General features: G+C 46.0%; 6 protein-coding genes across 13 annotated transcripts; all 6 read left to right on the top strand.

Moving 5' to 3' along the window:
* The first annotated feature begins 10,623 nt into the window (after positions 1 to 10,623).
* IFT27 (intraflagellar transport 27) lies at positions 10,624 to 24,321 on the top strand. 3 transcript variants are annotated; one of them, XR_008464451.1, is made up of 8 exons: positions 10,624 to 10,742; positions 14,022 to 14,101; positions 15,159 to 15,218; positions 15,893 to 15,952; positions 16,911 to 17,028; positions 17,343 to 17,452; positions 17,666 to 17,885; positions 24,113 to 24,321. XR_008464451.1 is itself a non-coding variant. In XM_054188305.1 (7 exons), exons 1-7 carry the CDS (start codon positions 10,709 to 10,711, stop codon positions 17,762 to 17,764), a joined length of 561 nt encoding a protein of 186 aa, XP_054044280.1. In that variant the 5' UTR covers positions 10,624 to 10,708; the 3' UTR covers positions 17,765 to 23,301. The 3 variants fall into 3 exon arrangements, 1 of the variants encoding a protein (XP_054044280.1); XR_008464452.1 differs by lacking the exon at positions 24,113 to 24,321 and adding an exon at positions 18,452 to 23,301; XM_054188305.1 differs by lacking the exon at positions 24,113 to 24,321 and having other exon boundaries at positions 17,666 to 23,301.
* Positions 24,322 to 36,356: 12,035 nt separating this feature from the next.
* Positions 36,357 to 88,110, top strand: CACNG2 (calcium voltage-gated channel auxiliary subunit gamma 2). The gene is made up of 4 exons (XM_054222621.1): positions 36,357 to 36,567; positions 83,136 to 83,219; positions 86,967 to 87,107; positions 87,575 to 88,110. The coding sequence occupies exons 1-4, from the start codon at positions 36,357 to 36,359 to the stop codon at positions 88,108 to 88,110; spliced, it is 972 nt and encodes a 323-aa protein (XP_054078596.1).
* A 15,312-nt stretch (positions 88,111 to 103,422) lies between these two features.
* On the top strand, positions 103,423 to 111,221 carry EIF3D (eukaryotic translation initiation factor 3 subunit D). 2 transcript variants are annotated; one of them, XM_054184020.1, is made up of 15 exons: positions 103,423 to 103,572; positions 103,924 to 104,057; positions 104,375 to 104,420; positions 104,822 to 104,958; positions 105,069 to 105,154; positions 105,652 to 105,724; positions 105,864 to 105,976; positions 106,196 to 106,328; positions 106,941 to 107,088; positions 107,332 to 107,462; positions 107,917 to 108,002; positions 108,229 to 108,358; positions 108,845 to 108,987; positions 109,788 to 110,068; positions 111,073 to 111,221. In XM_054184020.1, the coding sequence occupies exons 2-15, from the start codon at positions 103,935 to 103,937 to the stop codon at positions 111,084 to 111,086; spliced, it is 1,644 nt and encodes a 547-aa protein (XP_054039995.1). In that variant the 5' UTR covers positions 103,423 to 103,572; positions 103,924 to 103,934; the 3' UTR covers positions 111,087 to 111,221. The 2 variants fall into 2 exon arrangements, with proteins under 2 accessions (XP_054039995.1, XP_054039994.1); XM_054184019.1 differs by having other exon boundaries at positions 105,861 to 105,976.
* Positions 111,222 to 111,392: 171 nt separating this feature from the next.
* Positions 111,393 to 120,958, top strand: FOXRED2 (FAD dependent oxidoreductase domain containing 2). 3 transcript variants are annotated; one of them, XM_054188003.1, is made up of 9 exons: positions 111,393 to 111,411; positions 112,088 to 112,631; positions 114,253 to 114,504; positions 115,040 to 115,309; positions 116,015 to 116,181; positions 116,839 to 117,004; positions 117,512 to 117,753; positions 118,605 to 118,775; positions 119,522 to 120,958. In XM_054188003.1, exons 2-9 carry the CDS (start codon positions 112,108 to 112,110, stop codon positions 119,785 to 119,787), a joined length of 2,058 nt encoding a protein of 685 aa, XP_054043978.1. In that variant the 5' UTR covers positions 111,393 to 111,411; positions 112,088 to 112,107; the 3' UTR covers positions 119,788 to 120,958. The 3 variants fall into 3 exon arrangements, with proteins under 3 accessions (XP_054043978.1, XP_054043979.1, XP_054043980.1); XM_054188004.1 differs by lacking the exon at positions 111,393 to 111,411 and adding an exon at positions 111,475 to 111,524; XM_054188005.1 differs by lacking the exon at positions 111,393 to 111,411 and adding an exon at positions 111,483 to 111,578.
* A 1,199-nt stretch (positions 120,959 to 122,157) lies between these two features.
* TXN2 (thioredoxin 2) lies at positions 122,158 to 130,779 on the top strand. 3 transcript variants are annotated; one of them, XM_054222899.1, is made up of 4 exons: positions 122,158 to 122,231; positions 122,969 to 123,204; positions 124,825 to 124,948; positions 130,053 to 130,779. In XM_054222899.1, exons 2-4 carry the CDS (start codon positions 122,969 to 122,971, stop codon positions 130,167 to 130,169), a joined length of 477 nt encoding a protein of 158 aa, XP_054078874.1. In that variant the 5' UTR covers positions 122,158 to 122,231; the 3' UTR covers positions 130,170 to 130,779. The 3 variants fall into 3 exon arrangements, with proteins under 3 accessions (XP_054078874.1, XP_054078888.1, XP_054078879.1); XM_054222913.1 differs by having other exon boundaries at positions 122,165 to 122,202; XM_054222904.1 differs by having other exon boundaries at positions 122,181 to 122,256.
* A 22,999-nt stretch (positions 130,780 to 153,778) lies between these two features.
* Positions 153,779 to 226,400, top strand: MYH9 (myosin heavy chain 9). Its single transcript, XM_054196044.1, has 41 exons — positions 153,779 to 153,937; positions 169,686 to 170,038; positions 175,679 to 175,835; positions 185,968 to 185,995; positions 186,789 to 186,882; positions 191,996 to 192,088; positions 192,783 to 192,846; positions 193,397 to 193,495; positions 194,398 to 194,541; positions 196,812 to 196,907; positions 197,976 to 198,094; positions 199,186 to 199,338; positions 201,175 to 201,348; positions 202,125 to 202,298; positions 202,851 to 202,965; positions 205,365 to 205,558; positions 205,884 to 206,005; positions 206,368 to 206,437; positions 207,385 to 207,545; positions 209,068 to 209,176; positions 210,147 to 210,278; positions 210,927 to 211,133; positions 211,633 to 211,770; positions 212,274 to 212,397; positions 213,197 to 213,368; positions 213,950 to 214,162; positions 214,575 to 214,719; positions 215,242 to 215,448; positions 216,420 to 216,524; positions 217,756 to 217,908; positions 218,269 to 218,517; positions 218,999 to 219,211; positions 219,921 to 220,133; positions 220,495 to 220,656; positions 221,346 to 221,474; positions 221,819 to 221,907; positions 222,109 to 222,232; positions 223,283 to 223,491; positions 223,931 to 224,039; positions 224,384 to 224,556; positions 224,862 to 226,400. The coding sequence occupies exons 2-41, from the start codon at positions 169,706 to 169,708 to the stop codon at positions 224,977 to 224,979; spliced, it is 5,883 nt and encodes a 1,960-aa protein (XP_054052019.1). The 5' UTR covers positions 153,779 to 153,937; positions 169,686 to 169,705; the 3' UTR covers positions 224,980 to 226,400.
* Positions 226,401 to 226,609: the final 209 nt, after the last annotated feature.

Below are 226,609 nucleotides of genomic sequence, written 5' to 3'. Positions count from 1 at the left end.
CTCATGGATAACAGGAAAAGAAATACCCTTTAACAGTCAAACTGAAAAAAGTTACAATATGGATGTCACTCATAACGGGTAGAGAGACCTTCAAAGTACCATCTTTACTTTTCATGGTGACAGTACCTGATATTCAGTTTATTCAAATATGCAACTGGTATACTCAGAACCTATGTAATCAGAATTCTCATAAAATCTGTTTCAAACCACTTTTTTTTCCAACTGTATTTTAAATTCAAAGTTCAAATTTCAATATTTAAAGAAAAATAAAATTCAAACACGTGTAATAAAAATAAATCTCTGCACAAACCTAAAATTACTGTTGTATCAATCACCACCAAACTATTACTTTTTTCACTGCTGGCTCTTCAATGTTTATCTTACAGTCTTACTTTTCCCACCCAAATTCCTTCCAAACCTTCCCCAAATCTTGAATTGCTCCATTTCCAATTAACCAAAATTCTTAGAATCTTCTTGTTAGATGAAAGTTGTCTAGTAGTGGCTCAAAATGCAGCAAACAAATGCAAAATTTTAAGTTACAATAAAACATAAAATAAAACATTATACATGCAATATATTTTTTTTTTCATTTTCATATCACTCTCATTTTTTAAGACTGTCACAGAAACTACTGTAAAGACTGAAGGAACCAGAATTTACTACAAAATTTAACCAGGATTCCAGCAGAGTGTGGACTATAGTACGCTTGATAAATACAAAAAATCCACATAACCCTGCAATGGACTATTTAATAAAGAAAGATGTTTTAATTTTCACACGCATAAGCAAAGGAGCAAAATTAAGTTTCTCCACGAAACATTTACCTTAAATTTATTAATTGGCATCTTACTACTACTTCTTTGTCCTGGACAGTAAGTGTTCCATAATTTTCTCCCCTGTTGTAATACAGTAGAAGTTATGAAAAAAACCTGCAACTCCAGCCACCATGTTGAAAACAAAATTTTAAATAATCAGTACACATCCTTTCCTTGGATTCACAGCCAATGGTTTGTAACGAGACAGAACTGGGTGATTTAAGATATGTAAATTATGTTTACACATACAAAAAAAGACACAACTTGTTCACATTGGTATTATATATTGGTAGGAAAGAAATACAGCTCACTCTCAGCTACAATTCAAAAGGAAGAAGAGCCAAATCCTCAAGTCATAGACAAAGCATAATTTCCTAACAAATGACATTAGCATTTAACAAAAAGGGTTTAAACCCCTAACCAACAAATTCATAATTGTTTATGCTTTAAGGGTCCTGCCAAGCTCTTAATGGAGTTTCATGGATCAGCAATTTTCCACGTCTTATTTTGGGAATCAATGGACTGGAGGCCATAACACCTGTTCACTTTGCAGAAGCTGAGCTAGGATTTATATTTACAGCCTATCCACCGACCCTGAGCTCATCACTGCCTAATGTCCTATGATTGCTTCCACTCTTTGTTCACTTCATCAAAGCAAACCTTGCTTGTTTGCTTCTTTCGCCTTTTCTGATTTTGCATCTTTTGGGGGCAAGTAAGGACACTTTTCCCTAGTTTCTGAATACTTCCAAAGATTGGAAATGCAGTTAATGTTCTCCTTTCCAGCAACACACACATAGTTTTATCAAAGCCTCTGTGCTACAATATTTAAACACTAACAATATTCTGTCCGAAACAGAGTTGATATTGTTGTGGAATTAAAAACTGTGGCGTTGCACAATATTTGCAGCCAAGTTCTGCCTCAACAAAATATCATCAAATATTATGAACTTATACAAGGTTAATTGAAGACACAAATCAGCCCACAAAATTTTTATTAATAAGCATAAAACACAAAAGAACTTCATTTGACTCTAAAATCTCAGATGGAGATTTAAGTAGTCAACAGATACAGAACACATTTTTTTATTTATAAATCAATTGCAAATGAAAAAGAAATTATATGGCATGCATTAACACACCAGAATTCAGCTGTGGCTAAAGCATGTGCTGATATTCTTGTTCTAACACCATGCAGGAGCTGTAGGTAACACAAATACAAGAGCACAGGCTTTAGCACATCCCAGTGATTAAAATATATTCTCTAGGTCCTGATCTCTCTCATGACTAATGCAGTTGAACCTGAGCTGCTGCACCTTCATTCTGAGCGAGTATTTTGGCATTTCTCTTTTCCAAAGAGACAAACTCTCTAGAAATCCCAACATTCTCTAGAGCTCCAACATTTAAAACAACTTTTCTCCTAAGCAAGAGAGATGAAAGCCAAATGTGTCTGAAGGGGGTTAGCTGTGTGCATGAGAGATCAATCGTCAAAACCTTCCCAGATGGTAGGATCCCCTAATGTGGGATAATTACTTCACAAGGAAGGAATTACATTTCTGGTTAGTGCTCTCCTGGTTAATAAAGTAACAAAGCTTAAGAAAGGTTGATACAGCTTTAAAGACAGAAGTTAATGTAAGTACAAATATTAGAGACCCTTCTGCAGCCACCAGAAAAATAGAAGGGACTGCATGAGCTACAACAGTAAATGGATCAGAAGATCCAAATAAAAATACTGGAAGGCACTTCATAAGCTTATGGAACATACAGCTAGATAAGACGTTTTTTTCATAAACTCATTTGGTCTTCCACTTAGGAAAATCTAAGTGAAAGGATCTTGTCAGTGCCTGAATCAGTATGTCAAAATCTTATTGCAACAACAGTTTTTAATTCTAGGAGTTGCTCATCTGAGCAATTAATGGTTTATGTACAAAAATACAGTTGGTTTCACTGGTGTTACAGTGGTACAACACTGGTATTAACAAAGGGGATACTTAGGCCCTCAGGGGGTAAGAACACGGTAACTCTCTGTTAATTCCCACTTTGCCACTAGAGCTTCTAGACAGGTCAGAAGAGGCACAGGACAAGAGGTCAAATGTTTAACTGCTGATTACTGGAGGGAAGGTCCATGCATTGCTGAAAAGCCAAATGGTTCAGAGACATCTTCAGGTTTTGAAAACGTTGCCTGGAAGGATTTTTTTAATACTAATATTTTAATTGTTAACAAACTCCACTTCCTGTATTTTCACAATGCAATGCAGTTTAAAAAAATGTACCATTAGAAAGATACTAAAATGTATAGGTAATAGCAAATTATCAAGCGCTTACTACTGCTTTAATATAAAGAGGAATAAGAATTATGTGGCTGTGCTAATTTTATGCTTCCTTCTGCAGATGAATGAAGATTTTCTGTCTGAAAACATTTGCATTCCCCTTCCCCCTTAAAGTAATTTCCAATTTTGCTGGATACAGCACAATTGCATCTACTCTTTCAGCTGCAATGGGTTGTTGAAATTGAGCTATTGCCCAGCACCTGCTCTTAGTCAGACAGCTGAAATCAGAGGTTAGGGGAAAAAATAAAGATTTTATGTCATTGTAATGCAAGTCTCCTTCTAGCTTTGCTGCAGTCAGTGTTCAATTATGTTCTGTAACAATCTCCATTACTAGAGCCAGTGTTTTTCTGTTCCTCTCCGCATGTATTAACTTTCTTGTTCACACATGATAGCCTTCTTAGCAAAGCAGAGGAGTCTTAAGAGACAGTTGCCCATAGATTTAATGAGTCTACGTCTTTTTTTGGCCTGTTGAGGATCCTAGTGTTCAAATGTATCTTCATTTTGAATGCTCCAAAGGAAGATAACTGATACAAAAGAACTTAAATTATTTCTCACTGAAGCCCTGATAGGTCAAAATTAACCTGAAATTTCATCTAGTCTATTGAATATAAATCACGGAACACATAACAATGAAGGGCTCCCATGTAATTTTTTTCCTGTGTGTATTCCACTTTTACAAGCTCAGGATTCTTCTCATTCAGAATTTTTATAAGTTCACTGCGTAGCCCAGATGTTTAAGACTTCATCAGAAGCAGGAACCAAGGCCCTACATCTGTAGGAAGAAAGCCACAAAGATTTCGACCAGCAAGGCTCAGCAGCAAACGGGAAGGAAGTATCTGGTATAAACAGCTACTGAGAATGCAGGAGGGGGAGCCTTGCTTTTGAAGGAGAGAGCAGCAATACATGGACAGAGAGCTCCGAGACAGGGGCCAGAGGGTGAACAACACAGAAATTCAGGGTCTGGGACTTGGGGAAAAGGAAATCCAGAGCAGGAAGGATTGGAGATGATTAGAGGGGGGATTTGAAAAGCTTAGAGCAGAAAAGGTTTTATTATAATATAAATACATTATAATAAATTGACCTTGAAAAGAAAGGACATAGATAAAGTGGAAAAGTTTGTGCCTAAAAATTAACCAGTTAGAAAAGTGGAGATGATAGAAAACAGAGTATTGTAAACTCTTGAAAATTTAATTAGGAGTCTCAAATATTTCTCTTCTCTTTCCTCCATTAAAGCTCCAGGTCCTTGAGTCACATGGCTGACTGTTGGTTTTCAGCAAGGGGAAAAAAAAATCTAGCTGTCATGCCTGTAGAGAAAACCTTGAACATTCAAACCCTAAAAACACAAACAGAATATAACCTTTTATTTTTTAATAAATCTCATTAATTCAATGTAATCTATCTTACAGTTTTTAACTTAAGATATGGCATTAGTGTAAACGTAGCAGCTGCTTTCTAAGCAGACAGCAGCTAGAGATCCAAAAAAAGATTCCCAGCTGATATCATAATCATCATCACCATATAATGACTGGCATGCTGGAATTATGGGTAGCTCATTTAAAGATGTCATATATTCTGTATTCAACAGATTAACCCCTTCCCCAGGACGCAGAAGCATTCTTAACGCTCACTTACCAGCATCCAAACACCCTATACACAACTCTGTGCAAAAGAGCATGACAGTGATTTCTCCAACAATAGCATACTCACAGCTGAGAGAGGTTCAGGGCACACACAAGGCTACAGCAAGTCCTCAGTCTGTCACAGACACTCCCCCAAGCAGAGATCTACACAGCTTTAAGACTTTCTGCATGAAGTTCCAGAGCCGTGGTCAACTATTCACGTCTAATGCTTTGGAATATATTGTTAAAAACTACATAAAGATTTAGGCTTTCTTTGTAGCCCTTCTAGCTTTCTCTTTTTTATAGTGCAACCTGACACTGAATTGTGACTTTGATTTTTCTAGCTTCCATGTGCAAGAACAAATAAAGATTCAAGCTGGAAGTTTTCCAGACATATACAAAATTCTAGGAGAGCCTCGTCTGAGCAATTAATGGTTTATGTACAAAAATACAGTTGGTTTCACTGGTGTTACAGTGGTACAACACTGGTATTAACAAAGGGGATACTTAGGCCCTCAGGGGGTAAGAACACGGTAACTCTCTGTTAATTCCCACTTTGCCACTAGAGCTTCTAGACAGGTCAGAAGAGGCACAGGACAAGAGGTCAAATGTTTAACTGCTGATTACTGGAGGGAAGGTCCATGCGTTGCTGAAAAGCCAAATGGTTCAGAGACATCTTCAGGTTTTGGAAATGTTGCCTGGAAGGATTTTTTTAATACTAATATTTTAATTGTTAACAAACTCCACTTCCTGTATTTTCACAATGCAATGCAGTTTAAAAAAATGTATCATTAGAAAGATACCAAAATGTACAGGTAATAGCAAATTATTAAGTGCTTACTACTGCTTTAATACAAAGAGGAATAAGAATTATGTGGTTGTGCTCATTTTATTCCCCCAAAATTCTCCTTATATTTATTCTTGTGGATTTGAATGCATCCTTGAGAAATCTGTCCCTCATTCCATATTCATCAGAAGAGAGGACATAAGTTACAATTAACATACTCGAATCAAGTTTACAGCCTTGTAGGTACCTACCTTACATCTAACAATTTACCACTTTTCATTGATGCCACAACCACCATTCATTTCTAACTGCCACTTTCCCAACATAGTAGGTCAGAAAATAAACGACAGATACACCACATCAGTCAGAAGTGCTGTTGTAACTGCCAACAAATCCTTTGGCTGATTCAACCATTTCATAATCATCTTACATTTCAGTGCACCGAGTCTCAGCCAAAAAGCCTTCATATCCATGTCTCAGTCCTTACCACAAAAGAGCAAAATCTGAAGACCTGGAACTATAATGCCATTATCAACAGTGATAGAGAAAGCATCCAAATTCATACTTCTGTGCTAATAGCCCCACTCTGAAGAGAAACAAAATGCAATTTTGGGGGATGCCAAATGAAATAGCCCTCAAAATAGATGAAGTTTCTATTTATTCTACTACTTGGGGAAAGTGTAAAGAACGGAAATCTACAAGAAAATTTACACATCCGTTCTTGCAGTTTTCAAAGCTCTCCAGACATATCAATAAACACTCATAGTTGATTCTGTAAGACTTTATACAGATTTTAAAAGCTGCATGAACTCTGAATATTCACCCGTTTGCAAGATATTTTTGATTTTGTTTTGTCACACTGTTTTCTTTTAGTAACCTAAGATTTAAAAAAGAACTGCTGAAACGGTTTAAGAGATTTCTTACAGAAAGATCTACTAATTCCTTTCCTCAACATTAATGCCCTCCTGAGAAGCATTCCTTACTCCAAGGAAAGATACATTACTTCCTTGGTAGTTTTTATTAGGCAGCACATTCAAGTTACAGGTTGTAACCTGCTCAACTCAGAACATATCCAGAATGTTTGCATCTATACTTGAATAACTACAAAAACAAGTGCTAGGAACATTTGTGAATTCTGCTTCACAAAAATCACTTTTTAGCAGGTACATGTTGTGAAGGAGACAATAAAGCAACCTGCGCAGTGCCCGACAGAATCTGAAACACAAGCCATGCATCAATCTAAAAGACTGAATGCCCCTGGTTTGATCCTCATTGTAAAGCCTTACCTTGCTTATGAAATTCCTTGCTGCTCCTACTGGAGCTGCAGTTCCACCATTGCTGGCTTCTGTAGCCCGACGAAATGTGAGCCGCACATAGACACGTGCAATTTCTCTGCTGTTTTGTGACCATTGCCTAAAGGAATGTGACTTCAAATTTCAGGGTCCTGTGGCCATCAGGTCAATTTATCCTGCTCACATTAGAGAAGGGGCACTTCCCACACATAGGACTCTTGCTTTATTTGAGGAAGAAATTAAATGTGTGAAGAAAAAGAGTGGTCTATTTCTCTTTAGCTGGTAAATACAGGATTTAACCTAATAAACACTTCTCTAGGGTAAGAACATCATCCTCTGTTGGTTTTGAGTTGGTTTTTTTTTTAAATCCACAGGGTTTCTCTTCCCTTCTCTTTCTCACGTATTCAAGATGAGAGAAGCTTCAGTGAGCACAGCTACCAGTACTCCAATTTATGCAGCAGCAACCCCTGTGGACTGCTAACAGCAGACTGCGATTCTGCCTGGATTACAAGGTGTAGATAAGTAATTCCATCCTTAATCTATCACTGTTAATGCCAGTAAGGAAACAACTTTTACCTGTGAGAAGTCAGGCAGAGGAAAAGACTGAGACTGTGGGGAAAAAAAAGCGCGGGGTACAAGGACAGGAGAAATAGAGAGGACACAAGTCCATTAAGAGCTCTGTGTGCAAGTGCATGCGGAGTTAAGTAGGAAATGAGGGAATGGGACTGAGGACCATGGTGCTAATAGGAAAGCAGCAAACTGAAAGGAGACAGACAGATTCCACGCAGAATTTTTCAATAGCAATGAATATCTCACTTCCAACATAATCTATGCCTTCTATTACACTGATCCCAGTGTAAAATGGTAGAGATATTTGAGGCCTCGGTAAATGCTGATGGATACCACTACATTACAGCCACGATCAATAAATCTCAAGTACACCATAATGGAGCCTCAAAGCCTTCGCATACAGACCTATCAGTAAACTAGGACAATATTACAAATAGGCAACAAAGGATAATGCAAAGATTGCAAAATGGAACAACACAGAGACAAGTGAATTTCCTGGAGGATGGAGCAGCAGGCAGAAAAGATGAAAAAGGAGGTAAGCCATTTAGACATAAGTGATGGAGAACATCAATAACTGCACACCTGTTTTATGTGATGGAGGATTCAGGAATGGAAGAGAAAACAGTGAAAGCGATAATGAGACCTGGGATTAATTTTTCTTTTCCATTTTAAAGGAACCCCTAGTAGTGACTCCATCACTATACTTTGCTACAGTCATCATCTACAATTAAAGTCACTGCCCACTCAGGCTAAAGAAGTCTCTTTCATATTTTTATCACAGAAATAATAATTTTTATGCGCTCCTTTGGTTTTGTTATAGGTACTTATTATTTTTATGTTATTTGCTCGTCTGGCTAGATGTCTGGCAAATATGTCACAGAGTCCCAGATATGTAAAATGGGTCACTCATACCAGAAAAGACCAAAAAAGCTGCTTTCTAAGCATGTATTACCCCGAGGTTAAAATAAAACTTGGAAAAATTTATTCTCAACCAACTCTACTCTTGGAATGTCCAATCTTATAACCTGAATACTGATGCATTATTGATTATTCTCTTCTTCCCAAGCTTACTTACTGCTTTTCATAGTAAGCAGATTCTGCACTCCACAGTAAAGCACCTAAAGCGTAGACAAGCAAAGTTTATACCCTGAAAAACTATTGTTTCTTATTAATGACATGCTTTCTAACAGCGTAAGGGCTTTCAAAGAGATTGGAAGGAGGGGAAAATCCAGGAAGCTTCACGGTCATCTTTTTCAGCTCTAACCCAAGACCACTGTTGACTTGGACTGCTTAAGATTAGTTTAAAGATTAAGAATAGGGCATAGAAAGAGCTTAAAAGTCATCAGGGGAGATCTTAGTAAAAAATATTTGAAAAAGAAAAAAACCAAATAATTAAAGGAATCAACCTACTGCAGTGTGAAAGACTACAAAATTAACAAAGAAAAAGGAAAAAAAAAAGGAACAAGACTCTGAAATACTAAGAAGAAAGCAACTAAGAAATTGGTGAGCAAGAAGAGAGCTCTGTCCAGGAGAACAGTAACAGTCAAAAGAAAGAAAAATTGAGCAAGATTCTATGATTCTAAAAAGTATGAACTGGAGGAAATGATAACAGATCAGATGTTGGCCGAAGTTGAGATGAAACGTTGCTCAACTTCCACACTGGACACACAGGCCTCATAAACTGACCATTTGAAACATGCTGACCCAACCGGCACTGTGAAATTTAGCAGATCTGTGGCCGAATTATAAGCAGCTGCAGCAAAGACCAAAGCAGGGTTCAGTTCCAACTCCCACTCCCATTTGACTCACCACCATTGTGTGGCCAGCAGGACTAGGGAAGGGATCGTCCCCCTGTACTTAGCACTGGTGAGGCCCGACTTCGAGTACTGTGTTCAGTTTTGGGCCCCTCACTACAAGAAAGACCTTGAGGTGCTAGAGCGTGTCCAGAGAAGGGCAATGAAGCTGGTGAGGGCTCTGGAGACCAAGTGTTATGAGGAGCAGCTGAGGGAACTGGGGTGGTTCAGCCTGGAGAAAAGGAGGCTGAGGGGAGACCTTATCATTCTCTACAACTATCTGAAAGGAGGCTGTAGCGAGGTGGGGGTTGGTCACTTCTCCCAAGTGACAAGCGACAGGACAAGAGGAAACAGCCTCAAGTTGTGCCAGGGGAGGTTTAGATTGGATATTAGCAAAAATTTCTTCACGGAAAGGGTTACCAAGCATTGGAAGAGGCTGCCCAGGGAAGTGGTGGAATCCCCATCCCTGAAGGTATTTAAAGGACGGGTAGACGTGGTGCTGAGGGACATGGTTTAGTGGTGGTTTTGGCAGTGTGAGGTTGATGGTTGGCCTCCATGATCTTAAGGGTCCCTTCCAACCTAGATGATTCCGTGACTCTGTGATTCTATGACTCCAGTTCTGAGCCCTGCGGGAAAAGTGACCCAAATCACGGGACTCCCCGCACCCTCTCCTCGGACGGGCCCCACACCTCCCACCCCACGGCCGCCGCCGCCGCTGCTCCTCCGCCCGCACAACGGACACCCCGCCCACCGTTAACGGCCAAGGGCTCGCGCCGGCCTTCCCCACCGTTAACCGTCTGCGCGTGCGCAGCGCGGGGCGGGGAAAAGCCCGTCCCCGCTCCCCAGGGCACGCGAGCAGACCGCGCGCATGCGCAGAAAGCCCTCAGCCAGGCGTAGGGGTGAGGGCGCTTCCGCACGGAAGATCCCATTCGGTCGGATCGTAGGAAGGACGTGGAGGGTTCTCTCCCTCCACCCTTTCCTCGTCCTTCTCTCCCTCCCTCTCACTTGTCTTTTCCCTCCTTGGTGCTGCTGCGCACCCTCTGCATAGCTCGTAGCCAGTAACTCTATTAGTTTCTGCCCTGTCCCCCGTGGGTTAATTTCGGCTCTGTGGTACGGTCCCCTACTTTCTACCCAATAATAAACCGGCTCCCGATAACGTACTTAGTTGCTGGGCAGAAACTACACCCTCGTCCGCCGTAACACCACGGCGCCACCCGCTGAGCGCTCTGCCCCGCCTTAGCGCCCAGAAGGGGCGGGGGAGGTCGGGTTTGACTGACAGGACGTTTGGTGGGCGGGAAAAGACAAGAGAACCAATAAGAATTCCGCGTTGGCATTGATGAGCAGAGCTCACAGCCAACCGAGCTGGGAGGGCGGTCGTTCGCACCCCGAAGTAGGCGGGGCGTTCGGTTGCTAGGGCCGCGCTGTTGCTAGGGCCGCGGCAGAGCGCCGTGGCGGCGGCGGGCCAGGAGGGCAGCGGCTGTCGCCGCCTTCCCCGGGCCGGGGCGATGGTGAAGCTCGCTGCCAAGTGCCTCCTGGCAGGTGAGTCCGGCCCGTCCGGTCCCATCCGCCCCGCTGGTGGTAGGGGCCTAGAGCGGGCTTCGTGGGGTGGGGCGAGGCCGGCAGTGGGGCGGCGCTGGGACGCCTGGGCCCCCTCAGTGAGGGGGAGGCCCGGGCGGGTGGTGGCGGTGGGCCGCGCTGGGAGACGGCCTGGCTTCTCTCAGCCTCTCGTCGAGGGGTTGCCCCGATGGAGAAGAGGTGGGGAAGGCAGTGACAGGAGAGAGGTGGGGACCTCGGGTCCCTCGGGACGGGAACGGTGAGGAAAAAAGAAAGAAAGGAAGAAGAAAAAAGAGTATTTCTACAGTGTGGAAAGGTGGGGTGAAGGTGGGGAAGGTCTGAAAGGAGCAGGGTAGGCAGTTGAATCCTGCCTCATACTCACTTTGTGCTGGAGGAAAAAATCATGGCAGAAATTGGGATGATTCTGAGAGTGTGATGGAAAAGTAGAGCCTCAGCAAAGAGTTGAAAGACGAAGCACGTGCACTTCACAGAAGCATCTTTTTCCCTAAGGAAACTGGAGGTTAACCTGAAAAAAAAGTGAGGTGAAGACACTGGTTTATTTAGTCAGGATGGATTATGGAGGTGTTGAAAGTAAGTGCATCTGACTGTTAACACTGTGGGAAGAAAACTTTTTTTCCCTCCTTCTGCATTGAAGCTCTGTGCATCCTCAGCCTGAAGCACAAATCCATAAAACCTTTGCATGCAGACAACGCCCCAGTTTAACTCTTTGCTCCAAACCTGTTTTCTTTCATCCGGAATAAAATTTTTGCTTTTTTTGAACCTCAGAAGCAGCTAACCATCAACTTGCGCAAAGCTAGGTCTGATCTTTGGTAAATGCAAAAGAATTAATCTCCCTCATGCCTCTGTTGATAGTTACTGTGAACAGCATGTGTATCTTGCCTGTCTTCTAGATTTGAAACTTACACATCATTTCCAATTTGGCAGTTTCCAGGTCCCAATATGTAGGCTTTGCTTATGTCTTCCAAGTTTTGTTTAGTGTTACCAAAGGCCAATTCCATGACCGTTTTAAATTCACATAGGTTTTCTTTGGATGACCCAGTTATGTGTTTAATTCTAATTGGGTCTGGAGCTGCCTTTTCAATTCTGTTCACAACACAAACAACAGGAAGGACTTGTCCCATATGTAGTGCTCCTAAGTACTACAATAATATCCATATATTATTAAAAATAATAAATTGATGAAGTAGACCAGGCAAAATAAATTCTCTCCTGCAGAAGATACCAATATAGTGAAAGAGACATAAGAGATGAGTAACCACAACAACCTAAAGGGAACAAGAAAAAGCAATTACATAGGCAGGAGCAAAAACATCAGAAATGGAACAGGGAACTCTTGTGTATCTAAGGAAATGGTTATGAAGAATAGAGTGGCTCCCAGCATTGGGAGCTGCACCAAGGTCAAAGAGAACAACAGGGGAAAAGGCCTTTTATTAGCCAAAGAGAGACTATTAACTTGACAATAGAAAGCGATTCCTGTATTATCTCAAGGGCAATTTACAGACACACAGTAAAAGATATTGTTGTTTGAGCTTACTATAGAGGCATTATGAAAAGGTTTTCATTGTAGAAAGGCAGTTGGCAGTATCAGGCATTTTAGAGACAAACTACAGATTCTGGCAGAATAACAGAAATATGGATGGAATAAATACTGTGGGATGCAGTACTGGCAGATGAGACCAAACTAAATGAAAAGGGCAAGGAAACTTATTTTGAGACAGTGTAGTGATGTAATGGGCTAAGAGGATGGCAAAGAATAAGAAGAGGGAAAGAACAACTGGGGCTGTCAAATTGAAGAAAGGCAACACATTAGTTAAGAATTTGCAGTGGATGATGCCTGCGCAATTTGGAGCAATGTATGCATCTCTATCTCATTTTACAAAGACGGATCTAATTGTCTATTGAAATACAGAATAGCTTCCACTCGGAACAGAGTGTTGTCTTCCACACAAGCTTGAACTGATCAGGGAACAAACAAGCTGACTTACCAGATTTTCCTGTCTAAATATTATGAGCCCAACTCAGCTCAAAGTAAGCAAGCATGCTGAAAATGTTTAAACAAGGACTACTTTTGGTTAATGCGTCTAGGAGCAGTTGTCACTATCCAAAACACCCTTTCTCCTCTATAATGTTATGTTAGCAGATCACTTTACCAATTTCCTTTAAAACACCATCTAGGAAGCTGTAATAGGATAAAAATATACCCCTTTCAGGGTTTATTTATTAATAACATAACATAAAAGACTTGCATTCCAGGCCTGGCTGTCATGAGTTTTCCTCAAAGGGTAAAGCTAGACCCACTGAGGTATTTAATTCCCGGTTCCTGTCCTTTGAACTATCCAGGCTAGTGACACAGTATGTGAAGAGAGGATAAGCCCTTTGGGAACATTAAGTCTTTGTTTTGCAAGGATTATGATATTTTTCATGGAGTGATATGGGCATATGTGAATTCTGCAGTTCTCTGCCATTGCTTTGGATCTTACGGAATTTTGTAACAGCAGGCCAAAGCAGGCAGCTGCCAGGTTTTCCCAGTGTTGTGCAAGCCATTCCAGAAAACCTTGGCTCTAGAAGAGCAAAAACTAAAGCCCCTTGGTTTTCCTTCCTTGTAGGGATGAATCAGCAGGTCCTTTCTCTCCAGTCAAGTGACATTTACTTCCGTTATGCCCAGGATGCAACTAATGAGCCACCAGCAGCACTGAGTCAGCAAGAGTTGCTCTCTTAGCAGGGTCAGCAAGAAGAGTTCATCAAAGAATGTTACCAGCTTAAGCAGATTTGTAGTGTATAAGTGACCTGTCTCTTCCCTAAACTCACTATATAACAAGGATTTGAATCTGAGGAAATGGGTAATCTAAGGAGAGGAAATAGCCGCCTATGCAGCCCAGTCTCCCTTATCACATTGTGTTTTTCTCTACATGATAACGTATCTAGGAAATTTTAATTCTTAGGTAAAGGCTATAGGGTAGACATGAATTTTAGGACAAAGAGCAGTTCCATCCTGATCTGGGGGACCTTTACTGTCATTCATAGAGCAGAAATCTGATGTCAGCACCAGTATGCATAATGGCAATATTAATTTCCTCATGTGGGTATTACCTTTTAGATTGTTTTGTGCTTCTTATGACAGTTATCTTTCCTGTATTCAGAGTTATAGCATCCAAGCTCTTATGGCATGTGATAGTAACAGAACTGAGGGAAAATAAGATTCTCTAAATGAAACAAAAATCTTTTGTGTTTTCGGTTTTGCAGGAGATCCAGCTGTGGGGAAGAGTGCTTTAGCCCAGATGTTCCGCAATGATGGGGCTCATTTTCAGAAGAACTACACGCTGGTAAGCATACAACAGGCCCAAGCTGCTACCCAACATTTTTCTGAGTTGCATGAGAAAACTAAGAAAGTCTAGAATAATAAATAACAGGATTTTAAGTTGAGGCAATCAAGGTGGGGTCTTACAGGGTTTTCTTTCTCTTATACCCTATATTCTGAAGAGAAACCATTTGCTATTCTTTAAGACTTTACATTATGTGGGTGCTGGTTTTGAAACTTAATGCAGAGTAATTTAGTTAATTTTATAATTTTCCTGCTGAACCAATGTTTTTACAAGCTTTTGTGGTGTTAGAGAGCTTCCCCCTTTAGGGAGTGCTCTATGAAAAAACATTGCTGAAGGAGAAAGCTTTTAATTCCAACTATTAAATGTGCGTGTGGACAGTGTGCTTATCGCTATGCAAACATGAAGATGTGCTGCATAGCCCCAAGATAATTATAATCTACAGAAACTGTTCCCAGATGAAGAGGATACAGTTTGCAGTCTTTCAGTGTGAGAATCAATGATGATGACTAATCAGAAGCAGGATAAAAGTAAAAGTAAATATAAGTAAAGTAAGAAAAGGAAAATATGAGTGTGTAGAAAAAAACCCTTAAAATATGTTTATTCATTGAAATAAAGATGGAAACCAGAAGTTAAGGATAGAAATAGAACAAACAAACAAGCTACAAAGCAGAATGAGATAAAAGGTGGAAGAGGCACAAATAACCTCAGTCCCATATGTTAGCTGATTACACGGTTGGTGCAAAACGTTCTAAGGCGTGCTTTAGAGCAGCGATGTGATAGTGAGCATAGCCCTGCAGATTTCAGCTAATACTCTTAGCTGTGTATAAGCAGGTCGCTGGATGTTATTCTCCATTTTTTCCCCCATCGGAGCAAATCTATGTGGCTTTGACATGTAGGTGGGAGTACGTTACCAGAGCTGAGGAGTTCCCAGCAGTCTGTGTTTGATGGGATTATAATGATTCACAAGAATTGCCTCAATCCAATGCATAGTTGGTATGCAGTTGGACAGGCTCGTAAAAACTCGTCTGATTCTTGTTTTCCTGATTCTTCTTGACAGACAACGGGCATAGAACTGTTGGTGAAGGCTGTATCGGTTCCAGAGACAAGTGATAGTGTGGTGAGTTTTTCTGTGACATAAATTGGGTCAGAAAGAGACATCCAGAGCTCAAGCCTCCCTTCAGTCTCATTTCGGTGGAAGGTAGCTCTGCATGTTCATAAGACCATTAAGTTGCATTAAGGAAATGAGGCTGATCATGTACAATTGCTGATACTCTAGGGTTAGTTTAATCTTAAAAATGTAAGTTTTACATAGTTGTATCCAACGTGACATCTGAAACCAAAGCTGTTGCCAGCTTTGTTAGAATTCTGTTCCGTCCTTTAGGGCACACAGTTTTGGTTCATGTTTCATAGAACTATGGAAGCTGGAACTTATCTGTTATTTTTCCTTAATGCCCTATACTCCCACTAGTGGAATGTGGACCACATGTATAATTTTTTATAAATAGTGCAGGCTACTGTCCCACTCCACATATTCTGTTTCCGGTAGGGATGGAAACTAGACTTGGGGCCTTGGAGATAACCCTTTTATTGGTTGTACATGAAAAATAGCTGTTTCTTTTCTCATACTATCTGAACTGGAGTATTCTCAGTGCAGGGAATTTGTCCCATAGGAACGTGACACTGCCGTACTGAACAAAATGCAAGAGTTACAAGTTCCAGTATTTACTTTGAAAAACTTACCCTACACTGCATTTTTCCTGGCAAGAGCCTTCTTTCTGCTTCCGCTTTCAGGAATTCTTCATTTTTGACTCTGCAGGAAAAGATCTATTTTCTGAAATGCTGGAGAAACTGGTAAGTCTTATGTAACTGTCCTCTTCTTCCAAAGAAGTGCTTTTGCTTTGAAGATCTGAACTCCCCAGTCTGGCAGATGTAGCAAACTTTGTCTTTAGTGTAAATGGGAGCAATTGCCTCAGTTGCCAATGCATCCTGTTCTACCTCTCTGAAACTTGTAGAAGTACTAGAAGAAATACTTTCCAGAGGAAAGAAGGCAGATAGATAGTCATTCAGTTTTCTTACAAAAGAAATAGGGATATTTCACCAAGAATTGCTGAGTGCCATTGGTTAAAGTTATTTTTATTTCTTAGAAAAACATCTATTTTGCTGCTGCTTCAACAGTGGGGTTTTTTTGTTATAGTGACGTATTTGATCCAACAAGACTTATTCTTGTCCTTGAGCATAATACTGCCCTTGGGTTTTTTTCCTTCATGCATTTGTGTCCTTACCTGTACAGTTCTTTGTTGTGTTATGTCATTTTGAGAAGTAGAATCAATTAATTGATGTGAGGTTTCATAAGATGGCTGAGACAACCTAATGGGTCATTGCTCTACAAGAGGCGATTCCACTTTTGCCCTTGCACTAGATCTGGTTTGCGAGGGACCCCTCTAGAAGCTGGCTCAGCTTCTCAAATTGGAAGAAAACCTTTCTACATTTTTCTCTAGGATTAATTTTGCGCTGATTCAGTATGAAGAATCAGCTTCCCCAGGGATAAGATGAGTGCCAGAGCCAATACTAGTAAAGGAGCAGGACCGTGGAGACAGAAATGGGGAAAGAGAGCAAGACCACCTCTCCCAGTGCCAGCTACCCATTTAGTCAGCTCAAGTGCAATGTGAAACCTCAGCCAGGGCATAGGATTCCTGTATGTTAGGCTTTTTATTTTTGTCTTAGCATCTGTGTTTGCCGTGTTTTTCAGGCTGGCCATTGACCACATCAGTTTCATTAGAGCTGACAATGTTCCTTTCTTGCTGTGCAGTGGGAGCAACCCAACGTACTGTGCCTTGTGTATGATGTCACTAATGAGCAGTCTTTCAACAACTGTGCCAAGTGGTTGGAGAAGCTGAGGGCTCAAGCAGTTGGAGTGCACATCCCAGGTAAGAAATGGGTGAGATTCATGTAATCTGCTGCCCTCTTGTATGATAGCAGTTGTTCCCATTGAGATGTGGCATACAGCATTTATTTTAAGCCAGGGGCAGGCATGGCTTCCTCCAACTCGTTTGCTTTTTATCACAAAGCGGATAAAGCACAAATATGTTTCCTTTGTGGAATCTTTTCTAGGTAGTTGTAGACTGTTCTCCACGCCTCCAACTTTTTCAGCTACTTCCACAAATGTTCCAGCATTTATTGCTAAAAAGTCAGCATTTCTGGGTTGTTGTTTTTTTCTTTGTTTCATGTTTTTTTTCTGTAGGTGTCTTAGTGGGGAATAAAACAGACCTTGTTGGTCGTCGAGTTGTGAAGCAGAAACAAGCACAGGAGTGGGCTGAGAAACATGGCCTGGAATACTGCGAGATGTCAGTGGTGAGTATCTGCTCCTTTTACCGTCTGTGGAAGTGGCTGTTTGTAAAGTTGTCTTCTCTTTCAGGTAAAGAAAGATAAATGCAGGGGGACTCTTCCACTTGTTTGTCATCTAACTCACCCTCAGTTTTAATCTGTCTTTTGTGAAGCAGTTAGAGCAGATATAGTCAAATGCTTATTCCATCTGTCGTTCACAACTTTCTTATTTCTTTACAGAAAGAGATGAAAAATTTTGAGGCTCCTTTTCACATCCTGGCAAAGTCATTCCACCAACTGTACAAAGAGAAAGTGGAAACTTTTCACTCACTAGCTTGAGGGCCGTGACTGGAATGACTTATTTATCCTCTAAGCTTCTCCAAGTGTCCAGAATCCTGCAGGACAGAATACAGAGAGAAGAAAAAAGATGAGCTATTTGCTTCTTCATGGTCATCTTCTGGTAATTCAAAATAAACTAGAAATAAGCAAGTGGAAAGACACTCTTACGAAGCTGCTACCTCAGCATTCCTTTCATGTCCTCTGCCTTGGTTCTCTGCTCACTGAAAGTCTGCTAGGTTGGAGGAGGCGGGGAGTAAAAGGGGAGGTCAGAATGGAAATTGCCAGCTCTCTGCTTTGATATTGTCTTGTCTCTTGTTTGAACAGACTTCCTGCTGCTACAAGCAAGGATTTAGAGGTTTGGGGAAGGAGAGAGGAAGCTGACAGGATTTGTTTTAATTTAAGCAACCCATCCTTGATACATATGTTGCAGGGCAGGACCGATTTGGCCCTGCTGCTAGAAATGCATTTTCAGTACAAGGCCTATGCCCTAAAATCAACACATGGAGACTGAGATGTGTGGGGACTGAGCTGGATTTAGGTGTGTTTCTAGGAGTGCCCAAGAGATTGAGCATTGTTTGAGCACTGATTGAGGCCTGTTTTAGCAGTATTACTCTTATCAGTTGTAGGACTGATATGCTGGTGTCCAGTATGTGTTTCTGACTTCTAGAATCTGTTTTTTTTCTTCAGCGTGGCTCACTTTCACTGCCTGGTAGGAACTGTCTTGCACCTGTACCGCTGTCACTTGGTAATGCAGTGCCCTCTGCTGGTCCCAGGTCACAAGATTTCTCAAGAAGCTACCTCTCTTGAAGCAAGCAGGACTTCCTATGGGCACATCTAAATTGCCTTATCGGCAAAATGGGGTCAGATAGCAAGAATACGTCTTATTCTAAAGATGAGTCCAAAATTTAAAACAAATTATCCTTTCTTCTTTATGTCTTTGTCATCTTAAGTGTTTTTGTGTCATTTTTCTTTTTGTCAGCTGAATTTGGCAATACCGTGTTCTCATTAGGTTCAGTTCTCAATCCCTTACTAGAATCAGAGTCGTCTTTGTTGTTGAACTGTCCCTGCTTGTCCTTGAGTTTCAGATTAAAAACCACAATTCTGATGTCACTAGTGGAAATAGGACCAAGGAAATGAAAGACAGTCTGTCTAAGTTACTCTGACTCAGCCCTGCCTGCTTAGAAGTTTCGTATCAGAAAGGGTAAAAGCCTGGAGAGAACTGCTCTTTTATGTGGAGTACTGATGTTGTGGGCATGAGAGTCTATTTGCTAATGTAGTATATGAAAGCATCCGTGGTAAGGTAGTGCCTTGTCACTGACCCTAACACCAAGGAGTTCAAAACCATAACCTTTCTCTTCTCCCAGATTATGTTAGCCTTTCTTGGGCAAGGGGAGATGAATTTTGTAGAGAGTGAGCGCTGAATGATTTTACAAGCAGGCTTTTCAGGAATCTGTCTTTCAAGACTTTTACATGTGCATTTTATAACCATTTTTATGCCCAATGCTAAGACAAGTATATTGGATTAAACGTAAGAAATATGGCTGCAGATGTTGTAGCAGAGTTTATGAAGCACTTCAAGAATCTGGAGAAGCATCTGGGCTCATTTCACCAGCAACAGTTTGTTGAGGCTGGGAATTAGCTAGGGAGCATGAATACCAGGTAAAGAGGTTAAGTAAAGTAGGAGCTCAGCCCGTAAGAAAAGAAAATGAATAGATTCTTTTGCTAGAAGCCACCTCAAAAAAATGACAGAACCAGCTGGGAGAGCTCTTGGTTCCTCCAAAGAAGGAAGGACTCCTCCATGGGCTTAGGGTAACCAGAAGACTCACTCTTTTTTTAATTGGATTAGCGTTACTGGCATTTGTATCTTACATGGGTGGTCTTGTTAATCCTGGGGAGTGTCTGTTGATTTACATGGGCTGAGTAGAGTCTTGCCTGCAGGTGCTAGTACCTCTGACTATTAAGAATAAAAGTTATTTTGGATGCTGTGCTGATCTCGTTAAAGAATTGAAGAAGGTTTGTTTTGATTTAGTAACTCATTTCCGCCTGGTTCTATTGATGATGCAATTACAACACAAGACAGATACTTTTTCATATTGAAAACAGCATGCCAGGTGTGTATGCCACCTGTGACGTGGTATATAGGGGGGACGAATGCCTTTGGAATGAGTGATAAAATGAATCCTATGCAATGTCTAACCAGGGAGTTCAATCTCCCTGCACCAGAAGGACCTCCCATAACTTCAAATAAACAGCCTAAAAGCACCAGTCAGATGAAGATTGGTGAACGCTGTTTTATTAAATGAATGCAAAAGCTGGAGGATCTCATTAAGGGAATGCTGGCAGTGGTGATTTGTGATTTATAGGGAAGCTGCTTTTGAGAGGTTAGTGAAGAAAAATGCATCCCATGCAGGGAAAGATATATTGCCTGAGAGAGGAAATGTATGATCTAATTAGCTAGCAGTAGGGAATCACCCACTGCCCGTTTCCATCTTTCCACAGGCCATGACTAGAATTAGAAAAGAGGTTGTGTCTAAAGCATGTTGTCCAACTTGCTTTTTACAGGACTATCTCAACCACTAATGTAGACACAATTTCATGTCCTTCAAAATGGTGTGTTTGACAATAACCATCTCAGTCATTCCAAATGCATTTTAAAAGCATAATATGTTGTCCTTCCTGGCTAATGTACTATATAGTACCAGCATGATGCAAGTGATGCTTGTTGCTATTTTCCTAGCTTATTTGTGACCTTGTTGTAGAGGCTAGTAGTGAAGAGTGGATAGAGAACATGTGAGCCAGATACAGGAAAGCGGTGGAAAATAGTTTTGTGTCTGTGTGATGGAGTTTAGGGTAGTGAGAAGGTGAGCTGCACAAGCAGGATGAGTAAGAATCTGAAACCATTATTAAGTTTCTCTTACTGCGTTCAGTAACCGTTGCAGTCATGTCTGTAGGGTGAGGTTGCATGTTTGCTGCTTAGAGCCTTAGCATCACTCTGGATTACAAACACGGTGGAGAACAGTGGGAGGAAGACAGAAAGCCTGTCTGCTGACCAGGAAGCTTGTTGTCTTCTTACAGCTCCCCTACTTTGTCCAGCTGTGCGGTGCTGCAGGTGCTCAGCAGGGGTGTTTACAACGCACAAGAGACCCAGCTCAACCAGAACTGAAATTTCAAAAGAAGGGGGAGGAAACAAACAGGCCTTTAACCATGCTTAAGAGATACATACTCCTTCTTTTTCCTGCTTGCTTGTTTGATCAGACAAAACCATTCTTCCCTCCTTGGAGTCCCTCCTTACTTTTCGTTTGGTCCTCATGGTTCTGCTGCATAGAATCCCTGTTATACTTGTGCCCTGCTTTACTTAGCTTGATACATCACCAGCTGATTTTTTTTTTTTATCCTTCTAATTTCTGCATTATCTATTCCCAAGGCTGCAAGACATTTCTTCTTAGAGAGATTAATAGACGAAAGAAAACAAAAGTGGAATTTTTAGTCAAATTGTCTTGGAAGAAAGAACCTTAAGAAGCTGACTGACATTCTGAAATTTTACTGGGAGTTCATTTGTGTACAGTCGTCATATTAAAGATGCTTTAATGGTTTTGTTTTGTCTTGCCAGACATATTCTACTGTGGAGTGAAATGCAGGATGTAAAATTCCAGAAAGATCAGGTTTTATTGTGGGAGTTAATAGGAGTTTCAAAGCTGATCATACTGTGATAAGATCTGTTCAGTCTTAACAATGGAGTGGTCACTGCTGTTCATAATAAAGCATTAAATATACTGAAATGGGCCTGTCAGAACAGTTTTTTTTCTAGAGACTTGTTCATTTTAGAGACTTAAAACTTAAGAAAGGACATCTTTCAGAAAGCTGATCTGATAAATGACACCATTTGGACCAGGGTTATTTCTGATATAACTACAGTGACTTAAAGGGCTGGATTTAGTCTTTTATGCCAATTGGACTCCCCTGGGTAAGCTTCATTTCTTTACCCGCTATACATCTTGGACCGATCTGACCTGATAGCAAAAGACACATGATGTTGTTGAAAATGAAATACTGCCTTGGGGCAGAAGGATAAACTGTGTGGCCTCCTGAGGTCCTCCCAGCAATACTTTCTATAATTCTATTAGATTAAGTGGGGAAAGAAGTAGCGTGGAAAGCACAAAACAGGCTAAGTCATAAACTAGCAATTAAACTGGGAGCTGGGCTGGGCTACAGCAGAAAACGTACAATCTATCCCAATTAAGGGCTGTATCTCAAGAGAAACCAGGAGCCTGACGCAGGTGCTGACAGCAGGGAAAACACTGCATTTCTGTTCTGTAGGCAGCAACTGCTTTCTACTGGTGCACAGATCCATGGGGGTCCATATCTCGCTCAAGACTATGCTCAGCTTTTAATAATTACTCTATCTATGATGTTCAGGTGGCAACGGCTTGCAGTTGTTGTCTCATCTGCTCGTATAAAGCCATCAGTGTGACGGCAGATTATCTGCTGGAGCAGGAAGACATTCTATTCTTGACACCATTCATGATGGGACCTCTCTCCCCCCATGCATTCTCAGTCCTTCTTTTCCTTCTCATATCCACTTTTGATGTAGAATATCCACCTCTGCTTGTTCTTAGCAAGTAATTTTTCCATCTTGCAGATGGAACTCCATGGAAGCTGGGGTTAAGGGACTTCTAGGACCTTCTGCAGCAGAGGTGGAGTCTGAGCAGAAGCTCTTCAAGGGCCACGTTGGCCCCCACAATGTCTCTTAGCCTAAGGGCGCATCATCTCTCTTCTTCTCACATCCTATTTCCTCCTGCTGTCATCTTGCCTGGAGAACAATGTCTTCTGTGCTAGTTGCCCTTGGCTCTGTTGACCTGGAACAACAATGCTTGGGGGAGGGAGAAAGAAGAGCGCTACTCAATCTCTGGTCTTTTCAGGCCTCTTTAGGTGCTGCGACTCCCTGTTGAAGTCATCCGAGAGATAGGGATGTTGCTCAGTCTAGAGTGTAATTTCCTGGCAGGAGACCCCCAGCTGAGTCCTGACAGCCTCCTCTTGGCTCTTCAGATCTTGCTGCAGCGTAACTTTTGCAAACACTGGCTGTTCTCATTCTGACTTGGAGTTTTGTTGGTTGGTTCGTTTGGTTTTTGTTTTTTTTCACTCCTTGGGGGTCTTTCTCTCATTCTTCTGTCACAGCTTCACATATTTCCTCCCCTAGAGCTGTTTGTCAAGAGAAGCCTGGAATTGCTCTCTTTCCTGGTCTCTGAGATCAAATCCAAATCTGGCAATGTTTAAAAGGGAAATGTGACAGACCCTACATGTCAAGCCAGGGTCAGGGATGGGGTCAGTTTGATGAGTTTCCCTCCAGCCAGATATGCATCAATTGGAGAAATGTGGAGCCTGTAATCTTCCTGCAGAAGTACTGGAAAAATACACAATATGAGGGCTTCAAGTTTGGAACTGTAAGCAGAAAGGTATAAAGGCAGAAATGACTAGCTGCTGTGTCCCAAACGGGGGAAATGCAGGAGCAGCAGGAGAACAGGAATGTGTAGGAAAGAGTGGGGTCTATATCCCTTCATGAAGAGCCCAAAGGGTTTGCTGAGGCAGGGTGGGAGTTAGGGGTGGGAAGACCTAAGGCTTTTCCTGGCTTGTAGAATGATGTATGGAAATGAAGTGGGAGGAAAAGTAATTTTTGCAAGAGCTATTGAGGGAAAATGAGGATACAGGGTAGAGCTGGATGACACTGCAGGTGGGAGGGCAGGTGGTAAGATTAAATAAATCTGAAGAGAGATTTTCAGGGCCAAGATCAGTTTGGAGAATTCAGAGCCATGGTGAGGAAGGTCAATGGTAGCCATCAGTTTAGGTTCAGGATGTAGAGCCGGCATTAGTACAAGGCAAGTCTGCTTGACAGGGTTGATGCTGGGATTTGATAGCGAGAATCCAGAAAGGTAAGTCAAGGAGTAGTGTGGGGAGATAAGAACAGCAAGCTGTCATTCTGTGAGGAGCAGTGGCTGGAAACAGCATATCCAGGTGAGACCAGAAAAAATAGAGTAGGTAAACTAAGGACACTCTTGGACTATCAAGGTGGAAGAGCGTGAAGAGGTATTGGAAATTCAGATTGTGTACAGTTCTTCTGGGGGGATTTTTGAGTGGAGGGAAGTAGACACAATTGTTAACCACACAACTTTGTGTCATTTAAAACACAAATTAGTTCCGGTGCCATCTCTGTTTTCTTTTGCCAGAAAGTGGGGTGATCTATTTGCTTATTTTTTTTTATTTTTTTGGGTGGCAGGGGGAGGGACACGACAACGCACAAACTTGTGCCTAATTGTGCTGCAGCATCCTGAATACTTATGTTCATCCATTCAGGGAATGGAAAGAGAACCTGCACCTCACCTGACCAAGCAGAAGTGCCCACTACAACTCGAGCATTGACATCTCCGAACAAAAACTTCACAATCAGTTCATACAGCAGAAGGTCTCCCCAGACTATCAATATTTTACCTCAAAAAATAGCAAAATGCAATGTGTGTGAGGTCAATGTAAAACAGAGAGAAATCACTCAGTTCATGAATAAAATTACCTACAATAAAAAATATCTTCAGCTCTGCATGGGAGGAATCTCTTTTCTGCAGTGGTTTCCCTTCGCTGCTTTTGCTAATATATTCTGATTGCCATGAAGCGTCACTTTCTCTTAGTCTAACAGTTGTGCGTGGCCGTTGTGTGTTATTTCTAGGACTTTGGTTTTGTGATGTTGGGTGGCTTCAGTTTGGGGACTGTGAAACTGGAAGTTTTGGAATTCAGGTTGCAGTTGAAGCATCAGGCATAAAACCAGCTCATAAGGACAGCAGAACAGAGTATCTAGAAGGACATTTTACAAGGTTAAGATAATGCTTTTCAGTGCTATTGTCAGCAGAGAGAGACCAGGCTGCAATGAATGTGAAAACGTTAGTTGGGAAAGGAATGCTGGTGGGTTTGGAAATGGGTAACAAGTGTGGGATTCTTGTAACTGAGGTAAACACAGGGGAAATGACGCTGCAAGACTCTGCATGCAGATGTCTGGGGAGGTAGTGGAGCAGATGAGGAGGAGTGGAGCATTCTTGGGCAACGTCATGGAACTGAGTAAGGGCAGGACGACAGTTCTGGTATGGGCAAAAGCAGAACAATGCAGACTGTCCTCTAGTTTCTGCACCTATTGAGACCTGGGGATATTTCCCTTAAGCGGACTACGTCATTGCTCTTGATGGCCCTCCCAGCTAAGGCTGCCAGTCAGGTGGCTTTCCCTCTCTTCACCAAGACAGAAGTGATCACTGCATGCCATCTCAGTCCACAGCCATTTTGATATCTGACTCCTCTACACTGTCCATGCCTCTTGCCTTTTTCCTCCTGTCTCTGCACGTGGAGGTCTTGTAACTATACATCCCCACAATTCCACTACAGCTCCCATGCTAGCAGCCCTCCCCATTACCTTAAGACTGCTTAGATCCGTCCCCCGCCATGTACTTTTCTTTCTGGGGTTATAAGCTGCTGTCAGAAAAAAAAAAAAAAAAAGCAACACTGGTCTTTCTATCCACTACCACCCTCTTCTACCCCTCTCCTCTCCATCTGGTACTAGGGTAGAGCTTGTGCCTTGTTCAGCTGGCCAGTTCTGGCACGAAACTGGACTGGTATAGGAGCGGGAGAGCTGTGCCCATGTTGGATGTGTGTCTCTGCGCGGGTGAGGGGCATCCGAGGCAGGCACCCTTTCCTCCTTTTATCAGACTGCGCTCATTTATTATACCATCTGTTTTCCCAGTGCTGGAGATGATGCTGGGGATATGTGACTTGGGGCACTCAGGCAGAAACTGGCCTGCACAAGGCCGGCCATGTGTTTGCCTCCTAGCAATGCAGCGGTCAGCAGCAAATTCTTTGCTGCCGCCTCCTCTCAGTATGGGAGAGAGCAAGCGTGGGCCTGGGTGTGTAGGAGACACAAAGAGATGAAATGTGTGAAGCAGCGGGGGAAGAAGGGGTGAGAGAGAGAGAGAGAGACGGGCCGGGGTACATGTGTATCAGCTGGAGAGAACTGTGGGAAGGAGGGACAGATGGGCAGAGTCAGGAAGAAGGAGAGAGGAATGGATTGTAGAGAGGGAAGGACAGAAGAACTGGGGCAGGGGGAGGCAAAGAAATGGACTGGCTGGGGGACAGCAAGAGAAAGGCTGCGAAGGAAGGAAAGACAGGCAGATTTGGCAGGTGTGTGGCGTGGAGATAGATGGATTGTCTGTGGGAGAGATGTGTGTCAGCCAGGTACTACAGTTATAGGTAAGTGGATAACTACAGAGATGGAGATAAGGGGGAAGCGGGGGGAGGGGGTGTTTATATGGGCCTGTGTAAGGGGGAACTGAATGCATGACAGAGAGGAAGAAGAGCCATAAGGAAAGAGGAGAGAGAGAAAGCAGAGGAGCAAAAGAGCAAGGCTAGAGAGGAACCGTGGAGAGGGCAGGAGAAGGCAAGGCAGCCCTTGGAGTGCGATCAAGAACTGGGATCAGGCAGGGGGAGGAAGGGGATTCGTATGAGCAGGAGGGAGACTAGCAGCACTCATGTCTTTGAGGATGAGGTTTTCTTACTGGGACCTGAGAGAGGGTGCAGGGCAGAGATCAGAGCACAACTACCCAGTACTAACCAGCAGCATTTTTACGTGTGCAGGGCTCTCTGCCAGTGCACACAGAGACCCAGTGGACCGGGCAGTGTAAATGCCACTGTGCTAGTCCAGGCTCTTTCCTGCCTGCTGAACTGGGATGCGTACCTGAGCATTTCCAACCTGTGGACTGCCTGTTTCCAGTGTACCTACTTGGCTACTAGGAGCTGTTTAAGATGGCAGCTCAGGCATTTATTTATCCTTTTCTTCCACCTCCTCTTGCCCTTTTCCTCACAGTGTACTCTTAATGGAAAAGGAGACGTGAAAAAGCAGTGCCCAAATTCACGGGCACCTTCTTAATTCTTCTGCCTTGTGTCACAGACAGCACCTTGCTTTGCTGCCTGACTTGACCTCCCCTCCTTCCCCTTGACCATTTCTTTTCTCTTCTGTTCTTTCCTCTGCCCTTTTTCTTCTCCTTCTTTCTCTCTTCCTTCAACTTTCTATAATTCTAAATTTTTACTCTTCCCGGTAACTCCATCCCCCTTTCTCTATTGTGTTCTAGACTCCTAGTTTACATGCCTTCCCTTGTTGCTGCAGTTTATTCCTTCCGGTTGCCCTGTTTCTTTTCTTCTGCTGCTTTTTATCTCTCCCTGATTCCTCTGTCTCCTTCTGCCTGTGCCTGTCTGCCTGCTTGCTCTCACTCACTGTCTGTCTCTCTTGAACTGGGTTGTGAATTCTGTTGGCATCAGAGCGGGACAAACTGTAAAACTGAGGTTCCCGGAGGGCCAGGTTGTGATCATTTTATTTTTACAATGTCCTTGGATGTGTAAAGGTGTTTGTTTGAGGGGGAGGAGCAGTGCAAGTGCTCCATGTGGGAGAAGAGAGAGGAGCGCAGGCCAGAACGAATGAAGCTTATAACTAATATAGGTCAGTTGCAGAGAAGCGTCCCAATGGTCTGAGAAATAGAGAAGTGCTTTGTCGCTTCAGACTGGCTACTGGAAAGATGGCAACTGAATAGTTTTATCCAACAGAATCAAGCAACCTGGAAAAGTGTCCTGTTAAAGAATGCAGTAGTGGTGAGCGTGGGAGGAGGACTAGCTCTGCATAGGGGACTGCTCATCTCCCAGCCACCCCCTTAACCCAGGGAATAACCAGCCTGAGATTCCCTTTTCCTGCTCTGAGCTGTCTCCTGTGCATGTTCCTGTGTCCCTGATATGGAGAGGGGAGCACGGCTGAGATAAACTTCCCTGTGCCCCCCGCCAGACCTGCTCACTGCGTCAAAGCGGACAACAACAGAGCAAACAAACCACAGAAGCACAAGGGAGAACTGTACCCCTACACCCTTGGCAGATGGGCTGGAGTGTTTGGCAAGTCTCTGCTGGGGTTGGCGCTGCCAAGGAGACCCCCATAACCAGCAGAGAGGCATCATCAAGGTCCTGAGCTTGATCTGGTGGAGCTGCATGAGCCAAGTGCACTGCTGGGAGTTGCTTTGCTCTGCAGTAGACTCCTCGCGTCTCATGATTTGCCACCGTATGAGTAAACTCTGCTTTCAGACTGTTCCCAGGAATTTTACAAGTGGTCAGTAGCTGCAGTGAGTGACTGAATGTGGCAAATCCTGATGTGCCTGGCATTTGGACTTGGGACTTCTGATTTCATTTACATTAAGAATTTTGTTGTTATACAAGGTCAAAGTTAATCTGCTAAAATGACATTAAGACATCAAAACAGACATCCACATTTTCAGAGGTATTTGGAGCCTCTACATCTCTGCAAAATCAATGTGAGATGCTGACTGCTCAGCACAACTGAAAATCAGGACAGTTCTTCGATGTCTAAACATGGAGTTAGAAGCCTAAAAAGACGTATGTGTTTTCCTTTCTTTTTAAAATAGGTCTCTATTCCCAGGGCAGAGAATATCACCTCTACAATTTCTATCCATGGCATACTATTCTGTGCATCATCATAATGCTCCAGTCTAGCATCTGACTGGCTTGATCTGATGTGTTTAACCTACTTCCTCTATAGGAATTCACATTGGGGATCCTAAACCATTACAGTGGTAATGTAAAACCAAATCCTAGGAATTCAGATAACAGCTCCTCTGGACACAATACACCAGCTGGCTTTCTCTAAAACCAGGTCCGAAGTACATGTACATCTCATGGGATGTCTCCCCGACTATGTCAGACTACAGAAAAAAAAACCTCTTGAATTAAAATCGGTAGCCTGTTACTGACATCAGTGGGACCTGGTGATTTTGAATTTCCTAAGATTGCCCGCTCACTGAACTCCTGAATAGGTGTTGTGATATGTGCTTCTCTTGATCTGTCCCTCTGAAAAGTCAGAGGGACTGAATAACCTATCCCAGAGACTAACAGTTTCTCTTGTTTTCCTAGGATGCTCCTTCAAGAGTCTCTTTTAACCCTGATTTATTACTGAGCATCAGAGAAATCAAAACTTCAATATTCCTCCCCTGATACCCTAAACTATCTGACAGAAGAAGAGCTAGGGATGTCCTAAAGAAGATCAAAGTGTGTATAGCTGGCTTGCAGAGGGGTTATCTGCCTCAGTACCACCAGACCTAGGAGAGCAAGTCTGCCCCGTACAGGAAGCCCCAGTGATACCTCTGCATCTGCTGAAGACCAGATGGCAAAAGCTCATGTTTGGGCTGGATTGTGTCTTTAAATGATGATTCTGAATAGATGAGGTTGCACAAAATCATCTTCTCTGTCCCCATCTGTGCCCTTTACACTGGAAGAAAGCCTGGTATCACGGAATATCGATCAGTGTCAACATGAACCATCCTTACTGTAGGCCTTACCTTTCCCTCAGCATTTATCATTGTGCTGATGCTTCCACAAAGATTCTGAAAACCTTCAGTTCAGAAAAAAACAAGGCCTCTCTCTTTCTTGCCTTATTCTGTGCAATTCTCTGATTACTGCTATGTTTACATGAAAACAGGCTTTTTTCTTCTTAAAGAACCAAACCACAGCCAATGCACATTTCCTCACAGGATTTTCATAAACCTGTTTGTCAAAAAAGATAACTTTTTTAATTTGTGGATTCTGAAGTTGACCAGGAGAGACCATCCATTCCATAAGAGGCAGATCAGGAACAAGAGTCTATTCTAATTATAGTCAGTGGATGGACGGACAAAGGCTTTATTGGGAGCAAGACAGTCATTTGTGCCCTTATTTCATGCACAATGGGCAGTGAGACCTTTTGCTTCTCTGATCCCTTTTGGAGACCCTTTCCTTGTGCCTTGGCCTTAGAGCAGATTCTGATTATAAAACCGGTGCCATAACCTTTTCACTAACTTTTTGTTTCCTGGAATATGCTCCCAGGGTTGGGTGTATTGTGGATGTCGGTGGGAACTATCTGTGCCTGGTTTTGGGTATGAGTGGGAAGAAAAAAGAGGATTTCCATGAAGGATCTGGGGATACAGCAAAGGAGAAGGAATGGCTGTATGCTTGTGAATAAGTGGGTCTCAAATTGGATTTCTATGCTCTATGGTTTATGCAGGTGCAGAGGCATCTACTTATTTATATACAAAACGGTCCATCATAAAGGTAGCCTAGGATTATAGATCGAGTGTAGAAAAATATGTGCTCTGGAGTGGAAAAGTATGAGGGACAGCATCTGAGTGGGGGTTAGTGTCTTTAGTTTAACATAGTTATGCAAATACACGGGGATGGACATACTTGTGGGAGGGGGAACATTCTCACAACTTATTTTCTCTGCCAGTCTTCTTCAGTAAGTTTGTATGTATATGTATACATAATTGTCACTGAGGATACTTTACCAAATACTGGAATTCCAGCTAGAGTGACTTGTTAGCAGCCTGCCCTCTGTTAGAGCTAATGGGTTGCAGGCATTGATTATTTTTTTTTCGATTCCTATTGATTAGGAGGCTGCTGTACATACAAACCTCAGCACAGCATGCAAAGAGAAAGGGAGACAAAACAGTTCTCATCCCAGCAATTCATCATGGTGGTAAATTCATCCTGGGAATCCCAGTCTTCTCCCACTATCTCTTTCAAGTAAAAAAGGAAGCCTTTCCCTTTTTGAAGAAATCAAGCCACGGGGATCTTGAGGTGACATTTTTGTTTTTCCAGCCATCTTCAAGTAGCAAACATTTCAAAGTTTACCATTCAATGGAAGAAAATGTTGCATGAGAAAAAGGAGTCTTGCATGGAGCGCAGGAGTTCTAGCTTCAAGACACAATCTGGAACAGGTATCTTGGGTATCCATCAGTACCTAACTCATTTATAATAGCACGCAGGTCCCACTAAAATCAGTGCAAATACTTCCACTTTGGTGGGCTTACAATTATCTTCTGAATTTTTCAGTGCCTCTGCGCTTCTGCAAACTAATGAACACGTTACTTTAATAGTGTTATGAGGCTAAGTGAATTGTTTGCGCAACATTTAGCTTGGAAGAAGATATAGGTCAGAAACTGAGGGAGTTATGTATTGCAACCTTATAATCTCATACTTGGTCCCTGCCAGAGTTCCACTCCTGTCTAACACAGGAATTTTTTTATGCACTCTCAGGGCAGCACTAGCACCACTTTTGCATGGAAACCTACTCATTTTAATTGTTAGACCTCTGTGCCCTGTATCTCCCTTCTCCTTTCTTCCCTTCTGGTCACCGTGTTCCGCTGGAGATTACTCTCCTATATATTTGATGTTTAAACTGTCTTTTACGTTAATCCTCAAGTTATATGAACCTGAAGATAAGAAAAGAGGACCACTGAAGATTTCTCCATCTGTATTTATCTCCCTATCTCTATCTCATCTCCATCTCCATCGCTGTCTCTATCTCTATCCCTATCTCCCTATCTCTATCTATAACATCTCCACCTCTGATTCTCTGGCAAAACCACAAATCTTCTTGCCTTAGTTTGCTAGTTAAATTGGTCTAACAAAACCACCAGCATGCAGATATGGTGTGAATAATGTTTCTTAAGTGCTTTGGGACCCTCAGCTTTGGATGCTAGAGATGACTACTCTGATCACCCCCTCTGCTTGTCTAAGCATACAGATATGTGACTTTTTTCAACTTTCTCCAGTGAAAACTCTTAAATTTTAGCATCTTTTTTGGCATCATATCTCACTGCTGTCTTCTCTGCCCATTGGCTTCCAGTTCTATAATCATCACCCTAACCCCAATTTATTTTTCCTAACATCTCCTCTGCTGGTGCATCTGTCTATTAACACCTCTGCTCTGCATCAACAGCTGCATCAACTCCATCTATTTTACATCTCATTACAGCCACTCCTTCTGAGCTGGCCTCCCCAGGATGAAGATTCCTAGATACCAGTTTTCATATGCTATTGCTGTCTGATTTTCTCCTATGTACCGAAAAACTCCACTGCAGCACTCAATCCACAAACACTCTGTTCAGTTCCATTACCATCCTATGGAGTTGCTTCCGACTTCATGCCCTTCATCTCCCTTCCTGCATCTTTCTTGTGCCCCTTTTTTTCCTACAGCACTGCCCCTTCTCTCCACAAATAGCAGCACTCTTAGTTTGCCATTGGAAGCAGACTTCCTGCAGCTCCCTGTCTCATCAGCTTCTCATTTCAAGTAATTTAAAATGTAATTTAAAATCTCTCTATTTCCTCCAGACTATTAATTTCTCTCTCCTTACTCTTCTATAGATGTCATTCTGTGTTGCGCTATTCAGTAAGATGCGACTGTTGTAAGAATCTGCCACAGTGTTTTTATTCTGTATTCTTGTTTTGTATTATCATTTTTAATGATTCTTTGTAGGAAAGATGAAATCTCAGCACAGCATCTAGCCACAGCACAAGCAGTCACACAGGACATCCTGGCATTTGCATTGCCTTTGTTCCATTCTTCTCCTGTGGCATTTAGAACTGTAGAGGGATTATTGTGAATGGTCTAAGAGTATATAAGTAGGGTAACAGGAAGAGAATTATTTCTGGAAATTGGGAAGTGTGAGGCAGGAAGCCGTGTTTAGTCTTGATCTTGAGATGTGCTGAGCCCTCATAGGTCTCACTCCTCTTAGCCAGAGATTAAAGAACTCATCACCCTGCAAACTTGGCCTTCTTACACTAGCAATTTCTTTGGGGACAATGTGCCCCTCTCCTGTTGCTGTAGTCACTTGAAAACAAACTTGCCAAAGCTGTAGAAATATCTAATAAAGGCAATAGTTCTGGATTGGTTTGAGGGTCTATGTTTTGACCCAGCTGCTGCGTCATCCTCTGCATCTGACTGGATTCATTAAATGTAAAGATATGTAATCTGGCACTTCAGCAATATTGTTCTTGTTATAGATGAAATCTGTAATTTCTCCCAGTGTTAGGGTCCCCTGCAAGCCCAAATCCACAACCTCTACAGTGACTGCTTCTCACTCTACTAATCTTGCTAAACTCGGGTAGCAACAGAGCAAGCTCCTCAGCAGAGACAACCTCTGTCTGTACAGCCCACCATACCCTGACCCAAAGCAGCACTACCATTTGTAACAGTAACATAAACATTTAACCGTGTGGGCTACACAGGTGAGCCCTAAGTGAAAAAACACAGCATGACCCCTTCTCTCCCTCTCCTCTTTGAACGATCCTGGTGTGTAAGGCTGAGTGAGCTTTCAGAGTGTCTAAGCCCTTTTTGCTTCCACTCACTCCAGCCAGGTTGCTCGTTTGGCATTACTAGAAGAGTGCTGCTGCACTTTTTTTGAGAGTACAGAGTAACGGAGGAACCTGGCTTCTTTGGAGCTATGAGCTACACAGTTTTCCAGAACGGCTTTCCCATCCATACATGTGATGCTGGTGCCTGATGGATTTGAGTGCCAGAATAGCCTCCCTCTTCAAGACCCCTTCCTTCTTTCAGTGGAAATGTCTCAGAAGGAGAGGACAGGTCCTAGGGTGATCTTCTCTGCTTCCCCAGCCAAGAGCCTCACAGAGTCTCGTCCTCAACACAGGCCATCCCTGTAGAACCATAATCTCCCAACAGCTTAGGGGTGTTCTGTACATCTCTCTGCCTCTCAAATTCCTTTGAACCCAGGACAACGGTTTAGAGACCCTGTCCACAGCTACCATCCTCCACACTCTTGCAGCAGGCTGTACTTAGACTGATAAAGCTGCACTGGGGCCACCTACCCCCTTGCCCATCCTCAGCTGTTTGGCAGTTCCCTCTGCATAGAAAGAGACCCCCAGCTCCTGTGGCAGATGGCAAGGCCAGGGTTCCCCCAGGTAAGGTTAGGGACTGTGTGTTTTTCCCCACAAAATGTGTCAGTGGTCTCAACCTGCTCTGTCTCCTACCACCCCTTGCTCCCTCCATCCCTTCTCCTGCCTCTCCCAGGGCCTTTCCTGCCTGCTGATGGTGATCTGCATATGGCTGATGCCAGACACCACGAGTTCTTGCTGCTAAACACTTCTACCTTGGTCTCAGCTGTGAGGGCAGCTCAGTCTGTGCCCTCCAAATTGAGGAAATGATCAGTGGTCTGTAGGGCAGCCAATGGCCCCCCAGCTGCTTGCTATAGAGCCCTTCATGTCCAACAGTCCTGGAGCAGATTGTCCTGAAAGGGCAGCCCTGGTCTGCACCCAGAGAGGGAGAAGGGAGCAGAGATAAATGGAATTATGAAATTGCAATGTGGCTGAAGCACTCCAACTGGTTCAACTTCCCAACACCCCCTTCCCTCAGCCCTGCTCCCCCGCACAGAACAGCAGTGAACCTAAAGCAGCTCTTCTGGTCTCTTTTTCACTGAACAATGAGTCCGATCAGAGAGAAACAAAATCGGTAGCATCGAGAATTAGATTATTTCTTTTCTTTATGATTGTTGCATTAATGAGCAGCTACATGTATAGAACCAGGAGGTGACTAATGTAATTAACCTGGTGTAATGATACTGCTGAGGAAGAGAGAGAGGATTATGACATACTTAGATGTCAGTATTGCACTATTTTGTATATGTTCCTGGTACTATTGGGATGTGTCTGACAGAGGAAAATTAAGTAGTGATAGATTTCAGCCTGAATCCATTCAGCTCATGCATCTTTCTGTGTAAAAGGAGGATGTGAAAGGTGGATTGCTTTCCGGGGGTTGGGGGAGGGAAAGCATTCAGTTTTGGTGCATTCCTTCCTTAACAAAATAATAGTAATAATAATAAATTGTCCTTTCTCATGAAGAATCTTCCCAAAATGTCTGCTTCTTGGAGCAGGCATTGGGATTTCACAGAAAGCTATAAAGACAAAGTCAGAACGCAGGGATTCACACAACACTGGTCAGGGGGAGACAGAGGGACGGAAAACGAGCAACACCAAAACATATGCAACTTGCAGTGAACCTGAGAAGAGTGAAGAGCAAGCACTTAAAAATCATAACAGCAGCAATAATAACAGTAATAAATGCTTATTTTTAAATAACCCTTCCACGCTACGTTTCACCCATCTCCTGGGGAGAGAAACGGCTGACCACCGAAGTTTTGTGCGGGTCTGACTGGGGTTTGCGGGGTTGCACTCGAAGCTCTGCGCGCGTACGGCAGGGGATGTGGATGGGGGAGCTGGGGAGAGGGGAGAAAAAGCAGAAAGAGAGAAAGAGGGAGAGAACCCCAGCTACGCCTTCCTCTGTGCCTCCGGGGCGGGGGGTGGGGGGGAGGCGACCCTTTTCCCGAGGCTGTCAGCGGCGGGCTAGGCGCGGGGGGAGGGTGGGGGGGGAAGGGAGAGGGGGGGAAGGCTGCCCCCCTTCTGCCCCTCCCTGCCTGCCTGCCTGCCTGCCCGCGCAGAGCGGAGGAGGGCGGCTGCCGCCCGCGGATGCTGGGGCGCGGGCGGCGCGGGCAGGGCGGGCGGCGCGGGCAGGGGACCTGTCCTTCAGCACGGCGGGCCGCCGAGCGCTCCTCCCGCACCGCCGCCGCCGGCCGGGGAGCTGTCCTTCAGCACCAGCGGCCGCCGCCGCCCCGGGAACTGTCCTTCAGCACCAGCGGCCCGGCAGCGCTCCTCCCGCACCACCGCTACCGCTGCTCCGGGAGCTGTCCTTCAGCACCGCCGGCCGCCGCCGCCGCCGCCGCGGGGGAGCCGTCCAGCACCGCCGCCGCCGCCGCCTTGATGCAGTAGCGGGGCCCGGGAGCCGCCGGGGGCCGCCGCGGGGCAGGGGGTGCCGCAGCCCGGCTCCGCTCCGCGCCCCCCGCCCGGGAGGGGCGCCGCGACTGTCCCCCCTCCTCCTCTTCCTTCTCCCTCCCCTCCTTCCCCCCCCTCTCCGGGAGCCCCCCTCTCTCCTCGCCCACCTCCGCCGGGAGCGGGCGCCGCGGCTGTGCGGAAAAGCCATGGGAGGCAAGACCTCGGCACCTGTTCAGCTGAAATCAAGGGCTTACAGTATACTGGGCACTCTGGCTTGGTGGTAGGAGCGAGCGAAAGGAAGGAGAAGCAAGGAAGAAAAAGTGAGAGAGGATTGGAGCGACTGCCGCTGCCGGGAAAAAAAAAAATAAAAACACAAGGAAGATAACTGGAAGGAAAAGGATTTTCATGGCGCAGGCTGCAGAGCTAAGCAAGAAGACTGAAGGTTGCATCTCTGCTCTTACAGTCTCTAACTGTCTAGGTCCAGATAATGAGAGATTGTGTTGAGGATGCTGCTGCTGCTCCCCTGTTCACTGTGGAAGCCATCTCCAAATTAGCCATTACATATGGAAACTGGAGACCAGAATTTTAGAAAAAGGGATTAAGGCGTCTCGTTTTGGGGGGGGTTCTCTCTTTATTTGTTTGGTTTTTCTTGGTTCTTTTCTCTCTTTTTTTTTTCTTTTTCCTTTTTCCTTTTTTTATATTTCGACCAGAACGTTTCCGATTTAAAAGGCAAGCCTCTTCCCGTGTGGTCTTTCTAATTTACACTCTTTTCCGTGGGCTTTCTTACCTCCCTTTTTTGATATCTATCTCTCTATATATACCTATTATATTATTAGTCGGAATTATTATTCTTTTATTTTATTAAACACACACACCCCAAGAATCAGAAGGCGGTTGGGTATTTGTATAATGAAGAATTATGGGGCTCTTTGACAGAGGTGTTCAGATGCTTTTAACCACCGTTGGTGCTTTCGCTGCCTTCAGCCTGATGACCATAGCTGTGGGGACCGACTACTGGCTTTACTCCAGAGGGGTTTGCAAGACTAAAACTGTCAGTGAGAACGAAACCAGCAAAAAGAACGAGGAAGTCATGACCCATTCTGGATTATGGAGAACCTGCTGCCTGGAAGGTATTTGGTTCTGGATCTCCACATACTCCCCCTTTCCTCTCCCACCACCCCGTATTTCTCTCCCCCTCCAAATAAATCCCTCCACATTCCACCATTTTCTCACTTCATTCCTTTCACCACAGACCGAGAGTGGTGGGCTCGGTTACTCAGGGCACAGAGGCAAGAAGACAGGCAAAACATTCTCTGCTCCATTCCCTTCTCCCTTCCTCTTTCCCCCTCTCTCCTCCCACCCCTTCCTCAAAAATTCACTTCCCTCCTCCAACTGGAATAATGTGTGTGTTACAAAAACACTGAGAGATGCTTGCAAAAAGCAACTCTGCGGTCTGTCTGTCTTCAGCTTGTTTGGGTTGCCTGGGAAAGCAATGCCAAAATGCTGTATTATTGCTGTGCTCCGGCTGTAACCACAGAGTGAAATAATTGCTCTCTTTGCAAATGGCTTATTTACAAAGACAAGACTGGCAGTGAGGGGCAATGTGGGGAGTGGGTGACTGCAAAGCACTTCAGACGCAATTATTAGTTCACTTGAGGAGGGAAAAAGAGAGAAAGGGAAGCAACCCTGTTATGTCCAAAATGCCTGGTACAGTGAATCTAACAATACAAGTCATCTCGAGCAGAGTTCAGAGCATTTCGTAATGTCTGTAAGCAACCACATCTCACTGGGCTGCGTTCAGAGGGGTTTAGTTGGCGGCTGATTGGTTTGGTTGGGGCTGAGATTTTTCCCACGTTTGCTTGTTGTTGGGGGGTGGGTTTTTGTTTGGGGCCCTTTTTTTTCTTTTTTTTCTTTTTTTTTTTTAAGGTTTATGGTAAAGGCTAAAAATAAACAGGTCTCTGAATGGAAAAATCAGCCTAAGTCTGATGTGGTGAAACTGAAGAGCAACTCAGTGACATGTCTGATGGCAGAAGAGACACCGCCGCAGCCAACTTCTGGAATCAGATGTTCCTAAGGGAGGGGGAAAGAAAAGAGGGGCCAGTGATTCGCTTTTAAATATGTGTTGCTCAGTACTGCTATTGGTGTACGTGTGGGCTGGGGAGGTGGTCTTCAGCCTGTGCTGGAGGGATAGGGGCAACCGATGTAAATGCGTGGTTTATGTTACACACGTAGCGAGAAGGAGAGAGAGCGAGCACAAGAGCGCACATTACAACCCATTGTAAAAGCCCTGTTTATGAATCAGCCACCAGCTGGAGGGTGGGCTGCCAGGGGTTTATGGACATCCAGGGATAATGTCGGTGTCTGTCGGTGTCCACCAGAGCTGGGTGTGCCTGGAGCTCGCCGATGGGAGAGAGCGGGGAGTGGGTGCCGCAGAACTGATTTTCTAAGCCCAGCACTGGGAGATGGAAGGCAGGGGGGAGGGGGGAATAAACTATGCATGTCCTGATGTCTCTCACCAAAGCAAGCTAAAGCTGCTGTTTGGAAATGGTTGTGTCCGGGAAGAAGCGCGAATTTCCCCCCCATTCTTGGTGCAAACGGTTGAGTGATGGCTGGACATGTTTTGAATAGCTAAGTGACTTCATTGAGCGATGGTCTATTTGACGCATACTGCATTTAGTGCCCTTTGTCAACCCAAACTGCTGCCTTTTAACATATCCTGCAGAGGAGCTCTATGCTGAATACTATATGCTGTCTCCACGCCAGAAAATCAATAGCAGTAAATTAATGGGGGATGTTTTAAACACACTCACTCACACACACACACATTTCCTCCATATAGATAAATATATAGAGGTATATATTAATAAAAAATGAAAAGCCTTTCACAAAGCTATTCATTACAACTGGGGAAGGAGACATCTCCTTAATTAAAAATTAATGAGAGAGAGAAGGGAAAAAAAAAAACAAAAGGAAACCCAAATGCAAAGCCATGCGGGTAAGGGAGGCTGCAGGGAAGAACTCCCTTCCTGAGACATGTCCCCAAGCTGGAGGGCGGAGGGAGGCTGGGGTGGAGACAGGAGGTATGAGGACCCCGGCCAGGAGAGGCAGTGAATTCAGATCATGTCTATCTGCCCACAGAGCCATACCCAGAGGAACGTGGTCCGAGGGGGAGGAGGAAGGGGCGGGTGAGGTTTGTCAGATCGGAGGAGCTCGGGGCTCCTTCTCTTTTACGTCTGACAGGACCCCACAGGCACTGTGGAGAAGTGGCTCGCATGGCCAAAGAAAGTGCCAGGATGCTTCCAATTAAAAGGTCAGAAGTGCCCCCAGCCCCCTCAAGTGCTGCCCTCCCAGTCCCCCTGCCCTGCCTGTTGATGCTCTCCAGTGGGCTCAAAATGCAGCCCTGCATGAAGGGTGCGAAATGCAGCCTGAGCGCAAGCTGCCTGGCGCTGGCAGGGTGCTCTCACTCGCCCCAGCCATGTGAGGGTTGGGCTGGCCCATTCCCCCAGCCCCTGGACACCAGGCAGAAGTGGTGAGAGGGATAGGAGGGTGCAATGCACCACACAGGAGCTGAGCCCAGGTCTGAGTCCCTAGCCTGAGGGCACAGGTTGCACCAGAATTTGAATAAAGACTCCATAGCAAGAGCATCTCAGCAGGAGGCAAAACCAGCCCTACAGCCACATGCTGAGCAGGGCCTGGGCATGGGTTTGTCTCATGGGATGGCACGGCACAGGTCTGGCACCACCACTGCCGGGATGCCTCCACTTGGCTTCCTGCAACCCCACAGCCTGCATGGGTTGGTGGCTGGCATTCTCTTGCTCCCGGGACAGCACAGACAAATATCCACACCAGCCCCTGGACAGCAGGCCTCTTACTGTCACCTCTGATCACCTTTCAGGGGGCTATCATCTTTCTCAGCAGAAGGAATCAGAAAAGTGTCCCTGGTTGACTTACTCTCCCTGCTGAAAGCTGCCTGCTGGTGAGCGGGAGGGAGAAGTGCGCAGCAAAGATTCCTTTCCCTCATGATGCAGAGGGTGGTCTGATTTGTGGAGGGAAGGGCTTGGTCCCAAGAGGCTGTAAAAAGGGCAAAACCCTTGGACTCTGCTCAGACCCTGCCCATGGTGTGGCAAAGGCACCTGACAAAAGGTGTGGGACAGATGCTTCTACTGCCTGGGGTGCACATCAGGGCAGGTCTATAGGGTGAGGGGAGGTAACGAAGAGGAGGGCAGGAGGCTTTGTAACAAGAAAATGATCAAAAGAGCCCAAACTGCTTCCTGCTACCTGCTAGGTAGGAAGCCTCTGATGAGCTTGCCTTCATTTCTGAGGATGTGGGGGAAAGCTGGCATTAGTCAACACTGTAGGCTGTCAGAGATGGTGGACTCTTCATGTTCAAAATATTGTACTAAATTGTCTTTTCTTTTCTTAGCCAAGATATCCAGTAGCAAAAATGGACATGGGGACTCAGTCTCGGGCTGTATACACATATATGCTACAGTCAGAATTGCAAGTTCCTTTTGGGTTCCCCTCTCTTCAGTCATTCTGTTTCCCACAGTGGACTTTCAGCCAGCATTTTCAGATCTTTGTATTGCTCCAAAGAGGAGTGTCATTTGGCATGTTCCTCTTCTGTTGGGATTTCCTTCCCCCTTTCTTGTGTCCTACAGTGAGCCCCTGTTCCATGGTGGGACTAAAGCAGAAAGGCAGTGTCGGTTCACATTACTGTAGATCACACCTCTAAATTTTTTCCTAATCTTCCTTGAGATAATTCTTTCTCAGACTTTGGGGTTGCCCAAATGTGCCTCCAGGCCACTCAAAAATCTTTGCCCTTCGAGAAAAATGGCCTTTCTCTGCCCTTTAACTGTGTAGGCACAACACACACGTACACCAAGAAATTGAGATCTGCAAGCTCATGTCACACATGGATACTGCACCTCTTACAACTTCGAAATGGCTGCGGATCTTCCAGCCTAATTCCTTCTTGGCAGAGAATGTTTTAAAACCACTTTTTATTATGAGTGATGCCTTGTCTAATTCTTTCATTAGCTCCTGTAGATCTCCTACAGGATCTCAAAAAGTGAATGACGATGCCTTATCAGGGTCTTAGGAAGCAAGCAAATGAAATGTATTTTGTATCTGTAGGTTATTGGTTTTGTCATGTTGTCATTATTATTAGGAAAGGGATAGGTCTGGGAGGCTTTTATACCGAGAAGGAGGGAGAGAGGAGTCCAGGGCAGGCAGGCATGAGTGATGCGCATGGGGTTAGACATCCCTGTAGATCTGACTGGTGTGAAGGCAAGTAATTGAATGGATGTTGGTGCAGAAAATAATTCCTGCCTAGAGACCCTTCCCAAGGAAAATTAATGAGCTGATCTGTTCCCTTTCCAGCTTGTTATATCTGAACAGCGCATGAGAGTTAAGTGCAGTTTCAGTGTTTGCAAAAATGAAGAGCTGACAGCAAAGTGAGGCAGGGCACAGGCAGTGGACAAGCTTCTGCCAGACAATTCTGGCACTGCGTCGCTTCCTCGCTCTGCCTTCTCCCACTGCTGTTTGCTCCTGGGCCACTTCTTTCCTTTGACGCGCATCTTATGAGTTGTTTTTCCCTTATCTTCCCTCTCACCTTTCCCGCTTTCCTTTCTTTTACCCTTCGTTTCTGTCAGCGTTCCTAGTTTTTGCGCTGCGGAATTGCCTGACGTCCTACTTCCAAGGATCCACAAATCTACTGGGGTCCTTTCCCCTGACTCTTGCTGTTCTGATCCAGGAGCTTTTCTGAACACGCAGTGAAAATAGTGGTAGGTTAAGTCGGGGTCTCCATGTCTTCGCAGTTCAGGACCAGAAGCAGCCTAGCACAGCCCTGAGATGCAGCAGGAGGCAATGGCCTGGCACATAGCTGATCGCTGCTGGCATTGCATCTGCCAGAGAGAAGGAGGATGCAGAGCTGGACAGGCCTTGGATGAAGAGGAAGACAAAGGATTTTAAAAAGTGGGGTGGCAGATGGTGAGGGACAATTACTCGTCATGCCAGACTTGGATGGGTTTGGTTCTCCTCTCAGCTTCAATTCACACCTGACTGTAAGTTACCGAGAAGGTAGGGATTTGAGGGGCTGAGACTTGCAAGCTCAATTCCTTCATAAGGTTTGACAAGGAAATGCTGTTACTCATCAGAGAGTTGCTAGAACCGACTTTTAAATTGCTTTTAAATTATGAATCTTCCTACTGACAGAGAAAGAGGAATGGGTTAATATTGTCCTGAAATGCACCAGAAATTGCCTTGCTGAAGAGAGTGAGAGCGAAATGCGGTGGGAGGGACATGGAGATGCAGTGTGGCAGCAGTAATGTATAAAGAAATTACACAGAGATAGAACAAATGTCTCTTTGCCAGGGAGACCAGGAGCTATTCCTATGCAATGTTTCCCTTTTAACCCATCCCTTTCCCCATGCAGCCCTCTAAACCCCCGTCTCACTTCGCTGTGGTTTGGTACGATCTAAGCAAGAGTTTTGGGGGAGGAGGACAGCTGAGGTTTGACAGCAGAAGCTCCATATTTATTTAATTTAAAAGCAGTAGCGAGGAGGTTGCCGGGGGGAGCAGGGAACATTTCAGGCTCTCAGATGGCTCTGCCCCCTGCCCCTGTTTTAAGAGCAGATTCCCAATCAAGCATACCCAGTTTATCCCAGGGGGAGCCCTCGCTGCTCCATTCTGCGCTGCTTCTCCCTTCCATATTGCACTCGTTGTCAGGGGGTGTGCTGCTGCCTTTCACGGGCAAGAAACCTTCCCCCTTGCAGGGGACTCTGGGGGAGGGAAGGGGGCTGCTGCCAGGGGAATGGGTTAGCAGTGGGGCTCTCGCTCCGTCTCCTCCCCTCGCAGTCCCCATCCCAGGGCGACAGCTACCCGGCAGGCGAAACACAGAGCACAGAACAGGTCAGGCATACGCAGAGCGTATTGTAAATACAATACACCTAAAAGTTATTTTTTCCCTTGCCTGTATGACCCCAGCTTTTTCCTCGCCCTCCATCTTTGACTCATTCTATCCATCTCCATTTTAATTTGTTCTCGTTTCCCTCCCCTGTTTCTCTTCTTTATTTTTCTCTTTCATCTTCATGTGTCTTCTGTGCTTTCTCTTAAAAGCAGCTTTTCCTTCATTATTTCTCCCTGTTTCTCTCCAAGTTCTCTGAGGCCCATCCCCCTTGCTCTTTCCTCTGTTATATTATCTTGTTCTTGCTCTCCTCTGTGCCCTTTGCTCCTGCCATCTCATCTCTCTGTCCTCTTTCCTCTTCTCTCTGCCATCATTTCCCCCTGGCTTTCTCCCATCTCACACATCAGCATTCTCCCAAGCTGAAGGACCCCATCCTTTTGGAGCTGTGCTGCCTTTACGCTCTAAAGCAACTCTTTTCCAACCCTTCTTCAGCTTTCCCCTTTCTCCTTTCTCTGGCCAGTGTCCCCCCTCCTTGAAGCAGTGTATGACACCAGTTGCAGTCACTGTCTTCTTTTGCCCCCAGGGCAGCTGAGCTACCACTGAGGGGGGTGAGACTCAAGCCCCTCCTTCTGGTCCCCTCATTGCTCGTTGCCTGTGGTCAAGCCAACATCCCTTCACTTTGCTGCCTCCAGCCTCTCGTGGCCGGAGGGCTCACTGGCAGCTCAGCTGATGAGCTGGCTCATCTGCATGCAGCCAGCAACTGGGCTGGAAGGAGCTCACGGCAGCCCTAAATACCCTCCCTGGCAACCCTCAGACATGGATCAGGCCAGGATCCAAATGGAAAATAAGGGTCTCTGTAGCCATAACCCTGGGGCAGTTGTTGTGCACTACAGTGAAGGATCTCTGGTTGTCAGGAAGAAGTGTCTCAGCAAGCAGTCGTCCTTTTCAAGCTGTTTACAGGGGGATGATTTTCTCTGTGATTCTCAGGAACGACAAAGGGGGTGAGGTGAATGGGGCTGGGGTCTCCAAGCCCAGTGGATCTCGATGATCTGCTGAATGAACCTGAGTGAGTCAGGTCAGAGGGTACTGCTGGGTGGTGGGAAAAGGGGGATTGCATACCGTGCAGGGCTCTACATGAACTACAACAGCTCACTGGATGCCAGAAACAGGGATACTGCTGTCAGTGGCCCAGTGCGGCCCATGGCTGTAGACAGAAAACCCACCACCAGCAAGTCCCCAGGCATCAGGAGTAGAGCAGGGGGGCTAGCAGAGAGTACAGGAGCAAGGGCCATCCAAGGCAGAGGGTTGCGAAGTCAGAAGAGGGTTATTAAAAAGGGGACAGGGACAAGGAGGAGTAGGAAAGACCGTGTGTACGAAGGCAGCCTGCAAGGCTAGACGTGTTTGCTTGGAAAAGGAGGTGAATGAGAGGGAAAGTGATTGGATTGTATTGAATAATGAATGGGCTAGAGAAGATGGATCAGTAGCTCTTGATTTCCCCATTTTGTAACACACAGACAAGAGGACCTGACGTGAGTCACCGGAGACCCAGTTAAAGCTTTCTCATTTGATGCGTATCAGGGCTGTGGAGCTCATTGCCACCCGAGCTCCCGTGGCCAAGATTTTAACCACATTTAGCAAGCAAGTGGCCGTTTACGACAGAGTTCACAAAAATTAAGCGTCCTTCTAATGGATGTGAACAGCATTTTGGGTGTTTCGTAATTCAGCAATTAAGCCAGTCGCCATAAAAACTAGGATAACATTTCACAAGGGCAGTCTATCCCCTATCTGACTACCATGTGCTTCTTGCCTCTTCCCTGAAACATTTGTCACGGATTAAACAGAGCTCAGATTTACTTAGTCTGGCATTTCTTTTGTTTCTAGATGCTATGCTATGCAGTGGCAATATAAGATGCAAACTAGGCCTGCGTCTCTGCTGGTGTCAATGACTGCCCTAATTTGACAAATTAACAGCGAGTTTAGGTATTTCTATCATATTTTTCTAGGAAGGATCTGGGATAGAGAGCAATTAAGAGCATATGGAATTAAGTGGAGTCCTTTTTCTTCACACCCCAGGGTATAAAGCAAGTATTTAGCAATGAAGGTGCTATATATGTGCGAAGAATTATTATTGTTGAAGTCCCTGCTTCCCAGAAAGCAATAGGCTTTGGGTCTCTTTGATGCTATCATGACTAAATTAGAAACGAGGTTGTCTCTTTTCTCTTGTATCTGTGGAAATGATTACCGAACTGGCATCCGATGACGTACAATACAGTAGTGTTTCTATGCACAAGAGATGAAGGCCCAATTCTCCCCTCGTTTGCACTGATGCAACCTCACTGACTCGGACAGAGCCACGCTGCTTACCCTCCCCGTGTAGGCAAGGGGAGGATGAGGCTGAGGAAGGGCTGTGCATGATTTAAACAGCCATGCCCCCAAGGTCACTGCGTGTCCCCGCTTTGCCAGTGCTATACCCGGCAAACCAGGGGCTAAATTCACTTCCAGTGTGAGTGGGTGCAACAGCCACAAGGATAATGACATTCTGTGCTTATTTTTGCCAGCTGTTCACCCAGTCCAGCAGTTCCTTTTTTTAACTGTTTCCATTTTCATTGTCTTTCACCCTCATTAGAAAAATTCAACCTGGCTGCCCTCCCTGTGGGGTAAAAATCCTCTTACGGACTCCTCACCTTGGATCGGTGAGCGTGTAAAATACCAGAGGTGACCATGAACCCCCTGGCATTCACCTCGCTCTCTTTCTTCTTTCTGCATTTCTGTCTTTCATTGAATCCCTTTTATTTACCGACAGCCTTCTGTCTCCCAGCCCCATTTATCCTTTTTGTGTTACAGAAAAGCTCTCCCATAAAATTCCCAACTACACAATCAGAGTTTTCATAACAAGCCCTGCAGGATAGGTGAAATCCACTTGTGTTTCTGTGGCACAGGCTGCTGAAGTTTTTATACTATCTTCCTATCAAATCTGTAACTCCCCAGAGAAGCATATGGACTTTATCCTGCACCTCCTATTCCCCCAGAGCATATACTCCTACCTGCTAGCTGTGAAAAACAGAAAATGAGGATGGTATACAAAAACTTGAGAATGCAATGCCGTCCTATCCATGGGTAGAAATTCCTCTGATGTGTGTTTTTGCTAGAAGCAAACAACTATAAATTTCTGATTTAGCTTGTTTTATAAAGTATACATTCTGTCAAATAAAGAATAACACTATCCACCTCCGTCCCCTGGATTTTCTATCCCTTTCTGATTTTTCTCTTCCTATTTCTCAGTTTTCATTCTCCTCCTGAACATGATTTTTTTTTAGTGTCTGTTTTATTTTTCTCCTCCCACTGCTTCATAACTACATTTCATTCTTAAATTTTCTATCGCTCAGAAAACTCTCTTCAGGTCTTGTTTATACCACCAGTGTAGCTGCAGAGCGATGGATCACGCTTGAACACAGAACATTTCCCAGGTTTATGGTCGTGTTCATTCAGTATCATAGAGCACTGTCAATCAATCCACTCTTGATCAAACCCTATTTGCTGCCTCCTGCAACCTTAGTCTGACCTGTCCAGGAAATTTCTGAGAACCTGTTCCTGGAGCTTTATTTCCTCCTGAAGATTTTCCCTAATACTTTTCTTTCTTAGTTTCAATTTTTTTCATTCTTGGTTTTAATTTTTCGTCGTTGTCTTCATCAGTCCCCTTCAGAATTCACTGTTTCTTCTTTTCTTCCCTTTTTCTCCACATTAGCTCTCATGTCTGTCATTTTCTCCCCCAGCCCTCACTCCTACGGACCTTTTTTCTCTTCCCTTTACATTTCTAGTCCATAGTTCTCCTCGGTAGGAACTATTCCTCTTAATCCCATCCCATTCAACCTCTATGGAGAGGTAGTGGAAAAAGATTGAGAACATACTGTGTTTGTGTGTGTGTGTGCACACGTGCACATGTGCATCTCCTTTCAGATACGGTTGGTATGAAAGCTTGGTGGTTGAGATGAAGTGGCCTGCCTCTGACTTTTGCCTTTCAGACAGCCATGAGGAGTCATTTCCAAATGCAGATGCCCCCCAGAATTGCCTTCAGAGTACAGGGTCTCAAGGGATCAATCATCAAGAATTTCTGCTGCTTCCTTTTAGATTCAAGCATTGCCCTTTTACTTAGGCTGAGGGTCACGGGTTTTTGAAGGGCAGTGGCAGAATCATGAAAGAAGACATTTTTCTCTTGCTCATTTTTGAGTGAGAGAGTGAATGAACTGTGAGAAATATTTTTCTGTATATAGCTAGAGCCGTCTCAAAGAAATGGCAGAGGAAACAGATGGCAGAAGCCCTTTATAGGCAGCTGCTGTTGTCTCTTAAGGTGTCACCATCACAAGAAAAGTGGCTGTAATTGGGGAGCTTCAAGATCAGTAGCGCCTGAAAGGACTCGAGCAGAAAAGAATGTCATCCTGCTTGAAGGCGAGGGGGAGACAGAAATCAAATATTCAGAGACTAAGAAACAGTGCTTGAGAGGTGAAATAAAGTACAGGGACAAGGTTGAAGCAACTATGAAGTTTTACTGAATGACATGACCACAGGATGAATGGTTTCCCTGCTTTTGGGAGTTCATACTTGGCCACAGGCAATGGGAACATTGTAGGCAGGGTAAAGAGCTGGTTTAGAGTATTCTGGAGACAGCAAGAGGGGCTGGTGTCCAGAGGAAACAACCAAGTGAAAGACAGAGATCCCCAACGCACTGTGGAAATGCAGCTGAGGGAGAGGAAAAGTCCAGGAACAGAGATCTCCAGGCTCCTCTCTCCTCCAACTTGCTTCAGAGCACTCCTGCAGTGTATGCCTTTGGGATAGGGATTGCTACAGTTTGGTGTAGAAGCCTGTGTCCCAGATATTCCCCAAATAACTTGCCTGCCTAGAGCTCTATCATCTCAGTGTATGCAGCAAAAAGAGAAATTGTAAGTTGACCTGTAAAACAAGAGAAGTGGAGACGTGTAGCTGCTCCCTCAAGAAATAACCAGGTCTACATTCAGTCATATCTTTCAGGCTGGGAGGTATTGCACAATGGGCTGGGCCCCTAAGTCTTCCAGTCATGGAGTTATTTAAATCTCTTCTGCTCCCCTTGTGTCTCCAAAAGTAGGAGCCATGTATTCCTTTCAAGGAAGAAAAAAGTCACAGAAAAGTTCAATAGGATGTTTGGGGGGAAACCAGGGAGGATGACAGGATCTATCATGTTGTGCAAGGGTTTGGGGTAACAGAGCAGCTGTGAACAAGCTTGGTGTTGGAGATTAATTGGAGCTGAACATTGCACGGTGTCCTCTAGCTGAGGCACCTCCATTGCAACTGTACTCAACAGTCTCGAAGGAAACAACTGCCAAGAGCAGAGCAGTGCAGCTGTTTTGCTCCTGGGAAAGGGAGCAACAGGGAAACTAATATGTCTACCCTGCCGAGTGAACTGCAATGCAAACAGCAGCAGAGCACACAGGAAAAGCATGGGAAAGACAATTTTCCAAAATTTCAGGTGACCACCTAATCATTGCGCCAGTCTTGCCCAGTCATCGCTCCACTCTTCCCCACTTCAGTAATCACTTTGTCAGCGTGTTCGCAGGAAAGTATAACTCAGAAAGGCCAAAAACGGCTTTCCAGGAATTAATTCCAGGGGCTGTCTAAGATCATAGGAGAAAGGTGTTTTTCAGTGTGCTGCATCATTACAGCTTGGCCCACATTTACAGGAACAGTGAGGGGGAAAGCATTCAGAGAAATGCAAGACTGCGAGAAACACTGTGAGGATGTAAAGACACCAGGGCCAGGGAGGATTTATATTCTTCTGCAGAAACTGAAGGGATGTTTTTTTTTCTGGGAGTAGATTGACTCAACTCTGGAGGAAAGCATCTCTGCATGCTAGAAACGGTTGGGGCTGGAAGGGTCTGTGGCAGCTGGAAAGCACAGCTGGCCAGTAGGAAACACTAGGAAAGAAGGGACCCAGGACTTGGCCACAGCATGGCATGGGGAGGTGGTAATAGGAATGCAGCGTGAGTGCTGGAAGGAGATAACTGAGAAATACGGAAAGGAAGGGTGAGTCAGGAGAAACCCTGGGACTCAGAAGTAGGAGAGAATTGAATTGCTGTGAGAAGCAGGAATATCAGCAGGAGCTGATGGATGGAGACAGACCTCCTCATCCATCTTCTCTGCCCTGTGGAATGGGGCAGATTTTCTCCTGCCTGATGGCAGCTACTGCCACCCCTAAAGGCCTTTTCTTCCTCTCCCCCTGCCACAGCCCATGGGAGAAAGAAGGGTTTAGACACACATAGACAGGGCAGGATCAATCACACCAACCAACCAAACACGGACCTGCAGCAATTTGGAAAGTGTAACCAGTGGTCGCGGCTACATGTAAAAAGTCTAACAAAGGAAAGCTGGGGAGATGAAGAATCAAAGGAGCTGGAGGATAAAATTTTTTGTCCCAACTTGCTGATGTCAAGGAATTTATTTATGTAAGCAATTTAAGGCAGACATGGCCACACAGAGGCTCTCTGCTGGTCTCACAGGTGTAAGCACATGAATTTGTCCTTCTTCTGTAGGCCTGGGGTGCAGTTTTCATGGCAGAGAACCCATGGTTTGGCCAGATTACCTTTGGTAAAGCAGAGGAACCAAAACTTAATGTTCCTCTCTGGCTACTGCTCTTCAGCAGAGGGTTTCTGAGTATTTCACATTTTATTGCCACTGTGCCATTGCAGCTGCACCAAAATACTTCACGTAGGGTGGAAAGACCTTTATGCTAGACACTGTACATACACAAAAGCAGTCGTCCCTACATCAAAGAAGTGACAATCTAAGATGACAAATGACATATGAAAGGCAGCAAAGCAGAAGACAGCAAACGTGTAGAACTAGTTTCTGCATTGTTGCTTTTGACATCAGTAAGAGGGTATTACACCTAGAACTGACTTCATCTCCTTCTCCAGGCAGAGCAGAATGCAGAAGAAGGCATGTCTGTCCAGAGCCAGGCAGTGCCAGAAGGAGATACCCACATAACTCTAAGCAAGCTACCTTAGGTATTTCAAGCCCTAATGGCTACTCAAGCATGGTGCTCTGCACAGGCAAATTAGCAGTGTGTCTGAGAGCTGTCAGGATGCAGCGCTTGCTCAGGTGCGCAGCTTCCAAGACCCGTGCAAGGTCACATTCCATTGTGCCATGGAGACTTATAGTAAGAGCCTTTGTCAGCTCTCAATCCAAATCTAATTCCCGTATCCCCATACAGGCATGCCTACATGGTTGGAGGAGGGGTTTCCCCAAACTTGGTAACCACAGGCAGTCTGAAATGAATGAATGATCACATCTCATTCTGTTCCTATGGGAGGGGTACTGTATTAATTGGGGTTCTGAGAGGGAGGTTGGTCCCAGACATGTCTCCAAGTGCTTGAGAAATATGGAGCCAGAAGATGCCATCACGGCTGGATTTCTCCTTTGCAGTTTTAGCAGGCAGGGCTGAAGGACACAGAGACTAATCTCCATGTGACCTGCAGATCCTGTCCTTTCACATGAGGGCTGAAGCTTGCTGAAGAGGCAACGCTGGAATGCTTTTGCCCATGTGGTATCTGCCCCGGGGATACACGGCCACTTCCGTCTCTAGGGTTGTCGCTTACCAGTGAAAATTCATTGGATTCATGACAAAACTGCAGGATTTACCAGTAAAGAAATAGTTTGTTCTGAAAATAAATAAAATCTGATCTGGAGGTGGTAATTTACTCAGACACCCAAGAGATCACTTATTTTGAGTATCTTGTTTAATTCTCACTGAGACTGCTAGTTTTCTGTCATTCTTGATCTTAGTTTTCTTGGAAAAAGGTGTAATATGTTACATGGCTTCTTCTCTACAATAAAAACAAAGGAAAGGACTCAAGGAGAGGAAAGTTCCATGGCCATCACTTCACTGAGCTGCACCACAGCAAGGACAGAGGTTGAACCCACATCCAGACAAATTCTTAAGACCTATATGAAGCCCCGCTCTTCTTTGGGATCCATATGAAGAATTAGATCCCTGCAACAGATACACAAGCAGTAGCTTTTCCCAAATAATGAACTAATCAGAAATACTAAAAATAGGCTGCATTGGAACATCAGTTCAGCCATTTGGAATGTAGAGCAAATGGCACTGAATGTGCTTAATGAAGTGAAAGAGCTTTGTTTTTCATCACTGAGCTATTGATAAATTGTTGATAGGTGATCAAATGTGGACTTTGCTTTCAAATGTTGTGACTTTATGAGCCTGCCAAGACCCTCTTGAGCCACCCTTGTTACTTTCACTCTAATGTAGTAGGACTTCCTGCCCTTTTCAGGACCTAAAATAAGAATAACTGTAATGTCATCTTTTTTTTAATTTTTTTTCTGGGTAAAAAACATTTAGCCTCTAGGCCAGTGATCAATTTTCAAGAATAAATGTTCATAGTTGTACAAAATCAGACCTTGGGAACTGGGTCGGATATATGAGAGAAGATGACAAGATGGGAGGCAGAGCAGTTCACATTTCTACACGTTGTTATGAGAATAACACCAGGGCATTAGATTAGGAGGATGGTGAAAGTGAATGAGGGAGAATCTGGTTTTTATTTATACAGCAGCAAAATCAGTGGAGAATCGGGGTGCACCCTACAGCTGAGATTTAATTTTCATGCCGGGAAGGAAGTGACCTGGGACCTCATGGATGTTAGACCAAGGGACATGCAAAGGGAGTAAGGGAAACTGAGGCTCTAATAGGAAAAAGTAAGTCTATTATGAGGGTTGAGACAATACTATGGAACCAGTTTAGTTCATGACAGGCCCTATTGGCTGTCCTTCATATGTGGACTAGATCTTCCAGAGTGTCTGGATTATACTCTGTCCAGAATGACAGAGGAGGAGAAAAGAGTATTAAGCTACCATCACATTCACATGTCCCTGAACTTATGTTATCCAGGATTACCCCTACATACAGAATGTCTTCAGATGGAATTTAAGTAAAATTCTTTGCTGTTTTGTGCTATTAAATGGAGTAAAACAACTGGAATGAATGTGAGGACTGAGGCCTATATCTATTCTCTGTCTGACATATGCTAATTCTTTTGTGCTCTTAGTGGAGTTTGCCATGCACCTTGAAGCTATCTTTACTTTTCCTTCCAGTGGAGAAGAACCACAGTATCTTTCTCTTGGTCTGCAGGAAATCTCAAACCATATTTGAGAAATAGTACACACACTTGACAACAATCTTTTAACACTGATTTGCTTAGTACACACAGTTCTTAACAGTTCTACGTTAATGTTATTGGGTGGGGGACATCATCCAACTTGTGCTAAGCCACTATAGTAATTAATTAGCTAACTGAACATTTGTATTCTGATTATAAACTCACAAATTATTCAACTCTATCCTATTGGGAACCAGGTTTTCCTTTTAGCCTCAACTGCAAACTAGCTGTCCATCGGTTACGATGTGCTCATACCTTAGGGTGATGAGAGCAGCAGAAAAGCCTAAATGGGTTGCTACAAAGTGCTACAAGTAAAATAGAGATGTATTTCATTAGCGTTGGGAGGATTGGCTGCTCTTTAATTGGATGAATCACCCAATGGGTGTGTTCCCGAAGCCAATCAGAGCGTGCCAGTTCAGTAGAGCCACAGTGAGCAACGCTGTGCTGCGTCATTCGGCATTCTCCGGTGAGTGATTAAATCCATGTCATTTGTAATAAATCAAAAGTTGTCACAGGGTCAATCTTGTGGGTCATGCTAGGCTATTGTGGTGATTTTGCACTGGTTATATCAGGTACTGCTGTGTCATACAGGTTTTTGCTGGGTCACGGGGTCATGCTGGTTTCCTCAGATACCATCTCTTGAACTCACCAGGAGCCCTGCTGGAGTACCTCAGGGGAATGATGAGAAGGGTTTGCTGCGTAGCCTTCTAGTGCATCTGGTTATGGCCTCTTCTCATGGCTGAAGTACCTCTTCCCTGGAAAATGTGCATTTGTCTCGTTTATTAGTTTAAACAGACACTGTCACTTTTGTGATTCGTTGCCTCCGAAACAACACCTGCGCCAGGCCCAAAACAGTGACTTCTTTTTTTCAGAACAGAAAACATCATGCTATTTCGGTTAATTATGTTGCTGCATGACTCCATGGAGTCAGAAAGAGATCCTGCCCTCTGCTAACATTGCTGCACATGGCTGGTTTAAGTTCCCTGTCACAGGGAAATGCTCACATAGCCAAGAAATGCATAAACCTCCCCTCAATTAGGGGGTGTGGACAAAAGACGAATAGTACAAGTAACAAGACATCATGTTCCAGGAGTCTGCTGCTTTAGTGGTACCTTGTTTTGAGTTATGATTTGGTCAGGTATATGTTAGTACAGCCCTGAGGTGACTCTAACTTGCATCAGAGACTAAGCCAATCTCTTCTGGTCTGATGGTCAGAAAAATACAAACGCAGCACAAAGCCGCCTTGAAACCCCACACCATCCATCCTGTTTCAGATACCACTGAGAAACCTGGAAATCCACAGCTTCCCTGCAGAATCACTTTGAATGGCAAGAGTTTAAAATGCTGACATTTCTATGCATAGAAAGACTTTTCTGGGATTTTTTAGAGATCATTACGGCCTCCTGTGAGGTCTGTGTGGATAGTTGAGTAGTAACTGATGCTTGCTTTCACAGAAAAGGAACAGGAGAATAGTCTCAATAGCATTTTTAAACCTCTCAAAATAAATTTATTTTCCATGACACACATGGCAGCTCCAGAATAGAGAGTGGCAGATTGTGGTATGAAAGTTTTACTGGTACCAATCAGGATGACGTTCCCAACCCACTAGTGCCATCGCTGGTCGGGTAAACAAAGACTAACAGATGATTTACCGAAGGAAACGTCCCATTTCTCGTCAGGAAAAACAGTTCTGCTGGTGAGGTTTCAACTTGTGCTTTCTATGCATGCCATTGCTGTCCTCTGCTCACAGCAACAGAATTCATTCTGCTAATGCATGGTTTTTCACTCCTTGATGCATTTCGTCACCCAGTGTCCCTGGAGCACAAGAAAATGCTCCCATGCCCGTTCTATATGTGGAAAATTTCGGACACAGGAAGGTTAAGGGTTTAGCCAAGTATACACAAAGACTGCAGCAGAGCTGAACTCACTTTTCGCCAAGTCTTAAGCCTGTATCCAGATCACTCCACCATCCTTCCAGAGTGCTGTTTACCTGGCCCCACTGCCTATCACCTCACAGAAGGGTATTGCCTGTTTTCCATGTGTGAAGTGCATAGATGATCTCTAAAGCACCACAGAAATATCATGGATTGCAATCAGTAACGTATTAGAGACGATTCAAGCTCTACAGTACTTCTTGCAAGCTCCCAGACCCTTTGAACATAGGAGGTCTCTGCAGGAGCCCCATCAGATCTTGCTGGTCTTCTATTGGAGTCAGCGAGCGAGCCAGGAAAAAAGTTATTCCCACTGCAATTGAAATCAAACTCATATTTTCCTCAGCAGAGCTATTTTAAGTCATTCATTATTATCTTTTTTCTCTCCAAAGCAAAGCCCGTTTGATACTCAGAGGTTGTTAGAACCAAAGGGGAAAGAGAGAACACTGGGGTATTGTTCTTGCTGCAATTGCAGACTTACTTGGTACCTAAAAAAGATTTTATTAAAAAACAAACCAACCCTACAATGCTTTGAGTGAGAAGAAGAAAACAGCAAAGGAAAAAAGAAAAAGAATATCCAAATATCCGTGCTGTTGAAGTCTTGGGCAGTGCCAGGGAAGTAAGGCCTGAAGTTGACATATTGGGTCAAATCCATAGCCACTACAAGTGAGCATGAACCACTGACTCTTATGTTCAGTGATGATGTGTATGAGGCTAAGATGCAGATTATCTCATTTAACCTGTGTGATGTAAGAAGGATCCAATACTGAGTTCCAGTGTACATCTGCGACAGATGGTGTTTAATATCAGCAACAGTCACTGTGGGTATGCCTTTCCACGTCTCGCTGGATTCCAGCTTTCTCCTCAGGCTTTACATGTCACTTGTAACTCACCTGGAGACATTTTTCAGGTGTGTTTTTCTATGGCAAAAGCAAGACATGGAAATGCATCCACATTAACTTGCTACCGCAGCACAGCCTTATGTGTGCTACATGGTGCAGGCAAAGACAGTTTGGCACTTCATGTTGCTTGCTTTCTTCCACACACCAGCAAAAGGAATCATCTCACCGTCGTCCATTCATTCCTTTCTCCACCTGCTTGTCTGCATTTTTTTTCTTTCTCATTCATGTTCAGCAGGTGCCTTCAATTCCCATACACGTTCCCAGATCTTTTCCAATGTCAGCTGTGGACCTAAAAAGGGTTTTTCTGAATTTGATTGATCAGGTTGTCACAAAGCTGGCTGGTAGCCATTTGTTGGACACTCATCAGATTGCGGCAGCAGAATCCAGCTGCTGAGTTTCCAACGTGCTTTTAGCCTCTGGAGCGTAAAGAGAGACAAAAGCACTACACCTGACTGGGCATCTCCAGGGATGTTTGAGGGGCACAGAGCCTCTATCGACCATCCCTTCCTGAGAGCTTGACCTCCTACTGCAGTTGCCTCTCCCTGCAGGCTTGCACAACTTCCCCAGGTAGCTTAAGTACAGCCTTTCACAGAATCTTATCATGAGGCATGAGTCTTCTGGCTTACGCTTTAATTCATCAGGCACTGCTAGATGTAACACATGTGTGATAAAGATGAACTTTGCACATAATGGCTGAGCCCAGCATCTCTCAGAAAATACAGATCATGACAAAACAACAAACACAATGTCCCCACCCACTGCTCCTTCTCCCTTTGACTCAGTGGGGGTTCTCCTGCCTTTGGACTGCCAGCTCATAATTTGTATTTTCTGAACATTTGCTAAATTAGGCTTTTTTCTCACAAAAACCATTCACTCCCCTCTCTGCCATCCATTCTCTCCTGTCTCTTGATGAAGTCTCCTGTTTTGTTCCTCGCCCAGTATTTCTTTAATCCTTTGCATCCTTACCTGGCTTTGTTCAGCTTTTTGTGCTGTGCAGAGGGCCCAGCAATCCCACCACCCCTGTGTCCAGTCTCAGTCATCACCCACCGGGGTTCAAGGACCAACTACTGTCAATGATGTATGCAAGGCGCTTCTGCCTAATGGTGAGCAGGCGTCCACACTGAAGCCACACACATAGTTACAGCAATGTAATAACACCATGACATCGAGGGGAGTGCACAACTCATGCAGAGGTCCCATATCAACGTGAGGCTCAGGACCAGCTGCTCAAGAGCTGGCACTTGGGGAAAAGGCATTTAAACCTAGTGCTATTCTAGTAGCATTGCAGGCTCAATAAGTACAATGACTTTGAAAGGGATAGAGGTATTTATCTCAACAAGTGATGGGGGCCTTCAGTTTCTCATCTGGCAAGCGTTCAGAGCTGTTGGTTCTGGAGGACACCTGCCCACCTGGATCTTCTCCACCCATTCAAGTTCCCTGCGCAGGAGCTCCGAGCAAAAAGACAAGACCAGGACAGAGGTTATCTTCTAGCTGTTACATGAGCCAGGGATGCAGTGCACAGCATAACCTGCGTATTTTTATAAAGGGAAATAGGTGGAAGCATCATGTTATCTGTGGCTGCAGCTCAGCAGATGCTCCATTTGCACACTACGATTTATGAGCCGTGCTGCAGTATGATTTAGAGGGTAGAGGACAGAGTGCTTTGGTTTCATCAGGGACATGGAGGTAAGGGAAGACTTCCCATGAACAGGCTGTGAATACAGCTGAGGGTATGAGACAGAATCTTCCTACGCTGACATGACCACACACAGACCAATGCACAGATCACCCTTGGAGTAAGGATGACTCGATGGGCTTTTATTATAAATGATCCTTGGCTAACAACATAGATAAAGTAATTTATGGCTCTTCCTGCATTTCTGAATAATCTTTAGTAGGTTGAATTGTCCATAAATCTGTTGCTGTTCTTTGGATACAGGTGTGAATCCAAGGACTCTCTGACTCTTAAAATGATGAAGTTTGGCAAGCAGAAATCACTTTTTAAATCAAGGATTCACTCTTCTCTCGTTTAAACACTGCAGGAAGTGGTGACACACTTACAGGAAGTAAGGTCTGATTCTGATAAACTGGGCTGAAATAACTTGCCATTTTCAGAGCGGGAAGAAACACATGGCAATTATAATGCAAGAAGCTTTATGAGGATGTAACTGTTTAAAAGCTGATTAGGAAAAAGAGGGACTTGGCATTCAGTCTGGAAGGGTAGTAGAGGGAAGGATGGCTGCATGGCAGGACTCCTGTTGGTGTATGAATGTCTGCGCCATGGTGGCATTGTTATCCCCTTCTTGTCCTGACAATATACAGTCAATGGCACTTCAGGAGGTGGGTGGGGGACAGCTGGTTAATGAGGAACAGATGGACATCATCGGACATGCACTATACCTGCTCTTTCCTTCTCTGCTCCCTCCCTTGCTCTCTGATTTCTCTATTCTCCCCTGCAGCCAGCTGAGCTCTTCCTTCTCCTTCCTTTTAAATGGGAGGGAATGTTTGTGCGCTCCCAAGAAAGAGCAATGAATGGTTCTGGTCAGAGCCTGGTGCAATAGCAGCAAATGTAGTTAGGAAATGTCTCAGCTGTAGCATGTGCCTTTCTGTGGGATCCCTACCTGCTGTGCTGGTCCCCACTTACCGTGTCCCCTTCCCACTCCAGTTCCTGGACCCATCATGACAGTGGGCAACAGAGGCCACTTTCTTATGTGCCATTTCTTTTCTATGTCCTGTTTAATGATTTGAGAAGTACTTTTCTGAATCCTGTTCTTTGGGACTTGGCAGTTTATCCCACTCTGAAAAAGTATTTGTTTATCCATCCTGGTCCTCCTCTCTTTAGCTCATGGGGGTAATTTTTAGAAGAGGTGCAGTGATTAGAGCTGGCAACCTGAATTTCTCTTCCATCCTTTTGGTTCCCCCACAGCACGTAGGTAAGATTTGTGTCTGCGCTGGTGTGTTCCCATCCAGTTAATGGGTGCCAGTAAAGCAGGTTTGTTGGTCTCCCATAAAAAGCTGAAAAGCTGAATACAAACCAGATCCTGAGAGAAATACAAATTCCCAAAGGTTTGAGCATCTCACAGCTCAGAGGAGACAGCACAGCATTCCTAGATGTGCTTCTACAAAGGAAATCTGTCTAAATCCCTGTGTTCCAACCAACGCTGACAAAATAGCAAAATAATTCCTATCAAGTTCCAATTGGCTTTCATTAATACTGGTGGCTTTCATTGAGATTTTCTCCCTGAGAGATATGACAGAAAAGTCAGTCCCTAAACCCCTTCTCACTCCTTCTGATGACAATTTTACTACACTACAGTTATGCCTGCTCACAGTTACAGAGTTGAACTGATCCCTCAGTTTAAGTTACATGATGTGTTTATGTAACATCAGGACAGGGTTTTCCACCTTCCACCTTCCTCTAACTCACCAAGTATTTTAGTGTGGGTGAGCAAAGTCCCCTGAATCAGTCCCTTTCAAGGACAGCAAGCAGAGGTATAGTCAGCAGTTCAGCCTTGCCACCTTCTTCTGTCTCTCTGTTCTGAGAGCGGTTACAGTGTCCAAAAATGGGATTAATTTTCTGTGTAGCTCCGGTTTGGGTAAAAGACCTCTGTGTCCCTTCTATGGTTTCTATCCCAGAAGCCTTTGAGACACATATACATTTCATATATAGGGCACAAACATAGCATGAATGAGGAAGGAGAACTTCAAAGGAGGATGTTTTAGGTTGGGTGAGGTGGAAACCAAATTAATTCACTTGAGTTGATCATTTCAATGAGGAAAATGGACTGAGTCCCCACGGTATTCTCACCATAGCACACAAATGCTGAGTTAGCATCAAGCTCCTCTGCCAGGATCTTGACTTTATGGGCAACTCGGAAGTATTATTCAATATACATCCCAGCCAAAGCATCATGACTATATCTGATTGTCCTTGGCTTTCCTTCCAAAATCTTTTTCATACTCCCTCTCTTTCTGCCTTTTCCCAAATGAGCCCTCACTCCTCTCTGCTATTCATGGGGAGTTAACAAGCAGATTTTAACACAGTGAGTTAGCAATACCTCAGCAGTCTTACAGAGTCCAACAGCTACTGGCAGGGTGGGGCAACAAAAGGAAAAGCCTGGTCATCCCTCTCCTTTTGCCATTCATCAGAAGCTGAAGCATGCCATCTTAGCTTTATTCTGTATGACCCCCCCAGGACTCTGTTCCAGCCTGGGACATTTCCTTTATTCCAGCAGAAGGGTGAAGGTCCTGACCCCGGCCAGAATAACCTCTGAAGTCCGGAGTCTTTGTACTACTCCTCTCCCACAAGCTATTGAGCATGGCAACACAGTCTGGAACTGGTGTGTGCTTCACTGACTTTGCAGGGAGACCCCAGTCTAAGGATCCCATCCAGAAGTCCTCGGGGAGAGAACGCGCCCAGCCATCCCTGGCAGCTCATCTCCAGGCTCCACCATGCACATACAAACAAGTCTGTCAGGCCATTCAGTGCTACCACTTTCCATCTGCTTGGATGCCTGTACTCTTCTTGTTTCATCTTAGATTCTTTCCTCAGATCTCTCCTTGGACACATTTCACAGGGACAATTCTTTATCAAGCCCTTTGTCTCCGTAAAAGAAGTGTCTGCTCAAGGTCACTGATCATTCAGTCCTCCTGATGCAATGGAGTTGGGGTGGTCCGGAAGTTTCTTACCAGCATAACCTCTCTGCTTGACAGCCCCATTCCCTTCAACCCCAGGGTGCAAGTCTTGGCAATAACGCCATCTTCAGTGTTCCACCTCTAAATAGCCTTCCATCTGCTGAAGAGTGAAAATCGGTGTCGGTGCACCTGAACCTGTTCCCTTGCAGGGAGATTTTCTGTGCACTGCCCCAGATTTGTCAAGTCCATTATGAAGAATCCTGTTGTGCAGAACTTGAATTCAAGACTTGCTGCTTTGTAAGATAAATGCAGGTTGAAAGCGTGCAGCTGCATTCCTAGAGAAAAGGGCTACAATTCCTCAGAGACCCTCGAAGGTCCAAGGTAACTGCAGTCATGACCTCATTGCCCTCACCAGTCTCGTCAGTGCAGTAATGGAATGAACTTGTACAAGCCCCAGTGGAGAAGGGACAAAACTAATAATCACGATCCTCTTTTCTACGGCAAGTGCATGCCCAGAAATGACCTGGCGTGCCTCTGGGGAAACCTTATCCTTGTGCCCAGGGCTGGGGAAGGAAGGAAATGGGGTTTACTGGTGGTTTTAAGAGTCAGGGTATTTTTGATTCTTGCTGCTATTTCTTGTGACTGACTTTTTACTTTCCACCAGAATGCAGCAACATCCGGTGAAGTGCATTGCTTTTTGGCTCTTGAGATTGCTTCATCAGGATTTCAAGATTCCAATTTTCCTGCTCTGCGCACATCATTTCTCAAATGTGGTGGGAACCCTGGTCAGCCCAAGCCAAATAAAACACCCCTGGCCTAAGTCAGAGTTCAGTTTCAGTCCTTTTTCTCTGATTCAGTTTCATTGGTAAGTTGGAAATAATAATGCATCATAAATCTTAGATGAAGTCTGGGTTTCCATCCCAAAATGTCCTCAGAGGCTTAGCAGTTATGAAGAACATCGTGACCAGCCAATGGGGTGGATCTGCTGGAGCACTCACCCTTTTCCTATGTCTAGACCAACATGGAAGTTTCTTTTACTTTAATATATGATTCACTGACAGAAGCCTGTCAATATGTTGCCAGTCTGGGAAAGTCTGTTTTTCTCTATACGGGTTTTTCAATCCAATTCCTTTCCTCCTTTGAAGTTCTAGTTATAACACAAGTTTCTTCAGCTGGATCCTCTGGTAGGATGAAATTTTACAGTTGCTCCGTAGGTATTTACACTCCGGTCATTATCACGCTGTGTATGTATTTTAGCACTGGCTTGCCAGGCTTTGCAATGACATAGCACTGACTTTCACCTCCAGTTGTGCTTGTTTATATACACCCTCCAATCACAGGGCAGGGGGTGTTGGGAAAGGAAAGGTAGGTCAGGCAGTTGCGTTAGTTAAGTCTGAATCATAGGATAACTGAAGTATTCAGGTGGGAAGGGATCTCACAAAGTCTCTAGTCCAAGCTACTGGCTCGAAGCAGGATCAGCTGTGAGGCCAGGCTGGTTTGCTCAAGGCTTTATCCAGCCAGGGCCAGGTTTGATATCATATCCCAGCAGAACTTCAAATGAGAGTGGTATATCATTGAAGAACAGCCTTGCCCAAACTTCCAGAGGCATACGGCTATTTAAAAATTAATACTTTGGTCTTAGTGGTTCGTATATCACACCTATGAAATTTATTCCAGCTCCCCAGTCTAGCAGTCCTTGGTAGGTACTGATCAAGAACTGAGAATAGCCCATCTTGTATCTCAAATCAATAGAAGCTGTAAGCCCTGCTTGGGCTATATACTGCTAAGAAAAACAAAGGAAGCACTTTGTATGACTTTTCCTCAGTGGCGCACACAAGTAGAGAGAAAGCAGTGCTTCATCTACCTTATCGTGGTAACTAGAGAGTAGCCAGAGAGTAAAAGATGTAGGAAAATGTGATCTGCAGTATCAAGCTCCTTGGGAGCTCACTGTGTGCACATTGGAGGCACATTGGACCCACGGGAACGTCTCTGATGTCTCTCTGCACCAGTAGGTGAAATCTCACGCACCCTATTTCTAGTCCCTGCAGTCAGATGCACATGGGGCTCCCCTCTGCCCTGGGGGTGAGTGGACTCCTCTTTGTGAGCCACCTCTTATGGGCTTCTGCACATGCAACAGGAACTTACGCCTTTCTGTTGGCAAAGGGTGATGTTGGAGGAATCACCATATCATAACCCATCCTGCCCATTCTCAGAGTCCTGGGAAAAGGGGCAGGTGTATGAACCCGGTGAAGTTGTCTCTGGTCAGAATGGATGCTACTGGATTTGAATTCCCGCAGTGAGGTATAACACCCTGTCAGGAGGGACAAGGAGAAAAATATCTCTCTGAAATCCAACTTTTTGGTCTCCTTATTCAGGAAATTGTACAACAGCTCAGGGAGTATACTACTCTCATCATGCAGTGCAAAGTGGACAGGAAAGTTTTAACAGCAACATCAGCCAATTTATCTGTTTCAGATGAAAACTACTTTCTTTTTTTTTCCCCTAAATGTGACAAAGGATCATAGTCCCCATGTGCTGAGGATCTACTTCTGCAGGTCTCAGAGATGTAAAACTGTGTCAGCCAGGGCTGCTCAATAGTTCAATGGTCTATTGGACAAACGAGAGGCTGAGAAACACAGTAAAAGGCAATCTGAGACCACGTGAACGTCTGTCAGCCAGTGCCACTGTTCTGGAAAACCCTGGGTTGTAATTAGTAAGTATTTCATAAAGCAGTATCTCCTACTGCGATATGTTAGATAAACACACAAAAAAGGCTTTAGGCTCTCCTACTGTGATACGTGTTAGACAAACACATAAAAAAGGCTTTAGGCTGGCCCACTGGATCTAGTCCAGTCAGGGCAGTCAAACCTGCAGCCAGAGGAGCTTCCCAAACTCCAGGCTCCGGAGAGAGGCTGCACCTCTGGGTGGTACTGCACGCTGACGCTCTGGAGACACCAGCCGTAGGGCTGCAAACAGCTTTGCACCGACCCATGGCAACAGCTTGGGCCTCTTGTATGGTCAGAAGCTTCCCCCTTTGCCGCAGCAGTGGCTGCACTGCTCTCGGGCATCTTCTCTTTATTGTCACCTCCAGCATTTCCTTGCACTCATGCGTGTTGGTTACTGTTAATCCCGCTTTTCCTGGAGCTGACTGCCCAGGCCAGCTAGGAAATGGGGCTGTGTTAGAGAGAGATACTGTACTCCAAACCTAATGCTGCGCAGCCAGAGGAACCCAGTCAAATTACTTCGCAAATGGCCCCAAATTTGCTCACTCATATTCACTGGTACGCCCCATGGCACAGAGTGTCACTGTGCTACATATGGTAGATGAGCACTTGGTGCTTTGTTGGTTTTGAAATGTGTGTCATTCTCAGGGCTGCTTGTCGGTTTTATAGCCGGCCTATAATCTATATGTTAGGAATGTAATGGTGTACAGTAACATGATTGACCCAGGGCTAGATGCGGTGACACTGTCATCTCTGTCACCTCTCTTTTAAACAGTTCATCAGATGTTTGCAATATAAGTCTCCGATACTAACTTTATTTACCCACAGCCATTACTTTGCAGTGCAACCATTTCACTGCACACAACATCTGGGATTTAATTTCAGGACTTCTCCACTCAGGACCAAAAGCCCTTTCATCCAGCGAGCTACATGAGCAGTTTCATTGGCTCGGATGGAGAATTATAACTAATAAAAATGCCAGCAAATCTTATACATGTGGCTGCATTCACAGCTTGAGCTGAGTGAAGTGGAGGCAACGCGGGCTGCCGTAATGTGTCATTTTCTCTGTCCTGCCAGCACATAACTCACACAACTTAAACTGCCTTCGCTACCGGTGGACTCCCCCGCACTTGTCCCTTGCTGCCCAATAAGCAGGATAGTGATGTGGTGCTCCTAATAGCACCTGTAATTCTACCCCGTACTACAATAGTAGCGTTCCTGGAGCAGCCCAGAAAAGAAACATATCTGGACAGACCAGTAATTGAGAAGGCTGATATATTTCCACCAGGAGAAGGTAGCAATTCATACCCTCTACCTATCATTATCCTTAAGTATTGATTCTCCAGTCACATTTTCTTTGTTAAATGGCTTATTTCATCAAGGAGGCATTCTGTGGCCGCAGTCAAACCAGGACTGAGCGTATTCGTGCATTTGCTGTGAAAAGAGTAGGTGGCCTGAAATTTAGACTAACCTCTAAGACTACCCTTTTAATGAAAACTCAGCATGCTACGTCTCCCACTGTTGGTTAACTCTCACCATTTGAAGGGACAGGTTACGCTTTGATGGGCCTGTTTTCAGGATGTTGTATCTTACTTTGCAAAAATTATGTGGTGGTTATCAGATGGGCAAGGAGATAGGTTTTAGTAAATATCACATAAAATATTTGTGTGTGATCATTCAGTTTACTTTAAACAAATTTGCTTCAATTGTGTTCCCACTCCATTTGTCTGCCTTCTGTGACTGTTCCAGCAACATATTTACTGGCACAGATTTTACTCAAACAGCAACATTTAAGTGAACATGTTTGGAAAAAGCAAATGTTAAATCTATAACCAAAAGTATTCACTCTGATGAGACACTACTATTAATGAGTTAAAGCCACTACCAAATTGTTACTGGAAACTTTTATCTGAGGGAAACTTAAAATTTATATATAATGACAGGAGCTGCAAAAGTATCTGGGTTTTTTTATATGTTCTTCCTTTTGCGGGGCCAACAGAAACTAAAACATTTTCCAGTTCCAGTTGATGGCATAGAATAAAAGTCATTTAGTATATGTCTCCAGACAGAAAAGAACTGAATTTCACATCTCATATACTTAAAGCAATGCTGGCAGAAACAGATTAGTAAACAAATCAGAGGTTGAATTGCCCTTATGTTGTCAAAAGATGTCAATCAACAAACAAAATAAGGGAAATTATTGTTTTCCTCCAAGAACTATTTGAAAACAGATGGGAGTGAGGGTTAACAGTTTTGTGGGAGTGGATATCTCCCAGGCTCTTCAAAAGAGAGGAGGGCTTTCTGATGATCATGCACGGAATTGTACTTTTACATTGCTTTTCAATCCCATCTTCTGTAACGTTTGTACTGTGTGCTAGAGGAATGCCGGCTGGCTTGGGTTCACAGTGGAAAAATACAAGACTAAAGTTTTAAAAAACAATTGAAAACAAATCTGAGATCAATTGAAATCAAGATAGAGGGGAAAGAAAGTGAGACTCCAAAAAGCAGAGAGACGGAAACATTAGTCCAGGCCAAGGAAGCGGTATTGGAAAAAGATATGTGAACAGCTGGAGCTGTGGGACACTGAGGGAGCCAGCGCTAGCAGGGAAATGTGAGTAATGGTACAGACCGGAGCAAATCAGCTTCGAAAATAAAGGAGAGGAATTTGAAAAATTGCCTTGAAACAAATGGGAAACCAAGAGTCTGAGATGAAAAGACAAAGATGTAATGCCAGTTGTGTTTAATTGTACACCCAAATTTGGAAAAGCCCTGAGTAAGAACATTTCAAAGGTCAGACCATGTTGCAGACATTATGACAGGTAGATCTGCTGTTGTGACATACCTAGGTAGAGAAGATGAGTTAAAAATTCACAAAAATGTCCAGGTTCTGCCTAACATATGCAGAACGAGTTTCAAAGAGGAACAGGAAAGAAATATGGAATAGTTGAAATATTTTACTTTAAGAGGAACTGTTCTACCTGTGAAGGAGTTAACTGAGAAAAGCTGATACAAATCCAGAAGCTTTCTTAGGCAAGAGCGGCTGCAGGTAAGCAGGGAATAGCCGGTGCAGTTATAACAGATATGCGTATCTGAGTACCATTGATATTAAAGTGGCTGGTAGAGCTCACAGGAATTTTTTACTGAAACACTTTTTTTGTCTGTGAATGTCAGTTTGTTGAAGCTGACGCTCTGCAGGAACATACTTTCTAGTCTCAGCAGAAAAGGTTGCTTAGATGTGAGATGGGATCACTAGTCAGAAGGAGAGAGAGAGAAGAGGCAATCAGAAGAGCCAAATAATTAACTCATCTAGAATACAGGAAATCCAGGCTGAAGTCTTTGCTAGGTGAGAAGAATAATTTTGAACCAGTTTCCATCCTTTCAATATTAAGCCCAGCTGCCAGACCACTAGTTCTTCTAGGGCAGGTTTATTTTCTCCCTTCCTCACAAGAAAAAAACAAGTAAGGAGGTACGGATATGTCACAGTACGCACTGAAGATTTATTCTGAAACTTCTAAAATACCCTGGTGCTTTGCACCAACACACCTCTCCACCACTTAAGGCAGAAAGAAGACCCTGAAGCAGCAGTATCCTCATGAATGGAGGTCTCTGGCTCTGATGCCAGAAGTAACTGAGCTCTGTGTGGTCTTGATCAGATGGTATACAACTACATTTTCATAGGTACTCATTTCTCAGTGCCTCATCTGAGATATTTTGCACCTACTGTTCTATTCTATATTGTTCAAAGGTGCTGAAGACCTACTGCTCCCTTTCAAGTCCTACGGCAAAGCAATTAGGTTAAGTTATTTCAGACTGGGTTCCCAGAAATGAAGATGCATAAAATGAATGAACACATGAAAATATTGGCCCTAATATCTCTGTGACTCAGCTTTTCCATCCCTACAATGGAGAAAACGATGCTTACCGATTTTGCAAAGCGCTGTGAGCACTACAGATGAAAAGCAGTGTGAATGTTAAGTATGATTATAATTTTTATTAGAAAAAGATTTAAAGGCTCATTTATCCCCGGAGAAGGGATCCCAGCACAGAAGAGGCATCCCTGTCCGAAGAACTGCTTGAAAGTTGAGCAGTTGCTAAGAAACCTTCATCGCAATGAATACCCCGAGACGGATGGAGTAGGCAACCATTTCACAAGGCTGTCACGAGGTAAAAAAGAGATGGGACCAGGCGTCATTAGCAGAAAGGAGATCATTAGATTTCTGCACTACGGTCTGCATGAACCTACAATGAAAATGGACGAGGACAGTCATGTAGGAGAGATAAGAGGGAGTGACTCTCGTAAGCGCTCTATGAAGAATAAGGAGGCTCTGGGTGCTTGTTAAATGGAACGACGGTGTCGATGGAGGAGCCTGAGGACACAGCAGATAATGGCTTATTTTCAAAGAGCTGAGCAGAGTACCAGAAGCTAAGGAATTACTGGAAACTGTAGTAAAGTAAAAAGTTGGAGTGCAGAGATAGGCCTAAATGATGAGAGGTACCAGGGTCAAGAGAAGTAGTTGTTTTCTTGAGCGACTGAATTATGTCAGATGTTTCCAGGGCTGCAAAGAGAGTAGGAGGAGAGGCATGAGAAAGGCTCAGGAAAGGGGGGTGTTAAGTCTAAGTGAGATAAATCAGGGCAATCTGTGATTGAAAGATGAAAAAAGTATATTGTACTTGTCTGGAAAAGGGCTAAGAGGTGAGAACAACATGGGTGTGCTGGGAAGAATACCAGTGTCAGAGAAACAGGGAGGAAGGGCTAATAGCAGCTTGAGAAACAAAGAAGGAATACGAACAGGACTATCCGTAATAAACTGCCCTAAGTCTCCTGCTGGGTATGGAGCAGGGATTTATACTGTTGTTTCTGAAAGTATAACTCAAATGATTGAAAATCAGAGACTAGACAAAATATCCTGAAGAAGATCTTGAAGTGGTGGGTTTTGTTTGGTTTTGGCTTTGGGTTTTAATGCAGACGGGAATGGAGATTAACACAACGCTGCAGGTATTGCCATAACGGACTGAGAGAGGAAAGGCGGGAGCCAGTCAAACTGTAGATGAGCACTAAAAAGCATGTGGGGAGAATGCTTGAAGGGAATCAAAGGTTTAGTGTAACCCTGAGAGGAAGAGACAGCAGGGATTGGTGCAAATTAAGTAAGGCAGCACTGGGTAGGGAGGGAAAAGTCGGGCTCATTAGGACAGAGTCCCAGAGATCAGGAAGCTGAAGGTGAGAAACTGTGTGACAATAGTTGGAAAGAAGGAGAAGAAAGAGGAAGGGGGAGCATGAAGAAAGAGTCACCACAGTTGGAATAATATAGCAAAGACTGTAACAAGTCTGAAAGATCATGGAAGGTAAGAAAATAGAAGAGATTTACATGCAGAAAATGGCTTCAGGAGTGAAAAGATAGATGAGCTGTTTAAAAAAAAAAAAAAAAAAAAGACATAGGATCTACTCAGAGTTTCAGAGATGGGAGATGGGGCTTCTCCTGGGAGAAAGTTTCTTGCTCGTGCTGGCAGTTCTGTCCTGCAGGAACTACCTTTGGTAAGACATGATCTAGGGAAGCCGCAATAAACAACAGAGACAGCAGTATTGATCTCCTTGGGAACCTGCAGAGTGCGGGCAATGCTCTACTGCTGGGATTATCCCCTTGGCCGCCTTCTGGGGAGGTCCTGAGGTTGGAGGCAATCCCACTCTGTAGAAATTCTCTGCGCCTCACAACCTGTTGGCTGGGATGGGACATCCTCATCCCCTTGGTGTCATGTTGTTCTGCTGCTGTGATGGCACCCATCCCACTGCTCATAGACAGCCCTTTCCCTGTGACTGCCTCCCCTTGCAAATTAACACTCCTGATGTGTGGCTGATTGATTAGACAAAAGCAATATAGAGACAACGCTTTACCAAGCTATTTAGACCAGATCACGAAAGCACAAACCCACTCAATTCTCAGAGCCGGAGAGGCCCAGCAGGACTACAGGGGAGGCTTAATACTCACACTAAAACACCCAGCGTGCAGCAGCTACATTATCTTTTCCTTACCTGCTGTTCCACTTGTGTCACTCTCTCTTCTCGAATCCCCGTGCCGACTTTCAGTCTCCTTCTACATCAAAGTTCAGCTCCTCATTTCATCTTCAAGGCCTCACGTGGCTCTTTCGGAGCTTGCTCCCTCCTTCCTCTCCCAGCCTACTCGGTCCTCACTCGGCACGTCTCCCCCTCCCCGGACCCCCTCCGTCTCCCTCCAACAGTGACTCTGCTCCTTCTCTCCTGCTCCCCTGCTTTCACCGCACAACCTTATTCACCTCCCCCATGACCGCCCTCAGGACTCATTTACTGCAGCTAGTCTCCCTGCGTTAATGACTTCCACTTCTCATACGCCCTTGGCAAGCTTTGTCCCTTCTAGACTATTAACTTTGTTTACTATATTACATCTTTCGAATGAGGAATGATTCAGAGATACCCGGCCAAAGCCAGGAGCAAACAAGATATGAACATGCCATAGCTCAGCTTGTGACCTTTCTCAGGCGCTTCCTTCCCTCATTCCAGCCTGCACATCTCAGACCTAATCTTGTCCCCACTGTTTTCCCTCTGACCTCACCAGAAGCAGGATCCAGGCCTCACAGCTGCTGCCTAACAGCCACCAAGAGCCTCTTCTGAGGAGCTCAGAATCCTCACTTGCTAGTGTCCCAAAGGCCGGGGTCCTTGTCCTGTGAAGTCCTGGGGACAAGATTCTGCCTTTTTGCCTGCCAGTAAAACGCCGTGTACACATGATGGCATGTGGAAATACATAATAACGCTTAACGCTACAAGCAGACAGCATTAGCAGGGAAAGGATTTCCCCTCCCACTCACCCTTTGTCTATCTGTTTCTTTCCCGTTGTCAAAATTTAGCATCCTCCACTGAGACACTCAGTTTTGCTCTGATGCTTGGAAGGCATCCAGTCCCAGCTCGCTCGCTTTCCCTGCCAGTCTCCACAGGTATTCTGTACACAGGGCTTCCAGCTAGTCAAGAAATGCTTTCTCTTCTCCCCCCCACCGGAGAATCTCCAAGTACCGGGGTTGTTACAGGATCCCAGTGGTTAGGCAAAGTCATTCATTCTTGCTCTGATGAATTAACCGCCTCTACTCCGCAGCACACTGTGAAGTGCACTACAGGAAAAGAGGAGCCCTTCAGTAGGAGTGGAGGGCAGCCCTGAAGAGGCATTTGCACAATGCATTTGTTGTGTCAGGTCACAGAGGAAGAGAGAAGAAAACCCGCACGTTTTTAGTTCTGTCTTGGCCAAAACTCATTTTGGTGTTCACTAAAAGTGGCTCCAGGAGAGACAGTTTGAGCCAGAGAGTAATGCATAGACTGAATTTTATGCTTGAGGTTGACATGACTCTAACGTTGGCTTGGCAAAACCAAGGGCACAGCCTTCCAAGGCTGTGCTGATCAAGAGGACCAAGAGGACAAGGTCTTGGTGCACAACATATCTCAGAGGTCAGTTTTGAAGAAACGGACTGATAGACTGAGATGTGGCAACAGTAGGTAGAGTTAAGTGGACAAGAGGTCCCCAAGGAACAGCTGGCCAGCTGTACCTTCAGCAGCCACAGCTGTCCCAGCAGGAGTCAAAGAGAAGCTACAAACCTGCAAACCTGCAAAGAGAAGCCAAGTAAGGTACATGGTAGCTGACATGAAGCCAGGTAGATGCAGAGACCAGGCTGGAAAAAGATGGAGAACTATTTTCCTGTCTCGCAAAACTTTGACATTGTAAAACTTCCTGATCTACACGGGGGTGGGACAAAGATGGTTTTTAAAGGCTTTCTTTTAGACCAGACCCATGAGTTAGGTGCACTGAAATTGTCAGTAAACCAATAGTTCAGGTATTCACCTTATTCACCTGGGACTTGGGTGATTAGGTCAAAATCTCTGTATCCCTCTGAGAAGGTTTCATTGAAAAACCCTAACCAACTTCAAGAGAGAAAGACTTTCGGCAGTGGTTGTAGCATGGGCAAAAAAAGGGATTTTCTCATGGAGGGACAAACACACAGTCAGACAGAAATGCTGCTGTTCTTTGATCCTGGCACATTTCCTGACTGGCAACGCCACTTTGAAGGTAAGATAATGAGTTTAAGACCTAAGGTGCAGCACAATGTTTGTTGTTGCTCATCAGACTGCTATAGCAGTAAATTGGAAACTGAGGAAGGGCCTGGAATTTCAGACCAGTGATTCCAGTGGAGAATTTGTAATTTTTTCCAAGGAAAAGCGTACAAATCTGGAAGGAGTTTGGGTTTTGGCAGTCTTTAGGAGACAAGTTCTTGTTGTACTGACTTTAAAGCAGTGAAGTTTCAGTTCTGAGACCTACGTTACCCCACGTGTGGGGTAGGTGGGGAGGTAGAGTTTGGTGTAAGAAGCTCTGATGGGCATGTCTCCAGATAATACAATCCTGGCCACAGAAGGTGGCTTGCTACCTGGCTTGGACATGATTCAAAACCCTGAAACGGCCTTTCAGGTTTCTAACTGAGTGTAACTGGACCAGATCACATTAGAAATAATATTCCCTAGTCTAGTATTGTGAGTAAATTTTATCCCATTATGAATAGCCTCCTCCCCAGGACGCAAGAGTAATGTTATGTGTAGAGTAGCTGAAAACGCTTCAGAGATTAGCCCTAGCACATAGCTCACACCTACAGACTCTTCTGTGATGAATTAGCGTGCTCAATGGATGAAAAAATATTGGTGCAGCAGCTCGGCTTGCAGTCAAGCTTCAAAGGGGTTATTATGACTGAGCAGCAGTACCTGCTCCCCCGTATGCCTTCTCTGGCTGTGCCACAGGTAGTTTCGCACTCCTCCTTCGCAGTTTCCCCCCCTTCATCCTCCCCTTTCCAAATCATCCTTCCCTTGCCGACCTCCGCTCACCTTTCTCGTAGGCGTCGCCCCTAAATCTAGCACACTTTTCCCCTCCACGCTTTTCTTTCTGAAAGCCAGCATAAACTAACAGGTTACACACGCACGCCCAACCGTAAATGTCTCGCGATCCTGGGCTGCTATAAACCTCCCTCTTCCAAACACCCTGCTGGCACTGTTTGCTTGTTAAATAAGCCCAGTGCTGTGCTTAACTCTAACTTTTGTTGTAAGCGCTTCAGGAGAGGGCCAAGTCACTTTGTTTCCTTGTAAATCACTGGGGTACCTGCAACCCAGAGGAAATAACAATAATAAAATTATTAATGTTCTAATAGCAGCCTCTAAAAGCTAACACCGCTCGCAAAGCTTGGCATTTGGTTTCTGCTCAGCTGCATAAAAAGGGACCTAAAATCAAATCTGTGCAATATCTACTTTAACACCCAATGTTTGATGTGGATTATGAGTAAAGCAGCAAGTTGGAACAGCAGCAGCTCGTCTGGAGACATTGAGAGCCGCAGCATAGCTGTGCTAACGCAATTTGATCAGATTCACACAGGCCAGCTACCCTGTTCGGCCCTGTGGGATATACACGGTGTTTACCAACACTTTCTGAACTCCAGCAACTCAAGTCAAAACTAAGCATGATGTTTGTTTCGTGTGTACCAAAGCAAACTCTGTGTCCCGGCTCTTTTAGCACAGAAGGCACTGCTTTCCTACAGCTTTCACAGAGCACTCTGGTTGTTCCTCTCGATATTTGCCCTGCCAGCAATTGCACCAAAATAATCCCAGGGAAGTAAGAGCTTAAAATTGCTTGGGACCCATACACACAACCCACGTAACTCTTCGTCTCCTGAATCCCAGCATAGCTGGGAAATGCAAGAAACAACATTCAGCCACCTTTGGATTCAGTGTTCAGGCTGATTGGGAAGGGGTTGGAATGGATGCTGTCCCCACCCTGGGGACATTGCCAAGGCGGGGAGCTCCCCTTTCTTGGGTAGCTGGAGACACCAGCGGCTTCCTCCCCAGCTGTCTGTAAGAAGGGCTTGCTGTACGTCAGGCCAGCCCTCCACTCTCCCTGCCCCGCCTTCCCTCCGGTTTCTTATTCTTTACTGCTTTAGGAGCATTTGGGAGGCTTTGGATCATTTTGTGAGTGAGGTCCAGGCCAGGAGTGGATTTACCAGGGGTGTGCATCCTAAAGTGGTTCAGCACACCCATGTTCCCCTCATCCCAGGGTGCTCCCCAGGGCACAGCGCTGGGCAGCCCTGGCCCGGCTCCGGAGCTGCTCTGGGTTGGGCTTCTCCCAAAACACCACAGGGCAAGATGTAGCGATTGCTAGAGGAAACTGCAAAATTCAAAAGTCCTGGCCTCTTCCTCTGGGGGGTTTCATTTTCTGATCGCAGGTGGTACATTTCAGGGCACAAAGGGCACAGGGCAGAAAAGCTCCGCGAGTGCACGGCCCTGCGCCTCGCAGCTCAACCCGAAGCGCTGCAGTCAGCAGGGCTTTCTGCCAAGGAAACCCTGCGCCCAGTTCCCTCCCGGCCATCTCTGGTGGGCTGCCTGAAGGGACGGCAAAAATCCCAGTGCACTTTCTGAACGGAGTGAGGGATAACGAATATTCCCTGCCTGGGTAAAGCCGCCTCCGCTCTCCGAGGGCAAGCGTGTGCGAGCTCAGTGAGCGCGTAATGGCTGCCATGCTCGTCTGCGGAGCCACCGCGCTGGGGGATCTTTCTCAGTGTTGCATGAAGGGCTTTGGGTTCCCTGGGGTATAAAAAGTGCTAGAGAAAACCCAGACCTTCCCTTGTTCTATTTCCTCAACTAAAATAAACTTCACACTCATCTGCTGGACTGGAATAGACAAAACAGGTTGTGCGTCCCCAGTGGAGCCGCTCACTCCAACTCAGGCGACCACAACCAGACCCCCAATTCTCACCCAGAGATCATTAAAGAAAACAGCCGGTGCCTACCTGCCCAGTCCTTTTCCCAAGGGCAGGGAGCGCAGGGAGATGAAAGGCCCTGAGGACCACCAGGGCAGGGCTGCAGTTTTCCCGTGGGAAGCAAGCTGAGGAATTCCCACGCCCTGCTATTCCCCAAAATTTCTACTGCTGGCTGTCAATTACATTGCAGATTTGAAAATTCCTACTGCAGGCTGACGATGTTGTGTGGGAGAACACAGGAGACTTGCTGAGACTGCCAAATCACCAAACACGTGTGATGGGGGGGGTCTCCCTTCCTCCATGTGTCTGAGCCTTGGAGGGGAAGGGGGAGGAGAGCTTAAACGGTGCAGAAGAGGGAGGATGGATTGAAAGCTGCCTCTGTCATTGACTTGCTCCATTCTTTGGATTATTTCCCTGGGGTTCTTGGGTATATTTATTATTAATAACTAATAATAATTTTTATATAGTGCTTTGCATCCTGAAGGACCCTAAAGCACAGCACATACTTCATAAGCTAATTACCAGCTGCAAGCCTAATTCCTCTCTTGGTTGTGACCATATCTGCAGAAGGAGCAGCTCAGAGTCACACTAGATTCACACCAGTTTAACTGAGGACAGCGTCCCCCTGTAGATCCAGCTGGATATGTCAGAGACATGCAGTGTGGAGTTGGAGATGAAAGATTTGAATTGCCTTTTCACCTCCTTTGTTATTTAAAAATGACTAAGGAAATTGCATTCAAAAACCTTTGTGAATACAGCATTACAATTGCAAGATTCAAGATTTGGAGTTTGATCATAGAATCATAGAATCATAGAATCATAGAATAGTTTGGGTTGGAAGGGACCTTTAAAGGTCATCTAGTCCAACCGCCCCTGCAATAAGCAGGGACATCTTCAACTAGATCAGGCTGCTCAGAGCCCCAACCAACCTGGCCTTGAATGTCTCCGGGGATGGGGCTTCTATCACCGCTTTGGGCAACCTATTCCAGTGTTTCACCACCCTTATAAAGAATTTCCTCCTTATATCTAGTCTGAATCTACTATCTTTTAGTTTAAAACCATTACTCCCTGTCCTATTGCAACTGACCCTGCTAAAAAGTTTGTCCCCATCTTTCCTGTAGGCCCTCCTTAAGTACTGAAAGGCCGCAATAAGGTCTCCCCGGAGCCTTCTCTTCTCCGGCCTGAACAACCCCAATTCTCTCAGCCTGTCCTCACAGGAGAGGTTCTCCAGCCCACTAATCATTTCTGTGGCCCTCCTCTGGACCCACTCCAACAGCTCCATGTCTTTCCTGTCCTGAGGGCTCCAGAGCTGGATACAGTACTGCAGGTGGAGCCAAGACCAAGTCCCTGCTGGGGTAGGGGCTCAGCCCGCATCTGAACCAAGGCACTGTACAGCTCATGTCTGTGCAAGCCACTTTCCATGGTGTAAGGGGGAGCTGGTTTTCCCTCTTTTCTTGCCTCATAAATCCTTGCCTGTGCATGGTAACTTCCAATTACCCCTAGAGTTATAGTCTCACCACTGACCCAAAACATGACCCACTGTACGAGGTGAGCCTGGCTCTGTACTGTGATGCGCACTCACAGATCAGCAACACGGTTACATCTGAGGAGAAAAATGCAACCCCATAGGATGAGCTGAATTATACATTTTCTGGCCAACGGTTTTCCTCTGCATACTTCTGGGGAGAGACTAACCCGCCTGAGCTCTGGGTCTTTGAGTTTAAGTTTGAGATGGTTCAGTCCTTATGTCCTCATCCAGCTCGGATGTTGTTTACGTGCTCTGATTTCTGAGAGTTTGATGTTGTAACCCTGTATGCAAAACCTGTCCTAGTTACAATATTGTTGCCGTGATAGGGGGAGGGGAAAAAAAAAAAAAAAAAAAAAGAGAAGCAACAGCTTTTAAATACTCCCTTCAGCCCATCCACCCCTTTCCCTCCAAGCTTACATTAGTATCTCCCTTCCTCTGACATCTGGATGTGCAGCCGTGGATTGGGATTGCCTGTGGTAACTCTGGAGCACCTCCTCTCCTCCCACACCTTATGCACATCATTTCTCTCTCACTGCAGATAATTGCATCACCCTTCCTGTCACTCGGCTCACAGTTGTAGTGTCACATTTGACTCGTTACACACACACACAAATGTTCTTGCTACAAATTGCCAGATTTTTATTTATTTTTTTTTAAATCCTGTGTAATATCTTGATTTCTCTCTCTCACCCTTTCTGTTTTGCTTGGACTTCTCTCCATGTCCTGATCAACTTCTGCCTTCACTTTTCCATCCTCCACCCCTGCAGCTCCAGCACTTAAGTTGTGCTCCTGGAGTTTAAAACCCGACATCATGCTACAACATCTGAGCACAACTATTTACAAACCCTTTTCTCAATTCTTTTTCTGGTTCCCAGTTCATTTGAAGACCAGTTCTGCCTCTTCTTGCAAGGCAAAGGCAATAGCTTTTACCGACTCAGCTGAAATACCTTGAAAACTCTGCAACAGGGCTCGTACGTCAGAAAGTTCATATGTTTTTCCTACCTAAAGTGGCACTAGTCCCACTAACAATTGTAGAATAGTTTCTAACCTCTCTGCTGAGGTATCAGAGATATTTCCAATGCTTTACGTAGTCACTGAATCACGCAGGAAAATATCAGTTAGAAAACCAAAATTATTTTATTATTTCATATATATGAAATCATAACATGCATTTGTTAGATATGTATACATAAGACTATTTTTAATTTCAGAATGCCAGTACAGCAGAGAAATGCGAGAAATACAACATTAGGAGGAGCAAAATTATCCACAGCTTTAGATGATTTAGATGAGCCTAATACATTTTTGTGTTTAGCATTATTTTCAGAAGAAATTCAGCTCAGGTTTGATTCTGGCAAAGTCTAGAAAATAGAGGCAATTGTTTACTGGGGGAGATGTTTGTACTGGATGTACGCAAAAAGGATTTTTTGAATGATTTTTATTATTGCTGCGTCGAGGTTTTTCATTTGTAACTTGGACAGATGTCTAGCAGTCCCTGAAAACCAGCCACCCGCAATGTTTCAGCTTGTAAAGCTCAAACGTGCTGGATTTGTGTTTGCACCAAATCGCGTGCAAAAGCCTTTGCCCACATTTCCCAGCCAATCTCGCTCTCTGCCTGTGACAAAGCATGGGAAATTTCAAGCCACAGTGAGGATATTTTTGAAAGTTACAACCCTGTAAAAAGAGGGTGTTTATAAATGGAAATAGTCATATAATCTTAATAATAGGTTTTGCTACCACTGCATCTCCACCCACGTAGAAGGCACAGCTAGAGCCAGTGCTGAGGCAGAGTCTATCGGCTACTTAGCAGCCCGCAGCGGTGCGAGGGAGCCGGCTGGGAAGGCAAGGAGGCTGCCGCCTCCGAGGGAAAACGCAAAGCGATCCAAGGCTGAGAGCAGGCGCAGGGTCCGGCTGCGAGTGATGCAACGCGATGCCCGTTCGCCGCAGCTGCAGCGCCAGGCAGGCGGAGCGCTGCAGGGGGACCATGCGGGTAACGCCGGGACGTGATGGGGAATCTTCTGCGCTCTCACACTGCCCAGGCTCTACCCGGGGGGGAAACCCAAGCCGCCTCCAGCGGCACACGTGGTTGTCTTCTCCTGTCATTAGCCCCCTCTCCTTCGCTGGGTGACTGTCAGGGAGGGCTGCAGAGGGCAAGCGAGGAGTAAGAGCTGAAAAAGGCAGGACAGGAGCCTGGTATTGGCTTGGATGGGACTTCTCTCCCCTGTCCTTTGTGGCTATTCACTCTACCTCTCTCCTTCCACCTCGTCATCTCCTCCTCCGTGCTACCCCATAGTGGCTTCTCCCCCTTTTTTCTCCCTTGCCCATCTATGTCTGCATTTCTTTTTCTATTTATTAACTATCTCCTGACTAAACTGATCTCCCCGGAACTGGTATTATCAGGCCATTTTACTGCCGTAACTTTGGTCATTGCCAATGAGCTGTGATATACCCCTTCCTTCATGCTCATCAGGGCAGCAATGGTCTGTAAGGCAGTGTTTGTACCATTTTTACTGCAGTAAATTCCCTTTATCATCTGATCCATGGCAACAGCTGCAATAAACGTGATTATTAATAATAAGATGAGGAGAGCTGGTATAATGGTTCTACCTTGTAGGCAGGGGGGATATTCTTTGATAACTATAAGATCAATTTCTATTTTGCATCAGTTCTTTTACAGGCTTCTTCACCACGATATCTGAATGATTTCCAGTGGCACATTAAGTGACGGGGCTTGTTATCAGTCACATGTGGTTTGTTCTTTTATCCTCTCCCCAGGGAGAGAATTATGTATGCGACATACTGGTTATGTTGCTAGGGTTTTGTTTGGTTTTTTTTTAACATATGCACTGCTGCACGTTTGTGTGGGAGATGACCACATCAAAGCAGGTGCATTGCATTTGGACAGGAAGGTGGAGAGATTTACGGTAGTCCTTTTTTTCCTGTGGGATCTCTACAGTTATCCCCAACTCATTCCCACAGACCCCATTTGCTGCCCCACTAAGCTTCGTCTTGTAGTGGAAAGTTCCTCTGTCCCTAAGGAGGGCTGTGGACTCTTTGGTCTTAAAATGACCCGACTGAATCAAAAGGTATTGCCACTAGCACAGCATCCCCCGCCTCTGTGCAGGGTCAGAGCTGCTGGAGCACCACCTTCTCAAGACCCAAAATGACCACCCCTTGTGGCACCGTGGCTACATTTGCTGGTATAACCCTACAGCCTGTAACCAAGGCATTTAAAAGCGTACCAAGGCACGTGAAACGATGGCCTAATTTTTGTAAGGTGCTATCTATGGAGAGATTCCCCAAGAGGGATCATGAGCACTTTTGAAACACCAGCCTTTCTTTTGGGCACGTCAGCACAGGTGGGTAAAAGCAGATGCCCATGAGCACTGCCTGTGCTCTGTGCCACTGTGCTCTTCATCAGCTCCAAATCCCCCAAAACGACGAGTGCTCTCGAGTGCTTCATTCTTGGAAGGGTGGAGAGCAATGGAAATGCCTTCTAAGGGCTTTTCCTGTGCTTCCCTTGGTGCTTCATCAAACCTCTCTCCTTTCTCTTGAAGTCATGTCAGGTTGGGCATTAACAACTCAGTGTCGCTAGTGTCATTTTTTGACAGGGACGGCAGACCTCCTCTCCTGGTTTGGAAGCCTTTTGCCAATATGTGTGAGAAAGACACGCCAGCAGTTTGCCAGGTAGCTGTGGAATTTGTCTTCCCAGCCCAGAGGCTGGCTCTAAGCCCCATTTCGCCACCTGCTACCAAACGACTCATAAACAGGGTCCTGAAGCAGAAAGAAATGTTTGTGTTTGTGTCTGACTACCCACCCTTCATGTGCCGTTTCTCGCATTTCTTTCATGGGTAGACAGCAGATATTAGTTTAATCTGCAACAAAAATTACTTCTAAGGCAGGAATCACATGTGTGAATTTGGGAGAGCTTTCGTGTGTGCGCAGCCTTCGCCTTCATCTGGGAGAAGATCACAGCAAAGATGAGCACGTCGTGTTTGAACTGGAAGGTGGGGAGAATTATCATCTGGCCCAAATGATCCAGTGTCTGATCACTTTCATATTTTTAGTATAAATACCCTCAGGATATCTCCCTGAGGCAGGGAAATACCATTATTCCAACTTTGAGTGAAAGAAGAGGGGGAGTTAAAGTGACTTGCCTAAAATGTTACAGGGAGCATGTGGCAGAAAGAGGTATTGAATCCTTGGCCAACACCAAGCCATCTTTCCGAGCTTTTAGAAACAACAGCTATATCCAGCCCCCTTTATTTATTTCTCTAGAAGCCATCATGCCAAAACTTCTACTAAATTAGAGAGTGAGACTGAAGGAAAGCTTTCAGTGGATTGCTTTTTTCCATAAATGGCAATATCACAAATCATTCTGGGAAAACAGGTCTTTCTGTTCTCGTCCCTCTTTGTCTGCTTCTCTCCTTTTGGACGTCTTTTCCTCTGCCTCTGGCTCCCGGTTTTCAGATGTACAGTCCTGACCATTTAAAAGTGTTCCTACCCCGCAGGAAGGGAGTAGCTTTTCATTCTTTGGAACTTACTATTTTGCGATGGATTGCACTCTGCAGGCAAGCGAGACTTCTGAAAGAGACAGGGCTGCACAAAGCGACACAAAAATAAATCGTATCACCAACAATACCGAGCCAGGTTCTCATCGGGGGTAACTCGGTCTGACTCTCGCTGCAGCAGAGCTGACGGCTGCCAGCTGTCCTGGATAGACAGCATGTACCCAAATGATGACCTGACCGCAGTGGAGGAGGTCTCTCCGAGGGCTGAACGCGCAGTTAAGATTGATTTTTATGCATTTTAGACATTCAGTCCCTCTTGGCAGTACGGCAGGTTGTCTCTGCTCTTAATGCCCCAGCTGGGCAACTTCTGTCCCAGTGCAGGCACTGGGGGAAGTGCGCTTTGCACCAGTCCTAGCTCCTCCAGACTGCGTTTTCCAAAGCTTGGGCAGGCAACAAGCAAACGGTGGGGATCTCCTCTAAGGACTCCTGGTGACACCCAGGGGTCTGGGGGCTGCTCTGTGGTTTTCCACAGAGCTGGGCATCCCCAGCCTTTTCTTCTGGAGACAAGTCAAAGCTCCTCCCCGCCTCCTTTGCAGGCTGCACATCCCAAAGCAGGCTGCTCCAAGGATGCCCACACAGATACCAGGGAGGGGGAGGTGGCTGCGATGAATGAGAGAGACTGAGAAACAGGAGGAAGATCTGGTGGGCGAGCAGGAGAAATAGGATGAGGGGAGAGCCCAAACTGCGCTGGGAGAGCTGCAGGGAGGAGGTGGAAGCGCGTGGCTCAAAGTTTCTCAGAGAGGCGTGCGGGAGAAGCCAGAGAGCTTAACACCTGCCTGTTTCAGGGTTCGCAGCACGAAATCGCTCAAGTCGGGAAGAATGGGAAGGGCAAAGGGACACAAGTACAGAGGAGGCATTGCTCTTACTCCCTTGAGGGGCTCTCAGAGCCCTGCACACCCTCACAAATAATGATTTGCTCTTGCTTAGGCATTCAGGACTATTAACTATAGGGTGGCACATGGCTCTTCCCTCCCCAGCTCCGCAAGCCACACGTGCAGTAGGGGCCAAGGCTGTTGTGTCAGACCTCGGTGTGGCAGCTGAGCTGTTCCATCCCCCTCCCCGTCCATGTCCGCGGCCCTGCCACACCAGCGCAGACGCCAGGGCAGGAGGCTGCTGCACCATCTCAGCAGGCTACAGATGTCCGCCAGAGAATTGCCGAGTGACCTCGGTGCAAGAGGCGATGTTGGAGCCTGGCCGGCACTGAGCGGATGGCTGAACCGCCACCATCCGCCGCTCACCTACACCCTTGCACTCACAGAGCTGCCGGCGGCGGCAGCGCACCCACACTGTGGCCTCTTTAACACCTCCCCGCATGGCACGAGGCAGAGGAGTGCCGTTGCCCCCTTTTTGCAGGGTGTGACCCTGAGGCAGGGAGAAGAAGTGGTCTTGACATCACGCCTGTGGCAGAGCAAAAACCGAATCTTGCTCTCTCCTGTTCCCAGTTAGCGCATTAATGACCTAAATTCCACATCCTTTCCCCATCCATCACCCAGAGGAGCTAGGAGGCATTGGAGGAGAGGGTGTGGTAGCACAGGCGAACAGTCGGCATCCAGAGCCACGGCGCTCTGTGCTGAGGACAGACAAAGCAGGGGCTGAAGAGGGACTAATGCTGCCCACCCTGCCCTGACGAAGCCCAGCAGGGTTGAGCCAGGGAGAGGGACCAGCTGCAGTGAAAGGCAGCTCCTCAATGCCACAGCGTTTTAAACGAGCCAAGGTTGGACACCCCGATGGCCAAGCACCCTGCTGAGCCACATCAGCAAGGCCTTTCGGACACTCAGCACCAGGAGCAGATTTTCGAAGACCCTGCATGTCCCCCCCATCCTGCCTAAGCGGCTGAACCTCTAACTAGCTGTCCCACACAAGTCCATGTAAAAGACACCCTGCAGAAGATGCAGCATCTTTCACAGGCAGTTTGATTCTTCGCATAGGAATTATTCAAGCTCAAATACAGCAAGAAACGGAGCAGGGGAGAGAGAGAGAAGAGAGGAAGCAGAGAAAGGATGGCACAGAGCGAGAGGGTTTTCAGATGCAGTTCCTCTGCCCTCCCTGGCTGATTCCAACTGGGGGGCTCTGGCTGTGTGCCGGGAGCCTTTCCGGGGAGATGCACACAGGCTCCACCTGCCCCTGCAGCGTGAACAGGCAGAAGGCACTCAACATTCAGGATCTGCTGGGTGAGGAGCCGAAATCTGAGGCTGGAGACTTCCCCAGTGCCTCTGAGAGCAGCAGTGTTCACATGCACTGTACAACAGTGGCCGCAGCCAAAGCACCAGGGTGATGAACTGCTCATCTGTCGCGGGCAGATGGCCCCAGGCAGCCAGGGGCAAGCATGGGAAAGGGCCCCCTTTACGCTGTATCTGCCTTCCTCACAGGTATTTAAGCGGGCAAGTAGCAGGGTGGGAGTGTGGCAAGGGAATTTGCTTGGCTATGAAGCTTTCCTTCCAGAAGCGCCATGGCTGAGAAGCAGACACTTCTTGAACGAGGTAACTGGATTGGGGATGGATAATTAATAACCTTTCATAACCCGCCGTTTCAATGTGGGAATAACACTTCAGAGATACATGGAGAGGCTTTGTTCCTACTTTCTTCTCCTATTACTTACCTCTTACATGCAGACACACTCCTCTCTGCTGTCTCTAGCCTCTTCACGGAAGCTCTTTGAACTAGTAGTTAAAGGCAACAGGTACCTCAGGAGCATCAGACGCAAGCTGACTGGATGCAGAAGGAGCTGAGCTTCATGGTTGACCTAGAGGAACCCAGCTACCTGCTTTCTTCAGCTATTTGCTCAGCACTGCCTCCCAAAGCATCCCAAACCTTGCTCCAGGGAGGCTTGGCCTCAAGAAGAAATTCAGGGGGAATCCTTTGAGCTTGGTCCTTCTTCCAGCTATTCCCAAATACCTGAAAGATTATTGGAATTCATCTGGAATAAACCTTACGAGACGTGACTCAGTGACCTGACATGGTCCGTGCAGGTCTCAGCCTGGGTAGGGTTGGCCTGGAAGACCTCTGGGTTCCTCACAAGCAACCCTTCCCAGGCAACAACCACAAGTCTGGTGGCTTCATTGTTCCCTTGTCCTGCACACTCAGTTGGTCCAGAGGCTGGGCTTGGGACCAGGGTGGCAGGAGGCTTTCCCACGTTGCCACAGCATTTGTCACTCTCTAGACTCAGGCTCCAAACTCTTCCGCTGAGGGATCAATCAGCCTGAGCCACTTTGGTGGCTGACGTCTGGTGAGGGGGCCCATGGGATCGCCATGCTTATCCATGTACCTCATGTGGACACTGCATTCCTCCTTTCTGGACAGAGTATGTCCACCAGTTCTGTGTTAATGGCCAGACAATGCAAGAGTCCAGGGGGAAATGTAATGGAAGGTGGGAGAAAAAGTTTAGGGGAACCCCAGGAGGTATAATGAAATTGCCTGACATACGGTCACCTCTGTAGAAGCACAAAAACCTGATACTTTGAGATACTAGTGAACCAGTGGTCATGGTGATGACGTGCTTCTCTGGAGTGGTATTCCTGATTTCAAGAGGAGAGAGACATGAATGATGAAAATAAGAGCCCGGTAGACATCCCAGATGACAAAAGTCTGGGAAGATGTCATTGGCCTCCTGCTGGGATGGCTTTGCTGATTGTGGAGTGTGTGAAAAAGGCTGTCCCAGCACTAGCAGAAGGCCCTGAACATAAACAAGCCTGACAAAGCTGAGGGTGACCAGCTTCCCTCACTTATGATGGAAGATTGTACTCCCCCAGTGCAAAGGGCGTTTTCCTGCTGAGCTGCATACACACACTTGCACCAAGCTTCCTGTAGCCTTAGTCTATGAGAGGACACAAGAGGAGGCCTGATAAAGGTATGCAAAACCAAGCAGTCATATGGAAAAAGTAGATAAAGAGCTTTTGTTCTTCTCTTACCGCACCATAACAACGGGATATATCCTGCTCATGAAATGAACAGGCAGCAAATTCACAGCTGAGAGAGACAAACGCTTTTCCACCCAAACCTGATCACCCCGCCGCACACAGCACTGCTGGGATCCACCAGGGCCACACCAGGGTGAAGCACAAACACCCACAGTTACTCCAGTCAATGCTGAGGGAAGGGACCCTGACACTCGGGCTTCTCAGCGTGACTCAGTCTCTGTCTCCGCTTCCCATCCCACCTCCCTCAGAGGTGGGCAGTGCTCTCCTGTCCCTCTGCGGCAGGAGTCATACCTGCCAGCCCAAGCCTCTGGTGCTCTCCCCTGTAGAACAAGGAGTGCTGGGCTAGGTGGGCGTCAGGCTGGATCCAGAAGGCAAATCCCAGGTTCCTGGGCAAATAAGAGGGGGATACATGTGCAAGTGTGCGAGGAGAGTACCTCGGCATTTAATGGGCATCCATACCGCAGTGGGCGTGCTGCCTGGGAGGAAGGCAGGGTGGGCACAAAGGGCTACGCAAAGGGCAGCTGTTCCTGCGAGGCAGGTTTTGGTGTTCTCATTTGTTCTTTTTTTCTCTTGTTCCCTAGGGAATTTTAAAGGTCTGTGTAAGCAAATCGATCACTTCCCTGAGGATGCAGATTATGAAGCCGATACAGCAGAATATTTCCTCCGTAAGTCTGCAGGCTCTTCTCCTTGCAATGGCTTGTAGGTGTCAGCGTCGGGTGCCTTTTGCTTTCTGAAGGTAGGGTGGTGGAGATGCTGGGACCTGTGAGGCTCAGTGGGCCAGAGGAAGTGATCCCAGAGCTACACCACCCCCCAAAACCAGCTCCACTCTCACCTCCCTGGGGCCCTGCCCATGAGACGGTGCAAGTTTTGAACTCATAGTAACAACCAGTGGCATTTTTTATTAAGAGCAATTAATTACACTATAAATCTAGAGTCTTGATTCAAATCCATTGAAGAGCTGCTGAGTGGGCGTAAGGTCAAGACTGGGCTAGCTGGGGCCACGTGAGTGTGTGCAAGTGTGTGTGTCCCCTCCTAAAGTACAGGAAGTTTTTATTTCCTTACCTGATACTCCAGTTGCATCAGATTTAAGAAATTAGCCAGATTGTGTCCGAGGAGTACCTATTTCTATCTTCACCTTTCCCCAAACACCACTTGCCTACAGAGGCTGCAGATCTGATCTTTGCCGGTTTTAGGGATTTTAGTGATGGGAAGGGGAAGTAGGAATAAGGACAGTCAGAGTCCTTCGAAGGAAAGACCTGGTGCTCACCCAGAGCCTCTAGGAGAGGTGCTGTACCCCAGGCACACAGTGTCTCCATAAGGAAACCTAACCTGGGCTCCGAGTCCGGCCTGGGAGGTGCTGGTGAAGCTCGTGCAGCTTTGTGCATGGGGACAGGGAAGGCAGCCGGGCCAGCAGGGCAGATCCACATCATCCCTCCCTGATGACAAGTCAGCATTTCCACCTGCCCCAGAAACAGGAGCTTGCTCTTCCTTTAGCACAGCTGAACAGGGATCACTCCTCCTCTTAGGTGCCCACCTTGCTATCCTGCCCTCCCTCCACAAGCCCAATGCCTTTTGACATCACGAGAAGAGATCTTCTCCCTTCAGAAATCTGAGATAAGAGCTTTTGACCTCCCAAGGTTAAGCATCAGAGTTTCTCCAAAGGCCGGGAGTCTTTCAGAATAGCTCCTTGTCATCCGGGCGTGCTCCAAGCCAGATGTGGAGACCCAGCCCTGCGGCAGGGATGAGAGAGATAATTTAGGCTCTGTGAGGCTCATTTGTATGTGAAAAGAGGCGGATTTTATGCCGCTTCCTGTTGGTTTCTCAAACAATTCTTCATCCACTGTAAATTGTAAATAACCCAGGGAGACTGCTTCTTTCAGATGCTTTTCTGCAGCATCGGTCTCTTAATTGCTGCGTGGCCCCTGAACGGCAGAGCTGAAGAGTGGGTTTTGATCCGGTTTGGCACAGTGGCTGCCTCTGAGGGCAAACCGGCTTTTGCAGTTGTTTGGGAGCGAGGAAGCTGCTTGCAGCATGAGCTACACTTCAGAAAGAAGAGTTGCGGGAAGGTGGGGAACATCTCAAGGAGGATGGGTCTGTTCCCTCAGAGGGAAACAAGATCTGAAGACAAAAATTGGCCCAACATCAGGACCTGGGGGTGTCCCAGGTGTAAAGCCCTTTTTTAAGAAAGAACCAGGTTCAAAGAGGGATTTGACAAGTCAATAAAGGACTACTTGTGTCACTCCTGAGGGAAGTGGGATTTCTGCTGGCTTAGACCTGACTGGAGAGGGACCCCACTGAACAGCTTCTTCCCAGGGCTTCTGCCAAACCAGAGTCCCTGGGCACTCTGCATGGGCAATGCCTGGCGGTACTGGCAAGAACAGCTAGGAAGTTGTTTATTGGTGTCAGGCTGGGCAATTCCCTCATTCAGGGGACCAGGATGATTGGGGGACAGTGTCCACAGCCTGGCTAAAGGGCTTAGACTTTATTTCTGCCAGCCACCCACACAAGGTATCTTAGGCTTTTTGAAATCAAACGCCTGTTGTCAGAGAGGAAGCAGAAGCATCCCTGCGTTTCTTTGCTAGAAGACACTCAAGATTGAGAGTAGGCAGATGATATGAGGGAACATCGGAACACCATCATGAGTCTCCTCCTCTTTAGACCAAAGGCTCTGGACTCAGGAAGACTGGATGAGATTCTGCCCCTCTCTTGCTGGCACGGTTCTCCTGAGGGGCAGAAAGCAGGGGCCGAACGAGGCTGCTGTCCTCCCCCATCACATAACGTCCACAGCTCCCCAGGTCAGCCAGCAACTTTGTCTTCTCCCAACAGACGTGAATTTCAGAATTAAGACCCAAATAAAACTGATGTGGTCAGGGCCAGGCTGTGGAACTGACCGAGCATCCCTCTAGAAACCAGCGGATGTCTGCTTGATGTTTGCTTACTGCCATTTAAGCTTCACATTGTCAAATCCCGCCTTGCTTTCCAGAAGCTATTAAGATGGTTATTATCACTATCCTGTTCCCTGAAACACAGCCAGGCAGAACTGGAAAGCAAGCAGGAGAGGTTTCTCCCTGCCTTTTGAATTCCCTATGCCCGGGCTGTGGGCTAGGGCCCCCCTCGAAGAGCCGACTGCTTGTGCCTGGTAGGATCCTGATGCCAACAGGGTCTTTGAAGCAGGAAGGACTTTTTCCTTCCTTTCCAGTCCTTCCTGCCCGCTTAGGAAAAAGTCCTGCACTTGCTTCAGTAGGGTTCATTCTTGCAGGCAAGGAGGGATTAACTTTCACCCCCTGCTTCCAGATCTTTGCTCCACAAGCAGAATTGCACCAGCCCATCTGATACCTTTCTTTACCAAGCAAGGCTTCATTTCACAGTTTAACAGCTTATTTTCTCTTGGGAAGGGAGGGGGGAAGGCCTTCCTAGTTAAAAAACATGAATATTAGCAACACAAACTCAGGCAGACTGTTGGTACCCACTGAACGGCCCACGAGCAGCGTGAGTGTGCATGAACGCGTGCGCAGCTGTGCGTACACACAGCCCTGGCCTTTCGCTGCGTGAACATGAGAGAGTCCCCCCCAGAAGCTTTGGGGTATGTTTTGCATGTGCGTATGAGCATATACGTGCATCTATGCCATTGCCCTCTGCTGGCTGAGCTCTTCCCGTATCGATCGATGGAGAGCGTGCGTGTGTGGGAGCTGGCACATCCGAACCCATCACTGCCCTCTGGAAGGAGCCCAGTCGTTTAATCACTAGGATAAGCCCCGTGTTTCGGCGCACAGGGATGGGGCTTTCACTTCTCAGTCCTCACTGCAGCCGCAGAGCAGCGCACGGCACCAAGAGGTCCTTCCCAGCCCTTTAAAAAAAAAAAAAAAAAAAATCTCTCCTTGAGATGCTCGTGCCCTTTCGGGAGGATTCGAGATTGAGCAGCTCTGTGGGAAGCATTTGGGTTGCTGCTCTTTGAAGAGTGGGCTCGAGCAGCAGCGCCCCGCAGGAGGAGAAGTCAGATGGTGCCGGGGCTCCCCCTCCAGCCCATAGTCCCCCCAAAAGTGGAGGAAAAGAGAGCATGATGGGGGATAGGCAGCACGGGCAAGATGCCATCTCAGTCCCCTCCATCTCCCCACGCTAGGCCACTGGCTTCACAGCAAGCCGGGGCACGGGAGAGCTACTTCGGACCTCTCTCTTTTTCTGACACACTTTGTTTCTCTCTCCCTCCCTCCCTCCGTCCCCCGACGCCTTTGTCCCTCCTTGAATTACTCCCTCCCCGACATGTTGCCCTCTGTCTCTCCCCTTTGCCCCCACCTACAAAATGTGCTTGTGTCCCCCCTGCCCCCCTCGCCCCGGCGCCGTTTCCGTGCCCTGTTTTCCTCTCTCTCACACCTGTGCTGTTCTTTCTGCCCCTCTCCCTCTCTCCTCCGCAGGGGCTGTTAGAGCCTCTAGTATCTTCCCGATCCTGAGTGTGATTCTGCTTTTCATGGGTGGACTCTGCATTGCAGCCAGCGAGTTCTACAAAACCCGACACAACATCATCCTTAGTGCCGGCATCTTCTTCGTGTCCGCAGGTAAAGGGATGCACAGGACCTGACGCCCTAGAGATGGGCTCCGGGGGGTGGGGGGGCTGCCCAGCCAGGGCATCCTGCAGAGCAGGAGTGCATGTGTTTCCCAGCCCTGACGAGACTTATTCGGGGTGAAAGCAGCCTCCCAAAGATGCCTCTCCGCCCTGCCGGCTTGCCTGGCAGAGGCAGGCAGCAGCGCCCTGCAGGCAGGGGCTTTCCTGCTGCTTGGGAGCTGCTGGAGGGAGAGGGTTTCCCATCCAGCATCTCTCAGGCACCAGCCCGGACTGCAGTCCAGGGATGCAGCAGGCACACAAGGAGGGTCTTGCCTGAGTTTCCCAAGGAAAGCTGCCCACCAGGAGGGGATGGGTGGCTGGGAGCCCTCCTGGGAGCTCAACCCCACGGCCCCCATCACCACCATGTGTGACACTCCTGATGCCTGTCTCCCTCTCTCTCCCCCGCTGGCCGGCTGTCAGGTCTGAGTAATATAATTGGCATCATCGTATACATATCAGCCAACGCTGGAGACCCCTCCAAGAGTGACTCCAAGAAGAACAGCTACTCCTACGGCTGGTCCTTCTACTTTGGGGCCCTGTCCTTCATTATAGCCGAGATGGTGGGAGTGCTGGCCGTCCACATGTTCATAGACCGGCACAAACAGCTGCGCGCCAACGCTCGTGCCACGGACTACCTCCAGTCCTCCGCCATCACCCGCATCCCCAGCTACCGGTACCGCTATCAGAGACGCAGCCGCTCCAGCTCCCGCTCCACCGAGCCTTCACACTCCAGGGATGCCTCTCCCGTCGGGATCAAAGGGTTCAACACCCTCCCATCAACAGAGATCTCGATGTACACCCTGACCAGGGACCCGCTGAAGGCAACCACCACCCCCACCGCCACCTACAACTCCGACAGGGATAACAGTTTCCTCCAGGTTCACAACTGTATCCAGAAAGAGAACAAGGACTCTATCCACACCAACACAGCCAACCGCCGGACCACCCCGGTATGAAGCCGTCGCCAGGAGCTGAAAATGGGGCAGGAGTGGGCAGGAGGAGACAGGGTGGGCTGCGGGGTGGGAAGGGTGGAAGGAGGCAGGGGGCGGCAAGGCGGGTGGGAAGGAGGAGGTGGACGCGCCCCTTTTGGGGGGGTGGGGACCTTCCCAACGCAAAAAAAAAAAAAAAAAAGAAAAAAAATCCACAAAAAACAACAAAAGCAAACAAAAAAAAAAAAACAAGAAAAAAACCAACCAACGAACAAGCAGTTAAGCAGACAAACAAGCGAGCGAACAAAAAAAAAACAAACAATCAAATGCAAAGGAAACGCGAGGAAAGAGACAACAGTGAAAAAAATTATTTAAAAAAAAAGAAAAAGAAAAAAGGAAAAAAAAGAAAAACTTTAAAACTGAGAGAAAGAGATTTAAAAATAGAAATAAATTTAAAAGAAAATGCATGATTTCCCATGTACCATTATTTTAACATTTAATAAAAACAGACTTAAAAAAAAAATAAAAGGGAACCAAGAAATAACAAATGACAATAAATCAAGTGGGAGGAGGAGGAGGAGGAGGCAGCTCTTTGGATTTTGGGGGGGTTTATTCTTTAATTTTACGGTTTGTTTCCCACTTACCTTTAACTCAGCTCGGGCTCCTCAGGGGACAGGGAATGGGGGTTCGGCCGGCAGTGACTTCAGTGTCCTTGGGCTGGTTATGGAGGCTCCCGGGGTGCTGGGGTCGACCGTAACCCGCTCCGTTCCCCCAGGATCTGTGGGGATCTGCTCCATTCCCCTGGGATGTGTGGGTATCCACTCCATTTCCCCAGGGTCCGTGGGGATCCGCCGCGGGTCCATAGGCGTTAAGAGTGACTCCTGTCCCTGGGGAGCCGACGCAGTCGCCCCTCCGCAGTGTCCCCAGGGGGGGGTCCCTGCTTCCCCAGCCCTGGGGACCCTGGGGTTAACGGTGACAGTGCAAAAAGCAAACAGACACAGTAAATAAAGACACACACACAAAGACAAAAAAAAAAGGACAAAAAAAGGTTTCTTAACAAAAAAAAAAGTGGCAATTTTTTTAATAAAACAACAGCTATAAATAAATGTAAATATAATAAGTGGATTTACTTGCAAGAAAAAAAACGGATAGTATTTTTTTTCTTTTCATTTTTGTTTTCTCCAGCTTTAAACTGTGAAAAAAAAAAAAAAACGAAAGAGGAAAAAAGGCAGAGCGGGGAGTGGGGTGGGAGGCACAGGCAGAAGGCGGGGGGCTGCTGGGGGGGGGGCACCGGGGCTCCCATCCCTCCAGGACGCTGCCGCTGTGGTGCGGAGCGGGGGGATGACACGGGAGGCCAAAGCGAAGGGCAACGTGCCGATGGCGGGGCCGGCACCGGCGCAGACGCGTGTCCCTGCTCCCACACGCGTGCCCAGGCAGGTGCCCGCTCTCCTGTGAATGCTCCGGAGGCTCCCGCCGCATGGACCCCAAATCTGCCCAGACCCCCAACCCCCCCACCACCCCTCAGGTCCTTCCAGTGGGGCTGCAGCCACGTTGGGGGATGGCGAGGCCCAGCCAGCCCGCCCTGACCCAAAGCTGGCTGCCAGCTACTTGGCCTTGACACATGTGTCCCCCTCCCGGCCCCCACCCCAGGGAGTCCCCCACTCCGGGCCTGAGCCCCCCCCCCGAGTCCCGGTGGCCATGAGAAGGCAGAGGTGTGAAGCCTCCAGGCGTCTCCACGTCTGCTGGGTTTCGTCCTCGTCCCCACCTCACTGTGGGGGTCACATGCACAGTGGCAATGCCCCCCCTCGCCATCCCGCCCCGGGACCCCCAGCCTGACTGCAGCCCCCTCCCTCCCCTCCCTCCCTGCCGTGCCGGGGGGGAACAGGGCACTGGGGGTGCCAGGAACCACTTTTCATCCAGCTCCTCCCAAAATGGGGGGATACAGGCAGGAGGGGAGGCAGCGGCAGGGGACCATGGGGGCCTCTGTGACACCCGCTGAGCCACCGGCCAGCCTGGGGCAAGGACAGGTCTCCTTTTTGGGTCTGTTCCCTGAAAGCGACAGGGCCCAGGCAGGCAGGAGGCTGAGGGTACGCCGGATGGGGCCGCCGAGCCCTTCGGCAGCTCAGACCCACTTTCCGACTTTTCTTCCCGTCCCCGTTCCTGCTGCTCCAGTTTTAGGAGCCGTGCAGTCCCCCTGCTTTGGGTCCCAGCGGGATTTCTGCTTAAAAGCAGCCTGATCCTCCCTGCACCCCCTCCCTCGCTGCTTTAACCCCCCACTCCCCGCTCCAGGGCAGGGCAGGGGGGGCAGCAATGGAAGGGGGTCACCCCCAAAAACAGCATCACAGGGCAAGAGGAGGATGCCAGCGGCTCGGCTGGGTATCCAGACCCCCCCCGCCACCACCGCTGAAATCCCCTCTTGCCACCCCCATCCCTTGAAAACAGATTCACAGGTAACACCCCCCACTCCCCTGCGATGCCCCCCCCAAGAAATAAGTTAAAGCCGTTTTGCCGGACCCCAGCACAGGGGGATGGTGGCCTTGGGGGTTTCCATCCCCATCTGCCCTCGTCTGCCCAATGCTGCACAGAGCCAGGAGCATTCACAGGGCTGAGCGAGCCCCCGGGGCCGGCAGGAGGGGGAGAAGGTGGGAGCGCGCCTGGAGAACATGTGTGGAAGGTGGGGGGGGCTGGCGAGGGGAGGGGGGGCTTTTTTTTTTCCCGAGGGTGTTGCTCATGTCCAGCTCAAACCAGTACAAGAAACCAACCTCCATTTTCTTTATTTCGTGGGTTTTTTTCAGACTGTTAAAAAGAAAAAAAATTTTAAAAAGAGAAAATGACAAAAAAAAAAAAATCCTGGTACATGAAATAAAGATTTTTTTTTTTATATATAACTTGGTCCTCGTTTATGTGGATTTCCTGGGGGGGGATTTATTGTCCTGCTGTGCCAGAGCAGTACCTGGAAACCCAGCAAAAGAGTCAACTATTGCAGACAGTTTTGTCCTCTTTGGTGATTCAGCGGACGGTCTCGCTTCAACTGCTCTTCTCAAGCCGGTCTTCAAGACACAAGGAGGAAGGACGAGGCAAGAGGAGAGGGCTTTGCCACACAACTCTTTTTGAAGTAAGTGCAGGTAAACTCAAGTCACGCACATGGGCTTTCCCTGCTGCCCTCCAAAACATCTGCTCCAGCCCCCATACAGCCCCCAGTGTTGCCCCTCCTGTCCCGTTCCTCCCAGGGTGGTGTTACCACGAGGGACGATGCCTCAGCCCCCACCCGAAGACAGCGGCTCTTGTGGTGGCAAGCCAAGAACCACTGGCGAGCTCAGAATTTGCACAGGCTTGAGGGCTCAAAAAAGGACAGAGAAAAGAAAGTGGGCCTAACGTTGTTTTGGGGTTTTGTTCATCCACTCGTCGGAACGTGGGGGTTACTTACAGCTGGAGCTGCAGACCCAGAAACAGGTGAGGTTGCAGCAGGGCAGCGACGTGAGATCTCCTCAGAGGGGACCGGGATCCTGGCATGTCCCCTCACCTCCCACCCCACCATTGGCAGCAGAGGTGCCACCAACACACCAAGATCCCCTCACCTTCCACTGGGGTCCCACTTGCCATGGGACCCTCCATGGCTTTCTGGAGTGGACCCGGAACACCACCAGACCCCATCACCACCAGTTTGGGGAGGTGACAAGCAAGACCAGCCACTTGAGTGACAAAGCCCCTCCAAAGTGTGGGCAGGGTCTGCCCCATGGTGGGTGAGTGAGACCATGAGTTGAATGAGCAGGTGGGACCAGGGGGTTTAATTCAGCGGCAGCAGGGGGGCAGTGGGGTGAAGGCACACCTGGCTCCAGGTGTCCCCGCAGACACTGATGGTGGCAGACACCGATGGTGGCAGACACCGATGTGTGCAATCACAGCACCGCAGTCTCCCCCACCGCCTGATGCACCTTGCACAGGTTGATACCAGTGCTCAGCATCTGGATCCCCTGGCTGGCACCTGTGTGTCCCCACTTGGCCCTCCCCACATCCCACCCTCCTCCAGCTCACCCCTCTCCTTTGGGTCCCCAGTAGCACCTTGCACCCACCCTGCGCCTCCCCAGGGTGCCTGTCAGCACGCACATTTCATGGGCCAGCCAGCAGGACACTTCACCACTGAGGTAATTGGGGGCACCTGGCGCCCCATTTCTGCCGCTCCTCCTCTGGGGACCCTTCCCAGGAGCAGCCTCGCCGAGAAGGAGGGCGCGAGGAGGGGAGAGGAAGCAAAGCGGGCCAGGAACTGGCTCTGGGGGACGCCAGGGAGCTCCCAGCCCCACCATGCGCAGGTCTAGGACGCAGACGCCTCCCCGCCCTGTCTAAATCACAGACCCAAAACCTTCTCACCCCCTCACATCCCCTTGCCTGGCTCTGAAGTCACCACCAGTGATGGATGCCCCACCCAGGCATGGGTGGGATGAGCTGGAGAAACCCCCCAGCGTCTTCTCCATCCTCCCTGTGATTTTTCCAGCCCCATCCTGATGCAGAGCTGGGTGCAAGAGGGGGCTCCCTCGTCATCCCCCCTATGCCGGTGGGGCACTGGGGAGATGCGGCTCCACTTCCCATGCAACGCCCTGCCTGGAGCGGAGGGGGTGCGTGGCTCAGCCCCTCCATATGACTCCACAAGGTGCTCCTTCCTCACAGGGTGCTGATGATCTTACTTTTTCCTCTCTGCTTCTCCCCTCCTCCGTCTGGCTTTTACAGGATGGAGCCATGCAGGGGGAAAGACAGGGAAACAGCACCAGCCTGAAATTAGGCATGGGGAATGCTGCTCAGATGGCGCCAGCCTCCATGTCATAATAATTAATACTAATACTCAGCACTTATACAGCACTTTCCATGTTCAAAGCATTTTACAAACGTTAACTAATTAATCTGTCATATTAAGTGATGTCTGAAAGCAAAGGGCTTGTGCATGAGTTGGAGCCCTCATTCCCCCCCTCTCTCAGGGCACATTAACGCTTGGGTGGGTGCGAGACCCTAAAATGTTACGCTGTGCCCCTCCTGGGTCCCAGTGCTCCCCACAGCACTTGCTTGCCTCTCCCAGCGCTGGCTGCATGCTCCAGCAGGCCGTGGGTATACCAAGGGTGAGCAGGGCACCAGGGTCTTCTCCTCCACAGTACTGAGCCACTGAGGTCCTGTGGATGCCAGAGACTCATGACTGAGAGGTCAGTGAAAATATTTGGGTTGGAAAAGTCCCCCTGCCCCAGTCCCAAGCCCCAGCAGTGGGGGAGGAGAGCCAGCAGGCCCTTTGCAGCACGGCAGGAGCGAAGATGCAGCAGGCGAAGCCTGGTCTGATGCTTTCAGCCAGATCGCTATTGCGCCCTAGCCCCAGGACCTCTCCTGGGGTCAATGGCCATTCCCTGCATTCAGGTGGCAGAGGAAAGCTGAGCCTGGCCCTGCATGGCATTGATTTCTGACAGCCCCCCCTCCAAATCTGAGGACACACTCTCAGATGCTGGCCGGGGATGGGTGGAAGGCAGGCAGGGCATCTGCCAGGGAGAGTGCTGCCCCACTCAGATGGAACAATCCCCCAGGATGGCTCTGGCAAAGGATCCCAGCTCAAGAGGGCATGCTCAATGGAGGCTGGCGCTGGCAGCGGTGCCAGGTCTTCCCTCACTGTGGAGGCAGCATGGCTGAAGAGGGGGCACCCTTTGGGAAACAGTACAGGGTGAGAAAGCGCTTCCTGCTGAGTAATGCCCGGCTCCTGCCGCTGGTGGGTCTGCCGTTAACATGTCCTCACCAATCCCCTGCTGCCTCTCTCATATGGACCACAGCCAGGGCTGGCTGGGTTTTGCTTCTGTGGGAGATGCTCTGAGAGCTCCTCATGTGGGGAAACCCAGATACTTGGCTATTAAATTAACGCCGGGCATTTCACAGAATCATTGAAATGGTTTAAACACCGAGGAGTGGTAATTAGTAATAGTGGTTTGGTGAGGGAGGAAATTAAGGCCCAGGTATGGAGCCCAGTACTTTTCTCTGCAGATAATTTTTAGTGCCAAATGACTACAGAGAGAGGCCAAGCATCAGACTGTCTTTCTTGCCTGTGAGGACTGACAGGCGGGATGAAGACAGCCACTTATCTCACCTTTCAAAAGCCAAGCACCAAGGCCAAGGATGGAGAGAGGCTGGGGAAGGAGAGCCGATGGAGAAAGGGCATCTGTGAGGAAGAACAGTCAACCTAACGAAAGCTTCTAGGTAAGCAAGGCAGGCCAGCAGAATGTCCTGGAGGTCTGTCTGAGGGCAGTGGTGGCTCCAGATGACTCGGCATTCCCTTCCCGTGTGCCTTCCAGCTGCAGGGGACTTCTCCCTTCCTCTCCCCAGGCCCTTTTGGACAATCCCTGGAGAGACAGAAAGGAGAGGCAACAATTTTGGTAGGGATGGGAGGCAGAGGGAGGGTAAATTTTAAGAGTAGCCAAGGACCTTAAACCAAGGACCATTAAGGGCATATGAATTAAATGCCACCAGCTTGAGTTTTTCTTTCAAGAGCAGAGAACAACTCGTTCCTCTCGCTAAGCTGAGGCAGGCAGCTCGACCCCACGAGGGCTGCTGTTCAGTGTGCTGCTCCTCACCCAGGTGGGGCATTTACGAGAAGTCCTAACGAGACTGAGCACACCCACACCACATTTTGCTGGCTCCGCAGAGCTCAAGAGCAGCTGTGCAGCCAAAATGCCCCATGGAGAGGAGAAACTCCCCTCCAGCCCAGGAGAGAGGACAGGGACCTATCCCCGGGACATGGGACAGGTCCTAAACCAGACCTTTTTCTAGGCATCTGTGCCCACAAGAGTAGGGGCAAACATCTGTGATGTCCCAGTGTCCATGATGGATACTCCATCCTAAAGCCATCAACCACCAGATGGTAGAGGGGTGCTGAGGACCTGCCAGGCATGGAGCTGCAGTGAGGACCCTGCCAGAGAAGCCAGGACCCCTTTGGGCCATGATGCTTCCCACGGGTGCAGCAGCAGAGGCAGGAGACCAGCCTCACCCAGCCCTCATCTTCCCAGGCTGCAAATCCCAGCTTTGACCTGGCTCCGGCAGAGCCAAGGCAGACGTGAACCGTTCTGTCAGAGCGTTGTCATTTGTGCCAGTTTTACACCACGGAGAGGAGTAACGTGTGAATGACGCCAAACCCTGCTGGCCTCATTTCGCTTGCCCTTTATTGAAACCTCCTGGCCTTGCACCCTGGGCACGGAGCAACAAGGGTGCAACTGCTTGTGTGTGCAACCAGGGCTTGGACAAGGTGTCCTCCGCAGTGGTCAGCCCTTGACATTGCGGAAAGTCCGCAGCGAAGGAGCCGGCTGGCCTGGCAATGGCAGCTTCAGCAAAGGGGTCAAGATATACGGGTATGGGCTGAGTCCCAAAAACAGATCTGCAAGGACAAAGCGCTGGGCTTGGGAAAAGGTTTTCTCTGCTGCTGCTCCTCCTGCTGCTCCTGATGCCCTTGGGGATGGAGAAAACAAGGGACTTTACTCTCTAGGGACCTGTCAATCAGAATCTGCCACCACCGTTTAATTTGCTGAATTTATGCCTGCCAGGAGCGCCGGCCTGGCTGCCCGTTCCTGAGCAGGCAGTGCCATCCCGTGGGATGAGCTGGGCACAGCAGCCGAGTCTCACAGCCGCACCGTGCGGAAGCCAGAGCAGCCGCACAGCTCCCGCAGGAGACGCAGCCGTGGGACCCTCACCTAGTGTCCCACTGGTGCACAGGGGTGGCCAGGGACCACCTCCAGTCTGCCAGACTACTCAATACCTGCTTCTTCTTGTCCCCCCTCTCCTTCCAGTTGGGGACACGACGACGTAACTCACCTGGACATGGGGCTTCGGCTTTCTCCCACTGGGGACAGGCTCCAGCCAGCCCAGGGGCATGATTTTAGGAGAGGAGGGCAAACACAAAGCTCTTACCCTCAGCTTGGTGTGGCCGTGAGGTTCGAGGCAGCATGTCCCAGCAAGAAGCTGGCCACCAGCAACCCTCCCCACCTCTTGTCCCTTAAATTTTGCAGCTCCTCTGGTCTCCAGCTGGTGCCAGGCCAGGGATCATCCAGGAGTGTTTAGGAGGGGAAATATTTCATGCGTGCAGAGAAAGGAGCAATCCTACGGAGCAATTCCCAGGTCAGGGAGCCCCACGGCTGCCCCACATCTCCTCCTGCCCCTGCTGCTCCCCCCTGAGTAAGTGGCGTTGCTCATGGGCCCTTTTGGATAATGAGCAGCACAGGGAGGGTCCCTTCCCAGCCCCAGCCTCTTCCCAGCCCCTCCTGCAGAGGCCACAGCAAAGCCCAGCCCTGACCTTGGGAATCAGCTGCGACCTTGGGAAGTGCCTCATCCAGAGGGACAGGCTGCGAACAGGGAAAAGGAGAGAAAGAAAGACCTTGGCCTGCTGCAGTGGGAGCTTTCTGGAGCAAGGCTGAGAGTGCGCATCCTTCCTGGCTGCCTCGGGGTGCCTGACGCCCGATGGGGGACATACGCAGCACAGCTTTGCCAGAAGGGACAAAAGCGCCCGGCTGACTCCTCCAAAGACAGAAGAGAGCAGATGGCGCTGAAATCTGCTCAAGAGGAGAGAAAGGAATAGCCCCGAGGCTCCGCACTCCCTGTACCCCAAGAGGCACATTTGTCCCCATCCAAGCGTGTCGGCCAACCCCGTCTCTGACTTACTGAGGGGCAGGGAAGGGAATGGCAACTGTGGGCACACTGAGCTGCTGTGTGTCCCTTGCCCCTGCTCTCTTTTGCGGGGACTTTCCTGAGAGCCCCTGGGAAGGGAACAGCATGTTATGCATAGGTAGCATCTGCATTCAACTCCTTACTGCCTTGGTAACTAGGTCTTGTGCGACTAGGGTTCGACTCTGTTTCCTAGCAGAAATCACTTGAGCTCTCTTTCTGCCTCCTGATGTCCTGCTTAGACCTCTTTGCCTGGCTGGCATAAGCAGTAACTTTCCAGAGGACGGACCAGCCAGGCAGGAACATTTGCAAGAGCGTGGTTAGCCCCAGAAGATTCTGATTTTTCACGGAGGTTACTGTAACACTGCTGATTTCGAAGGAAGTAGCTGTGGGAGCTTCTGTGCTGGACAAGGACCCTTGTAAAAAAGCCCACGTTACCTTCAGCTCTGCTCACACACACCAGGATCCTTTTCAGGCCAGCGCTGAATATAACTTGGGCTCTAGAGGGCACAGAGCAAGGCTGCCACAGCTGAAAGGCAAACTGCTAACTCAGTGGCGAGAAGGCATGGTGTGTCCCACACCCTACGTCACCCAGGGCCCCATCCTTTTCTCCGCCATTGGTCTGGCTGGGTCCGCGCAGTGTTTCCCAGATGCAGCAGCCATGACCTGCGTCTGCTTCTGCTGGCACAGTCCCCCATCACCATGATATCTTGTATCTAAAACACATTTCTCCTCCAGTGAGGCAGTGATGCAGTCCCTCCCTGCATGTCACGGAGGTGCCAAGCTCCCCACTGGGAAGGCTTACTGGGGTGGCCTGGAGGAGAGACGCAGAGCGGGGATTTGCAGCTCAGCCTGTGGACTCCCAGGCTCATACCCCAGCCACTGCACCAGCATTCTTCTCCTTCTGCAGGCTCAGAGCCAGCAGGGACGCTGCCGGCGCCAGCTGCTCTAATTGAGCTTCGTAGAATAAACTTGTGGAATTAGCCTGTTGGCTGCTGGGACAAAATCCAGCGCTGAGTGCAGATCAAAGGAGGCAATCTTGCTGACATTTTGCAGGGAGACAGCCGGACCCAGGCTCCTTCTACAGCTCTGGAAAGGACAGTGTTCAGCAGCCGAGGACAAGGACAGAGCATGATACACGCTGCCTCTTCGATGATACCTGTGGTCCAGGCCCTGATGGTCAAAGCTGCAGAAGCCTCGGGAGAGATCTGACACTGGTGATAAAAACAGTCAAAGCCAGCCAAGGGACAGCACAAATTCAGAGAGTGACAGTTTTTGCATGCATCATAACTTTGTGGCTTTTCCTGGTAGCATAGAAGGAGCAAACAACGCAAGGCCAGGCTTTGAGCCCAGCCTACAGAAGCAACATGATTTAAGAAGGGGAAGCCTGCCCTTGCCAGGTTTCTGTCTGTCCTTGAGGGTGAGATGGTCCGGCCCAGCCACCACGGGTAGAGCTCAGCACGGCAGGAGGAGGAAGAGGGAGAAAGCCTCGCAGTGAAAGCACTATCTGCTACCCAGAACCATAAACTCAGCACATTCCTTGCGTGGACCTTACTGTACGGACATGGCCGGTCTGAACACACACAGCAAATCTGCCAGGTGCCACCTGCTCCCAGCCCCGCTAGATCGCACAGGCAGCAAATTAAGAATCAGATTCACAGCACGTGCACGGTAAAGTTGCTTTATGGCTGTTTTCCCAGAGTTCCTGAAAATCTGATCAAACATTTCCCCAAAAAAGCTGGTGAGCAACCAGCCTCCAGGGTACCAGGAGAGGGATGAAGGTGCTGGAAAGGAGGCCACACGTTGCAGAGAAGCATCTGGCCTGGGAGAAGAGCAGACGGAGATGGCAGATAAAAGTGCGACAGGAAAGATGGAATGCGAACAGGAAGGCCAGGGAAGGATGGAGGGCTTCCCAGCCTGTGAACACCAGCCTGTGGCAGGAGCCAGTTCATATACGGCCAAGACTGGTTGCAAAGAGGGAGCCCAGGAGCCAGCAGTGAGCTTTGCTGCTTTGAAGATGATGACAATGACTTCGGAAGAAGAGTCTCACTGAATATGTGTGTGAACGTCAGGCTTCTCTGCAGGGAGAAGGTGTTAAGGCTGAAGACTATTTCCCTTGGTTTCTGGGTTTGTCAAGAAGCGCAGGGCAGTGGAGACTAAGCATATGGCACAGGCATACGGTGTGTTTGCTGTTTAGTGAGGAAAAAGAACCCAACTGGCTATTTTTGATGCATTTGTTCTAAGAATGAGAAAAAGAAACTACTGGAAAATAGTGTTTTAATGTGAACATTAGTCTTCCAATCCTCAGCTGCCTCTTTGAGTGGAAGTAGTCACACAAGCTAGAAAGCAACCCTTGTCTTAAGGCTTTCCAAGGCATCTTCAGTCAAGGCAGAGGTGATCTGGGTGATCTGATGATCTTTCTAGGAAAGGACCCTGATGAGTGGGGAGCTTGGACTTGCCTTCCTCCATTTAAACCTGGCAAACCCTTGGTGACACTGCCTGAGCCACACACTGTGCACACTCAACACAGAGCAACTCAACAACAACTCAGCTGTTGACAGCTCTCCAGCAAGCCCTGAGCCACGGTGGGGGCTGATGGTGGTGAAGGTTTTGGACTGGAACAGCCACGGTGCTGGAACGAGCCCCTCTTTTACAGATCTGCTAACACCAGCACAGAGGCCAAAAACGGAGAAGTGGGAGACAAGAACAGAAAACCAGATGGGAGTAATTTATCCTGGCTGTTCTCATGAGCATCTTCCAGGGAAGAGTGATTACCCTTATTAACTGATTAAGTGATTAATTAAACTGATGAACTGAAATTACGGATCAAGGATCGAATGATTGCAAGTAAGTGTATTTTGAGTACTTTTCCAGGAAACAAAGTATCTCACCTGCCTTTAACGAAAGCTGGAGGCTGTTTGCAGCAGCGGGTGTGCGGCGTCAGCATGAGAGGAGGAGAGGCGCAGGCTACTGCAGGGACCCAGCCGCAGCAGGGCACAGGAGGCAGGAGGTGCAGTGCCTGGTGCGAAGCGGAAAGCGAGACAGACTCTCTGCCTCCCCTCTCCTGGTAAATTTGACCTAAACGTGGCAGCAAATCTCACCCGCTTCAAGACTGGATTTTTTTCTTGGAATCTTTCCTCCCTGGAAGGTTACGTCCATGCCCAGAGGAGCATTTACCCTGCACAGGGAACTCCCTATGCACGCTCTCTCCTCTGACCCATGCCTATACCCAACTCTGTCCCCAGAAAAGATAGTTTGATGGGCTAAGCCCAAACTGCACATGATCTGTCATCTCTGGGAGACAGTGGCAGCATTACATTCTCTTTTAAGTACCTCATGCAGGCTCAGGTGCGAAGAGGAAGCCATGGAAAGGAAGGGCTTTCAGTTTGTCAGTCTCTGTCATTGCTTCTCTCTATTCATTCCTTAGTCCAGTTTTCTCTTCAGAATTTCTTGCTCTTTTTATCACCATCTCCTTAAGCAGTCAGTTCCAACAGCTCGATATCCAAGCAATGGCTCAATGTCCAAGTGGCGAGCAGTGACGAGTGGTGCTCCTCAAGGGTCGGTACCAGAACCAGTACTATTTAACATTTTTGTTGGAGACATGGGTGTTAGGATCGAGTGCACCCTCAGCAAGTTTGTCGACAACACCAAGCTGTGTGGCACGGTCAACACGCTGGAAGGAAGGGATGCCATCCAGAGGGACCTGGACAGGCTTGAGATGTGGGCCTGTGCAAGGTCCTGCAGATGGGTCGGGGTAATCTCATGCACAAATACAGACTGGGCATAGAATGGATTGAAAGCAACCCTGAGGACAAGGACTTGGAGATGTTGGGGGATGAGAAGCTCAACATGAGCCATCAATGTGTGCTCACAGCCCAGAAAGCCAACTGCATCCTGGGCTGCATCAAAAGAAGCGTGGCCAGCAGGGTGAGGGAGGTGATTCTCTCCCTCTACTCTGCTCTCATGAGACCCCATCTTGGGTACTGCGTCCAATTCTGGGGTTCCCAACATAAGAAGGACATGGAGCTGTTGGAGTGGGTCCAGAGGAGGGCCACAAAGATGATTATAGGGCTGGAGCATCTCTCCTGTGAGGACAGGCTGAGAGAGTTGGGGTTGTTCAGACTGGAGAAGAGAAGGCTCCGGGGAGATCTTATAGCAGCTTTCCAGTATCTGAAGGGGGCCTACAAGAAATCTGGAGAGAGACTTTTTACAAGGGCATGTAGTGATAGGACAAGGGGTAATGGCTTCAATCTGGAAGAGGGTAGATTTAGATCAGACATCAGGAAGAAATTTTTCACTGTGAGGGTGGTGAGACACTGGAACAGGTTGCCCAGGGAAGTTGTGGATGCCCCATCCCTGGAGGTGTTCAAGGCCAGGCTGGATGGGGCTTTGAGCAACCTGGTCTAGTGGGAGGCATCCCTGCCCAAAGCAGGGGGGTTGGAACTAGATGATCTTTAAGGTCCCTTCCAACCCAAATCATTCTATGATTCCTCTAAGCCCGTTCAGCCCATCGTCCTGGCTGGGGAGGGTGAGGGACGGGTGCTGCGGAGGGAGCTGAGATCACACTGAGCCACCGCCAGCGACTGGTGAGGCAGTTCCAGCACTAATGATGTTTGTCTCCAAAAAGGCTGTTTAGGTGAGACAGTTACAAATTGTATTTTATAAACCGTATTTCTATAAGTGGATTTTTTCGCTAGCGGGGAAAAGTGCTTTAATAATCCCACTTCTGATTAATGGCAGGGTGTCTTGGCAAAACAGAGACTGCTGCGGCTTTGGTTCTTTCTCAAGTGGTAAATAAAGGAGAAAATGCACACCTCTCTGCCTGGAAAATATTGATCGAGACTCTTCTTAGGTAGAAGAAACCCAGTAAAATTCTCTGAAGAGTTAGTTTTTAGCCTGCGAGCTGAAGAGATCTGCAAACTGGATCCTGTTCTTTTTAGGGTAGAGAAAATTTCAATCACTCTGGCATGTAAACATCTGAGATTTAATGATTTTTTGCCCTCAATCCCTGAGAAGAAATACTATCCCAATTACAGAGACAGGGATCTCAGGCACATACTGCATTAAATGACTGGTCCATGGTCTCCTAGAGAGGCTGTAGGGCTGAATCCGAACTTACAGCCCTGGGTGGAAGTTAGACCTCCAGCAGGTCAAGGAAAGCCAGCAGGGACAATGCAAGCCCTTGAACACCACATTGTGAACACAGCAAGGGCAACTGCAATTACCATTCTTCGCACATCTTTACCTCTGAAAGTTGAGTGTTTCATAACAACCTCTAAAACATGAAATCGGCTGAATGATCATACAACCTGAAAAGTCCCTGCTTTTCTATACAACCATTGTATGGTTTGGAATACGTTTTTATTTCAATAGGCTGCGTGTGTGAGAAAATTAACAGGCACAGGATTAAGTGTTTCCTGCCATGACATGTAGCTTTACAGGGCTTACAGGTCTTGCCAATAGCCCTGTAAATCTGTTCTCTATCAAAGTCATAAATCTCTTAACTTCTATCTCCATTTTTATCTGTGAAAACAGAAATTTACCTATGAAACTTTACAGTAACTCCACCTCATGTCTGTAAAACAACCCGGCACAAACACACGGGCGTCTGCACACTAGTAGTCTTCATTTGACTACTAGCTAAGTCTAAATTAAGTCTTCATTCGACTAAGCTGAGGATCAGTAGTCTTCCAGTACGCGATTTTAGGCCAGGTAATTTGAATTCAAGTTCTACCAAAGAAAAAAGAAAGTAAAAATGTATTCTTGAGATTGGGTAGTCCATTGCGTGGTTCTGAAGCCCAAGTTATTTTCATCAGAGTAGAGGAAAAACAGGAGGAATTTTGTGAGACAACCTCTCCCATCCCGCTGCTATCAGGCAAGTCAATTACAACAAGCCCATTCCCAACAGGCATTTGCCTACCACAGGCTTAAGTACTTCTGCTATGAGAAGTTCCACGTTTCCAGGGAGTTTAATCCTCATTACCACTGGAGATGTTTCTGACACCTCGCCGCTGTTTGTGTGAGCTGCCGTGCTTTCCGCAGCCGCAGGAAACAACGTTTTCTTCCTCTTTGTGACAGCCGGCTGCAAACCGAACGGTTTTGTCATGTGTCACCCCCGGCTTTTCTATTTAAAAGCCGAACCCAAGCTTTTTAATCAACATGGCAAATTTACTATCATTAATGTCACTCTCTTCCCACTCCTACACGCTCTTGTTATTAAGCGGTAATTAAGTGGGAGGCAAGCTTTCGGCAAATGACACCGTCACGACGGAAGGCACAAGCAAGGCGGGGGAGCGGCCCACTCAGCCCGGACACAGGCCACACGGGAGGCCGCACCGTGGCGGGCCCCCGCCGCCCACCCCGCCGGGCCGCGGCCCCGCAGCAGCGGACACAGGCGGATCCAACGCCCTCGGCCACGAAAGGAAACCCCGGCTGCCTCCGGGATGCCGCGGCCAGAGGACGAGCCACGGACATAACGTCCTGCCCCGTCCCACCCCGTCCGCTCCCCGCCTCCCGGCGGGACACTGGCGGACCGTGCCACAGGGGGCGCTCGCGTCCACCGCGACCTTTCTAGCTCGGCCCTCCTGCCTCTCTATGGCCAGGACGTACCGCGTACCCGGGAAGGCGGGGCGCTTTACGGCAGCCGCGCTCCGCAACTTTGCTTTTTTTTTTTTTTTTTTTAAAAATTTTACGACACTGGCCGTCGCGCGGCGCTGACGCGGAAAGGGCGGGCCGGGCCTGCGCGTGGTCTCTTCCCTCGCCCGCCGCCGCCGCCGCCGCCGCATCCGCCGCCATCGGGGCCGTGACGGGGCCGCCCAGGTGAGGGGGGTGTCGGGTCTGCCCCGGGGCCGGCCCCCTGTCCCGCCGGCGCCGGGACTCCCGGCCCCGCCCCGGCGCTGCCGCCGGTTCCGGTGGGGGCCGGGTCCCCGCCCCTCCCGGCGGCCACCGGGACCCTCCCTCTCCCCTGCGCCCCCTCACCTCACCCCAGACGCTCCCCTCCGTGCGGACCCGGCTGGCGGAGGCGGCCTCCCCGCCCTCCCTTCACGTTGTCGCCGCGCCTTGGCCTATGCCGGGGTCAGGGCCGCGGGCCCCGGTGCCCCAGCCCCCGGCGGGGCTCACCGTGCGGCAGCTGAGGGTTTGAGTGTTTTATTTTATTTTTCTCCCTTCTAGAAGTTTAAAAAATGGCGAAGTTTGTGACACCCGTGATCCAGGACAACCCTTCCGGCTGGGGCCCCTGTGCCGTGCCCGAGCAGTTCAGGGACATGCCCTACCAGCCCTTCAGTAAAGGAGACCGCCTGGGAAAGGTACCTCAGTTGTGCCATGGTGCATTGGGCCGCTGCTGAACGAGCCCTGTGTTCCTTCTGGCATCCCACCTCTGCATGCTGCAGCCCGTTTTCGCTTCTTACTACCGTGGCTGGTCTTCTGACACCCACTCCTAACACTTAACACAGTTGTGAACAATTCTAAGGGCTGGCAAGCGCAGGTGGGGGTTGAAAGGATTAGTTCTGGAGCATACAGCAGTGTTTGCTTCTGCTGCTTGGGGTCCTGCATATAAAGTCAGAGGTGGGGCGAACCATCAGGTTGATACTCGCTTATTTTGACTGTTTATGCTTGTCTTTAGGTGGCTGACTGGACGGGAGCCACGTATCAGGATAAAAGATATACAAGTACGTGTTGTCTGGTGGCTGTTCCTGTGGCTTACTTCGTACAGAGTTTTCTTCAATCATCATTCCTGCTTTCATGTTTCACACCCATTCTGGTGGTTACCTGCGCACCTCAGCAAGAGAGAGCTCCTTAAATTAGGAAGCGTGCCTCACCCCTGGGAGAGCTCCATGGGGCTCTCCCTGTCCTTAGGGCTTACTCCTGACTTTTGTACTGCCTCATGACTGGGCCTTCTCAAGGTGGCTTGGAGGGGGAAACAAAAAGCTGGTGTAAGAAGGCCGGAGTCCCACTTTCTGCATCAGACTTATGTGAAGGCAGTTAGAGGGAATCGTGGGGGAGAAAGGGGCAAAATGTTAGGGTTTTTTTGGTAGAAGCTTGGTGTCAAGGTGCTTTGTTTTATTTCCAGACAAGTACTCATCGCAGTTTGGTGGTGGAAGTCAATATGCGTATTTCCATGAGGAGGATGAGACTAGCTTCCAGCTGGTGGATACAGCGCGAACACAGAAAACGGCGTACCAGAGGAATCGTATGCGATTTGCACAGGTAATGTGTCTTCAGAAACAGGCTCAGAGTAAAGCTTCAGCAGCACAGAATTATTTTGCAACTAAAGCGTTCTTTTTTTTTTTTTTTTTTTCTTTCCTTCATTTCTGCAGAGGAACCTTCGGAGAGACAAGGACCGTCGGAACATGCTGCAGTTCAGCATGCAGACGCTGCCAAAGAGTGCCAAGCAGAAGGAGAGGTGAGGCTACAGATAGGAGCCTACTGTACTTGGGCTGCAGTGTGTGAACATACTGTTGATAAATTTGTTAAGTTACTGTAACAGAACCCACTAGAGTGAACAGTCAGCAAAGAAGAATTTCAGGTTATTTCAGGTTTGGTGACATCAGCAGAACATAGGTAGTCATAAGCATGGGTTTCAAACAGCTATCTAAGAATTTAGAAGCATTTTTGACTCACGTTTAGAAAGTAAGCATGATGTATTAAAGCAGAGATACCCCTTCTGAAAACCTCATTGCAGTCTTTAGAAATTAAAATATTTAAAGAGCTGCTCAGAGTAAAGAATGGAGCTTTGAATGCCTCAGGCATCTTGATCAACAGACAGCTCAGCAAATGTTTCAGTGGCTTGGTGCCTAAAAGCCTTGCTCCTCTGGTTGTAATTTGGAAGCGTTGGAATGGTTGTGGCATGTAGGAGTCGAGAACTTCTCTTCATGGGTTTTCTCCTGTTTGTCATTTTAGAGATCGTTTGCGCCTACAAAAGAAGTTTCAGAAGCAGTTTGGAGTGAGGCAGAAATGGGACCAAAAATCACAGGTAAACTAACAAGCTTTCTGCCCCCTGCCATGGTTTGGTTTCTCTGGCTGCGCTCACAGGGCAGCTCCTCTTGCGCAAGTCCTGATGTGCTGTGTCTTTGTTTCTCTCTCTGGCCATCCCACCTCTGGCTGCGCAGCAGAAGCCTCGTGACTCCTCTGTTGAAGTTCGCAGTGACTGGGAGGTGAAAGAAGAGATGGATTTCCCTCGGCTGATGAAGATGCGCTACCTGGAGGTGTCGGAGCCGCAGGACATGTGAGTTCCTAAAGCACCTGTACACTTGCTTCCTGAACTGACTGGATTTTTGGAAAGCGGGAGGGTAAGGGTCTCTTGGGCTGGTCTCAGTGTTCTCATTGAGGTACCCAAAGCAGGGGGAGGTAATGGAGAACACCCAACTGCCCCCTTAGTCCTGTGCCGTCCATGGGTGATGGTATCTGTAGTGGGAGTACCAAGATGGTTCTCTTACCTCTGCAGAGAGTGCTGTGGAGCCCTAGAATACTATGACAAAGCCTTCGACCGCATTACAACAAGGAATGAGAAGCTGCTGAGGAGCATTAAGCGCATCTTCCATACCGTCACTACTACTGATGACCCAGTTATCCGAAAGGTATGTTTGCTGGTTTGTAAAACCCAGTAGTGTGTTTCTCGGTGCATGCTGTTGTTAGAGATGTGCTGCCACCATCAGATCAAAGTTAAGGACAGAAAAATTCAGGTCCCTAAGCTTGCAAAGGAAAAGAAGTATTAGCTGGTGTCGTTATTTTTCTTCGGTTCAAGGCAGAGCTAGATTCCTGCAAAACTAGGAATCCTGGCCAAGGAAAAGCTGTAATTCTGCAAAGGCAAGCTGGCCAGTACTTGAGCTGTGTTGGGAAAGAAACTTTCATGTCAGAGACCTGGTTCTTGAGGTTTCTGCGTTTGGAGATGAGGAGGGCTTGGTGATTTCTCTCTCTGATCCCATCAGCAATAAGGAGCCATGCCTTTTCCCAACAGAATTCACATTTTGTAATAGTTTTCTTACTTCTTCCTTGTTTGGGTGAGGGTGGGCCTGGATTGCTGGGTAGGTCTAGCAGTCAGTGATGTACCTACCTGTCTACCTTCCTTGGCATGGGAGAACGAAATTCGTGATTGGGTTTGCTAAAGCTTCTGCTCTTGGCTGGGGAACCGAAGGGGTGTTGATTCTCGTTGCTGCTGAAACAGTTTTCTCCTCCTCTTGTATCCGTAGCTGGCAAAGACCCAAGGGAATGTGTTTGCCACAGATGCCATCCTGGCCACGCTGATGAGCTGCACTCGCTCTGTCTATTCCTGGGACATCATTGTCCAGAGAGTTGGATCCAAACTTTTCTTTGACAAGAGAGACAATTCCGATTTTGGTGAGTAAAAGGACTGAAAGAAATTGCTGTTGTGGTAGCTAGAAAGTCTAGTTTTCTTTATGGCTTTTTTTGAGTTTATTCTGTCTTCTTGTCCAGTCTGAGACACCTGGGACAAGCTAATTACTGTGCTAGCTGTGGGGGTAACTTCAATATTGATCTGCTTCAATGTGGGGTGAGAGACTCATTGAATCTGATGTAGTTACTCCCCTGAGTATAACCACTTCTGTCTGGTTTTCTTCCTAGACCTCCTGACAGTGAGTGAAACAGCCAACGAACCACCACAGGAAGAGGGCAACTCTTTTAATTCTCCACGCAACCTTGCCATGGAAGCTACCTACATCAATCATAACTTCTCCCAGCAGTGTCTGAGGATGGTAAGGTTGAGCAGTGCGTGGTAGTAAGGTCTGTGTTTCAGAGAGTCTCAGGAAGAGACTTCGTTAAGGCTGCTTTAATACAGCACAAGCATTTTAGTTGACAGAGGTACGTCACGCTGATGCTCTTTCAGTTTTAAAAGAGGTGCAATTACTTCTGGTGAGCAGTGTGACTTTGTTGTAGAAAGATTTTCACCTTTATTCCACAAAGAAGAAATCCCGCTCCCACCGGTGAAGCAGGCGGGCTTCTGAGTACACTTAGTGAAGCTGAAGTGCCAGTAGAAGTACTGCTTACAATGAAGTGACTAATGTGAAGATGAGGCTTCTCAATCAGCTGTCTTAATATTTCAGCGTTTTTGACTACTCTTACTATAAGAGAATTTATACTCTCCCAGTAGGGGAGAGCTCCCTCAGGTGTCTTTTTTTTCCTAACATGCCCTTCTGTTTTCTTCTGCAGGGAAAGGAGAAATACAAGTTTCCCAACCCAAACCCCTTTGTGGAGGATGACATGGATAAAAATGAAGTAGCCTCTGTTGCATACAGGTATGTTGATCTCTGATACCCAGGTTTGGCAAGGGGGTAGGATGTCAGTGCGATACGGAGGCAGAATGAGTGAGGAGTGTTACTGATAGAAGCTTTTACAATGAGAGGGATTCCTGGATGTCCTCACAGTGAACGGATAGAGGAGGAAAGGGTTTTGTTGAGTGCCTGTGTGAATCTGGAAGAGAAACAAGGGTCAGAAATAACCAGTTGGATTGTTTGTTGGCAGATACCGAAGGTGGAAGCTGGGAGATGATATAGATCTCATTGTCCGCTGTGAACATGATGGAGTGATGACAGGAGCAAATGGAGAAGTGTCTTTCATCAACATCAAAACACTGAACGAGTGGGATTCCAGGGTGAGGAAGAACGAGATCCCAAAGCTAGCTCTAACTGCTTCACTGCTGCCTGACACGCCAGGTACAGCAGGCAAGATGGGACAAACATCTGGCGGTGTCCCCTGGGTGGTTACGTTCCACCAAAGGCCCATAACTTTGGTGGACAAGCAGTGCTGATGCGATCCTCCCCCAGATGCGAGGTAGCTGGTTTGAACCCTTTTGTCCCCGGGTGTTTGGCACAGTAGCCAATCTGTTCTCATGCTTCCTTTATGAACACTTGCCTTGCAAACTTCCCTTCCTAACCAGTGCCACAAATACTGGCCAGTCTCTGCTATTTGCTTTTCTTCCTTCCCAGTGCAAGTGCTTTCCCTGTCAGTTGCTGTTAGCATTCCTTCCTATGGTATCGTAAGGTAGATGGAAGAAACTTCCCTACACGATGTCGAGATGACTGAAGAGATGACTGGTGCTGGTGTGTTAGGTTGACCCTAGTTTTGATTCTCCTCTCAGTATTGCAACGGAGTTGACTGGCGCCAGAAGCTCGACTCTCAGAGAGGAGCTGTGATTGCCACAGAGCTGAAAAACAACAGCTACAAATTAGCCCGCTGGACATGTTGCGCGCTGCTGGCTGGATCAGAGTATCTTAAACTCGGGTAAGATGAGCTTTTCATGCCAAACATCTTTGAGGTGCGTTTTCCGTGATTTTACCCAGGTATGTCAAAGGGAACAATTCGTACAATGAATAATCAAAAAATCACCCCATATATTGAGTGGCGAAGAGGGGAAAGCTTGCGGTGAGTGCACCAGCCTCAGTCTAAGCTGCTTCCCCTCAGCATCCGGCTGATTGGTCCCCTGCTGTGACTGACCTTGTGAGACCTCGCGCATGTGATGGGCAGGTGGCCTCCGTGGCTTTTGGCCTGTTTGCTGAGATTGCCAACAAGGGAAATAAATGCAGTGGCTGTGCTGCCTGTCAGGATTTTGATTGAGATCCTCAGTGCCCTGTTACTGGGAAATGGCGTTGAGGAGAGGTATTGCTACAGTGCTTTTTGAACTGTTGGCTTAAAATCGGCTGAGCCTGTGCTGTAGATAATGAACAAGAGATGTTTGCTAACTGGGTTCTGCTGGTTCTGCAATCCTAGATTCTGTCCTCAGTTATGAGACATGCATCTGTTAAGTCCAAACTCCTTACTAATCATGCTGTTGCTTAATTTTTTCCTGCAGGACTAATTCTTCACTCTCTTTTATTACGATTCCATCTGATCTGGGGTAGTGATATGTTACTGATTGACACCTCATAGCCAGGAGATCCTCTTAGCTATCAGTGGAGGAGTATTGGGATTTTTCAGCCCAGGAAACAAAACCAAACTGATGACAGTGCTTTTCTTGGTGTTGTTCTTCTGCTGGTTGGGCTTTATCTCCTGATGCCCCCCTGGTTTCTTCTTGGCCCCCCTAGGTACGTATCCCGTTACCACGTGAAGGACTCTGCCCGCCACGTGATCCTGGGCACGCAGCAGTTCAAGCCGAATGAGTTTGCCAGCCAGATCAACCTGAGCATAGAGAACGCCTGGGGCATCCTGCGGTGCGTCATCGACATCTGCATGAAGCTGGATGAGGGGAAGTACCTCATCCTCAAGGACCCCAACAAGCAGGTGATCCGGATCTACAGCTTGCCCGACGGCACCTTCAGCTCTGATGAAGATGAGGAGGATGAGGAGGAAGAAGAGGAAGAGGAAGGTTTGTAGCATACTTAGTGATCTATGCTTTGAAGTGATCTGCTGGTTGGGATGAGAAGTGGTGACCTATGGTACAGACCAGATCTAAAGTGTGAGATGTGACTAGTGCAGTGACGAGAGAGGAGCGAGGCTGGAGAATGTGTGGTCCCGAGGATGGGACTTGGCGTCGGAAAAGGTGAGAATGGTGCTGGGAAGTGTCTCAGTTGACACTGAGAGTGACTTAGTTGGAAGCAAAAATAGCGGAGAGTTGGGAATGCAGATGTTGTGCCTCTGTCCTCCTGAGCAAGGACTGATTTCAGCAGGGTTGGAGGAGAGGGCCCGGGTCCAAAGCACACAGTTGGAAAGCGGGGCTTGTCCAAGGAGCCCTTTGTTCAACAGCAGCAGGATCTTGGGATGGTGGGTAGTGGTTTCTGTTGGTGCTGGGATGGTTTTGTACTGCAGGTTTAGAAATGGGAACAACTGTAAGATGACACATTTAAAGTCCGTGGTGACCTGGCCTGGCTGAGGTGACTCCGTGGAGGGTTTCGTAAAGCCCACGCTGCTGTTGAGCGATGGCTGGGGGGTCGCTCTGGGGAACCAGTGCTGCCCCAGTGGCAGCTGCTGCTCCGAGTCCTGGCGTGTGACCTGCGCCTGCTCTGCCTGGGACGGGGAGCGCTTCACCTGGGACGCGCGATTCTGTGACACGAAAAATATCTTCCAGCTTTTTGTTTGGTGTTTTCTTGGGCTGTAACCTTGGCCTCGCCGCTCTGGTTTTTATTATGGAAGTTTTAGGTCGCTGTGTAATTTGCTCAGGAATGTGAATTATGTAATTCCAGCTGCCTGGGCGGGTTGGGGGGACGGTGGGGGCCAACAGCCCTGACCTCTGGGCCTTGTGTTTCCTCCTCTCTGCAGCGTTACCTATGACACAGTGGGTTTTGGGGTTTTTTTTTGGGGGGGGGGGGGGGGGGGGGGTGTTTTTCTTTTCCCGGAAACATTCACATCATTCCCATTTCTCTTCTCTTCCAGAGGAGGAGAGCTGAGCCCCGTGGAGCAGCACCTACCCCTCTGACCGGCGCGGGGGGGACGGGGGCGGTGGTGGTGCCTCTGGGACGGGCCTTGCTACGGATACGTCGCATTGGTGGGGGGAGAAAGCGGAATAAAGTGACTTGTTCAGTGACGCTGCGTGCTGTGTGCCTGTTGGGGAGGGGGGAGAGGGTGCTGGAGCCGGTGTGAGATAATTCAGGCCCTGCCCCTTTAAGGGCTCCGCCTCCCGCCGGCCACGTAGTGCGCGCGTGCTGGCGCTGGCGGCGGGAAGCAGCAGCGGCGGCGGCGTCACGTGACGCAGGGTAGCAGCGGCTGGGCGCGGTGCGCGCGCCTCCCCCTCACCCACCCCTTCCCCCCCCCTCCCCCGGCGGGTGGCCCCGCCCCCTCCCCCAGCGGCGCGGGAGGCGCGGCGCGGCGCGAGCTCCATGGTGCAGGTGCGGCGGTTGGCGGGACGGGTGCGGCGGGACGGCGGCGGCCCCACGCGCCAGGTGCGCCGCGTGCCTAGTGCGGCGCCTCGCGAGTGGCGGCCACGCCTCGGGCGCCATTGGGCGGGGGAGGGGCGGGGGGGGGGGAAGGCATCAGGGCCAGGACCGGTCCCTATTGGCGGGGGAGCGAGGGCAGCGCGGGGCACCCCGTCTCCCATTGGCTGATGGTCTTGCGCCTCCCTTTCCCATTGGCTGTCGGGGCGCGGAGGCGTTGCGCGGGGCACGCGGCCATTAGCCCGCAGGTGCTGCCCTGCCTTCTCGCCCGCTGGTCACACCCTGCCTGCTATTGGCTGGGGGCCCTATGTCCCCATTGGCTGGAGGACCTGGGACTCTCGTCACTATTGGCTGGCAGGGAGCGGGGCCCCACCCCAACACCCCCGCCTCGGCTTCGGGCCCCGAGGGGTGGCGGTGCCATCATGGCGGCCGGGTCTGGGCTGGCCAGGCCAGGCCAGGCTGAGTGTGTCTTTCAGGGGGCCCCCTGGGTGACGCCTCCCTGGTCCTCTCCCCTGCAGGGGCAGCTCCTGGCCCCACCATGGCCCCAGCGGTCTGTGGGACACTCCTGAGTCTGGCCTTGTACGCTGGCAGCCTGTGTGCGGCAAGCGGTGCTGCTTTTCTCTACCATGACTACTGCGTCATCGGGGCCGGCCCCTCAGGCTTGCAGGTGGCCTATTTCCTCCAGCAAGCTGGCCGGGATTACATCGTCTTCGAGCGGAGCCACGCTCCTGGCAGCTTCTTTGCCCTCTACCCTCGCCACCGCAAGCTCATCAGCATCAACAAGCAGTACACGGGCAAATCCAACAGCGAGTTCAACCTCCGCCACGACTGGAACTCGCTCCTCAGCCACGACCGCCGGCTGCTTTTCCGACACTACTCCCGTGACTTTTTCCCCAACGCCGACGCGATGGTGCATTACTTGGAGGACTTTGCTTCTCTGCTGAAGCTGCAGGTTCAATACAACACAGCCATTATCCACGTGACGTTGGAGAGGGATGAGCAGGCCTGGAATGGCCACTATTTCCTTCTGACAGACCAGGACAGGCAGAACTACAAGTGCAGGTAATGGGCAGACCCGGGGCTAGCCGCACCGCTCTCCACAGACATCTTTGAAGTGACAAAATTGCAGAATAAATTAGGCTGGAAGAAAACTATAAAGGACATTTTGTCCAAGCCCCCTGCCCAAAGCAGGGCCAGGGACGTCAGGCTGCTCAGAGCCTTGCCCTTTTGAGGCATGAGTATCTCCAAGGATGGAGATTTGACAGCCTCTTAGAGCCTTAACCACTGTCATGGGGGAAACGTTTTGTGGGGATCAGCAGGTGGGTGGAATAACTGCTCCTGAGAAGGTGTTCCCTTTCATAAGCAACATTATGCCTTGGACAGCTGAGGACCTGGCAGGGCAGGCACAAACTGGCTGCAATTCCCATCACTGCAGGTTCCATCCTTGATAGGTACGCTTCAAATCACTTTCGTTTTATCACTAGATAATTGCTCTCTGTGAAAAAATAACTCAGCCATACTTCTTGTAGCCACTGCTGCCTTTACTACAAACTCGGGTGAGTCAGTGCAGCAACACCTCATCTCTGGTAGTCTACATGTGCTTAGAAGAACCAGTATTTAAAAGTATGTGTGTCCCAGCCAACTGAAGCCCTGGGTTAGCACAGAGCTGGCAGGGGGTTGCTGGAGAAAGTGGAGGTGTTGCAGTGGAGGGAGCCGACTGTGAGAAGTAACCCTCAAAGCTACTGGTCCCTGAATTCCCCTTCCCCTTGTCATACTTATGCGTGTGTATCTGTACCGCCACTAAGCTACATTCCTAAAAAACATCTAGAAGTTACTCATGTGAACATATGGAGTGTATTTCTCACCTCTCCTGAGAACCTTAGTTCTACGACAGCAGGTCACACTGGCTGTCACTTGGAGGTGCGCTGGCTGGCAAGCTCAAAGGGGACAGAAGGCAATCCCAAACACCCACACACTGTGAGTGACTTGCTCTCAGGAACTGCATGAGCACGGCTTTGACGGCAGACAGTGCCGCTAGACTTGGCTGCCTGGTGTTTCTGCCTAAGTCACAAAAATTTCCCTAAGATTCAAGTTAAAGTTCTTATGGAGAGATATAAAAAGATTATTGTATTTAATTTTAGTGTTAACAATTAGTGTTGTTGGTAACATGTTTTTATGCTTAAGAGTTACATTTTAAAATCTTGAAACCATTTTCTCTCCCTCTTAAAAATAACTTTTGTTCCGCTGTATTAAAAGGCAATGCAAATTTTACATTAACGTAATTTTTTTATGCAGGATATAATCAACCTGTGAAACACTTTGGTATTATAATATGTGTTGTCAGTGAGTACATATGAGCAGCACTCACACACTCACAAACTGAGGGAGACTTATGAAACAAGTGGAGCTTATATGTACAGCATCCGCACTGACTTTTGCTCTATGTAATGATGTTCCTATTCATTTTCATTGGCCTGAGTATAGGGAAGATGGGAGCAGGCCATTAGGTGAAGCTGGGGAGAGGTTTCTGTCAAACCCACGACCTGTACAGCTGATCCGGCATGGCTGGAGTGGGCACATCACAGCCATCTTCCACAGTGGGAGGCGGGACGAGTGATGAGATGGAGCAGTGGCCCCCTTCCTGTAGTTCCTGCATTCCCTAATGCTATCCCTCTTTTTGCAGCTCTTTGTTGGTTGCCACTGGGACGTGGGTCCCCAATGTGGTAAACTTCCCTGGCTCAGAATACGTCGAGGGTTACGAGACTGTGTCCATCAACCCAGAGGATTTTGCTGGCCAAACCGTGTTGATCTTGGGCCGAGGGAACTCGGCCTTTGAGACGGCGGAGAACATTCTGGGCGTCACAAATTTCATCCACATGGTGAGCCGGTCCCGCGTGCGCCTCTCATGGGCCACCCACTACGTTGGGGATCTGAGGTAGGAAACCACTCCTCTTCCTCTTTCTAACACAGCCGGAGTAGGACCAAGGAGAAGCACTTCTTGCCCAGGCGACAGATTGGGCTGGCACAGGAGGTGCTGTGCTCCTGCGGGTCGCAGAGGAAACGTGGTGCCTTCTATCTTTAGGTCCTTGGTTTAAAGCAGTCCAGGTTGCAGCTGCTGAACACAGGATCTTGATGAGAGCTCTTCAGGGTCTGTGCGAAATAGGAAAATGTCCCCTTGGAAACTGAATCATTAAAAAGTGCTGGGTCCCAAGTTGTTCCCTTGCTTGCCAGTCAGAGGAGAGCTGAGGAGAGGTTAACTGTATCCTGCAAGAGCAGCGAGGCTATGTTACCTGTGCTGTTCACATGAGCCCTGAGGCTCTCGGGATAACCTTTGCACTGAAGGGGAGCATGGGATGCCTTGTAAAGGTGTCCTATTTTCAGCAGCTGAGACAGAACCATGGATCCCACCTCTCTGCTAGAACCATGGATCCCACCTCTGCACCCTTCTTAGGTTCTCCTTTTTTTCGTAGAGCAATTAACAATGGCCTACTGGACACCTACCAGTTGAAATCTCTGGATGGGCTTCTGGAAGGCGACCTGGAAGATCTGGCTATCGTCAAGGACAAGAAAGGGAAGCTGCACATCACGCTCAGGTTCTACCTGGAGAACAGGAACACTAGCGCAGGCATCGACTCCATCACCCTCCCGCAGGACGAACTGGATAATTTTGCCACCCGTGCGCCTTATGACCGTGTTATCCGCTGCCTGGGCTGGAAGTTTGACTTCTCTATCTACAACAGGTGAGGGAGAACCAGGATCTGTACTGAAGCAGGTGTTTAGAGCGAGAGACTAAGAAGGGCCTGACTAGGGAGGAAAGGGACAGGTAGGTCCTCTCCTGGCAGCATTGTCTGGACCTCTGCATGCTCTGAGCTACCTGGTGCTGCACAGTCCGTTGTTTACCCTGCAGCTACGGCCGTGTCTCAGTGGGAATGTGTGTGCCACTGCCCTCTGACTGACGGGCTACAGGGCTGAGCAAATGGCAGTGTTGGGACCTGCATGACACAAAAAAACTTGTGCCTTTAGAACTTAACATCCTGACCTGCCAGATCACATCCAGAGGGCTAGCAATGTTTTATGGTTTGGGTTTTTTTTTTTTCAAAGGAGAATGGTATAGGTGTCGATCACTACAGAAAGGTTTTTTTCTACTTTTTTTCCTTGAGGATGCAACCATCATTCCGCCTTGGTTTCTCTCCTAGTACATCCTGCAGTTGAAAATGATACTGCTAACTTCACTGTCTTCCAGAATTCACTATCAGTGGCTCAGGCCTAGATGCTCATAGGCTTCCGGAAGATCCTCATTGGAGTAGTAAATCCTACTAAAGGCAGTTGGGGCATGAAGCAGTGTCTTGCAGTGACTGCAATATAATGTGTGCCGTATCAGAAACCCGTTTCATTTTTCCACCCCCACCCTTCCTGACAGCCTGCTCTTCTTGTTTGCACATCAGATCCCTTAGACTGATGCCTGGAAAAGGGAATAACAAGAAGTATCCTCAGATCAAACCTAGTTATGAGTCCAGAGGCACCCGGGGGCTTTTTATTCTTGGCACTGCTAGTCACTCTGTTGACTTCAGGAAATCTGCTGGGGGCTTTATCCATGGATTCCGGTATACAAGTGAGTACTGGGGTGTACAGAAAGGGCAGAGGTGGGAATTGTTCCTCCCTTCGAAAGAACAATTCATAGCTTGCTGCTGGAAAGAGATCACCCTTAGTCTTGTGCTGGCAGTAAGAAGGACAAAATACAGCCAAGCTGCAGCTGTGTTGTCTGAAGTAGAGGAGAAGTGACTCGGGATCATATCTGAAGTTTTTAGTTGTCTGTCTTTGTTTTGTCTTCTGTCTCTCTTGCCCATTGTCTCTTATTTATGTAACACAATAGATTTCTGCCTGCCAGATGCTCTGCCCCGTGACAGGCTGTGGGTGAGAGGTCTGCGCTGTGGAGTTAAAACACAGCGGCTTTGGGCAGTAGAGAGAATTTCCATCTTTATATGTGTGTGCCTATCCTTATAATTAAAGGACTGCTCAGAAGTAATGAAATACCCCCGAGGATCCCCTGCCCCCTCACCAACCACTTAGCATCACATCAGCTTTCAGAGGGCATCTCCACTGCAGTTACCAGCGATTGGGGTGGGAGATCCTGAGCACAGATGAGCTCTAAAGCTTATTTATTGTGTCCTGCCAGAATCTGTGCGTGTCACAGCAGAGCGATTGAATTTCTTAAAAGCATAAGCTTGGATTTTTAAATAAGCTGTCTTTGTTTCTCTCAATGTCTTAGCTCGTGCAGTCCACCGCCTATTGGAAAATCGTCACCATGGTGTCCCCTGGCCATCCACAGTCTACCCTATTACACAGCTGACCAATTCCATCATCAAGCGGGTGAACGAGGCCTCGGGCCTCTACCAGATGTTCAGTGTCCTGGCTGACATCATACTGCTGAGAGAGTGAGTGAGTGAGTAATTATTCCCAGCACTGCACTCTACAGTTTCATTCCTTTTTCTTTACCATCGCTTCCTGTGGTGCGACCACACAAATTGCTCCGTTGCTGCTGAAGGATGTTACCATCATGTAGGCAGCCACCTCACAACCTATACCGCTGGTGCGACTGGTGCCACTATGCCCAATTCCACCAATTAGTTCTCTTTTAGAGGGCTGAAATGGTCCAGACCTTCGTGCTAGGTTCAGAGGTGTAGTACCCTTTCGCTGTCCCCAGGGAAAAGCTTTCCTTGAGCAGTGCTAATGTAGAGAGGAATCCCATAGTCCAGGAAAATAATGGAGTCTTGTAACAGTATCTGCAGCCTTCATAAGCTCCGTGTCAAGTCCACCCCAGATCTGTAGTGACTAAAAAAGAATTACTATCTGATGGCTCTTTGGCCTTAACCTCGATCGGCTGAGGGGGTCTTGGCTTTTCTCTGGTGGAAAAGTCTGACGGTTGTGGTTGCAATTCATAGGAATGCCACAGCATTTGAATACCTGGAAGAATACCCAGTTGGAGTCCTGGCCGAGCTGGAAACGCAGACAGGGAGAAGGGCTCCCAATGGGCTGTTTGTCATCATCATGGAGTATGGGAGGAATTTCTCTGGGGCTGACAAGGATGTCTTCTACTACAACCGAGCTGTGGGAGAGGCACAGCATGCCTGGCAGTCCAACTTTTTGCACCCTGTTATTTACTATTACAAACACCTCCCAACAGGTAAGCTTTCCTGTCTCTCTCTGCTAATTATCTGATATGAGCAAAATGGAGAGGGCTGAAGATAATTCAGACCCAAGAGCAGGGTAACCTGAAAGCACTGCACACCCTTCTCCTTAACTTCCTTCATGCCCATCCTTTAGGGCACCTGGGAGTTGGCAAGAAGTGTCCATCAGTCAGACCAATATGGGGTGGGGGGGTTGTACCAAAGACCTCACACTTGAGAACAAGAAACAAACAGGTGTGCTGGGAACTTCCCCATTCCGAAAAAGAGGAACTTTTTTTTCCCCTGTGGCTGGCACCCTGCATGTATTTTGCAGAGTCCTGGCAGATGAGGCTGGGCTGCGCAGTGTTGCTGCCAAAAGAAAACTCTGTGGCCTGCCTGGGTCTGAGGGGTCACACAGTGATAGAGGCAGCCAAAGGCAAGGGTTTGAAGATGAGTGTTACACATCTGTCAAACAGATATGGTCAGAACAGATTTCCTTGGGAAATGAGTGTGCTAAATCTTCCATCTCCAGAAACCAAGGGTCAGGGTCCAGCCTGCCTTGCACAGAAAGAAGTGTGATGGGTAGCAGCATTAAAGCTTGAACACAGCTCGGCCTGTCTGGCAGTCCCTGCCCAGGGGGAACGGGAGTGAAATGACAGGAAGTACCGCAGGCAGGGGCAAGGGGCAGCTGTGCAGTGGCAGGGCTGTTGAGGACAAAGCTAGCAGAGGGGATTGCAAATGAAAGTAAGGTAGGGATTAAAAAGGTCAGGACAAAAGCTGGAACAGCTGTCATAGCTGCTTTCCACTCCCCAAGGTCTTTTTAATGCCATTTTAATTCTGAGAGATTCCCTTCATGTTCTCTTGGCAGAGCGTGAGATGAAACTTCGGCCCCCAGACTGGCCTCTCCCCCGCCCAGATGCCGTCCATCATATTGTGGAGGACTTTCTGACAGACTGGACGGCCCCAAACGCTCACATCCTGCCACTGAGGCGGTTTTTGGAGAACTGCCTCAGCACTGACCTGCGCAATTTCTTTGCAGGTAATTGGAGTGCAGAGTTGAGGTGTCAGGAGGAGGAGGGGGAATGCAAGGGACGCACGACAGGAGCGATCTCTTCTGCAAATAGCCGAGATCTCCCTGTGGCGAGCTGGTGATCTCACTGTCAGTCACACCTCTTTGATACGCACCCCAGATGGTAAAAAGTGCTGGTGCTGTGTGTATGTTCCCAAACAGCCTTTGCTCTTGCTCACCACCGGAAAAAGACCGCCCTAGGCACACATGGATTGAGGTAGAGGTCTGTGAGGTTTGGTTCAATCCCTTTTCTACCTGCAGCTTTCCTTCCATTTTCCAAATGTTCGTTTGTGCCATTGCGTACCAGGTCTCTTTTCATGTACTAATGATGGGATTACTTTCCCATGGGAAATGGGAATGCTGGGATGCGAGAGCTGGTCTGAAGACTGGTCTGGGAACCTCCTGCAGGAACGCAATGTGGCACACGGAGGGAAGCAGTCCTGTGGTACGAAGAAGATGCCAGAGGGCTGCAAGCTCAAATCCAGTGCCTTTTCCTCTGAGTGCAGACTGGAGATCCCACCCTGCATCTCCTGAGCTCTGCAGTATTGAGTCGATTACCCAGCTGCCATCCAGGGCAGGGTGCTGGCTGGGAAACTCCAGTCATCTTCCCTCATCCTCTCTGCCTTTTGTTCTGAATGAGTCCTCAAAAGTTCACAGGAGTTGCTCTCTGCTGAGTCTGATTTTTATATTATTTTTTTTTATCCCTTTCCCCGCAGAGTCCTGTTTCTTCTTTGCCTTCACGCGTCAGAAGCTGCCTCCCTTCTGTCAGCAGGGGTATGTTGGAATGCAAGGGCTCCTGGGGAGCGAGGGGCTCCGGCGCCACGCGGTAGAAGCTGGTCTGCTGGAGGATTACACTCCGAGGGATTTCTCAGGTGACAAAACGCCTGACAGCCGCGAAGGGTCGCAGGACCAGCTGCTGAAAGACCACGTGATACCAGTCCGTCCGCTGCAGCATCTTGTTAATGCCAAGGATGAACTTTAAACCTTTCTCGCTCCACGCTGAAACCCATCGGTGCTGTTGTGACAATATTGTAACAGAGATCCACAGCAGGATTCTGCCCTTTCCCGTGCACCTTGTCCATCCCCATGCCTTTCACTGACCATGAGTTGCCAAAGACCTGCTCGGATCTTGCTGTTACAAAGAGGACCAATGTGCTCCGAAGGATAAGCAAGGGGCCAGAATCCAGTGATGCTGAGGCTCCTGCATTGTCCTTGCAGAGTTCAGAGTTTCCTGAAGACGGTGTTTAGTTTATCTCAGATCGGTATCTGCAGCAACGTCTGGGGGTCAAAGAAGAGAGAGTGCAGGAACGCCTGGGAAACTTAAAACATCACGTCCCTCTTCTGAGGTGACCCGCTCGCACCCTGTGGCAGGTGGTGCTGGCTCTCTGGTCCCTGGGTGCCGTACGCTGCCAATAATTGAAGATTTGTTTGTGCACCGAATCCTGAAGCAGTACTCCAGGCGGACTTCCGGGTAGTTCCCCTGCATTTGAGTTAGGGCAGTTGCGTAGCTTGAATGGAAAGGGGTGGTCTTTTTTTTTTAGTTACCATGTATGTTGGATAATTTGTCACTTTCTGGAAAGCACTACAAGAGACCCTTCCCTCTGCAGAATGGGAATGGAGCACCCGGGACACAAAAGACTTACACGGAGCTCAGCTCCGCTGTCCTCATGTTTTCCTTCTCCCACACCAAGCAGCCTGAAACGTCTGCCCCTGTCTTTTATAAAGCATGACCAATATTTCTCCTGTTTGCACTATGTCCCATCAAGAAAGTTTCGGGTAGACTTTGACGTTGTTAAAATGCTTTTTCTCCTCTTTCTTTTATTCCCCTCATGTCACCTTGAGATCTTGCCGGCAGTGACTGGGAGTCTGCCTGCGTTTGCCTGTTCCCTCCCACAGATGCCTGCCATTGTCTGTCACCTCCCGGCGGGCTCCTTCCACAGCCCTGGAGTGGGAAACCACGAGCAGTTTTTGAGCTCGACCTTACCATGTCCCTGTGATTTCTAGGAAGTAGAGGAGGGGTGAAGGGGAACTGGCTTTTACTTCCACGCATGGAGGAATAGACCCCCCTGCACCTGGGCTTCCCGATAGCCCAGATACAGGGGGAGGCTGTACCTACAGGTACGCGAAACTCCCCCAATCCTCTGCATTCAGCTGCTCTTTCTGTAAAGCTGCAGTTCCTGCCCCACCTCTGCTTCAGGCTGGGAGAGGCTGGGGAGCAGAGGAGGTGAAGGAGATGACAAATGAATTCTTCCTCCTCTTCAGGAATACTGGGTGATGCTGGGGATGCTGCTGCTCCTGCTGGAAGAGCTTAAGTGTTCTCACGCAGCCGGAAAGGGGAAACAGTCACCTTCTCAGTTGGTGTCGATCAGCATCCTTCCATGGGCTTTACATCCCATTGCCCTGGCTCCAAGGCAGTCTGGGAATGGCTCTCGGGGCCTGGAGTTGTTGGGCTGGTGCCGCTACTCCCTAGGTCCTTGCCACCATGGGCTTTTTATTTGGGGATTGTCCAGGGGAGGAAAAGGGCCTGTGAGCAAATGGGGTTGACTGGCCATCGCTAAGAGCCCCTTTCACTGTTCCCTGTATGCACTGGCATCGAGTGTGGTCCTGTTGTACCTACACCCGCACATGTTCTCCAGGTGTCACCTGTGCACGTTCTCCAGGTGTTTCCTCTTCCAGCCTCAACTTCCCACATGGGATCCACAGGCTGCCATAAAGTGCGATTCTCCCAGATTCTCGCCCACTGACTCTGCGTCTCCCAGGGTGGGACCTGGCCACTTTAATCCCAGATCCTGCCGCTTGCTTCCCGTGGATCAGATTCCGGTCCCTCCCTGTGTGGCTGGGCCAGCGTCGCCCTTCCAGCTCCACTCCTGCTGGGCCCCTCGAAACTGGCATGTGGCGGGAGCGCCCCCTCCGAACCGTTTTCAGCCGGGCGTTGCGGTGACAGCCACCGCGGGGGAAAAGGAAGGGGTTAACCCACGCCATTTTGTAGTCACGCGTGGGAGCGGGGTGTGCGGGTTGAGCCTGGTGCCCTGCCCCGGCCGAGGGGTTGCGGGGCTGCGTCCTTCCAGCGGGGCTTAAAGGGGGGACTGCTCTGGGCCCAGCGCCGACCCGCCGGCGGCAGTCACGGGCCAGCGGGACGGAGCGGCGCCCACGCCGCGCTCGGGTGCCGCCGCCAATCAGCGCGCGGGGCTCGCCCCACGTGACACAGCACGCCGGCCCCCTACAGGCCAGTGGGTAGCGGCTTGAAGGACGGCCGAGACGCCCAGTCAGAGATCGGCGCTTAGGGGCGGCGACCAATCGGCTGAAGGGGAGGGTGGCCGGTGCGTTGTTCGCAGCCTTCCTGCGGAGATGGCCAATCAGCGCGCGGGTGGGCGGGGCGCTAAGCGGAAGTGTTGTTGTGAGTGGGTCACCTCCGGGCCCGGGAAGGTGCGGGTGGGGGTTTGCAGCTCCGGTGTGTGTGGGGAAACGAATCCCTGCGGGCTTGGGGTGTCCCGTGGCTGGGGGGGACCTTCCGCACGGTCCTGGGGGAGCGGGAACCCTCTGGAGATGCGGTCCTGCCCTGTGGGGCTGCGGAGGGGAGTCGGGCCCCCGTGGCTGGGGGGGTCCTGCCCTAAGGGGCAGTGGGGCCACCGTGGCTTGTAGGGGGGTGTCGTTCCCGACTGGGTTGGGGGGCTGAGGGGGGAACCCTATGGCCGGGGGCCCCTGTCGTTCCACTGGTGGGAGCTGCTGGGGTCCTGTGGCTGAAGGAGCTGTGCCCCGTGGTCCCAGGGGAGCGGGGATCCCGCGGCTGGGGGCCCTGCCCTGTGGGGTGGGAAGGAATAGGCCAGGGGGGAGGGCCTTGCTCTGGGCAAAGGGGAAACGGGTTGACCCTCTGCTTAGGGTGGGGGACCCTGCCCCATGGAAATGGGGAGGAAGCTGGGGTCTGTAGCTGGAGGGCCTCATGGCAGGTGGGACCCCACGGCTGTGGGGATGGGGCTGTAGTGGGGTGTCAAGGGCTGGGCATAAGGGGAGTAAGTGCTCCAGTGCAGTGCCCCATATTTTTCTGCTTAGGGCACCTCCTGGCTTGGGGGCTGCCCTGCCAAGGGGACTCTGAGTGGGGCACTGCTGCAGTGGGATTGGCTGTGGGGTGCACCCACATGGCATACCTCCTCTTCTCCCCACAGATGGCCCAAAGGCTGGTGCTCCAGCGGCTGCTGTCCCTCACCATCAGGACACTGCCCCTGCAGGGGCAGCGGATGCTCTCTGGCCCCCTGGCACCGCGTGCCCCCCTGGTACCTCATGGCAAAGCCTTTGGCACCTCAGCAAGCTGCAGGAGCACCTTCAATGTGCAGGATGGCAGTGACTTCCAGGACCGGGTAGTGAACAACCCCAAACCTGTCGTGGTGGACTTCCATGCACAGTAAGTCCCCCCCACCAATGGCTCTTGTGCCCTCACTGCTGTCACACATGCAGGTGTTTCCCTGCTGCTTTCCTGACATGGTGGCGCTCCAGGCGCACTGGGGACATGGGTATGCCCAAGGGCTTCCTGAGCTGCAGAGTTGTCAACCGCCCTGCCTCAGCGTGTGGTGTTAAAAAGTGCTTCTCCCCCTAAGGCATAATCCATAGAGGTTTCACTGCTGTGGGTGTAGCTACACACTGCAGGAGTGTAAAAACAAAAGTGCCAGGAGGTGGTGTAGCTACGCCTCCCAAGTACTTGGGTGTCGCCCTGGCCCCGGCGTTGCATCATCCTGCAAAAGAGACATCAAGAAAAAGCTCTGATATCTCCCTTTTTTAGCTTCATGGATTAAATGTCCTCTTACAAGCACTAAATTATATTAATAGCCATGGAAGAACACTGCACTTGGTATACCCCTGCACCGTCACGTTGTGTCTTTCCAGTTTTCTTACGCTGCGTGCTCTTGAGGCTGGGCTCTTGACAGTGAATGCCTCTATGTATTAATAACAGCCATGTGATACTAATGGCAACATTTGTCATCAATAAAAATGTTGTCATCCTCTTGCCAGTAAAAATATTCCTAGATGTTATCTGCTGGATTAACGATACTGATTATCTTTGTTTTCTCAAGTATTTTCATAGTCCCGCAGTGCTGTCCTGTGAGCCTGTTGTGGCTGATTCTGGGCAAACAGAGTATGGAACAGCCTGAAAACTTCTACTCTAAATAGACCAAACTGACAAACCCAAATGAATGTTAACTTGGATCATCCAGGGAGGAGAGGACAAATAATTGAAAGCCTGAAACCTGATACAGAGGGAGGCTGAGGGGGATCAAAGTTTAGCAGAGCTTCAATTTTAAAAGAAAAGGGCACATAGAGTTTTAACTCCTGTTTTCATTGAACTGAGTACATTCGTGGCATCCTAACTGGTGCGGTTAGTGGATGCCGGGAGTGTTTTCTCTCTACAGGGTCTCGCAAACTCTGCTGTTGCTGCACCTGCATTTGGAATTGGTCATCTCTCTTTGAACAGATGTGATGCCTCTGTGAGTTTTGCAGCTAAAGGGGAGTATCTGTAAACCCTGCAATGCGTGCAGAGGGGAAGTCTGTGAGTCTATAGCCTTATGATTGGCGTAAACCAATTTGAGTGTGGGCTGTGACCTCTGCACCCGTCAGTGGCACTTGTTCTAGGGCAGCTTTGCAGTCAGCAAGGTCACAGCTCTGTGCGTACCCACCAGCAAGGGCGCAAAGGGTAGGGGTGAATGGCTGAGAAGAGTGGGCAGAAGGACCACCAACGCTAGCAGAGCAGACTGCGGTGTGATAGAAATGACATCAAAAGCACCACAAATGCTGAATGGTGACCTCCTCTTTCAGTATCCCCCACCACACACACACAGAGAAAAAAAACCCTTCACAGCTTCTTTGAAAGAGATACATTTTTCTAAGCTGTGGTTCAAGAACGGTGTTTCCAGGCTGTCTCTCAAATGGAATGGTGATGGTGGTAAAGGCACTGGCGTACCAGCAAGAACTTCCACAGCTGCTGCTGCACTTGCCCCCTCTAAAGTCCCCTCTCTTCTTTCTCCAACAGGTGGTGTGGCCCCTGCAAGATCCTAGGCCCCAGGTTAGAGAAGATGGTGGCCAAGCAGGAGGGGAAGGTTCTGATGGCCAAAGTGGACATTGATGATCACACAGACCTTGCTATTGAATACGAGGTAGGAGCCAGACAAGCGAGGGCTTTCCTTTACTGTGAGTGCAAAGAAGGTCCCTCCCTGGGGAGAGGTGTGCCTGCATGGGAGCAATGTTGGTGGGGAGGGGAAGCCCCGTGCCTACAGGCTCCTGATCCCTCGGGTCACTCATTAGTAGGTGGATTTCGCTGCTTGGCTCTCCTCCAACTCTTCTGATTGTGTTCAGCATCCCCACCTCTAATTCTGCAGAAACGTGTCATCTAAGCCTTGCAGGCATTTGTCAATGTAAATGCTTGTCTGCCCTTGAGGAGCCTGCAGCATACGTGGCGTTTTACTGCGTGCATGGGCTGCTCAGGTGCAGGGCAGGAACGTGAAGTAACAAGCCCCAGTCTGTTCTGCTCTTGAATGTGGTTCTTCGTGCAGCCAGCCTGTCCTCTTTCCCTTCCTCATTCAGAATTTCTTTGTGGGTGATAATGTCCGGTTCTTAAGCCAGAGCACAGGGAGACACCATGGGCTTTGTTTGGACAGGTAGAAGCCAGGTCGGAGAACACACATAGGAGCGTGTGTCCTCCTGGGGCCAGCACGGACCTTGGTGCCTGTGCTAGTGTTTTACACACCCGTTGTGTGTGTTCCCTGTGCTGCCTTGCTCCCAGGAAGAAGCAGAGTGACTGGAGAAGGCCATGGCCTTGGTTTATGTGATTTATTTATCTTTTCCCTGTGTCAGTGATTAGGTAGTTTAAGAAACGCAAATATTTCTCTGACAACTGCGCCCACCCTTGCTGTCTCTCCTTGTAAACACCACCATGGTCTACAGAGTCAGGGCATCCTGCTGCTGCGTTTTACAGGGAAGAAAGTGCTTAATTTTCACTTGTGTGTCATCGCAGATGGAGCTGCTCCCCCCCTACAGATGAAGTCCTGCTCCCAGGGTGGAGGCTAGCACAGGAAGCTCCTTAAGTTGCCCAGCAAACTCCTGTGAACCATCTCCTGAGCAAGCTGTCATTTTGTTGAGCCTGGAGGAGACACTCTATGCTGTTCCCACACCCTGCCGAGCCGGAAGGAGAAGGAAGTGGAAACAGCTTGTTCCCTCCCACTCTTTCCCAAGGAGACCTTTCTGCCTGTGCTGTGGTGGCGTGTCCACCCAGCTGGTGCCCACAAACATGACTTGCAGCTTCCACAAGCTGAGCATGAGGGCCTCTGGTGCTCTCCTTGCTGGTGGCGTGGTGGCAGGCACGCCCTGGGCCAAGGAGGGTGGCTGCTGGCTCGTGAGCAGGGCTGTGTGTTGCAAGCCCAAAGGCTACATAGCTTGAGGGTGCTGGTGAGAAGAAGTTGAAGAGGGTGAGGTTGTTTCTGTGGCAATCAGAAAGTGCATAAATCCTAATAGATGCAGGTAAGGTGCTGGTAGCACCCACACTAAGGAGAAGAAAATAGAGATTATTATTTTTGAGTAACCTGGTCTAGTGGAAGATGTCCCTGCCCATGGCGGGGGCATTGGAACCTAGAGGATCTTTAAAGTCCCTCCCAACCCAACCCATTCTATGATTCTTTGATTCTATGATTATTAGCTTAACTCTTGTATTGTTCCAAGCCTTTCAGTAGATCGAATTAGCAGGGATTACAAGAGGATAATCTCAGATGACTGGAAAATGGCAAACAGTGTGTGCATGTGAAGAAAGGTCTTTAAAAAGAGGCTGAAAGTTCCCGAGTTGTGCAGGTTCGATGACACGCTGCATGTGCTTTTCCACCGGATGGTGAGCGAGCAGCTGCACGGCCTGCTGCGTACATGCATTTGTCTACAGGGTCTGCCTGTCTTGCAGCTCTTGTGGCATGGTTGCAGGCAAGACTGAGGATGCAGGCAAGGGCCGGCTTCTAGCAATTAATTCTGGAGCCTTATCTATAAACATGATGAAGTTTTTGTTTTGCAGGAGAGCCTGGGGAATCACTGCTGCATCCTGTGCTTTGGGGGTGATGTGTCTGTCTGCTCTTGACCTTTATCCCCGTGGCTAAAACTCCATCCCTAGGCGGTGTCTGTGAGTAGGATAGCTGCAAATGAGTAGGGATAAAGGAGGAATTTTTGCTTTGATCTACATAGTTTGGGGCATCCTTTTCAAGGCAGAAGTTTGGTTCCTGTGCTGAGCATGCATTTGGTTTTGCTTAGTCTTCTGGGAAGTTGCCCCTTAAGGAGATGTGAGCATAAGGGTTGATGGGAAGACACCAAGTCAAGATCAAAGAGGGACCAAAGGCAGTTTTTGGGAGAGACCAGGAAAAGCAAAGGTGATATTTGGGAGGGATCAGGAGAGTTTGTTTTTTTTAAAGCCATTCCACCGGGGATCAGATGGCTGCAGGCTGAGGAAGTTTTTGTTTCAGGGGTTTTTGGCGTCCGTGCCACCCCCTCCACAATTCTTCCACTAGATGCCAGGAAGTCTCCTTCCACCCATGTTTATTCCCCTGCCCACGCATGCTTGCCGCTGGATTGCACAACATCCTCTTCAGCAGCCTCCTTGGTGTGGGGGGAGGCAGGGCAAGGGGGAAAGAGACCCCCCTGGAAGAGCTGAGGAATGCCGGCGCATTCCTTCACACCGCTGCCGTCTGCCCTTGGCTCCCGGCCCGCCCAGCATAGCACGAAGTGGGGATGTGTTTCCTGCAACTGGAAATGTCCCCAGCGCCCTTTCCCCGTCCGGTTGTGCCCAACACAAAAGTTCTTTCTCTGGAGATTCTGCCTTTTATCTAACACCTTTCATCTCTGGTTGTGGCCTTTCGCCGCTGCTCCAGCCCGCTCCTGACCTCTTGCCCTGAGAGCGGAAAGGGAGAAGGAATACTTTTGTTTAATCTGCCGTCTTCTAAAATTCTTTAGATTCATCTCTTGCCTTGTCCCATTGCCCACGCGTATGGCCACTGGGAAAGGGCAGCTCCTTCTCCAGCTGCTGCGGGTGGGCAGCCCTGGAGAGCTGCTGGATACAGGGATGGTCGTTCAACAGCGGAGCTCAGTCCTGTGTTACGCCTCATTCCGATGCCTGCATGAAGTCCTTCCCCCTGCTCCGTTCTGTGTCAGCCAACCTTGTATAAAAGCCCCAATTTCAGATGGGAGAGATTTTCCTCGGTATGGGTGCAGCCAGGAATAGCCTGGATGGACACATTTGTTTATTTATTTATCTGTGTGGTCAGCGCTGATCAAAAGCAGCCTGCCTTTTTCTGTAGAAATGCTTTTGAGGGAGGAGGAGGGTTTGTTTAGGTTCAGTGCAGATGGGACCCAAAATAAAGAGGGGGGGGGGCAGGGAAAAAGACCCTCTAACTTTGCCTTCTAGAAATTCCCATGGCTTCTCAAGCAGCAAAACAAAGTATGTGCTCCGTTAATGGGCCGCCCTTGCTGCAGCTAGCAGGAAGGAAGCTGTCAAAAGCATGGTGTTTTCTGGGCAGAGGCAAGTTGCTCAGTGCCCCTGGTTCTCACCCAGCTCTTCAGCGCCAGCCCTGGACCTGCCACCCATTCTTGGGGTTTGCTCACCACCGTGAAAAGGGGAGGAGATGGAGGGATTGGGGCTGCATGAAGCTCGCGGGTGCGCTGGTCAGCATGTAGTGCCCTGTAACTTGGTTTTATCTGCTCCTCTGCAGTGCTTTGAAGAGTCGCCCTTTCCTCACGTGGCCCATAATGGCCTGGCGCTTGCTGTTGCTGGTTGGGCACACTGGTTTTTTTGGATGGAGATGGAGTAACTCTGCTTGTTATTAACCCACTCTGCTAACCAGAGGGAGGTTCAGCAGAGCTTTGCCCTTCTCAAGGAGGGAGAGATGAGTTGAGTGCCATGCTGATACCATCCTTTCTCATCCCTGAAATCACAAGAGAGCATGTTGGTGGCACCATTGCCAGCACTGGGGCCCAAGCCCTCCGGATCTGCTCCTGCCAGTCACTAGGAGGAGCTGAAGATCGTGCGTTGCAGCAGCCCCGGCGCTCCCATCCCTTCAGATGAGACTGCACAAGCCTTGGAGGACAGACAGACTGCGGGGAGCCGTGTCGGACTGGCCGGCCGGGGCCGGGTGGGAAGGGAAGCACAGTCTGTCCCTTTCATCTCAGGCTCCCGATGGGAGAAAAGCCAGCCTTCTGGCGGGTTTCCCAGGAAAGGGTTTGCAAATCCTCGCTGGCAACGCACGCGGGAAGGCCCCATAGGCTGGCGGGGAGGCAGCAGGCGAGGACAGGACGTGTTTCAGTAGGGGGAGGCTTTGCAGAGATAAGGGCGCTGAAGCTGTGGGGTCAGAAGCACGACCAGATCTCTCCCCTGCTGCAGCTCTCCAAGCTCTGATTGTTCCTTCTCTCCATCATGTCCCCAGGGTCTCTTCTGTCAACAGTCAGCCGGCAAGTCCCTGGGGAGCATTGTCAGTTCCACTGCTGTTTTCTTGGATAATTCCCAGAAAACTTTGTTCTGAGCTAAAAAAAAACAGCACCCAGGGCAGCACAGCTGCCTGCTGGCTCTGGTCAGAGGGACTCTTTCGCTCCTTGCTTAATCGTCAGGGATCTGCAGTGGACAGACAGCAAAACCACTGAAAACAAGAGCAGAAAAGGAAAGATGTGTTGGAGGGGGTTGTCATTACCGTGGTAGGATAGGATGGAGCTGGAAATCTGCCTTTGCAGTGATGGGGGGGACCCTCCTCCAGCTCCAGTCCTGTCTGGAGAAGAACACGGGTCCAGTCTCATACCACCCTGGCCATAAAATGTCCAAAGGTCGTCATGTGTGAGAGGTGTCCTGATAAAAGACTGTGTTTGTTTGCTTATCATAGGACAAAAGGGAAGGAGAAGAGGAATTTGTACTGGAGAGGGGGAAAATGCTTTACCTTTTTTTTTTTTTTTTTTAATATTAGCTTTGGGTTTGTCTTTAAAATTTTGGGTCTGTCTTAAACCAGAAAAGCTGCTCAGCCTTGACTTAAGCAGGGCAATGTATGTCAGCGCAGAGATGAGGCCCCAGGGAAAGGAGGAACATGGAGGTTGGCTGGCTTGTGTTTTGCAAGCGGACGTGCTACCCTTGAGCAGTGTATGCTCAACTCCCCTGTAGCCACTTCTTCTCTAGAGCTCCGTTTGGGGCCTGGGTGCAGCTGGGCTCCCCACAGCCTCCGCTCACCTCTGTCTCCCTGTTTCTCTTGCCCCCAGGTGTCAGCAGTGCCAACCGTGCTGGCTATGAAGAATGGAGATGTTGTGGATAAGTTTGTGGGGATAAAGGACGAGGATCAGCTGGAGGCATTCCTGAAGAAACTCATCGGAGCCTGAAGTAAAAGGGTGGCTGTACCTCTGCCTCTGGACACGTCCACGTTGCGCATTCCTTGCCTGGGAGAGCTGAGGGGCACGTGAACTGCCTGCCTTGTGTGACCCGGGTTTTTTTTTTTCTGGTTTGGGGTTTTTTTGAAACGGACAGTGTTGTAACCCTTCCCTCCACTCCCCCTTCTCTTGAGCAGCAGTAGTTGTAAAGCGTGCTGAGGAATGGGGCTGCTTATTCTCAAAATGGGGAATGCAGCTGGAATTAGGAGCCTGTGTTTATCAGCAAAGAGCTGACGTGCGGAGCTGCTGCTGAGTTAAGAGGAGGAATGTTTTTCTCTTTGCCTAGCATCTGATAGCACAGAGCAGAGGGCAGCTGCTCCCTGCAAGACATGGGTACATACCTGCCCTGGGTGGGTTTGTTTAAGGCTGAGAATGTCTCTGCCTTGTCTGTGAAACCTGTCCCTCTGTCCTTGTGCGGCTGAGACAGGTACAGCTCCCATCATAATTTTATAAGCGAAAAATAGAAGTATTTTATGGGTCTCCCTTTGTAGGTCTGTAATAAAGAGAACTTTATTGGTCACTGCTGTCTAGCTGGAGAATAAAACTTGATTCTCAGAAATCACAGGGAAGTCCCTTGTCTGTGCAGAGAGGTGAGAGGGAGTATCAGCAGCACAGCGGCTGGTTTCTACGGATGGGCTGGGAGAGCGCAGCTTACAACTTGATCCCTACTGAAAGGTAACGTGCCGAAAAAGAAACAAGTGGATTACTTTCACGGGGCCTTCAGTGCTGCTTCTAAGACCTGCTTTGGGTGCTGCTGGATCCGGGACACTGGAAGAAGGACTTGTGCACAGAGGAACAGCAGCTTGTTGCGCATAAGGAACCTGAGCTGTGCTCGCTCCCCCCGCACCATGCTTTTCTCACTCCTTTGCTGCCTGAGGAGCCTGAGAGCCTCCCTCTCCCTCGCGTGAATGATTAAATCTGCTCACACAGGTGAGCCCTGCCAAAAGGCAGTCTTTTGACTTTAATTGCCCTGACCTTTAGACTAAGGGAGGCAGTTGCATGCTCCTATCATGAGCAGCCTTCAGCCCTTCCCCTCTCTTCCTCCTCCTCCCTATATACACCTGTTTCCAGTCAACCTGGCTTCTAAGTGCTCCCAGCCTCCCCGTGCGCTTGTAGGCAGAGCACAGCACAGGGCTGATGCCTACTGTAATGCTTAATTCCAGTTTGCTTATCTAAGCTGCATGAGAACATTGTAAGTGCTTAATAACCATGTACAAGCTGCCTTTTTTTTTCTTTTCCTTCTCAGCTTCTGCGTCCTTCAATCACTCTTAACTCTGCTTTGGATTTGCTCCATTTCACCTCCCTGGCATGGGTTGTTACGAGCGGCGAGGCAATTTATTTTTTTTTTCTGCACCTTTGCAATAACGATTTATGAGCTTTGAAGGAGCAGGGGAGTGGTGGTGCGAGTCCTGCGTGTCCCGCTGCAACTGCAAGTGCTGCAGGCATTGCTGCTCCCACCAGCTTCCATCACCCCAGGGCCTGGGCAACAGCATAAGGTGGTGCTGGTCCCCTGAGAAGGGTACCTCCCCGGCCAGGCTGGGCTGATCTCAGCACCGCCAGGCTGCTAGAGGTGATGTCACTTGGATGTAATTTGATAAAGAACCGTTGGTCAGTTACAATTGGTAAAAAAAATGGCATTTTATTTTATGTGGGAGACCGCAGAAGCTATGCTGCTCGTGTCCTGCTCATGTTTCAGGCTGGGCAATTTGCCCTGCAGTTCTGGTGTTCCTGCTCTGTAAACACTTCTAGTAAAGACTGTGTCCATTTTCCTGCATGTGCAGGAAAAGTAGGGGAACAGCGTCACGTACCCGACAATAGTCAACTTTCATGCTTCACCATCCTACAGAACAGGAAAAAACACAGTGACTTTGCATTGTGTAATTAAGGGACAGTATAAATTAGCTATTTTATCACTTCCTTCTAAGGAAAAGTGGAGCTAAGGTGCCATTCAGCTATTAAAGTGCCCGCACACTTTAGGGTGCATTATATGAAGCCACAGCTGTTTCTATGAGACAAATGGTGAAGACCCACATTACATGGTGCCCTGTGGAAATCCTTCAGAAACAGCATAATGGGTGGAGAGAAGAAGGGGCTTGGGGGCACCTTGAGATTCCCCAAGCACTTTGCACAGTGACAGGACTCAAAGCTCAAGGATGTTTTCTGTGGCAGGATTTGAATTCAGCTCCCTGTTTGCCGACTGCCAGGAGAGGCTTCAGGGATTCCCGCAGCTGCTGTTAATAACAGAGGAGCTGCAAGTGGGAAGCACTACCAGCAGTGTCTTTATGTAGCAGTTAAAAGAGGGGTTGCGCAGAAATTTTCATGCCACCTGAATGTGATGTTGGTCTTTCCCGAAAGAACACAGCTGAAGAAATAGGTAATTCTTCAGCAGTAGCTGCTTTTTCTATGTCAGCTGGGAAAACGTTTCTGTTCACTCCAGCAAGGATGCAGGTGGCCTTCCCTTTTGGAGTTAAACACACCGAATGCTCCTCTGATCTGTTAAGGATTTGCTCTCTCCCACCCAAGCCTGCCCGCGTTACAGCAATTTTCTCAGCTTCTAATGCTGCTGGTTGCTATTTTAAGAGGACACAGCACTCGGTGCCTTCCCAAGGGAAGCAAAGCTGAGCTAAACCCACTTCTCCCTCCCCAGGTACATTCTGAACTCAATGACAAGATCCCCCTTAAAAAATCAGGCGCGGTGCTCCATCCTCACCATATTGTCCAAGGCCACCCAGTCCCAGGCAAGTGGAGGTTTTCCATTTGTTTTTGTTGGCTTTACGCTTGCATCAAGCCCTAACGCAGCTGCTCCTTTCCCCAAGATGTTTGTGCCTGCCCACTAAACTCCATCTTAACCTCCACCTGCTCCGTGCAGAGGGTGCCAGAGCACTGGAACAGGCTGCCCAGAGAGGTGGTGGAGTCTCTGTCTCTGGAGATATTCAAAACCTGCCTGGACGCGTTCCTGTGCAACCTGCTCTAGGTGACCCTGCTCTGGCAGGGGGTTGGACTGGATGATCTCCAGAGGTCCCTTCCAACCCCTGCCATTCTGTGATTCTGTGCCATGGCGAATGCCTGCGAGGAGGGAGAGCTGCGCTGCCGTCTCTGCTCGGGGTGCTATGCCCAGAGCAGCTTCAAGCGCTGGTAGAGGATGGAAAATTCAGGCTGCCTGGTTTGCAGCGCACAGGGGGTTGTGTATATGTGGTCCCCTGTGGCTCTGAAGGGGACAGTTTTAGCCACGTTTTGGCTCCAATCAGGTCTGGCCTCAGCAGCTCGGCCACCCAGCATTGACAGTAAATCCTTTGTTTTATCAACATATTATATGATTCCTCTTGTCCAAAGAACAAAACAAAGACTAGTTCCATGTCAACAGGGAAACGGACGCCACTAATGCTGCCCTAGGCAGGGCCTGCTGCCCTAACAGTTTATTCATCACTTTAAGCTTTTTTTTTTCCCCCCACAGTTTTTTTCAACTAATTACAGGATTCAGACAGAATCGGCAATTTAATTCTCCAACCCGGCAAGGCTCTTAGCAGCAATGTTAAGCTCAGCGTCATTCAAAAGCTTTGCTGAATTGCGTTAAGTGCTCGCTGTGAGTTTCTGCTTCCTGCAGAAGTTAAAGAACAGCTTGTACGACTGCAATACCTAAGCAATAAAAAGATAAAATTATTGTAGGCTTGACTTCTAGAGCAAAACAAAACTAGGTCACCTGTTATACCGTCCTGTCCTCGATACCTGCCCCTGCAACCCACCCAGGCTCAAGTCCATCGCCACACACGGGTGCCTTCCTGCAGCTCTTCTCAAGGACATGGGGTGCAGCTGCATGGTTTCTCTGCCTCTCCACTTGTCACTTCAGCAGTTCTCTCCCTCTTAAAACCTTTCCCAGGCAAAAAACAGAGGCTGCAGTTCCCGGCGAGAGTGGTAGCCGCAGGCTGGGCTGCTGCGCTGAGCCGTGCCTGGTTGCTTTTTATCCTCAACGTGCATTCTACCATCCGGGGAAGGATGGAGGCAGGAGCAGCAGGGGAAACCCCGCGTTTCTTACACCCAGAGGAGCCAAATGGGTAGAAACTGGAGACCTCCGGGGAGAGCTTGAAAATGTGTCACCCTGCATCCCAGCGGGGATAAAGGGAGGAGAAGCCCTGTGGCTGCCTTCCTGGGGGCAAGAGGTCCCTGCTGGGCAATGAGATGAGGAGCTAGGTCACAGAATCACAGAATGGTAGGGGTTGGAAGGGACCTCTGGAGATCATCTAGTCCAACCCCCCATGCCAGAGCAGGGTCACCTAGAGCAGGTTGCACAGGAACGCGTCCAGGCGATACAAGAAGTACTCGTGTTGGTTTGATTGGTGACACCTTGCTGCTCTGTGCAGCCACAGCCCCTGGATCTCAACCCAGCTCCATGCACTCTCCACTGTCTGAAGGAACCACCTGCACCTCCAACTAGGGCTCAACCAGCACGAGCCTGGGAGCACGGATATGGCAAGACAGGGCTGGTGTTTTAAACAGAGGAGGCAATAGGGCTATGAGCTTGGGGGTCTTGATAAGAGGGAGGGGAAGGCACTTGGTGCCATTCATGTGGCCTGAGACAGAGCTTAATAACACAGTCCAGAGGGGTAGGAAAGATGCCTTTGGGAGAGTCAAGAGCAGATGGAGGTCTTCAAACTGATCTGAAAAGGGAAAATCCTGACTGGGGTAAGTGTCCTGCGAGGAGAAGCCAGAGGAATATGCTGGAGCCGCTCATGCCCTGTGGGTGGAGGAGAGCTGGCAGCTGTGGGCAATAGGGCAGCACCCAACCTCCCGCCTGCCTGCATCGATTTCCTAGCCCTGATAATCCAAATAGTCAAAATAAAAATGCATTAAAATTGACTGGGTTTTCTCCATGGCCTGCAGCTTCTGTGAAATAATGTCCCATGTCCCTGCACATATATATGCGTGTTTATCCATTCGCATACTCTTGTTCTCTGTTGTGGAGGGTGCCAGGAGCTTCTGGGGCTCACAGCTGTCCCCGGCAGCTGTGGCTGCTGACGGAAGAGGACGGGAGCCAGCCTGCTTGCTCTCCCACTTGGGGAAAGCTGAGCTCCTGGTACCCTTCCTCAGCACACGCCACTCATCCCCCTGCTGCTGAAGGCACCCTGGCTCCACTGCTCCTATGAGCGGACGAGTGGTTGAGCAATACCGAAAACCAGGAAATTTTTGCAGCGAGAGTCCTCAGAAACATCCGCTTCAAGTTGTCCGGAGAGTACAAAACACACCAGAGATTTCGGTGCTTTCCAGAGACGAGACAGTGACCTCCGGGCCACCTGTGTGGCTGCAACTCCACGCCAGTCCCATGCAGCTTGTCCCAGCCGGCTCTACGTAAGTGGCTTCAGCGCCTCGGGGACAGTGAGGAGCTGCATCCCCTGAGGTTGCTTTCTTGCTCCATCACGAGGCAATAAAGCTTCCCCGTGGGGCTGGTAGCCCTGGGCGCAGGGATGGCACAGCTCCTTTCCCCGCAGGTGGCTTCAACTGCAGCCAGCAGGTAACCAGTGCCCTGGGCCTGGCTGCGACACAGATGGAGCACCGCACTGCACGCAAGCTCCGGCACGCCCGCCGGTATTTATATAACATCGTTTTGCTTTAATCTGGCTCTTTAAGTAAATTGTCAAAGCCCTTTCTGTTCACTAGGAACCTTTTTTTCTTTTTTTTTTTCTTTTTTTTTTTTTTGGCTGCAAGTTTCGTGTTTCAAAGCTCGGCTAGTTTTGAGTGATGCTGAAAAACCCCATTTGCAATGGCTTTTTTGTTCCGTGCCGGTATTGTTTAGGCAAAAGTGGTTGTTTTCTTTTCGTTCTGGCATAGCTCAGGAGTGACTGCATAGTCTGAGCTCAAACTTTCTAAAAATACTCACCCGTGAGGAGAGATCCAGCATGGCAGCGTTCAGGCCCAGAGATTAACGCCTTGGAAAGGCGCGGTGGCCTGAAAAAGAAGCCAGCGGCAGCATCGTGCCAGCTCTTTGGGCACCGTGAGCCCTGGAGCCGCAACGCGTGGCAGGCAGAGAGAGGACCTGCGGAGCGCTGCGGGTCTCTCGGGGCCACCCGGATCCAGGTACGGGGGAAGTCCACACACTGTCTGCAGAACCAGCCTTGGGGAACTGTCTGCGGGGAGGATATTGGATGACTCAGAAGTCATAAAGAAAAGCACTTCATGCTGCTTGGAGAAGCAAGGCTGAACTATGAGCCTGCTCCTCACCAGAGGTTGGTCTTTGTAACCACATCCTCTTGTCGGAGCGTGAGACAGGCGGCTCTGGGGGAAGGGAGGATGGCAGGGACCGAGCAGAGCAGAGATCAGCCATATGACAAATTGCAGGAAGGCATGTGGCAGCTCCTTTGTGTCCTTCCACTGGCTGATTGCAGGAAGCTCCCCAGGTGATGGCTTTAGCAGCTGCTGGGACAGGAGATCTTATTGTTCTGCGCTGGTGTTTACAGCCGTGCCAGTTTTTGGCAGGAAGCCACCAGACAAAACCCTCGCGTTCTTCTTTCTCGCTCGCTGGGTTTGTTCTCAAGGGGCTGATCCTTCAGCTTAGCTCTTTCAGCTTAGCTTGCCACCTGAGGAGGTCCAGCTTCCCCTTCCCAGACAGGCTGTGTCCCACAGGTTTTTCCCTAAGATCCTGGCAGGAGCATGGAAGTTGGGCAATATTAAGGGTTGCTGCTAAACTATGTGGTTGCCCGGCACACCAACACCCTGTACCCCTCTGGGCCCTGTTTAGTTCCCGTTCCCCTTTCCCTGGCCTTGGGCTCAAGTTCTGTTCTCAGTTTGGGTTTTCTTGGTGACAGTCAGAGGAAGCATGTTTGGGGTTTTCTTAATCTGTCTGGCATTGCACACAGGAAGGCAGAAGCGGGCAGCACCCCTGAGACGAAAGGATGCGGGAACATGAGGGACCCGTCACTGCTGGTCTCATTGGAGCCTGCAGCACGGAAACCGGCAGCATGTGGCCATGTCTGCAAGCAAACTCCTTAGGCTGCTGTCATCTCCCTGTTCTGCTGCTCCCTGCGACGCCGTGCCTCCCCGTGACACTGTGCCCAGCCCCTGGCAACCAGCAGCACACGGCCGAGCCAAGGGCATGGTTTCCAGCCTCGTCCTCTTCAGCCTCCAGCCGGGGGCATGGCGGCTGGGCTCTGCCAGCGTTAAAACCCGAACCTTGTTCCCCTGCCTTCTTTTCCTTCTCTCCGTGGGGTTTTATACCGAGGCCGGGAATGAAGGTCACGTCCCCTCCGAGGAATGAACGGGCTGTGGCATTTCCGGCGAGGGCGGCTGCACGTCGGAGGCTGCCGGCAGCAAATCCCCCCCCCCCCGGCCACGGGGCTGACGGGGACGGCACGTTGGTGTGTCACTGGCTCTGCTAAGGGGTGTCAGCCAGGGTTTTGCATGGATCAGATGCGCCTGGTGTTGTAATCTCACCTGGAGAGCACCTGGCCACGGTTCAGCCCCTGCCACATTTGCCTGCGCCCGTGATCTCATGGGGTTTGGCAAGCGCTGGCCGGGCACAGCCGGCCCATGGCGGGGGAGCTGCAGGGAAGGCGCAGAGCCCGGGGTGATTCAGCCAGGGAGACTCTCTCCCAGCTGAATCAGGCTTTATTCCACCATCTCCGTGCCCTGCTGCAGGGGGTGATTGTATCTACAAATTGCCAGGGTTCCCACAAACTGGGTGTCCCCAGCACTGATAGCCCTTTTGCTCCCCCCCAGCCCAGCGTCCCGGCCAAAGCCGGCTTCTGCCATTGCTGCTTCCTCTCTGCGCTGCTGCTGCTGCTGCGCACAAACAGCTGCATCATGTCAGCCCAGCGGGCTGCGCCGCCCTGAAAAATGACCCAATTTCCAAGAGTGGGGACGGAGCTGCCAATGTACGGCTCCCCAGACGGAGGGGAGGGCAGCCGATGGCCCAGCCGTGCCGGGGGGGGACGCCACCACGCATCTCAGCCGTGTCTCCCACCGACACCGTGTCTCCCACCGACACCATGTCTCCCGGCGTCTTCTCTCGCCACACGTACACCAGCATGGGTCTCGCCCAGGGTGTTTAAATCCATAATCTCCGTGTTGCAGAAAGGGTGAATGAGTTGTCCCCAGTCAATAGTCTGCGGGGGCGCCTGGCAGCACTGTTGGCACTTTGGAAAACCGTCGCTGAACGCTTGGAAAAAGGGGCCATGGAGGCTGGGTACCTGCAAATGGTGCCCACGTGGAGACGAAGGACGGGCAGTCTCCGGCTGTCACCCACAGGCGCCTCTCAGCAGCCCGTCAAGCTCGGTCTGAGGGCTCTGGGAAACAAAATGCCACCTAATGGGGCCACTCTCCTGCCCCATTTCTGCCCCAGCTGCTGCTGGCTCTGCCCTCTCCCGCGCCAGGACAGGGGGATGGGACAGGAAGGCCCTCGTTATTCAGGGCTTGCTAATTAGACGGGAATGTTATCTCCAGCCCAGATGTCAGCTCTGACCTCCCTCTAACCTTCTTTTGGAAATCAAAACAGACGCAGCTCTGTTTGTTTTAAAATAATAAAAATAAGCATTTGGGGTGAAGCAGGAAAACCTGGCCCTGGCGGTACGGCTGGGGAGGGAGGAGGGCACGCGACCAGATAAGCTTGGTGAGATACACCAAGCTGTAGAGCTGGGTGGGATGGGCCACCCTGGGCAGAGAACAAAGTCCCCATGGCTTATGGTGGCTGTGCAGGTATTTTGGGCCCTCTAACCTATATCCAGCAGCGGTGGTGGCACAGACATGGCTTCCCATCACATCCCAGCTGGGCCCCAATGGTCCAGAGGTGGAACTGATGGGGAAGGTGAGCTGAGTTTGTATTTTACCTCCCTGCTTTGCTTTGGGATTGACCAAAGGGTCTCCAAAGGAGATGCTGATCCCTGGAACAAGCTCTGTGTTTCAGACTTGACCTGACTGGCTTTTGCTCATGCCACCTAAGGCAGTCCCCAAATTGTTTCAGACTAAAGGGAGCTGTGTGACGTGAACAGATGGCAATTCCTGTCCTTAGTTTGTAGTAAAAACTTGTTTTATTGCATTTCTGTAATAACCTATAGCTGGGGAACAAGCTTTGCCCAGCTCTGAACCAGGCCAGGCCTTTGAGCGCCTCACCCTACGGTAACCCAGGTTGACATCTCGGCTCCCCACAGCAGACTGCATTGCTTCGCTTCCTCTTCTTTGTAAGCCCACAGCTCCGGCTGGGAACTGAACACCGAGGATGTCTTTACCCGGCACCCCTCGTCCTGTGTCAGACATCCAGGCACCCTGGGCTGCCTTTCACTTCATTCCCTGCCTGCCTAGAGATCATGTCCATGACCTATTTGTCAGCCTCATACCTGACATCTCATATCCTGGTGGTGCATTTCTCCCACCCACAGCCTGGAGCTCACCTTAGCCTTTCCCATTTCTCATCTTTTATGAAGACTTCAGAGGGATCGCTCATCATGCTGCAATCCTGGTATTGCAAAAGGCACTGCTGAGTTGCAGTTACATGTCATTTTGCTTACCATTATCCCCAAGACAGCAAGCAGGGAAAAGTTTTGAGGTCTTCCTTCCCGCTTGCCTCCTTTCATATCACCTGCCGGCCCACTGAGTAATGGGTGTTCTCTTTTACACTCTGAAGGTTGTGCCTCACAGTTATGACATCATGGCAGTGATGCACTGCCCTTGGGCAACATCACCAGAGCAGAACATGCTTTCTGTTGTCTTCCAGTCCTAGCTACTGTCTCCTGGTACACCCTGTCTCCTCAAGCTTCAGGGTTACTGAAGCAGAGTAATAACTGAGAGGTGAGTAACTGAGAAGCTACCTGACCAGATTTAGACCTGACTGTCAACATCTTCTCTGATAACAGCAGGAAGGAGGATCTGTGCCTGCTAAGGTGAGGAGCCACTGAAGGAGAAGGACAGTGCACAAACGTCCCTGAGTACACATGCAGATGGCATTCACACGGCGGTCCTGCAGTATCACTCTGCTCACAAAAACCAGCACAGCTCCCCAGACTTGAGTGAATTTGCACCCATTTTTATGACCTAAACTTCTGAGCCAATATTTACACAATAGGCGGATGCGCTGGCTCCGTGTCTGACACCGTGTACATGCACTAACACAGGCTGGCACTGTGCATGCCCACCCTGACAGATGCACTCGCAAAGACTCATCCTCTTACAAGTAGGCAGAGACGCTTGCTCTCCTCCAGGAGGTGAAACGGACAATTCCTCATGCTGCTTCATGACGGTCCTTTGCCTTTGCAAGAGGGACATTAACAAACTGGATCAACTCCAGCGGAGGAGCAGGAAGCTGGCCAGGGGGCTGGAGCACCTGACACATGAGGAAGGGGCTGAGGTGGTTGTGTTGGTTTGCAAAGAGAGGAGATGGCTTGTGAGGAAGGTTATCTAACTGCTGTCTTCTACTACCCAAATGGAGGTTATGCAGAAGGTAGAGTCAGGTTGTCAGAGGTGCTCAGTGAAAAGACAAGAGGCAAGACCAGAGACTGTGGATTTGCCATCCTCAGAGGTTTTCCAAACCCAGCAGGATATGACCCTCATCACCCTGATCTAACCTTAAGGCTGGTCCTGCTACGAGCAGGTGGTTGGACTGGAGACCTCCAAAGTTACCTCCTACACTACATGATACTGTGATTTTGGTAATCCTACATGTTTGGCGATATATGTTCCTTAATTCAGATACTGATTGCAACCACTTGCACATGGGATGCTATAACGACCCCCTGTGACCAGCCACGCAACTGGAGTAAATTAACTCATCGTATCACTGGCAAGGAGGCTTTCTGGCCTCTCCTGGCTTGCAATTCCCTCATAGCTTCTGACCAGCTTATGTTTGGCTGCCCATGACCATGCATTTCCAGCACCTCTTGAGGACCCAGGTAGTTCAATGGTCAAGTTGGAAACATTTCACTTTCTTTTCGTTCAAGTTTGTTTCCAGATGGATCAGCTGGCTGTGTCATCTGGGAGCGTGAAGATCAGAGGAGGGAGGGGAACAGGACTTCCTTTGGGGCTGCTCAGACCTGGGTTGGCTTCACACAATCATCAAGCCCCAACCCTGACCCTTGTGAGGCTGAGGGGGAACATGATGTTCCACCCTTGTAGGTTAACCTAACCCACGTCACCCATCCCAGGGGAAAGGGCGCACAGCTTCTCTTTCTCGAGCCACAGCCAGCCTGCAAGCAGGTGAAGGGGTGGCTGTTGTGGTAGGCTCAGGAGAAAGGGGGGATCACCTGATATCACTCCCACCTGTGAACCACTCCCACACCCTCCTTGGCTCTTAAAATATGTCGCTTGAGAACTACAAAAACTCATTACACGAAAGGGAAGGCCATTACATCTGGATGCTCTGTGCAAACCTGGGTGTCTGAGAACTGGTAAGCCTATGTGGCAGCATCTAGCCCACGCAGCCCTGCATTTCTGCGACTTGAACATAGCCATGACTACAAGAAGTGTACTATAGAGGAAGCTCTTGGCGCCTGTTTCCTCTCTTATAAAACAGAGATAACTGCCTCCTGGAGTGCTAAATATGACTGTTTTTGGTAAAGACTGCTGAGGGCTGGTGGTCAGCGTGTGCTTTGTCCTCTGGAAGGCCAGACTTCTGCAGCTTGCAAGCGGTATGGCTAATATCCCTGCCTGCTGCTCCTTCCTGAAACACACCAGTGTTCGCAGAAGGAGGTGGGTGCTGTGACATCTTCCCCCCCCACCCCCCCATTGGTAGAAACTGAGTCACACTGGGTGATGTCCTATGGGCTGGCAGCAGGCCCGAAAATGGAGTTTCAGCCTGAATCCCCGCTAGCTGTACCCCCCTCCCCATCCCGGCCACCGTATGCATGTGGCTTAACTTTCCATGTCCTTGGTTTAATGAACTCGTGTCAGGAATTTTGTGTGCATAGCAACCTTATCTGATGACAGTGACATTTTCAGCATGTTTATGTTCGGTTTTATTTGTAAGCAGTTTCCAGCGTAGTTCAGCTGGGTGGATCAGATGGGGTTGAAATGTGTAAGAACCCAATGTGCACACTGGCAGCTGAGCCAGAGATACTGGGGAGGGCTCTGAAACACATCCAGCGGCAAAAGGATCCGCAATGGAGTTTGTGCACCAGATTTGCCAGCTGCAGCCTTTCACACACTCACTAGTGTCCAACAAGCAACACTGAGGGGAGCAGGGAAGGGGGGGGTGTTGTTTATTTTTCCTTTCTTTTTTTTTCTTCTGGTTCTCAGTACTATCACAACCAGATGGGAATAGGTTTCCCACGTTGGATGCGGGGGGACCCTCCAACCCACTGCTCCCAGATACCCACAGCATTACAAATGCAGACGTTTCTGCTTCACCACAGCTCCAGCTAGTAGGAGGTATGGGAGAGAAGGGGAGGGGTGCCGGGTCATTTTCTAGTTTGAAATTTAAACAGCTGGATTCAGCGAGGGTTCCCAGGGTTTTTCCCAGGAAGGAGGTCAGCGGCTTGTACAGGCAGATAGCCTGGGAGCAAGCATCAGGAGTGCCCCTTGAGGCTCCACCTCCGCAGCTCTCTGTCAATTGGAGCGCTCTTGCCCATATAAGGCTGTGGTTGTCGCAACGAAAAAGAGCCATAAATAGTTGTATGATCGTTACCTGCCTCGCTCTATGCAAGATTGGCCGCCTTCCCAAGTCAGACTTCTTCCTGCCTGCAGCTTCCAGAGCTCCCCTCCCCACTCCAGCTCCAGGAAGGCAACATTTCCCATGTCTCTGCTCACGGATGTGCAAGTCCAGGCCACAAGGTCCGATTTCTCCAGGTGCTCTGCCCTGCACGACTCCTTGCCTTGGACTGTTCAAAGTGCAGAAAGCCTCCTGCCTGAGACTATCCACTTGCTGTATAAAGTGCTGTGGGAAGGGGGTCTGCGGCTTACATGTCCGTGTACCTTTTTTCAGCAGCTCATGGGACAAAAGTTTCCTTAGCCTGAAGGGTAACACTTTTGTTCTTCAACTGAGAGTGTATGTACAGGGGAAGGTGTAGGAGGAGACAGAAAAACAGTACAGAAGGGCAAAACAAGACACTAGTAGACATGGTGAGCAGCCCTATGCAAGACGCTTCTGCTTGCTGCTTTTCCGGGGTGTGATATCCCACAGGAGAGGATGCACCAAGGCAGGGGACTGCATGACAGGGAAGGAGCTGTGCTGACCAGCAAGTAGGCAAGGACTGCACCACCTTCCTGAGCTTGGTCTTAATCCCATAGCATCCCACTTCTCTTGCAGGGTCCCTGCATTCTACACAGCCCCTGGGGACTTGGGGCACACAGCGGGGGAGATGCGGTTGTGACGCACAGTACCTGCTGTTGGTGTCGAGGGAGGAGGCTGTCCTCAGGGTCTTATGCTTAGCATGTGAGCCTTCAAATGGCCACATTCCCCCATCTTTTCTCTCTAGGAAAATGATCTTCTGAGGGCATATTGTCCTTTCTGAGATGCAATGCGTTCCCCTGAGGAACGACTAAATGCAGAGGAGACCTTGCTGTCTCCTGGAGGAGAAGCTTACCATGATGAGGAAGCCCGTGATGTGGGCTGAGCAGCAGCAAAGTCCTAGACCAGCAGTCAGGAGACCTGGTGTATCCGTCAGACAATTATTTGCCTGTTTCCTGATGTGGCTGAGTTTTACTCCTTCCCCCCCTCAATTTTTCTCTAAGTAATGAAGCAATTCATTGTCAGTGCATATTTTAAACACTGACTCTCTTGGTTCCTGTCTTAGACCCAGCACACACTTCCCAAAAGTTTCCTGTGGGCCCCAACTACAGCAATTTAAACATTTTCCATCGTACGTGAAGCAGGTCTGTGCTGCCATGGGGTCCTTGGTTCCCTGACTTGCCTGGTCAGTCGGGGCAGTATCCTGTACCCAGCTCCTGCCTGGGACCTGCTGCAGACATTGGGGCCAGTCTCAGCCTTTCTTCACTTGTGATTGCTCTCTCACATGGAGTTTGTCTGCTCTGTTTGAGCTTGAAAGCTCTTCGGGGAAAGCAACAGGAGCTGCTCTTGGCTTGAGAATCAGTCTGTGCTACTGCAATGCAGTGAGAAAGGAGGACTGTGGTTTGATGTGCAGCAATAAAGGGGGCAATGCCTGTCTTCACAAGGTACCTTCACTAGACTATCTTCACTTTCAGAGAGGAGAGGCAAAGTTGTTCCCAATGAGAACTGCTATGCTTGGGAAGCTGCCACTGAGGATTATGAGTTTTCCCCTAGACAGTCTTTTCCAGGTCTGCTGGCAGATCAGGAGACACAGACCCTGTTGGGACTGTACTTGAGCTACTCTTTCCCCACTCACACATAGCTCCTGCTTTCTGGGCAACTTCTCGGATGCAAAGGCAACCTTCAGGGAACACAGATGTAGCCCCTCATCTATGCTTTAATATCTGGGTGCCATTTACACTGTGAAGGTCTTAGGCAAACATCACTATCACAGGCGACAACAGAAGTGTGACACTGACTGGAGACTGAATCATAATGTGCGTCTCCCAGTACTGCGGGTTAAAGTGCCTCGCTCCACCTTTCTCCAGAAATTCAACAGAGAACAAGATTAGAGAGCAGCAGTGTGAAAGGTTTCATGCCAATGCAGGGTGTAAAACCTTTATCAATATGACGGCAGTTGTCCTCATAGTACAGTTTTCTATCCTTGGGATTGCCTCTTTTAGAGGCAGAAGGACTGCCCCAAGCCCCTGGGTTTCTTCCTTCCCTTGCCGGGAGGCGGAGGGAAGAAAAGGGGTACCAGCGCCAGAGTGGCTGGCGCTCCCCCGCGGGACAGCTCGGTGCCAAGAGGTGAGGTCACTGCCATCGGGACGAAGCGTAGCGTTGGCAGGGAGGAGGGCAGAGGCCTCTCCCTTCCCAGCTGTTGTGTGTCTCTGGGCCTGAGTGCATGCTGCGCGGCCAGCCAGGACTCCGGCAGGCAAAAAGATGTCCTGCGGGCCAAGCAGCGCCCTCTTTTTTTAAAGCAAACTTTGCTTTCCAAACAGAATGAATGGAGAGGGTCTGGAGGAATTACAGCTCGCAGCCCCTCACTTTCTTCCATTTCCTCCTGTGTGGGTGAGGGTAACACTCATTTCAGGGCACATAAACCCAGCTCAGATTCTTTCCCATCCCCAGGCATTTACAGCCAGAGTCACTTCCAGGAGGTCATAATCTAGATTTTCAGTTACTTTATGGTGATCTGAAAAGACCTTGGGCTCCCGTATCCCGAATAAGTACAAAAAAAGGCATCTTTAAGTGCTTCTAATTATACCTTTTCTTTTTCCTCCTGCTTTACATATTTTCCTGCTTGGGTTTTTTTTTTTTCTTTTCTTTGCTAATTAGACAACTAATTTTAGAAATTAGTCTTGTCCACTCTGAAAAACTAATAGAAAATTAGTAAAAAAGTGGTAGCATGAAAATGAAAGTAAGCCTGGGGAAAGGTAATTGTTTATAACTGAGGGGTTTTGTTACCTCCTGTGCCTAATTAACACACTACAAAGGGGAGCCTTTGTTGAAACTTCCACGCCCTGCTTTCTCAATTAAGGTACAAGAAAGATCATAATAAAACGAGCTTGGAGACAGCTGGTATGTCCCCTAGCAAAGCCAAACCTGATTTAGCATTCCTTAAATAAATAAAAAAAAAATAAAAAAAAAATTTAAAAATCCCAAACCCCACCAACATACACATACCATCTTTTCCTGCAAATAATTCTTTTTTCTCCATGTAATGCAACGCTCTTTCTCATGGATTCCTAGTGGGAACAAAAAACTTAAATTATGATCCTCGTCGCTGATGTGTTATTAGCCCACAGGAAAAAGGGGTTGGGATGATTATTTTCAGGGTTATGATGGCTGCTAGAAGAAACTTTGCAGGAAAGCTGAATCATCGGGTGAGCATCTTGTTTTCATCTTTTTGTGTTTTGCTATCCCACATCTAAGGGGCGGCTAATGAAAATTCAAAAGGCTTTTATACATGTACATTCCTCTATAAAGAGTCAAAGAATTATAGGCCTCTGTGCTGTCTTGCAATTAGCCGCAAACTTCTGTACAGGTGTGTGTTTCAAGTTCAATGTCAGATGCAGCTGTAATCAGGAGAATGATAGAGTAGCAAGAGGCTTAAGGATGCTGTTACTCCACGTGTAAACAGACAAGACAAGGAAGGAGTGGACAGGATTTACCACAGGTTGAATGCCTTGACCCACTAGGTAGAAGAGAGCAGAGCTACCTTAGTTTGTGCTTTACATCTGTATCACGCTTGGGTCTGTAACTCAAAGTCCAAATATTTTCTTCCACATAAAACCTTTTAACCTTTTTTTTTTTTTTTTTTTTTTTTTTTTTCCTGAGACAGTGCAGAAGGCAGCAGTGCTTGCAGGACTCCTTACATCCCAGCCTAACACAAGCTGCTACCTCACCTCATGTAGATGAATTTCACAAGAAGCCCCAGAGCACCTCTGTCCTGTGGGTTTGATTCCTGTAACACTTTCCCGTCTCTTGGCAGCTGAGAAATACGGCAGAGCAGGTGCTAGCCTGAAGCTGGGCAGCTTAGTAGCCTGCAAAGCCTCAGTAAGGTATTGATTTTTGACAGGAATTTCGCATTATGCAAACATGCAGGATGCCCAGTGAGTTGCTTTCTTTGTTCCAGAATAATCCCAGGAAACGATGCTCTGATAAATCATAAAGAAGGTGATTGTGTTAAATGGAGCTCGTCTGCACCTCAGCTAAAAGGTGGTTTCCCACAGTGATGGCACCTCATGTGTATCTGTTGGTATTTTCTTACATCCTACAAAGCCTCAGTATGTCTCGGATAATTTTCTGCCTTCTGTGCCAGCGCTGTCATTTCAGTCTTCTGGTCCATCCACCTGTCCCAAACAGGGGAATGAGAATAAGGGCAACACACAGATCTTCTTTGGGCTCAGCTTCCTGCACTGGCCCATGTTTCTGAAGGCAGAGCAGATTGGCAAAGCAGTACAGAACAGTCCATGCTGACAGTGGGAAGCCGGAGGAGCTGGGAGAATTGAGAAGGCTCTCAAGGGAGCAGGAAAAAAGTCCCAAATGTGGGAGGGAATCTTGGCAGAAATGAAAGGGGGGTTGTTGAGCAAAGCATGCAGTGGCTCCAGACGCACAGAGCTTGCAATATGTTACGCTGAGAATCTGTGGGTGTGTTTATAAGACCCGCCGCTGACTTGCATGCACAAAGGATGTAGCCTCCTCTTATCAGAAAAATGTGGGCTTCGGTCTTACAGAAAAGGGAGAACGAATGCTTGCGTAATTTCACATTGAGTCTTCTTTCTGGTTGTAGCCCAAAAAAATGGTCCCAAAGTTTGGCTTTGACTGGACTGGCTTTGGTTTCTGGCAGACAAAAGTGGTGTCTTTAATTGTGGCAGGCTATAAACGAGTTAGTTCCCCTGCAGTTCCCACAACAAAGCTACAATGAGAATCTGGATGACTTTCTACAGCACTGGAAAAATCCCTTGTTCCTAGCATCTCTTGGGCATACTAGAATATTTCAAGCTAGTTTCATTTTGTCCTCAGCCAGCACCCTGGAATGAGAACCACAGAGCCACTTCATTTGAGCAAATATTTGGCCTTGATTACTATGGCAGGCTGAGCCCAAAAACAAACAGCAAACATGAGGTAAGCTGAGAGGCACCATTAGTGGGGCAAAAGCTCACACAGTAACCCCTGGAAAAGCAGCAAGCTGAAAGTAGGAGGGCTCTCATGTTTTTGTAGGGAGGAAAAAAATAAAGGGAGCCTAAATTCCTGCTATAGGAAGACGCCTGGGGAGAAGAGGAGGGAAGCGAACACCCAGTTAGATGCCTTTTGTTTAGAGACCCATTAAAGGTGACTGATGGGTGACTGATTAAAATAATGATAAAAAAAAAGTGAATGAACTAAACACTATCACCTTTATGTATCCTCTGATCTTAGTCCTGTTTTTCAAATACTGTAGTCACCCTGCTACTGAATTCTTGGTCCTGTGAAAACATGGCCCAGCTGAGACCAAGGGAAAGAAAAGAGATGCGAAGGTGGCGTAAAGCTCTCCGCAGCCCTACCTTATCAGGATGAATTAAACAGAGTTTAGATGGATTTCTCAATCTCTTTAAATTATTTTTACTTTATCAACATCTGACCTGAGCCTGGCAAGTATGTTTGCTACCCGAGCATCACAAGGTACAGCTGCAGGGTGACAGAGAGGCTGGGGAGGGATGTTATTCTCCTTTCAGCTTGTCCTCTGCTGAGTAAGAAGAATGCCCCCAAGCCCTTCTAAACTAAGGAATTTGAAGAATTTCTTACCCCCTCTGAGAAAGGGAGAAGGAAAAGGAGGTATTTGAGATGTTAATAAAGGACCCTTAGCAATTGTTGAACCAGGGAGCTGTGAGGCCAGGGCAGACAAGCCTAAGATTACATGCATCATACTGGCTGAATTATCACTGAAGGAGCTAAGATGTAAAAGATTGTGTGAAAACGTTTGTTTTCTGCATCAAAGAGTTGCTGTGCTTATTTAAGGCAGGTAACAGGATGCGTTTTGCTGGCATTTTGGACAAGCCTGTGTAGGCCCAAGGCAGAAAACCTGGACTCCAAATCTTGAGTTTTGGGCAAAGATACCTTTGCTGGATGGCTTGTATTCCTGATGGCCCTTTTGTCTAATGGTGTTGGATGCCAGCTTTCTCCAAATTTAAAACTGAATAGAAGATACTAAGCAGCAAGAGAACAGGGCTAGAGAAAACAAGGTTAGGAAGGGGATATACTGAACTAAAAAATGCCTGTTGCTTAGCATTGTTCTTGCTTTTAGATGGTAGAGATGATTATATTAGAATTCTTTAGAGGTAAAGAGCTGTGGGCCATCATTCTGAGTATGTCAGACCAGGAATGTGGTGTCTCTAACCATGCACAATAGAGTTGCAATCCCATCACAGGGTTTGAAGGAACTCACAAGCTCCAAGAAGAGTTTTCCTCTGCCTAAGACAGAAGTTTTCATTTAGGTATGTTTCTGAGGATACTTCTATGACTTCAGTAAAAGCACAGCTGTTTGATAACCTGCTTCCCCAATAAAGGTCCCTTCTACAGATGGTGTCACTCCCCTTTTATTGAAAGGAGGGACTCTGGCACAAGATAAATATACTTACTGCACTACATAACCAATGGGTGGAGATTTATGCCTCTGAATGCTATCCCAGCCGAGCAAAGATGTTGTAAATGCTTGGTTTTCCAGCTGCAGATCTTGTCACTGATGTGTTAAGAAAGTAAAAACATGCTCCTCTTTTACTAAAGCTAAAGCAAGAACCACAATGAGGGAGCAGGAGTTCAGCAGGTTGTTCACGTGGGACTGCGTGGGTGGAGGGTTGGGGAGAGGTGAAAAGTGGAATAACCGTTTTAAATGCTAGAGTATGCTCCTTCACAGTCCTGGGGTGCAGGTAGAGTTCCCTCTTAAATTTTCTCCATCAGCAAAGACAATTTGAAAGACACCTGTCACAGTGCCTCAGTTTATTCCCTTCAGTTGTGCTCATGCATCTCTCTGTGGGCCTATAAACTAGATCAGTGAAATGATCTTTTTTCTTAACCTTCTTTTTTAACTCTGCTTCAGTGATCCAGTTTACCATATGGCTTTTGAAACACCTGCATCAGCACCACCGGAGCAGTGGTAAGCTATGACACAGCACTAGGAATGAATGGCTAGTGGGAGAAGAGACATCTCAAACCAGCTTCGCTGATGAAGAGGGCATCACACCCAGACATATGAAAATGAACCAATTAAGCTGTACCTTTTCCACAGCCATGCCAGAAGTTGGGCTGTCACACTAAGGGTAATATCATTCTGTTAGAAAAGGGCTACTCTCCTCCTCACATCTGCTACTGGCTGCTTCTGAGACAGGTTACCAAGTCACGTTTCCCTTACTGTGGTCCAGCGCAGCTCTTTTACGTCAGCTGCTCCTGGTAGAATTTGGATGAACAGAGCTAGAACTTGGGCTTAAAAGGTTAGTCACTGAATTTGTAAGTTCTGACCCCCCAGTGGAAACATCAGTTGCTTTCACTTCTTCCACATCTTAAGTTCATGGTTTCCCACCTCCTGCACTCTCATAGTTTGGATTTGGCATTTGTTATGGGAGCAGAATGATAAAGAATTGATACAAGGGGAAAAGGAAGTTATGTGCTAACAGTTGGTGCCTAAATTGCAGACAAATTTCAGGTTGTTCAGAGGACATAGGCGTGAAGTCCACAGACATGTGTGGCTTTCTTCTACAGACCCACCTCCAAAGAGCCATTTCCTTCTGTTACAGTACATGAAAACCCATCAAGTTCTCATCTGCATTTATAGCTGCTGCTTCGTATGGGTGTATGTATTAAAGCTGCTGCAGAGCAGCTTTTTTTGAGAAATTCTAATTATGAATCTGCTCTGAAACTACTGATGTTTCAGGCTTTTGCAAAAGCAGAGCTCAGGCTTCTTAGCAATACCAGATTGTGACATTCTCCAGATCTGTACATGTGCGGTTCCTGCCTAAAGCCACTGCGGTTAGCATTTAGCAATGTGACTTCTCCGATGAAGTAAACACCTTTTGTTTCTGTCACTCTTCTTGTTTCACTCTCTCAAGCTTGTCAGTAAGAAACTAGTTTTGGAAGAGCTTTCTTCTGCTTCACAATGCATTGGAAGTTAACTCACCAAAATGAATTTAGATGCTGTACCTGTTTGTCAGATATAGAAATCAAATGTGCCTCCATTTATTGTTTGATCACAGAAGTGCAGGCTTCTCCCAGGGATTGCTGTTTGCCAACAAACTTAAGCCCAATTGTCTTGGATTAGACCAGTGTAGGGGAAAAACACGGTAGTTCAGCAAAGTGGGCATTTGTTCGGTCTGCAGTTAAGGCTGGCAAATTGAAGAGGCATCTCTGGATGCTCTCTGCTTAGTATATTTTTTTCCCTCTAGAAACAGTACAGTACCATTAATTTACTCCCACCAAACTCGTAAATCTGTCTGCTGCTGAGAAGTTGTTTTTCAGAATTCAATGACCATTACAGGTTTGTTCTTCCAAAGGATGCTGGCTTGCAAACGTTGATGGAAAATGTGAGTGAAGTTGATCAGAAGGATCCAAATAAACATCCTGTAAATTTGTAGAAAGTAACAGATGTATAAAATTAATATGATAGCTTTTTTAGTCATACTTGTTTCTCTCTGAGGTGTGTCCCCTTTCCTGGGTAACTTCCTGCCACCAGATCAGCACAAAAACCTGTTTCACTTATTTTCAAAATAATCAAGCTACGGAAAACAGACATTTCAAATCTGACTTGCCTCAACTACCACACATCTACAAATGTGACCATGAGGGAAATACACAGAGTTTTCAAAAGAGGTGGGATACACTTTTTGTTAAGGGAAAGAATGGTGTAAACCTACAGCAATCTTGTTCTGAACTCAGTTTTGATGCTTTACTGCTGAAGTTGTCAAGAAAGTTTTGATATTGATTAAACAGGAGCGGGGCCAAGTTCTCAAATTAAAAAGAAAAAAAACCCTAAACCTTAAGAAGACAGTCCAGCCTGACCTTAGACTTAAAACTTAGCATCAGCAAGAGCAGTGTAAATATGAAAGTATGAGAGTCAGAAAAGAATAAAAAATGTAAAATGCCCAGTATCATATGGTCTTCAAAATCAACTTTGTGGCACCCTTTTTATGTCTGCATCTCATGCTTGTAGTCAGTATCTTTTATTTCCCACATTACTACTGCTGTCAGTTCGTTCTGCCTTTTGTATTTGCTTTCCCAGCTAAGATCTGTTATTTTTCTCCTTTAAAAGATTTATTTAGACCTGATACCAACTGCTTTCCCTCACTTTCCTTTCCTTTCTCAGCCGCTTGGCTGAGGAGGCAGCCTCTCCTACTCTTAAAAAGCTTTTGATATATGTAGTTACCTCAACTACTTTCATTCTGCTTCATTTTTGTGGGAGAACTTAAAACCCTGTTGTTTAACAAGTACATATCCTTTCCATATGTTGGTCACATTTTTTCATGGATCAAAATGAAGCACTGGATACAGCAGATCGTTTCACCATCCAAGATATCTGGTTATGCAGGTACCTTCGGTTGTCACAATTCCAGCTTCCTTTCATCTTCTGCCTCGGTGTACTAGCGAAGACCTGACCTCTATTTTCCTACCTTCTCACTGCCAAATTAAAGTCTCATTTCTATTTTGTACCTGCATTTACATTTCTCACCTCTGCCTTTAACAATGACACCTCTGTATCCCTGATACTCAGATGTACAAACCTTTTGGTAATTTCTCCTACTGCCTTTTGTGTCTTGAGATACAAAGGTCTAGCATTGTTTCCAGACTGATGCAGTGAATCTTTCTAAGCCTAAAGTGTTACGCTTGGACAAGAGATGCTTACTTGAGACACTTCTTCAGTAACTTCTCTCCTTATTCAAGCATCTTTCACTTAATTTGCCTCTTCCACTTGTAACTTTGAGATTGTCATCAGTAAACTTCACCTTGCATTTCCCATCACTGGCACTTACATCTGCAAATCTGCCTTCCTTGGAGAAAGTAGGAAGCCCCGAAGGGAGGGAGCCTTGTATTTCTGCATGCTTGTAAAATGTGCAATAAACCGCATCTGCATAGCTGGATCTGACATATGGCCTTATACATGCTGTACTCTTTTCAGAACTTTTGTCTTGCATCTTGGCTGCTGCCTCCTCCTTTTACTCATCCTGAAGCTCAGCCTTGAAGAATGCTGTAGTAAATGCAAAGAGGCAGAATTACATCATCTCTATCTTTTCACACCTCTACTGTTTTGGCATGCCTATTTTAATCCATTTTGTGCCTTTTTTAGCATATGGACTGGCTACTCAAACACCTCAGCAGCACCAGGGGTGGCTTACGCTCATGCATCCGCCTGCCTCAGTTCTGTCCCTTTATCAGATGAAACAAAATTCTGCCTTGCATCTTCCGCACTATAAGACAAGGGGGTCGGGTGGAGACTTCTCGATTGGGTGGGGATCCCCCCCCATTTCCGAGGACTTCCCCTCCGGGGGGACGGGGCCGCAAGCCCATCGCCCTGCTCCCGGAGGATGTCCCTGAGCTCCCTCCTCCCAGCCCGGCGCTGGCACGCTATGGCCGGTGTCTGAGGCCGCCAAACCCCAGGCCCTGCCAGGTGCCATCCAGGCCGCCGCTGCCCGCCCGGCGCGGGGCATTGTGGGGCGGGGCTGGCCTGGCACGGCCTGGCGCGGGGGGTTGTGGGAGCGGCTTTGGCACGGCTCCGACCGGGGGGTATGAAGGAAGCGGGGGGAGTTCGGCCCGGCCCCACGGCCAACGCGGGGAGGCCGGGATGGGACACACCGCCCGCCCCTCTCGAGCCCTTCGGCGGCCACTGCCGCCGCCGTCCTGCCCTGCGCCCCGCCCGAGCGGCCGCGGGGCCGGGCCGCCCTGCCGATGGGGCTGGGCTCCGCGCGCGCCCAGGCGTTGCTAACGGCTCTCCGCTTCCTCAACGGCTCAGCCTCCGCCCTGCCGCCGGCTCCTCATTGGCGGCGGCGGCCGTCAGTTCTCCCCATCCGGCGCCCGCCATTAGCTGGCTGTGCCCGCGAGGGGGGGAGGGGGCGGGCTCGGCGGCGTTGCTGGGCCGCGGAGGCTCCTCCCGGCCGGGCGCCTGGCAGTGCCGGTGAGCGAGAGGCGGTCGCGGTGCCTGCGGGAGGAGCCGGCAGCTTGAGGACGCCACTCTCTCGCCCCGAGGAGCGCAGCCGCCGCGGCGTTTCCCTCCCTCCGCCGTAGCCGGGCTCAGGTGAAGCCGGTCGGGTGGGCGCGGGTGGTCCCGGTTTGTGTCCCCCCCTCCCCTCCCCTGTCTCCGGCGCTTGTACCCCTCGGCGGATTTCGCGCCTCTTTGTCCGGCCGGGCGGGAGAGTGTCGCTCTCCCGCTGCTCTTCTCCGCCTTGCCCCGTGAGGCAGCCCGGCTTGGACGCCGACCTGCTGTGCCCGGGGTGCTCACCATCTCCCCAGCACCACCATCCCGCTCTCCTCCGGGGGCGTGTGTGTGCCGCCGCGCCGTAGGGTTGCATTATACCCAGGGAGTTGCCTCTCTCCTCCCTCCACGCCCTGCTAACTGGCCTTCCCGGAGGTGGGGTGGCGATATTCGCGCTCTTTTTCACCCGACCGTCCTCTCTCCCCGCTTCCTCCGGTGCGTCTCCCCTCTTTCCCCCCGCTCCCCTCCCTCGCCTTCGAGTGTCCGGCCTTTGGAAGTAACGGGCAGGGGAGAATGGGACCGTTCGGCAGCTGTCAGGGCTGTAGCCTGAGTCACGGGCTGACAATCCTCCTTGCAGACATTGCGCTGGGCTTGGCTTCCGCCCTCAGATCTCGACTTCCTCGTTCGAGTTTGGTTTGTGCAGTGAAGCCAGGAGAGAGGGAGGAGGGAGTGACAGGGCAAGATGAAGCTTGCAGGGAAAAAAACTCTTGCAGATAGCTCATGCTTTCAGGCATCACCTCCAAGCGAGTAAGAAAAGTTCTCTGGCTTTTAGTGATATCGTTACCAGCCTGGCTCCAGTAGGTGTGGAAAGTAGCAAGTTTCGTAGCCCCCGAGGGTGGTGTGTACCCAGTGGGTTTAATAAGGATTGCTCCTAATTTGCCTAAACACAGGGTGAAATGAGTTTTAAAGCAATAGCATGCTTCTGGTAGTAAAGTGGATTTTTTTCAGTAGTAAACTGCATTGGTTGGGAAGCTCTTCATGTAGTGGCTGTTAAATTCCCTTTTTTTTTTTTTTCCTCCTTGTGGTTTCTTCTTTTTTTTTTTTTTTCTCTTGAAACACAGTTTGTGCTCTTCATCTTTCTTCTTCCGTAGGTTTTTCTTCTGTATCCTATGTCATGATGTCCTGAGCTGCACTCCATCAGAGTGGACTAAGAACCTAAGTGTTTTTTTAAGTGAGGAAGTCTGTCCTAAGCAGGGTAATCTCTCGAGTACTGCGTAAGAAATTTGTGCTTCAAACTTGACGAGATATTGTAGTAGATGGACTTTGTCCTGCAGACTGTGATTTCTGCGCCTCTGCCCTATGCTATAAAGAAATATAAGTTAATTTGCATGGAGGCTGTTGAACCATGGCTTGAAAGACTAAATTACATGTCCTTAACATATACATCTGCTGTCCTCACGCCTAGATACAGTGAAGTTTTAACTCCAAAGTAACAGCGTTCTAATCAGTTACTGCTTGTGTAAAGATGCTTTTGAAATTAGTCACTAGGTAACAATGTGACGAAGTTCACTTATCCGTGGCATTCCAGTAAAAATGGCAAATCAGGGTGCAGATATGTATTGACTCAGAGATTCACTGTCTGCAACTGTAGCGCTCTCTCCCAAAGTTTAAATGAGATAAGCAAATATTTTTGTTAACTAGAAAGTTGTAATGAGGGAGAAGCAATTGATAAATGTAAGTGGAACTGCCTTTAGCACAAAAGAGTTTTGAAGTTGTTAATCACAATTGTCAAAACTGTATAAACACAAGATTGTGCTGCTAATCTGACCTTGTGAAAATAACTAGAGTGAAATCATGCAACAGTTCTGTGAAGCTCCATGTCAGGTGGAACTGTTCAAATTGACTCGTTCTCCTTCTTGGTAGCTTTATTTGTTGCAACTATTCATATGGTGTGCAATGGCTTTCTGGAGGTGGACAGGCAAAACTTTCAGTAACTCTTAAGTAGTTAGAAATGTGGATCTGAACTTCTCATATTTACTGGCCTGGAACCTCAAAGTGAGTATGACCAGCACCAAGCTGATGAGTTATGTGGTTCTTTTTGTAATATGGTGTCATCTATTGGGTACTTGACGTGTATAGCCAAAATCTGATTTTGGAAGTTCTCTGGAGAAGAGACTTCAGCCTCTGCTGGGTGGCATGTAGCTGTTTCTGTATAAACAGGAAGACTAAATAGTCAGGTCCTTTCTGCCCCAGAAGAATGGGTGTAGAAACTGAAGGCCTTTTATTGGACTTTGTTTGCATAGATTGTTAGGATATTCCTACTATGGCTCTGGGATTATTTTTTTTTTCTTTCAAGTTATTCTTGTAAGAAAAAAAACTGCCAGGGTGATATTTTCATCTGAAGATAAAAAGAAAGAATAAGCTGCTTTTTTGTTATTTCCTCTAGGTGGATTTTGATATGATTCAGAATGTTTTAAGAAGACAAATAGGCTGAGAGAGCTACACCGTAATCTTTTAAGTGAATCAATAATGAATGAGTAATAATAATAATAATTTAAAAAAAAAGAATAAAATTACTTGTCCAGTAAAGTTGTAGGAAAGAGATTTGAAGCATTTCTCACTTAGGAGGCTGAAATAATCTGTGTTGTCCAGCACATTATTTTGGTATTATGAAAAATGTTGGAGAGTGTTCAAACTGTGTAGCGGGTGGTAGCTCTAATGCTCACGCTTGAGTTGAAAACTGTCTGGTGGAGTCAGATGCCACAGGTGCTTAAATCTCTTTGCAACACTACTTGGCACTGCAGATATTTCTACTACAAATGCTGAGACTTAAATTTACCACTGCAACAAACTATATTGAAAACTCGAACCATTATTATCTTGGCAGATCTTTAAAAATGATGTACTAAATGTTTATAATAACTAATAATTCACAGGTTAGTCCTCTCTCAGACTATTCACGTGCAGGTACAAGGGAGCACACGTATATTGGTATGGCTACTAAATACATGAAAATATACCTCAATTGTAGTGGGAGATTAGAGTGGTCTGTCTGCACCCAAAAATTCAGGTTTTGTTCTGTTAATCTCCAGAATACTGAACAGGTGGGACATGATGCATGTTATAGGTATTGTGATTTCTGAGCTGATTCTGCTGAATCTTCTGCTTCCACCCCCATCCCTAGAACCGTGTCTTGCCCAGGTTTATGTCACTTATGAACTGGTGTGACTGTAATAGGGTAAGATTATAAGTGGACCCACTGGAGTTGCAGGAACCCATCTGGTTAATGCAAGGTTTACTGAAAGGGGAAGTCAAAGTTAAGGTTGTCTTTTTTCCCGCCCCTGTATACTACATCTGTTTTCTTGTGTGGTAACTTCAGGTTATTGGGTAATGTGTCGAAGTTAACTGATGACTAAAGCGTATTTTAGAGGCCATGAGTTAGTATGCGCATCCACTAAAAGGTGTCCAAAACTTTAATCCTGAGTGTGTGATTTAATACAGTTTTGTTTGACTCAATAATGCACTCAGTGCCCTCTAACATCCATTTTTTATCTTTGATTTCTCGTATAAATATCTTATTAGTCTTTGTTTTCTTAGTTTATAATTGAGGCACAGCTGTTTGCATGTTAAGTAGAGAAATTGTGTGTCTGACGTTAAGCCTTCTGTGGGTTGGAACAAAACTATAATAGCATAGGATTGCCTACAGCGGCATTGTTTTTGCTGGCAATTGCTCTAGCTTAATGGTGGCTTGGTGACCTTGTACCTTAAATTTCTTTTCAGTTTAAGCACACCATGGTTCTAATTGAGTTTCCTAGTGTAGAAAGAGATGGAAACTAGCAACCTGATTTAAATAGAGTATGATGAGACAAAAATACAAATGCAAGTTCTGCCCTGGAAGCTAATGCAAATGGGTGTTGTCCAACTAAATGAAATGCATCAATTTACAAGTTCATCTTAATTATCTTTTATCCGCTTCACTTTTTTCTTTAGCGGCTGTGAGAACTTGTTCTGAGTGCTTGAAGTAATAATCTCAACGCTGATTTGTCTCGCAATCCTAGGCTACTTTAATGATTTAACATCTTCTGACCTCACTCCAACCCAATCATGTTCAGCGTAGTGGACTAGTCCCTGTTTTCAGCTAATGGCCCTTTGGCCTGTTACTGTACAGGACAATATGTTGCCTTTCTGAGCATCCTAAAAATCTAAAGAAATAGTAGTGTCTACAGTTTCCCAGCGACGGAACTGGGATTGATGTCGTTGTATGATACTTCAGGAGCTAGTAGCGCTAAGTCATGTCCTTTTTAAACATGGCAAAATGAAAACTGTAAAATTGATCTAGCATACTTGTCTGCTGCAAATTATTTCCTATAGAAGTATTACAAATGTATTGCTGTTGAATGCAGAGAGGTATAATGAAATATAACTCTGCATACTGTGGTTTGACTCCATGACCTCTTAATGAAATTTATGCCTCTAGAGTTTTGTACATAGGGTTTGGATTCTGCTTGTCTTCATGACTAGAAATTTAAATTTCTTCTAATGTGTATATGCTGACTCTACTGAGAGTAGTAAATAAAACCACATGGATGAGTGATTTCAGTAAACTCAAGCTAATAATTGATACGTGTTGAGGGAAACTTAACTTGGAAATCTATATCATAAAGTCTCCTTAACTGATGAATACTTCTATTCATCAAGAACTACCATTTTAATGAGTCTCGGCAGGAAATCCATTGTGATATATGTCTCAATACATAACTGGAGTTCTGATTTGAATGAAAGCGAAGTAGGCATTCAAACTTGCAAGAAAAGTGGTTTAGAGAAATTTTACAGCTCAACTTTGACAGTCCTGTGCCGTCAGATTTTTTTATTTTTTTTCTGTTGGGCAGCTTCCTGTTTAAAATCTAAGATTTCAAGCACGCTCTTGTAATAGTGTACTTCCCTTTTTATTGTTTGTAGTAATGAGAGTACATTAATCTGTGTTTTTCTGTTTAAGGTCAAGACTTCACCAGTTCACTTGAATTTAGGCTCTTTTAATCAACCTTGGAGGTACAGTAGCTTTGACTTTGGTTAAAAAGTCGGTTGTGGCCAGCACTCAATCCAGCTAGTTTTGCTAGTGTACTTAGAGTGGATGTAGATATCCAAGAAAAAAAAAAACAACACTGAATTGAACCTACAGCAAAATTTCAATAAAAATATTTAATTTCAGTTGCTTCTGTCTTTTTCTCCAAATGTGACTTAAAACAACTCTTGTATCAGTTTGTAGGTAAATTTTTCGTCAGTAAGCTCTTTTTGTAAGGGACTGTTACAGAGTAGGTCTGCTTGCCATTTAGCGGAAGAGATTCTAGTCTTGCTCTGCTCCGAATTGATAAAGTTAATTTGTATTCACACTTTTCTCAGAATAATTTATTTTCATTGATACTGTTTCTTTAATCAATAGTCTATGTTAGGGTTTAGGCATATTCAAACAAATACAAGATGCGTAAATGTAAGAAAGTTGGCAACAAACACAGAATGTAAATCTGAAGTCAAACCAATGAACTGGATGAGAAAGTTCCTGGCTAAGCACTTGGAACTAGTTGATGAGGTAAATTGACTGATGACAGGGTTTTTTTTTTTATGTAGATGAAAAACAACACTCTGGCTTCTGTTTTGGCTGTGTCATTCATAGTTTAAAATGTAGAGGAAGGTATTGACATTTTTCTTTGGTTGTTTTTCTTCTGTTTTTTGAGGGAGTGGGTGGCTGTGTTTTTCACTGTGTCCAATTAGTGGAATAGATAAGAAGGGGTGGATTTCAGATGAAGATGTCCAGAAACAGGGAATTTAATTCATAAATTGCTTACTGAAGATAACTGTCTAAAAACCAATTTTAGTTACTTTTTGCTTGTAAATGTGTCTGAAGTAGTCCAAGAAAAACTTATTTTTATATTAATGGAATTTTATTTTTTTAGCAGAGTACCACTTAATATATTCTGTTCTTCATAGATGTTGTTCATAGGTCTTTATTACTGTTGTTCAGAGGTAGAGATGGTTTCCCTCTCTTTGACATCAAGTAAAATGTATTCATACTTTACAGAATTGCTTAAATAAATGGATATGAGAGTATGGATGCAGGTATATGGTAGACAACAATTATTAAGTAATTGGATACTTGAAACTGTCATGTTTCAAATGGATGTGTCTGCTTACATACAAAAGGAATTTTCTTTTGTAGAGGAGCATAAGTACAAAACAAGATTTCTCCACAGGCACAAAAGCTCTTTAAAATGTGACTTAGGATTTGTGACTTAAACCAGTTCACTTAGCTTTTATCGTCTGGGTTATATTGCAGTGTGAATGTTTATAGCAGATACTAAAGTCTTTGACCTTTCATTACGCAGTAAATTATTCTGAATTGTTTTAATAGCCCTTCCCAAGTCAAAGTTTTGTGTAGATGAACTTGAGCTTGCAGTTCAATGCAATTTATGATGAGAAATATAAAATGAGAACACACAAATGTGATGAGGAAGATGTATTAGTCAGAATTTTTCTTTAAAAAGGGGATTGCCAATTTATTAGACAAACTGGTGTAACTTCTAAGTATCTACATATTGTCTGCATAGTACTGCATATATGTGTGCATAGTCAGTTTATCTTCTTTCTCTACATAATGGGAGTTAATCTTTTTGCATGGCAAATTTTGTTTTTCCTAATGGGCAGAACTAGTAGATTTTAGTTCTTTAATGCCTTAAAAACTTGAAAACTTGATGTTGATTTAACTAATAAATATAACCACACTGTATTTTACCAATTCTATCAGGAAAAAGTACAGCTGCAGTAATGGTTCAGCTCTTGCTTGTGTAGATAAGGAGAAGAATATCATAGAATGGTTTGAGTTGGAAGGGACCTTAAAGACCATCTAGTTCCAACTCCCTGCCATGGGCAGGGACACCTCCCACTAGACCAGGTTGCTCAAAGCCCCATCCAGCCTGGACTTGAACACCTCCAGGGATGGGGCGTCTCACTGCCACAGCACTGCAAGTGTATATGGTTGTGGAGAATGTTGTTAATTATGGTGGAAACACATGAAACAGCTACTCTATGGTCAGTGTTTCCTCATGTTATTTTTTTATCCTGTTATACCAGGAAAAAAAACTTTATAGGGAACTTCCAGATCTTATTCCCCACCTCTTATTGGGACCATGGAATGTCATAACATATGAGTCTCCTGTCAGAAGGGGATAATTTTATTCTTTTTCCAAAAAAGTATTTTCCTATAATGCCAGAATAGAGAAAAACTTATATGCCATATAGCTATGATTGTAAGAGTTCGGACTAGGTTCCTACTTCAAGTGTCCTTGCTTCTACTCATTTCACATTGCAAGATGAGTCATTTCTTCTCCTTTAATACAAAAATCAGTGTTTCATGAGATCTAGACAGAAGGGCAGGGTTGGGGGAATTCTAAAATAAGAGATACCTAATGCTGTTCCTTTGTAGTGATTGATATAATTAGCATTTAGGGAAGAAAGCATGGGTCAGGAAAGGAACAAGGTAACCAGAAAACAAGCGTGAGGCTGAGGTGTACAGACCAGGCAAGTGTTCCTTGTGCGCTCTGCTGCACCAGAGGCTTTCTCCAGAACATTGGTTATAATAGATAGCTAAGTAAGGAGCCACAAAGCTGTGCAAGACCTTGAATGCAATAGGGAAATGTCGCAATTGGAATGTTTCAAAGTTTTTTCAGACCATCTTGAACTTGATACTTAACGCTCTGTGAGGTTGTTTTCAACCTCCTTATACATCCTGGAGCTTAAGACTATGTAGCTTTTCCTTCGGTGTAGGAATTGCTGCTGTTCTCATGTCCAGAGTCATTCACTTCCTGCCCCCCACCTCCAAGATCACCTTCATAAACAGAGGTAGGTCCTCTTAATGAATCCCTGTGTATAGCTAGAATAGTTGAGAATCAAATGGGCCTTGTAAAGGTGGTAGACTTCTCTGCCAGGGTTTTTGCCTGCCATGTGTATAGCTGCTGTTAATGGTGGAGCAGAACTATTTGAAATAAGAATGAAAATATGAGATATAGCAGAAGGCAGTTTGTACACAGTCATAGTTTGGCACAGTAGGTTGAGCTGTAGGTGTCTAGAGAAATGTGGTTCCCTGCTGCAATGTAAAAATAACCTTCTTTAAAATGGCTTGCCAGACGTATTTGCACTCTTTCTTGGTTCTTTCCAATATGAGCTGGAAGAAAACTAGTATTATTGATGCTGAAATCAAAGCAAGTTCTCAGTTAATGTAAGCAAGAATAATTGCTTCTGTAAGATGACTTTGTTAGCTGAATACTAAACTAAAGTACATGCTAAATATTTGTCTCTAAAAGGCTGAACCAGAACCATATTTTTATTCTCTGTGTATAATTGTTTTATTCCTTGTTCCCTCTTGCAATGAAATGAAACGTGGAGTTGACAAAGATGATAGGGAGTGCTAATTGATATAGAACTGCCTGTTGGAAGAGCTGTCTTACACTTCAGTGCCCCAGAGAGTTCTTGGCAGATATCTTTTTAGCCTTAAATCAGAATATTGGGGAAGGCATGAAAAGTGACCCTGAGATAACAAGGACAGGCTGAAACTTTCCAAGCTCTTCCTCCCTCTCTCATGCAATGTCCCTAGGGAATTCTGCATGCCTGATCAGAACTTTTGCAGTCCATTATGCCTCCTGAAAACAAGTCTTCCAGCAAAACAGCTTGAACAGCAGGGATGGGCTGCAGTTTTCTGAACTACAGCTGTCTCCTTAAGTGGGATTACTTTGCTGAGTGGTCACGAAGAATGTGTTCTCCCCCTGGAATGTTTTCCTTGTGGGCACACTGTCTCTGGAAGAGGAATTCTCTCCTCTGCTGAGAAGGCATGTACTGTACGAGCACTAATGAGAAACAACAGTTGCAGAAAGTGTATTATGCAGGATTGTAAACTTTGAATATTTATTCAAAGTGAATGGGGTTGGGTGGCAGCCAGCCTAGCTTTGTCATGCTAAAGACTGGACTCGAAATCAACAGAAAGCTACCCTCCCCCTCCCTAAACCAGTGTTTGGGGTGTTTAAACAATGTGCACAGGCTTCATAGAACTGATTAACTTTATTGGTGCCATGTACATGGTAACGTGTCTTTGTGTCTCACTGAACTGAAAAGGTGCAATTAAAATAGGGGTAAGCATACCCTCCCTAGCATTAACTTAGGGAAGCTATGCCTGGCCATATTTGCCCATAACCGACAGTGGTTAATTTCTTTATGGTATGCAGTGTGGTTGCCCAAGATTGTTTCTGTGCTTGTATAGCCCGTGGTGAAGCCTGCGCCATCCCGTTTTCACTATTGGTAACCAAAACTAGCCTCTTCAGATGGGCATTCATTTATATTACATCTACATGTACTGTGCTTGTAGCTTCTGTTCTCCCAGTCTTGCTGTTCATTTCAATCCAGTGGAAAGAAAAGGTGACTACTAAATGGCATGTAAGGACAATGTCTTACTTGTATATGGCTTTGTGGCCTTTGCAATTTGCCATGGAAAATCTCAGCTTCACAGAGTAAACCTCTGTCAGCTGTTACAATGGAATATGCAAGCGCTGCTTCACACATACCAGAAAGCGGTGCTTGACAGCTGATGAAGATACCTGGACACACAGAGGCTGAGAAACACTTATTCCATGTTTGTTGTTCTGAGGATACATGCCACGTGCCTTTAGGCCACCTGGAAGATACAGAATTTCCTTTAACTTCTTTCCTCTGTTTTGCATGTAGTCTGGTCAGTAGATCACTTCTGTGTAATACAGGTATCATTTATACATTAGGTAAGTAGATTCCTCCTTGATTCTTGGAGCCCTGTGCATACAGAGAAGGCACTTTAGTGCTCTACCTTGAGTTTAACTTACAGTAATAAACATGGTAGCTGGCAAGTCTGGGCAGCACTACAGTCAAACTGAATATGCAACAATAATTGCCAGCAATCTGCATTCCAGTTGTGAAATAAATCTTTCAACAATGTATTGTGTGCGTCAGACTGTGACTAGAGAGGAAAGCAGTGAACTACAGTAAGCCTAATAGCAATCATTATGCATCCCAAATAAAGCTGAACTAGAAGAAACGAGTTTGCGTGGCAGCGCGACATTCTGAACAAAAAGGGTAAGTGTAGCTGAATGCCTTCAGCTCAGGGGGCTATCAGTGAGGGAGCATTAATTGCAAACTCGTGTACTTGCCTCATGTATTCTCTAGCAGAATAACTGAAAGGCATCATTCTTGAGTTCAGTCTGAAGCATCAGGAACTGGTATGTCACAATATACTGAACTTGAGAAACATGCAGATATAACCAGTCCATCAGTTCAGCTTCCTGCCAGCTTTTTCCCCTTCCCTTCCTCTCCCCCTCCCCCCTACAATTCATTTCTCACCTTCAGTGATTCAGACTTTAGTTTTTATATAGGTGTTACTTACAAATTGGAGCAGTTCTAACAAACTTCACAGTTATCTTTCACATAAACATCCTGGTATGTGGAGCTGTGAAGTGTCAGCCTAGTATGTCCTAAACATGTGAGGTCTGAACAGTTTCTTAGTGAATACAAGGGAATTATAGGGAGGGTTTTTTTGGTGGGTTAGGTTTTGTTTTTTAATGTTGTCAGTTCATGGTCACTGTAGACAGTCTGGCCCCTAAAGGCTACTTACTGTGCTTTCCAGCTGTGCTTGATGCAACTGTTCCTGTTGATTTGATGAACTGTATTCAGCTGGCTGGGGAAAGTGAAATAGTTGAGTTTGCAAAAATAATGCAAGTATTAGCTGTTCAGATTGTATGCTTAACAAGGATTCCTGTCATATGAATGCTACTGACCAAACTTAGTTTGAATCATTAGCTGCTTCTCAAAGTAGATTATTTTTTAAATGCTGTGTATTAACAAAGAGTCAAGTTTCATCACTGAGGACAATTTAGTTGTAACCGAAATGGGACTGTAAGTGATCAGTAGTGCTGTAATTTTCTAGTGTTAAAAGTCTTGTTTTGCCTGTAGAAATGGTGTATATTCATTTTGTTCTGTGAAAGGGCCGTTCGTCTTATATGCCGTTCTCTCACAACCTGCTAAAGGTAAGCCAGTTTGGAAAATGGCATGAGAATTGTGTTCCTGAAATACTTTCAAAATGTGAACTGTATAAACAAAGGGAAATTAACTTATTTTAGTCTAAATGTGTTTGGTATTTATTGTTCATTCTTTTTGTCACCCTGATCTTTAGGGTAGTTCCTCTCGCACTGCTAGTGTAAAGGCCACTAGACAAACCATGTAGGGGGATTATTTCATGTGAAAACACAGAAAGTTTTTATCACAGTGCCTTACTGGTGGATATGAAGCAGAAGAAAACTTCTAGTAATTACCCACGTATGCCCGTTTTCATGCAGGCTCAGTCTTATGGTCAAGTTCTGAAATGGTGATCTGAATCAGCAAGTATATAGTACGTGTATCTGGCTATTTTATGTTCTCTGTAGCCCAATGTTTCACAAACTTGTCATAATTCATTAAAGTAGGGAAATAGTTTGTGCTGAAAGCGGTCTATTCCAATGTAGTATTGGATCTTTGCTGATAATGAGGCTGAAGCCTAAAAAGAACAGTGTAGGGATCCCTATTTTGATGGCGGTTCAGATAACTCAAACTAGAAGTGCTTTCCTTACCTAGCCAGTGCTCTAATACTTGTTAATAAGTGTTATGCTTTAACTGTTGCCATTAATGCTCTTCTGAATATATTAATTCTATTTCTACTTCAACTGTTACCTCGATAGTTTAGCATAGCCCAAGCTCATCTTATTGAGCAGTGGCTCAATCCCAGAAACAATTCTGTGGCTGCTGACAGAGTAAACATTGGGGGGGGAGGGAGGGAGGGGAATAATACAAATAGTTCTGGAAAATTAAATTGCAAACAGATAATGTTCTATGCTTTTAGCAGTTGCAAAACATTGTAATCGAAAGGAAGGGACCTTATAGCAGAGGCAGATTTTAGACCTTTCTAAGCCACACAAGGTGCTTGTTTCCAGATTTTTGGGAAGCACTTGATGCTTTAAGTAGAGAGAGGAGTGTGTGAAGTGTCTCATAATTCAAGCCTTAAGGCTATGAAATTGTAGGAGTCTAAGGCAAATTTCTGTCCATATGATTGTATTGAAATGAGGGTTTTGGGTAATTCTGCCTAGTTCAAAGGGAATGCATGGCATCTTAACTTAAAGCCAGTATTTAATTTGTTCATCTCAAAAGAATCTGCAGGGAAATGCGTATGTAAGGGGTTCTTGAATTTATTGTTTTTAAGGTTGGACTACATATGAATGTTTTGGTCCTGTCCTATTTGTGACTATAGAGATTGCTTTGCCTTCATCTGTAACTGTATGGCATCTTTGTGGCAGCTATGTAGTTAGTTAAATGGCAAAAGAATGTCTTTTTGCACTGAAATAATGGAAAACAAGCAACATCTGACCAGCCTGTTCCTCAGACTTCTATGAACCACAATAAGGGACCATACTGGGTTAACAGGGAAGTGACTGTAGTATTTCATTTTTGGAAACAATACTAGGAAGGAGGCATTTAAACTCAAAACAAGGATGCTCTGTCTTCCTTCTGTATTTTTTGGTCTTCTTACCTATAGACTGGTGTTGCATCAAAAAGAATATTGTTAATGGTATTCTCATCTGACAGTTGTACAATAGCCATATAAAGATAAATGTCTTTGCCCCACATAGTTATCTGCACTCCAAATGCAAACTACTAGGCAAACAAATTGCTTCCTAATTTGTTCCTAAAATGGTAATGACTTGCATTCATTGTGAGTTGCTGTAAAGCTGCAAGAACTTACTGCACTTACTTCCTTGGCTGCTTAAGGGGTTTTTAGAAATGCCCAGTAAAATGCAGCATAAGCTAGGAAGATAAGTTCCATCTCACAGGCTCCAAAACTTGCTGAATCTGATTCCTCTGGAGAGGAATCTCTTGTGGAGAAGGCAAATTAATGGTTGGTTTGTGGTAATGCTAGTTTAGAGGCCCCGTGGGTTAGAAGTCAGCCTCGAGAATAGCACTAATACCATGTTATCTTAGCATGTTCTTCCAGTTTTTTAGTTCTAGTACCCGATGCTTCTGTTCTGGAGCATATGAAAACTAGTTTGAGATGGTGATAATAAAACTGTTTGCTGCTGCCATTCAATCGGGTAATTTTCAGGTCTGTTTAAAGTCTGAGGTGCAGATCCTCTTTGAATCTCCTCACTATTTGGTAGTACTGGCATAAAACCAATAGTGTTTGGTGAGATTTTAGAATAGCTGTGTTAGACTGTTTCTCTTCGTACTGTAAAAGTTGTTTCAGTCCTGGAAATAGAAAGGGATAGATGCTATACAGTGATTCCTTACTGGCTGAAGAATGCAGTTTTGCTGCACGCAAGATAATTCGGGGCTCTCCTCCTGTGAGGAATTTGATTAACTTCTCTGTAGCTGTCTTCTTTCCTTAGTTCTCTTCAGATCTAGAACTGTCTGGGGATATCCCTTGAAAGATATTTTTTTTTTTTTTTTGTGGTTGTATGTATTTCTTATCCAAAAAGAATTAGTCTTAATCCCAGAATAAATCTAACAGTAAGGAAGTGAGGAATATGTTTCAGTGTAATGTAGGACACTTCAGTGGCTGGTTACTTAGGATTCCTCAGGAAATGATGAAACTGAATTTAGCTGAAGCATACTGCCTCTGTGTCCTGCCTGATTATAGCCAAAAAAGGCAACTGGTTAGATTCTGGGAGTTGCATAGGCAGGAAACTGTGTAATGGAGGGTAGAGCACAGCTGTTGCCTTGCCAAACCTGATACAACTCTGAACACAATTGAATATTTATTTCTTTTTCCCCTCCTTCCCTCCGCTCCCTTTTGTTTAACCCTTTGACCACAGCCTGCAGATGATACTCTGCAGTGTCAAGGAATCTCAATATCTTTTGTTGAATTGTTAGTCTTCTCTATTGCCTACATACTCTGTCGGGCTAGCTGTTGTAGGGTGGTCTTGGAGCTCTCTCGACAGCTCACGTTTTTCATGGCAGCCTCCTGATTGTTATGTGTTATCTCTGCAACAAATCTCTTCATTGTGTACCCACTAAAATCTGGATTTTTCAATAAAAATTTGAAAAGCCGGGGCGGAGGAGTTGCTCTGAGAATCACCATTGTGGTGACTAAGGTGGAAGTGTCAGTGAGCCTGTGGGGAATGAAACATGAAGTAAAGGGTGGGATAACTGCTTGGCTTATCCTGTAAGGCTTAAGACAAAGATTTTAAACTCAAGCTAAAGGAAACCATTATTTATAGAGTAATTTTCTCTTTGTTTGCTAAAGAATTTTTGACTGTGAATATACAGCTATCCATACAGTCCCTGGCACAAAGTTGCATACCACCTACAGTGATACATTTGTCGAAAGGAATTTCCCTACATGCTTACAAATGACTGGTGTGGGCATTTGTGCCCATCATTATTATAGCTGATGTTTTCTGGCTTCATTCACTGCTTGCTAATGCTGGGACTCAACATCTATTGTTGCTTTCATGCATGTTTTGGGAGTTGAACTGCTTCTGTCCTGCTCTCAATACCTTTTTGTCTGCGGTATCTATAGTCAGACTTCACCTATTTGATTTGCAGTCTGGTTTGTAAATATGGGTATGTTCTGTAGAAAAGTTATCCCTGTAGATCTTGACAGCATTCCATGACATGAATGTTGATATTTTCATTTCCTGTTCTTTTGGTGATAAAGAGCTCTAGCTTCTATCCAAGTTATGAAAAACATAAATTGAGGACACTGGTATCTTTGTGAGGATGGATCCAAGAAGTAATGTTTATGGGACCTTGTAAAAAGGCTGCTGTTACATGGTTAATGAGCCTTGACGCATGCAGTTCTTTCTTCTGATTGAAAAGATTTCTGCATGGCACCAATAAAATTGCTGCCTTATAAACTGGAAAATCCCTGGCGGTAGTGTTCTGATTTTGATGAAACACTAAATCTAGGGTGCCATTTTCTGAGCATGCTCCCTAAATCTCCCTCTTGTAGCGGTGGTACTCTCTCTTCTACCCGGCCACAGCTTCATAGAAGGATCCCAATAGAGAATTTTTGGCTGTAAAATTTCATGACCACAGGTTTATTCTGTTACTGTCTTGGAGATGTTTTGCTACTGAACATTATCTGAAAAAAAAGATACAAACAGGTGGGCTGGGTGTCACTGCTAAGCTGGTAATGGAAAGTATCTAATGTTGGTCTTAACTGGTGTCTTCAAATTATCGATGATGTCTTTTAGAAGCAAAGTGCGTCTCATGTATTGTCTAGACTGGTATATGGCAGTTCTAAGAAGTTATGATATTTGATTTGTAGCTTATCAGAACAAGGAGATAGGAAGTAAAAGTGTAGATTACACATTTCTGATTATATTTCTGAGCTAATATCCCTACCAAGTAGAGCAGTGAAGGGCTAATCTTGACCCAAATGTTACTGACATAGTATCTGATACTAAGAGTATTGGCACATCTTACAAATTGTTTGATGCTTGTCACTTTAACGTGCTTTGTCTTTTCTTCCAAATAATGACTTCCAAATGCTTAACGGTCAGTGTTTTGTTGTAGGATTTTTTTTAACTGCTTGCTAGTTTGTTATTTTTCATCCTCTTGGCAAGCAAAACCTTGACCTTATTGGACCATTGACAACTTACCAGTGCTTGCTAACATGAAACTAAGGGAGGAGGAGGCATGCTCTGATGACCAGAGACTCAGAGTACTTAGCATGTGCCTGTATGCCTCTAGGAATTTGGAAGGCAACTTGAGGCTTTAAAAATATCTCCTCTTCCCCCCCCTCCTCTTTTTTCAGGTCCCGAATTCTAAAACACAATGTCGCAAAGAGACGCAGATAAGTACCTTTATGTGGACAAAAACATCATTAATAACCCCCTGACTCAGGCTGACTGGGCAGCTAAGAAGCTGGTATGGGTTCCCTCAGAGAAGAATGGGTTTGAGGCAGCCAGCCTGAAGGAAGAAGTAGGAGATGAGGCCATCGTGGAACTGGCAGAGAATGGGAAGAAAGTGAAAGTAAATAAGGATGACATCCAGAAGATGAACCCCCCAAAATTCTCTAAAGTGGAAGATATGGCGGAGCTGACATGCCTAAATGAAGCTTCTGTGCTTCACAACTTGAAGGAGAGATACTACTCAGGACTGATCTATGTAAGTAATCTTTTCTATTGGGGTAAGAGTTCTTGGTTACATAGTATGTGAACTTACTGTAATCACTTTGCTTGTAAAATGTGTATGTTAACCTTTAATTGCCCCTATAGGCCACTCTCATGTGACTTAGCTTCTTCCCTCTACTTAAAATATTTTCACTAAACTATGCCAATCCTCCTCTAGTTAATGTTGAAGCTTTCAAGGAATGCTGTGGTAAATCTGTCTTTACGTTTTAATGTCTTTGTTTACAGGATGTTTTGAATGCCATTTAACTTTCTCTTAGCAAGAAGTGAGAGCAGTTGGAAAGTGGTAAACAGGGAATCTGGTCTGAACTGAACCAAATAATAATAAAAAACACAGTCCTAGTATACTGAACATCTGAATTGTGTTTTCCCACGTCTGGAGCTTCAGTGGGAAAGAATGCCAATGCCAAGCTTTTTGTGTTACAAAAATTCTGGATGTCGGAGTGTCTTACTGAGAAGGCACATATGGGCCTGCATGTGTTTACAGATAGGAAATACTTCCTTTTCTTTCTACCCCAAAATGGACAAGAGCGGAGATTCCTGTTTCTTATTGCTGTGGAAATGACAAAGATACCATTTAAGGGACTGATGGTCATACCCAATGAAGCATGCAGCAACTACTTCACTGAATAACAAACGCAATAAACAGGGAAGGTGATGAAAGAGAATTTGAAGTCCTGACCTGGTTCTTCAGCTCTCTTCAGATTTTTCCTCTTCATGTGGCCTCTGTTTAGCCAGCAGATGTTGGTCATAATAGCCTCTACTTTGTTAATACTGTGCAGGCATAGAATGAATGATTAAACTTGGTGGTAATGTAAAATTTGAGTGTGGTGACTGGTTAAAACAGGAATTAGTGTTTCTCAGTTTATTTAGTCTCAAACTAGCCTCTGTTTACAGAATTAAAATGGAACTGCCTGAGATGGAATCCCAAGGGATTGCAGAAGTGCTGGATATTCAGTATTTTTAGGCACTATGAAATCTTCTTCACAGTAGATCAGAAATTCTATTAAAATAAAATGTATTAAAGAATAAATTTCCTATCTAAACATGTATATTAATACAGTCCTTGAAGAAAATCTGTCTAGATTTCCTCTCCACCCCCTTTATGTGCTGCCAAAACCCCAAAGCTGCCTCTCTTGTCATATGGAGAAGACAAAACAAGTAAAAACTCTCTGCAATATCTGTCTGTATGTTTTAGGGTTTTTTTTTTAATGCTTACTCCTTTTTGCCCGAAGGATATGGTCATCTTATGTGGCAAGCTATAGATGACCTCTTCTGCCCTAAACAGGGTCTGGTGGTATCTAAGACACCACATAGCAGGAATTCACCCTAGCTATCCATCTTGGGTAGAAACCATTGTGAACTGTTACCTTCTAAGTTAAGGAGCATGAACACAAGCTTGAAACTCTGGCTCTGGCTAGTGCTGTGACCACTGGTCTTCTGGAGTGGCACAAAGGCATATAGACAACTGTCCTAGAAATTATCAGAGAACATCTGAAGGATGCAAAGCTGATATAAACCGAGCGTGACTTTTGAAACCTAATGTGGTTGGAGGTTGATGCAGTTAATTATTCTATGTAGTCAATAACTCCTTTGACCATTGGTCAAAATCTATTCTCAGAGGGAATAATCTTGGTCTTGAGGTGAAATAGGATGTGCAAGATTACATGTAACATTTTTAGAGCAGGAAACATTGCTAGGTTATGTAATAAGTTGTTGAAAATAATTTAACAGCATCTCAAAGGCTGTTGCACCCTATGCAGTGGGCTGTTTCACATCTCTTGCAAGATGTCCTCTGAAATTTCAGACATAATCTGTGGCTGTAATAAATTGAGTTCTTCTAATTGGGTTGTAAGAAGTATTAAAAAAAAAATAAAATCCCCACACCCTTCACCCAACTAAACGTAGCATAGTAATGCTTTATTACAGAATCTTAGTCTTGCCAAAACCGTTTTTCTGTGCACTTGTGAAATGGACTGATCTCACCTGTCAGCAGTTCTCAGCAAGTCAGAAGATTAATGCAAAGGCTTAAAATACTTTCATTGGAGTGGCTGTTAGTTGATCATTAATCCTCTTGAAGAAACAGAATACATGCAATGTATCTCTAGCACCAACGTCTCTGGCAAGATCATAAGCATAATTTAGTTCTGCTCTTGTCCTTTCTCTCTTTTTTGCCAGCAGGTCTGTGTGTTTTTGTGGCTTTTTTATTTTTTTTAATGTTATTTTTCTGTCTACCCATCCTATAAAAGGAAGGGGGAAATCTTATGGCTAGTGCAGACAAATTTTGAGCAGGGAGTGTCAAACATTTCAAGCACTAAGAGCTTGAGTCTGACAGCAATTTGCTGTTTCCATGTGCTGATTGGTTCTGCACTGGGATGACTTGCTAATAGACTGGCTTTCACGTTAACCCTTTCTATTCTGAATGGTTTATCAGAAGATCATTTTCAGCTTCTGTGTTGCTTACCTGAACTACCTTGTTGGTATTCAGTGTGAAACTCAAAACTCAACCTTACAAGTTCCAGTTATTTCATTGAAGTTAACAGTTGCTGGAAAATAAACTTTCTGATGCTGTCAGCTTTGTGCCATGCTGCAGATGGTCCTTTGAGCTCTTCAGAGCTAGTTTAGCAGTTAGAAAAATAAAACTAGTTCCAGTTTGGCCTGTGTGTCAGTTGAAATAGTTAGTGAAAGGTAATGCCAGAATTCTATTTTGAGATAGTAATGTCTGAAACAAAGTACATATTTCCAGGCCAGCTATGCTTATAATAGATTAGCTGTTCAGTTGGAGCCTTGGGTTCAATTCAGAGATTTATGCATGTAAATCTTTACTTGTACTTTATTAAAGATGAAGATGACTCTTGTCTTTTCTGTGGTAGGGCAGGCACCTTCTGCTCAATATGATTCAACTTCCTCTTTAAAACTCTGTCACTGCACTTCACCAGCAGTTGTGACATGGTGGTCTCGCTCAGTTGCCTATCCCAGCCACGATTAGTTGCCTCTCTTTATTAGACAAAAATATCACCTCACACATCTGTCTGAAGTCATTATACTGCAAGGAAACTTCCCTTAGGTATTTCTCCTGGCAATCAGAATGTTGGAAGAAAGTTGTGGCTTCTTCCTGCATACCTGTTTCATGGCTTCATCACTTTAATTGAAATTAATGTCTTCCGTTTTCTAAACTGCTGCTCTCATCCATAAGACTAGTTCAGTCCAGATTTCAGACCTTTACACTATTATTGCTTGAAAAGCAACAATTCTAATTTGTCAGCAAACATGACCATAAAAAGTCACACAAACACAGACAAGAAAACGACATTCTTTGTGGAATATTACCACAGTATTTGCTATCACTTTTCTTTTGCTCTCACTTCTAATCCCCCAAAAGCAGCAAACAGGCATTTAGCTTTATTAACATCTTCAAATGAGACGTAGGTTTGGTCTGTGGAATGAGTTGCAGTTTTGTTGCAGTGTGAAACAGGGACTATATAGGGCATCTTCTTTTGATTACTACATACGTGTTGCTGCTGTGATGGGATTTGAGACAAGATGGTTGCTAATGCAGACAGCTGGAACTGGCAGCCTAGAGGGTCTTTCTTTACTTGCTTTCCAAAACTTTGATAAAATTACAGCTTTTCTTCTAATAGTTCGGTTGACTCCAATGTCAATTTTTTCCATGCTAGTATAAGGACAAGGTGTATTGCATGTACCATGAACATGCTACTCTCGAGTTGACTCATTTCTACTTCTTGGCCTTATTATGTCTTCCAGTAGTGTAGTCAAAGGTCAGGAAAGCATGACCCAGTCTTTCAGCTGCTATTCTGTGTTGTACAAGTACTGTCTGACAAGGTGGAAAGCTAAGGCTGAGGCAAAAGGAACTAGCATTGCCAAGTTTGTTTCTGAAACTCCTTAAACTGTTCCTTTCAAGCACTACCTCAAACCTAACCTGACTAGAATGTCTCACTGAAGCCTTAGCTTCCTGGAACTTTAGAGGTCCTACGCTTAAAGGTTTTTAGCCAACTTTCATCGTTTCCCACTTTGGAAAGAGATTTAGTATTTTCTGTAAGCTACTTAAATATTCCTCAAAATTTTAGAAAATAATAAAAAAATAGAGATCTGAAAACATTTCCTGATAGTTTATATTGGGTTATGGAAAAGTATCCATAGATACTTATAAAAATTTTGCTTTCTGGGGGACATTGGGTGAAAGCTGTATCTAAATCTGCTGCATATAAGAGTGGGTTAATTACTTAATGTTAAGCCAGCATGTAGAAAATTTGGATATAAGACCATAAACTGTGTAGTAGATACTGTTTTCACCCTTCTGATTACTGTAGTCTAATCCTTACCTTTATCTAGCTAAAGAGGTTAAATCTGATTAAGTACTCTCTGCGCTCATTGTGGAGAACTGTCTGCCACGCTGAAGCACTCTTCACTGAGCAAACAATAGAAGAGATAGTAGCAATAGAAATAAAAAGTGCCAAAAGTACTGTCTTCTGGTAGCTCTGCAAGTTGCCATGCAGAGCTACTCCTCTTCAGATGTTTCAAACAGCTGCCCCTAAAATTGACAGGGAACTAGGGTACATCTAAACCCCAGGAGCAAGGTTTGGAATGCTATTTTTAGAATATTGAGGAAATATCTAAGAAGCTCCTCCTATTACCTTTGCAAGTAAAATGTTTGTTACTGCATTTTTTTAGGCGTTCAGAGCTTACAGTTTTGTTGTTTTTTTTTTTTGTTGTAGAAGCTTCATATTTTCACTAGAACTATTTTGACAGTTGCCTTCCATTAGAACTGTAGCACTTAAGCCAGTGGAAACCAACTGACAAGTCAAGGTTTGCTATCACAGATCAATGAATTACAAGTAAACTTTGGCAAATGTTGCTGACTCTTTGAGCATGGAATATTTAGAATTGTTTTCTTTATTGGCTAGTTCAGAACTCTACTACACTAATGACCTTACATTTTTCAATCTAGTTCTAGTTATACTCGTTACATTATAAATCATGGAAGTGTTTGGGCTGGAATGGTCTTTAGGAGGCCATCTAATCTGACTTCCTGGTCAGAGCAGGGTCAACACAGAATTTAGCCTAGTCCAGTGGTCTTGAAAACCTCTAAGGAACACACTGGTCTTATTTTTCTTTTAGTATCTATTTTGGCTTGAAATTTATTATGTTGTAGTTGATCAATTACGGGATAGTATACATAGCAAACATGAGGCAGAACGTAATAAAATGCCTGTTTTTAGGAGCTGAGCACCTACCTTATATAATGAAATGAACACTTGACTTGAATATAGGAACTTTGAAAAGAAGAAAAGCCAGTCTTAGTGGACTATTAATTAGCTAGGGAGCAGGCCAGTTTGCTATCAGTGTGATTAATGTGTCGGTTGATGCTCTGTGCGTACTTGGAAAGGTTGAGTACTAGTCAAGTTGGTATGACTTCAGCTGTTGCTCGGATTCTAATATTGCTTAGTGGGAAGCATCCCACACGCTGTTATTGGAAGAAGCACTTAAAAAATGACTGGTTGGTTTGTTTGATTTTCCAATAAATGTATTGTTAAAAGGTGCAAGTATAAAAAATTTTTAATTCCTGTCTTTATTTCCTGGGATGTTTTCTTTCCAGACCTACTCAGGCCTCTTTTGTGTCGTAATCAATCCTTACAAGAACCTGCCCATATACTCAGAAGAAATAGTGGAGATGTACAAAGGCAAAAAGAGACATGAGATGCCCCCTCATATCTATGCCATCACAGACACAGCCTACAGGAGTATGATGCAAGGTGAGTGCTGACTGAGATAATGACTCTTGTTGAAATCATAAATCAGGGTTGCAGTCAAAACACTGTAGGAGAAAAACAACTCACTGCTATCAAAAGGCATTGTTGTCCCCTCTGTCCTTGCTTACAGACACCTGACACCTACTTGGTACCAGTTTTTGTGTTCAGGTGAATAGCTTTCTCCTGCTCTAGTGGCTTGAAGAATCTTACAAAGAGTCTGGCAAGAGCTAAACCTTGACATAAAGAACAGACTGGTGTGAATGCATGGAATTCAGAGAAGCAGGCAAGGAGAACTGAGGTAGTGAACTTTCCCTCTCAGTGATGAGCCTATGGAATGATAGCTGTAGGTGGGCAAGTATGTGTATCGGTTGATGGAGGCTTTTAACAAAAGTATTTTAAATCCAGTTATACAGTCTGGTTGGGTGAAACAAGCTTAGTGTAACCTGCATTTTGAAGTCTGATGGTCAGTGGTAGTTTTAGTGATCTTGAGTTGTTTGGTTACATTCTTACTCTGTTAAGAATAAAACTTACTGTCAGGCAATATTAAATACATCTGTTGGCTTTTCATGGAATGAAAGAAAGCAAGCAGATTGACCTATTTTTTCCCCCCTGTGTATACAAATGAGAAGTAAAGAACCAAATATATTATCTGCTGCTTGTTTGTCACTGGAGGATTTTTAAATATGGAGCTCTGAATATCCTGTGCATATCCCCCCTTTCTGAGAGGAGGTCTTTCACAGAGTCACTGCTTGTGTTTGGGATGCTTGAAGAATGTTCAGGTCTGGAGGCACTTTGTGCTTTTCTTCCTGATTGTAGCTGGTTTATATAAAGAGATATGCTGTATAAGGTTAAAGGATATAATGGACATGTAGATTTGGCATGGCTTGTATGAATTTGGTTACTCCTTTATTTTCTGATGACTAGCAGTGCTTAAGGTGTCTGTCTCTCCTAGGTGTTGTCATTAGCCTCACTTTTTTGGACAAAGGCCAGATATAATAAAATCATGATTTAAAATTCTAATTAGAATCAGTTTTAAAGAGTTCTGCTTTTCTCCTGCCCTCACTGCCACTTGCACCTCCAAGCCTAGGAGGACGACAACAATGTCGTTGCCCAGAGTGGAAAGGGAGCAAGAAAAACTCCTTCCTTCCTGCATTAGTGGCTTTAAAAAAATTTTATGTGTGGAGAATGCTGAGAAAGGCTGCTGAAATGGGATGCCATGCAGAGCCCAGCACATGGGAGAGCTAACATGATGGATTGATTAAGCTGTATTTGTAAAAGCTTTGGGTGAGGAGGAGTGAGCCATGCAGACATGCTGCAGTGGCCTGGTGGCAGGGTATTGATGGCAATTGGTTGAAGATGTGGCAGCTCTTGAAGAAATAGTTATACTCTGTGTTACTCTGAAAGGATTGCTGTATCCTGAGGGGAAAAAACCTGTAAACCTGGACCTTTATAGGACCTCACTTCCTCAGACAAAGACTGGATCTGCCGTGAAGGACAAGGACAGATGCACTGCCTATGCTATACGTGGCAGCATGGTTGTCCCTAAACCTCTTATCACTGTTTCACTTCCTTTATTACTTCCTTCTCTCCCTTGCCCACTCCTTGTCAGCTCAAGTACCAATGTATATTTTTCTTAAACAAGCTATTGACTTAATCCTACCGGAGTTACTGTTCCCTAAAAGGAAATTTTTTCTACGTAGAATCAGAAACAGTTTCTTTGACATTGTTGTAAGGAGACTGAAGAAGTCCTTTTCCCTCTATAGACAACAGTTAAACCATTTGGAACTGCATGTGTATGCATCTTGTTCTTCATCCCTGCCAGATACATCAGTATGTGGCAATGGATATCCAGACAGCTCTAATTCTGCCACAAGGGACAGGTCACCTTCCCTGGTCTGACAGTGGTTCAGAGCTAGTGATTAACTAAAAGGATATTTTCTTTCCTTTTGAAAAGAGAAGGTGTCTCCATCAGACCACTGCTTGAGTGATGTCTAAAACTCAGAAATCCTAAATTTGAATTGCTTTGGTGTACAAAGCTAAAGAATGGCAGCCCTGCCTGCGTTTTCCTAGCACGGGAAAGTTGCTATGAGCTCAGCTGGAGTGTTTATCTTTCCCAGAACAATTCTAGGTATGCAATATTCTCAGCAGTATTGACAGTCTAGAGGCTTACCCCAGCTCTTCTTTGCATGGTTTGAGATTTTTTTGTTGCTGACTTTTTGGAACACATATTGGACGTGAGTATGGTTCCCAGTTAGCTTTTGAACTAGCTTGCTTTGACTTCTTTAACTAGGTTGGGGAAGATTTTTGTGTGTGTCTCGCTTCATATGTGCATGCATATGTGTGCTAGCAAGAACCCTAGAGATTGTTTTAGGGTTATTTGCTGCTTTATTTCCTTATTGCAAAGGATAACAGTAGCATTCTGTTGTCCGCTACTGGGAGCGAAGGTGAGTGGGTTGTTGCAGTGTCTCTGGTTCTGGCTAGCCTCTAGGGCAATGGAAAGCAACATTGCTATTCCACTTTCTCAGTTTTGCTTAGTGGTGGGGGAGGCTTGGTGCAGCAGCCAGTGGTATGGCAGGAATCTGTACAGAGAACAGAAGATGAAAGGGTCCAGTGCTCCACGTGAGCCGGAGGCATTTAGGATTAAGCTGCCTTCCCTAAGTTACTTTCAGAGCCCTGAAGACCGGGAATCCTTCTTGGTCTGGAGAAGGATAGTAAGCTGTTGACTCTGACTTCTGTCAGCATGGGGTATAGTTATCTCTTAAGCTGACAGAGCGGAAAAGCCTTGCGTGTTAATTGATTTGGACTCTGAATTTTTTCTGGTTTTCAGTCAGTTTATGGTATTCTAATAAGGAGGCCGTTCAAAGGAACGTTCCTCAGGAAAGGAATTGGGAAGGGTGAGGAAGATGAGAGCTTTATTCCAACCTCTGCTAATCCAGGAACTATTTAACCCTTTTCAGGCAACTGTGCTCATGCACCATGGGTGAGCTTGGTCCTCTTTTTGTGTCTACCCTGGTTACTCCATTCACAAAAGTGTCATATGGCATTTATATATTCCAAGAGGTTAAATCGCTTTTCGTTAAATTTCACCAGCAGTACTTCCTTGAAGCAATAACACAATGGAGAATGTGTTCAGAGTGTTGGGGTTTTTTTTCTTTTTTTTCTGCTTTCTCCGACCCAAGACATTAAGACTCAGAAACGAGACGAAAACATTATTTTGCTGCACGGTACTTGGAGAGACTTCCTGTGCTTCAAGAGCAGAACTCTGAAAAAAGTTTAACATTTTTGTTTTCCGAGAAAACAACCATTTGTCTTAGTGTTTCTGTTCCCTGGGTAACCTGAATGCCAGAAGCATCAGGTCTGACTGCTTTCAGAAGAATTACTCTGCTGCTGATGATGATTGAAGCACAGTGCCTGCAAGTGGAGTGGTGTCTTGAGCAAACAAATCATTGTTTTAATGCAGCAGATGTACACCGAAGGGGTACATTCTTTACCTTAATTCATGGTCTCCAGGCGATCTATTTAGAAAAACATATTTTAAAGCTGTTAAACAGCACCTGTTTGTCTATTTAGAACACATAAAGGGAATTTTCTATGTCAGATACTGATAGAAGCTAGAAATTTCATTGGTGTCTGGAGCATGATGGCTGTTCTGATGCCTGTGTCTGAAACTTCTGTAATAGGTTAGATCAGTATGGTTATTCTGGTTTGCAAAGCTGAACCTGCTCAACTAAGAGATAGGTAGGAGAGAGAACAGACAGCACATTGCTAATGAATGTACTCCATCTCCTTCTCATCCAGTTTCTCCACATATTAGTATAGGGCTCCTAACAGTTCACTGAACAAAACTCTTAAAATCATTGTGCAGTGATTAAACCCTCCTTGACATTCATGGATTAGTCTGCAAAGGAACCTGCGCACCCAGCACCTTGCTGGTATTCACTTGGGAGTTAGGTAGTCTCTGGGTTTGGTGTTTAAAAGAAAAAATTTTGAAGCATAGTAACTTCATGATTTTTATTGGCCTTGTTACATTAAGGGAGGAAACAGTGTTAGCTATTGTAAGACAAATCACTTGCTGTTGTAGATCTTCATATGCACCTCAGGCCCAGTTGTCATTTTCACAAGAAACAGACCTCTATATCAGTTTCCATAGTACATGACCTTGAAGTATTTTATTTGTAATTCTTAGGTGTTTACTTATTTCTTAAGTTTCTGAGCTAGTGGGACACTTTTGTTTCAACTTCCTTGGTCTCAAGTCTTCTTTCTCAGCTTGCTTCTTAGCATTGGTTTGCTGTGCTGCACTGTATATTGCACTGTGCCAAAGTGCATCTTTATTTTCTATACAATATTCTGTGTGTGTTTACCAATTCAGGGATACTTAATTGACAGGACTGTCCAGATTATGTAAAGGCACAGATGTCTCTTTGAAGTTGCATGTAAAGGTCAAGTTCTGTTTCCACTAAACCCAAAAAAATACAGCCTGTGGTTTCACTAGTTTGTTTCCAAGATTTGTCCAAATTTCTGATGCAAAGGGCAACGTTAAGTTTAGATACTAATTATGGAGGATACTTGTTTTGGTGGTGTTTGTGTACAAATGGCAAGAAAAGATGTACATAGTTTCTGATTTTTCTTAAGAAATGTTTTACATGCTTTGAATTGCTTGAGAGTTCTAAATGCAGCTCTCAAAATCTGTGTCTTGAAATGTGGTTTTCAATAGAACAAGGAGCTAAAAAAGAGTCCATTGCCCACTTGTTTTTCAGTAGTTACCACACCCTTTTTGCTTCATTCCTGTAAACCAGAGCAGGAGATCTCCGGCCGTCACTTATGTAGTGGTTCAGCCCTTGCTGTCAGTCTCCCTGCAGTTCATTTGTTTCACTATTGTGAGCTGCCTGAGCTTTTGCAGGCTGTATACCAGTTTTTCTTTCCTGTCAGAACTTCATAAACATTTGTGTAACCTAAAATTACAGCCTAACTTGTTTCCCTGTTTTGCTATCTCCAGATTCACTTAAGGAATGCTAGAGAAAGGGGTATGGGCTCTAATCCAAAAATGGCTTGGGGAAATAAATATTTGCATTTGACCCAGTAGGATATATTTCACTTTTTGAAATGAAACTTGCTTTTCTCCTCATGGCTGTCCTCAAACTTCAGATAATGCAAAGCTGAATCTTGTCACTGCAGTGTTCCTGCCAACTCAAGTGATTTTTCTCCTTTTTTACATCTTGAAGTTCTGTTGTTGAGAGCTGTCTTGGATATGCTATGTTTGTCCTTCATTTGATTTCTTTCTTCTTTTTTTTTTTTTTTTTTTGTACTTGATGACAGGTTATTAGCATTTTGAAACTTCTTTATAATACATTCTTTCAATGATAATGCAAAAACAGGCTCTCGGGCTCTGGTGTTCCCCTGGAGTGTTTTTGATCCTACTAAAACCAGCATGTAGGTTAAAGTACCACAGTGAACATACTTGATTAGATTTTCATGCCAGTGGGGTTGTTCCAAGTAGCAGAGTGTGTCAAGTGCCTGGGGGCTCCTGCTGTGTTCGAGCCCTGAGGAAAGGACATTAGTTGTAAGATGATGTTGAGGCAGGGACCAAGGAACTGAAACTACTGCATGGTTGAAGCTCTTACATGCATTTAAGACTAATTCTTGATTTAGGTCAACACTCTAACTTGGTCAGCCAGCCAGTTGCCTAAGTTGGGCTACAGGCAGTCACCATGATGCTAGGGGAGCAGTATGGTAACGGAAACCTAGAGGGCCAGACTGCTCAGTCCTGCCAGACGCTTGGTGGTTAGGAGGTGGGTGGTACCATCTAGCTATGGTTAAGCTTTTAGCCTTAATGAGTCAGCTATAGGCAGGGGACTGTAAGCCAAGCCTTTGCCTTTCAGCTACGCTTCCTCTTAGCTGGAGAGATGATGTCACCATTGTGTGAATGCTATATTACTTCTCCTTTTATGGAGATGAACAGGCTTGAAACTGGAGTCACTCATGCAGAGGAAGTGGGTGATAAAGGCCTGCTAGGGTGTTCTGTCACTGAGATACAGAGCTTAAATTGCACATTCTCTTCTAGCCTCCCAACCTTTTTTCTTCTCCCATCCCAAAACACCTAAAAACAAAATTCGAGAGTTTGGAGCTCTATTAATTTATCAGTTATGCCAATATAATTGGCCACAGCAGTTCAGCATTCATTCAGTTTCATTGTTTTGCAGTAGAATATTTGGCTGAGGACTTTTTATGTACGAGATGTCTCGCCTGTGAAAACAAATTTTGGTTTAATTAAGTTTTTAACGTATGCTGAAGGTCCTGGAAGCAGTTTAAAATGCGGTCTTTTATTTTTGGACTGAAGAAAGTCAAGAATGAGTTAGATATTATGGTTTTTTTAATATAGTAAACCTAATCTACTGATCTTATTATACCATACTGCTGTATAGCTTAAATTTGAAGGATGTTTTACTTCCTGAATTTCTGGATGCTTGAGGCTGATGCTTCTTATGATCACTTGATTACTATGGTGATGAGAGCTAAAGAAGAGCCTAGATAAAAAGCTTTCCTTGCCAGCTGGTCTGAAATATAGAACTGTTGCTATAATTAAGTAATGAGTTGTTATTCTGGATTGTTTTTAATAAGTGACTCTGTTTAGGATTGAAAAGCAGATGCAGATTTCTTTTAATCAGGCGTTTCTTGATTGTGTTATTATAAGCAACTGAGTTTATGGTACCCAGCGCTTTCTCTTTTGCTGAGTAGGTCGCTTGCACAACTGACAATGGAGTAAAGGCAAGTGCTGACTGAAGTTGTGCAGCACGCCCATGTTGAATGATCCTTTAAAAAAAAAAAAAAGGGGTGGAGGTGGCCTTTTGTCTGGGCAGCTGAATTCTGATTCGTGATGGCACAAGTCAGTATTGTGTGGGGAATGAATATTGGCATTTAAAGCAATTTTTAATTGGAAGTGTATCTAAGAGTTACGCTTTTGTATGCGTTAGCTCTTTGGCCCTTTGGTCGGCTCCAGTTTCCTGTTGCTCAACACATTATTCGAGTTGTCTGTCTGTACACAATTAGAAGAATTCCAGCTATCCCAATGACTGCTGCTTTGCAGTCCTGGGAAAGAATTTCCCCCGGATTGCAAACAGGAATGTTGCCTTTTATGGCAGTGTCTGCACGCTGCCGGTGACTTGCCCGCACTCGCAGGTACGTTCCTGCTGGCTTAAAGCGGAGGTGACTAACGCAGCTGCAGCGGGCCACCAGGGAAGTATGTTGGGGGAGGAAAACATAGTGCTGAGACGATTTTGAACACTGTCTGTGACTTTTCCTGCCTGAACACCTTTCAACACCTTGCTCCGTGTTAAGGCGTGGAAAAATCCTGTGCTTGCCCCTTTGGGACTTTCTTGGGTCGCTCCAGGGCGCTTTTGCCACCTTGCCTCGTTGTCGTGGTCAAAAACTGTTCAGTGCCACAGAGCTTCTCATTATTATCTGATATTTTTCTGTTGGGCAGGTGGTTTATCTGTCTGCTTACCAATGCTGGGTTTTCAGGTTTTTTTTTTTTCTGTATTAAGGATCCTCTCCTGGAGGAGAGGGAAGGGGAAGGCATGCACTTTTCAAGTGCATAGGGCTCCATTGCCTATGTGAGGAGCCCCAGCTCATAATTCCAACATTAGAGGTGGCTACTGGGAGTAAGGACCAGCTTCTTTAGGATTATCATTTTTTTTTTTTTCTTTTTTACCCTGTCTCTCAAATTGGCTTCTTAGAAGAGCCTCTGTAGTACCTGGATGCGAGTATAACCTTTTCTTGGAGTGGGCTGCTTGTTTATAGTCAAGCTTTTGAAAGTCAAATGTTATTCAGAGGCACAATCTTTTATTTTCATATAGCTGCTTTGTGATAGAGAATTGCACCCGGGTGTCGCACTACCGAAGAATACATTTCCTTAGGCAATCCGTAAATGAGTCATTAGTTATTCCCCTGATCCACCCTGAAAGTGCCCAGTCACGAAGAGGGCTGGCGTGTGCCCGCTGAGTCCTTGACCCACTGGGAACCTTGGATGCGTAGGGCCTTCAGAGGTGTCTAACATCTACTCTTTGCCTGTCCCTCAGCAAAAGCGGTCCATATCTTAAAGGCAATGAATAAAATTCAGCACTTGAAGAGATGAATCTGCAATGCTAGTGAAGATGCAGTAGCTGGTTTTGAATGCTTAAGAATTTGCTGTGCCAAAACCATTTGAGTGATGAATTTCTTCTGATTGCTTTTTTCCAGTCTTAGGGCTGATCAGCTCTTTCTGAGAACAGTATTAACAGAGATAAAACAGATTCTTTTCCTCTTAAATTTTTGCGCTCATCTGCATACAATCAGTTTCCAGTAAAGAAGCTTCAGAGCAGGAGTTGCCTATCTGTAGCGTGTGAACCTAATGTTTCCATTATTGGTTTCAGAATAATTTAAGAAAAGATAGAATCTAAAATTTGGTAGGTTTACCTGCTTTCCTTATTCTGTGAAAATGTGTCCACAGACTAGATATACTTCTCTTCTTATAAACAGTTTATAGGAAATTTTTCTTGATGAATACGACATTCATAACATTACGAGTGAAATACTAAATTCACTTGCAGTAGCAGTGTTTAAGGGTATATAAAGTGATTTCAGATACTTGGACTCTATCTGACTATAAAGCCCTCCCTAATTACAGCTCAGTCTCTTTAGCTTGCACAAAATGACTTGAATGGTGACTCAATTATATTGTCTAAGTACTCTCTGGTGGGGAGAATACTGAGTGCCCTTGGGTTCTCTAAGCTACTGAAGAAAGGAATAGAAAGAAACAGTAGCTAAAATATGGAGACAGTCACATCCATAAACGTACTGATGAAGGTTACCAATTGCTGAAATAATATTAGAGCAGTCCAGTGAATTTTATAGTCTTATGGATGTTTGAGGCTTGCTTTCTCTCTCTTTAGAGATTAAACTTCAGTCCAACACAAAATTGGAGCTAAGCGTGGAAAAAGGAAAGAATGACAGTAACTGGATGAACTTTAACTGTGCCCAAGTCTGTTCCATGTCTGAACAGGTCTCACTGCCCCTGTGATGACTACAAATTACTAAGGCTGTTGTGGTGTAGGCACAGGCACTCTCCAGTCTGCCCAGTGTTCCCAGGTGGTTCCTGGTGGCATGGGGAAGGAATGGGATGCAAATTGGAGGCGGAGGGGGGGTGGGGGGTGGGGGGGCAGGCACAGGATTGAGGGGTGGATGAAAGGTGAAACCAAGGCAGAAGCAGGGGAGCATGCTCACACAGAAGTGGTGGGGGAGCAGTGGGATGAAGGCATGATGGAAGGACTAGTCAGCACTGTATATAAGGATGTGGAATTATAGGTGAAAGCTGAAAGGACGTTAAAGATGTGGGAGAAGGTAGCGTGGATAGGCTGTGTGAAGTAAGTTCTGTAACTGGAAAGATGTTATCATCCACATCTGGGAATTGAACACAAGAATTAGTATGTCTACTGGTTTGTCAACATGAAAAAGAAAAGGTTTCTACTGTTACCGGCTGCTCTGTTAATACAATAGGGGATGGTGACACAAATAAATCATCTGTATAGGACTTAAGCTGCTGCTCAGCATTGTAGTTTTCAAGACCATTCTGTACAAAATAAGTAACAAAAATTTCTCACTGAACTTACAGTGTTTCTTTTTGGGGTGAAAGCCTATGTTTGATCTGAGGTTTTGGCACTTTGGGATTTATAATGGTTCCTGTCCCACTTCTCCCTTCCCCCTTCCATTTCCACTGCTCTGCTGATAACTTTGTAAGTCAGTATGAGCCCAGTATAATGGCAGGGGAGAGGGCTGAAGAACAACAGATGTATATCAAGCTATGGCTCTGGGGTAAAGAAGCATTCAGTGAGAGTTCTGTATTGTTTGTAGAAAAATTGTAATGCAAACAATATTCTTTCTGGATGAAAAAAACTAAATTGCAGTGGTGCCATTATACTTTGGCAGATGGTGGGAAGTTGTCATCTATTGCTGGAAAAGGGGTTACCTGGCCATATTTCTGAAGATACTTGGCAGAGTTTACTAGTTCCTGTGTTTCTCTTTGGTGTTGATTTCATATTGTCACAGAAATTGAATTTTAGAGTCTCAGTCTAACTACTTTTTTTAAAAAATTTTATTCTAGATCGAGAGGATCAGTCCATCCTTTGCACGTGAGTATTAACAGTTGTCAGCTTGGCTGGATGTCAAAGTCTGTGTTAAAAATCTTGGTTGGATGGCTGTCTTAATTGTAAATGCTGGGGGTGGGCTCAATAAATCAGGTAATAGTGCAGAGTCAAGGAAGGTCCCACTACAGTTCCTCAAATATATATATGTAATCCTTTCTGCCAAATAATTTCCCTAAGAACTGGAGGAAGAAGTGAGGTTTTGAAACAGTCCCTGTGCTCAAACTCCTAAAGAAATACAGCTTTGTCAATGGAAAAGGCTTGGAGAAGTCCTTCAGATTTTGATGCAGTTGTTGTATTTAAATACATTCTTACTGATGAAGCTGATACAGTCACAGATAGTCTTAATACAGCAGTTTCTCTTCTAGAGACAGCAAAATTCGTTGGCCCTCAGTTCTGCTTAAGGAATTGTTATCTTTCTTCTTGCAGTCAGGAGGCTTCCTTTGGAAAGACTCACTTTATTACCTTTCACCCCTAGCTCTGCAGCAGCCTCCGGATTATTCCTCAGCCACTTGGCAATCTTCATATCCAAATGACTAGAAAGCATAATTCTTTATTGCATTCCCTCCTCCATGCAGGTATACAGAACTGGTTGAGGGTTAGCCTGCAGTCCAGCTATGCTGCTGCTGCTTGCCAGTACAACTTGATTTTTCTTGGTTTTGAGTGAGGCGCCGTAATGGCGAGAATGCAGTTAAGAAGCTCAGTAGTCCTTTCGAGGTTAGAAATATGAATATGTCTCCCTGCATCTTGTTTGTGAATGAATTGCAGATTTTCTTTACAGAGGTGAATCAGGAGCTGGTAAGACAGAGAACACCAAGAAAGTCATTCAGTACCTGGCTCATGTTGCTTCCTCACACAAGTCTAAAAAAGACCAGGTAAGACCTGGGTTTAATGGTGCTTTATTTCTGTGATGACTTTGGGTAATAAATACATATTGGCTGATGTTGGTTAAAGCCATATTGCTTAATAAAATCCTAAATACTAACATCTATCATAGGACTGAGGACAGTGAACTATGAAACAATAAAAGCTTGTCAAAAATTGCAAGCCAGGGAACATTATTCTAAGTCATAACTCCTTTGAATTCAGTGGAACTACAGTGAGACAAACTCATCCACAACCTCTTGGATTTGTGGGCAAGTGCATGGGCAAAAGACTCTACAAATGAAGCATCACCTGTACTGATCATTTTGCACAGATGTATTGCTTATAACCAGTCTAGGCAGTGTAAAACCTGTATAGGTTAGGTCTGGCTACTATATATACTGTCTCAAAACTGGCAAATATAGGGATAGGCTAGTGTGCATCCTCTGAAAACTTTAAAATTGTAGGAAAACATTAAAAGGGTGGAAACAGCCAAGTGTTAGCAGCACGTGAAAGGAGGGTGGTGGTGATGGTGGGAGGACTTTAAAGATGTCTCACTTATATTTTTTTCCCCCTCCCTCTCCCCCGATGGACTATTGCCGAATTCGTCAGTTGTATCCTCGTAGGTGAGCTGCACGTTTACTGCACGTTCTGCACCAGGAATGCGTTTTCTGTCCCATTGTGTGATTTTTTTGAGCAGCTTTTCACTCCACACCAATATCACTTTCTGCAGCTAAAACAAATCCATAGACAATTCACAATTTTATTTTTTTTGTGTGTGGTGCACAGTAATCTTTTTATGAGGATGTTCAATTAGAGACTAAAGTAATATCAAGAATACTTGTGTTCTGTGCTCAATGCTAGTTTGCATTTAAGGTTTTTCTTGCAGGATTTTCCCAGATATACCATTCGAGAAGTATTCCCCCAGGGCAATAGGACTGGACCAGGTTTTCCTTGAACCATAAGCATTTAATGTGTGTGGTATTCCTAGTAAGATAAATGTAGTTAGGCATTTAGTTTGCCATTCCCTGCAGTGAGATGTGGCTGAAGGTTGCAAAGAAACATTGGGGGGAAGGCAGCCCTGCAGATAGGGTGTTCCAGGACTGTGAGCTCGTTAGCCAGAGCTGAACACATTGGAAATGTTCACTGGTGGGCTATGTAATGAAAGCCAGATGCCAAGTGTGCTCGCTGTATCTCTACATAAGAGTTTTCCCATAGTACTTAATGTGTAGGCATGTCTTATGTGTGTAGAGTATATGAATAAGAAGGCATCTCTGCACGCACACGTAGTAATAAGTAACTTCCGGAATCCAACCAAAAATAAACTTTCTATGTGCCAAACTTTCAGACATATGAAGGCTTTTTCCATGGTCTGTCAGTAGCTGTATTTAGAAACATTCTCCTTTTTTCTTTTAAGTGTGGAAAATAGAATCATGGGGTTGAGTTAAGTATTCTTCCACTGCTTATCCTCGAGCAAAATTTCAACTACTGAAGCAGGACAGGCAGTCTGCTTAGGAGAATAAACCAGTACTAAGTTGGGCTGGTTGGTGATTTGCCCAAGTTTGATGGTTGTTGGTTGGCGTTTTCCTCCTTCCCCCCGCCTCCCCCTGCCCCAAGTTTTGATTCTTCTGAAAAGTCCTGGAGCTCAGGTTTTGCTCCAGTTTTGTGACTAAACAGTAGCACTAGCCTTACCAGAGCGCATTTAGAACTGGAGTCTTCGAATGTTAATTGGAAATGAGTGCTCTATGCAACAATTCTTTACAAATCTTAAACTTGGCACCAGATTATAAGGGTTTATGAAGATGAATATGTTAATTTTTTTGAGGATCTCAGGTATACTGGTTACAGCAGATTTATTCTTTAGGGTTGAATGTGATAGTGTCGAACCTTTACGCTGCAAGGCTAGGCACAGAACTTAACCAATGATAATGTAGAAAGCAGCGGTGCTCTATCTACCAGAAAAGTTTCTTGACTGTCTCCTATTAGAAGTTTTGGATGTAAATCCCTGTTTTTCCATGTATCAGAGCAAAATCGGATTTATAAAGCATATTCTTCAACTCTAGTTTGGTTTGGAGGTAGTGGCAGCTTCCACCAATCCCTGTGCGTTAGTATCTTCAGCTAAATAGCTTCTAGCTGCATGGTGTGACTACTAAGCACATTAGGGCTGCTTTGGGGGACTACTGAATCTAATTATATAAACACTTTTTATCATTTGATGAAACTTTATTTATGAAAGTTGAGCTTGGTGTTTTCCCATGTTCTCTGCTTCTCTACTGACTTTTTAAATCATGTAGTGTTTTTTTCAAGATGAGAATCTTCGCAGCTAATCAGAAATTAATGGGTAATAGTTGCTAATGCTTAAATGTTTGTAATGAAGGTTAGGTTATTGATGATCTTTCTCCTTTCCCCATCCAACCCACTGTTGTTGGGACTCAGTTATTTGAGAATCTCTCGCACATCTGCAAAAAAGAAGACCAAAGCAAATCCCTGGAGTGTAAAAGCCAAAACAACAAAAGAACCCAAACACCCTCACCAATCTTCTAGTTTTTTAAATTGCATGCTGTTAAAGCTAGCTGTGAGTTCTAGGTGCCTTTTTCCGTATTTACTGAAGAATAAATGGCCGGCAAAACTTCTGCTTTGTGTAGAAATCATTCCAAAATGTGTGAGATGCAAAAAATTCAGAGTACAAGATAGATGTCAGGGATTTTAGTTGCTTTAAATTGGTGGTGTAAATTCAGAGCAGTAGAAGGAAAGTGTACTGAAGAGTGTGTGCTCCCCAACCACAGGCTAACATCCAGTGGCTGTTACAGTTTCTGTTTTCATGAGGAATATTGTACATACTTCAAATGCATGCCAAGTATTAAATAAATTTGTTTCAGGTCAAAGAAGAGCAGTTACAGGTGTCAGAAAATTGGCAGTGTCTTAATGATAGGAACCTTAGAATTTCTAGAAAGCTTGTTATGGACAGCTCTGTGGTGCAGTGTTTTTACTTTGCAAAATTACCCATTGTGTAATAATAATAGAAGTCTCTTCCTTCAATGAAAGGTGAGTGTCAAAATTTAAGGTAAAAAAACCCAACAAACCCCACCCAAAATCTTCTGTAAAATTTTAAAGATAAAAGGATTGTCTTTTTACACAGTGTACAGTGTGTGCCAGTGAGGAATGGATATATCGCAGTAATTGCAGCCACTTAATCTTATGTGCCGTTGCCATGGCATGCTGGGAACTTGCTCCTTCCACTGTATCGTGGTGCTAAGGCAAGTCATGAGAGCTAACTGACTTGACCACCTCACTCTTTAGCATTTTCCTTTCCCCCGAGCTCTAAATTGCTGTGTTGCTGAGCTGTCGTTCTCTATGCATATTGCTACCTTGGTGGTTCAAGAGACCTAATTGCCTCTAAACTACAGTTTACCAGCACCTCCTTGACACTAGCGACACTTTCTTCCTGAGGTACTAAATAACAGGAGGGTCTGTAGTATGGATTTCTATAAACTTTTGATCTTTGTGTAGCTAGGTGTGACCTTGGTTTTATTTTTAGCAAAATAATTAAAATAGATAGGATGTCAAAGCCTGACTTCTGTTTAGAGGAAAAAATGGGCTTTTTTTTAATCTCTTCCCTCCTTGTTCCATAGCTGGGTTGAAGTGCTATGTCGCTGGCATCTCTCACTCGCGTAGTAGCCGATTGCAGTCGCAGACAAAGATCTAGGACTTCACTGCAGGATGGGGAGGAGGAATTGGGTGAGGGAAGAGTGTTCTGACTTCAGTACATATGCAAGAATGGGGGGGTGTGATGTGTGACTGCCACACAGTTACAAGGACTGAACCCTAGTTTCAAGGTTTTCTCCTTACAAAGCTACACGCTGGCTCTGTTGTGAGAGAGCAGATGTCCCAGCTCAGGTACCCATCCCAGGCATAACCCCCTTGTTATATATACTTGACAGTGAATTAAAGCGTTTGCAGCAGCTGTCCCTTCTGTATATGTGCACTTCTGCAGGGACTGAGGGTCTTGTTTGACCTTGAACTTTGCAAGCATGAAGTGAGGTGATTGTGGAAGTAAGAAATAAAGACTTGTAGCGCTTTGTATAGTTTTTCATTTATCTTCCTCTTTTTTTTTTATTGCATGTATTTTTAGAGAGACTGTGTAAGGACTAATCTGTTTTATAATGCCCTTTGAGAATGAATGGGAACAATTTTCCTTTAGAAATACCCTTAAATAATTTGCCCATAAATTCCAGTTCTTGTGAATCAAACTTCATTTCCATCCGTTATGCACAGGAAGTTTTGAGTACTTACTGATAACTGCTAAAAAGAGAAACATTAATCTAAACTGTCATTTTCTGTCTCTAGAAGCTTTTTAGGTAATCTTGAAATATATAGAACGCCATGCTTTTAGCACAGAGAACAAGTAATTTTTAAAAACAGCCAGGGATATATCTAGAGCCTGCAGGGAAAGGTGCATATGCTCCAATGGTCTAGTACTTGGCAGGGATAAAGGTTCTGAATTTTCTTTTTCTACAGCTCCAGCGTTTTGTGTTCCTTGAGGGGAGGAGTGTGCGAATATGGCAACAGAATGCAAGCGATCATGCAGTTTGTGGGATACCACTAATTCTCTTTTTTTGTGTGCCTCCTTACAAAGGAGGTTTTTGCTTGTTTGTATTTTGGAAGATGTAGACTCTTAGTGCAAGCTTTTTGTTTTGTTTTTATTTTTTAAAACATTAGACCTTTTCAGACTAGCTTCTTAACCTACTGCTACCAGAATTCCAGCCTAGATGGCAAAACACTTCTGGGATGAGGGCCTGATCTTGGATGGTGTGGTGTTTCACTTTGATCCTGGGAAGTCTGTGGGATGTTATAGCCAAGTGGCTTTCTTGTTAACAGAAAGACAGCACTGGGATGCCCTTGCGCTGAGGAAGGGAATAAGGCAGCATATTTATGAATGTTTCTGTTTTACCCAGGTAACTAATGAGTCTCCTTTGAAAGTTTAAGGGATCATCTCCTAAGGTTTAATATGGCTTCTCCGCAACAGATGCCAAGCTAGTGTGAATTGAAACTTCAGCGCTGGTTTGACCCAAAGTTAATGCAGTAAACCACTACGTGCTTTATTAATTTCTGATTTCTCTGTAGGGAGAACTGGAGAGACAGCTGCTCCAGGCTAATCCCATCCTGGAGGCCTTTGGAAATGCCAAGACAGTAAAGAATGACAACTCCTCAAGATTTGTGAGTATTACTAGCCAGCGTGAGTTCCAGTATTCTACACTTTCTGGAGGGAAGACTTGGTTTGGTTTTGGGTAAACTGCTGTTAGGGATAGGACAACTGTCTGTGAGTGACTTCCCTCAAATTAATCTGGGATGTGAATTTAATTCAGTGAATTATCTAGAACAGACCTGATAGGTCTCTGGAATGAAGGAACCTGACCCTGTGCTAGGATCATCTATGCCAATTTTTATTGTAAGTTCACTGCGGTCAGTTTTATCTTGGAGAGCAAATACTGATCTTTGTTCTGCTTGCTCTGGAGAGCAATGGAGAGTATCTGAGAGGCAGATGAGGGAGCTGGAACTAAATGAAAATGGTCGAAGCTAACATTGAGGGAGGCAGAACTGTCCAGATCATATAGCACGTGAGACTGAAAGGACTCTGATTGTGGGAAATCTAGGCTGAAACAGAATGAATTTGAATTGTAAACTGTCTGAATGTCAGAAATGTCTGAAAGTGTTCGGTATCTTGTTTGTTAAATTGCTGTTGTGATCAGCAGGCATTGCCTATGGCTGACCTTCTGTTTTGCCTAGAACCTGCCTGACCTGTTCTGAATTTCCTTTCATGGATTTAAAAGAGAAGGTTTACCTTTTCTGTGTTTGCTGCTGTTGCCAGATAGAATAACTACTAATTTTAAAACTATTATCTTCCTCTTAGGGCAAGTTCATCAGAATCAATTTTGATGTCAACGGCTACATTGTTGGAGCCAATATCGAGACCTGTATCCTTTCTGTAACCACTTGAAAGAAGTTAAAGGCTACAGAGGTGGCAATAATCCTACCTAGCAGTTTCTTCACAACTCACTTTGTCAGAAAGTGGTATGAAGCACTCTAAGTTTATGCTAGCGAGATTACTGTTGTAGTCTGTTTCTTCATATAGTATTTTGTGACCTTTTTGATCGTGGTGGAAATCTTTTTCTGAATGAGTGAATTTTAATCTTAGGAAGCTGAAATGGAAGGATAAACTGTGGTAAGATAAATAGCTTTGGAATTTCATAAGCCATTCTCACTTCTGTCCAAGGCAAGTAGGGATGGATGGCCGCTGTTTTTCTGCTATTTATTTTATCAGTTAAGTCTCTCTTATCATAGCCATCATTCAGAGGCTGTCAGAACTGACACCAGAAACTCATTGGGTTGTTGACTGATAATGATTGCTAAATCAATACCACTGTTAGTTGGCATGAGGAGAACATCAGGTAGTATGAGGTTTTTCTCCTGCCACAAAATAGGAAGTGATTTGTACGTCCTGCCATATGCCTTGACTCTCTGAAGATCTGCTGGAGAAGTCACGTGCAATTCGTCAAGCTAAAGAGGAAAGAACCTTCCACATCTTTTACTACCTGCTATCTGGGGCAGGCGAGCATTTGAAGAGTAAGTATGATTTTTTTTTTTTTGTAGTCATGGTATTCCCTCATCACAATGACAGAGGGTCCAAAACACTTGTGGGCTAGGACTGGTTCCTTCATAGTTTCTGGGCTCTGCCTGTTAGATATGGTCACCCCTCCTCCACTTCTTTCGTACACTCATACATTCCGCTGCCCTCCCCCTGCACACTTCTCAGTTCCTGAAAACTTGCTTCTCTCGTTCCTTCCTGCACTTGTCTCCTTGCCAGCAATGACTCTACGCCCTTCCTTATCTAAATCGCTGTCCCCTGTTTAGTCTCCTCTGGCATGATGTAAACTCTTCTAGTGCAGGAATGGTCCTACTGTGATGTGCTCAGCATTTAACAGAATGGAGCAAAGCTACTGGCACCTAAGCAGCTCTTTAAGTCTAGGATCCTAGTGCGCCTAGCTCAGCCTAGTAATCAGGGTCTATGTTGTGCAATAGCTGCAAATTGACCTGAAGGAACGACAGGAGAGGACTGTCCTCATATTTGCTACTGTTTCAGGAGCTATATATTAACTTTCTTTCACCTGACTTGAAACAAATGAGGTGTCTGAAATTAAAGGCAAATTTACTTTCAAGTTAATCCCTGCTTTTTATGGATTTAGGGCATAATGATGATTGACACTGCTTTAACGGAGTAGTCCAGAAGAGGGAATAGAAAGAAATAAGGCAGAAAAACTCCAGTTTTATCTAAAATACGTTAAATGTTTAGTCTGCAGTAAAACTGGGCTTAATCCCAGGTGCATCCAGCACCTGCTAGCACATGCAAGTCAGAAATTTGATCTCAGTAGTAGCTTGCTGTCTATTCAAAAAAAAAAAAAAAAGGGGGGGGGGTAGGGAAGAGCAGGGGGAAGGCATAGTAACTTCTCTCTCAATTCTTTCCTAAGCTGATCTGCTGCTGGAGCCTTACAACAAATATCGCTTCCTTTCCAATGGGCATGTTACAATCCCGGGTCAGCAAGACAAAGATATGTTTCAGGAGACCATGGAGGCAATGAAGATCATGGGCATCCCAGATGAGGAGCAGATAGGTATGAATCCTGTGAAGGTCTTGAAAATGCAAGGAAATGAAAGAGGGAACAGATCATATCTCTCTTGAGTTGTGGGTTTGTTGGGTTTTTTTGTTTTGTTTTGTTTTTTTTTTCTGGGGTTCTTTGATTGTTTGTTTGGGTTTTTTGTTGGTTTTGTTTTGTCTGATGTCCACCCCCACCTGCCCCCCTCCTTCACGCCCCCCAGGCGAACACTGGACAAGTAACAAACTTCAGTGTCTTTGGAGTGACCCACATCAGGATCTAGCAGCACAGTTTCAGTTTATACAGTTAAGGTTAGAAGACAAGCAGCTAACAAAAACACGCTGTTGCTTGCTGTTTTTGTTCCCAATCTGAGGGCTGTATATCCAGTTTATAAATAACACATCCAAGATACAAGAATCCCCTCATTCGCTTCTGCAATGCATGGCCTGTGTGCTCCCTCTATCCCTAAGCAGTGGCTTTAAACTATCTAATCCAACCACTGCTGGATTAGTACTTTGAGAATAGCCTGGCCGTAGTGCCTTTCTTTCCAGCTTAACACTGAACTGCTGATCAGAAATTAATATTGTCTGATTCTGGGAGCACAGTACCATGACAGCGAAGCTAGAATTGCACACAGCTAACACAAACTGCAGTGATATCTATTCACCAGAGCTCTGTGCTGTCTCATTCATGATCTGCCTTGCTGTTTGGGATCCAGTGTTCTGCAAAATCTCAGTGTCTAAATGTATAAGGGCTTCTGAAGCTAGGACTGTGTTTTCTCTACACTGAAGCAAGCATCTGTGGTGGTTTGAGGTCACCACCTCCTCTGCTGGAGGCTGCAGCTCTTGTGGCTGTAGGGAGTATGTACCAGTGCCTTAACTATCGCTCTTAACAGTCCAGCGTGCTGTAAATCCACACTGTCGTTACCCGCAGTTTAATACACTTCTTGATATCCTGAATCATCCGAGACTGAAACTGCTGTATGAAGGTGAAGGGAAATTTGCCTAAACTGAATAAAAGAACTGGCAGCCTAATTTATTGTCAGGATGTCCTGCTATGCCCAGTTTTTTGACTTGGAGTTTTCAATGTATGCACTAGGGCATGTCTTTGCTGTCAGATAGATGAGCTATTGGTTACAGCCACTACGGCAAAGATAGCTTTAGTGTTTCGCACTTGCTCTTCATATTGAGAGGTACATTTGTGATCCTTACACAAATCTTAGAAGAATAGTACATACAGTAGCTGGCTGGATGGTAGGCTTATTTAGTTTTGATGTAAAGTATAAACACTAACTATTCTCACTTATGAGACATCAAAATAAGCTGTCTGTCCAAGTGTCAGGACTCTAGATTCAACTGTCAAACCACTGTATTTCATAACATGCCGCTAGGAACGTATATGTTTCTTTTCTGTTAGTCCTGGTGTAGCATATATAGAGCCTTTGTTCGCTCTGCTATCAAAAGGATATTGTTTTAAAACAAATGTTTCTGTAACAAGTAGAAATTAGGGGACAGAAGAATCTTTGGTACAAGATCCCCTTTGCAAGTGACTGGCAGTTTACTTTGCTCAAGGCAACTAGAAGCTGTTATGCAATAAGCTTTGATTGATAGATGATGAAAATTGGATTGATGCTATGGCATTGAAAAATGTCTCCTGTTCTAGCATCTGATGCTGCTTTTGTGACTTGCACCATTTGAAGAGTATGACTATATCATTAGCAATGGGTGGGGTGCTTCAGCATGTAATTAGTAATAATTATGGTACAGCCACTTTCACCCACATCCTGCTGCCCTTCATACATTAGAATTTATGTCTGTATGGACTACAGACCTTGGTCAGGGAGCTGAAAGTGACACGTGGTTAGAGGAACAAAATCTTCCTTCTCTTAATTGGTTTGTACTCTTAATAACTGTCTCTTTCCTGTTTAACAGTAGTCATTGAGGAAAATAGTGAAATTTGGTCCTCTAACAGAGAACAAACATTTTATGAAAAAAGTATAGATGATGTAGGATGGCACATTACCCTCAAACCTGTCTCCCACTTTACCATAGTGATTTTGAGAATGGGTGAATTTCCAGGCTGCATAGTCTTGCATAGGAGGGACAGGGGAAGTCCTATGTCCTGAATGGGAATCATGTAGAGGAATTATCTGTGGTGTTTTTTGCCAAATTCCAGAAAGATGTATGGGATGTTGAGAAGGGCCTCTTAACCATGTCGGGAAAGGTAACTGGGTCATATTGGGGCTTTTGGTAGTGTCTGACACTAAGCTATTATTATTACTTTAAAAGGTCTGCTGAAGGTTATCTCAGGTGTTCTTCAACTTGGCAACATAGTCTTCAAGAAGGAGCGTAATACAGACCAAGCCTCTATGCCAGACAATACAGGTAACCAATCTCCTCTTCCCACCCCAAAGAAAAATGCAGAAAAAAGCCTACAGGAAGTTCTTGCAAGTAGAAGAATGTATTGCAGTATGTAGAGAATGCTGGAGTCCTGTTTTTCTCTAAGGTGAATTATTTGTCAAAGGAGCTGACATGCTCATTCTTACAAATACACACAGTTTTGCCAGGCGTGGGTTTGCAGCCACCCATGGGCAGGAATGTGGCACTGTTCTTGTGACAGGGCTAGGCAGGAAGTACACGTGATGACCAGATGAAAAGAATTACTCTACTGGAATACGTAGCGTGTGTGTATTTTAACCAAGCTAGGAATGATTGCTATAAACCTATATTATCAGACTTTAAGGAGTGTTCTTTACTGACTTTGTAGGTAGATTTGTAACTGTAGGAGTAAGGTGGATGGTTCTGTGGTAGATATAAAGTACCTGTACGTATTTTAATTGCGCTGCTTATTGTTGCGTGTGTAAACAGTACCATGATAGAAGGCTATCTGTTGGAAGACTTAGCTCATAGACTTTCATTATAGATGTACTGCAGAAATATGAGAGGTTGCTAATTTATCTTTAAGTGTTTATATTGTTGGCTATTATTATTATGGAAAATATGCTCTAAACAGCATTTTGGGGAGGAGAGTAAACCATTTGGCTTTTGGATCTTGAATCTGAAATACAGAGTTACCTCAAAGACTAATCAGTAGACGAAGGCAGAACGTTTAGCTAGATTAAGAAGTCTGTTACTTGACGCATCTTTAAATTTATTACAGACTATGAATTTTCTAAAGCTTCCATCTTATGATTTAGCGGTATGAGAGTGTTGCTTCAAGTTTACTCTTGTGACTTCTGGAGAAACTCAGTAACCTGTAGTATGGGTTGCCTGAATTTTCTGGGGATTTTTCGGTTTTGAAGATAACTTTCTTTGTCTCATTAACCAGTTCTTCATTTCAGGTTTTTTTGTCTTGGGAAGGCAGTTGCAGGAATGTTTTTCTTTTTCTCTTGCTTTCTGTGAGAAAAACAAAAGAACATTAATCTCTTTGTTGTTTCCTCTTACCGTCTTTAGCTGCTCAGAAAGTGTCTCACCTTTTGGGTATCAATGTGACTGATTTCACTAGAGGTATCCTGACTCCTCGCATCAAAGTTGGGCGAGATTATGTCCAGAAAGCTCAGACTAAAGAGCAGGTATGCATTCTCTAAAAATCAATGAGTACTTTAGTCTTTAATCTTGCTGCCGCAAAGCTAACAAATATGCTAGAGGTTTCTGTAGCGTTTAATAAGCATCTTTATGGCTGCGATGTGTGGCAACCATACTTGAATAATGTAGCATACATATTGTTCCTAGTATTTGCTCATCTGATCTGTATAAGGATAGAAATCACCCTGCCCATGCAGCACGTTTTGTCATCGGGGGAAAAAAAAAAAGAGAGAATGCAACTCCTCTAATTTTGGTGACTGTCTGTCCCAAGGGAGTAAGTTCCTTCATTGCTGTATGCAAGGATGACACTTTCAAGTCGCTGTAATTTGGAAAGCACTGATTTTGAGTAGGTCAGCTACTATGGTGGAAGAATTTGCTGCACGCCCTTAAAACCGATTGTAAATTTTGTAACATTCTTGAATTGAGTTGTGCTGTAAATGAAACCTGACCCTAGGAGCTAGTGGCCTCCGGAATGGAGCAAAGCTCCTGTGTTTACTCACTGCAGGGCTTCTTTATGAACACATCCTTATTCTCAGTGTAAATAAACATGCCCCCATAACATGAAAGGGATTGGGGAGAGAGTGAAGTCTAGAAATAGTCACAGGCTGCCTTTCCATTTTGATATTTAATTTCTTACTATGCGTAGTATTTTTGTGTCAGTCACAGGTAGGACAGTGGCGGGAGGGGATTTGGCTTCACAAGTCCTAAATTACAAAAGACTTTAAATGGTTTTCTTTGGGCCTATGAAACATGCTACGTTACTATAGTCTTTAGAGATAGCTGGGCATACTTTTCCTTCTTGAATACCAGACATTGGTTTCTCCAACAGGCAGGATCCTGAAATTTGGCTTTTACACACTAATTTAGTAAGGCAAATTATTCTTTCTCGTTTATGGAGTATCGCTGTGCCATCTGCTTTTTATTGGGAATAACCTTTCAAGCGAGCCTTGTTCAACGAGTTTGGTGGTGGAGAGAAAAATCTCAGACTACAGTTGGCCATTAGATACTGAAACTGTGTAATCTATGCCTTCCTTTGGATTGTAATACAACTCCTGATCTTTGTCTTTTTTCTATTTAGGCTGACTTTGCCATTGAAGCACTGGCTAAAGCCACTTATGAACGTATGTTCCGGTGGCTGGTTATGCGTATCAACAAGGCACTGGATAAGACCAAGCGACAGGGTGCGTCCTTCATTGGAATCCTTGACATTGCTGGCTTTGAGATTTTTGAGGTAAGAAGAAGTCAGGTCCTTGCACTCAGCACAGTTTACCATGGAGCAAAGACCACTAAAGGAAATCACTTTAAAACTGGACAAGAATAATACACTTTTGGAAAGGATGTGTATTCCACATTTGTTATTCAAGATCACTGCTGATGTGAACTGTCAGATACGTTATTAAATAACCTAAGTGGTTCATTCTTTAGTATTTTATGTATTCTGCAAATGTTTTATCTCATTGCTATGTATTCTGCTACTTGCATCCTTTCAGGCACGTTCATCAGAATTATTTTAATTTCACAGTTCCAAGTTTTCTTGTTTGTTTATAGCTCACAGCTTAAGAGTTTGCTAACCTGCAAAAAAGTCTTTAAAAATGTCACGTAGAGTTATGGAACACCACCTAACTTAAAATTTTATCTCCCGTTAATCTGTACCAAAACATTTAAAGGATGGTCCACTGAAACCTGTTGGCATCATTGAAAATTGTCAGAAGTAGTTTCCTCTGCTTCCTGATAACTTTTGGAAAAGACAAAGACACGGTAGACCAAATCAGTGCCAACATATATTCTGACCTTTGTATGCTCCCTTCTGCAAGAAGCTTGAAAATTGGGGATCAGAAGCGTGGTTTCACATACAGCTAAACTGATTTAACAGCTCCTTGATGCAGAAAAGAGGTGAACTTGCTCCTTTTCCCCTTTGCTGCACCTAGCTGCAACTGCTTGCACCGTTCACCTCTAGCACTGCAGAAAATATTTTCTTAGGGTGTTCTATAATTGAATCAGTCTGCAAAGGGGAATCTGAGCATAAAAACTGATGCAAGATAAATGTAGGAGAGGAAGAGCTGAAAAAAAGTTGAGGGAGAGATGGAAAAGAGGGGAAGTGGGAGCTTCCGCTATAGGTGGCAGTGAACTGTTAGGCCAAAGCATTATGTCTATGAAATGACAATTTTAGAGCGTGGCTTTGCATTATACTTAGTCTGAAGTAACCACAGGCTGCCATCAGAAAAGAACTATCCTGCCATCCCCGTTATCCCAGGCAGGCAGCTCCTGTCAACCTGTGTTATGCTGGATCTAGCTCATGTGCAGCTGCGGAGTGAATTGGACAAACTTATTCATGAAATGGAAAACTAAGCCACAGAAAAGTTGATTTTCATTTTTATTCCCACTCTCCCACCTCCCCCCCTCCTCTGACCAAGTCTACCTTTGGTTTCATGGTTGCTGGATCTCATGAAAATGAGGGGAGTGGAAATACATGGTTAGGAAACATGGAGGAAGTAAAACAGGACAGTTCTCTTCAGCAGCTGCATTATATTTAGTGTGGTCTAACATGAAAATGCACCCTTGGTTATTAACCTTGTCCTTACGGTTTGAAGAAATCTGGAGGTGTTGAAGAAATTTCACTCACTTTTGCTCTGATTTTATATATGAGGATTAAGAGGGGACTTTCCAGTCCACATACTTTTAGGAATTAGTCTTCAAGCTTCTGTTGCTTCTTCTTCCTGTGAAGAGGAACTGCCAGCTCTGAGTTTGTGAGAAAACCAGAATCTTTTCTGTTCCTGGGTTAACTAGCTGCAGTAATTCTTCTGCTGTTTACAACTTAAACGTTCTTTGGCAAAGTCTCAGGAACAGTGTGTATGAAAATCCCTAGGTATTGCAGCAGTGATGCAGTGGCACGTTACAGGAAAGGCAGTTCATAAGCAAATGGGGTTATTGACAAAGGGCTGTCCACCCCACACAGAACACTAGCTTAAATTCCTGAAATATAAATGTGAGCTTTTGCGCTAAGAGAATAGTAGGTGTGTTTTCAAAAGCAACTGTTCAAACGTGTTTCTACCTTTTTCTTCATTAGCTGAACTCCTTTGAGCAGTTGTGTATTAACTACACAAATGAAAAGTTGCAGCAGCTCTTTAACCACACCATGTTCATTTTGGAGCAAGAGGAGTACCAGAGGGAGGGCATAGAGTGGAATTTCATTGACTTTGGCCTGGATCTGCAGCCGTGCATTGACCTCATAGAGAAGCCGGTAAGCTTGTTGTTCAAATGTCGAGCAGCCAGAAATGGCTGCACTAATTTTGTCATTGAGTGCATAACCTTTACCTTTAGACTGCACACTAGCTCTCTTGCTTTTGTAGTCCTCTACTGACACTGTGGTATACTTAGAAGCACAAGTAAACAGTTTCGTCTTTGTCTGAAAGTATGTCGCCAGTAAATCTGTTAGTTTCGTAGGAAATATTGTGTGAAAATAGATCTAGTCAGCCACTTTTTCTTCTCAGAAAGTTGTCTTCATTTGTGTAGATCTGCATGGTGCTAGATGTATGTGTGCTGTACCATAAGTAGTGTGAATTTCCTTACTTAACTATAAGTGTGATGAGAAGCTGTGAATCTTTGTTGCTTTTATTCTGGTCTAATGAAACTCGGAAATCTTTAAATTTCTAGTAGATGTTCCAATAGTAAGGACGAGTTTCTCAAATGTTGTGCTATGGTCTTCTGCATTTAGGCACCTGGATATTTGGAGAACAGTGCGATAGTGTTCAATATTTATTTTTTTCCACATAAAACAACCTAGACAAATGTCATGGAAGAGACTGTCTCATAAAAATGTTCAGAATTCAGATGAGGATTTTGAAGAACTGTTAACAATTTCTATTATTATTGAAGTAGTTGAACTGATACCACACAACAGTGAATGTGATGGGGATCAGGCTTAGGTACCCTTTTTTTTTTTCCTAGCCATCTAAAGGTGTTAATTATTGGTGTAGTCATGTATTTAATGATGTTTTGATGTTTCCCATCTTTAAGGCTGGGCCTCCTGGTATACTGGCCCTGCTGGATGAAGAGTGCTGGTTCCCAAAAGCAACAGACAAAAGCTTTGTGGAAAAAGTTGTACAAGAACAAGGCACCCACCCGAAATTTCAGAAGCCAAAACAGCTGAAAGACAAAGCTGACTTCTGTATCATACATTATGCTGGCAAGGTAAAGAATTAATAGCTAAAATGTGAACACTGGAATGTCTGCTGTATTTTCTAATGCATAACCACTGCTTCTTAGAAAAGGCTACTTACCAAAATGGCTGCCTATGGGAAACCAGTGGAAGATTTCATGAAGTTGTTCCATTGCTGTGGACCTTACAGGGCCTAAGGGGATTTGCCTGCAAGTCAATTATATATATATATAGTTGAAGACATGTCAGACTGTGACTTGGTGAGATTGGAGGTACTTCTCAGAAACCTTGCATTCGGGACTTCATCAGCAGAAATGATGCAGTTGTTTTTTGTGCCACGGTCTGGGTGGTGCAAACTAACATTGCAAATTCATTCCCTTTACTGACAGAACAGAACATTCTGCTGCGCATTAGGGTTTGAAGTTTATAGGTATGCTTGCTTAGATGGCAAATCCAAGAATGATTAGGTAATCTGTTGTTGATTGTGCAAACCTCAGTGCTACTTTTATAGACTGCAGGATCTTGTTGCATCTTGTGCTGCAGAAAATCCCCCCCAAGTTTCTTGACGTGTTTGTCTTCTCCAGGTGGATTATAAAGCAGATGAATGGCTGATGAAGAACATGGATCCGCTGAACGATAACATTGCTACTCTTCTCCACCAGTCATCGGATAAGTTTGTGTCTGAGCTGTGGAAAGATGGTATGTAATTAAACTTAATCTCACTTATTTTCTCTTGTTTTATGTGGAAGACATTGTTTAATCATCAAAAGTCTGAAGAGCTGTGTTGCTTTTTTCCCTGAAGACTAAGCCACCAAGATGAGCATTATCTGGAACATCCTTTGCTTAGATCATGGTATTGCATTAAAAGTCCACTGTAACTCAAGAGAAAGTTTCACTTGCATCAACTTATGTTAATCTTGCTGCCTATATAGCAATTGTTTCTCAACCAAGAATGCCAGGAGAAAATACGAATGCACCATTATGTCCCAGCAGCTTGCATAGCTGCAAAATGAGGTTGAATCTATGTTTTCAGTCCTGCAACTAGTGTGTTCTTTTTGCGGTGTTGTTCAGTATTTTACTCTATCTTCTCTGGGTTTATCTGCTTTTGAGTCTTACTGTTGCTGTCACTTTCTGTGGTGGGTTTTCTTTGACGTCTCTGTCTGTTGCAGAGATGCAGAACGTTCAGAGAGCCTATTTCTATCAACACTTTCCTATTCTTCATCTAGAACCAGGTGACTTGAGAAACCCAGCTGTCGTGTCATGTGTGTAATGCATCCTAGAGCCATGCAAGAAATGCTTCCGTTAACTTCTCTTTGTCCCTTTGCCATACCTGCTTGTCTTTCTTGTTCATTTCCTCTGCTTTGTGCTAGTAGCTCCTCACGGACTTTAAAACAAAAGCAAGACTCTCACCTTGCAAGTGGATACAAGAAAAAATATGGACGTATTCAGGTGCTAAAGGTTGCTCTTGCAAGACTTGCATAGGAACAGCTAAAAGCAAATCCCTGTCAACTGTTTGAACATAGAGTTAGCAAGTCTATTTCTTGCAAGATTTGGAAGATTTCCGAGACTGTGTTTAAACTGAAATCCAGTTTAACATTGATTCTAGCATTGGGATTTGACTTCAACTGATGATCATTTAAAAGAAAGTTAGTTTGGCAAAGGAACACGTACTGCATGAAAAATGGCCATCAGCAACTTGTGCCTAACAAGGCCTTTGCTGTGTGACACTCCTTTTGGACTTGAAATGTCAACTGAACCACAGCTGATCAGTTCTCAGTTATTGTTCTTAGCTGGATCTTCTGTTGCAAGGGACTGTCCTTTTTGCTATCTTGATGTAGATTGTAGGGCTCAAGATTTTTAAGAGGATTGTTCCAGCCGCAATCTGGGACACTCTTCTGTGGATTTCCCTGTGATGTCATCTAGTAACATAACCTTCTTTTCTTTCTGATAAGACAACCTTGACCCTATTCTAACAGCCACTCTAGAAGTGAGCAGTTCTGAACTATTATTATCTGTAAATCAGAGTATCCTTTCTTGTTTCTTATTTTGTAGGGGTTTCTCTTAACAATTTGGTTTGGTTTTGTTTGGTTGGTTTTTTTTTAATCCGAAGCCAGTTGAGTACAAGTTGATGTAATTTCTGAAATGAAGACTGGCAGCCTGAGTGTAGGCATCAGCCAACCACTAAAGATAAAGTGAAGTAGTAGCTTGAAGCCCTTAATAAAAATTTACTGGGGGTGTTAGAAATTTATAGTGATACAGTTGGTTTTGGTTGCGTGGGTGAATTTTTATCTCCATGTAGAAGAGCAATGGGGAAAAAATAATGCTTTAGTTTCTTCTTGCCCCTGCTACTCTCAGATCTAGCTGGCTTCTATTGAAAAAAAGGATCTGTGGAGTCTACCCGTCAAGGTGATAGCTTCGTCAGTGCTTGGATGTCACTGTGGCATAGTGGAGAAACTGTTGGGGCAGGGAGTTCTGACTTTCTCCAAGTGGTATTGTTCATGTCTCTGTCATAGAATACTTGTACTCTAAAAATAATTCAAATAGTGGTATCTTGAGGTTTGGTTTCTGTCATGCCTTTTACCATGCCTTTTACCATGTTTGCTCAGTTTACAAGTAGATATGGCTTTTCTGATCACCGGTCACGGCAGTTCTGCCTGTAATGCAAGAATGAAGCTAGACTTTTTCCTCTAACTGTGGTGCCTTCTGGGTCAGAGTTAACTAATAGTTGACTCTGCTGGGCTAGCAGCTAGAACTCTTGTTTTGTTGTTTTTCATTGTAACCTAAGCAAGTAGAAGCATCTGAAACTCACTTCTAGATTGCTGTTTCAGAGCTGTCATACAGAGCATCAGTAGAATATGTTTGGGAGTAAGTTTGACTCCATCACTCAAACTTCCTGTAGTGAGCTGTTGCTTTTCTTTCCTTCCTGCTCCTATCCCTGCACAAATTCTCTACAGGAGTCGACATCTGTGTAGAGATGAAGCAAAAAGGATCCTGCAGCTCCTCTCATTTATCCCGTTCTACCCAGATGTTCTTTGTACGTTACAATGCTTCCTTTGTTTGTGGCAGAATTTTAACATTCTCTCTTACGCTTTCTCTAGTTGACCGCATTGTTGGGCTGGATCAGGTAGCTGGTATGTCAGACACAGCATTGCCAGGGGCCTTTAAAACCAGGAAGGGTATGTTCCGAACAGTGGGACAGCTCTATAAAGAACAGCTGGCTAAACTGATGGCTACCCTGAGGAACACCAACCCCAACTTCGTCCGTTGTATTATCCCCAACCATGAGAAAAAGGTAAGGACAGTTATAACAGTACAGCCCATGCAGTCTTACATGGGCTTCTGGGGTCATGTGGCTGGATTGCTATCTTTTGTCAGGTTTTGCAGAGATCATAAAGAGGTCCTGCTTTCTCAGGGTATCTTTCTATGGTCATCCTAAATAACTGTATACTTACCACAAATTTAGAGACTGATCTTTGCCATTCTTAAATTGCATTTTCAATTGCTTCTAACTGGAAAAGAGAGAACTGGCTGCTTTACAAAACAGAGGGGGAGGCAAGGGGGTAAGCCTCTTTTACAAAAGCTTTGTGGTATTATAAAATATGCTTTTTCCTCACTAGGCTGGAAAACTAGATCCCCACTTGGTCCTCGACCAGCTTCGCTGTAATGGAGTGCTAGAGGGAATCCGTATTTGTCGTCAAGGTTTCCCCAACAGAGTTGTGTTCCAGGAATTCAGACAAAGGTAAGGGCCTAGAAAAGAATCTGAAGCAGTCTTTACCCTGGCAAAGTTAAGACATAAGTGCAAAAATTGAAGTATTTTATTGCAACTAGATTGCCACTGTTTTCAAAGGCAGCAACAGAGAACATCTGTCCCTTGGTACTCCCTGGCGCAAAGACTTCTCTAGTAAGCGAGTAGTTAAGGTGAGGTGTAGAGGACCCCATCTAGGACTGCTGCTTCATATTCTGTTGTATAAAGATGCAATTTTTTTCTTCTAGCAAGACCATAAGATGTCCAACTCATGATGCCATAGGAATGCATTACTGATTTTTGTTGTTGTTTTCAAATATTCTTGTGTAACTAGTCTAGTGCTTTCTCCTTTTCAGATATGAAATCTTAACTCCAAACGCAATTCCCAAAGGATTTATGGATGGAAAGCAGGCTTGTGTGCTGATGGTAAGACATCCTAGAAACTCCACTTGAATAAAATAAACTTCATGGGTGTGGTATGGAAATACGAGTTGTGCATGTTAAATACATCTTGTACTCACAGACCAAAATTCCAAAGTAAAATGTTTTGACTGAGAGAAGGAGGGTGCAGAAAGCTGTCTCTTGGCTTCACAGATGGAGGCTTTTGACTAGCATGAGGTTCAATAATCCTAGGCAAAGAGGATCTTTTTTTCCACAGATGCATACACTTTGATATGCCAGCAGTATTCATGGAATCAAAATGCTTAGAAGCATTAATGTTATCTTTAGCACATGCTTAAAGTATGAGCTTCAACAAAGTTTTTGTAATGGCCCACTGAAGACAAATGCTTTCAGTGAAGGCTCCAATTAATTTCTGCTTCAAAGGGAAAGCTTTGGCTCTGTAGCTTGAAGACAAGGGGAGACTGAATTGAATTTGGCTGTAAGGGATTCCTTTTTTTGTCTTAAAGGAGTGTACCTTATTTCTCTTAACCTAGTATAAGAGTTGACAGTAAATCCTTTAAAGGAGGACAAAGTTGGTTGGGGTGCCTTTTTCTGAACACAATTAGGACTGGGAAAAAATAAACAGGAAGGATCAACAGATGTGTTTCCTTTAGGAAAGGAAGAGGGCTCTTGGCACTAGGCATATGTTCCTCACAATGTCCTTGTAGTTTTGGGTACTTGATGTGGTGTTGTTAAACAATGCTTTCTATCGTATTTTCTGTCTCTGGTTACCTCCATTTCATGCTGTTCTTGGCTGAGCTCCAACTCCTCTAACTGGGACAGGATTTTATTGGGAGCTAGCAACTTCGGTTGGCCTGAGTGGCTCAGTTGTAGGGAAGTGGCTCTTACAGCTATGAGACACAAATATGTTTTGTGATGTTTCACATGAAGCAGTCTTTGCAGGAGATGAATTCTTCTCTCTCTCATTTCAGATCAAAGCATTGGAGCTGGATTCCAACCTTTATCGAATTGGACAGAGCAAAGTGTTTTTCAGAGCTGGAGTCCTTGCTCATCTTGAAGAAGAGAGAGACCTGAAGATCACAGATGTCATTATTGGCTTCCAAGCATGCTGCAGAGGCTACCTGGCCAGAAAGTAAGGACCATATTTTGTAAAGTACATCATAATGTGCTTCAACAAGGCCAAGTGCCGGGTCCTGCACTTGGGCCACAACAACCCCATGCATCGCTACAGGCTTGGGGAAGTGTGTCTGGAGAGCTGCCTGGCAGAAAAGGACCTGGGGGTTCTAATTGACAAGCATCTGAACATGAGCCAGCAGTGTGCCCAGGTGGCCAAGGAAGCCAATGTCATCCTGGCTTGTATTAGAAATAGTGTGACCAGCAGAAGTAGGGAGGTGATTGTCTCCCTGTACTCAGCACTGGTGAGGCCACACCTTGAGTATTGTGTCCAGTTCTGGGCACCTCAATGTGAGAGAGATATCAAGGTGCTGGAGCGAGTGCAGAGGAGGGCAATGACGCTGGTGAAGGGCCTGCAGAATAAATCTCATGAGGAACGATTGAGGGAGCTGGGACTGTTTAGTTTGAGGAAGAGGAGGCTGAGGGGAGACCTCATCACTCTCTATGACTACTTGAAAGGACATTGTAGAGAGGTTGGTGCTGGTCTCTTCTCACAGGTCCTTAGCGATAGAACAAGAGGGAATGGGTTCAAGCTGCAGCAGGGTCGGTTTAGGCTGGACATTAGGAAAAAATTCTTCACAGAAAGAGTGGTTAGACACTGGAATAGGCTGCCCAGGGAGGTGGTGGAGTCACCATCCCTGAATGTGTTTAAGACTCGTTTAGATGAGGTGTTAAGGGATATGGTGTAAGGGAGAACTTTGTAGAGTGGAGTTGATGGTTGGACTCGATGATCCCAAGGATCTTTTCCAACCTGAATGATTCTATGATTCTATAAACATGCGTATTTCTCCCATTCAGGTACAAGTTTATCTTCAAAAAAAGCTGACTAAAAATTACTTTTTTATCAGAAAGGCCATGATTTATTTATTGTATGTAACAGTTGATGGTTGTTTTAGGGTTTTCTGATCTCTGTAATGCCAGGCTTTTGGCACCTGCAAGAAACTCAGTGTGCTGATATCCCACATACTACCAGAGCAGTAAAGTCTGTTCCTCTCTATAGGAAATACTATACAGGAAGCAAAGTTTTTGACAGAAGAGCTGCAAACTGCAAATGTGAAAATGAAAAGCTCTTAGTACAGTACTGATGCAGAAGGTGTAGGATTTCTCTTGAGCTATTTGGTACGACTGCAAATGATACAGTTCTAAAAACAACAGTAGTATCTGTCAGCTTGACAGGAAAACACACCTCTGTTTCAGATCTCCCTTTTTTGAATTGAAAATAGTGAGGCTTTTCAGATTAGAAGACATCAGGGAAGAACTCTATTAAATAGGAAATTGAATAAAGGAAAGGATAACCCCTCTTACCTGAGGAAAAAAACAAAACAAAACCTTTAAAAGATAGAGGAAGTTAACTGGAAATTTTGCTGGGTTTTCAGGAGAGAACCTTCTGAAGTAAAAATGTAGAGGTATCTAGGAAAGCCTTGGTGGAGAGAATTGCATGCTGTGGTGGTTCCCTTGTCTGACCTCCACTTACCTTGCAGAGCCTTTGCCAAGCGCCAGCAGCAATTGACAGCCATGAAAGTGCTTCAGAGGAACTGTGCTGCCTATTTGAAACTGCGGAACTGGCAATGGTGGAGATTGTTCACCAAGGTAATGTTTTTCCCTTTGCAATTTTGACAGTTTGGTTGCAATTTCAGCTTCTCAGGTTGAACCAGGGCACAAAACCTACTTCCGTTACAATTGGGCTGGCTTGCAACTGCACCTTGATTCATTTAGGCAGAGAATATCATAGCACATTTTATAGCTATGCAGTATGCCTGCATAAACCAAGTGCAAAGCTATATGCAAGTAATAATGTGGAAAAGCAGAAATAATCTTTTAATGCTTTATGCCTAAGAAGAGTAAGAGGATCACTTGCTTTGGTGGTATGGTACTTCAAAGAGTCACTTACTGCGTGGCTAGTCAATTTAGCTAGACAAAAAATGTTAATACGGGGATAGCTTGCCATCTTTTTTTTCCAGGATGGTAAGAGCAAAGGAAAAGCACTGAGATCTGATCTTGATGTTAGACTTGTAGATATTTTACCTTTATAAAGACAATGAACACATGAAGACATGCTCTCTTTTCTAAATGCACGGGATTTCTTGCTTTTTATCCGTGAGACTTTGCAGCTAAATAAGAGTCGAAAGCAGAGTTTAACCTTTTCTTCTCTTTCCTATTAAATGACTTCTAAGGGTTTTTGACAGGGGAGCACAGAGATGGGTGTTGTTTGATTTTGTTTACGTTGACCTACCTATGAATTTCCCCACTGTATGGCAACTTTTTTATTCTCCTGCTATTACTACTTAGCCCTTGAGGGTCTGGAATTTACCCAGCCCTTTCCTGATGCATCCCATCCTGGAATAAAAGATGGGTAGGCAGAAAGTGGTTTATTGGTAGGGTAGGTGGTATCTAGTCCTTTATGATCTTCCTGGTGTTCACAACAAAACAAATGGTCATTCCTTCAAATACGGTAGTTATCTAAAATATTGTTTTATTCAGTGCTTATCAAGTCCAAGAGCATTTCTTCGTGTTTTCCTTGTTCCTTATACATGTCTCATTCCTTTGGTTTCCTTTTCAGGTGAAGCCCCTTCTGCAAGTAAGCAGACAGGAAGAGGAGATGATGGCCAAAGAAGAAGAACTAATAAAGGTCAAGGAGAAGCAGCTAGCTGCAGAAAACAGACTGAGTGAGATGGAGACCTTCCAGGCCCAAGTGAGTTTGCAAATCTCATGTGTAAAAGTCATTCTCTCTCTACCTGGCCAACTGCTTGAGAACTCCTCCTTTGCTTTCTTGGTCTGATGGAAAAGCTGCAGGATTCCACCTTGTTGAAATACGTGACTTGGCTGCCATCTTGTTCAATTTCCTTTGCCCTTCTTCCCAGCTCAGTTCCTCTAGCAGGTCATTTTGTACAGTGACCACCTATTGCCCTTCTATAGCTGTTCTGTGAAGAAAAGTCTCCTTTGGCTGAGTATTATAGCAAGCTGGTTGAATTCAGCCTCTTCATTAATGGAATCCTTCTTGTTTGGAACACAGAAGGTGGCAGCAGGATTGCTTTTCTGTAGGGCAGATAATTATTTGTGTTACTTTTCCAAGGAAAAAACTAGACAATCTCCTTATTTCAAATGGATGTGGTCTTGAGAAATTTGTTAAGGCTGACATAATAGGTGGTTGCAGTGCACAGTTTGTGAAGGAGAAGAAACACTTTAAAACTATGCTTTGATATTTAGGTTTTGATTAGCAGCTGGAGACTGCTGCAATGATGAAGACTGTAACTGTGGAACACAGGATCACTTAACACAGATTGCTAAGTGCTTTGGTAGATGGGAGCTTGTCTTATTTCTTGCTTTGTGTCCAATGTAGCTAATGGCAGAGAAGATGCAGCTGCAGGAACAGTTGCAAGCAGAAACTGAGCTCTGTGCTGAAGCTGAGGAGATAAGAGCCCGCCTGACAGCCAAGAAACAAGAGCTGGAGGAGATATGTCATGACCTGGAAGCAAGGGTGGAGGAAGAGGAGGAACGGTGTCAACATCTGCAGGCTGAAAAGAAGAAAATGCAGCAGAACATCCAGGTAATACCTTAGGAATGCCGTCTCTTGTCAGTAAAGAGGATAGTAAGGGTTAGTGTGGTTCTTTTGCCTCAGCTTGTGGGGAAGCAGGAGAGAAAGAACAAAGAAAAGACAGTGTAGAAAAATCTATCTGTGGAAATAGCAATAGAACACAGCGATTCTGGTGCTGAGCCTGAGGCATTCAGTCAGTCATCTGGAATGAGCTGTTCCATTCTTGAAGATGAAAGTGATGGCCACTTGTCAAATAGTTAGACAAGTCTTTGCTTAAGCCAGGTGTTTTAGCAATGGTAGCATTCTTCTCTGCAAAATAGCATAGTTCTGCTACAAAAACTTGTTTGTAGAATGCAGTATGTTGCATTAAGTCATGGCAGAGATGTCACTTCTGGAAAGTACTAACAATACCTTGAAAGAAAGGTAAAGAAACCTTCTATGTTCTAGTATATTTACATTGGTTAGTGAGCAGCACTGACAAATGCCTTGCTTTTCTGTGGGTGTTGTGAAGGAACTAGAGGAGCAGCTTGAAGAAGAGGAAAGTGCAAGGCAGAAGTTGCAGCTAGAAAAAGTGACCACAGAAGCCAAATTGAAGAAACTGGAAGAAGATGTGATGGTTCTGGAAGATCAAAATCTCAAATTGGCTAAGGTAAGACTCCTGCAACTTTTTATGCAATCTAAAGATGCACAGGTGTTTCTCCTGGAGCCACCCACCAAAGGTTGACCTTTCCCATATTACCAGGAAACTTATGAATTAATTCAGTCTTGTCTTTGACAAGTCTGACCTGAATTTTTGAAATTAGCTGCCTGCCTGTATTCTTTACAAGTCAGTATTGCATGACATTTAAATAGCCTTGACTAAGTAACGATCCACGAGCAAACGTTTTCTGATACATTGTTATGCCAAACAGTATCAAGTTATTTCATAAACAGACTTCCCTTTCAGCTTTGAAAGGGCTATCAAATACAAATCTTTAAGTACTCATTTATTTGAATACTATTTGTAATCCAGAAGGGATTTCTTTCATTTCAAGTTTCCTTGTAGCAGGAGTAGGCACTTGTGACAGTGACATCTTTAAGGACAGTCAACTCTGGGGAAAAAGTTCCTGTAATTCCAGCAACTACTTTGACACTGCCTTCTCAATTCTGCAGGAAAAGAAACTGTTGGAAGACAGAATGTCTGAATTTACAACAAACCTGACAGAGGAAGAGGAGAAATCTAAGAGTTTAGCCAAACTCAAGAATAAGCATGAGGCCATGATCACAGACCTCGAAGGTGGTTTTAGTTTTGTTTGTTTTTTTTTTTTTAAGGCGGATTCTGCAAAGGATTTGCCTGTTTAGTTTTCGGTGGTTTCGTGTTAAAATTTAGTCCTCTCCAGTTTCTGAGGGGTTAAAAATTAGTCTATAGTGTGTGTGCTATTGATCGGTTTGATAGAGCTGTTCAGTTGCTGGCTGAAGGTTATGTGCCTTGTCAGCTGAGCCCTTGATCTAAATAAAAATCCTCTCCAGTGCAGCAGGCCAATGGAGAAGAGAGGCTGGTTCTCTTTCTTCTCCTGCTGTGGAAGTGTCTTCACTTTTCTACTTCCAGCAGCACCAATCTGTCAGGGTTAGTGCTCTTTCTGATACCCTGTTTGCACAAGTTCTTCAGCGTTCAGGCTAGAGGCACTTCATCTGGAGACTGCCTGGGTTAACACAGCAGGAGCCAGCTTATTTAGCTTCAGTAAAGGGAGAGCAGACCTTGTGTTCAGCATCACTTAATGAGTGCTTATGTCTGTGTGGTGTGGGTGTTGGGAGAGACTGGCGTTGTGCTGGCATTGTTTATTACAGTGAAAGAGGGGAAGGAGGTTTGGCTGTAAGATGAGGGAAAGGGAAATTGCCCAGATATGTTTTGAGGGCAAAATATGGGGGCAGTTGCACGTATAAGTCCTGACAGAATAATGCACTCCAGTTACAGTTTGGACAATTGTATTATTAGGAAAGAAACTGTTGCTTAAATAGCTTTGTTTTCTCTGCTTGTACAACATTCTCTGAGTATGTCTCATCCATGTAACTTAATGTATCCTCATCTCCATCAGAACGTCTGCGACGTGAAGAAAAGCAGAGGCAAGAATTGGAAAAGACTCGTCGAAAGCTTGAAGGAGACTCCAGTGATCTGCATGACCAGATTGCTGAGCTGCAGGCTCAGATTGCAGAACTCAAAATGCAGCTGGCCAAGAAGGAAGAGGAGCTGCAGGCAGCCTTAGCTAGGTGAGAACCTGACCTGTGGTGTTCAGGGACTACCAGGTTGGAAAGTATTTCTTGTCTCGTGTCACTTTGGAATAGGGACTGAATGGTTTCTATGGCTGTTGTATTCCAGCCTGTGGACTGTTAAGATCCATGTCCTCAGCACCAGAGTTCTTTGGCTGCTGCTCACTGACACATTCTCTGTATGGGGCTAGACTATGAGTGTAACATGCGCTGCATACATTTCACTGGAGCAGTAAGATTTCCGAGGGGGTTAAAAAGTAGTGGCAACACAGTGTCTCTGTTGTAGTTGCTATATTCATCTATTCAGTAAAGCGTCCAATTTACGATGTAAAATGGTGCTTTCTCTTCTGCTTTCTTCTGTTGTCAGTCTCTCTCTGTCCCCTTCTTTAAGGTAAGCAATCGTGCTCTCTCAAGTATTGGGAAATAGAATTTGTAGATGATATATGGATCAAAGTTTGAATGTAATATTGTAGAGCTGTCCAGCACCAGCTTTTTTCCTTGGTTATTCTTGGTAGGACAGGTGGTTTTAATTTACATACAGTTTAAATCTGGCTCTGACCAGAAACCTATGTTGAACACAGGGTGGAAGAAGAGGCAGCTCAGAAGAACATGGCCCTGAAAAAGATCAGGGAGCTTGAATCCCAGATCACTGAGCTGCAGGAAGACCTGGAGTCTGAGAGAGCATTCAGGAATAAAGCTGAAAAACAGAAGCGGGATCTGGGAGAAGAGCTGGAAGCATTGAAAACAGAGCTAGAAGACACGCTAGATTCTACAGCTGCTCAGCAAGAACTCAGGTAACTCCAACATGTGGCTGTGTTGTCATTTTCGGTTTTGACTTTTTAAAGAAATGTTGCCACATCCCATCTCTTACCAAAGCAAGTCTTTGTCTTGCACAGTGTGCAAGCTGTAGTCAAAAGCGCATTACCTCACCTGATGCAAGAAACTTAATTTGCTCCCTAAACATAGCGTTAGTGATACCCCTGAAACATTCATACTTTCAGGCTGCTACTTCTTAGGCTGAAAGTAATGCTGACAGCTTGCACTTAAGAAGGGTGCAATGCTAAGTTTTAGCTTCTACAAGTGTCTTTATAGTTTGTAGGGCCAAACAGACCTTGGCATTTTTCTGCATTAGAGATGCTGTTGGCGGATATACACATCTGTTTCATTCTCTCCTTGGCATCTAAATGGAAACTGTGAATTTTGCAGGTCAAAGAGAGAACAAGAAGTAACGGTTTTGAAGAAGACCCTTGAAGATGAGGCAAAGACTCATGAAGCTCAAATCCAAGAGATGAGGCAGAAACATTCACAAGCTATTGAAGAGCTGGCAGAACAGTTAGAGCAAACCAAACGGGTACGTGGAACAGAAAACACAAGGCCAAAGCAGTCAGCTTCCCTGAAATTATAGCTGCTCTATGACTATGTCTTAAAGCTGCAGAAGAACATGAAGTGTTCATGATACTAGGCTTCTGATATGTGTACTCTTCCTACCGTGGTAGATCGCTTTTCACTATGAAGCATATATGAAGTTGTTTTACGTAGTTGAATTCATTCTTTATTCCCATCAGGCACGTTATACTGCATACAAGACATTCTTTTCACTGCTAGCACTTGTTGACTTGCACAGTGTTTAATTTGGAAATCTGATGGTGCAAGACTATCCCCTGTATTGCTGTCTCCTCTGATTGTTAGATTATGTCCTGCTTCTCTGTGGCAGGCTGTTAAAATTGGGGTTTTTTTTGAGTAAGAAGCCTACAACTTAGCCACTAAACGCACAACAGTAGCTTGCCTGCTGGGCTGAAATATATACTCCGTGGAAGGAACCTGCCCGATCTAAAGTCTGAGGGATTTTGCTGGTTTTATTTTTCCTCTTTAGGTGAAAGCAAACCTTGAAAAAGCAAAGCAAGCTCTGGAAAGTGAGAAGGCTGAACTGTCCAATGAGGTGAAGGTTCTTCTGCAAGGCAAAGGGGATGCTGAGCACAAGCGGAAAAAAGTAGATGCTCAGCTCCAAGAACTGCAGGTGAAATTTACAGAAGGCGAAAGAGTGAAGACCGAACTGGCTGAGAGGGTTAACAAATTGCAGGTGAGTGGTATGAGTTTTCCTTAGCTTCTGATTCAGCCCAAAGCTAGAGAGAAAAGGCTGGAGGATAGTACTACCACATAGCTAGTTCAAAAATGTTGTTCCTCCTGAGGATAAAGTTCCTACAAAAAGCAAATCCATAGTTTGCTTCCCAAGGACTATGCAAACTCCTTAACTCATTGCCAGGGCAGGACATTTGGATTGATGTCTCTTTTCACGAGCAGCCCTGAGAAAGTGAGGTAACTAACTAGTTGCCATTTGGGTTTTGTAAGCCTTAAAGCATGTCTGCTCCCCTTCAGCATGCAACAGTTTGTACAGAACAGTTCTGTAAACATTCAGCTGCTTGCGAACCTAGACTGGCACGAACAGATGATTGTGCAACTTATTTGAAAGTCAGTGTCTTGAGTCTTTGTAATATGGTTGATGGTGATGAGGTGTGGTTCAAGGGTGATGTGGAAATTTAGGGTTTTCTCCTCCTTTCTTTAAGGGAACAACAAATCCCTTTGATTCACACAGACCATTGTCTTCTGCCGCCTTCTTTATGGAGGGTTGTCATTAAAAGTTGAGCAGTGATGGTGTGTGCACTACCTTTTGGGGTGCAAAAATGTGATTTTGAGACTCTAGATACAGTCCTGAAGCAGATACCACAAAATAGAGTTAGTTTAATAGAAGCTTTTAAAATTCTTGCCAGGCTGTCTAAAATCTCATCTAGGCCTTAAAAAAAAACTCCAAACAACCAAAACGGGGAAGCTGTTGCAACAGAGGTAATCCCAAGTAAAAATCTCTCTTTGACTTGTCGTATTTCGTCCCTGGGACTTTGGAAATGATGTATTTGTTCCCCTGAGAGATTATACACATACCTTACTTTTGAGAGGTGCCTTAGCTTTCACTTTTGGGTCTCGTAGCTGCTCATCTCTTTCTGGCTTTGTTTTTGCTGATGCATTTAATAACTGAAACTCTGATCTCTCCTTCAGGTCGAGTTGGACAATGTCACAGGTCTTTTGAACCAATCTGACAGCAAATCAATCAAATTAGCAAAGGACTTCTCTGCTCTGGAATCACAGCTTCAGGATACACAGGTGAGAGCTTTGGAAGCCAAGGCATCCATGTGTGGTGCAGCCAGTGTCCGTCGCAAATTCTTAAAGTGAGAAATCACTCTGGACACCATTAATTACTGGATATACAACACTTCAAAGGATTGGGTCTGTTTTTTGCTAAGGGGTTATATTGCATGGTATTGAGAGCATTTCTACAGAAACAAGCTGTTTATCTTCCTTCCGTTTCCTCAGTATGTGGACCATATGTAACTTTCCCTGTCTTAGGTTTAGAAGTCCTCCTGTATCACTTTTCTGCTTGAGAGCTCTTTAATGTTAGAACTGCACTGGAAATCTAGTTTCTTGTTTGAGATCTTCATGTTCAGTATTTGACAGGGGTTGTGTGTGTGTGATTTCTGGTAAATTTGTGAAGTTAAGCAGAAAAATTTATTTCCTAGTGAATGTCGGGGAAGTGATTTATTAAAAAAAATTGGTATTTTTTTCAGGAAAAAAATAATGCTGATTCTTATACTTTGGGATAAAACAACCATTTACGGTTAATAGAATATAGCTCTTTTGGTAAAGCACGGAGTACCAAGTTGGAAGGGAAAGGAAGAACACGCTTCAGATACTAAGTAGCCTTGAACAGTTCTGTCTACTTATTGCTCTTTTTGAAAAACAGACTCAAAGATAGTGCCCAATACAAAAAATTATGCACTGGTTTGAAGACTGGTCTTACTAGTCTCTACAAGATCCTTCAACTCAAGCACTGGCAGCATAAGTCAACAAGCGTTGCTGGTAAATGACCAGTGTCTTACATTTCTGATAAGACCAGCATTTTTAACCATGCTAAATCACTTTAGCCTTTTGTCTGTTTCTTTGATACTTGAATATCAGTATTGATATTCATGCAGTCATGCATGTGTCATGCAGTCATGCAGCAGAGTACAGTCACACTGTTGTTGGGAAAAGTTTTAATGCTTTGTGTGTTATTCGGAGGACTCCAGAAAGGACTGTGGATGGCTTGTGTAGTGAAGTAGTATACTTCAATCATTAGAGCGTACAAGAGAATAGGACCCTTCTGAATATTTTGTTTCTGTACTGACTCACTGGAAGACAATTATTTAAATTCTGTCTTTGGTTGTCTTATCTGTGAAATAAGTTGCATGTTTAAACTCAACTTCAAAAGTACTCCTTCTGGAGAGAGTGGGTGAGGACTGTTAGCCTTTAAAGCCAAGGAGCAGTGCTGAATTCCACCGGGGCGTTTGCTTTATAGGAGCTGCTGCAGGAGGAGACTCGCCTAAAACTCAGCCTCAGCACTAAGCTGAAGCAAATGGAGGATGAGAAGAACAGTTTGAAAGAGCAATTGGAAGAAGAAGAGGAAGCAAAGAGAAACCTGGAGAAACAGATCTCTGTTCTTCAGCAACAGGTATGGAGTCCACATCCCATAAACTAAGGACTTGTGAGAGGACGCATAAGCGCAGGTCTGTCTTGAAGGAGGTGAAATCTAAATGCAGAATTGACTCCTAGTAACAGCATCTTTCCTGGGAAAGGGTGATCCTGCTGACTTGGGGGAGAGAGGAAATGAAGAGGTCTTTGATAATCATACAGACAACTTGTAGATTTCTATCCAGGAATTCCTCTGGTAATTCAGTCATACAGTATTATTTGAGGGGGAAGTAATACCTTCAGAAATGAGCAGACTTATTTCTTCAACTTCTGGTGCCAGTAAACTACAGATAGCATTATTTGTGGCATGGCTTCACATGCGATCTTTTCTGTCCTTCAGGCAATAGATGCGAAGAAGAAGATGGATGATGGTCTGGGCTGCCTGGAGACAGCAGAGGAAGCCAGGAAGAAGCTGCAGAAGGACTTGGAGGGCTTGAGCCAGCGTTATGAGGAGAAGACAGCTGCATATGACAAGCTGGAAAAAACGAAGACCCGCCTGCAGCAAGAGCTGGATGACCTCACTGTAGACCTGGATCATCAGCGGCAGATTGTTTCCAACCTAGAGAAGAAGCAGAAGAAGTTTGATCAGGTATGACTTCAGTCATTGGGCATTCAGTAGGTGCATCTTATTGACAGATCTGCCTTAAGAATATCTAAGCAATGCTGCTTGGAGAATGCATATTTATTTCTGAACTAAGGCATAGCATGTAGATTGGAGAAATGAGCTTTCATAGAAGTAAATTAATTTTGTTCCATATGTAAGAAGTTTAGCAATGCTCCTTTTCCCAAAGGGATAACAAGATCAAGTTCAAAGTGGTGTTTGCAGATCATCTTTGAGAGAAAGTTGGAAATAATAGGTTGGAGGCCTAGGAAATCAGAAGTTTGTTCATTTGGGGTCATAACAGTTACTAAAGGTGGGATGGCATGCTTCATTCTTTGAAGCTGTATTTTCTTCGTTCCTTCTATCCATGGCAGAACAGTATTGAGAAGGCAGTAACAAAAAGATGTATGTTTACCTTGTTAGAGAATTGTCAGTAATTTCTCAGAATACTGATGCTGTGCTCATATAGCTCTTGGCAGAGGAGAAGAACATCTCCGCCAAGTATGCAGAAGAACGGGACCGCGCTGAGGCAGAAGCCCGTGAGAAGGAGACTAAGGCCCTCTCCTTGGCCAGAGCCCTGGAAGAAGCCATAGAGCAGAAAGCTGAGCTGGAACGAATCAATAAGCAGTTCCGCACAGAGATGGAAGACCTGATGAGTTCAAAGGATGATGTTGGGAAAAGTGTAAGTATGAAGTTAAAATATCCGGGCAGGAAATGTCGCACAGGTGATACTGTTAAATACTGCAAAAAGCTTATGCTACTGTGAACACAGAGTAATGTAGAATAAAATACCGGATATTCTGTAGAAGAGGATATTCTGTAGAAGAGTATACTGGATACATTGTGAGTTTGTGAATGTTATGTTTGTATTACCTTAGTAGGTGAGAAAGATGGGTTGGGAGAGTCTGGAAATGACCCGGATGAGGTAGTGGCAAACTGAAAATTAACTGGTATCGTTGTGGTTGAGATGAAGGTTTAATGTGAGCCTAAAATACAGGGATTAGCCAGGCAATAAAAGACAGTAACCCCATATTTCAAGACAAAAAAAAGTTTTGATAAGCAGGAAGGAAAAGAAAAAGTTCAGAGGCTAAAAGGTAGTTTTTTGAATTATGTCAGAACCAGAGGTGTTCAGTTCTGGTAAGTCTGCAGTAGGTCAGGTCTGGGCTAACAAATGCTTTCTCTTTCTCCCCACCACCACACATACATGACCAGAACTAATAGGTAATCGTGATTCACGCTGGCAGCTTGCAGTGTGTGAGCAGCTGGCTTTGAGGGGTATTTCTGCCCTAATACAAGGGACAGATATAGTGTTCTTAGACTTTTTTGCTCTTAGGAGAGGTGAAATTGTCTGTGCTCTTTAAGGAAACCTCACGTGTGGTACTGTGCTGTAGGTCCATGAGCTGGAGAAAGCTAAGCGAGCCCTGGAACAGCAGGTGGAGGAGATGAAGACACAGCTGGAAGAGCTGGAGGATGAACTGCAGGCCACAGAGGATGCCAAACTCCGGCTAGAAGTGAACCAACAGGCCATGAAGGCACAGTTTGACCGGGACCTCCAGGGACGTGATGAACAGAATGAAGAGAAGAAGAAACAGCTGATTAGACAAGTAAGAATTGCTCTGTAAATCCTGAAAGTGTTCTGTACACAAAGGCACTTGTGTCCAAAGATGGTTAAACAGACAGCGCCAATCCACAGATTCTTCTTACTGGTAACTCTCCGGGCAGCGATGCAAAGCTGTGAGAGACTTTCCTCCTTGTGTGCATGCTTGTTCAAACAGCCTTTGTCTATCAAAGGAACCCGTGTAGCTTTATTAGCAAGGAATGCTAGCCCCATCCCCCTGCCAGGAAGAATGAAAACAAGTCACATGCTTGCACTTAGGTACAGTTTGAAAGGGAAGTTTGAAAGCGAAAAGTAGCTGTTGGGAAATCAAGGAGCTGAAACATTGATGCCTGTATTTCTCCATATAGGTGCGGGAGATGGAGGCGGAATTGGAAGATGAACGAAAACAGCGCTCCATTGCCGTGGCTGCCAGGAAGAAGCTAGAGATGGACCTGAAGGATTTGGAAAGCCATATAGACACTGCTAACAAGAATCGTGAAGAAGCCATCAAGCAGCTCCGCAAACTGCAGGTGAGAAGCTGCAACTGTTTTAGCTGTCAGTGTAGAGCATTTACCCAGGGAAATGGGATACAAGATTTCACCTCATGAGAACCATGCATCAGTGTCACAAGAGCAGCAGAGCCTTGTAGCAATTTACTGCAAAAGATTTATTGGCATTTCAAACATCCTTCTAACCCTGATCTGCCTGTTTAACTCCCTGGGAGACAAGCTGTAGGGAAAGTCCACTCTAGTGCTCGCCTTGTGTCAGTGTTTTTGGAAAGGATTATGGAGCTGCAAAGCTTAGAGGGACTTAAATACCATTTAGGCCTTCTCCTGCCCCAAGACAGTTCTGTTATGCTTTTGTAATTCCTACAAGCATTTGATCTGTTCTTAGGAAAAACTCCAAATCCTCCCTAGACTGTCCATTCTATTGCTTCACTAGAAAGCTTGCTGTACCCTCCCTTTCCTCCCTCTGTATCTGATGAGATTATTTTTTTTTTTCTGCAATTTAAGCAGGTCTGTTTGCATCCGTTACTGCTTCTCCTTGTTAATTGTGAAACAGGAAAAGGACGATTCCTTTTGTTTATACAGCAACCTTTTTGGTAGCTGAAGAGGAATCCCTGTTTCTGTTTTCTCTTCATGTTTCCTTAAGACAAACAAACGCAAGTTGTTAATGTGGATGCTCTGAAATTCATCTTTTTTTTGTTCTCCCTTTTCAGGCACAGATGAAGGATTACATGCGGGAACTGGAGGACACACGTACTTCCAGAGAAGAGATCTTGGCACAGGCCAAAGAAAACGAGAAGAAGCTGAAGAGCATGGAGGCAGAGATGATCCAATTACAGGAGGTAATGGAATATGCGTTCAAGTGAAGGACTTGTTCGTTTTCTTTGGCCAAAAACTAAGTGTAGCAGTCAAACCTCGAGTGGTTATTTCCTTTCTTTTGTACTTTTTGCTCTGCTCAAATAGGAGGTCCGCTTCAAAATGCAGAATTTGGACCTTTTTTGACAGCTGTGACAGGAGTGTAGAAAACAAAGGAAGCTGTGGGGTGGGTGGGGAACAGACCGTGTCTTATAATTAAGTCTGGATCTAGCTAGAGACCATACCACCCTTTACCAGTAACTACTTTTTTCTATGCTGCATTAATTGGTAGCTTCCCATTGGATCACTGACCGTCTCGTTTTCATTCCAGGAACTTGCAGCTGCTGAGCGTGCCAAGCGCCAGGCCCAGCAAGAAAGGGATGAGCTGGCTGATGAGATTGCCAACAACAGTGGTAAAGGGTGAGTAATGTTCCCTGTTTAAGGGTGGAGGATCTGGTTTGAGAAAATACTTTGCAAGCTGTTATTTTTATGTAGACTGCAGCACGCGCTGTATCCCCTCTGCTCTGGAAAGACTGAGCTTATCCTGTAAAATTAGAAACGGTGAATTTTCTCCAAGGCATTAGTGCCACCAACATGATTTCATGATTCTGTGTCCTATAGAGCACTGGCTATGGAGGAAAAGAGACGCCTGGAGGCACGAATAGCTCAGCTGGAGGAGGAGTTAGAAGAAGAACAGGGCAACACAGAGATAATCAATGACCGGCTCAAGAAGGCAAATCTTCAGGTACCTGTTCAGGCTGCATGTGCCAGCAGGGGTTCTCTAGTCTGTGTAAATTGTCAAACTGCACTCAAAGTAATGCCAGCTGCTGCTTCGTGTACAGTGCAGGCCCTCAGAAGTCCGTAGAAGCAAGCAAGATGAAACACATGAATACCACAATACAGAAAATAGGGTGGGCAGTCAGAGATGATGTTAACTCACTGTTTTTGATCATTTAGATCATTGGGTAGCTGGAACAATCTCCCAAGTTTATTTAAACAACACAAACAACAAAACAAACCCAAAACCTCCCAGTCCCTTTTTTCTATATAAAGGAATTATGAGAAAGATGAGCTGTAGCATGCTGCTCCAACTTGGCATGCTGAACAGTGCCACAGTGTGTTTGGAAAATGACTTTTCTGCCAGTTCTATGCTTCTTCAAATGGACTAACCATATGGAATTTGTTAGGCTGCTATAGAAACCGTGATCTTAATCTGCCTGTTCTCTGCCATATTTTATCTGCCCAACTTTGAGAGTCAAGCATGTTGTTTTCTTAGCGCTCCAAAACCAAGGAGCTAGGGCTGATCATTTCCCAAACGATTGTTCACTCTGGTGGATGAGCACATAATTCTCTACTTGGTTGACTGTTAGCCACAGCCCTGGTTTGGAAGTGGACCAAGTTCTTGCCCTTTCACCTTTGAATGTCGGTATTTTTAAGCTGCTTCTTTGTAGTGGAAGTAGACGGACAGTAAATAAATGATAAATTAGTAAAGCACACATATTGGATCCACTTGCCTCAGGCCTTCACCCCAGAAAGCATTGTATGCGATTGTCAAATTTAGCCCTAAGAGGAGGTTGATAAACCTGTTATTCAAGGAATTACTTTGAAAATCTGGGTAAACTTAAGATATTCTGAGAAGTAGCCTGCCTACAAACAGCTCCCTCTGTATCGGAGTTATTCCAGGTATTCAGCTCACCCCGAGGGTCCTTTTTTCTTTGTGTGTCAGCATGTGTCTGAGAAATAAATCAGCCTTTCAGGCTGCAGCGCTCGGTATGCTGAGTACTTCTCTCTGCAGATTGATCAGATGAATGCTGACCTGAATGCTGAGCGTAGCAACGCACAGAAGAATGAGAACGCTCGCCAGCAGATGGAGCGCCAGAACAAGGAGCTGAAGCTCAAACTGCAGGAGATGGAGAGTGCGGTAAAGTCCAAGTACAAGGCTACCATCACAGCCTTGGAAGCAAAGATAGCGCAGCTGGAAGAGCAGTTGGACATGGAGACAAAGTATGTCCTAGTATAAACTCTGTCTGTTTTACAAACCTCCACCCACTCTGGCATTTTAAGTTCTTCTGAACAAATTCTGATTTTACGAGAGTGAGTGAAGGCTTCATCCTAGGTATACTGGGTAGTACAGATGTAAGATCTTGGTAAACCTTCCTTGTTTTTCACTATAGAAACTTCTAGCTTCTTCCAGACTTAATCACTCATAAAACTGCAGCTGTGGTACACTTGCTGTCCCTCTGTAGCTTCAGGAAAGGTCATATCTGTGTGACATCAGTGCCTTTTGGTCATTTTTGGGAAACATTGCCTCCCATCCCCCCTTTTTTTCTAAGTAGGATGACTTTTGCTATCTTCCTAGTTTCTAATTTGCTCAAGTCAGGTCATCTTGTTGGGAACAATGGGAGATAAGTTCTTGTCTGAGCATCACTGTATTTCTGTGTAGGGAGCGCCAGGCTGCCAGCAAGCAGGTGCGTCGTGCCGAGAAGAAGCTGAAAGATATCTTGCTGCAGGTGGATGATGAGAGGCGTAATGCTGAGCAATTCAAAGATCAGGTGTGTATAGTTACCTGCAGCATTGGTGAGTCTTCTGGTGGGAGGACTTCCCTTCTGTGACCAAGGCATCATCTCCATGTAAAAGGCCTCTGGCATTAACCTTCCTATGGATTTCTCTTCTTTTCCCTCACTGTCATAATTACAAGATGACACAGATGAAAATGTAATGCTTTTAAGGAAAAGCTTGGAGCTGTCAAGTCCTAGGTGGCTTCCTTCAGAAAGGGAAGAGGGGCTTTGGAAATTCTGCTTTTTGCTGCTCTACCTACTGTGCTGTAACTGGGGAAACATTGAGCTCTTCTCTTTTTTTTTTTCTTTTTTTTTTTCCTCTCCCCGTACACGCTCAGGCGGACAAGGCAAACTTGCGCTTGAAGCAGCTGAAACGCCAGCTTGAGGAAGCAGAAGAGGAGGCCCAGCGAGCTAACGCATCCCGTAGGAAGCTCCAGCGTGAGCTGGAGGATGCCACTGAAACAGCCGATGCAATGAATAGAGAAGTCAGCTCCCTGAAGAGCAAACTCAGGTAAGGCAGAGCATTTTGTGCAATACCTTGGCAGCCAGTCCAGTGTAGTCTTGCTGTAACTGCTCCCAGTGGCAGCTGCCCGCAGCAAACAGCATGGCCAGGTACTTCCTTACCTGTTTTGGGGCTTTGAGCAACCCTGGTCTAGTGGGAGGGAGGTGTCCCTGCCCATGGCTGGGGGGTTGGAACTAGATGATCTTTAAGGTCCCTTCCAACCCAAACCATTCTATGATTCTTTCCAAAGCCTGTCCTGTCTGGTGAGTTCAGTGAAACCTTGTCTTACTGATGTACTGTCCATCCCACCCTAGGCGCGGGGACCTGCCATTTGTTGTGACACGTCGAATTGTCAGGAAGGGTACAGGAGAGTGCTCCGATGAGGAAGTGGACGGCAAGGCAGATGCTGGTGATGCCAAAGCTACTGAATAAGTCCTCCCATTTGACCCAGGTTACACATGATGGAGTGACCCATCCATCCCTCCCCTCTTCCATTGGACTTTCAGCAAACCCTCTCCTCCTAAATTGGCTGGGGATCTGCAGAGCAAGCCCAGCTCTGTGTATCTGGAGCCATTGGGCATCTGTGTTCCCAGTTTCCTCCTCTTTCCAGTTTCCTAATCCTCTGTATTTAATGCCAAAGAGTTGGGGCTCTGAAATCTGACCAGCAGTTTGGCCACTACAAAGGCCTGTAGAAGAACTGTCTGTGCCATGTCTGCTGGTGAATCCTTACACAGTTTGGAGGGAGTGGGGTTAGGGAAAGATTATTTTTGCTGTAAATCTCCTTTGTCTTCGATTCTAGCTGCAGGGAAGCTCCTTTCTGTATTCTTTCCCCTCCCTCTTTGTTTGCTTTTGGCAATCATGTTCAGTGACCTCAGACTTCTGCCTCTTTTAATCTGCCCACCCACGTGGTTTGGGAGCAGTTTCAGGAAAAACGGTGTGCTTTGGCCATGGCAACTTGCCCTTTCTTCTTTCATATGTTTCCAGGGAGGGGTGAAGAGGGAAGCTCCTCTTGGGACCAGTTACCTGGAGGACTTGCCAAAGTTGTCCTTTTTTTTTTTTTTTCTTTATTTTTTTTTTCCCTCTTCTAATTTTTACTGTCTGGACAGATCTCTGAAGTGCAATGATGTCCTGTTAGTGTCTCTGCCTCTGAGCGGTTTCATCTAAAGTAGCGTGGACCAGTAGTTAATGACGGGCTGGGGAAGCAGAACAATGTCCTTGTGCTTGTCTGAGAATCTCTGGGGGACCAAATATATTTAATGGCAATAGACAGAATCTAGGGGAACTTAATAGGGTAGTGGGCAGAGGGTGGGGATAAGGGGAGGGAAAGCCTTCTTTTATTGACGTGTCCAAGCCTCTTGCACCTGCTCTATAACCAGGGGTTGGGATTAGTTATTGTGCACCATTGACTAAGAGTATATTAAAAAACCTTTAATCTGCACAGATATATGTAAGGCCTTTGTATCTCTCGTAATAAGTAATTAAGAAAAAAATAAAGGTCTTTATCACTGCCTTTCTATTGGGACCATGGTTATATATAGATAGTCTTTACTTTTCTACACCGTACACTGGTTGCTGGATTTACCTGTATTCTTAACCATATTGTATATGCTGCATTTAGACCTACTTATGAGCAAAGTAAAAATAATTAAATATGAAGCGCCATACTGTATGCCTGAAGCGCTCTAAATGCAGGAGCCTTATGTCCCAATTGCTGTCACAAAAAAAAGATTAATTTTTTTTTTATATAATAAAAGTGCCTTAGCATGTGCCTCAGCTGTGTGTCACCACTACAGTCAGTAATGGTTTACTGGTGCTCCACTGATGTTACCAATAAAGATTATCCATGTGCTGCAGTCTGTGTGCGCGTGTTGCCGTTCCCTCCTTCCCTAGGTGCACCAAAGATCAGATGCGTCGCCTCCAAAGGTAGCGCCTGTGGTGTCAGAGCATCGGCCTGTCCTGTCAGCAGCGCTGCAGACATCCCCTGGCGCCGAGTGAGCGACTCTCCATAGCCGAAATCAGGCGTTATGGCACCCTCAGTGTGCCACCGGGGCAGCTGGCAGTG

Source organism: Rissa tridactyla, chromosome 1, assembly GCF_028500815.1.
Source record: "Rissa tridactyla isolate bRisTri1 chromosome 1, bRisTri1.patW.cur.20221130, whole genome shotgun sequence".
NCBI classification, from domain to species: Eukaryota; Metazoa; Chordata; class Aves; order Charadriiformes; family Laridae; genus Rissa; species Rissa tridactyla.
The sequence above is the reverse complement of the archived record's forward strand: the minus strand, read 5'-3'. Positions and strand labels throughout refer to the sequence as shown.

What these genes read in the sequence shown, in the direction of transcription:
- IFT27 (XM_054188305.1), top strand. Translation starts at nt 10,709, where the DNA reads ATGGTGAAGCTCGCTGCCAAGTGCCTCCTGGCAG. An exon ending in TTCAGAAGAACTACACGCTG is followed by an intron (nt 14,102 to 15,158) that starts GTAAGCATACAA and finishes TCTTCTTGACAG; the next exon opens with ACAACGGGCATAGAACTGTT. An exon ending in CAGAGACAAGTGATAGTGTG is followed by an intron (nt 15,219 to 15,892) that starts GTGAGTTTTTCT and finishes TTCCGCTTTCAG; the next exon opens with GAATTCTTCATTTTTGACTC.
- CACNG2 (XM_054222621.1), top strand. Translation starts at nt 36,357, where the DNA reads ATGGGGCTCTTTGACAGAGGTGTTCAGATGCTTTTAACCACCGTTGGT. An exon ending in GAGAACCTGCTGCCTGGAAG is followed by an intron (nt 36,568 to 83,135) that starts GTATTTGGTTCT and finishes CTTGTTCCCTAG; the next exon opens with GGAATTTTAAAGGTCTGTGT. An exon ending in CATCTTCTTCGTGTCCGCAG is followed by an intron (nt 87,108 to 87,574) that starts GTAAAGGGATGC and finishes GCCGGCTGTCAG; the next exon opens with GTCTGAGTAATATAATTGGC.
- EIF3D (XM_054184019.1), top strand. Translation starts at nt 103,935, where the DNA reads ATGGCGAAGTTTGTGACACCCGTGATCCAGGACAACCCTTCCGGCTGG. An exon ending in AAGGAGACCGCCTGGGAAAG is followed by an intron (nt 104,058 to 104,374) that starts GTACCTCAGTTG and finishes GCTTGTCTTTAG; the next exon opens with GTGGCTGACTGGACGGGAGC. An exon ending in TCAGAGTATCTTAAACTCGG is followed by an intron (nt 108,988 to 109,787) that starts GTAAGATGAGCT and finishes TGGCCCCCCTAG; the next exon opens with GTACGTATCCCGTTACCACG.
- FOXRED2 (XM_054188003.1), top strand. Translation starts at nt 112,108, where the DNA reads ATGGCCCCAGCGGTCTGTGGGACACTCCTGAGTCTGGCCTTGTACGCT. An exon ending in GACTTCTCTATCTACAACAG is followed by an intron (nt 115,310 to 116,014) that starts GTGAGGGAGAAC and finishes TTTGCACATCAG; the next exon opens with ATCCCTTAGACTGATGCCTG. An exon ending in GACATCATACTGCTGAGAGA is followed by an intron (nt 117,005 to 117,511) that starts GTGAGTGAGTGA and finishes TGCAATTCATAG; the next exon opens with GAATGCCACAGCATTTGAAT.
- TXN2 (XM_054222899.1), top strand. Translation starts at nt 122,969, where the DNA reads ATGGCCCAAAGGCTGGTGCTCCAGCGGCTGCTGTCCCTCACCATCAGG. An exon ending in GTGGTGGACTTCCATGCACA is followed by an intron (nt 123,205 to 124,824) that starts GTAAGTCCCCCC and finishes TTTCTCCAACAG; the next exon opens with GTGGTGTGGCCCCTGCAAGA. An exon ending in ACCTTGCTATTGAATACGAG is followed by an intron (nt 124,949 to 130,052) that starts GTAGGAGCCAGA and finishes TCTTGCCCCCAG; the next exon opens with GTGTCAGCAGTGCCAACCGT.
- MYH9 (XM_054196044.1), top strand. Translation starts at nt 169,706, where the DNA reads ATGTCGCAAAGAGACGCAGATAAGTACCTTTATGTGGACAAAAACATC. An exon ending in ACAAGTCTAAAAAAGACCAG is followed by an intron (nt 186,883 to 191,995) that starts GTAAGACCTGGG and finishes ATTTCTCTGTAG; the next exon opens with GGAGAACTGGAGAGACAGCT. An exon ending in CTGAGCAATTCAAAGATCAG is followed by an intron (nt 224,040 to 224,383) that starts GTGTGTATAGTT and finishes GTACACGCTCAG; the next exon opens with GCGGACAAGGCAAACTTGCG.